Consider the following 274,315-nt stretch of genomic DNA (forward strand, 5'->3'; position numbering starts at 1 on the left):
AACATAAGGTAATATTACCTAATAGTACAGTGTAGCAATACAGTAGACCCTTGTTATCCGCTGGGATTTGGTTCCAGGGACCCTCGTGAATAACAAAATCCGTGTATGTTCAAGTCTCATTAAATACAATGGCATAGCAAAATGGTGTCCCTTAGATAAAATGGGAAAATCAAGGTTTGATACTTGAAATTTATACTTTTTTAAAAAATATTTTCAAGCCGTGGATGCTTGAATCTGTGTATAAAAAATCCATGGATAAGGAGGGCCAACTGTATTTATATTCTGGTGAATCCACAAGATGCGTATCTGGCAGTGTTGATGTTTCCCCAAGTATAGTGAGATGTCATTTTTTCTCAGTAGCCTTTTGGGATCCCAAATTCATCAACACTTCTAACCAGAGCTCACTAACAGAAGAAGCAGAAGGGATACTAAAAGCAGCTATGGAGAAAGCAAAAAATGGGCTGAGTTTTGTTTTGACAGTTTGCTATTTTGTTTTTGATGACTAGTTATTGCTTTGCCCTTGGGTCAAGTGCTCTCCTTTTCCTTGTGTGCCCTTCTTAGGCTCTTGTCAGACAATTCCTGCACATATCCTGAGATATCAAGTACCGTACTGTAGTTGTGAGCTGAACAATAACAGTTAAAATAAACTACGATGCAGATTCTGCTGTCCCTCCAAAAAGAAAAATTCACCTAAAAGTGGGTTGCAAGTACACCTTTCATGATACATCTCTGTCTAAAATATGTTGTTTTTATTTTTGACAACACAAATAATTTAAAATCCCAGGAAAATCCCAACTACGTTTGGGGGAAAGAGAAGAAGAAGGCAGAAAGCCAGACAAGGGTGAATGTGAGGATAAGGCAAAGAGAATTGCTGCAGATTGCTGACTGCAAGGCAATTAAGTGGAGCTTTTTACCATTCATACATCCTCTTTACACATTTCATAAATTGTGTAAAGGAGACACTGTACATCAACATGGGAGAACTGGGCTATATTCTAGGGATGGGAAGAATGTTAAAAATAGTCAAAGAAATAGTAAACGACGGTGTTTCTTGAATATTGAGAAACTCTGACTAGAAGAATCCTAGAGTTATGAGAATCTTCACAGTCCAGGACTTATTATATACAAAAATAACCCTATCTACAAATTTTGTGCAGAAGTGTCCTAAAGAAGTTTTGATGACTTCTTAATAGTCATTAAAAGCTTCACAGTTTTCAAATACTTTATCACAGTGAGAATTTATAAAGTTATTCTTTAATTGTGAAGTCAAAGGCTTTCATAGCCAGCATCCATAGCATTTTGTGGATTTTTCGGGCTATGTGGCCATGTTCTGGAAGAGTTTATTCCTGACGTTTCGCCAGCATATCCTCCCACCCTGAGGCCCTGCCATCAACAACAGAACAATACACAGATTAACATGGGAATCACTCCTCCCTACCCAGGGTCATGCTGGTGAAACGTCAGGAATAAACTCTTCTAGAACATGGCCACATAGCCCAAAAACCCACAAAAAACTATTACTCTTTAATTCCTTTGAGAAGAAAATTAGCAAAATATTATAACCCTATTAACCAGGCATGCAGACACAACATATTTCTCATTCTCAATTTCCTGGCAACATCCCAGCCGTTCGGCTTAATTTTATTACTTTATGTAATAATCTCACTCCTGTATAACTGACAAACAATTTAGACTGAAGAACAGCTGCATTCTCAGATTTGCAAGCCAATCCTTAATGTTTGATTTGCTGTACTTTCCTACAAGAACACCATAACATCCCACTTCACAAGTGCTGGAATAGCAATTGTTTCATGCTGTCCAGAGACCATAGTTTACTAGCGCAGGAATAAGCTTATATGTCCCATTGGTATCAATGTGGCTGAAGCCTTTAAAAGTGATTTGTGGGTGTCAGCCAGGCTGACTCAAAGGATTATTTTCAGAGCCTCAGGCATGTGGGAAATATGGGTTCATAGCCATGGCAATAAGTGTGTCATCATAACCGGTTTATATGACTTTAAGTCTGAGTATTCTTTTCCAAGGGAAAAATAAAAAAAGGCCTGATTAAAATAGATCGTTGCAGATAGCTTTTTCTCAAGACTCTGTTAACACCATATTGGGATTCCCCTATAAAACATCTGTCAACGTGGAAAGGATGAAATAAGAGCCAGCCTTCTATGAACCAGAAAATTCCCTTCCATAATTCTAGTACAAGCAGCAGCTGAAGGAACAACCAGGCAGAGGAACAAGTAAACAAGGGAGACTGAGCAAAGCATGTCACTGGAAGGGCTTTTTAAAATTTAAACTGGATAAACATCTCTTCTGCACAAATGAAGGTGTAGTCCTTCCATCCTCAATGATTAAAACAGATCTGCAGCTCAAACCTGAATTCCAAGTTAAATAAATGGGCTTGTGCCAATATGGGTTGATTTGTAAATTGCTAAATTATTCAGAGTTTTGCAATGTCTGCCTTACATGCAGTGGAATCAAGTTGCAAGCATTTGTAAAAGGGTTTTGTGTTTAGGTAACATCTGCCTTTACAACACTATCCTCCAGGCCAAACTGAAAATAACAAGGGACACTTTTCAACCATATTGTTTCTGGTACCGTCTATTCTGGTCCCATTGGCAGTCCTTCTCATCTGGAGCATTCAGATGTTGGGTGTCCAGCTTTCAAGATGTGGTGGTTTCTGTCCTCAGTTCAGATGGTATGGCAAGGTATTCATTTCCTAATCTGCACTGTAGAAATAATCCAGTTTGACAGCATTTTAACTGCCATGGCTCCATGTTATGGAATTTTGGGAATTGTAGTTGGTTGCTGCAAAAGAGCTTGGCAAGATTTGTTCAGAGGGCTTTACTATTTTAATTCTCTGAAAGTGTGTGACTTGTCCAAAGTTACCCAGTTTTATATGACCAAGATGGGATTCAAAACCTGGTCTCCAGAGTCATAGTCCAGAGGAATTAAATGCAAAACTGTAATAACCCCCCCCCCCACCCTTCCAAAGAGTAACCTGGCAGGACTCACGTTTGTCCATTATGGATTTTAGCAGAGGTCAGAGCACTACAAAATGGCTTCTTAAACTCTATCAGTAAGGTCAGTACATAACGTCTTCCTACACTGAGGAATGAACTAGAATAGTTACACTGTGGCAGAGCATTCATAGGAACAGAGAAGCAGAGACAAACGGGTGAGAATGGTGTATCTTTCAAAACAAATGTAGGCTGCATCCACACTACAGAAATACTCCGGTTTGACACCACTTTAACTGCCAGGGCTCTGGCAATGGTAGTTTTGTGAGCTATTTAGCCTTCTCTGTCAGAGAGCTCTGGTGCCGCAACAAACTACAATTCCCAGAATTCTATAGCATTGAACCACAGCAGTTAAAGTGGTGTCAAACCAGATTGTTTCTGCAGTGTGGATGCAGCTGTAGCCTTCCATCCATGTCATCATGTGAATAAACCTAATTTCTACATATTTTGAACTTTTAATTTGCACTCCTAACCAAAGCCCTCAGCCACAATTATTTGATTCATGCTTGTGTGCAGAATGGGAATTTTAATGTGTGTGTGTGTGTTGTTGTTTTTTAAATCAAGAGCAGTGCTTTTTCCACTAGTCTTAACCCCTCCTTTACAGAACTCCATTAACTCTCATGGTTCCCCAATGCATTGCAGGGATTACCATTTTATGCTAGGACACATGCCCAGTTTATTTTTATTCTTTCATTTTTTATCACTCACTTTCCAAAGTGCAGTATTTTCAACAGTGCTTAGAGCAGCATAGAAGAAATAACAACAATCCATTAAAAACCACATCAGCCTTAAGTATATTGAACAAGCAACAAAAAAATAATTAAAAAGCAAGACAAAGGCCATCAAATTTGATTTTGTACTATTTTGACCAGACATTCTTACCAAAGAATCTAAAAATATCACAGACATGAGGTACCAAAAAAGAGCTTTTAAAGCCCTTGGACAGAGCTTGAAAAGTTACTTTTTGGAACTAAAGCTCTCAGACCCTTTGGGAAGCCTCAGTGTTGTCTTGCACAAACTACCTATAGATGATCCCTGTCTATATGATGTAGATATGAACTATATGAACTACGTACTTACAGTGGTAAGCAAACTTTTAGCTTGAAGGATGGCCACTTGCCATTACTGATCAACTACAACAGTGATTCCCAAACCCTGGCCTTCCGGGTGTTTTGTACTACAGCTCCCAGAAACCTCAATCATCTTGGCCAATATTCTTGGATTCTGTGAACTGACGTCCAAAAACCTGCAAGGCCAGAGTTTAAAAAACACTGATCTACAAGATTACTGTACATTAAGCTTTTGGGGAGCTTCAAATCTCCCCCAGGACAAAATTCTGAAAACCAGTGCTTTAGTGCAGAACATAAAGTTGTGATCTTGCATATGCATACTGGCATGCAAGGAAGACAGAGGCTGCATTGTGAGAGCTTAAAGCAAAATCATCATCATCGTCATCGTCGTCATCATCATCATCATCATCATCATCATCATCATCTTGCTGCAACTTTTTAAAACTGAAAAACTGTCCTTAGGGTTCAAGGATTGTATTTTTTACTTCAAAGTCAAGATCATACAAATACTTTTTACCCCTACATGCACACACACAAATATTTTCAACTAAGAATTCATTTTAAGATCCTTTCCTTCATGTATCCACAAATACCACTGTCTTTTTAAACAAATTTTAAAACAAATCTTGGCAGAACACAGAGTATAGCTGAAGGGTAAATAATCCCAACCATGCTCATACATGGCAAGCCCATCCAGACCACTAAGACAAGATGTATTATAAGTTTGGAAGAGGATTTCCCCATCTTTTTGTGACAAGGTTAATAGATCTGATCCCATCAATTTGTTGAATACGTCTACTGACTATTTCAAACATTTACAAATAATAAAACATTACAAATATTACAATGGGTTGTATGTGTCTTGAAGTTGCCTATCAACCTATGGCAACTCCATTAATTTCATAAGGTTTTCTTACACAAGGAATACTCACAGATGGTTTTGCCAGTTCCTTCCTCTGAAATATAGCCCATGGCACCTGGTATTCAGTGGGTGGTCTCTAAGCTGACCCTGCTTAGCTTCCAAGTCAGAAGAGATTTGGTGTCTTTAGGCTATTTAGACCAACAATATTACAATACAGTTAAAATAAAAACATTGCCTTGTCACATTATGTTACAATTATGTTGCATCAAAATGAAAGTGCGCCATCCAGTAAATGAAACATATTCCTTCTTTCCACCTTTTCCCTTAAAATGGCTGCCTTGGATGTCCCTCTGGAATGTACAATTGTTGTTGTGTGCCTTCAAGCCATTTCCGACTTATGGTAACCCCAAAGCAAACCTATCACAGCCTTTTGCCTTCCTCTGAGGCTGAGTGTGACTTGCCCAGGGTCACCCAGTGGGGTTTCCATGGCCAAGCAGGGATTCAAACCCTTGTCTCCCAGAGTCCTAGTCCAATGCTCAAACCACACTACGCTGGCTTTCACACAAAGGTTAGAACCACGCAAAAATAATGCGAGATTGTCACAGATCAATGTCTCATGTGATTCAGAAAAGGACCCAAATAATACTCACTGCTGTTTGAATACAAATGGCGTTCCAGTACATAGTGTGCCAGACAAGACTGATAAGAAATTGTTGTTCATTTCCAACTTATGGTGACTCTAAGGCAAACCTAACATGGGATTTTCTTGGCGAGATTTGTTCAGAGGTTTGCCATTGCCTTCCTCTGAGGTTGTGTGACTTGCCCAAGGTCACCCAGTGGATTTCATGGCCACATGGAGAGTCAAACTCTGGTCTCCAGAGCCATCAGTAGTCAAACCACTACACCACACTGGCTCTATATGAAATTATTGTAGGCCAATACCTTTTGTAGGTTTCATTGCTAATTTGCACCAAGTGACATGAATATGCACACACTAAGAAGCATCTTCCAGATTACCTGATGTGTTCCAAATGCAGTACTCCGAAGGGAAGCAGGATTTAGTAAACTTGAATCTAATCTAATCACTGGTAAAATATTTTTACTTATTTACTTATTATTTACTGCTCAGTGGCTGCTCCCAAGCTTTGGAACTCCCTCCCTAAAGAGGACAGGATGGCTCCATCCCTACTATCTTTTCGGCAGCAGATAAAGACACTCTTGTGCTGTCAGGCCTTTTCAGGCTGTAAGGGCTGGGTTTGAAATGACATGCAAGTTTAAGGTTTGTATTTTAACATGTTACATTTTAAATTGTTTTAGCTTTTAAAACTGTTTTTCAAATTTTATATTTATGTATTATAATGTTGTACTGTTTTTAAATTGTATAGTTTTTAAGTTGTTGTTTGCTGCCTTGAGTCCCTATACTGGGACAAAGGCGGATTATAAGAAAATAAAATTATTATTATTATTATTATTATTATTATTATTATTATTATTTCTATAGTTATTGGTTAAAACTAGACCATAACTTTGGTGGGTTGATTCACCTAGTGCTAGTAGATAATTTCAAATCCTCTTGGGAAATAGAGATTCCAAAGAAATTGCATCAATGTGGCTTTACTAGTACTGTAATACCATTTTAGCATTAGGATTAGGACAAGCCAAATCACTATTAAGATAAAGGATTGTAGATATAGAAGACCAGACAGAAACAGCTGCTTTTTCTAATCATATATTTGTAAACAATCAAATCCTGGTTTCTAAATCAGCAACATATCTATATGACATTACAGTCCCCACATTTAGGAGAGCTTTATTTAGCCTGGTTCAATGCTCTCTCTCCCAACAGCGGTTTTGGAAAGGAAATATGGGGACATTCCTTATGAAATACAATATTGCCCCTGTGGTACAGGGTGCATTCGAAACTATAGCACATGTCCTTATTGTACTATCAGTTTTGCAGGGATATTCGTTACCAGTTACCCCTGTCTTATCTAAATTTCCGGGACACTTTTATTTGCTGAATAATCAAAACAAAATGTTACTAAAAGTGGCAAAGTTTTGTTACGTAATGTGTAAATTGTGTCCTCAAACGATAGCCAATATGCTTTGATGTTAGAGATCAATTTTATAAAGGTACTGTTTGTTTTACTGATTGTATTTATTGGTCGAAGGCCAGAATAAAGTGTCTGTCTCTCTGCACACACATCCTTATTCCAAACAGCTCTGGCAGTTCCTTCTGCTTGTCAAAATATGATGCCAATGACGCCCAAATAAATAAATAAAGCCATTTGTTTTAAAAGGCATTGGAGCCCGAGGTTTTCTGAACAAAGGCCAGCCTTAACTGGAAATGCTTCATCCCAAATGGGTTTGTCAGCCTGCAATGGAAGAGTTTGGGGGATGAAAACAGAATGCCTGTAGTTTTTTGTGGGTTTTGAGGGCTATGTGACCATATTCTAGAAGAGTTTATTCCTGACGTTTCGCCAGCATCTGAGGCTGGCATCTTCAGCATTCTCTGAATGCCGGCGAAACGTCAGGAATAAACTCATCTAGAGCATGGCCACACAGCCCCCAAAACCCACAAAAAACTACGAATGCCGGTCATGAAAGCCTTCAACATCACAAAACAGAATGTGTTTCGTACATGCTTAGAAGAGTAGTGGTTTGAGTGTTGGACTACGACTCTGGAGACCAGGGTTCAAATCCCAGCTTGGCCACTGGGTGGCCTTGGGCAAGTCACACTCTCTCAGCCTCAGAGGATGGCCATGGCATATGACCCCCTCTAAAGAAACTTGCCAAGAAAACCCAGTGATAGGGTTGCAATCAGTCGGAAATTATTTGAAAGTGCAAAACTACAACAGCAACTACACATGGTAGAAGCACTTCCCAATGTGTTATTATTGTACTTTTCCACGCCTGAGCCCTTAGCTCCACTTCTGGAAAAACAAGTGCCAGGGCTCAGCCGCTCTCTCCCGAAATAATAATACTGTAATAATAACCCCTGGAGAGTGTTTCCCCCCCTTAACCTTTTCCTCTTAGGATGCTTTTATCTTTCTTTCCTTGTTTCTCTCTGCTCTTTTGTCCTCCCTTCCAAGCACATAAATTTTTCGTTTCTCTCACTTAAGCTTTTTTCAACATGTCCCCAGGGGGTTTCCCTCTACTTTATAGGAATCATGCAGTTCCACACCACTTTAACTGCCATAGCTCCATCCTACAGAATCCTGGGATTTGTAGTTTTACACGGTCTCTCAAGCTCCACTGCAGAGATAATCCAGTTTGTGACCACTTTAACTGCCCTGGCTCAATGCTAGGGAATTCTAGGAACTGTAGTTTTGTGAGCCACTTAGCCTTCTCTGTCAGAGATAGCTCTGGTGCCACAATAAACTACAGTCCCCAGGATTTCCTAGCACTCAGCCAGGACAGTTAAAGCGGTCTGAACCTGGTTTATTTCTGCTGTGTGTTTTGGACACTTCTTTGCCAGAGTGATGGTGCCTCACGAAACTACAAATTCAACTAGTGGTGGGTGAGCAGAGCAAGAGACACAAACCATGATGATCCAGTGTTTGCTTATTTTTGTTTCTGTCTTGCCTTTCTCCCAGAACTAGGACTGAAGATGGCTCACAAGATTTTCCCCCCAAAGTACAAATAAGCGTACAAGTGTAAATGTGAAAGTGTGTGTGTCGTTGCTGTTTTTTTGCATTTGGTTTTATGTACAGTGTCAATGAGTTAGCATGGTGCAGTGGTCTGAGTGCTGGACTAGGACTCTGGAGACCAGGGTTCAAATCCTGGCTCTGCCACAGAAACCCAGGTGGTGGCCTTGGGTGAGTCACACTCTCATAGCCTCAGAGGAAGGCAATGGCAAATCTACTCTGAAGATACCCTGTGACAGGTTTCACCTTCAGTGGGTGTTTTTAGTGGGATGTGTGGGCAAGTCACACTCTCTCAGCCTCAGAGGATGGATGTGGCAAATCATCCCCCTTCTGAACACATCTTGCCAAGCAAATCCTGTGATAAGTTCACCTTTGTCTTAGTGTGACCTTTGGACAAGTCATGCTCTCTCAGCCTCAGAGGATGGCAATGGCAAACCCCCACTGAAGAAACCTGCCAAGAAAACCCCATGAGAGATTTGCCTTAGGGTCGCCATAAGTCAAAAATGACTTGAAGGCACACAACAACAACAACAACAACAGTGTAACGTTAGAGATGCTGTGTGGATGGTTTAAGAATATTTTGTGTTTCCTCACAATAATTTTTTTAAAATAATAAAGTACAAACATTACAAAGTCACAATGCTAAAAACACAAGGTGCATCCACACTGTGGAAATAATGCCGTTTGGCACTGAGTGCTGTGGTTTCGTCCTATGGGATCCTGGGATTTGTAGTTTCATAAGGTCTCTAGCCTTCTCTGGCAAAGCATCCTTCCCTGTTGCCCTGTCACTGGGCTTTCTCACTAGGAAGGATGCCTGGTGACCAGACATCCTCCTTTTCCAGGACATGTCCTCCATTTCAGCCTTGTCCTGGAGGAATTTCAAAATGAGCTCCATTTTGAGTGTGACTAAGAAGCATGAATGCATATTTATATGAGTGCTTTTAGCTCCTACACTTGTTGGCAGTGCCTTGTCCTCTTTTGCAGTTAGGACATCTGGTCACCCTGGTCCTATGAGATCTTGGGATTTTTAGTTTCACAAGCTCTCTGCCCTGTCTCTGAATAAGAGTGCTGAGGCCTCACAAAACTACAAATCCCGGGGGAGTGGGGAGAATTCTCTCCAAAGGAAACAGGGCCATTAAAAGTGCCAGTGCTGGATGCCTTGCAAAACTACAAATCCCAAAATTCCACAGCACCGAGTCATGCCAATTAAAGTGTTGTCAAACTGGGTTATTTCTGCAATGTGGATGCAGCCCCTGAGGAAGCCAGGGCTGTTAAGAGCAGTGCCAAACCCCATTACTCCCACAGTAGTCCCAAACACATTGCAGAAACAATCTGATTTGAGACTGATTTAATTGCCCTGGCTGAGTGTTAGAGAATTCTGGGAACTGTAGTTTGTTGTGTCACCAGAACACTGACAGAGAAGGCTAAATGTCTAAAAAAAAAACTACAATTCCCAGAATTCCCTAGCCAGGACAGTTAAAGCAGTCTCAGACTGGATTATTTCTGCAGTGTGTTTTGGACCCGAGAGAGGAGAAGAAACCTAACTGGGGTCCAAAACACACAGCAAAAATAATCCGGTTTGAGACCGCTTTAACTGCCCTAGCTCAGTGCTGGGGAATCCTGGGAACTGTAGTTCTGTGAGACATTTAGCCTTCTGTCAGAGAGACTTCTGGTGCCACAATAAACTACAACTCCCAGGATTCCCTAGCACTGAGCCAAAGCAGTTAAAGTGGCCTCAAACTGGATTGTTTCTGCAGTAGTGAGGTAGCCCTTTCTGGGAACACACACACACACACACTTATGCATACACAAAGAGAGAAACACACTGAGGAGGCCCAAGGAAGGCCCTTGCTTCTTCCTTCTTTTTTGAGTTGAGGGAATGTATGAAGTTTAACCCAAATAATAGTAATAATAATAATAATAATAATAATAATAATAATAGAGGAGGAAGCTGAGGTCCAAAACACACGGCGGAAATAATCCAGTTTGAGACCGCTTTAAGTGTCCTGTTCAGCCTTAGGGAACTCGGGGAGTTGTAGTTTTGTGAGGCACTAGGGCTCTCTCTGGCAGAGAAGGCTTCCATGTCTCACAAAATGACAACTCCCTGAGTTCCCTGGGACTGAGCCAGGGCAGTTAAAGCGCTATGAAACTGGATTATGTCTGCAAGTGTGTTTTGGACCTAAGTTAGCTTTCTCCTCCTCTATCATCATCATCATTATTATTATTAGGGCCTAAACTTCATACATTCCTGCGCCTCAGAAAAGGAAAAGCAACCCAGCAAGGGCCTTGCTTGGGCCTCCTCAGTGTATATGTTTATATGTGCGTGTATATATTTATGCGTGTTTATGTATATGTATATATGTGTGTGTGGTGTGTGTGTCTGTGTGTATACACACACACACACACCTCTCCTGTGCCTATCTTTCTACCTTCCCCCCTCAGCGTCCCGTCACAATCCCCTCCCGGCCGACCCAACAATCCTTCCCCCAACGGAGAGTCGGAGATTGGGGCCGGCCGCCAGGAGGAGGAAAGCAGAGCCGGCTATGAGCGTGGATGCCGCCGCCTGAGGAGGAGGAGGAGGACACAAAGGAGGAGGAGGAGGAGCCGCCATTATCTCCCTCAGCAGCAGCAGCAGGAGGAGGAGGAGGCCTCGCGACAACACCGCCGCCGCCGCCTTCCTCCCTGCCCTCCGCCGCCGCTCCCCCTCCCGGGTGCCTCCCCCCGGTGCTCGGCTTCCCTCGCGACCCAATCGCCCGGCTGGAGGAGCGGCCTGGGGCGGGGCTGGAGGAGCTGCCTGGAGCCGGCGGCGAGGGGACGCAGCCTCCTTCTTCCCCGCCATGGAACAAAGGCAACGCTGAGGAGGAGGAGGAGGAGGCCGAGGCCCCACAGGCCCCAGACGCCGCCGCCGCCGCCGCCGCCTCCTCGCCTCAGGCCCCCGAGGAGCAGGAGGAGGAGGCGGGGGAGCCAAGATGTCGCCCGGGGCCTAGGATCCGCAGCGCCGCCTCCTCCTCCTCCTCCTCCTCTCCTTCTTCTCCTCGGGGCCTGACTCCTCCTGGGCCGGCCATGCCAAGCGGAAGCGCCTCTCCCTCGCCGCCCCAGCGAACACAGGCCCTGGCTGCGGAGGAGGAGGAAGAGGAGGAGGCCGAGCTGGTGGTGCTCTTGCCGCCTCCGCCGCCGCCGCCGCCCCCCCCTTCCATCGCGGCCTCCGCCGGGCCTGGTCCTCCATTACCATCACCACCGCCACCACCGCCCCCTTTCGTCGCCCTCCTCGTCGGACGCTTTCTTGCTGAGGGAGCGCTTGGCCGGGCTGGGCCTCCACGAGGAGGAGAGCCAGGAGGAGGAGGAGGAGGAAGGAGGAGGAGGGCAGGAAGGGAGGCAGGCCGAGGAGGAGGAGGAGGAGAACAACAACAACGGAGATGTCGGAAGGGAGCTATTGGACGGCGGCGACGACGACGACGGGGCCTCCTCGCTTCTCCTGCTGCCTCCTTCGCCGGCTTTGCTTCTGCCGCCGCCTCCCCCGCCGCTTCCCCAGGCCTTCGAGGTCCCTCCGGAGGCGATGGTGGGCCTAAGCAGCGGAGGAGGAGGGCTCTTCCCGGAGGAGGCGGTGCCCCCCGGGGTGATGGCGGCGATGCTCTCCCAGGCCTACGGGGCTCCAGCAGCAGGAGGAGCAGGGGCTGGCGGCGGGGCGGCCTCCTCCTCCTCCTCGGCTCCTTCTCCGGCGCTGAGCGGGGACCAGGCGGCGCTGCTCCTCCAGCAACAGCAGCAGCAGCGGAGGAAGAGCGTCAACACCACCGAGTGCGTGCCGGTGCCCAGCTCGGAGCATGTGGCCGAGATCGTGGGCAGGCAGGGTGAGTAGAGGCTCCAGCGGGCCCTGGGCGGGTCACGCTCTCTCAGCCTCAGGCCAAGAAGAGACCTCCCTCCCTCAAGACAGGCTCACTCTCTCTCGGCCTCAGGGTCTTGCCAAGGACCCAGCCATCCACTCCAGACAGGTTCACCTTTGGGCAAGTCACACTCTCAGACTCAGGATAGCCACACACACAAGAACATGGATCGCCTATGAATACATCTTGCCAGGAAAAAAACACCCAGGACAGGTTTGCCTTTGGGCAAGTGACACTCTCTCAGCCTCAGAGAACCCCCTCCTCTAAGCACAGCTTGCCAAGACACACAGACGGTGATAGGTTCACCTGAGCTGGGTGTCTTTAGTGTGGCCTTTGGGCCAATCATGCTCTTGCAGCTTCTGAGGGTGGCTGGGTCAAAACCAAAACTCAAATACATCTTGCCAAGTGTGTTACATCCTCTGAATACACAGTTTCTGTTGTTGTTAAGTGCCTTCAAGTCATTTCCAACTTTGGAAGAGGGTTGCCATTGCCTTCCCCTGAGGCTGAGAGAGTGTGACTTGTTTATGGTTACCCAGTGGATTTCATGGCTGAGCAGGGAATCCAACCTTGTCTTCAGAGTCACAATCCAGCACTCAAACAACTGTGCCACATATTTGCCCAGGCAATCATAATTCAGAAAGAACTTGAAAGCACACAACAACAACAAACCAAGTGAGTTGGATTTCACCGTCTGGCTGCCAAAACCCCTGAGAGAAGATGTGTTGTTGTTGTTTGCCTTTGAGTCATTTCTGAGTTGTGGCAACCCGAAGGCGAGCCTGTCATGTGATTTCCTTGGGAAGTTTCTTCATAGGCGATTTGCCATGGTCATCGTCTGAGGCTGAGAGAGTGTGACTTGCTCAAGGCGAGGTTCTTGACAAGATGTATTCACAGCTAAGTTTCCATGAACAAGATTCAAAACCTGGTCTCCCAAAGTCATAGTCCAACACTCGGACCAAGCCAGAATTTCTGGATTAATTAATTAATGCAGTTTGACAGTAAGGGGATTTGTACTTTGTGGTGACAGCAGAGCTCTGTGACAGAGACAGCTAAATACCTCACAAAACTGCAGATCCCAGGATTCCATAGCATGGAGCCATGGAGTTAAAGCAGTGTCAAAGTGTGGCTCAGATTAGACCAAGGATTGCTCTTTAGTGGGCACTTGGGGATCCAGCAAACACAATGAGATTTGATTTCAAAGCAGTTTGGTTCTCTGGACTTTGATGATTGTTTGAAAAATGGGTTCTGGATTTTCTGGAAGGGATGCAGAGGCAGCCACAGAAAAGGAGCACAGCTGTTCTGTCTCTGCAAACAGAGTAAAGGAAGGCTTTGCAGTATTAGGAGAGACTGGAAGTGTAGCGACACTCGAGAAATAATGCAGGTTTTTAGAAATAATATTTATTGAATTTAACATAACATAAAACACATTACACCAAACAAAAACTTAAACTCCATACATACATCTACCCTGACCTTTTACTCCCCCCCCCCATGTACTGTACTCAAATAACTAAAAGCCACATAACAGATGCAGCCTTCCTGGTCTCTTTTCTCCTTCTCTATAATCCTTCAGTTTTTCTCCTCACTTCAGAAAGTCTTCAGTGTTTTTCATTAGCACCAGAATTGTACCTCATTTTGCCAAAAGTTTGCCTGCTCTTTGCTCCTATTTCTCTAAATTTTACTCCATGCCTATAACAAGAAGGCCTGAGCCCCGTTAAATAATTAAAGAATGCAGTCTGACACTACTTCAAGTGCTGTAGTTTAATCCTATGGAATCCTGGGATTTGCAGATTTACAAGGTCCTTCTCTGCCAAAACTACAAATCCCAGGATTCTGTAGGATGGTGCTATGACTGTTCACATGGTGTCAAACTGCATTATTTCTACATTGCAGATTCACCCTTTGAATTTGTTTAGGAAGTTGCATCAGGATTAGGATTAATTCCATTTTAATTGTCACTTTTGTAAGTTTTTCATTGCATTGTACTGTTAGACATGGAAGCCGCTTTCGGGGCCCAATCTTGAGGGGAAAGTGGGATACAAATAAATACAATAAATAATAAATAAAATAATAGGAGGAATTTAGGCCTAAATTGGCATTGCTAGGGTTTCTTAGCAAAAGGTGATTGGGTTATGGAAAGGGTATGGTTATGGGTAAAAAGAAACAGTGGGCCAACTAAGGTCCAGAAATAGTCCAGTTTGAGACTGCTTTAAAGGAACTGTGGTTTAGTGAAACATTTAGCTTTCTCTGTCAGAGAGAGCTCTGGGGCTACAATAAACTACAGTTCCCAGGATTTCCTAGCACTGAGCCAAGGCAGTTAAAGTGGCCTCAAACTGGATTATTTCTGGAGTATGTTTTGGACCTAAGTGTTAACTCTGATCAATCCCAGCTTCACAAAGGGAGCTGCTCTGCCTACCAACTGGGAAGGATTTGTCAGGCATGTGGAAGAGAGGGAGTGATCAGATGCAGAAGTGTAGATGGCTGCCATGAGGGAAGGGATGGGAAAGGAACTCCAGGCAAAGCAGGGGCTGGGTAGAGTGTGTGGATGATGGGGATGATGCCCTGAAAAATGGGAGGAGCGTTGGCAGCGTGCCCTAAAAATGTAGGGAAACCACTTCAGTATATATGACAAGTCAGCAGCCATTTATTACTTCATTCAAAAGACCGCTGGGCAAGCCTGGACATATTCCACAGAAGAGATTTTGGTGGTAGACAACAAGAGCTGAGTAGTATAAAGCAGTAATACTCTATAAGACCTGGGTCCAAAACACACTGCAGAAATCATCCAGTATGAGACCGGCTTAGTGCTAGGGAATCCTGGGAACTGTAGTTTATTGTGGCACCAGAATTCTCTGATAGAGGAGGCTAAATGTCTCAGAAAACTACAGTTCCCAGAATTCCCTAGCACTAAGACAGGGCAGTTAAAGTGGTCTCAAACTGGATTATTTCTGCAGTGTGTTTTGGACCCTGTATAGTGTTTCCTATTAAAGTACCAAGCTGTTGCTCCAGAAATGGTGTTATTACTCAAAGAAAAAGATGTAGTATTGGAAACTTTCCAATAAGATCAGTTGCAAAATACAGTCTGCCCTCAAACTTTGTGGATTTGATTCTTCACGGATTTGGTTTATATGTTCTCTCGATGAATCTCTAGGTCCTCCAGTGTGAATCTATGGCCAACATACACCAGAAGTTGCGCCAGAGGACCTACACATTTCTAGAGATGATACTTCTCTAGGCATTTGTAAGTCCTCCAGTGTAATTCTCTGGTCAGCTGCCAGCAGATGTTGACCACAGACTTGGGCTGGAGGATCGAAAGATCCCTAGAGAAGTGGTCTCTCATGTTTAAAAAAACCAGGATTTTTTACGTGAGGTTTTTACACTGCAATCCTAACCCCAGCGAGTGTGGAGGGCCCAGTGTAAAATGTGTTTGCCACTTGTAGAGCCATGTGAGAGATCTCATTCTTGCAGAGGCTGGAGGGGGGCTCGTGAAATTAATTTAAGTTGGGTGTTAGGAAAAAAAAACTTGTCAAGCAAGAGCAGGTTAGCTCTGAAACAGTTTGCCTTAGGGTATGGAGAAGTCGCCATCACTTGAGTCGGAATAGGTAAGGGAAAATTGGGTTGACCTTGTTGGTGGATTCAGTCCCTGAGTAAAATGCACAGGATAGAGAAACCATTCCCAGTGTTGTGCTTCCAGATGTAATAGGCCACAACTCCTGCCCTTCCCAGGCATTAGAGCCAGTAACATCTGGAGAGCATCAAGTTAGGGAGGCTGAAAGATTTTGAAATACACTCAGCCCTTCTTATACACGGATTTTTTATACACGGATTCAAGCATCCACGGTTGTTCAAAAAAAGTATGAATTTCAAATATCAAACCTTGATTTTCCATTTTTTATAAGGGACACCATTTTGCTATGACATTATATTTAATGGGACTTGAGCATTCATGGATTTTGTTATACACAGGGGATCTTGGAACCAAACCCCAGCGTATAACAAGGGTCCACTGTATTATTCTGCTGGAAAACTAATATGGTGTTAGTGTTTCTCAAGAGTCTTGAGTTCACATCCCATTTTGCCATAGGGAAATGAAATCTTAGCCTTTGTTGTGCTGAGAGAAACAAAAAGATGAGTGGGTAATGCCACATGAGGTGGCGCCATAATGGATGTGGTTTAGAATTCATGACTCAATGACAGGTGTTGTTGGACTACAGATCTCAGCCGTTGTCATCAATGGCCGTGTCTGCTGCAAGTTGCAGTTCAACACCATGATTCCCACGTCTCTTTCTAGTAAGGATGGATTCTTCCTTCAGCAAAGGGATTGATGTTGAACTGTTTTCAATCCTGTAGTTTTGAGAGCTCTTTCAGAGGAGGTAACTGATGCATGAGAGCCGGCGTGGTGTAGTGATTTGTGTGTTGGACACTAGGACTCTAGAGACCAGGGTTCGAATCCCTGCTCTGCCATGGAAACTCCCTGGGTGATGATAGGCAGTACTCTCTCAGCTTCAGAAGAAGGCAAAGGCGCATGCGCGCACACACATCCCAAACAAATCATGTCATGAAATCTCCGTGATGGGGTCGCCATGGGTCAGAAATTATTTGAAAGCACATAACAGCAACAGTTTGTGTCACAAACTTGCCACCTCTACCACAATTAGGCAGAGTTGTACTTGAGAAGATACTGTTTTGTTTCAGTTAGGCAAGCTCCTGAGACAAAAATCTGTGTGAAAGAACAGCCTGTAAATGGTGAGTGACAATATTAGTTTAGGATGGCAGAACTCTTGTAACAAATGGCAGAAATCACTCACCTTTGTCTGTCACTAGAGTTGTCTGTCACTATTTCTGAGGCTGACATAACCCTTGGCCACTTTAGCCTCAAAAGGGTTGCTGAGAAATAACTAACAGGGCCACTTTCATCTATTCTTTTGTTAAAATTACCTTATCCCTGACACAGAAACACTCAGTTTAAACTGTTCCTAAGTTCCATATAAGCATAGTTAGCACTGTTTTATGAAGAGGCAGTCTTTCCTTTCTTCTGTTCTCAGCCAGTACAGTCAACTGTATGCTGCTTTCTTGGCACCCCTACTCCTTTTTTGAGGGTATTTTCCTCCTCTTTTTGGTCTGGGAATACAGTTGGTGGGAAGGCTCCAGGCGAGTGTGACCAATGAAGCATAAAAAGCTGAAGCAGGTCAGTTGAGTTTCCAAATACAGTCGGCCCTTCTTATACACAGATTTCTTATACACAGATTCAAGCATCCACAGTTTGAAAATGTTAAAAAAAAAAGTATAAATTTCAAATATCAAACCATGATTTTCCATTTTGCTAAGGGACACCATTTTGCTATGTCATTATATTTAATGGGACTTGAGCATCCACGGATTTTGTTATCCACGGGGGATCTTGGAACCAAACCCCAGCGTATAACAAGGGTCCACTATACAGTAATAGGTTTTCCATTCAACTTTCTGTATTTTAGGCTCTTTTAAGTGAAATTATGCTACTGTGGCTTTTAGTCTGACACATACTCACTTACCTTAAATCAGACCAAAAATAAAAGAAAGCATTTTCACCGTGAAAGAGTTTAAGAAGGAAATAAATGGGTTTTTTAAAAAAAATGCTTGCCTAGAGGAGATCTCGTTCTTATCCAGTCTGTACTTCCTGCTGTTGCAACCTGTTTTTATACTTTTCATGATGACATGGTGTGTAAAATTTAAGTTTTATCACTTCCTTATGGATAGTATGAACACTGAACAGAAGCTCTATCATTAAGTTAATCAAAGTTCTACAGTGAGTATTTTTTTTCTTATGCTTCAAAATAGAGCTGTCAACAAATTGATATTTTTAGCCAACTAATTATTTACCTTTAAAGAATTCATTGAATTATTCAGATAATTAATTTTGCATATTTTAAGACCTAATGACTTTTTGAGACATTGAAGAACATGTTATATAGCTTACTCTTTAATCAATGGTAGACACCACTCATTATTAGAAGGAAAAAAACATTTTCCTGCTTTGATCTGCAAAGGAAAAGCGGGATACAAATAAACAGTTTATTATTATTTATTTTTAATGTTGTGTATGTCATTCCATATTATAGTGTCATTCCAAAATAAAAAGTACCCTAAAATAATTAAGTATATGCCTTTAAGTTACAGCTCCAGTTATTAAAACTAATTCTTGTTGGATAGAAATCAGATTGCACCAATTAAGTAAAGCTTTATACGATCTATCAATTAAAATGATATTGTTGTTTTTTAAAGCACATAGCTAACCTTATAAAATATTCTTCCTCAGTTTGACTATTTGTAGCAGGGATAGGCAGCCTGGTATGCTATATATATTTTAGACTGTAGCTCCCATGGAACCCAGAATATTTGCAATCTTAACAGGGACTAAGGATAACAGTCAAAAGCATCCAGAAAGCACTGGCTGATCTACTCTGTCTAAAAATGGGTCAAATAAAGTGCTTAGCACAGCACCGCCTTTACCAACCTTGGATCCCTTGACTGAGTTTGTCTGCAACCCTCCCATCCCTGAGAATTGAACATCCTGGCTAGGACTGATGGGAGTTTCAATTAAGTACTGTATCTAGGGAACCAAAGTTGGGAAATGTTATCTAGAATAACTCAGTGAGGAAGGCAGGACAACACTTACCTCCTTTCCATCCATCCCATCCAGTTTAGCAGAGGGTGAACACACTTGCCTGTCTACTAGTACAATCTAGAGTACCATCAGATGTCCGTATGTAGACATCTGCAATTCCATCCAAGCTATATAACATTCAGCATGTAGGCCAAAATCATACAGTTGAGATCCTTGACAAAATCTGCTGATCAGTTTTGACTTACTTATTTCAGATTTTATGTACATAGGGGTCTATCTGAATATTACAGCTCCAGAAGAATGGCTACAATTATAGGCTAAGAAGTTATTTAAAAAAAAATACACAAAATGGAACTCAGTTGAATGTATGTTAAATAAATAACAGTCTCCTCTTTTCTAGTCTAGGTCATGTAGAGATTTCACAGGTTCCTGTTTTAATCATAAACAGACTCCTCCCCATGTATATTTTGGGGATCATGATTCATATTATGTTCAGTCAAGGCAGAAATTCTAAACTATACTATTGAAGGGGAAATAACAGTTTGTGTTTGCAAAGATATGACCCAAGAAGGGTGTCAAGAAGCTGGAATGTCTCTAAAGCAGGGCAATTAAGATGAGCTAAATTTTGGAAACTATGCCTTATGAGGAGTGATTTAGGGTGCTGAGTATGTTTAAGTTGCGGAAGAGAAAGCTGACCTGCTATCTTTCTTGAAATATCTGAAGGGATATTGTAGCACCTTAGAGACTAACTGTAAAAGTTGTAGTGTAACCTTTCATTGACAAACTGCTTTCACACAGTTACACTCAATTAATCCCTTTGCACACTGATATTCCAGACCAGTGTTTTTCAAACTTTGGTCCTCCAGGTGTTTTGGACTTCAGCTCCCAGAAAACCAGAACAGGTTGGCCAACAATAAGTCCAAAATATCTGGAGGACCAAAGTTTGGGAACCAGTGTTCCATATTAACATGGCTATGCCTCTGAAATCTGAAGGGATGTCATGGAACAGACTTCATAGAATCATGGAGTTGAAAGAGACCATCCAGTCCAACCTGCTGCCATGCAGGAATACATAATAAAAAGACTCCTGACAGATGACCTGTATGAAAACCTCCAAAGAAGGAGACTCCCTCAGTCCTTAGTGTCAGGAAGTTTCTTCTAATGTTGAAGTGGAATCTCTTTTCCTGGAGCTTGCAGCCATTGTTCCATGCTCTAGTCTTTGGAGCAGCAGAAAACAAGTTTGCTCCACTTGCTCTCTCATGCGCCAAAGATTAAAACATGAGCCAGAGACTAGAAAAGAGATTCGACTTAAAAATTAGAGAAAGGTTTTTTTTTTTTTTTTTTTTTTTTTACTGTGAGAGCTATTTGATAGTGGAATGGACTACCTTGAATGGTGGTAGACTTGCCTTCTTTGGAGGTCTTTAAATAGAGGTTGTATGGCTATCTTCCAGGAGTTGTTTAGTTGTGTATTCCTACATGCAGAGGGTTGAATTAGATGGCCCTTGTGGACCACTCCAGCTCTTTAAGATTCTGTGAAAATGCAAGAAAAAGAACTGGCTTCAGTTACTCTTAAGACAATCAGTAATATTAGGGAAATTAGGGAACTGTTTGACCATTTAGATTGCAATGGTATTTACACTTCCTTTGGAAGCAGGTCATAGTTGACATGTAAAGGAGTGAACTATTACTCCTGTGTATAAAGTAAATGTTTCCATAAAGTTGCTATTGATGAAATCATAGTTGGATTTTTTTCCTTCTCTGAAGTACTTTTCTAGGGATGTGGTGCCTTTAGAAAAGATTCAGAGAGTTTTATTTACCTAAAAATAAAAAAATGGGAGTCCTCTTTTCTCTCCCTCCTCAACTTCCTGATTGAAGCTATTTTATTTTATGTGCTTTGTGTTCCTGCAGTTTAAGTTGGAATGCCAATAGTTGCCATAGCAAGAATCATGTCATAAATAGACCCGTGACTCTCAAAAGAAATGCCTGTAGAATGAAGTTATTTTATTTTACAAGGCTTACAAATTAGATTTCAAGGAATTGGAAAAGAGGAGGGGGGTCCTTTAAAAAATTACTAGTGCATCTCTCCAGTTTCAACAGTCCTTGAAATCACACTGTGCCATTTGAATCTAAAAGAGAAAAGATGGCTAGGTAGTTCTTTTTTTTAAGCCTACATCCTGTTGGCCCAACAGTAGTAGATATCACCATGGTGTGATCTTACTCATTTAATATTTCTGAAAGCGTCTAAAATGTGTGGGGCACTGTATCCTCTATAAGGCTTTGCTTGCAAGTTTACAATCTTATGAAAATGGGGGAGTGGTGATTTTGTCAGCATGAAACAAGGAGTCTTTGGAAATGACAACAAGGAACAAATGGAATAAGAGAGGAAGGGAAAGGGAAAGAAGATTTGCAAAGGAGACAGAGAGGCAAGGGATTTCCAGCATAGGAATCTGAGGAGAATTTGTAGTTTTAAGACAGGGCTAAATGGATTTTTGCATCCACTTTTACCAGCAAATGTTATTTTCTGTCAATAAACAACCAATGTGCCTGGATGGTAGGAGAGGGGCAGTTTTATGCAGTTTAAAAGACTACAGATAAGGAATTCTCAAGGGATTTGGGTTTAGGGAAGCAGTAATACCATTTTATGGTGAGTGCTTTGTATCGGTATTATAAAACAATGCTGAGGATTGGAGCTCAAAGGGGGTATTTTGAAAGAATTCTTGTCTATATTGTATGATACAGTTGAATGTACCAAGCCAGAGTTCACAGTTGACATAGGATTACAATAGCAGGCAAAGCTCAATTTGTTTATGTTTTGAAGGCAGGCATACATTGCACTTTGCACTTGAGCAAAGTCCCCAATTCAGTCCACAGCATCTCTACTTTAAAATTATCTTTGATAGGTTTCACTGGAAAAGACCCTGCCTGTGAGGCTCTGGAGAGTTGCTGCAAGCCAAAGTAGGTCATACAAAACTAGATAGGGGTGTCTGATTCTGTATAATAGCCCTTCATTTGTTAGCCAGCTCCACCCACCTCTGTTAGATGTGACTTACTTTGCGGTCAAGAGGGTGAATATTTTGTGAACCCTGTATATTTATGGGACAGCTAATGCTGTGTACATTTTTGTCCTTACTTAATAATGTGCCCATAAAGGCTTTCAGTTTGAGCAATATATTATGGAATTTTCTTCGGTCCTGCAGTTAGCTGTATTATCATGAAACTAATACAAACTGAAGTTTTGGTTATAATAATAATGGTACTGAAAGTTTATTTTGGACACAGCACCAAAATTACCAAAGATAACATCCATCAGATTAAAACTAATACTGAAAAATTACATTGTCTTGTCTGCAAGCAGTAAAACTAACTGTAGGCATCTGAGTCTGGCCTGCCTCAGCTCCAGTGAGAATTGATCATTTCCAGCCCATGAAGTTAAACAATGTAAGCTCAGTTCTGTCTCACACACTCTTTCTTGTTTGGAGACTATAGCTTCTGTAATGCTACAAAAAGTTCAGTAAATTAATGGTATCTTTCCTTGTTTTCTGACTCAATGAGAATTCCAATATTTTGAAGGCTAGTGTTAGTGTTAAAGGCAGAATTACATTTTCATGTTTTATGTCTTTTTTCTTTCCCTCCTTCCAGTGAGGCATGGCATACTTACAACCAGAGTACATCACTTCTGCTTCTTCCATCTTGGCATATGAGTAATAACATTATCAGTTGACATAAAATATTCTTTTTGTGGTAAAAATTTATCTCAAATGGATACGGTTTTTAGATTATTTTGAATGTTTTGTGTTTTTATTGTAATTTCTTTGTATGCTTTTTACCTGTGAACTGCTTTGGGCCACATCTGGGAGAAAGGCGGCATACAAATTAAATAAATAAATAAAAGTTAAGGAAAATGTTGGAAACCCCAACAGTACTGAAAAAGTCTGAATTGACTCCTCACTGAGCTACTCTTTATTGATAGGTTTGTTTGCTCATAAGAAGTCATTGGTATGTAAGGGATTTGGCAATTTAAGAGATGTACTTTGGGAAAATTTCTGGGCTTTTAAAAAATAGCTTATTTTAATAGTTTATTTTAAATGGAAGTAAATTGCATTTTAATCCATCTTCTATAAAGTACAGTGGGCCCTTTGTATATGTGGAGGATCCATTCTGGACCGCCCCCCCCCCCCCCCCCCCCGCGTATGGGGGAAACACCTTGGGACCTCAAGTCCCATTGATTTCAATGGTGCCGCGTTCCTGGCACGCCACCATACACACACGCCATTTTATCCCTCTGCGCATGCCATCCGCATGAGCTCAAGTCCGTGTATGGCAAGCCCGCATATGGGGCGGGCAGACTGTATATGGGGTGGCAATAGGGTGGAAGATCGATAAATCCAATTTGTGGAGGATAATTTTCTGTCGATGTATAGTTGCCATGCTAGCTATATTGCTTTGTGTTTGGAATGCAGGGGAAGGTTACTCTTTTCATGGTCTGTTTTTGGGCTTCCTGGAAGCATCTTGTTGACCTAGCTCCTCTTCATGTTCTTTTTATGCCTACAGTGAAATTTGTGCTACAGGAAGGGGAGGAAAAAACAAAGCAGCATTAAGAGTTGGAAAGGAGTTTAATTTCAGTGGCAGTGATTTGATTTTGTTATTGCTGTAGCAATTGTTACAGCAATTCTTGCTATAGTCAAAGTCTGGCAAAAATTGCCAGACTTAATATAAAACAGGTTCCAGATGGATATTAAGATTGTTTATTGTTGGCGATAAATAGTTACTTAAGAGTGGTGACTTAACAGAAATGTGACAACTGAGACAAGCAACACGACTGTACATGACAGATGTTCCTCCAGACTGAAGAGTATGCACTGAAATATGATGCTGGCCTATTATTTGTCTTGCATGTAGATTCCGAAATCAGAACTAGTTAGGCCCATTAGATCATTTTGTTTTCACATCATGCAGGGGATGCAGGAGCCTGTCAATACATTCCATTTTAGCGGCTTCTGGGAATAGCTTTATCTTCAGCACCATCCCTGGCAGGGCTGCAGAAAGTCATTCAAACATTACCCCTCTTTCTGTTGTGCAAAATAAATTATCAAAAATAAAACACAGCAGTGTGATGGCCCCTAACATTTTCTAAGTGTGCCTCTGATCTAGTGCCTACCATGTGTGATCAGGCAAGCTAAGGGACCTTGTGTGGTGTACTAGACAGACTGTAGTTTATCCAACATGGTGTAGTGGTTTCAACATTGGACTGTCACTCTGGATATCAGGGTTTGATTCTCCTCTTGGCCATGGAAACCCACTGGGTGACTTTGAGCAAGTCACACACTCTCAGCCTCAGGAAACCCTGTGATAGGGTTGCCATAAGTTAGAAAGGACTTGAATGCATACAACAGCAACCAGTTCAAATCACTGGTAAACTATGACAGTTCCAGGGTAACCTGAAACCTTGGGCCTAATCTGACCTCCAGGATTATTTGAGGATAAATTAAGGTTGGCCAGGCATTCTGTCTTGAACCTTCCTTGAGGAGGAAGGGAGGGGTATCATTTGTTAATAAGGTTTTCAGCCAACATTTGTATAAATTACTCTGTGGGAGGGAGGAGTTGGTGCAAAACATTTTTTAGCTGTAATGGAGGAGAGGAAGAAAAAAGCTGGAGGCAGTAAATTCTGGGACGTAGGGGCAGACTTGTAGCTGTGGTGTGGGCTAGGAAATTGTGCTGATGAAGGAAGTTGTGTCAGTGATTCCTGCTCGCACCCTCTCTGGTTTCATAGCCCTTTGGCAGTCGCTGGCTGCATGTGATCACAGTTTTGCTTGACAGCTGTGAGGGCTCGAAGCACTTTTCTGTGCCTGTTTTTGTTAGCCTTTTTTCTAATGAAGGCCGAGTTCCCAGAGTCCTTCTAAGAGGCCAGGGCAAAGTGATCTGATCACGGCTGGGCAGGTGTTGTTTCTAACTGCTCCATCTGTTTTGTAACCTTTATGACTGACGGCAATCATCTTGCTTTTTATGGAAAATGGTTGTGACTCAAATGTGTTGACACTAATTTGTGTCTTTAAAAAAGAAGTATATGATGAGTTACTTCTCAGCTGAAGAACAATCTTGTTGAAGGCATAATAGGACACTGTTAATGTATTTAAGTAGATACAATATATAAAAATGTGGCATGTGCTTCCATTTATTATTATTATTATTATTATTACAGTAATAAAAATTGGTTGTCTGCTTTCAGGGTATTTTTGACTCATGAACCTATAACAATTTTTTTTCTTGGCAAGATTTCTTCAAAGAAGGTTTGCCATTGCCTTCCTCTGAGGCTGAGAGAATGTGACTTGCCAGAGTCATGCAGCAGGTTTCCATGGCTGAGTGGGGATTTGAACCCTGATTTCCAGAATCCAAAACCAATGCTGAAACTACTACATTGGCTCTCTAGTAGTAGAAATAAAAGTACAGTAGGCCCATTAGTATCTGCTGATGTTTGGTTCCAGGATTCCCCCATGGATACCAAAATCTGTGGCTGCTTAGGTCCCATTAAATACAATGGCATAGTAAAATGGTGTCCCTTATATAAACTGGCAAAATGATGGTTTGCTTTAAGAGGCTATACATTGAATGTAAGCAAGTTGTATTATCCAGCTGCTGCTGTTGTTGCCTTTGCTGGGGATACCTCTCCAATGGGACTTCTGACTTGCTTAAAGTTCCCTCTTGGCAGACCCTGACCCAGGTGGTGCCATCCTACACCTAGCTGTGCCATCTAGAGGAGATTGAGGCCTAAAATCAGGCTAAGGGTTCTCCAGCATCCTTTACAAAGTAGGAAGAGGTTCTCCAGAAAGTGCCATCGGTAGTTGCAGATCCTAGTTTTCCTTGTTAGTGATGTCAGTTTTTGTTGTAACTTACTCTTTCTTTTGTTTATACTGTAGTTATATTTTCATCGGTAGCCCCCTTTTAAATTCTCTTTTTTCAGTTTTATGGCTCCTGTTTCTTTTATTTCTTCTGATCTAATACATAGCTGCTGCCTTCCTTATTTACCTTTTTTTGTCCCTTACGAAATTACTCTGAAAGTTGTTACTGTTTGTGATGTATTTCTCACCAAATCTTTGCACCATCTTGCTATCACTGAAATCTGGCTTCTCACTCATGCTGCTGCTGCCTTTTCGTTTAGGGGACTCTCCTTGTCTTACACAAGACAACATGGTTTTGGGGGGGTTTGTTTTTTGGAGGGGGAATTGTTATTCAACTCATGGCAGTTTCTGCTTTCTTCCTTTCCACCAACACACTTTTTTTCTTCTTTTGCCATCAATGCAATGCAGCTGTTTTTCCCACTACACCTACAGATTGCATTCGTTTGTTGACCATCCATTTTCAAGTTTTATTTCTGATTTTGATTCTGTATTGACTTTCTTCCTTTCAGATGACATTCCTACTCTTACATGTGATTTTAATATTCATGAGGACAACTTTCTAGAATTCTGTTATGCTAACCTTTTCTTTGGGGTGAAGCAGATGGGCCAAATGGAATGATCTCTGGCCACAATCGCTCCAGGTGCATGGTGACCAAACACTGTGGTCCCAAAGTCAGCCGCTATCACAATCTTAAATGGGCCACTGGCAGGAGCAGCTTTTTGCTACTCCTTTTTGGGCCAGCTTCAGGCTGCCTTAGCCAGTCCCAGAGCAGTTTATGGCCATTTCAGGGGGCATTCGTCGTTTGAATGCCATGCCCCCCAAAGCACCCAGAAGGCCCTTTATCTGCTTCAGGCCTTTCTTTTCTTCTATTAGCCTTAAGCTTTGTTCTGATTTACCTATACACTCTCTTGGTCATTATCTTGTTCTTACTAAGAGTTCGTCTGTCTTTCCCTTTTTTTAGTCAATGAATTTTCCTTGTCTTGACTGAGCATCATCTTGTTTCTTTGCTGCTTGTTCATAATCCATCAACCTGGTGTTCTGTTGTTCATTCTTCATTTTGAGAACTTCTCGCAAGCATCAATCACTTTTCACTTCTGTGGGTTCTTTGGATTCAGCCGTTGTTTTGTTTTACTTAATCTGACTTTTACCTTCAACTCTTGAAAGTTTTGTCCCCTTCTATGGTCCCTGCTACCAAACCCTGGCTTATTCCTTTGATTCAGTGTCTTCTTTCCTGCACTCGCACAGCTTAATATCTGTAGAGGAAGCCTGGGAAGCCTGGTGGAGGCAAGAACTTTGTTCTCCCAAGCATCCTCAGTGAGGGTTGAGCATAAGACTGCCCGTAACAAGTGTTAAAAAATTCCTTAAGCAAAAAAAGATCATTATCACAGAACAAAAGAGTCAGTGGAAACTGAGTATCTTATGCTGCTTGTTTGGTACATTTAGAACTGAGCACTGTCGATCGTAGGTAGTTAGGCACTAAAGAGGAATGTAGAATTATCCACATGGAAAAGTGGGTGATTCTAGTGAGATACAGAGTGACATCAACTAGATATTAACTAGGGCCTGTTACAGACTGCCAAAATAAAGCTGCTTCGGGTCTCTTTGGAGGTATGCTGTTTAAATGACGCATGGGTCCTACGAGTCCGGAGGTTGTGCCAAAGCCACTCTCCATTCCTAAGCACTGGAGTGCAGCCTTTGGGGCAGCTTCCGGATTCTTAGGATGCATGCATCATTTAAATAGCACACCTCCAAAGAGACCCGAAGCAGCTTTATTTTGGCAGTCTGTAACAGGCCAAGATACAGGTAAACTAGATATAGATGAAGGAGGCCTGGTGGCACAGTGGTTAAATGCCGGTACTGCAGCCAAAACATGACTTCAATTCTGCAGGGCTCCAGGTTGATTCAGTCTTGCATCCTTTCGTATATCAGTAGAATTAGTACCCAGCACATTGGAGGCAATTGGCTACCACATTATAAACTGCTTAGAGAGTGCTTAGCACTATAAAGTGGTATTGAAATGTAAGTGCTATTGATGTAGTGTGTGTGATTATGTGTTCATTCTTAATTTCTAGTTTCAAACTATAGGATATGTACATTCATCCTTGACCTTGATTATATACATCTGATGTTCAACTCTGGTGGAAAGGACATTTTAAATGTTGTTGCTGTTGTTATTATCTATTGCTCAGCATGATGATTGACAGGTGTGTTCCCTTCAGTTCTTGCCTTACTTAAGAGGAATTTTAAAATTTCACAAAAGTTCTGTTTCAAAAGAAGTTTGTATTACATACAGATTGATGTAATCTGTTCTTTTTTTAAAAAAATCCACTTTAACAGTATTCCAGTTTGTATTGATGCTGGTGGCAGGCAAAGAAGAATGTGAGTCATTTCCAGTTTCTTAATGATGGTCTTACTCTTGGGTTTTTCCCCCCTCAAGTTTGTGAATCTATATTGAATTAAGCATTGCTTTTCTTGTAAACTATAACAGCCAGATAAATTTTAGCAATGTTATGTATTATTGTCATTTAAAAATATGGGCTTGAATTTTCTACCACAGTTATCTAACTTTTTGTGTACAGTCAGCCCTCTATATCCACGGATTCTTTATCCATGGATGTAACCGTCTACAGCTTGAAAATACTTGTTAAAAATAAATTTCAAAAAGCAAACTTTGATATGGCCATTTGATATAAGGGACACCATTTTTTACTATGCAGTTGTATTTAATGGGACTTGAGTATCTGCAGATTTTGGTATTCACGGAGGGATTCCTGGAACCAAACCCCAGCAGGCACTAAGGGCCCATAGTAGTTAGCTATGTAGCAGAGGCAATTTAAAACCTTGTTAGTGAATTGCAAATATATGTAATGGGACACCAGAAAAAGTATCTCAATGTGCATTGGGTTCTACCCAATGTTCATTGACACTCCTAAGCCAGTGTCCTGCGCAATGGGACCGATGTGCAATACTGTAGTCACTTTACTGGTTTCCCTGCACAGTACAGGTTGGGAGTTCCTTATCCAGAATTACCAAATACAGCATTCCCAAATTGTCCACATGGGTGGCTGAGATAGTGACACTTTTACTTTCTGATGGTTCAGTGTAAACTAATTTTGTATAATTCACAAAATTATTTAAAATGTATAAAATTACCCTCAGGCTATGTGTATAAGGCAGTGTATAAGGTACTGGGGGCAGTGGAAAGATCCAGGGGGACAGTGAGGAGGGAAGGGGTAGCAGGGAGGTTGGTAAGGGAAAAGGGGGTGGCAGGGGAGCCTTCAGTCAAAATATTGGTGTGCAGCAAAGACAAGGGGAATCAGCAGCTTTAAGACCATGGTGGGGATCAGGAATGCATGAAACATCTTTCAGGGTCCTTTAAAATCACAGTGCAATCTCGCTGATTTGTATTTGTATTATTACTATTTCTGTATATCTGTATTATTTTAATTGTTGGAAGCTGCTTTGATTGTTTCTTACAAATAAGCGGGATATAATTTTTTTTAAAAATTGTGTGTTGGTGTCTCCTGCTCTTCATCTACCTGTGTGAGCTCACTTCCTTAGCCACATCTCTCGCTGATAGTGGTAGTTGGGAAACTCATGAGGCAAGGGCACAGGGCATTACCTCTGTGGCTCAGCAGTGCCATTTTGGGACTGACTGACTGACTGGAGCAAATAGTTAGAGCACACAGCAGCAGGGGAAGAGCAGCAGCAAAAAGGAATTTTCAAATTTCACTCTGCTTAAGTGTTGTGAGCTTTGCCAGGATTTGCCATCAATGCAATGCAGTGCAATGAAGCTGTTTTCCCTCAGATTGTTGGGGGCAATTAGCTTACAGTTGTAAACTGCTTAGACACTGCTAGTTCAGTATGAAGCGGTATATAAATGAAGCTGTTTGTTTGTTTGTTTTTGGCTGGCAGGTTGGAGCTGCACTGCTGCTCCTGCTTTCTTTCATCAGACAAGATGAAAGGTAACAGATTAAACCATGTTGTGGGAGGGGGGCACTTAAAGCTCTGTGGAGAAGACATGTTGCTTGGTTGCTTCTCCCAGGATGACCAGGCGCAAAGAGAGCAGTGACTGTGCAGCTGGTCAAACTGCAACAGAGAAGCTTCTTGCCTGCACTGGCCTTTGTCACAGTGCTGGCATGTGTGAGCGGCTTCTCAGTTTCTGCTCAGCCAGCTAAACAGACAAGGTGACAGGGTGCAAAGGGAGCAGAACCAACATTGGTTGTTTTGAATTTGCAGTAAAACAGTAGACCTAATATCAAGAAATATGCATTTTGGCGAGGGGGGGGGTGTTGATGCTAAGGTTGTCACCCAAGAGGAAAGGGAGCACTAGCTCAAAAAAGTTTGGAGACCACTGGTATAAGGTGTATATGAAACATATCCATATCTACATGATATACTGTATATACTCATGTATATGTCTAGAAATTTTAGTCAAAATAAATTGACCTCAAAAACCCCTGAATCAGCTTATCCACAGGTCAGTTTAAGTACGGTACTATAACTCTTATATAAAAAAAGAAACCATCCCCTGGTGAAAGACAAGAGTGTGATCTGCCCTGAAAGCAATACTCTGTCATCCATCCAGTCTTTAATGTGAGCACAAACGGTTATGCCTGCTGGAATTTTGTAAGTTCTTTGGCACTGTTTTCCTTTGCTTCTTCTTTTAGATCCTTTGTTACATGCCCCTAAGTTTTATGCTTGACATATCAACAGGTCAAAACCTGCCTTCAACTTATGCAAGAGGTTGACTTATAGTCGAGTATATACGGTATGCAAATATTCCAAAATCCCAGAAAAACTCCCAAAACACTTCTGGTCCCAAGCATTTCTGATAAGGGAGCTCAACTTCTACTGTAACAGCAACTCTTTACTGGATATAGGCATTATGGAATTGCCTCTCAGACATCCCTCAGACATAAGTCCACTTACAAAGACACAAGATCCCATTTACAGCCCCCTCCTTCTAGTTAAGTTAAGTCATGGCAGACAGTTATGTTTGCCCTTGTATAAGTGCTTCACCCCATTTTATATAATTACAGTTGCTGAGTGCTGCACATCTTTGTGTATATTTGCTGCAAGAATAGTTGAGCCAGTCTAACCCAGTTTCGGACAGCAACACAAAATAGAGAACGTTCTATTTTTTTGGAAGCGGGGTATTACTTCAGTGTTGGGTTAGCTTTCCTTGCATCAGCAGTTGAAATTGGCAGTGATTCTCCTGATCTCTGAGACCATGCTTCTCTAAACATTGCTGCCTTTCTTTACTGAAGGGGCCAGGGATTAAACCTGAAACCCACTGCTTACCAGACTAGTACTCTGCCTGCCATTGATCCTTCCCTAGGAATTCTGAATATGTTGCCAAAAGAAAGATCTCACCTTTTGCTCCCAGTATAGAAAATCACCACCAGCCAGCCAAACCAGAGACAGATTTCTCCATCTTCTTTCTCAGCAGGGAAATGACTTTTGTGGACCTATTTTCAATTCTTCTGCAAAGGAAAGCCTAATCTGAATAACTGAAGTCATCACTTGGTCTGTTTGTTGATTATAGTGTGTACATTGGTAATAACAACTCCATTTCTTATGCCTGACAGAACAATGGCATTTATTTAGTATAACTGCTATGACTTATCTTCCTAATAAGCTATCCTTCAATATGTTTTTCTGAGCCTTCCCTTGCCCCATGGCTTGTTGGGAATGACATCTTTTGTCTTGAAAATGCAATATACTCTTGTGATCTGTATTTGCATGGTTTCTTTGTACTGCTTCCCAGTGGGGCCATCTATAAATACATGCATTTTAGATTTGGAAATTATAATACAGTAGTGGATACTTGACAGGCATGCTATGCAGACACAAGCACAGAGGAAAATTGCCCAGCTTTTCTTGAGTATTCCTCTCTTTATGAAAATGGCATCACGAAGTTGGGGAGGGGGGTGTCTGAATCATGGAGGCACTTAGGAGTGTGTTGTGTTAGGTACAACCATTCATTAGCAAGAGGGCAGAAAACACTACTGGAAGAAACATATTGGGCTTTTAAGAGTTAAGTCAGCCAACAAGAAATTACTGTCTCCCCCCCCCCCATTAATGTATGAATTCATGAACACTTTGGTATTAGTGACATATTTTCTTGAACCAGGAGAGTCTAGACTGCAGTGATAGTGCTAGGTGTGGAGTTGTGACATGATCTTCTAAAATTTGTGCAGAGCAATGTGTTGCTGGGGGAACTACAAACAGTAAATATTTATTTGTTTAATTTATTGATATCATGTCTTTCTCCCAATGATGAGGCTGAAGGTGGATAGCAGCATTTTTTAAAAGAATACAGATTAAAACTATACAAAGTCATTAATAAAAGTATTGATTTTTAAGATTATATAAATATAAATACAGGTTGAGTCCCCCTTATCTGAAATGCTTGCAATCAGAAGTGTTTTGAATTTTGGATTTTTTAATTTTATTTTGGAATACCTGTTTTATGTGCAGCCTTGGAGATGGGACCCATACAGTATTTTAAATAATTTTATGCATAAAATAAAAGTTTGTGTACACTGAGCCATTAGAAAGCAAAGGTGTCACTGTCTCAGCCAACCATGAAAAATGTTTTGGTTTTTGGAGTATTTTAAGTTTCAGAATTCTGTATAAAGGAAACTCTACCTGTATCAAGCATCTCAAAGACTAACTATTGCGTATTGAATTTACTTAAATAAAAATGTTCTAATTTGAATGATACTATTTCCTTATAAAATGTTAAAATATACACAGATGATTGAATGAAAATATGCATACTAAACAAACAAAATATTTTTATTCATATACTACTTCAAGCGGTGAAGGGACTTCTGCATGTAGATGCAAGGGGGGAGGGGGTCCCAAGGGTAAAAGCTTTGAGTGTCGCTGCTTTAATACACTGCGCCCTTGACCTAAGCAGGGGATCCGATCCGACCCCCCCCCCAGCCATATACCGTGCATGCTCAAGTCCCATTCAAGTGAATGGGGTTCGTGTATGTGCCAGCGTGTGCACTCCACAGGCACACGCCCATTCATCTGAATGGGACGTGCCGCCCCTTGCACCCCACGCGGGTGCACTATACAGTGTTTTTTCTTTTTAAAAAAATTTATTACTACATTTAGATACATAAAAAGAACACACACACACACACACAAAAGAAACATACCCACCACCATAATAACTACATATATGATTCCCCCCAACTGAAAACCTGTAATTCAAATTATGTAAACTTCCTAAATACTGACTTAGGTTACACTCTACTCAAAAGCACACAATATCATCTTTATATCATCATAATATTAGTAGATAAAACCAAAACTGATGTATTTCCACGTTGTAATTGCAAAAAATCAGTAACAGTTTTACAGTCTTTCTTACAGTTAGCCAAAGATTTTTCCTTGATTATCATAGACAGTTTGTCCATTTTGTGTGTCTTCAACCACTAATCTTCTTGAGTTGGAGTAACAGCTTGTTTCCATTTCTGGGTATAAACTATTCTTACTGCTGTAACCATATACTGAAGAATTCCTCCATATTTAAATCTGCCCTTCCATCATTCCCAATAAATAAAACAAAGGTCTTTTCTGAAACTTCATTTTAAAAATGTCCTTCCAGCCTTAAGTGACTCAGACTCCAAAACTTTGAGCTTTATTACAAGTCCACGACTTGACAATAAAATGTGAACCAACTTTTGATCATGCTTCCAACATTTGTTAGTAGTGTTTTTAAAAATCTTAGAAAGCCTCTCTGACATTACATGCCATCTATACATCATTTTACAAAACCTTTCTTTGAAATCATAACTTGTAATAAACTTCAAGGATTTTGTCCTTGAAATTTACTATTCCCACTGTTCTCAAATCCTTGCCCACTGTTACAGCTAGTTTTGAGGACCACATTTGATATCACATTAGTATCTGGTCAAGAATGGTTTCTTCCTCCTTGGAGACCACCACTTGTATAGTCTGCATTTCCTTAGTTTGGTGCTGCTTTTCCATATAAAGTGGAATAACCCAATAGGAGGGAACAGGTGGCCTTAGCTACTAGAAAGAGCTGTGCATGTTAACAAGCTGTGTGATGACTCTGGACAGCTGCAAACCAATCCTGCAGATTAAAACAATGGCTGAGAAGTGCTTAGTTGGGATATTTGGACTGTTGGACTTTGGCCACTTCTGTTGTGACCTCAGTCTGCATGAGGTCATTTGCCTATAAAAGTGTTTACATTGAGATTTCATTTTAGTGAATGGGAAATGAGTTATTATTGGGTTACAGCAGGGACGTAGCCAGGATTTTAGGAAGGGGGGGTCCAGACCAAGTGCCACCATTATAATGGGGCTTGGGCGCGGCAGTGCAGCAGCACACACCATTTTTCTAATGGAAGGGGGGGCTGGGCCCCAAGGACCCCCCCCCCCCCCTTGGCTACGTCCCTGGTTACAGATACATCTCCACATTTGGCCACCTTACAAATATTAGAGGTTAATTATTCCATAATACTCTCATTATGCCTTCCTCTAGAAATTTTCTTCACAGTAACTTTATCAACTACTGTTCAGAAAGATTTGGGTTGTTGAATTGCTAGTACTTGAACCTACCAGGTTTATGTGTTTGCCTTTAAGTGGTTTTGAGATATATTCTGCAGTCTCTCAGAATGCAATTATGTAGATGGCGCTAAAAGACTTTTCTTTTTGTTTTTCTCACACCCCTTTTTTAAAATGGTCAGTGGTAAGAGAATTAAGTATGACTATAACAGAAGGACTGTAAATAAATGTGCACAGAGAATTAGTCTGTGCTGATATGTTTTCTGCATTTGAGTGAAGATCCAATATCATTTCATCCTGCAATAGAGAAGAAGAAGATGCTTAATATGGAGGGACCACCACCTTTATTGTCTTCTCGTCCGGAATCTATCATTATAAATTTTAAGTAGACCTTGTCTTTGTATTAACATTTTTTAATCTTGCTATATCATTGTTTCCTGGTCTGACATATTATGTCCTAGTAAACAGAGAACCAGTGGAGCATTTCTTATGAAACAATGGCTCATGTGCTGTGAACATGTCCTAAGGGCTTTTGAAGGCACATAGGTCAAACTGATTTAGCCTTCATGTGGACAGCAAAGTGATTCCATTCTCTTTTAAAGCAGTCTCTACCAGTTTTTGATTGCACCTCCAATTTAATACAGTGCGGCCGCTCATATGCAGATGCGCCTTACACGGCTTTCAGCATACGCTGAAAGCCATGCTGGGAAAAGGGGCGGAGTGCCCCATAAGGGTTAATGATGTGTGCGCCACTGCACTGCCAGATGCACAAGCTCCATACATTTAAATGGGGCTCAAGCATAGGCAGAATTCCCTTTACGCAGAGGGGTCCGGAACGGAACTCCCATGTAAAGGAAGGGCGGACTGTATATGAATAGCATTTTAAAAGGCTATGCTGAGATAGCAGTGGTACTGGTAGGGTCTCTCATGTCAGACAGCTTTTGCTGAAAACAGGATATGTTGGAAATCATAGGTGATTGGGATGAAAAATAAGAAACAGCAGAATTAAAAATTGTAGAAAAATTTGGTCCAGGACCAAGAAATGAAGCTGGAAACTGACTTAATTTTGTGAAGACAACATTTTTGTTTTGGTTTTTTCAATCAAATGGGACTCAAGCATACGTGGTTTTTTGGCTTACGTGGGGGGTCTGGAATGGATCCCCCGCGTAAGCCAAGGGACCACTGTACAAAGATTCCTTTGAGCTGGACTTCAGGCACCTCTACCCATGATGGCGATGCTGCCTTTGAAATCAATACCCATGGTATTGAGAGGGTTGATACCAATGATATCTCCTAACTAAATCCCTCCAGCTCGAAATAGTCAGAGGCAGTGGAAGTGGAGCAAGATCTATATCAAGACTGAAGTGACCATCAGTATGGTGAAGAAGGCAGGGGAGATGATTTCCTTTAGCAACAAGGATCCTTGGATAGCTGAACAGAAGTAGATGTGACAGAAACTCTCACAGTCAGAGAGGTCTCCAGGACCTTGCCCTCAGAAATGTTCTCTTCCCAAGGTTGCTAAGTAACCAAAACAACCTTTGTATCATATAGTGAGTATTGTTGGCTCACCGAGACTTGAAGAAGAGCATCTCTTTGGGATCATCTGCACACAGAGGAAAAAAATCCAGCCCCACCTCACATTTTCCTGGTCTGCAGTGACCCCACAACACCACCGTTAACTGCACAGACACTGCGAGGTGACATCAGCCTAGCTGGCTTCCTCTCCATCCAGTCCCCATTCCCCCTTAGCCAGCCCAGTGAGTAAGGGAGGGAATTTTAAATGCACACGCATGCATGCACGCACACACACAAAGAAACAAAAAATAAAAAATTATTTTATTTAAGAAAATGTTCAGCCATGAGATCAGCGAGGAGGGGTCAGATCGGAGTGCCTCCTTCCCTCTTTTCTCCCAGCCCAAGTGTCAAGTGTGCTTTTACATTTCCCCCACTCTGATCGTATGGCAACTGAGGCCTGTTGATAGAAGAGTCCTTTCAAATGCAACTCTCTAGTCCCTCTCATTTGAGTCATAAAGGCAGTACAGTGGACACAGGAGGCATCCACATGTATTTTGCCAAGGCAGAGAAGACAGTTCAGGTATTTATCCCACTCAAGGATCTTAGCATCACAGGAGATGCACTTCTTGAAGGATGCCAATGAGAGAAACAGCTCTGAGGGTGAGCGTAGCTTTGGACACTCCTGATTCACCAAACACCTACACAGGCTGGTTGGAACCATCAACTGTTAGTGCAAGCAGAAGCCATAAATTACCAGCAGCTAGATACATCCTAGCCTATGGAAGTCTATTAAAAGAATCATAAGAGTTGGAAAAGTGTTCCTCAATGCAATAAGAATCAAGTGAGGCAACAGGAATCAAGGCCAGCACAGTCCAAGGGTCGACAAAGCCAGGAGGTCTGAAGTATGAAGTGCAGGAGTCTGGAAACAGGTTTCAGGGACAGGAATGCTGGCCAGGAAACAGACAAGTTGTACTTGCCTTGGGCAAACTCAGCTTTTAAATGGCCTGATATCAGCTGGTCCTAATCAGAGCTACCTTGTTGCTGCTTGTCCCGCAGCCTGGCTGAGCATCTTTACTCTATTCATTTCTCCTTCTTTCTTGATTGAGGACTTAGGACCCCAGCTGTGTGCCTCATCAGCAGATGAGTCTTGCCTTTGGCCTGCTAGCTGAGGCTGCAGTTCAACAGGATGAACTGGCTGAGGCTCTTCAGCAGGGAGAGCTGGCTGAGGTTGCTCTGCAACAGGGAGAGCTACAGGTTGTTCTCTGTCTGAAAGACTTGCCTCCTCATGAGACTCTTCCTCTGGGTCTCAGTCCTCCAGCTCCTGGTCCATGACACCACAACCACTGCCAAACTACTGGATGTATAGAATTTCCGGGATTGAAAAGGCCAAGAAGGCCTGATGAGATGGAGAGTCAAACAAGATTCACTTGCTATTTGATGTTCTTCTGTTGCCTGTCTTATTGAATCATTTCCTGTATTGCTATGTATTATATATGTATTATCCTACTATTTCTTAGATTGTACGCCATAGGCGGGTTTACTCTTTTATATTTATTGTTTTATGTACAGCGCTGTGCAAATCTACAGCGCTATATAAATAATAATAATAATAATAATAGTAATAGTAATAAGATTCCTATCCTATGCTACTGCTACAGTGGACAAAAAGGAACTGGCAGTTTCAACGGGAAGGCCCCTATATAGGGCTGCTGGAGATGGGGCAGGGCTACCACCAAAACACTTATTCAACACCCTAGTAGATTTTGAAAGATGCAGTGAACAGGCACAGGGTTGACCATTTGTATGAGTCACAGGGACTGTGAAGAATAAATGGGAAGAATAAATCTGAGGGTGAGTAAATTTAACATGCCCAAGTGGGTTTTCCTGGCCAAGTGAGGTTTTAAACTTACTTCCTCATGACTGTGTAACTCCAGGGAGATCCTGAAATCTCCCCGAAAGCCACGATGATCAAATTGAGATTTTCTTAAGTCCCATAACACCCAGATTCAGAGGTGATAACAGCAGCAGAAGAGTATTTCAGTGACCAAACATTATAAGGTTTTTGGGAAGGGTTAAAGAAACTTGAGAAACGATGTGCCAAATACGTTGAATTTCAAGGTGAATATGTGGAATAGTATGTAAGTTTCATGGCACTAGGTCATTCCCTTCTTGGTTGGGCTGAGAACTTTTCAGGACCCCCTCCTAAAAGCAGAGTACATTGCCTCCCACCCCGGTTCCTTTTTATCCCAGTTGATAAATCTGCTCCAGTTCCAGAAACTAACCTATTCTCCAGCCTTTAAAACTCTCTTACATTTTCATTTTTTGTTTAAAGTTTTTCCCCATTCTTTCTTAAATGATACATCCTGCTTGGTGCCTTGTGTTAGTGCTCTAGGAAGCTTCCCAGAACCACAAACACCAATACAAGGTACTTTTGTGGCTTACAGTTGCATCCACCCAGGAGGCTGTAGACCTAGAAAGTGCTATAATTTGTAAGCTTCTGTGTGGAAGCAATTACAAGTATCTTGCTTGTACTTGTATTAGTGTTTATGATTCTAGGAGGGTTCCTGGAGCATGAGCTAGCATGAGCTTCTTAGCCTTTGTATGTTTTAAGAAAGAAGATGTTTTGAAATAGAAAAAGTATGAGTGCTTTAAAAGCCAGGGAAGCATTAGTTTATGGTGCTGGAGCAGGGTTTTGTTTCCTTCAATTCTTAATTGGATATTTAAAATACAAATCCAAAAGTGAAGGAAAAAAGAGAAAGGGGAAAGCAGAAATTCTAAAGATATGATTTGTATGACACATGCATGCATTAAGGTAAGTTGACAATAGTCACTGTCCTATTCTGGAGCATAATGCTCCATGACAATACTTTCAGGGAGCTTTTTTGCACTCTTTCCCCTTAAGATAGCTTCTCAGTGCTTCCATGCACTCCCACAGCCATTTAGTTGCCAGTTCATGGTACTGTCATTGAATAGTATGGGGCACAAGGATCCACATTTTTGCATCCATGGGGGCAGGGGGGTGAAACCAAACCCTCACTGATATAGAAGGCTCACTAGTCAATTTGCTTTATTTGGATTTTATGTTGACATGCTGGCCAAGATCCTGCATCAGAGACGTAGCCATGTTGTTACTATCCCTTTGTCTTCTGATCTGAGCCTTAAAATCTAGCCAGCTGAGGATGTAATCATAGAATCATAGAGCTGGAAGAGACCGCAAGGGCCATCCAGTCCAACCCCCCTGCCATGCAGGAAATCCAGATCAAACCATCCCCGACAGATGACCATCCAGTCTCCGTTTGAAGACCTCCAAGGAGGGAGACTCCACTACACTCCGGGATAATCAGTAATTACAGCGCGCCTGTGTCATACGCGGGCACGCCTTACGTGGCTTGAGCATACGCGCTCAAGCCGCCGGGCGGAAGGGGCGGCGCATCCCATTCAATTGAATGGGCGCACGTGCCCATTGCGCGCCGCCGCGCTGCCGTGCACGAGCCCCATTGTTTATAATGGGGCTTGAGCATAGGCGGAATTCGCCTTACGCGGCATGATCCGGAACGGATCCCCGCGTAAGGCAAGGGCCCACTGTACCATCCGTAAATGCCAGGATTTTGTTGCAATTCCTTCCTGCACCAATTCCTGGTGGCGGGAAGAGGTTCACATGTCATCCTTTAGCACAGGTTTTATTTTCTGCAGCAGCAGAAAACAAGCTTGCTTCATCCTCAGTATGACACCCCTTCAAATATTTAAACAGGCCTCTCATGTCACCCCTTAACCATCTCTTCTCCAGGCTGATAATACCCAACTCCCTCAGTCTCCTCATAAGGCATGGTTTTCAGATCCTTCGCCATTTTGGTCTCCCTCCTTTGGACATGCTCCAGCTTTTCAACATCCTTTTTGAATTGTGATGCCCAGAACTGGACACAGTATTCAAGGTGGGGCCTGACCAAAGCAGAATGGCACTATTACTTCCCTAGATCTAGATGCTATACTTCTATTAATGCATTTTTGACTTCATCAGCAGAAGCATAATATCCAAATCAAGTGGGGAGTAATACTACTATGCTCTGCTGGACGACATCTCAGGGGGGCTTTAGCTGAGAATTCCTATACTTGCAGGGGCTTACAGTAGAAGGCCCTCGTGATTCTAATCTGGGCTTATGAATTATGTCCATATTTTAATATAGGTTTAAAAACTAGAAGGCGGGCTCTTTAACAGTGAATTGTCATGGTGTGCTGTTTAGCTTAGTTATTTCAAGACTCTCAAGTTCTGTCCATTCTTTCATTAAGCCCTCTGCATGTGATGATCTCTCACATGTCCAGGGACCTGGAAACAATGTGTGGGAGTTCCAAGTTTCCCACATTATAGCCTTATGCTTCCATATCCAGTGTTGCACCAAAAGTGGAAAATATCATAGATCATACATATGCATGTGATTCATCATCGTTTAATGGCTTATCAGGCTGTTAGATGTTTTATTATGATACAGCATATTGAAGAGAAGTAATTAATAGGAAGGTCAAGAAAGCCCCACCGATTAGAGTTAAAAACAAACATGAAAATACTCCCGTAATACTATAAGAAAGTGAATAGTCTTTGTTTTGACCAGGCTGCCTGTACAGTAGTTTATTGCAACTGTGCTCTGCTGCTGGTTCCTTACAAACTAAACTCACTTAGCATTGATTGATGACGCATTGGGGAGTTTCAGGTGTCACACACTGCAGCTTTATTTGATGGTGATTCTGTCTCTCCAAATAATAGAGGAGACCTTGACCTTGGGGTTTGTAGAGTCAGCTTTCCTTTCAGAATCACTATTTTTATTTTTAAACAACTATGTAATGGGCCTTTTGTATTGGCTTTTGACCCAGCACATAAAGGATGGGCCTTGCATTTTGTGAGAGGCTTTGAAACATCTACAGTCCTTTCTGGTGAGAAACTAAAGGGCCGGTGGGGTCTGCAAAATACAATATTTTCAGCCAGGCAGAGCTTTTAAAAACTAGTCTTTCCAAGCTCTGAAATTTGGCATAAGGCAAGTCTGTAGTTCTTTCTTCTTCTTAGGTCAATAAAAAAGGAGTGGGAATCTTAGCTATTAAAATGTCTCATTTTTAATATTTGCTCCTATTTGGCAGGATTTTTTTTTCACCAGTAATAACACAGCAAGTTGCTTCTGCTGTGGAGTCTTAGATTTCTTATTGAGAAAATTACCCACGCCTTTTTATAGAAACAACTTTAAATTTTAATGAGGGTTGGAAGATATTAAAGTTGTACATACAAATTAACAGAATTACATCCTTTCTTGTAGCCTACTAAGCTCTTTTGACACTGCTGACATGTTAAAGCCTCTCTTGAAACTGAGGTCAAGGTATAAAGGAAGTTTTTCTTGGTCCAGAAAGAGACTAAATACTTGATATGGCCAAGCCCAGATCATTGGATCTGCTGCTTCTGCAGTTTAGACCTCTCAGTGTGATGGGAAAATGCTGGTTTTCCAAGGATTTCAGTGGCTCATGGAATCATGTATTGTTAGCCAACCAGGTCTCCCATGTATTTACGAGCAATTCAGTTGGCAGTGTTCTTACATTCCTGATAAAGAAAATGCTTGGTTGCTATCATAGCAAAGTCTTGTGAAAGTAAAGAGTGATAAAACTATACTGAGTAGGGAAATTCCAACAGTGACTTTGAGATGCTTTCTGGCCATAAATTTAATATAAGGTAGAAAGCTTTTAACAGGGCTTGAAAGAATGTTTTGGTTGGGTTGTTTTTGTTTTGGTTTTTTTGTTTGTTTTTAACTTCAAAACTTTCAGTTAGAAGGGAAAATGGAAAAGAAGCTCAAAATAAAACCTCCTATAATCATAGAATTGTAGAGTTGGAAGAGAATACAAGGGCCATCCAGTTCAACCCTCTGCCATGCAGGAACTCTCAATCAAAGCATTCCGGACCAATAGCCGTCCAGCCTCTGTTTAAAGACCTCTAAGGAAGGAGACTCCACTACACTCCAAGGGAGTTTGTTCCACTATCGAACAGCTCTTACTGTCAGGACGTTCCTCCTAATGTTGAGGTGGAATCTCTTTTCCTGGAGCTTGCATCCATTGCTCCGGGTCCTGTTCTCTGGAGCAGCAGAAAACAAGCTTGCTCCTTCCTCAATATGGCATCCCTTCAAATATTTAAACAGGGCTATCCTATCACCTCTTAACCTTCTCTTCTCCAGGCTAAACATTCCCAGATCCCTAAGTTGTTCCTCATAGGGCATGGTTTCCAGACCCTTCACCATTTTAGTTGCCCTCCTTTGGACACGCTCCAGTTTCTCAACATCCTTTTTGAATTGTGGTGCCCAGAACTGGACACAGTATTCCAGGTGGGGCCTGACCAAAGCAGAATACAGTACCACTATTACTTCTCTTGATGTAGACACTATACTTTTATTGCTACAACCTAAAATTGCATTGGCCTTTTTAGCTACTGCATCACACTGTTGACTCATGTCCAACTTGTGGTCTACTTGGACTCTCAGATCCTTTTCACACATAGTTTCATTCAGCCAGGTGTCCTCCATCCTGTATTTGTGCATTTCATTTTTCCGCCCTAAGTGCAGTATCTTACATTTCTCCATGTTGAAGTTCATTTTGTTAGCTTTGGCCCAGATTTCTAGTCTATTCAGGTCGTTTTGAATTTTGATCCTGTCCTCTGGAGTATTAGCTGTTCCTCCTAATTTGGTGTCATCTGCAAATTTGATAAGTATTCCCCCAATTTTGTCCTCCAAGTCATTGATAAAGATGTTGAATAACACTGGGCCCAGGACAGAGCCCTGTGGGACCCCACTGGTCACTTCTCTCCAGGATGAAAAGGAGCCATTGTTGAGCACCCTTTGGGTTCGGCTGGTCAACCAATTACGAATCCATGTAACAGTTGCCTTGTCTAGCCCACGTTTTACATGCTTGTTTGCAAGAATGCCATGGGAATCCTTGCCAAAGGCCTTACTGAAATCAAGATATACTATATACACAGCATTCCCTTCATCTACCAAGCTGGTAATTTTATCAAAGAAAGAGATTAGATTTGTCTGGCATGACTTGTTTCTCTGAAACCCATGTTGACTTTTTGTGATTATGGCATTGCCTTCTAGATGTTCACAGACTCTCTGTTTAATGATCTGCTCCAGAATCTTTCCTGGTATTGATGTCAAAATAACTGGACGTTAATTGTTGGGATTTTTGAAGATGGGGACAACATTTGCCCTCCTCCAGTCTTACTGGGACGTCTCCTGTTCTCCAGAAATTCTCAAAGATTATTGCCAATGGCTTCAATATTACATTTTCCAGTTCTTTTAATACTCTTGGATGTAGTTCATCTGGTCCTGGAGACTTATATTTGTTTAGATTAACCAGATATTCCTGTACTATCTCTTTACTTATTCTGTACTGAAATTCCTTTATTCTGTCCTCTGCTCCATTATCCTCAGGTTGAACACTCTTTTCTTTTTCTGAGAACACAGAGGCAAAGAAAGTGTTGAATTCTGCCTTTTCTCTGTCTTCTGTTAGCATTTTGCCATCTTCTCCATGCAGTGCCCCTTCCGTTTCCTTTTTCTTCTTTTTGCTATGGACATATCCACAAAAGCCCTTTTTATTGTTCTTAACCTTTCCAGCAAGCCTGAGTTCATTCTGTGCTTTAGCTTTTCTGACTTTACTCCAACACACGCCTGCCATTTGTTTGAATTCCTCTTTGGTGGTTTCCCCATTTTTCCATTTCTTATACATGTTGCGTTTAAAACAGTGGTTCTCAACCTGTGGTTGGGACCCCTTTGGGGGTCGAATGACCCTTTCATGGGGGTCGCCTAAGACCATAATAAAACACCTATTTAATTACAGTTATGAAGTAGCAACGAAAATATTTTCATGGGTTTGGTCACCACAACATGAGGAACTGTATTAAAGGGTTGCGGCATTAGGAAGGTTGGGAACCACTAGTTTAAAAGTTAGTAATAAAATAGTAAATAAATAATAAAACTTTAATTTATATCCTGCTTTTTGTTACCACAATCAAAGAGGCGTACAACCTTTTAAAAATACAATATATACAATCCCCCCCCCTTAAAAAAGGATTAAACAATTCTATCCATTAAAATTAGAAACGATAAAATCTAAAAACTATAATACAATAATAAAATAACGGTGGGCAGAATCTTCGCTTATATATGTCGGTGGGGGGAGCGTTACATGGCCGGGTTCTATTCCGGGAAGGCCTGCCGGAAGACATCCGTCTTGACAGCTTTCTTGAAGCTCTCTAGGTTGGTAATTTGACGGATCTCGTCCGGCAGGCCATTCCATAAAGTGGGAGCGAAAGTTAGCTCAGTTGAAAGTTCCTTAGTCATCCATCCTGGTTTCTTGAGACACCTCCCATAAGTTTACTGAAATAAAATCTCCTAACATCTAGAATGCGTGTCTGACTATTTCTGGCTTTTCCTTTCCACTGTATAACAAACTCCAGGAGAACATGGTCACTTCCACGTAATGATCCCACCACTTGCACCCCATTAACCAAATCATCCTTGTTGGTTAGGATCAGATCTAAAATAGCTGACCCCCTTGTTGCCTCTTCCCCCTTTCGGAAAATGAAATTGTATATAATAGTTATTATAATAGTACAGTGGTACCCCGGGATACGAATTGATCGCGTTACGAAATTTCCGGGGTACGAAAAAGTTAGCTTGGAAAAAACTGTTCCGGGTAACGAAAGATTTTTCGGGTTACGAAATTTTTTTCGGTGTGTTTTGGCGCTTTTTGGCACAAAATTTAAAAGCCGCGGCTTTCCAGCGCTAGCGGAAAGCCTTTTTTCGGGTTGCGAAATCTTTCGGGTTACGAACGGCGCCGCGGAACGAATTAAATTCGTAACCCGGGGTACCACTGTAACCCTTTTCTCTACAATCTCTACTTGAAACTAACTGTTCAAGCTTTTGTCATACCTTATACAGTACTCAGTTCAGCTAGTAATTTCTCTGTGAATATGGTGTATTTATTTAACCTTTATTTATAAAGCGCTGTAAATTTACACAGCGCTGTACATACAATCTTTTTAATTGGATGGTTCCCTGCCCTCGGGCTTACAATCTAGAAAGACACGACACAGAAGGAGAAGGGAGTGGTGGTGGAGAAGGGGATGAGAGCCAGCAGTTCTTCTCTACCTCCAAGGCCTGGAGCAGGGGAGATGGACTGGAGCAGGGGTCGGCAACCTCCGGCCCACGGGCCGAATGCAGCCCGCAGAGGCCTTTCGGCCTGCCCCTGCCACCGCCGATTGCAGCTTTTCCCGGTTCCCGGGCACCGCCATTTTGTTTTTCAAAATGGCGGCGAAGTCTCGCGCGACCTTCCCTGCCATTTTGAAAAACAAAATGGCGGCGATCTAGACAAGAAAGGTCGTGCAAGACGGCGGCCTCTGGTAGGCCCGTTGCCTTCGCTGGGGCCCTCCAAGAGGCCTGTTGCCGTGGCAGCAAAGAGGAGGAGGTCTTCAGTGCTGGCGGCCCCTGCCAGCTTTTTTGCCGGCCTCTGACGGGGCCTGGGGCCCCGTCAGGGGCCGGCAAAGAGAAGGAGACCTGGGCCCCGGTGGTGGAAGCTCAGCCCCTGGCATGAGGCTCCGCCCCCGGAGGGTGGAAGCTCCACCCCCTGGCTTCAGCCCCCCAGTTTTCTGAGGGACAGCAACCTGGCCCCCGGCTCAAAAAGGTTGCCTACCCCTGGACTGGAGGGAGGGCTTGGCTTCTTAATGGATGGTTAATCATCTTCCAGGGAGGCCTGTTGGAGCTAGCCTGCCTCTCTAGTAGGATAATACATATAAAATACATAGCAATACAGGAATTGATTCAATAAAACAGGCAACAAAAGAACATCAAATAGCAAGTGACAATTATGCAATGCCTGGGAACGCTTCTCTGAACAGGATGGTTTTCAGCTCCGTTTTGAAGCTGGTTAAAGAAGTGATGGCTCTTGCTTGCGGGGGAAGAAGGTTCCAGGAGTGAGGGGCAGCAAGTGAAAAGGGGTGAATCCGAGATGGGGAAGAAGAAATCCTGGGCTGGGACAGCAGACCTTGACTACCAGAATGGAGGGCCCTGCCCCATCTCGAATGCACCTCTTTTCACTTCCGAAGGTCTGATAAGTAAGGAGGGCCAGCCCATGTAGGGCTTTAAACGTTGACAGCAAGAGCTTATACTGAATGCAGAAAGGGAGGGGGAGCCAGTGAAGGGATGCCAACACAGGAGAGATGTGGTCAGAGCAGTGGGCAGAAGTGATAATGCGTGCAGCTGAATGCTGAACAGAGATTAAAGGACGGAGGTGAGAAAGAGGAAGCCCAGCCAGGAGGACTTTACAGTAATCAAGTCGTGAGATCACTAGGGCATGGACCAGGATCTTGGCAGTAGAGGCAGAGAGATATGGTCAGATTTTGGCAATATTGTATAAAAAGAATCTACAAGCCTTGGCTGTGGTCTGGATCTGAGGGATACACGACAGAGAAGAGTCAAAGATAAAACCAAGACTGCGGGCTTGCTGGACTGGTTGAATGTTCCACAGGACAGAAAAGGGGAGTGTAAGACAGAGGAGGGGCTTAGGAGGAAAGACAAGAGCTCCGTCTTGGACATGTTGAGCTTCAAACGCCGATGGCGCATCCACTGCAAGACAGCTGTGAGGCAAACGAGACTGCTGTTCAAGCCTTGGAGAAAGGTCAGGGGTATAAAGATACAACTGGGTGTTATTGGCATACAGATGGTAGGAAAAACCAAAAGAGCTGATGAGTTTTCCTAAGGACAGTGTGTAGAGAGAAAACAGAAGGGGACCCAGAACAGAGCCCTGGGGAACTCCAACAGATAAGGGAACGGAGGACGAAGTCTGACCACCTGTGACCACTGCAAAAGATCTGCCAGACAAATAAGATCTAAAGCAGTCGAGAACAGAGTCTGAGAACCCAAGGTCAGAAAGTATATCAACTATTTTCTATTGGATGCCCCCCTCAGTTGAAGTAGGTATCAAGTAGCCTGTTAGTTACTGCTTTTCAACAAGCATTATATCTTCATCCTAGAGAAATCTTGGTGTTGATAATTTTGACAACACTTTTGAAGGTATTCTTATGACTTCAGTTGCTTCCAGTACATTGAATTTTGATAAATCTCCACCACTTATCAAAGCCATCTGGTCTGGATTAAGCACATCTACAGCAGAACTCTATTATTAATCAGTTTGTTTTGCATAATTATAAGGGATTTAAATACCAATTACAGCATGCCTGCGTTATACCTGGGCGTGCTATACATGGCTTTGAGCACATGCGCAAGGGGTGGCACGTCCCATTCAGATGAATGGGGTGCACACCCATGGTGTGTGCGCACAAGCCCCATTCAAATGAATGGGGCTCAAGCACAGGAGGAATTTGCCTTACACCGGGGGGGGGGGGGGGCGTCCAGAACAGATCCCCTGCATAAGGCAAGGGTCCACTGTATAAAGAAATTTTAAAAGTTTTGCCTTACAGCAGTAGAAATTGATATTTTAAGTTCATTGATTTGAAAATCATTCCCATGCGGTGACATAAATCATCTCCACACAATTATTCCATTTGATTGTGAATCTTTAAAACTGTTAGCCTTCCATTCTTCACTCATTAAGTCCTAGTATTTCATAAGTGGGGAATTAATTTTTCAAACAGATTTGTTGTCTGTTAATTGTGTATTCTCTCAAAAGATTTATTTAACTGATGATCTTTTAAACTGAAAATGTTCTCAGGTGGGTTATAAACTGCCACTTGGGACATCCGCAGGACGTCCCATTTTAAAAAGGGGGCGTCTCTTCTAGACGCCCCTGGGTCTAATACGGACTCTGTCCGTACAATATGGTGCCGGCTGTTCCACACGGCTGGCGCCATCTTTATGTATTGGACGTTGTGCGTCCGAACGTGTTGCGGCGCTAATGACGTCGCGAGTGCACCAGTGGCGCCTCGCGACGTCATAGAGGCGCCGCAAGAAGGAGCTCCATTTTGGACCTCCTTTTTTGCTCTGCGCGGGAGCCGTGCGGTGTGGCTGCTACGGCTCCCGCATGGAGCAAGCGGCGGCAGCGGCAGACCACCTCAAAGCAGCGGTCTATAACCCACCCCCGCGTTGGATCTTGTTATTCAGTATTTGGTCATTGCCATATATTGCATAACTTTAATTTTCCTGAAACTGCACATTCTAGCAGAACATTAAAAGGTAGACCAGAGGTGGACCACCAGTTTGAAATAAACATATTGTACATGAAGTATCTGGATGCAGCCTAAACAAATGAAATTATTCTAGATGAAATGAAAATTCATAGACATGGTTACAGATCATCACTGTTCAGTTGGTATTGTTTGCATCCTGAATGTACTCTCTTAAATTTGAGGAGGAGGGGCTGCCAAAAAAACATTTACCCCAGGATAATCAATATCGGGCTTATCCCCCAAGTTTTTACAAGAAATTTGCATCGTTTTTTTGTGTGAACAATGATGCAAATAAACTCTAATAGACTGGAGTTAAATTCTCCATTCCTTTAACGGGTTTCAAATTCATTTGCATCATCAACAGCCTATATGGGTGAGAAAGATCTCCCTCCTTCCGCAGCAGAAAAGCTGCTGCTGGGAATAAAAGAGGGAAAGGAGAGAGAAAAAAGGATGTTGGCCCCTCAAGTGGCGGGAAAAGGACTCTATCTGGCTGAGGGTTGCTGATGGTTGTGGGTACAAGGGAAGAGTCCCAGCATGTGTAAGCAACCAAACTTGCAGAAACATGGAATGATGTGGTTCCTGGAAAAATAGCGCTCCGTGGTGTGAATAACAAACTTGGGATGCATGAGTGAGATTATTCACATTGTTCCGGTAAAATGATGTGTGAATGACCTCTAAATCCCCATCCCTTTTGAAATTTTGTAAGGCGATTAAGAACTTTTGTTTAGTATGCTGTTAGTTGCTAGTTCATTTTTCCTACTATAAATATGGGGTGTCGCTTATTGCATTACTTTTTAATCTTATTTTATTGTAAACAGATTAGACCTTTTTTAAAAAAGAAAAGTGATGTGTAAAATTAATTAGTAAATTAAAACATTCCCTCTTCCTATGTAGTGATGTCCCTGTGACATTATTTGCCATTGAATTGTTCTATCAAAGTGGAAATTTAAATGACTATTCCCCCCAAGGAACCTCCAGAGGCCACATGGACTGGCCAGAATTGGGGGGGGGGGGTCGGCTGTAATTGATCAGAGGTCTACTTATGGTTTTGGAAAACAGTGTTTTCTCATGTTTAATAGGCCAGTGATAAGAGCTGTGAGCCATCTAAAAGGAGAGTTTTCCAGTCTTGGAAGTTTCCAAAGCAATTCAGCCTCTTTTTAGCCACAGGATACAAAGAGTGGAGCTGCAGAAACAATCTTGAGTCTGTATATTGCCCCAAGCCTACATTTTGTCTTTTGCCAAGCTAATTATTTAAAGGAAGATTTAAATGAAAAAAATTTAGTATAGTGGAGTGACTAGGAATGCGAGTGACTAATGTTTGAATCCCCACCAGACTATGGAAACTCGCTGGGTGACCTTGGCTATTTCACACTCTCTCACCTTAAAGCAGTCAGTGACCAACATCTTTTGAACTAATCTTGCCAAGAGACTCCCATGATAAATTCACCCTAGGATCACTGTAAGTCAGAAATGATTGGAAAGCATACAGCAGCAAATGCTGGAATGAGTTAATATTCTGAGTTCCATGAAGTATTAGAAGATTCAGAGCTGTTTTAAGACTCAAAATTCAGAAAAGGTATGAAAGTAGTCACTAACCTATGAAGTGGCATGACACTTACCAATATTTAACGTTAATTTTCAAAACACAAGTCATTTTTCAAAACAACATGGGTTTAACATGTAAAGAATTCAGCAAACAGATTAGTTTGCAGATGTTTTCTGATTTTGCAAATGTTTTCAAGAGCAGTCGTTCATATTTGGTAAATGTTTGGTCTGAGTGTATCGAGGTGATTTGTTGAAAGGATTTCAGTTTCACTGATCTGAATATATTGGGAAGTGCAGTGGTAGCACAAAGTCTTTTGGAGGCTAGGTGGCATTTTCCCTACATCAATTTCTTTTCTTTACTAAACCTTTCCTTTTTGTGTCTGTTATGTTTTCACTGTACAGGTTGCAAAATAAAGGCATTACGAGCCAAAACGAATACATACATCAAGACCCCTGTTCGTGGAGAAGAGCCCATTTTTGTTGTCACGGGACGGAAGGAAGATGTAGCCATGGCCAAAAGGGAAATTCTTTCTGCTGCTGAACACTTCTCCATGATAAGAGCTTCACGCAACAAAAATGGCCCTGCTCTAGGTGGGCTGCCTTGTAACCCCAACCTGCCAGGCCAAACAACAGTCCAAGTCAGGGTGCCTTACCGTGTTGTCGGGCTGGTTGTTGGCCCAAAAGGCGCTACGATCAAAAGAATTCAGCAGCAGACTCATACCTACATAGTTACTCCCAGTAGAGACAAGGAGCCAGTCTTTGAGGTTACCGGCATGCCTGAAAATGTAGATCGTGCTCGTGAAGAGATAGAAATGCACATTGCCATGCGCACTGGAAACTACATTGAACTGAATGAAGAAAATGATTTCCATTACAATGGTACAGATGTGAGCTTTGAAGGAGGGAATTTAGGGTCTGCCTGGCTTACTTCGAACCCAGTACCTCCTCCGAGTCGTACCAGAATGATTTCTAATTACAGAAATGATAGTTCCAGTTCTTTAGGAAGTGGGTCTACTGATTCCTACTTTGGAAGCAATAGGCTGGCTGACTTCAGCCCAACTAGTCCATTCAGCACAGGCAATTTTTGGTTTGGAGAAACATTGCCTTCTGTAGGTGCAGAGGATCTCACAGTCGACTCTCCTGCCTACGACTCCTTACCAACACCTTCGCAAACCATCTGGACCCCTTTTGAACCAGTTAACCCACTCTCCACCTTCAGTAGTGAACCTGCTAGTAACGCGAAGACTGCACGGAGAGGGAGTCAGCCATCTACTCCTCGTCTGTCACCCACATTTCCTGAAACCTTAGAACATCCACTGGCAAGAAGAGTAAGAAGCGATCCACCCAGTACAGTTGGCCAAGTTGGCCTTCCGATCTACATCCCTGCATTTTCAAATGGTACCAACAGCTACTCTTCTTCCAATGGCGGTTCCACGTCTAGTTCTCCTCCGGAGTTGAGACGAAAGCACGACTGTGTGATATGCTTTGAGAATGAAGTAATCGCTGCCCTGGTTCCGTGTGGCCACAACTTATTCTGCATGGAATGTGCCAACAAGATTTGTGAAAAAGAAGCACCATCATGTCCAGTTTGCCAGACAGCTGTTACTCAGGCGATTCAAATTCACTCTTAAATATATAGAGATATTATATATGGACTTTTTAAACTCTTAATGGCTTGGATGTAATGGTACCCCCTAAGTAAACTTATAATGAACTCAGACTGTTATTGGGCTTTCTTGAGATTAGGCTAATTTGTTTGAAAGGCATGTACTCTTTTTCTGAAAGGCTTGTATAATTAACACTAAGCCTAGCCAATCTTTCTCCATTTTGGTTGCAACTGTGGCACCTATAGCAAAATTCTTCTGGAACGAAGCTGTGAAGTGGTAGAAATGACAGGAAGTTTGATCAGTTTTGGAACAGGATAGAGCATGAGCACTCATAGGCTTTCCAGATGATCTTGACTATGTATTGGTGGTGATGGTCATGGCAGTGAAAAGCCTAGTACAGCCCCAAATGCAGAAACAGTTAGTCAAGGGGGAAGGGTACAAAAGGATTATCAGTGTATCAAACACACTTCCAATGCTGCCTTCTTTACACTGCCAGTTTTTCAAAACAGGTTTGGGGGCACTTTTTTTCCCTCTTTACAACATAGGCTTAATTTATCAAATGTTGCAATTAATTTTATGATGCACAAATTGAGTTGCTGGTGCTTGGTGGGGTAGCACAATGGTAGTTTTTATTAGTGTGATCATTGTTCAGAGAGGATGAGGGAGGGCAAAACGGTATGAATTAACTCCCTTCTCATCCAATATGCAAAGAGGGCCTCTTGAAAAGAATCAGGAATGTTGTGGGTCTTCCGTTGCTGAAATGTAGGAAAAGTCTACTTTGCCTCATTCAGTACCGAGGGACACAGGAGCTCCAACACATCCACAAAGATTCCCTGCAAGTAGTGGTTTTGCTGATTGTTTTAGAGAAGGGACCCAGTTTTGTGTAATGCGCTCTTTAATGATTGGCTCTCTTTGTAGAAACGAAGGGGACCTTCTGCTTGTGCTGGAGCATCATGCATGCGGTAGACCATGCATGCTGTTCATGTTGTAGAGAGTTGTGGTGCTCCCAAACTGAATGCAGCATACCAAGGTTCTTGCCCCCCCCCCCATCCCCCCAAATTGCTTCTGTGACGCATACATCAGATGGGGGAAGATCGCTGTTGGGTTTTGCACTCCTTGTATCCGATAACTAGGATGCTAACATTCCATTGGCTAGCTTGATCAAGCTGTTCTTAAATTAACCATTTTAGAGAATATCCAAGTTTGAAAATGTGAATCATTTTTATGTTTCAACTATATTTGCACATTATTTGAAGCATGTATTTTATTTTTAGTAATGTAAGGGGGAAAAGAAAAGAGTTGCATCTGCTCTCTTACTTATATCATTCATGAAAGCAGCAGTGACTGTGACCCAGCAAAAAGTGGTTTATCTCATTTCAGAACCACACTTCCCTGTGTCAAGGGGAAAAAATTAGCTTCTCTCCTCGCTTTCTCTGTGTTTGTTTTCTTTACATTTCAACCTGTGGATGCTTCTCACTACTTCATCCTCAGAATGTTCCCAAATCTGTGCTGGCATTTGAAAAAAGAACACTCAGAAGTTCTGATGGATTTATTTTTTTATTTCTTGCTTTTTTCCTTTTCTTTTTTGAGCAATATTTTCCCAAGCTGCAACAAATTTTTTCTCAGTATAGCAAACTATGTGTATTGAACTAGTAAATATACAGAAATCTTTATTTTTTATTTCCACTTGAAAGAGTTACATTTCGTATAAAAAAAAGTTTACAGATAACGGTTTTTATTTTATGATTTTTTTCAGTATAAAAGTTGCCTTGATGGCATATATTATTATTATTATTATTATTATTATTATTATTATTATTATTATTATTATTATTAATTACATTATGAGATGCATAACTTTAACGCTAACAGCTTGTAGGATAGTTTAAATGTCAGTATTGAAACCTTAAATCTTTAGCTGCAGTCTTGTAGATAATGAACAATCTTGTTCACCAAGCATGTATTTTGTATTCTCTCGCATTGTACACTGCAACTAATAAGCCAAGGAGTCGACATACATTAGGTGCGTGTACTGTTTCTATAAACCACAGACTCAAGAATGACAAAGCTCTCAATATAGTTTAGTATTTGCTAATTTTACTACACTCTTTTTGTTATGTATATGTAGGGAGGTCATAGGGATTATAAATTCAATTTGAGTAAAGTTTAAAAAAACATATATTTTATGATAAAGGGCCTTTAACTTATGATGGCCAAAGCACTGATATTATATATTTGCTGTAAAGAGAATTATAAGAGTTTTATTTTTCTGATATTAAAAGTTACTTAATAAAGACTTGTTTCCATTAATTTGAATGCTTTCTTGGTGTTTTCATCGTTTATCCTTTTCTGGCAGCTTTTGCAGTCTTATAAAATACACAGACAGAAAGCCCACTTTTAAGAGACTTGTCATCTAATGTCAAAGGATGGTTTTCCATTTAGAGATCTGCTGCAAAAGAAATCATAACAGTAACTTCAATAATAACTAGTTTTATCATAATTGTTTTATTAAATGGCACCATCAGTTGACTTTTTCTTTTCTTTTGCAGTTGTGTAACTATGCCAGCATGCGGTTTTAGCATAGGACTAGGACTCTGGAGACCAGGGCTCAATTCCCTGCTCAGCCATGGAAACCTACTTGGGTGACCCTGGGTGAGTGACACCCTCTCAGCCCCAGATACATTCACCTTAGGGTCACTATAAGTTGGAGACAACTTGAAGGCACAACAACAACAAAGCACAAAAAAAAAGGTGGGGTTTGCATGAAGGTGAGATGCACTGAGGTGCTTAAGATGAGAAGTGGAAACCATCTTTGGAGGAAAGAGATGTTTATGGATTGGACCACCTTGTCCCTATTGGGGGGGGGGGGGAGCAGGCCTTGGAGAGGGAGTTGTGGAGTGTTAAAGAAGTAGAGAACTTGAGATCCATATAAATGAGAATGGGATGAACCAGCTTAACCTTGGTTTGTTGTGTAGGCTGTGCCTAGAGACCATACTTAGCATTTGACCTACCTATAACAGTTCTCTGAGTTGTCATCTGAGAACTCACATAACCTGCCCTCCTCTCCTCCTCATGCCATTCCTTTTTCCAGATCTCCTGATGGCAAATTTGGAGCTGGGTTTCTGTGGGAAAACACAATTTATATGTGTGCAGGCAAGGAGATGAAGTTGCTTCCAAAACACAGCTCTAAAAGCTACTGGAGATCTCTGCGATGGCACAGAATGAAATCAATGTTTGATTTCACAGATGACAACTTGAGGAAGCACAGTTACAGTTAGGCAATCTGTTCTTTTTAAGGGTCAGCAGACAGTGGAAAGGCTGATTTGAATCCACAGGGGCAGAGAGTGAGCAAACTACGGGAAAAGAGATTCCACCTAAATATTAGGAAGAACTTGCAGATGGTAAGAGCTGTTTAATATACTACCTCAAAGTGTGATGGAGTCTCCTTTGGAGGATTTTAAACAAGCTGGATGGCTATTTGATGAGAGTGCTTCAATTGTGTATTCTTGCAAGGCAGCTGGTTAGACCGGATGGCCCTCCTGGTCTCTTCCAATTCTGTGATTCTAGGAAATGTGCACAAGTAAATTTACAGCGCTATATAAATAAAGGTTAATTATAATAATAGTGAACACAGATAAAGAGGGTATGACATTGCCATTAAAGTTTGGGCTGGATATTGATGAAGTTGGGATTTAGAAAGAGAACTGTCTTCATCTGAGGAACAGAAGCCATTTGATAGTAAAGTGTGGCTGTATTCAGCCATCGAGGACCTCCAGGATTTTGAAATCCCTGTAGAGGTGCAAGGGAATTTTCACCACATTTTTTGTGCTCCAGGGCCCTTTTAAGCCCAGGAGAAACCTTTTTAAAAATTGCAGCTTCCAACTTGCTTCATTTCCTCTTTACAAAAAAGAAAGGCCTCTCCGGGGCATAAAATGTCCAGGGAGTTCCTAAGGACATTTGTGAGGACAAAAAAATAAAATTAGATGTTTGAGGTGGCAAGTGGTCCAAACTCTGCTGAAGGGGCAATGAGGCCTTCTGTCATCCATCCCATAGTTGCACATCCCAGATTTACAGGCCTATTTTTCAGGTGGTTAACTTTCCAAGTTTAAAACGGAGCAGAAAGAAGAGAGATACGTTTAATAGGGGGGTACCAGACTTATTTATCTGTATCTGCTGGGATATTAAAGGAATTGGCAGACCCCCAAGAGTTGTAGTGCTGGATCAGAATGAACAATTCAGTGGTGAGTCCTGCTATAGACAAGAGAAGAATGTTGTTCCCGCTCATAAACTAGAGAAATTAAAAGTGCTTCCTTATTTACATGCTGTTGCAAGTCCTATTGGGTCTAGAGTTCGTTGTGTATAGGAAGATGGAAAGGACAAAGCACCTTGGTAACTGCACAAGCAGACATATCCTTGCACGCACACTCTTCCTTAGTACCGTAATTCTCAGGATTGCTCAGAAGAAAAGGAAGATCAGAACCTTTCTCATTCTACCGGGTTTTGTAATAATTGTTTCCAGATGGTGTAGTGACTTGACTGCTGGATTAGGACACTGGGAGATGGATTTGAGTCCCTGTTCAACCACGGAAACCTAGGTGACAGTGAAAGCCACTGTTGGCCTTAAAGGAAGGCACCAGCAAACCTCTGAATAAATCTTACTAAGGAAACACTATGATAGGATCACTGTAAGTCCAAGTTGTCTTGAAGGCATTTAACAACAGCCAACTTTTAATGGACAAAATACTCTATAACATTCATCTTAAGGTAAGTTCACCTAAGTTGTTCCCATTTTGCAGAGATGGAAACTCGAGACTGCACAAGTGGATTGCCAAGGGCAATTCTTCAGTCAATTCACATTTGAATAAAGGTCCAACGTGAGTGTGCTTATCCATGTGGTTATGTTTGGTGCATCAGGATGGAGAAGCGCAAGTGGCTTGGGGGAAACAGACTTTCTTGGCTTCACAATACTCGCTCTGAACCTTAAAAATGCAATCACATTAAATTTTAAATTAAATAAAATCAATTTTAAATTTGCTTTTTTTTTTACTGTATTCTTTTAAACTGAGCCGCTTTGAATTCCAGCTGGGGGGGGGGGGGAGAAGCAGGATATAAATAAATATAACAACACCCAGAGAAGCTGAGGAAATGTGCTCAAAGGGTGAGCAATGTGCAGGGCAATGAGGGATGCTTAGAAATCAGGCAGACACATCTTTAGTTTTTTGTAAGTTTTTCGGGCTATGCGGCCATGTTCTAGAAGAGTTTCTTCTTGACGTTTTGCCAGCATCTGTGGCTGGCATCTTCAGAGAATGCTTGCTTGGAAAAGGAGTTGGGTATATATATACTGTGTGACCTGGGAAAGCAGGAGTGATTTGCATGTGTATTGTTCTGTTGCTAATGGCAGGCCTCAGGGTGGGAGGATATGCAAAACAGGATTAGTGTCTGCTTGATCCCATCTTTATTGGAGTCCTCCTGTCCACAAAAGACAGAGCTTAGATCCAGCACAGAGAAGCATATAAAAGAACAAGAGAGGTAGTGCAGAAGGCACTGAAGCCTACTCCAGCTGGTCCATCCTATCCACACAAGAATTATCTGCAACTATCCTGTAAAGAAGGAGCAGTGCAACTGCCTGCGGAGTTTTTACCCAACTGTGCTGACTCTTATTTGAGAGGTCCTAAGGATGCTTACCAGTAGGGCATGTTGCCCTTCCACTGTTTTTGGACTGCAACTCCCAGCAGCCCTAGCTTGCGAAGATGCTGTTAGTCTCAGCTTCAAGGAGAATGGAAAGCAGGGCCAGGGAAGGATGACATGTCCATCATCCTCCTGCCAGCAAGGTGTAGTGCAAAGAGACATTGCAAGAGGACACCATGGGGACCCTGCTTCTGTCGTTTGATTTGGGAGAGGAATGGATGTGTCACCCTTCAGTACCTCACTGCCACAGAGCTCCTTCAGTCAGTATGGGTGTCTGGCTTTTAAAGTAAGCTTTAGGGCATTAGATTGGGAGTGTAGCTACGACATTATAACTACATATCCCATGCAGGATCTCAGACTCCTTTTCTCTTCTGTTTCCATATATGAATTAGAAAGGCAAGGAAGTCTGGCTACAAACTCTGCAGGCAGGTCTTGTATCTAGACATGAGACTGATCGTATCTTAACAGTCTCCATGAAGCGCTTTTAAGTATGTCAGGGTTTCAGGGCTGTACAAAGAAAGCATTGTGGTGGAAGATTAATTTTAGTTTTCTTCGACACTTTCTTCCTGCATGTGTTTTCAATTAGCCTGCTCAAGTGGCTTTCAGAGATTTTTCAAAGGTCTGTTAATTGCTGTATTGCTAATGCTGGTATTTCAGGCCATTCTATAAAACACATATCTCTGTTTACATACTTTGTAATAGATCTTCCCCCCCCCCCCCAAAAAAAAAAACCTGGTGTGAAAAATAATTACCACTTTGCATTATGTTGCTTTTCTCACAGGTCTGGCAGGGAACAAGAAGGTTCTTGCAGGCTTTCATAATAAAACTGCAAACTGGAAGAACGTGTCTTTACTCATGTGTTTTAACTTTTTAAAGGTTTTTAACAGGTTGGGTTTTTTACTGGGTTGCGTAACTGATCCTTGATTCAACCTCTTTCTCCAAAGAGTGGCTAATTTTGCATGTTGTTTTTGAAACACTGCACAAGCTTTTTCTTTTGGACGGTTCCAAATTTCAATACGGATTGTCCAAATTTAGCAACCATTTGTTGCTTGTCTGGGCCTTCAGTTTGGCACCAATTGACAGTGACATTATCATAGGGCTTCCTTGGCAAGATTTAGTCAAACGTTTACTATTGCCTTCCTCTGAGGCTGAGAGTGTGTAACTTGCCCAAATTCAGCCAGTCAGTGTCCGTGATGAGTGGGGATTTGAACCCTGGTCCCCAGTAGTCCTTGTAGTCACGCTTTTAATGCCCCACATTGGTTCATATTTTTAATTTTTTATACTACATCTCTGTGGGATGGAAGTGGACATCATGTGGCCCTTCAGCTATTGGTTGGCAACATCTAATATTCCTCACCATTGACTGGCACGGGAGCTGGAATTTGCAGTCCAACAATATCTGAAAGGCCACATAATTCCCACCCCTGCTGGTAGGGAAAAGCTATGAACTGTAGCCTGGGATTGCAATTCGCAGCTGCCCTTGCCAGCATAGTCAGTGGTAAGGGATGCTGGGTATTGGAGCCCATCATGTGGAGCTTCATATGATCAGCAGCTTCAAGGCTCCAGCACCTTTCCCTACTTGTGACTGTGTCCTTAAACCAGATTTGTACCTACTGCTAAGGCATGAACCCTTCAAACAAAAGAAACAGAAGGGAGTCTTCTGTAGCGTAGAAAATAGGGCCATCCTAATCGCCAAAAAACAACTGTTGTGAATTCTGGCCGCTCTCTCCAAGGTCACAAAATCCACATAGGCCTAGATGGGCCTCTATGAAAATGGGTATTTCAGAGACCCATGTCAAGATTGACGGGATCCCATAAAGGGCATTTAAACCCATGTCCTCCAAGCATGTGTGGTTTATAGAGTTGGAGCATGTCCAAAGGAGGATGTCTAAAATGTTGAAGGGTCTGGAAACCATGCCCTATGAGGAGAGACTTAGGGAGCTGGGTATGTTTAGCCTGGAGAAGAGATGACCACATCTCTCCTGTGTTGGCATCCCTTCAGTGGCTCCCTCTCCCCTTCCGCATTCAGTATAAGCTCCTGCTGTCGACATTTAAAGCCCTCCATGGACTGGCCCCTCCTTACTTATCAGACCTTCTTTCTCCTCACCTTCCCACCAGGGCCCTCCGTTCTGGTAGTCAAGGGCTCCTGTCTCAGCCCAGGATTTCCTCTGCCACATCCTGGATTCGCCCCTTTTCACTTGCTGCCCCTCACTCCTGGAACCTTCTTCCCCCACAAGCAAGAGCCATCACTTCTTTAACTAGCTTCAAAACGGAGTTGAAAACCATCCTGTTCAGAGAAGCCTTCCCAGGCATTGCATAATTGTCGCTTACCATCTGAAGTTCTTTTAGTGCCTGTTTATCAAACCATTTCCTGTATTGCTATGTATTGTATATGTATTATCCTACCTGAGAGTATGTATTTCCCTGGATGAAGATTAACCTTCCATTTTGAAGCCAAGCCCTCCCTCCAGTCCATCTGCCTTGGTCCAGGCCTTGGAGGTAGAGAGGAACTGCTGGACCTCTTACCCTTTCCCTCCACCACTCCCTTCTCCTTCTGTGTCATGTCTTTTTAGATTGTAAGCCTGAGGGCAGGGAACCGTCTAACTAAAAAGATTGCATGTACAGCGCTGTGTAAATTTACAGCGCTTCATAAATAAAGGTTAATAATAATAATAATAATAATAATAATAATAGTACGATAGCCTTTTTTAAAGTATTTCCAGTGAACAGGACCCAGAACAATGGAAGCAAGCATCAGGAAAAGAGATTCCACCTCAAAATTAGGAAGAGCTTCCTGATGGCAAGAGCTGTTTGATAGTAAAACATGCTCACTTGGAGGGTGGTGGAGACTCCTCTTTGGAGGTTTCTAAAAAAAGCTGGATGGCCATCTGTTGGAACTACTTTGGCCCGGTACAGACTGCTGGTTTTGGCAGCCTGGGGCCAAAATTAGGGCTTGGGAGTATGGAGTATCCGCATACTCCTGAGCCCTAGCGCGCAGCGCCAGCAGCAGCATATCAGCCTCCCATCCACACGGGGCCTGCCATGATGATGCAAGCACAGTGCAACATCCGCACATTTTGGTGCTGTGTTTGTGTCATTGACCAATAGCACACTGATGGCGTCCGCCATGGCGTCCCTCAGCAGCAAAAACGAGTACCTCCAGACTGCCCTTCAGGGCATTCTCTTGAGCCCCATTGATTGTGTATTCCTGCATGGCAGCATGCCGTTGGAATGAATGGCCCTTTGGGGTCTCTGCCAACTCCATGATTCTAGTCCTGAGGCAAAAATGGCACTACTACAGGCTGTTGCCCTGATCCTTCTCCCCACCCCAATGTAGTGGTTTGTGTGTTGGATTGACCTCAGAGATCAAGGCTTGAATCCCTGCTCAGCCATGGAAATCTACTAGGTGACCTTGAACAAATCACATTCTCTCAGCTTCAGAGGAAGGCAAAGGCAAAGCCCTCTCTCAACCAATCTTATCAAGAAAACCCTGTGATAGGTTTGCCTTAGGGTATTTTGGAAACAACTTGAGGGCACACAATAACAACCAGGAGTAAGTTTACATTGCCTGCCTAGAAAAAACCATGTTGCCCCATACATGTGGTCACATGAATTGCTACAGCCGCTGTCATCACAAAATGCCTAGTAGTTCAGGTAGCAAAACACATGGCAGTCCAACGTCTTTGAAGGAAGGGAGCAGGAAGCCAAAGAAATGGTTTAAAGAGGCAACGGTGGGGAAAGAAAGAGGGGACAACTTGGGAAGTTGGTCAAGAGTCAAAGTGACTAATGGAAACTGAAGAATATTCCGCTAAATAAGAACTCTCTTCCCTCCAATAAAATTTTCCATCAGTCCCTAAATTTCTAGCATTGCAGACATGAGACGTGGGAAATCGTTCACACAAGCAACACTTAGAATCATAGAATGATAGAGTTGGAAGGGACCACAAGGGCCATCCAGTCCAACCCCCTGCCATGCAGGAGATCTCAATCAAAGCATCCCCAACAGACATCCATCCAGCCTCTGTTTAAAGACCTCTAAGGAAAGAGACGCCAAACACTCCAAGGGACACACTCCAGTTTCTCAAAATCCTTTTTAAATTGTGGTGCCCAGAACTGGACACAATATTCAAGGTGGATCCTGACCAGAGCAGAATAGAGTGGCACTATTGCTTCCCTTGATCTAGATGCTATACTTTTATTGATGCAGCCTATTGGGTTTGGCCGGTCAACCAATTACAGATCCATGTAACAGTTACCTTTTCTAGCCCACATTTCACTCGCTTGTTTACAAGAATCTCATGGGGAACTTCTACTTGCAGTTTTCACATTCCCTGAGGTATGGTGCCTACCCCATTGTTTGGGATGCTTAAACTGTATTTCTAAACGCTTGACTGAAGGGTTAAATAATTACAATGCTAGAAATTTGAGGATTGAATGAAAAATTCTTTGGGAGAGGAAGAATTCTTATTTGGGGGATATGCCAAATCTCTTACCTACATCTCTTGGTCAAAATAGTGGGATGACAAGTGAGGACTGAGACAGCAATGGACGGTGGGGACCTGGGCCAAGATCCTAGATCATTTCAGAGTCGGGTAAATATGCACCAGTGGAGTTACACTACACAACACTATACTTAATACTCACATGGTGCAATGTATGTGCCTCAATTGTCAGTGCACATGGCTGACACCTGCAACACACAATAGCAATGAATAGAGGCAATGCACAGTCTGCTTTTTGTACTTTAATGTGTCGCTGCATACGCAACAGTCCTACATACACACCTCTGCTTACTTTGCTGTCAAGTGGATATGATGGCTGGACATCATCCCAAAACAATCACGTCACAATAAAAAATAATAGCATGATTTATGGCTTCATATGTCACTGGCATTATATATACTGTAGGGACGAGGGGAGGGAGAAGTCAAGAAAAGTTAAAGGCAGGTAAGGAAGGCTGGATGCTTGGCAGGTCTGCATCTCTCAAGATCAATTGTACAGTAGGCCCTCTGTATCCATGGATTGAAAATATTCCATGCACACACACACAAATTCCAAAAAACAAACTTTGATTTTCCCATGTATATAAGGGACACCATTTTACTGTGCCATTGTATATAATAATGAGGCTTGAGCATCTATGGATGTTGGCATTCATGGGTTGTCCCAGAACCATACCTCAGAAGATACCAAGGGCCCACCGTCCCAGTTGTGGCTTTACTTTTAATGCAGCCTTGTCACGTGGTAGGAAATACAGTTTAAAAAAAACTAGTGTGAGGGAGCCAAACAACAATGGATGCAAGCTGCAGGAAGAGATTCCACCTCAACATTAGGAGGAACTTCCTGATAGTAAGGGCTGTTTGACATTGGAACAAACACCCTCGGAGTGTGGTGGAGTCTCCTTCTTTGGAGGTCTTTAAGCAGAGGCTGGATGGCCATCTGTCAGGGATGCTTTGACTGAGATTTTCTGCATGGCAGAATGGGGTTGGACTGGATGGCCCTTGTGGTCTCTTCCAACTCTATGATTCTATGATCTCCCAGACTTTCTACTAAGAAAACATTCATATGTCACTGAGGCCTGTCACCAACAACTTCAAATGATACATTTCCAAAGGGATGGTTTAGTATTTTGTTTCGCAGAATGCAGAGCTTAGGTTTGCAAAGACCCCATACTTTGGCTTGGCTGCTATCAAGTAAGAAGAGTCAGAGGTGTAAAAATCTCAGTGAAAGGAAATGAAACTAAATTTGCTGTTTTGATTCCAAGCAGATTAGTTTAATATTTGCAGCTCCACCCACTAGAGTCTTAGTTGTCCTCCATTGTGTATCACCTCACTTGTTTCAACTCTGTTCTGTTTGCCCGATTGAAGCAGCAGGCCTGTTAGCCTGCAAATGCAGAAGCGACTGAGGTAATGAGGTGGATGGGAAAATGGAAAATGCCCTCCATGCTCACAATACATTAAGGTTTTGTCTGTGGGGTCAAGCAGGACTATTGCCGAATAAAGGCTTCTATCTTCATTAGCAAAGGATGGCCCAGCATACATCCAGGGAGATATTTCTGCTCACAGATGGAGTTGCAAGGACACCTAGTGGCTCCTAGCATGGCATCACAGCTATTGCAGATGGGAAATTACCATAAAGGTTTAAAACTTTTGATGCGTCTGAGTCATATTTTGGTTACAATATAAAGAATACCTGATTTTGTTGGCTATATTTCAGAGGAAGGAACTGGCAAAAGCACCTCTGAGTATTTCTTGACTAAGAAAATGCTATGAAATTCATGGGGTCACCGTCAGTCAACAGGCGACTTGAAGGCACACACACACACACACACCAGTGATGGAAATTGTATGGGTGGGTTGCATCTCCCAACATCCCTCACCATTAGCTATGCTGGCTATGGCTGCTGGGAGCTGCACTTCAACAACATCTGGAAACCAAACAGTTAATCAATTTTTAATTGGTATCCTGCCTTTCTGCCAACATGGGATCCAAGGCAGTGTATTCCCCCATACTATATCTGTGCATTTGGTTTTTGTGACCTAAATGTACAAGTTTGCATTTGTCTTGGTTGAATTTCATTTTAATTTCAGCCCAGTTTTCTAGTTTATTAAGGGCCTTTTGAATTCTGTTCCTATCTTCCAATGTGTTTGCTACCCCTCCCAGTTTGGTATCATCTGCAAATATGATAAGGATTCTCTGCATCCTGTCATCTAAATCACAGATGAAAATACTGAAGTGTTGTCCCCAGAACAAAACCCAGTGGCTCTCCACTTGAGACCTCCTTCCAGTTTGAAGCAGTCACTGATGACAACTCTTTCCAACCATCTGATGGTGTTTCCATCTATTCCATATTTCATCAGTAATACTCCATAATTCATCAAAAATCCTGGGGGACCCTATAAAATGCTTTGCTGAAATCCAGTTAAATTACATCCACAGCATTCCCGCCATCTATTAAACTAGTGATTCAATAAAAAAAATAATTGTAAAGTTAGTTTGGCAGGATTTGTTCTTGACAAACCCATTCTTGCTCCTAATAAATACTGCATTGCCATTAAGATACTTGCAGACAGATTCCTGTATAATCCATGACCAACTCCTCTCTATTGGTTAGGATGAAGTCCAGGATTGCTGATCTGTATTCCTTGCTCCACCTTTTGGAAGAGGAAATTATCTGCAAGAAGCACCAGGAATTTGTTGGGGAGTTTATACATAGCAGAGATAGTTTCCTGGCAGATATCAGGATAATGGAAGTCCCCCATAACTACCAGCTCTTGCTTCTTGGAGATATATATATATATATATATATATATATATATATATATATATATATAGAAAAGCATCATCCACCATCTCATCTTGGTGGCCTGCAGTAAACTCCTAGCACAATGTTCTTTTTAAATTCCTTGTTTGATCACTCACGTAGATTTCTACAGAAGTGAATTAGTCTTTGACATATAATGCTACTCCCCCATCTATTCTTTTTGAATAGATTGTATCCTTCTATTGTTATATCCCATCAATGGGAGTCATCCCACCAAGTCTCTGTTACACCTATAAAGTCATATTCACTTTCCTCCACTTGCTTCTCAAATTCTGTGCATTTGTGTATAGGCATTTACTGCGATGCTGTTCGTATCTTTTATTCTGTTGTAAGTTTTACTGTGACTTCTATTCTCGCTCACAGCTTCCCTAGTAAAATTCACATCTTTGCTTTGAGACAGATCTTTAAACTTATTATCTCCGACCCTCCAAGGGTGTAGTTTATAGCCCTCTTGATCAGATTCTCCAAAGACATTCATCCCAGTCTCCATGAGGTGTAGCCCTTCTGTAGCATGCAATCATTCCTATAGGAAGTGAAAATGATAGTCCCACAAGCTAAATGTCTCTCACTGATAACATCTGTAGTCAGTCATTCACCTGCAATATCTTCCTGTCCCTGTGTAGTCCTCGTATCTTTCACTGGTAGAATTGGAAAGAATACCTCCTATACCTTTAAACTCTTCACCTTGCTGCCCAGTGTTTTGTAGTCCAAGGAGATCTGCTCTAGGATGTTCTTTGCAGTGTCACTGGTACCACCCAAATCAGAAGGGATACTGCTTTGTGTTCTTGAGTTTCCACAACTTGTCGTACGCACATCAGGAAGACAGACACTTCATGATTCATCTCATCTGACGTAAACAGTTCCCTCTATATGCCTTAGCAAGGAATCCCCTACCAGAATCTTTCTTTCCTTCTTAATGGAGCTAGTAGTTAGGTTGGTTCCTTCCCTGGCATGGTGTCTCTTGCTGATGGTCTCCTGTTTGCGCCTCTTCACCACCATTATCCTCAAGATGATGTTGGAAATAATTCCTTAGTTGGAGCAATTCCAAATCTCTTGCATATGGTCTGCTCATGTCAGTGACTGTGCTTCCTCAGTAATTTAAAGCCTTCTTCATTTTCACTGGCAGTTTCTTCTTTGGTTCATGGAGGATCAACTCCCCTTCTGTTCTATCCAGGTAGCCCTTGTGTTCTCTGATGTGTTGAAGAGTAGCTGCAGTGTGTTCCCTTCCAAGAGATCCACCATTGCATTTGCTGCAAGTGTAGTCAGTGAGATTTTTCTGACAAGAAGGCAAACATCATTGTCATGCTTTGTTCCTATAAATCGGGTCCAGACTCTGACACAGTGAAGCAGAAGGACTGGGGGATGTGTCTGGTTCAGAACGTGATATAGACAGGGAAACCGAAGAACAGGGATATGTGCCAGTGCTAGAGACAGATAGTGGCACTCCCCAGCAGCCACAATACAGACATGGGACTCAATAATATCTACAGTAATGGAACACAGACAAGACAGAGAAGGTTTAAGACATTGGGAACATTTATATAGGTGATGCTCATTAATCAGGCAAGAGCAACTCTTTTGGGAGATTGTGGCTAACAACTGACCATTCAGGAGGAAGCAACACTTTCGACTCTTGATTCCTGGCTCATGTTTCCCAAGAACTTTGGCTAGTGTGTCATAAAGTGACCACACTACTGGACACTCTCTTGGTTTTCTTGCTGTACCCTACTGACTTGGACTGCCTGACCTCCGACAGGTAAGCCTCCATAAACAACTAGGTCTGCTACTGTCTTGTCTCTATTTTACCTAGTACTTTGTCCCTGGAGGACCTCCAAAACTGGATAATCGCACTGACATTGCAGCAGATGAGAGTCCCTCCTCCATTCCTAGTTATTCTCCCCCCCCCCTGCCTTTTCAAACTGAAGTAATTCTTACTGATATGACTGTGCCTGCCACAAGGCACACTGTTGGCCCTTAGAGAGATTTACTAGCTGGAATAGTATTAATGACTTATGCAGGGATAAGATGCACTATGTATGTAGAGAAGGTTTTGTGGACAATTTGCAATGGCTGTACCAGATGACAGCAGCACAGGGCAATTTGCACATGTGGGACCATTTTCAATGCAGTGGCATAGCACATTTGAGTAGCGCATTTTCTCTATGTATAGCCTTTGTGCGTTGCAACTGCACTGTCATTTGTCTGACACAGAGATTGATAATTTATCTATATACGTAGTGTTACGTAATTAGTATAGAGCTTCCATAACAAAACTCACTGGTAAATATTTATGTACACTGAATTGATGTAGGATTTCTGCCATTATGTGGCAGAAGCTTTCATTCTTATGTGGCACAATAAATGCATTAAGTCTTTTATGCTTTAGTTCTATGCCAACTGGCCCTCTGAAATTAAAAATATTTACTTCTAACAGCATATGAGATAATGCTGTAAAGATGTGACATGCAGATGAGTTACCTCTTTAGAATTTAGAATTTGCACATTCATGAAAATCTTCAGCTATCCTTTCCTCTACTAAGTGAAGCTTTAACAAATTGTAAACATTATTTTTTTAGTATTTTATTTTATTTGTACAACAAACAAACATAAATAAATGAAAAACATCACAGACAATACACAACATTCAACATAAACATGATAAACAAATAACAGATAACAGAACATTAATATGCATATCCTCTCATATCATACAAAAGCTTCATGCACTTCCAACACAATCTGCGGTAGTCAGCTGAATGATGTTATAACGTATTCCACTAAATCTAGGTTCAAAAGAAACTATAGCCTTTATATCTTACAAACACAGGGTCCTCCTATAGAGGAAAAGGCAAAGCCAAAAAGGAAAAAAAAAAAAAAAGGGGGGGGGGGTAATCAATCCTAGTTTAATCATATATATCAATTTCTCTAAGGCCACTATCATTTTCTAAGAACCTTCTGTTCTTCATAGCTTTATGCCGCAATACGATTCTAAGCATTCCCATCTTACGGCTATCTTCTTCACATCCTTGTTTTTCATACTCTCAGTTAGTACATCCAAAAAAAAAAAATTGTAAACATTAGTACAAATGTCTGGGAATCTGAAAATCGGGGGCCCACACAGCCTGGATGAACACACAACTCCTAGAACTTCCTGGATTTCATCCCACTGAAAAAATCTTGCCAAAAGATTTGGCCAGCTCCCTCTCCATAGAAATTTTGCAAAACCAGAGTTCAAGTGAAATCCATCTTGGAGGAAGGCATTAGTCTGGGGTACAGCAAGTCCTGCTGGTGAAAAACTGGCCCTTGAACATGATTTCATTCATCATTGCTGTAAATAAAAACAAAGAATCAAAGTTGGAAGAGACCCCAAGGGCCACCCAGTCTGATCCCATTCTGCCATGCAGGAACCCCCAATCAAAGCATCCTTGACAGATGGCCATCCAGCCTCTGTTTAAAAACCTCCAAATGAGGAGACTCCACCAAACTCTGAGGCAGTGTGTTCTACTATCAAACGGCCCTTACTGTCAGGAAGTGCTTCCTAATGTTTAGGTGGGATCTCTTTTCCTGTAGCTTGTATCCATTGTCCCGGGTCCTATTCTCTGGAGCAGCAGAAAACAAGCTTGCTCCATCCTCAATATGACAACCCTTCAAATGTCACCTCTTAAACATCTCTTCTTCAGGCTAAACATACCCAGCCCTCTAAGTCTCTCCCTATGATTCTGTAATTAATAGGGCATGGTTTCCAGACCCTTCACCATTTTAGTCACCCTCCTTTGGTCACTCTCCAACTTGACAACATCCTTTTGGAATTGAGATGCCCAGAACTAGACATAGTATTCCAGGTGAGGCCTGACCAAAGCAGTATTACTTCCCTTGATCTACTAGGCACTATACTTCTACTGATGTAACCTAGAACTACACTGGCCTTTTTAGCTGCCACATCACACTGTTATTTTAATTCATGTTCAACATGTGGTGCATTAGGACTCCTAGATCCCTTTCACACATAGTCTCATCAAGCTATGTGTCCCCTATCCTTTATCTATGCATTTCATTTTTCTGGCCTAAGTGCAGTTTTTCTGTGTTGAAATTCATTTTGTTACCTAAAAGCTTTCTATTTATTGTCCAAATAGTTCTTAAACATACCAGGCTTACCTTGTACGAAAAGCATGTTATCAAAATCTATAGCAGGTGTTTCTTTTAATTACCAAACAGATAGGTTTAAGAACATTCCCCCACCTCCCCGCAATGTATCTTTCTTACCTATTTATCTTTATCTCAGTGCATCATTTTATTTTGAAGATAGGGCAATTCTGCTTAATAAACAGGAAGGTTAGACCACCTGTTCTTTTATTCTACTTTGAAATAGCACCACCACCTCTGGAGAAAAAATAAAAACCAAAACTGAAAGGCGGTTCACCCATACATACACACGTTACACACAACACACACACAAGTTAGAACAAGAGCAAAAGACCTATTTCTAAACATTTCAGAGCTTGGAAGGTCCATGGCTCTGAGTGCATCACAAATCTGTACTTACAAGTATACTGACAGTCCTGTGAGCCAGATTAAACTTGATAATTCCAGCATTTGATTTTTAAAAGACTTTTATTGTCCAAAAGGTAGAACAAAGAGCAGACAGCAAAGCAAGGGGGAAAAAGAGGTATCCTAAGCAGGATTGTTAACATGCCCAGACTAACAGCTACATAAATTATGCAAAACAGGCAAGTATGCAGATTTGCTTCATTCCTATAACTTGTACAGCGGTGAGGCATTCAACCTTTCTTGACACAATGCTGCATTTTTAATGATGGTATTCATGCAGTTCCCAAGGAGTAGGGAAACACTTGCTTGAGGCATCCTTCTCCAATCTCACACCTTCCAGATTTGCTAGACTGCATCTGCCATCATTTTCATTGCCACTGGCTAAGGGTGAAGAGAGATGGTAGTCCAATAGAGAAAGAGGGTGGTAGAATGGAGAAGTTTGGTTTAAGAGAAAAAGAAGCTGGGACTACTTGGATATATCCTTGGATCACTGAACAGTCATGGAGTGCAAGGCCACAGCAGTAGAGAACACAAACTGGTAAGGAAACAAAAAGCAGCACATATACTCCACAAAGACCTCTCATGGCTTATTGAAAGAAAACTAGTGACTGGCATGTTGCACCCCTGAGGTTAGTCTAACCTAGGAAATCTTGATGCAAAAACATGGAGACTTCTTGAAGAATCCATTGTTCTCTACAAAGAGGCCTTCAACCTCACTGGAATGGAGGCATATTGGATTGCAAAAGAGGGGTCCCTGTTGCAATGCAAATGGACCTTAAATTTCCTGGACTTTGAAAATCTCCTTATTGCCACATGGCCAGGAGGACAAGGAGCCTGCTTGCACAAGATATCCTCCCCATCCTAACAACTTTACTAAGGACTGAAACAATACGCAGGCATCTGACTAACATCTCCAAGTGTTGTGTTTTTCCCCCTCCTGTTTGGTTTGTAACATCTTGCCTGATGAAGAAGCCCATGGAGCTTTGAAAGCTTGCAACAGGTATATTGTGCATTTTGGTTGACCTATAAAGGGATCACTGATGGATTTTTGTTTGCATTTGTTAAATGGCCAACACAGCTACCCCTGAATGTCTTCTAGGAAAACCTGTTCAACTGCTTTAACATTCAATGAGTCTTTTACTATTATCAGTGTTCTGAAAACACTCCAGAGCAACTTGGGATCCTATAGCATTCCCTTCTTGCACTGGAGCATGGTCATCAGGACTACAATGAAATCATAAATCTGCATTTGTCCAGCACCACCACTTCAGTACAAAACTGCAATAAGGGCAAAGAATCTCTCCTGGAGACATACATTGCCATACTTTGCGCTAAAAATGACCAGAGGCGGGAAGGATCTGCATTAAGGAAAAGGAATGCCAGGTACAGTACATGAAATTCCACTAGGGCTATAACCTAATTAAACAAACCTTTCATCAATTACCTAGATTGGTTTTTAACTATGGCCTGTTACAGACAGCCAAAATAAAGCTGCTTTGAGTCACAGTGGAGGTATGGTGTTTCAATGATGCATGCGTCGTAAGAGTCCAGAAGTCGCACCAAAGCCACGCTCCAGCCCTAAGGACTGGAGCGTGGCTTTGGTGTGGCGTCTGGACTCATAGGACACATGCATCATTGAAACACCATACCTCCACTGTGACTCAAAGCAGCTTTATTTTGGCTGTCTGTAACAGGCCTAAATGTTCTATTTAATGCATGTATTTGCACAGGAAAAGGTGAAGATCTGAAGAGACTTGGTCACAGCAGAGGCCTTCTTGAAAAGGAATTCCTTCCTGTGTAAAAAGTGAGGAATGCCTTTACTAATGGAAATGGAAGCCACCACTTACAATTTAATTAATGTAGGTGGTGGTTTCCATTTACACTTACAAAAACAAAAATGATATTTAAAAAACATGTTGTCTGCTTAATCAGGCACTTGTTTAGTTGATAAAAAGCTTTTGAATAATTTGAGTTCCCCAAGTCAACTGGATAAGGAAAAAAAGAAGACGTAAATACAGGCAGAAGGCTAGGGTACCAGGTGCTGTGTGAAGCTTATTGTCCAGCCTCCCTGTCCTGTACACATATAGGTTGCAGGCATTGACTTTAGCTGCCATGTTTATATTTTGGCACCACAAAAAATGAAGACTGAAAACATCACTAATACACAGAATCTATGAGAAAAACCCCTTGTTTACTGCACTGTTTTCAGGAGCAAAGTGAAGTTTGAAAACTGATTTTACTACAGCTCCCAGAACCCACCAGCCAATAGTCACTGGGTGATTATGGGATTTATAGCCCTCAAAAGTAGCTTTTCCAAGCCCTGAAGGTAACTTGACTGAGAAGACTAGATAGATTCAAAGTGTAGAAAAATACTCAATAAAACAAGCATTTAAGTATCTCACAGTTTTGAGAATTTTTCCAATATTTTATTAACTAGAGAAAGCATAATATTGCATCTGTCATACAGCCAATACATTTCCAACTTCTACTTGAAATTCTCTATACAAAGTCAATGCAAATAGATAAGATTGTTGATGGGATAAAGAGCTTAAAATAACCAAGAGGTATAAAAACAAGTTTGCCATCTTGCCCTGAGTAGAAATTTCAAAAGATAAAAAACTGGGTTCTCAGTGATGCAACCATAAACATGAATATGAAGTTTAAAGATGGCACTCCAAGTTCAATAAAACACACATTCATGCTCTCTCAACTGCACACATTTTAACAGGCTCTTTACTGTAGTTAAAAATCAGATGGGAATAGTGATGAAAATATGTTCCTCTCATTAGACACTGGTTATATAATTTGGCTGGTAATTCTTCTTGTTGAATATTTAATGTTCCACTTGAATTTAGTACCAGCTTTGAAGCCCATCCACTTTTAGTGTATTTTAAAAGAACATGTGTACATAAATATTTTACATACAAGAGTCTCCCTATGAGAGATGCTCCAGTGCCATAGTAAAGCAAAGCATTAAAATCCTCCCTTTAGAATAATCAACATGATTTTGCTCATTTGGGGTGGATTCAAGGACAGCCTGAAGAACTGCATAAGTAGAGCCCCATTTCTAGGCTCCCTGAAATGCATAGGATTATTTAAGGTGGCAGTAATCATGCCACAGTGAGAATTTGGAGGGGGCTCCATTGAGCCAAGTGAAATTCCCAAAGAACAGGTAGGCCTAGTAGCAATCACACCAAGACCACAATAAAAAGCTGGCTGGTTGATGCCAGCCTCCCACAACCTCAAAAGCAAAGTCTGAAGGTGGGAGGTCTTTGTTCAAACTTACTGTAAGTTCAGATTCTTTCTGCTGAGAGCAAGGTGGCAAAGACATTTTCTCTTTAAAACCTGGTTAAGAGATTAAGCAGAATGGAAGTAAAATATATCTTCCAGTAATAAACAAAATGGTATTTTACAATCCACCATCCTCACTCTAGAAGAGCTAAGAGCAGCAAGGGGTCTCAGTCTAGCGGCTGGGGGTCTGCAATAGGCATGGTATGGAGTACTTCATCTAGGAGCTGGAGAGCACGATGCAGGTGAATCTCAATCCAACATGGTGTCTCTTTAATGCTCTGCCTTGGGTAATCAGGTCCCCAGCCTTTGACAAAACTCATCCTCAGGATGCACAAGCGGCGAAGGTCATCTACACCAATTCCAGCAGCTGCTGACAAGCCTAAAAACAAGAGAGAACAGCATTAAGTACTGTTTTTAGCTGTACATTTCAGAAACTCATTTCCTGGCATCAAACCAGCATTGAACAGCTTGTGTGGTCTACCTTCAGTGCTTGCCATTAACACTTCTAGATTACTGCAAATATTTTTAAATGTCTTTGCCAAATCAGCCGTGTGCATCCTTATCATTCCCTGTTTTCCTGGCTGTGGGAGAGCTGTGTAACAAATGTGTAATGGTCTCGTGGTAAGCCTTGAGGTCAGGGCATTGTGCTCCAGATGTTCTTGGGACAGCAACTAGCCCTACCTAGTACAGCCAACAACACAGGATGCTGAGAGCTGTAGTTAGCAACATTTGGAGGCCTGCACAAGTCCTCTTCCTGCTATAATTTGCATAGCCTGATTTATACACAAGTCTCACATTCAGGGAATATTTCAACAAAAATTCCTAGCGCACCATTCTTCAGATCTCTCCTCAGAGTTTGACAAGAGGTCCTAATGATGCTTACTAACCCCTGCTTCTGCCCCGTAGAGCTATTTTAAAGCTGCTTTTTTTTTTTTTTTTTGGTCAGAAAATTTAATTCACATAAACACGGCAGGAAGTAACAGCTGCTTCAGTGGAATTGCAACCTCTGATTTCCTGCTTAGTAGTATTCAAAGAATTTCTGAAGTATTGCTGCACCCTCTCAATTCCAATGGGGAAAGAATTTTGTAAATGCTTTCACACCCAGAACTCCTGCCAATTTTACAAGAGCCTGTCATATTGAAAGGGGGCAAAACAAACTCCCATAAAAATGAGATGTAATGGCTTAGTCCAAATAGCACAAAAAATCATGGCCGACTAGGACTCAGCTTGGTCCTTGAATTCACAAATTAGGCAAGAAATAGATGGTCAAAACAAGATGGTTTCCAGCCGGCTTTCAGGCAGGGTATTTAGACAACACATGCCTTGAAAATGGCTGGAAAGTACACCCAAGCTGCACTACAGGGAGAAAAGCCAGACTAAAAAAGAGCTTGATTTTTCCACTTCTTCCCAGAAAGTGTACACCTTCACAAGTACATATAAATGAACCAATACCGGGGCTGCTCTAAAGAGTCACTCTTTCCAAACCCTAACACTAATTTAAATGAAAGCGCATTTAAAAGGAACAGAGCTGCCATAACCAAGCGGTGAGGGTGGCCATGCTCATAAGTGTAACCATGGCGGGTTACAGACGGGCCGTTTGCAGCGCGTCCGCGACGTGCTAGGGCTGCCTCGGGGCGGAGCATGCACACGCCCCGCAACCCGAGCACGTCACGCATGTGCCGCAATTGCGCAGCACTGTCCATACGGCGCGTGCACCCGCCACGTCACAGCTGCACAGCTTCTAGAGGGAGCTGCGCAGCTGTGACGTAGCAGCCCCGCCTTTGGCGCTTTGCGTCGTCGCAAAAAGGAGCCACTTTTTTGGGCTCCTTTTTCGCTGAGCAGCTGCACCGCGCTATTTGTATGTTGCGGCGCAGCTGTGCAGCAAAGTGAGGCGCTGAGGAGGTGCCTCTTTTGGGTGGTCTGTAACCCACCCATGTTATGAGCACAACATACACAAAACAGATAGCCACAAAGGGGGCATGAGGTGAAAGGGTGTGTGTGAATGGGGGCATGATTGTACCTTGTCAGCATCTACATGGGCACACCTCTGCTCCGATGCTTGTCTCAGTGAAGCGCTGCACACACGAATGTGTGCAGATTCACAGGGACAGCCATCCAATGATATCATAGAATCATAGAGTTGGAAGTGACCACAAGGGCCATCCAGTCCAACCCCCTGCCATGCAAGAAATCTCAATCAAAGCAACCCCGACAGATGGCCATCCAGCCTCTGTTTAAAGACCTCTAAGGAAGGAGACTCCACCACACTCCAAGGGAGTGTGTTCCACTGTCTAACAGCCCTTACTGTCAGGGAGTTCCTCCTAATGTTGAGGTGGAATCTCTTTTCCTGGAGCTTGCATCCATTGTTCCGGGTTCTGTTCTCTGGAGCAGCAGAAAACAAGCTTGCTCCCTCCTCAATATGACATTCCTTCCAATATTTAAACAGGGCTATCCTATCACCTCTTAAGCTTCCCTTCGCCAGGCTAAACATCCCCAATTCCCTAAGTTGTTCCTCATAGGACATGGTTTCCAGGCCCTTCACCATTTGGACACGCTCATTTCTCAACATCCTTTTTGAATTGTGGTGCCCAGAATGGGACACAATATTGCAGGTGGGGCCTGACCAAAGCAGAATAGAGTGGCACTATTACTTCCCTTGACCTAGACACTATACTTTTATTGATGCAATCCAAAATTGCATTGGCCTTTTTAGCGGCCGCATCGCACTGTTGACTCATATTGAACTTGTGGTCTACTTGGACTCCTAGATCCCTGGCAGTCATTGGCAGTTCACTCCTGAAAAGGTGTGCAGGGATAGTGAGGGGAACAGTTTTAAAAAGGTACCCAGCACCACAGCCTGAAACCGCACTGCGTGGTCAAGACATGTGCATTCTAGTCGTGTTGGGAGTAGGCAGTGCGGTTAGTGGGGTTTCATGCGGCTTTGGAAAAGGCAGCTTCAAGCCACTCTTTCTGCCCATCTGTTTCACCCCTTATTTAGTCATCAGCTGACAACTGGGTTTGTACACCATGGTTTCTGCAGTGTCTGAAGAGACAACAGTTGTGAACTCTTGCTTTGATTCCAACATTACACCCAGAGATAATAATGCTGAGCAAAGAAAAAACAACAGCAGATAAGCAACTATTAAATCATGGTGTGCTTAGGGATGTAAGATTTCTAGAAATTCTGAAACTAAGGGGAAAATATCTCCTCCTTTGTCTCACCAAAAAGCAGGAGAGGGAGTATGTAATATCTGCAGGTTTCTTGGCACCCTTTACAATTCCAAAATTAGTTAATTTAGCAACATAAATATAATATGTACAACTTATATAACTTGATGTGCTCATTACATTATTGTGTCTGCTAAATTTAAATGAAAAGTATATGGTAGGTTATACAGACAATGGGTACAAATTTACTAACGGAATGATTTTTTTTATTCATTCATTCACTGAAGAGATTTATATATTGCTCAACTGGCAGTTGACAAATCATCTTGGAGTGGCTTCTAGGTCTCTTTCATCAACAAAATCAGATTTTTACAAACAAATCAGCTGACATTTTATCATAATGTTAATTAATGTTATTTATGGAGCTACAAGGGGCAGAACCCCAAAGAAACTATCTCTTTATGCATTTTATGAGATTCTGGCAAAAAAGTTAAAATGTTGAGAACAGAAGAAACACTCCACACTGTAACACCAAGGAAGTCACTATGCATTGAACTAGCTGACATGCCTTATTCCTGCTGGCTTGAGCTGGTAGGGGAGAAGAGACAACAGGATAAATTTGCTTCTTCTTCTTTTAATTTGCAAGCAAGAGAGGGAAATTATTTATACTAGCTCTGTAGCTGATATAAAATTCCCCATGAGCACCCCCATTGATTTGGTATGCTGTGTGAAATGAGCCCTGCATCTTCTCTCGTTTTCATCATTGTGTTTGTTTTGCCCCTTTTCAACATGGCATGTTTTTATAAAGTTGATTTCGTGTCAAGGTCCTTTTCTCCACAGGCACTTGAAATAGGGAGTCTAAAGTTAGGTCTCTTTCCCAAGGTCAGAGATCCAAAGTCTTTGTCCCCTTCCCAGAGGGGGAGATCTAACCTACTCTACTATTGCCCCTGGAATATTCTCACAGGGATCACAAGTTCTTTCACTGGTCTTCTCTGAATGACTTACTTCTACAAAACAGCTACAGAAAAGAAAAGATCAAGTTTCGGTTAACAGTTATTCTGCTACATCCATTTATTTTCTGACCTACCACAAAAAGTGCTTTTGCTACTTTTGATTTTGATTTTTTATCATTTGCATTGATTCCTAGAAAATGAAGATTTATCTGATTATCCTCTCTATGGATATCATGTTCTTTATCATGCTGAAGGAGAACATTCTATAATCTTTTTATTTGCATAAAATTTCATTTTATTTTCAGTCTTATTTTGTAAGGTAGGAAAATTCTTGGGGGTGGGGATGAAAGAAATCTCACACTGTCTTGGCTTTTCATGTCTCTCAGTATCTAAGTTCAAATCATCTCTTAAGTTAGCACAGGTCTTGGTTTGGCATGTTGTTTGAGCTGAGCAGACATGGCACACTGCATTGTTTATTATCATGTCACTGCCAAAAGGGAATTTATTTTTTAAAAAGGAGTTGGAACCAGGCAGTACACAGGTGCTCTGTGCCACTTACTGATAGCTGGCGCAATTCCCCCTACAGATCCAGGCCCGGGGATGTTTCCTGCAACTGCAGCAGCTTGAGCAGCAGCTGCAGCCTGTGCTGTGGCAGCCTGCTGTTGCATCTGACGGTGACACTGACGCAAATCAAACACCTTAAAACAAAACAATAATTATTGTAGATTTTAATATGCAAATCAAAATCCATTAAGATTAGAACAAATGAAACCATATCTGTATGATGTAAGATGTTGTTGACTGTACAAACCATAAAATATAAGAAGGTTGCGCATATTCTGAGTGAGAACTCAATCAAGCAGTGCCCATTTAAAAGCCATACAGTGATTGTAAGTGCAATGAGCAGGAAATGTTTGCTGTCTCTACTCTATATGAAGCCAAGAAATACTATTTGTTTACCTAGACTTGTGAGCAGCTGTGAAGGTGTGTGTAATGCAAGTGGTTGTCCTACTTATTTTTTTATTGAGTGAGTGAGTGAATTTATACCCTGCCTTCTCCTGGAATAGGATCTTCTATGCAAACTAGGCTAAATTAACAGGACTTTATTCTGAGTAAACATGCATATGATTATATAGGACCTGTGTGTATATGCAAATAAAATATACTGTCACTATAATGTCTCATTTAAACAATTACTGTATTTTCTGGCATATAAGACTACTTTTTAACCCAGGAAAATGTTCTCAAAAGTCAGGGGTTGTCTTATACGCCGGGTGTTGTCTTATAGGACGGGTGCTGAAACCTGAGCTGAACTGGAGAATCTGCGGTCACCGCATATGGTGGGGGGCCCCCTCAAAAACGGCCACAGCCACATCCCTACCATATGTGGCGACTGTATGAAAGCAGCAAGGGTGGTGCTGTACAAGTACAGTAGAAGAAAATCCACTCATCAGGATTTGTGGAAAGAAGTGACTTAACGCGATCCCGATGACGAGGTGAGGGGGTGCCTTACCGGGAAGGTGTGAATGAAGGGCGGACCAAGTTGCAGGTGTCCGAGACACCCGGGGTATGGAAAAAAGAGCCATGTTTGTGCTATCGCTCTGATAGTCTTGGAGACAGGGAGGGCTGGGCAGGTAGGGAGAACTGAACAATCCAAGCAGGCTTTGTATACAACAAGTTTTCCTGCTAAGTACCTGCATGTCATAAGCATTTGAATTAAAATTACCACATTGAAATCAAATCTGATGTTTTTTTGATTTTTATTTGGTGCGCGTCGGAATAGGAGTAGTCTTATACGGCAAGTATATCCCAAACTCTGTATTTTAACTGGAAAAGTTGGGGGTCGTCTTATACGCCCGTTTTATACGCTAGAAAATACGGTACCATGTGTTTTCATACCATTCACTGTATGTACCTGCTGCTGTAGTACTGCCATACTGAAAATTCCAATTCTGCATTTGAACAAGTTCTAATACTAAGGAGATTATCACACTGCACTCTTAAAACGTTGCTAATTCACTTTAACTGCTCTGGCTGCCTCCTGTTGCATTCTGGGAGTTGTAGTTTAGGAAGGGGCATTTAGAATTCTCAGCCAGAGAGCTCTTAGGCTTCACTGAACTACAAACCCCAAATGCAATAGTCAGTCAGAGTAGTTAAAGTGGATTAGCAATGTTTTAAGAGTGTAGTGCGATAATCTAATATATTGTATAAGGCAGGGAAGAGTATGATATGAACTTTGTTGTATCCCTTCCGTCATCTTTAAGAAAGTGTTGTTGCTGTTGTTGTGTGCCTTCAAGTTGTTTCCAACGTATGGTGACCCTAAAACAAACCTATCATGGGGTTTTCTTGGCAAGATTTGTTCAGAAGAAGTTTGCCATTGCCTTCCCCTGAGGCTGAAAGTGTATGCCTTGGCCAAGTTCACCCAATAGGTTTCATCGCTGAGATAAAACCTGGTCTCCAGTTGAAGTCCAACACTTAAAGCACTACACTATGCAAGGATTACAAATACTATATAAATGGGGAGTGTCATCCTACTAGGCAGTTATGACACAGTAAGCTAGATGCATGACCTTGTAAACTTTCACTCCAATGAATGCCTAACAAATTGTAAAAAGTATTCAGTTTGAACTTTCAGGTTAAGACTAGTTAAGATTTTTCAAGTGGCAAAGAATGCTTCGTTTTGCAAAGAGCAAATATTCCAATATGATATCTTCCATCTACCTACGCTAGTAAATGCTCCAATTCTTTATGTAAATCTGTGCTAGAAAAAGAAAAACTCTTTCCACTACTAGTTACTACACTGAAGATAATCTAATTTTTTCAACTAATGTATAAAGATACCAAGAAAAACTTCTAGAATGAAAGCAGATAGACTCACGTACATATTTTTGGTAAACATTCATTTAATACTTTGCCTAAGCTTATAAAATTGCTACAATTACTATACATATGGGAGGGGGTTACATGCATGCATAGCTAGTTTATTAATAGTTCACACAAACCTTTATGTATGCACTTGGATAAATTTTGTGAACTGCATCGCCTGGTGCACGTCCTGCCTCTCGATCTAAGTAGTAACTCTGAACAAAGACTGCATGATCGCTGAGGCACCGAACCCATACATCACCTTCCCCTTTACATTCTAGCTGAACACCTTTACCTATATGCAACCTAGGGGAAAGAAAGACAAGAGTACTACAATGGACTCAACAAAATGGGGGGAACCAAGTGATAGGTGAATTAGGTAATTAAATGCTCTTAGAAACACAGTTCTTAGGGGAAAACAGGATTTTTATTTTTATGGTACTTCCAAGCTGCACTTCATTAGTTTCAGCTGCAACTCAAAATGCAAATCTTTCTTTTTCCTAGATCTGGTCATAAAACTGTATTCAGACAGAGCTGTGCAAAAAGCTACAGTCAAGGGTTTTTAAGGCAAACCCAGGGCAGCTTCAGATCCTCAGGAACTGTGTAGGCTCATCACTTACCTGTTCCAATACAGAGAAACCCTCCATTCTATCCCGCAAGACACAGCAGGGGGATTATGTAATATATGTAAAGCCTTTTACAACAGTATAAAACATCAAATTTGAATTTAACTCAACAGGAAAACAAATCAACAGTTTCACTTAGAGGAGTGTGTTTCATGTCAGCTTCTTTGTCTACCTCACTGATAATGCTCTGAAGTGATATGATCAACATCTGCAAGTTGTGATACCTATTTAGATGTTTAAAAGTCAACAAATTCTTTTACAAATTCTTTAGGATATTTCTAATAAGGTTGGATGTCTGCAGATCTATCCAAAGACAATAAAAACTGGTGTCACAACACACAAAATGATCTGCCTCTGAACTGTTTTGACATAAAAACATAGAAGCCAACAAAAAGATGATGTACTGCTGCATAGAATCATAGAATCATAAAGTTGGAGACACCAAAAGGGCCATCCAGTCCAACCCCTGCCATGCAGGAAATCACAATCAAAGCATCCCCGACAGATGGCCATTCAGACTCTGTTTAAAGACCTCCAAGGAAGACTCCACTACACTCCGAGGGAGTGTGTTCCACTGTCAAACAGCCCTTACTGTCAGGAAGTTCCTCCTAATGTTGAGCTGGAATCTCTTTTCCTGTAGCTTGCATCCATTGTTCTGGGTCCTGTTCTCTGGAGCAGCAGAAAACAAGCTTGCTCCCTCCTCAATATGACATCCCTTCAAATATTTAAACAGGGCTATCCTATCACTTCTTAAACTTCTCTTCTCTAGGCTAAACATCCCTAGCTCCGTAGGTTATTCCTCTTAGGGCATGGTTTCCCAGACCTTCACCATTTTAGTCGTCCTTCTTTGGACACACTCCACTTTCTCAACATCCTTTCTGAATTCTGGTGCCTAGAACTGGACCCCCTTTGGGGGTAAGAGCTGGGTTTCCTTCTCCCCAGGAACATCTCACAGAAATAAAGGCAAGACGAGACGAGACCTGAATGGAAAGCTGGACAGGTTCCCTTGGAAGTGGACAATGACCTCTGCAGGAAGCCAAGCCACCCTTTCAGTCAACCAGCAATCTGCACCTTCTCACCTGAAGCTTCTTAGCTGTAGCTCCAGGACCTTGGGGGCACAAGGTGGGGCTTGACCAAAGCAGAATACAGTGGCACTATTACTTCCCTTGATCTAGACACTATACTTTTATTGATGCAACCTATAATGCATTGGACTTTTTAGCTGCCGCATCGCACTGCTGACTCACGTTCAACCTGTGGTCTACTTGGACTCCCAGATCCCTTTCACATGTAGTCTCGTTCAGCCAGGTGTCCCCTATCCTATATCTGTGCATTTGATTTTTCCGCCCTAAGTACAGTACCTTACACTTCTCTGTGATGTATTTCATTTTGTTAGATTTGGCCCAGCTTTCTAGTCTATTCAGGTCATTTTGAATTTTGTTCCTGTCCTTTGCAGTATTTGCTACTCCTCCAAATTTGGTGTCATCTGCAAATTTGATAAGTATGCCCCCAATTCTGTCATCTAAGTCACTGATAAAGATGTTGAATAGCACTGGGCCCAGGACAGAACCCTGTGGGACCCCATTGGTCACTTCTCTCCAGGATGAAAAGGAGCCATTGCTGAGCAGCCTTTGGGTTCGGCCGGTCAACCAATTACCAAATTCATGTAACAGTTAACTTGTGTAGCCCGCATTTTACAAGCTTGTTTGCAAGAACGTCATGGGGATCCTTGTCAAAGGCCTTACTGAAATCAAGATATACTATATCCACAGCATTCCCTTCATCTACCAAGCTGGTAATTTTATCAAACAAAGAGATTAGATAAAATTGCACAGGGTGGAACAGCACCCATGCAGACCAAAACAGTGCCCATGGGGAGCCATCCAGGTATCACCCAGTGTGTTCCACACACACCCATGATGTTCATACTTTGGGTAAGGAAAAACTTTAACAGGGAAACTGAGAAAAATATTTATTTTCCCCCCTGAGTAGGCAAAATGTACACAAACGTTATACCGAGTGTTCCCCTTGTCAAACTATGATGTCATGTTAAAGAAGATGAAAACTGCAAAAAATGTTGTATGCCATTTAACCATGAAGTCAGAAGAGAGGCAAGCAGCAGCTCTCATCACTTATGAAATTGTCCATGTCACCATAGTGTACCCATTAGAAAAATGAGGGAGTAACACTTCAGCTGCCTGTCTGCAGTTTCAAACAAGTGAACATACGAGCCCTGTCAACAGACAGTTTATATGAATTCCACCAAGCATGTACTAATTTCTAGTGAGAGACTGACCATATCCTCTGGCAATGTTAACAGCTTGACTCTGCAAAGTCCTTTCCTGGCAGGGAACAACAGGTGCAAGTAACAGGATGAAGACAGGGAAAGTGGGAAAGGTAAAAAAGACCACCTGCCCTCTTGATCCCTGTCCATTGTGGCTGGCCATCCAGGGAGGTGAGGCAACTTTGAAGTTACTACAATCCATAATAAATGCCTCCCTCAGGGAAGGTTGTTTTCCATCGAGTCTGAAATTAGCAGTGGTGAAACCCATTCTAAAAAAACCTTCCCTTGATCCCCTGGACAAAAACAGTTACCAGCCAGTATCTCTTCTTCCCTTTTTGGGTAAGGTGATTGAGAGGGCGGTTGCAAACCAGCTCCAAGCAGTCTTGGATGGCACCGATTATCTCGATCCATTTAAAACTGGCTTCAAGTCAGGATACGGAGTGGAGACTGCCCTGGTCGCCTTGGTTGATGATCTCCGTCTGTGCATTGACAGGGGAAATGTGGTCCTGTTGGTGCTCTTGGACATCTCAGCAGCCTTCGATACCATAAACCATGGTATCCTTCTGGAACGCCTGAGAGAGTTGGGAATCGCTGGCTCTGCTTTGAAGTGGCTACGTTCCTACCTCTCGGGCAGATTCCAGATGGTGATGCTGGGGGACAGCTGCTCCTCTATGAGAGAGCTGACATCTGATGTCCCTCAGGGTGCCATTCTGTCCCCCATGCTGTTTAACATTTACGTGAAACCGCTGGGTGAGATCATCCAGAGAAATGGGGTGGGGTGTTATCAGTACGCTGATGACACCCAAATTTATTTCTCTATGTCTCAGACTGTTTCTGTGACCAAGGAGGGCATCTCCCCCCTGAATGACTGCCTGAAGTCGGTAATGGATTGGATGAGGGAAAATAGACTTAAGCTGAATCCAAGTAAAACGGAGGTACTCGCGATAGGTAACCCCAATCCGGGTATGGAGATAAGTTTGCCAGTTCTAGATGGGGTCACACTTCCCCTGAAAGACTGTGTCCGCAGCTTGGGTGTGCTCCTGGATTTGTCACTTCAGCTGTTTTCTCAGATTGATGTGACAGCCAGGAGTGCCTGTTATCAGCTTCGGCTGATACGCCAGTTGCGCCACTACCTGGAGCAGCAGGACCTAGAAACGGTCATACATGCTCTAATAACCTCTCATCTTGACTTCTGCAATGCGCTCTACATGGGGCAACCTTTATGCCACATCCAGAAGCTTCAATTGATACAAAACATGGCAGCCAGACTGGTCGCCGGAAAATCCAAGTTTGACCATGGCCTGTTACAGACTGCCAAAATAAAGCTGCTTCGGGTCTCTTTGGAGGTATGCTATTTAAATGATGCATGCATCCTAACAATCTGGAAGGTGCACCAAAAGCTGCACTCCAGTGCTTAGGAATGGAGTGTGGCTTTGGTGTGACCTCCGGACTCTTAGGACCCATGCATCATTTAAATAGCATACCTCCAAAGAGAACCGAAGCAGCTTTATTTTGGCAGTCTGTAACAGGCCCATATTACACCTATTTTACAAACCTTTCACAATCTAGAAAAACCAGATTGGCAGTGACCTCCCGGAGGTCCTTCTCTGTCACCCCTCCAAAAACCTGGAATCACTTGCCGGAAGAGATTCGCCAATTATCTTCACTCAAGGCTTTTAAAAAGGCGACAAAAACCTTTCTCTTCCGGCAGGCCTTCCCCGAGTGATAATGTCCAGAGCCTCCTTTTATTATTTTCCTTTTATTATTTTTCTTATTTGCAGTTTGTTTTTGTTTTTAATTTTTGATGTATTGTTATGTGCTTTTTAACCATGTTTTACTGTTTAATTTTATAGTTGGGAGGGAGGGTTGGGCCGGGGTCTTGTGGGGCTTGTTGTTTTTATTATTGTGTATTGTATGAACTTCGTTGTTACCTGCCTTGATCCTCAAAGCGGAAGAGGCGGGATATAAATAAATATTTATTATTATTATTATTATTATTATTATTATTAATTATTATTATTATTCTCCAGTAACAACAGAAAACTTCACAGATGCTCTGGAAGTGCTTCTATTCTACTTGCACAATAAGGTTCATTTCACACAAATAGGCACGTCTGGATTTCCATGGGCTTGAAGACAGGCACCTGAAGTGATTCCCTGGGAAAGCACTACGCATGATGCAATAAATTTAACCCATGCATCAAATATGCAATAGTTTATTCACAGATGCCAGGTACACCCTGAATTTAAAAGTTTTATTTCTAAACATAACATTTTGAAATGAATGTGTTTCCACTATTTCTGACTTTTAGGAAAAATTTTGAAAACTCAGCTGGGTGTGACAACAAATAGCCTCATCACTAAAATAAGCAGTCCTGGATACAACAAATTCCAGCAATAAAACAGAATTTCAGCTAAACTGGGAAGAGTTACTTGGAATTATTTTAATCCTAATTTGTGTTTTTTCCCCTTGGAATATATCAGCCTTGTATTCTGGAGAGGCAACCCTCCTTGAAAGACCACACTGGGCTCATGATCTCATAGCTTTTCCAGAAAAAGGGGTGCCCTGCTGAATGAAAAGTGGCCAGCTTGCAAGATTCCTCACTCAATGTTTCCTAATAAACATGAAGAGGATCAGTACCGCACTTCACCATGTATGTTTACTAAGACCCCATACAGACAGGCCAAAATAAAGCTGCTTTGGGTCACTTTGGAGGTATGCTGTTTAAATGACGCATGCGTCCTAAGAGTCTGGAAGCCACGCCAAATGGAGTGTGGCTTTGGCGTGGCTTCCAGACTCTTAGGATGCATGCATCATTTAAAACCTCCAAAGTGACCCAAAGCAGCTTTATTTTGGCCTGTCTGTATGGGGTCTAAGATTAGCAGCTCACAGCCCTAAGTGCTATCTGAATGGAAAGTTTTTCTGTCTCCCTCACTTCTTCCGAGAGACCTCTAACTCACACTCATCTTCCACCAAATTTTAAAAAAAATGGTGCATTTTGGGTTTTCATGTTTTTCAAATCAATTCACTAAGGTACTGATGACAAGAAACACCACACACATCTCACAAATAATACATAAGCAATGATCATCATGAACATACATTAAAGTAAAAATAATGTAAATAGTAACATTAACTTTTCAAATAGCATGTCCAAACAATATCTATGTCACAATGTAGAGACCCTGCAATTCTTCCTCTGCTTTCACTCCAAAACCTCAAATACACTCAGATAATTATAAAAATAGGTTAGGTTTATTCAATGATACTCCTGGTTGGAAGTGAAAGAAAACAGAACCATGTTTGTACACATACCTACAGGGGCCATGGAGGTAGAGATATATAATTTGGCTGGCTGGTGTTTTCTCTCTATATTTTCTGCTCATGCTTCACCTACAGACGGGCACTCTCAAGTCTTGACTCACTTCTTTCCAGGTACCTTTCTTTTTCTCAATTCTGTCACCAGGCTGCAGATCCCATCTTTCCTCTCTTAACATACGTACTTCTCTAATAAAGCCTTTTCTTTACTTCACACAGTCTTCTAGTGATTGACTCCAAACATCAGTTTCCATAAAGTTTAATAGATGAGACACTTCTGCATTCATACAGCCCTTTCATTAAGAGCATTATTTCACAGGGCAACCTACCCAGCTTTACACAACTCATCTGGGCCCACTGCACTTTTACAATCATTCGTTCATTCATTCATTCATTCATTTGGAGAACTAGTGGGTAATGGCTGGTTCCAACTGCATTTACTCACCAATTAAGATCTACAATTGCTTAAGAAATGGACTTTATAATGCTGGACCAAATGTTTGGCATATTCTCCCAGAAGGAAAAAAAAAACCTTAGGAGGCAATAGTATCACTAAAGTTTGGATGTAAGTAATGACATTTCTGTTCACTAAAACGGAAGAAGGTACAGTAAAAAGCAACCAAGTCAACATCCCCAAACCAGGAGAAAAACATACCAGGGCCCAAAACATACCTTGCTCTTTCAATGGCTTCTGTTCTATGAACATTGGACAGCTGACCAAGGCAAAAGCGGTCCCCTCCTGAAGGATCTACATATCCATCCACAGTAACAATTGGACAGCTTGAAGGGACTTTGAATGTTTCACCAACTTGAACATCCATCTCAAAATAGGCAATTGAGCACCAATACTCTGGGGCTAAAAATTAAGATGGGGGGTGGTGGAGAACAACAAGGTAGAACACAGAACAAGCAGCAGAGAAAGAACGCAAGGAATTACTTTCGACACCATTTCCCTGTCCACAAATATCTCTCATCCTCTTTATTTCACTAGGGAAATACATTGAAAGCTTCTACAAGTTAACTGCTCTGCAATTTGGATAGGGGAGGATTACCCATCATACTAAGCTACACACCATCATTTCTCCAGATGATTATAATTAGATTTTTCAGACCCAAGACAAATTTCCAACTTCCTGAGAGAAATCAGGCTTTATAAAAATCTACCACTGGCACCAGTTAAGTACTTTTAAAAAGTCTGCTGCTGTACACAAATTTGTACAGGCAAGGATGGAGAGGTCCCAATTATTTTATCTCATCAGCAGCTTGGAGTTTCTGTAACACCACTTAAACATTTTTTTTCAAGTTCTTTAAAAAACACACCATTGAGTTGTTAAGAGAGGGCCCACATATCAAATAAGTGATGTAAGAATTTTTAAAAGGGGGCATAAATAGGGCACAAGTTGAAACAATTACCATATATAAAAACAAGAGCCATTTACCTAAAAACAGTACTTACCAGGATGATTTGATATAGGCGGCTGGAATGCAAGCTCATTATGAACTGGCCCTTTAAAAAAAAATTAAAAGTCATGTTATTTATCCACTGTCCTCACAACTTCTTACATTCTGTAAAAAAACAATCCGATTTGAATTATTACTATATGTAAATTGTTACTGTACCTAAGCAACACAGCAAAAATTAATACTTTGCATATGTGTGATATCTACAATAGACAAAATCAGACTCAGTATAAAGACTGCCCAAATACTTAAGGCACTGCTTATTTGTCAAAAAGCTGTTTTTATGCAGGACCCACAACTTTCTTACCAGAAAAAAAATGGCATCCCTACCTCACCTCAAACAAACATGAAGTATTCTTCTTTTGTAAAAAATACATTTATACCCTATATTTTCTCTAGAGTTCAGAGTGTCCCACATGGAGCTATACCATTTCCTGCCACAGAGTAAGTTACAGTGAGAGAAAGAGCAAGCAACTGACCTACAACTAACAATCATCCTCTTCCTACACAAAGCATGTATCAATGGGGTAGTATATGAGTGCTTACAGTAATGTCCAGGATGGGGCATAGGTGGATGATGCTGAAGATGTCCATTCTGATGGTGAGGGATGCTAGGTGTATAAGCTGCTGTTCGACTACCAGTCCAAGTTGTTGTACTATCTTTAAAAAAGAAAGAAAGAAAATCTGATCAGCTCAATTTTTTAGGATATTCCTCATCTGCTTAAAACAGAAAAAAACAAGCCCCCTAAATACAAACAACACCATTTACTTACTGTAGTGAGGATAAAGCACCAAAAGTATCTTGCAGGTATACATTTTTAACCACTTTGGTTAACACTGCTGCTTTTTCTGCTGTGAGGAGAACACTGACCTTGGCAGCAGGAGTGTGAGCCTCCCTCAGGCTGATAACTCAAGCCAGCTGTGTTCTCATCTAAAAGGAAGGCCTTCATTTGACTATTCATACCCTTCAGATAACAAGCAAAGCAACTGGAACATTTTGCAGAGCAGGTGAATGTTTTCCCCCCTTCTTCCCATCAACTTGGCCTCTGTACTGTATTGCTGCTTCCTCACTTCCACTGTTGTCATTTGGAAGCAGGCATTGTTGGTGGGAGACTTCCCTGGATTGAATAGTAACTCAAGACATGTGTACTCTATCTCCAAGGAAGGCCTTCATCTGCTGGGCCAACACAAAAGGAAGCCTGGGTATTCTACAAATAGAATCGCTGTGCCTCTTAGCTTGTGGTATTCCCTACAGTTTTACTCAACAAACCACAGGACAGGCTTTATTGTGCCTTCCTGGTGGAGGACATTTGCCAGAGGACACATCCTGAGAAAGAATGTGGAGCTGCTGAGACCACTGTAGTTGTTTTCGTTGCTTTGGGTAACATATCTAATTAAAAAGATTGTTATGTACAATCTTATGTTTGTACAATGTTATGTACAATGTTATGTATAAATAAAGCTTAATAAAATAATAATAATAATAATAATAATAATAATAATAATAATAATAATAATAATATCTAGTGATCCATACAGGGCGCATATGAAACAACAAATTATTCTATCTATAATATTAATGCCTTGCATCTGCCAACTTCACTACCACTGACCAGGTTGAAAGGCTTTTACACTGTAGAGCTACTTTGCTCCCTTAAGAGCAGTGGGAGTTGTTTTTAACAATATTGTTACTATATTTAGCAATAACCACATTTATATATTGATATTTATAGGGTTGCCAGTGTCAAAACTACTGGTTGTGTGGAGAAGATATTTTGCACCTGTAATTTGTTGCTTAGTTGCATGACAAGCAACACCTGCTGAAATCTTCTCCTCTACACAACCATTAAAGATACAGGAGCCCCCCTCCTTCTAGATGTTATGAGGATTTTTAATGCTGATTTTCTACAATTATCGTTTGGCAAGACAGCAATATAAAAAATTACAGCAAAGAAAATAAATGAATGTGTTCTTCTTGCCAGCTAACTGATGTGTGTTGGGAGTAGAATGTGGTATGGGGTAAGAGTGGGTGTTCTGAGTAGCCCAGCAACAACAACTTCCCCCTCTCCTTCCATCTGCAAAATAAACAAACAAAACTAGAGCAGTGAAACTGCCTTGCCACCATTTGCCCACCAGACATTCAAAAAGGGCAGAAGTAGTGGGCAATGGTTCAGGTGAGCCAGCTTGGCTGATTTGACCAGCATGAACAAGAAGATGTCTCAAGGAAAGGGGAGGTGGACAAAGGGCAGGTTTATCTGCTCTGGGGGTTTTCTTTTGGGGGAAGGGGATTGCAGAGAAGAGCTGACATTGCAGAAACCTTGCTCTTCGAACTAGAAAGCTCAAACTGAGAAGGAAGAAGGGAAATTCTCATTCATGACAGTGAAATCAGCCAAGCTCATTCACCCAAGCCCCTTCTCCTGCCCTCTTTTTCACCATGTTTACTCCTTCCTCTGCAAAACAAAGCACCCAAAGAGAAAATGGTGCGTTACAGACCGCCAAAAAGCGGCGGCCTGTACCTGCCCCTTTCCCCGAGGTATCAGGGGCTCAGTGGCCAGAACGGCAGCCGCTGAGGCCCCGATCCGCCGCTTCCCCACAGCCTGGAAAGGGGTGTCCTTGGGGCTTCAAGCCCCAAGGACACCCTGCGGCAGCAGGGAGGAGTTGGCCCCTTTCTCCCTTGCGTCGCTGGGTGCAGCCGTGTGAAAGCTGCGCCCAGCAGCACAAACCAGGAAGGAGCTCCGAAACGGAGCTCCTTCTTACTCCGCGCAAAGGGCGCACTAAGCGCCCTGGTGCGGAGCGATGTCACATCTGCGCCGCCCCGTATAGAGGCGGTGCGGTCATGACGTCGTCATGGGGGCGCTGCCATTTTGTACAGACTCAGTCCGTACTAGAGTTAGGGGGGTGCAGAAGCACCGCACCTTCCTAACCCTAGTACGGACTGACTCCGTACTAAAAGGCCGGTTTGTAACGGGCCAATGGCACCAAAGAGCCACTCCCACAATGGGGATAGTGGAGAGAGTCGGGGGGTTTTAAGGTTCTCCTGGGGCAAACTATGGTGAGATCTTAATCTTAAATTTAGGGAGAGCCTAAAAGAAATGTCAACCCCCTCTTCCTCTTCCCACTGTGGCAGAGAAGCGCTAATGAACCATTACCACCACCATTTTTTCAAGCAGGCACTATAAAAAGTCAGAAGTAGTGCCACAGCAGACAGAGATACCACACTGACCTGTGGTAAGTCAACCCAGGTTTTTTGGGTCAATTTTTTGCCAAAAAAAATTCAACCTATACACAAGTATATGTGATATATATACATAGCCTCCTCCCTATATCATTTAAAATTGAACATATCTGGTTTTTAAAAACAGAACTGGACTTCTAGCTACCTTCAGTTATGCGTTTATTTCTTATTGACATTTGTGCCTTTTGTGTAGTCCCTGGTGACAGAATCCACCTCAGTTGTCCACTCCTTCCCTCTGGACTCCTTTGCACCCATTATACCTACTGAACTGAAAACGTTACTACTGTATACACCAAAGTGACAATCACGTTACTCTACAGCAGGGGTAGGCAACCTGCGGCCCGCAGGCTGGATGCGGCCCGGCAAGGCCTTGGGACCGGCCCCAGCCCGGTCCTGCCGCCGATTGCCGCCAGGGCCTTTGGCGTCTCGCTCGAGGGGCATGGTGGGGCAATTGTATATAGAAGCCTCAGAAACATGCATTTATCTTAACATTTTTTTAAAAAACCAGCAAATTTTTTTGTGTGTCCTCCATTTTTTATTTAAAAAGTGCCACCCATTTGAAAATTTTGTCCTACATTTGTCCTGGTTTATTTATTTACTTTTAAAAATATTTAATTATTTATTTTTTGGCTTCGGCCCCCCCAGTTGTCTGAGGGACAGCAACCCGGCCGCCGGCTCACAAGGGTTGCCTACCCCTGCTCTACAGAGTTTACTGAATTGCAACTCCTTGTATGCCTCACCACTGGCTTGAACTGATGAGAAAGTTGTAATCAAACATCCTCTGGAGGGCTATGAGTCCCACCACCAGCGCAGACTATATTCTTGGTTCAATTATGGCAGGTAAAGGCAGGCCCCACCCTTTGATGTCTCGCTCTCCAACAAATCGCTTTTTTGACACTTTCCAATTAAGGACAAGTTCCATTAATTCAATGAGAGGTCCCGTTTTGTGAGCTCTTGCTGCCTATTGAAAGAGCACTCTCCTTGTGTATCCCTCTTCTGAGGCACAAGAACAGTCTCCTGATATATAAAAAGGCCTGGTGAGCATAGTAGCCAAAAAGGGGCATTGTGTGTATGCATGTATGTGAGTTTACTAGCAGCAGAGAGTGTGAGAGAGGCATTACTGGTCCCATTCTGGCTGGCATCAGTCCCAACCTTGCCCAGCCACTCTGTCTCTCAGGGCTGCTGCATGGCACCTCTGAGCTTTGGGCCACTGTCTCTTAGCAGCTTCCCCCAAGTGAAACACCCATGCCCCTTCTGGGCTGGGGCCTCACGAAGTAGCCCCAAACTAGACTTCCCCCACCTTTTACACTTCTAGCATACAGAAGACTAGGAATGGGAAAGACAGTGATGAAAGAACTAGACAAGATCCTAAACAGTAAAGATATACGACTGAAGTTAAAAACATCCACATGTATGGATGTGACTACTGGACAGTGAAAAAAGCAGATAAAAAGAAAATCAACTCATTCGAGATACGGTCCTGGAGGAGAGTGCTGAGAATACTGTGGACAGTCAAAAAGGCAAACAAATAGGTCTTTGAACAGATCAAGCCTGAATTCTCCCTGCAAGCCAAGATGATCAAATGGAGGCTGTCAAACTTTCATCACATCATGAGAAGGCATGAATAACTGGAAAAAACAATAAGGCTAGAAAAGGTAGAAGGCAGCAGAAAGAGAGAAAGACCACAAGCCTGATGAATAGACTCAATCGGGGAGGTCATGGGCCTGAATCTATAAGACCACAGCAAAGAAGTGTAGGATTTGGAGGGAGGGGCGCTTGGAGATTCTTATACAGAGGGTCGCCATGAGTCAAGGTTGACTTGAGAGCAGCTAACAACAAGAAGCATACAGTAATTTGAAAGGCATGAGAAGGAAAGATGTGTAGCAGGAGGAAGGCCTGTCGGACAGATGGAAGGCAAGAAAAAGGACAGGAGGGAGCCACAGGCTCCTTTTGCATTTTGTGATTTTAGAAGTTTTTAATCCTTAGCATTAATCATTGTAAATTTGTTGTATGCATAGTCTGCTACACTTTCAAAATGGTTCAAAAAATTATTTTACTTTAACTTTCTGTGGTTTATTTTTGTTATACTGTCTACAAAATTAAAACCATGGAATTGTAGAGCTGGAAGGATTCCCAAGGGTCTTGAGTATAATCCCTGGCACAGCATTTGTCCACTGTTAAAGTGGACTACTGAATTGATCTTACCACCTGGAATCTCTTCATCATTTTATGTCATTGCCTTTCTTGAAATCAGAATCCTTTACTTTGAGTCTTACCCCCCAGAACAGTAGAAAACAAGCTCATTCTTTCGTCTACATTTGCCCTTCACATCACAAATTATGATGACGTTTAACTAAATGCCAGAGGACTGGGACCTTCAACCAGGGTAAAGCTATTTTTTCTTCTAATTTGGACTCAATTGGCACGTTTTACCTCTACACCTACCAAAATGTTCCTGATGCAAAAATATGGAGACTTCTGGAGGAATCCACTGCCTACAAAGAGGCCTCTGGCCTCACAGGAATGGAGACAAAAGATGAGTCCTTGTTGATATGGACTTTTAATTTCCTGGATTTTGCCCATCTGACACATGACCAGAGGAGGAGGGGCCAGCCTGCTATAGATACTGTCCCCATACCATCTTAACTAAGGACAGAAACAACAAAATGCAGGCATCTTACTAATATTTTTCTCCTGTTTGGTATATAACATCTTGCCTGGTGAAGAAGCCAATGGAGCTTCAACAGCTTGCAACAAGTATATTGTGCATTTTGGTTTGCCAATAAAGGTATCACTGTTTGGTGGAATTTTGTTTGAATTTACTAAATGGCCCACACAGCTACCCCTGCATGATAAATGCTGTACAGTTTGTGTTTTTCTTTTTAATGGTCATGCTTTTAAGGGCTTTGGATTCCATTGTTAGATTAATTATATTTTTTAACTTGTATGATGTGATTTTTTTAGCTGTATCTTTTTAAAGCTTTGTATGCTGCTTTAAGTCCCAGACTAGAAAAGGCAGGAGGGTGATGACAATTATGATGATAATAATGCACTGAAGACTGAAATTAATATGCACTTACTGTGGTGGTAAGTAGCTGGCTGAGCTGTAAAGCCATTCTGCTGCGTTCCTGGCTGAGGTCCTGAAGCAATCTGTAAGAGTCCATCAGTGTGGCTACCTGGCAACATACTGGTGGGTTGACCTGGCAGAAAGCAAAACATTTAATCTCTGCCTTTAAAAATAAATGACCACTTTGTTAGAAAAATAAATCATCACTACTCTTCTGCTTGTGAGAGGGAGTTTTCAAAAGCTATTGCTATGATTTGGTACAGTACAGTCATGTTGGTGCATTCCTTCAAGTCGTTTCCAACTTGTGACAATACTAAGGTGACACTATCACAGGGTTTTCTTGACAATAGACCTTCAAAGGGGGTTTGCCTTTGCCCTCCTCTGTGATATGCCAAGGACGCCCAATAGGTTTTCCAAGATGAGTGGGAATCAAACCATGGTTTCTAGTATCATAGTCCAACTCTCAAACTGCTACACCACACTGTCAGTCATAAGACCTATAAAACAAAACATCTGTAGTCACAAATTTCCTTACTAATAGACCTGCTTAATGCAAAAATAACTAAGCAGTGAAACTGCACTGTATAACCACAAACTGTTGTGTGGGAAACACAAATCATGCAGGAAGTTCTTCACTACTCCACACAACCCTGTACTAACTATTTTTGCCATTTCCTTTCTGCTATTAAATTTCTAAATTTAGATGTCTTTCACAATCACATCGCTTGCACAACTCCAGGAATAAAATGGCAGCAACATTAATCAGCTACCTACTACTCATTTTAAGGATGCATGCATCTTTAAGGATGCTGAGAAGGGAAGTTTCCATAACTTCTGGTCAGTTTCCTCACTGATCACTGGCCCTAAACGGGCTGGGCAGAGGTGATATGGAAAAATAGAGACATGAATGGGATACCCCTCACCATCTGTTCCCACGGCTCCCATGTGCTGTAAAGCTGTTTGCAGAAATCTCATGTGCTCCCAACATGAAAAGGGAGCAGCTTTGGAGGAGAGGGAAGGTCATCGGTAAAGCCAAGACCTTTCTCCAATCCTGGGAGCCCTTGCCATATTAAGTCTTTCTCCATGCTTCCAAGACAGCAACAGAAACGAAGACAAGGAAAAGGAATGGAGTGGCTGTAGTGAAGAAGTTGCAGAGCAACAGCAAACACATCTTACTGGAGTGATAGGCAGGACAAGACTGGCCTTCTAGGGTTAGCTCCATCCACATGGGGTCACCAGAAGGTCTCTCTTTTTTTTACTTCCTGCCTATTGGAGTGAGTGGGAGGAGTATAACCCAAACTAAAGGCTGTGGGGGTCTTATCTACTGAGAAACTTGAATAATATTAATGGAATCCACCTGAATATCAAGCTAATGGCTGAGCTGACCAAAACTGTGTACTGCCCCACCTCACTGCCATTACGTTTTGGCTCCAGCTCCACAGTACTTTACATATTTACTAACTACAACCACGGTCAAAGAGCCAAGGGCGACTGGGAGTGTGTCTACAACCCCTGCTTTCCAGGAAGAATGTCATGGCAGAGACCAAACTGATTCCATACATTAGCCAGAAAGGAGTTTGCTTTAGCCTTTGCAACTGCCTGCCCAGAAAGACCACTTGTAAAATCAATAATGGCTAAGCTTCTGTCCCCCTCCAACACAACTCATCTTCTTTTCTGATGTATCTTTTAGACTACAACCCTAAAAACAGGCTCAAACTTATCATTAATCTTTATAAATCCCTTTGAAAGTCTTATTCAGCTGAACATTAATAGTTACAATGTGTCATTTAGAGTAACTATGGCGGGATACAGACCGCCCAAAAAGGGCAGTTTCCTGCCACCCTGGTTTGCTCCACGAGGGAGCCGCAGTGGACAAACCACATGGCTCCATCGCGGAACAAAAAGAACCTGCAAAAAGAGGGTTCTTCTTGTGGCACCTTTGTGATGCCACAAGGTGCCAATGGCACACTTGCGGCGTCACAAAGGTGCCGGGATGTTCGGACGCTATGCGTCTGTCGCGTCAAAATGGCGGCTCCGTGTGTACAGGGCGCTGCCATTTTGACACCCCCATCACATGCAAGGGGTGAGGCCGGTATGGACGCTACGTTCTTGGCCAACCCCTAGCACTTGACAGGAGTGGCGCAAAGGCCCATTTAAATCAGGCCTTTGGTGCGGTACATACCACCATAAAGCAGCGTACCAGCACCGATTCTAGGCTTAGGGACCGCGCGGCTACTACACGGTCCCTAACCCTAGAACGTACAGGCGGCATAACAATGGTGGCACCCTGTGTACACAGGCACTGCCATTGTGACGTAAGCACCGCATGGCATCCGCACGTTGCTGCGCAGCGCTTATGTAACGAGTGCACCAGTGGCCCACTCGTTACACTGCCCCTGCGGCTTAAAAAGTAGGACCATAGCTAGCGTGGGGCATTGCCTTGGGGCCTCCAGCCAAAGGGGGGCCCCGCACCACCCGCCCTCGCAAATGCCTCTCAGTCTTCTTGGCCGGGAAGCTCGCTCTTCTTCTTCTTCCTCTTCTTCTTCTCTCGTGCTCCTCCCCATCCACTGGTGTCTCCTGTTTCTCCTGCCACCCTTCCTCAGGTTTACTTGGTGGTGTGGTTCATGTTGTTGTGGGTTGGGAAGAATGTGTGCTTGCCTTTCTGCCTTCCAGACGAAGGAGGAAGTCAGATGAGACACACACACACACACACAAACCTACACACGCAAACACACACCAACAATCTCCTCCCCCCACTTCCTGTTGGGCTGTTGTTGTTTTTTTAAATGCTACGATTCTCCTTTCCATCCATCTCTCCCCTCCTTCCCTCCATTTCCCCACTTTTTCTTTCCTTCTTGACTCCCGGAAAGCAGCGCCCCACACAGCAAGGGCTGCTGCTCACTTCAAACCTGGGGAAATAACCCGGTTATTGGCCCCGCTTTAACTCTTTTTCTGGCTCAAGGTTATGGAATTCTGGGAGTTGGAGTTTCTTGTACTCAAACTCCCATACTCCAACTCCCAGAATTCCATAGCCTTGAGCTATAAAAAGAGTTAAAGCAGGGCCAAGTCGGGTTATTTCTCCAGTGTGGATGCATCCAAAGGTGATCAAAAGGATGCCTCTCCTGATCCTTTCCCCCACCTCTCTCTAATTATTATCTATCTATCTATCTATCTATCTATCTATCTGTCTGTCTGTCTGTCTGTTTTAGAGCCTTGAAGGATTTCCTTTCCCCCTAATAGTTACTTCGAGACCTCCTCTGAAGATACAGTATTGTGTGTGTGTGTGTGTGTATAATACACACACACACACACGCACACTCATCCCTCCAGATTTGCTGCTTTGATATTTATCGATTTGATTATTCACGGATTTGTTGAATGTGTTCTATTTATTTATTTTAAAAAAAATGTCTGAAAAGGATCAACAGATAAAGTGTTCTCTCTAGGAATCTCTAAGTCCTCCAGTGCAACTCTATGGTGAATTTTAACTAAAGGTTGCACTGAAAGACCTAGAGATTCCTAGAGAGGACACTCCTCTAGGCAATTGTAGCTCCTCCAGTGCAATTCTATGGTCAGTGTCTGTCGGACATTGACCACAGAGTTGCATTGGAGGACCTAGAGATTCCTAGAGAGGTGTCCTCTCAGGTCAAAACATGGTGGTGTTATTTGTGGTTTTTCCACATTCACCGGGGTCTTATGCCCCTAACCCTAGCGAATATGGAGGGGCAAGTGTATGCTCTTTTTAACGCACTGTTGGGGTGGATCTCCACATTCAGGTTGATTTCGGAGAGTTTCCTGTGTGGTAGCTTTTAAAAGGCCTCGGTATCTCTCACAACATTGGGCAAAGTTCTTGAAAAGTGGACCAGGCTAAACATCCCAAGCTGCCTAAGTCGTTCCTCATAGGGCATGGTTTTCAGACCCTTCACCATTTTAGTCGCCCTCCTTTGAACACGCTCCAGTTTCTCAATGTCCTTTTTAAATTGTGGTGCCCAGAACTGGACACAATATTCCAGGTGGGGCCTGACCAGAGCAGAATAGAGTGGCACTATTACTTCCCTTGATCTAGACACTATACTTTTATTGATGCAGCCTAAAATTGCAGTGGCCTTTTTAGCTGCCACATCGCACTGTTCACTCATGTTCAACTTATGGTCTACTTGGACTCCCAGATCCCTTTCACGTGTAGTGTCGTTCAGCCAGGTGTTGCCCATCTTATATCTGTGCATTTGATTTTTCCACCCTAAGTGCAGTACCTTACATTTCTCCATGCTGAAATTCATTTTGTTAGCTGTGGCCCAGCTTTCTAGTCTATTCAGGTAATTTTGAATTTTGGTCCTGTCCTCTGGGGTATTAGCTACTCCCTCTAATGTGGTGTCATCTGTAAATTTGATAAGTATGCTCCCAATTCTTTCATCCAAGTCATTGATAAAGATGTTGAATAATACTGGCCCCAGGACAGAGCCCTGTGGGACCCCACTGGTCACTTCTCTCCAGGATGAAAAGGAGCCATTGTTGAGCACCCTTTGGGTTCGGCCGGTCAACCAGTTACAAATACATGTAACAGTTACATTGTCTAGCCCACATTTTACAAGCTTGTTTGCAAGAACGTCATGGGAAATTTTGTCAAAGGCCTTACTGAAATCAAGATATACTATATCCACAGCATTCCCTTCATCTACCAAGCTGGTAATTTTATCAAGAAAAGAGATCAGGTTTGTCTGGCATGACTTGTTTCATCACTAACTGCCAATGTATAGTAAAACACACACATGACCATACAGTATGTTCAAACATGAAAAAATATAGGGGTCCCGAATGTACTTTCTGCCCCAGGACCCCTAAAGGCCTAGCTACGGGCCTGTTAAATAGAACCCACTTTTCTTGGGTTCTTTTTCCTCCGCAGGGAAGCTGTGCGGTTTGGCAGCTGCTGCTTTCCTCCAGAGGAAAAAAGGCAGCAGGCAGGCCGCCCTTTTTGGGCAGTCTGTCCCCAGGCCTCAGTAACAACTGTTCATTTTGTTAAGTTTTTAAAGAACCTGAAATGACTACTGAAATATTTCAAAGACTCAGTGCTATCTTACTTGTGGAAGCAACAGGAATGTTGGGAAAGTTGGTAGTGCTGGTAGTACTAGACTCAGAAGGAGCCAGCATGGCTGGGGTGTTATAAGTTTCAGTAGATGCCCTGTTACTTGGTGGATGCTGGATAGTCTGAACTGAATGACCTTCAGCAGTTGAGAGTGATGGCTGTCCCTCAAATTCGTGAACATATTCATCCTTCACCAGCATGCTTGAGGGTGCTATAAGAAAATAAAAGATCTAAATTAGAAAGATTATTATTAATTGATGAAATACATTAATACAGTAACTGTTCTATTCAGGGCCCTATAAAAAAGCAGGAACAATAATTGTTTGCTTGTTCCACATAGCCAAAAAGACAACCATTTTACCGTATATACTCGTCTGTAAGTCTAATAATTTATGCCCAAAAATTGACTTCAAAATCCCAGGTTGACCTATGTACATGTCACTGTGGAAGTGTGATAGCAGCTCTTTCAGATTTCCCCATGCCATGCGGAGAGGAGTTTAGCAAGAAAGAGCCAAGCAGAAAGAGTCCTGGGTGACTGATTGATACTGCTGTTTGTTTAAGAGTCCCCCTTCCACCCAGGCAGAAAGGATGAAGAAAAGGCTCAGTGCCAGTCTCTCTTGCCATACACACTGAAGGAGCCTCCAAGTTTTACCCTTGATCTGACTAACATCGCCAATTGTTTTTCCCTCTCTTGTTTGGTTTGTAACATCTTGCCTGATGAAGAAGCCCATGGCGCTTCGAAAGCTTGCAACAAGTATATTGTGCATTTCGGCTGGCCAATATCACTGGTGGATTTTTGTTTGCATTTGTTAAATGGCCAACACAGCTACCCCTGAATGTTTTCTCTTTGCTAAAAGCTGAAAAAGACTTTCCTAGCAATGTTTTCTAAGTGATTTAAATTAGAGGCACCCTCCTTAGGGGAAACTATTTTTTCGAAGAAAAAACATTTCATAGAACTTCATGCATAGCTTACCAGAACTTTGCAGTGTCAATCCTGAAAGATCTTTAAAGAGAAAGAACACAAATAATTAGACTAGTTTAAAAACCAGTAATAATAGGTTTGGTATTTCTAACTGTGTGGTTTTTTTCCCTTTCGTTTTTCTTTTAATAGCTGTCTGTGAACTCACACATTTGAGTCTTGTGCCTGCATAGAAGAACATTTTAGCCATCAGGCTAAGAGTTTTGGTGGGAACATCCCCCTCACCTGCAGTGTGTATGCTCAGTAGTGTGCCTCACCACATGCTTCTCAGTTCTGTATCTGTCATGCAAGAAACACAGGTCAGGGAACAAAACGCCCCTGAAAACTGTTTCCTTCAAGGAGCAGAATGGTACTTATATTGTTTAAAACCCTGGTCAAAGAGTGGCCTCCCAAGGACTGTGTTTGTGGCCTCCCCAGGGGTTAAAATTTTCTTCAAAATTACCTCTAGGGATGTGAAAGGCATTTCCACCACTTTTGGAGGCTCCCCCCAGGCTGCCGAGCAGTCAAAACAATTTTTTTGCAAATTCTTTCAAAAAAAATTTTAGAGGGGCATCAGAATGCCCTCTAAGGGTCCAAAAAAGCCCCAAAACATGGTGAGACTGTACCCATGTGTCCTAAAGGCTTTTGGAAAAGACTCTGAAAGAAAATGAATTGTTTTTGTTTGTTTGTTTTGTTTTTTGGGAGTAGGTATTGTGGGAAGTGCAGCCGCCTAACTTTTCACAGTTGCCCACTTCTGGTTTAAAGGAACATTGCAACTGTGCTAAAGACAATGAAGACTTTTTTTAAAGAAGACTACATTGGACCCTGATGTTCAATTGGTCAAAAATCATCACCACCAAGATTGCTGTTGAAGACAAAATGGGTGGATTTGAGCAGCACTATCTATCTTGCATGCTATGGCCCACACTTCTGTAAATAATCCACTACGTCATCAGATTTGATAATGAAAAGACCTCCTCCACTGAAAGAAGTTCCCCTTTTCTTAATCAAATGTTTGGATGGTAAAACAAAATCGCTGCCATATGCAGACATGGTGACATACAACCAATTTATGCATTAGCCACAAATGTGAAAAGGTTATCAGGCATATGTCTAGAGATGTTAATTTACTGACATGCTAAGAAAAGGGCCTCAGTTTTTACAAAATTCATCTTCTGAAATATGATGTACCCTTCCCAAACATTATTTTAAAGCTGCCATGCTGTTCTTTGTATCTCCAACCATTAAACAGAACCTATGCTCCATTTCATCTTGTCTTCTGCCTTTTGATCAACTGGAACAGAATGAAATTTTTGCCTGTCCTGGACTGAAACACTAACAGTCCATAGACTGTTGTCAGTCTACAAGCCAATGGCTCTCAGTCCATAGGAAGTTCTACAAAATTCTACAAACATGATAACAATATAGAATTAATAAGCTTTGAGCCCCTAGCACAATGGAAAATAAATCTCCTTTGTACACGAGATAGCTTAAGAACCACTAATTTAGAGGTGTACTCTGTGACAGTCTTGATGACAGAACTATCACCAGGACTGCTTTTAAGCAGGTGTCTGCTGCAAGTGGATGGGATCTTCAGAAGAAATGAAGTGGGATGACTAATCCCTTCATCTTCTGTAGGAATGACATTGAAACAGTAAAGATAATGAGAAAGTGGAGGGGTTAGTGAGTAATCCTCTCAGATTTTTTCTTCTTTTTTTAAAATTTGGAATCCTCTTCTTACTTTCTGGGAAAAAGAAAAAAATTTCAAATGCATTTTGGATTAGTTATTATTTAGTATAATCTATGTTTATTAATCCCTATAATAGAAGGAGTTACCACTCAAGCAAAAGAATGAAAAGATATGAAAATCTTCAAATCAAAACACTTTCTTAGTCATATATCTGGTTCTGATATTCTCTGTTGGTATAGGAAGACCCTAATAACTATTTTAGGAAGTAAATATTTAATGCAAAAGTAGTAAGTTAGTTTCTTTGATGAGCTTATGAAAATGGATCAAATTACCAAATTTTCTTTATAAAGATAGGAAGATAGCAGTAGACTCCAGGAAGTCATTATTTGTGTTGGTGATAGACATGTCTTAATTGATGTTTGTTTGTCACTTGTATGTGTCTAATGTCAATTGTCCTGCAGGGGGAGGGACCTAGGGGGGTATGGTAATATCATTTATGTATGTTAAGATTGTGTGGGATAATTGTATATTGTGTATTCTCAGATTTTTTCTTCTGAGAAGGATGCTACATACAAAGATTGCACATCATCAGAGCAATGATGCAGAGATGTTTGATTCAGAGTAAGAATTCAAGCCTGGAATACTGGAAGAGTAGGTGAAAGTAAAAGATAATAGTATTTATAATGACATTACCCACAGGGTTCTCCTAAACTGGGTCACATTCAACAGGTTCATTTATCATCCCTCCCCCCTCCTCTTCTAACGTGTCTCCTGACTGCAGGCATCAACAGGGGGCATTTTTCCTTAGGCTTTTTTCTTGACTTCTTCCATTGCCCTCTAGGGCCCCAGGAAGGCTCAAAAACACGAAGAATACTCCCCTTCTTCCCTAGCGGGCATTTGAGGGCAATGGGGGGGGGGGGGGAGACCTTCCAGGAAGAAGGGAAACTAATGTTGTGTGTGTGTTCCAACCTTGCTCTTGCCATCCGAAACATTCTTTTCGTTTCCTTCCTGCACAAGGAACAGAAAAAAGTGAAGAGCAGCTGCTGAACAAGCCACTCCCTTGCATGCTCAACTGGCAGACTCTACAACCTAAGACAGCTCTGAAAGGATGCTTCCTTGCCCAATCCTATGCCACAAATATGAAAGACCTCCCATGTCAATGAATGGAGAATCTGTGTTATTAAACATAACTTCCTGCCCCGTCTTTGGCCTAAATCCAGCTGCTAGTTCTAAATAAAGCAAACCCACTAAATCAACCAGCAAATGGTAAGTCAACACTTACATAAAATTCCATCCATTGAATGGAGCTATTCTAGTTGGGACAAGCAATTGGCCACAAATTCTGTAATCTCTACCAGGTGTTGTTGTTTCTCTCCAGGTGTTGTTGGACCATAACTCTCAGCAGCCTCAACTAGAACAGCCAAAGGTTAGGGATGCTGGCAGTTCAACATCTGGAGGGGCACACGACTACCACCCCAATCTATACAGTATCAGAAACATACTTACCAATACCAGGTGATACAACACGCTCATAATGATATGGGTTTACGCACACACTGTCACATTTCAAGTCAAAAGCATATTGGCAGTATTTGACATGTTTGAGTTCATTTTTGTGAAGATCAGGCCACCTCCATAGCCGTGCATAAATTACATGAGGAAAACCCTTACGACCAGCCACCTAAAAGATTGAAAATCATGAAAAATTCAAATGAAATTGGGGATGGGAGGAAGGAATGGGGAGCACAGGAGAAAGAGATCACATCCTAAAAAAAATTAAAGACAATTACTAGGATGTGAACAAAGATTACATTTTATATCCTATGAGATGGCAGGAACCCAACCCCATCCACAAGTTCTACGTTCATCTCCACTGCCTCACTGTTGAATTATATAAACAAAAATCTATCAGTGATACCTTTAATGACCAACCAAAATGCACAATATACTTGTTGCAAGTTTGAAAGTACAACAAATATATTGTGCACTTCAGTTGGCCAATAAAGGTATCACTGATGGATTTTTGCTTGTATTTGTTACATGGCCAACACAGCTACCCCTGCATGTTTTCTGATCAATTATATGTGACACTATTCTCTCCCCTTCAGTATGGACCTATCCTTTCTGCTGATGAAGAATATCAAGATATCAGATGTGCTTTTACTAACCTGAAGCCTTCCGTCCAATGTTCTCTGAATTGTAACGCATTTGCTAGGATGAGCCCCATTTGTAGTTATAGCTGTAATCAAAGAATCCAATTCATCTTTTTTCTCCTTTAGTTTTTTTACCAAGCTTTCAATGGCTCGCTTTGCAAATGTTTCACTCTCCCCTCCTTGTCGATGACACATCAAACTGTGAACAATGCTCAAACAAGCATCATTACTTGTTGGTGTGTTCGTAATAGACATACTGTCCATTTGGTAGAGTTTGTCCCTCCAGACTAAGTATGTCTACCAGCCAATGGGCTAGAGACTGTGTCCAAGGCACACCTAGAAGAAAGCAAAAGAGCAAAGCTGTTAGAGGATTGACCATAAAAATTATGGAAACATCCATGTATTCTCCTTTAGCTATGTAGGAATCTTCCCATAAGGGTTATTTGTCAGATGTGTTTCACTTTCCTCTCTTGGATTATTTAAAAAAAATAGTTGTATTCTATCGTTTTATCCTAGAAACCTGATGCATTCTATAGCTTAACAACAATATGAAAGCAGATCCCTTACTTTACTCTCTGGACTTGACTCACTTAGAAAATCACAGTAATTTTAATAGGTCAGATTTCAAGCGCAGATAGCTACATGTTTTCCACGTCCTGCACATGTTCTCTCACAGCTGGGTCTGCAGACCCTGAGTCCTGTCCAGAATACCTTTGAATGGTCCTGCTGAAAAAGCAAATATCTAAAAAGGAGAACTGACCCTTCTGGAAACTTCTAAAAGCTGTGATTCTCCATTAAAACAAGTGGTGCAATCTCTCTCTCTCTCTCTCTCTCTCTCACACACACACACACACACACACACAAACACATTTTAATCCTCCCCTAGGTTTACAAAGGCAGAGGTCATATTTCTGTGCTTTTTTTATTTTGGGGTGCTGGTGAAGCCCAAGTAGGTCCCAGGGGAAAGCTGACCCCTGAAGCTTAGCCACCCCTGATTTAAAGAGACAAATCACACAGGTGAATTAATCTCTGAAGTCTAACTAGCATCTCTGCTAACTGTCCAACAAAGTTTGCATTAAATACAAAATTTTATTAAAATAATAGCTGAACACGGTTTTAATGCAAACTTGGCAAAAGCAATCATAAAAATGACTCAGTTTTATGCAACTGACACCAACATTCAAAATATAGTTATCTTTGCCACAGCAACAAAGGGTCCTCAAAATCCACAACCACTGTATGATAGCATGACTGTTTGTTGTAAAAGTTTTCCTTTCCAATTATGGTTCCTGCAAGGCTAGAAAGCCCACTCAATAAACAGATCAACAGGATGACCCATGCACCCAGAAACAATCTCCTACAGGAGAAACTCCAAACAGGTAACAAGACACTCCTTGGCTGGCATCCTGTTGGTTAGTCTCCCAACTAAAGGAGGCCCATTCAGTCAACTGTCAAATGGTAAGTCAACATATAGAAACATCTAATTAGTCAATGTGTCTATTCTAGTCAGGGCTAAAAATAAATTTAGGCATTTGCCATCACCTGAGGTTCCCAGCTCCAACTACTTATCAGTGATCTGAGGTCATTTTGGGCAATTCCACTTCTCTCAGGCTCTGGATGGTATGTTCATACCTGCAAACAGGTAGGCATTCAAGTTAAAAAAATTACTGACCCGCAATATGCCTTATAACAGCAATACAGATACAGGAATCAGATGCTGTGGGAGACGCTGATGTGAACGCTTTCAACCTGTCTACTCTGGAAACACTCCTGTTCTTGTATCATCTCCAACTTTTGGCAACCCTAAGGCAAACCACTCAGTGTCTTGTCAGGATTTAGTCAAAGAGGATTTGCCTTTGCCTTCCTCTGAGAGTGTATGACTTACTCAAAGTCATCCATTGGGTTTCCATAGCTGAGTTGGGATTCAAGCCCTGGTCTCCAGAGTCACAGTCCAGTCCAGCACTTAAACCACCATACTACACTAATAACAATGCTATCTCCTATGTAAACTAAGGAACAAAGGCTTTTTATCTCTCAACTCTGTGTTAAATCAGCTCATCTATGTGGATTTACTTATCATCATCTTTTGCTGGTTTTAAAGTAATTGTTCCAGCAATTTTTGTACTTCCATCCCCTCTAGTCCTCTATATCTTTCCCTTGTTGACCACTTTAAAGAGATCACTTTAAAGGTTAACTCTACTTGGATAAAGGTATTTTATCACATCACAGGTGTTAATCTATTCATGCACAGTGACTGTCATTATCTCCTCTCAATATCAGTTAAAATGGTACCATTAAGATCATCATTTATTGCTACTTTCTAGATTTCCCCTCACATCCCACCTTCCAACACCAGCTGTTGTGCATCTGCCAACTCTAGTTAAATTATGTAACTAATGAAGTAGACAGGAGTTCAGGAAAGTTTATTCCAAATAAAAATATTTATTTTAAACTGGGCACCCAAAGACCACTCAGCCAGTGCACACTTCTCCTTGCTTTAAGAAAAAGTAAACTTTCAATTTTTAATTTAAGACACCTACAAATAGATCTCAAGCGTACAGAAAATCAAATTTTCCATATGCATGCTATCATTTTTATTCACAGACAAAACAGAAATAACCAGGAAAGATTCTTGAGCAGACCATTAAACAGAGAGTGTGTGAACATCTGGAAGGCAATTCCATAATCACAAAGAGTCAACTGGGTTTCAGAAAAACAAGTCATGCCAGACAAATCTAATCCCCCCCCCTTTTTTTTTTTTTTTTTTTTTTGGATAAAATTACCAGCTTGGTAGATGAAGGGAATGCTGTGGATATAGAAAATCTAGATTTCAGTAAGGCCTCTGACAAGGTTCCCCATGACATTCTTGTGAACATGCTTGTAAAATGTGGGCAAGACAAGGTAACTGTTACGTGATCGAACCCAAAGGGTGCTCAACAATGCTTCTTTTTTATCCTGTAGAGAAGTAACCAGTGGGGTCCCACAAGGTTCTGTTCTGGGCCCAGTGCTATTCAACATCTTTATCAATTACTTGGATGGAAGAATTGGGAGCATACTTATCAAATTTGCAGATGACACCAAACTAGGAGTAGCAGCTAATACCCCAGAGGACAGGATCAAAAGTCAAAATGACCTGAATAGATTAGAAGGCTGGGCCAAAGCTAACAAAATGAAATTCAACACGGAGAAATGTAAGGTACTGCACTTAGGGCAGAAAAATGAAATGCACAGATATAGGATGGGTGACACCTGGATGAATGAAACTATGTGTGAAAGGGATCTAAGAGTCCAAGTAGACCATAAGTTGAACATGAGTCAACAGTGCGATGCATTAGCTAACAAGGCCAATGCGATTCTAGGCTGCATCAATAGAAGTATAGTGTCTAGATCAAGAGAAGTAATAGTGCCACTGTATTCTGCTCTGGTCAGGCCCCACCTGGAATATTGTGTCCAGTTCTGGGCACCACAATTTAAAAAGGATGTTGAGAAACTGGAGCGTGTCCAGAGGAGGGTGACTGAAATGGTGAAGAGTCTGGAAACCATGCCCTATGAAGAATGACTTAGGGAGCCGAGGATGTTTAGCCTGGAGAAGAGAAGGTTAAGAGGTGATATGATTGGCGTGTTTAAATATTTGAAGGGATGTCACATTGAGGAGGGAGGTAGCTTGTTTTCTGCTGCTCCAGAGACTAGGACCTGGAGCAATGGATGCAAGCTCCAGGATAAGAGATTCCACCTCAACATTAGGAGGAACTATCTGACAGTAAGGGCTGTTCGACACTGGATCACTCTTCCTCAGAGTGTAGTGGCATCTCCTTCCTTAGAGGTCTTTAAACAGAGGCTGGATGGACAACTGTCGGGGATGCTTTAATTGAGATTTCCTGCATGGCAGAATGGGGTTGGACTGGATGGCCCTTGCAGTCTCTTCCAACTCTATGGTTCTATGGTTCTATGATTCTATAAGAATTTTCATGCTTTATCATTTTTATGGAACTGTAAAAGTAGGTTAGGTTTTGTGATAAGATTTAGCTTTTAAATTAATCATGCACGTTTTTTAAATCTACCTCAAAAGAAATCTGATTTAAATTTTAAAAATGTGATTGGGGAAAATCACTGTATCAACCTTAAATTAGGCAGCAGGAAGAAACTGTAAACCCAGAGTTAGCTTTTAAAAAGACAGCATGTATCCCACATAATCTAGAGATTTCAACCCTGAAATGTTATTAATTTTAGCCCAAATATAGTTATGAAACTATATAATGTCATCAGTAGACTAATATCAGGGGAAATCCATTATACAGTGGATCCTTGGTATCTACTGGAGTTTGCTTCCAGTATGCCCATGGGTAACAAAATCTGCTCAAGTCCCATTGAATACAATGGCAGAGTAAATTGGTGTCCCTTATATAAATGGAAAAATAAAGGTTTGCTTTTTGGAATTTATACATTTTAAACATCTTTTCAAAATGTGCATGCTTAAATCCATGGATAAAAAAACCTGTGGATACAAAGAGCTGGCTATACTCACCAGTTGTAATATTAACACTAACAGGGGCATTTCAGATATGGTATTTTAAAAATCAAAGTTTTAAAATGTTACTTGTTTGTGTGAAACAAAACTCTTTTCTTTAAATGTCTTCCCTCTGTTCAATACCAGCTATTCTAGAATCCTGATAAATAAACTGATTTAGTCAATCACAGGATAATTTATTGCTTTGTGCATCTCTGCAATTATGGACAAATATCCCACTGGCATTCAACATTCAGAATAGTTGGGAAGTTATGAAATCCGTTCCATGAAACATTAGCACCACACAAGTATCTTTGCTGAATCACAATGCCATCATCCACACATCCTTTCTGCATGTGTAGTTTAGGTCTGTCCCCACAAAATGCCAATTTAAACTGATCAACAGGATTACAAGCAACAAACCCAAAGCAGATGGTTGCTCTTCCAATTAATAGCACTATGCTGTCTTTTTCCATTACCCAGGATATTTCTGTCCCAACGGGGTATTTGAACAATGAAGAGACAACATTTGAGAGCACACTTTGCAAACATGATGATAGCCATGCTTCAAATTTCATCACCATCTCTCTTGTGACATACAATCTTATCTAATATATTTATTCCCGTATATTTAAACCTACGCACATACAGTCGGCCCTCCTTATACGCGGATTTGCCATCCGCGGATTTGAGCATCCGCGGATGGCAAATCGGGAAATTGTCCCCAATGGCAGCGTGCGTGCACGCGCGCCGCCATTGGGACAAAAGTTCCTTCTCCCTCCCCTCCCTTGCTTCCCTCCTCCCTTCCCTCCCTGCCTCCCTCCCTTCCCTTCCCTTTACTTACCTTTCTCTCTCGTCGCAGCGGCTCACCCTCCACCACCGCCGCTGCCACCTGGATTCCCTCGCAGCGGTGGCGGCGGAGGCCAAGCCGCTGCGACGAGAGAGGAAGGGAGGCAGGGGGGGGGGGGAGGAGGGAAGCGAGAGAGGGGAGGGAGAAGGAACTATTGTCCCAATGGCGGCGTGTGTGCACGCACACCGCCATTGGGACAAATGGGGCTTGAGCATACGCGGATTTTGTTATATGCGGGGGGGTCCGGAATGGATCCCCCACGTATAACAAGGACCCACTGTATAAATGTGAAACTTCACAATGAATTATTAGTGTTTCAGTTAGATGGAAATGCCCTCCTTCCTTTCAATCTTCAATTCCATCCATTTCTCCCTTCTTTGTAATCCTTTTGGTATGACAAATTAGTCCTAGTTTACTGTCAAAAGGTGACTGCTGGGTTGTGGGGATGACAAGTTTAGAGGGTGAACATTGTAAACCCAGGTGTGTATGAAAGCCATGCAAGCCACCTTGGTGTTCTGGAAGAAGCAAGAGAGAGCAACATTTAAATTATAGCTTCCTTCTCTGTTGCATAACACCTTTTTAGCAGGGATACTGTGTGATTTAAGTGTAAAATTCATACACAATCAGCATTCATAACAGTTATAGAATCATAGAATCATAGAGTTGGAAGAGACCGCAAGGGCCATCCAGTCCAACCCCCTGCCATGCAGGAAATCCAAATCAAAGCATCCCCAACAGATGGCCATTCAGACTCTGTTTAGTACCTTACATTACTCCATGTTGAATTTCATTTTGTTAGTTTTGGCCCAGCTTTCTAGTCTATTCAGATCATTTTGAATGTTGATCCTGTCCTCTGGAGTATTAGCTATTCCTCCTAATTTGGTGTCATCTGCAAATTTGATAAGTATGCTCTCAATTCTGTCATCCAGGTCATTGATAAAGATGTTGAATAACACTGGGCCCAGGACAGAGCCCTGTGAGACCCCACTGGTCACTTCTGTCCAGGATGAAAAAGAGCCATTGTTGAGCACCCTTTGGGTTCAGCCGGTCAACCAACTACAGATCCATTTAACAGTTACTTTGTCTAGCCCACATTTTACAAGCTTGTTTGCAAGAATGTCATGGGGAACCTTGTTAAAGGCCTTACTGAAATCAAGATATACTATATCCACAGCATTCCCTTCATCTACCAAGCTGGTAATTTTATCAAGGAAAGAGATTAGGTTTGTCTGGCATGACTTGTTTCTCTGAAACCCATGTTGACTTTTTGTGATTATGGCATTGCCTTCTAGATGTTCACAGTCTCTCTGTTTAATTATCTGCTCCAGAATCTTTCCTGGTATTGATGTCAGACTAACTGGACGATAATTGTTGGGATCCTCTTTTTTCCCCTTTTTGAAGATGGGGACAATGTTTGCCCTCCTCCAGTCTGCTGGGATTTCTCCTGTTTTCCAGGTGTTTTCAAATATGATTGTCAATGGCTCCGATATTACATTTGCCAGTTCTTTTAGTACCCTTGGATGTACTTCATCTGGTCCTGGAGACTTAAATTCATTTAGATTAATAAGGTGTTCCTCTACTATCTCTTTACTTATTCTGTGCTGAAATTCCCCTATTCTGTCCTCTGCTCCATTATCCTCAGGTTGAGCACCCTTTGCCTTTTCTGAGAAGACTAAGGCAAAGAAGGGGTTGAATAATTCTGCCTTTTCTCTGTCCCCTGTTAACATTTTGCCATCTTCTCCATGCAGTGGCCCTACCGTTTCCTTCTTCTTCCTTTTGCTGCGGACATATCCAAAAAAGCCCTTTTTATTCTTTTTAACCTCTCTAGCAAGCCTGAGTTCATTCTGCACTTTAGCTTTTCTGACTTTACCCCTACACATGCCTGCTATTTCTTTGAATTCCTTTTTTTGTGATTTCCCCCTTTTTCCATTTCTTATACATGTTCCGTTTCAAACTTAGCTCGGTTGAAAGTTCCTTAGTCATCCATCCTGGTTTCTTGAGACACCTCAGATTTTTCTTTCTCACTGGAACTGTTTGAAATTGTGCCTTCAGTATCTCTCTTTTGAGAAACTCCCATCCGTCCTGAACTCCCTTCCCTTTTAGTATTTCTAACCACAGGATCACCCTCGATACTTCTCTAAGTTTACTGAAATCCGCTCTCCTAAAGTTTAGAATGCGTGTTTGACTATGCCTGGCTTCTCCTTTCCACTGTATAACACAGGAGAACATGGTCACTTCCACCTAATGATCCCACCACTTGCACCCTATTAACCAAGTCATCCTTGTTGGTTAGGATCAGATCCAAAATAGCTGACCCCCTTGTTGCCTCTTCCACCTTTTGGACTATGAAATTGTCTTCCAGGTAAGTGAGGAATTTGCTAGACCTTGAGGATTTTGCTGTTTGACTTCCAGCAAATATCAGGGTAGTTGAAATCGCCCATCACTACTACATCTCTCTTTTCTGACTGTGTGGTCATCTGTTCTAGAAAGATATCATCCAATTCCTCAGTCTGACTTGGGGGTCTGTAGTAGACTCCCACCATAACATCCTTGTTGTTTCCCTCCCCTTTGATTCTTATCCAGATGCTCTCCACCTGGCTTCCATGATTGATGTCCAGGATCTCTTCACTGGTGTAAATATCTCTGACATATAGTGCTATTCCTCCTCCTTTCCTGTTTGGCCTATTTCTCTTAATAAGGTTATACCCCTCTATTTCCACATTCCAATCATGAGACTCATCCCACCAGGTTTCAGTGATGCCTATTATATCATATTTGCTTTGTTGTAATAGGAGTTCGAGTTCATCTTGCTTATTTTCCATGCTCTGTGCATTAGTGTAGAGACATCGCAGACCATGGGTCCCTTTTACTTGCTGCCTGTGCAAGTTTTTTTGCCTCCCACTGTTGGGTCTTTGCACTATTTGTCTTGTTTCCTCTATGTCAGTTTGACTATTTTCTCCAGCCCTTTCGCCTTCCTTAATATTGTCTCCCTTCCTCACGGAACTCAGTTTAAAGCCCTCCTGATCAAATTCTTGAGACTGTTGGCAAAAAAATTTCTTCCAACTGGCGTGAGATGCAACCCCTCCATTGCAAGAAGTCCCTCCTCATGGAACCGCAGCCCATGATCCAAGAATCCAAATCGTTCTCGGCGGCACCATCTGCGAAGCCAGTTGTTCACATCCGCTATTTTCCTCTCCCTTCCTAGACCATGCCCTTCAACTGGCAGAAGAGACGAGATGACAACCTGTACATCCATTCCTTTCAGCTTCCTACCAAACACCTCGTAATCCCTTTTGATGTTCTGCAGGCTGTGTCTTGCAGTATCATTGGTTCACACATGGACCAAAAGGAAGGGGTATTGGTCAGTAGGCTTGACCAGTCTTGTCAGCCTCTCTGTCACATCACGGATCTTTGCCCCTAGAAGATCTCTTCAGGGAGAGAATTCCACAGATAGAGCCCCAACAGAGAAGGGGCTATTGTGTAACCTAACTTACATTATAGGTGGACCCTGAGAAGATCCTCTGAAATAGGTTCAATAGGTCTGGGTGGAAACTGTTTCTCCAGGTGCGCTAATTCCATCTGTGTAGGGTTTTTTTTAATACTTTATTTTCATAAAAAGAAATTACATTTTACAGTATTTGCATTTAAGCTTATCATAATGTAATCAATTTATTTAAATAAGGATTTAAAACCTAATTTAAAACCTGTTGTAAACATCTCTTTTAACTTCTCTGTATAATATACCTTAAATATTTATGCTAATGAACTCACAGAGGTTATCCCTCCCTCTTATCGTAGGATCTGTGTAGGGTTTTCAAAGCAAGTAAAAGCACTTTGAATTGTGCTTACAAGCATACCGGGTGTTAGTAAAAATATTTAAGTAACATTTTAATCAAATGGGTACAAGAACAAATTGGATCTGGTCTTTCCCTAGAAGCCAAAAGGTACTGTACAGCGCGCCCACATCATACGCAGGCGCGCCTTACGCGGCTTGAGCATACGCACTCAAGCCGCAGGGCGCATGCAGGGCGGAAGAGGCGGCGCATCCCATTCAATTGAATGGGCGTGTGCGCCCGTTGCGCCCCGCCGCGCCCGAGCCCCATCGTTTATAATGGGGCTTGAGCATAGGTGGAATTTGCCTTACGCGGCGGGATCCGGAACGGATCCCTGCGTAAGGCGAGGGCCCACTGTACTATGTTAAATCAATGCTGCTGTACTTTGGCCATATCATGAGGAAACATGACTCACTAGAAAAGAAGATTAATTCTTGGAAAGGCAGCAGAAAGAGGGAAAAGCCACACCCCAGATAGATAGATTCAATCAGAGGACATGGCCCTTAAATTTGCAGGAATTGAGCAGGTCTGTTGAGGACAGGGGGTTTCAGAGATGCCTCATTTTGCTAGTGATGCTAAAAGAAGCCTCATTCAGCTCCTTTTCTGCTCTAATAATAATAATAATAATAATATGTTTTATTTATAAACCGCTATTCCAAATAGATCATAGCGGTGTACAAGAAAATTATATAACAGTACAAGAAAAATCTACAATTAAGATACACTGTATCTTCAGGCTTGCCCCTGATGACGCTGGGCCGGCCTGCTCTCTCCCTCAACGGCCAAAAGATGACAGTTATGGAGGGAGGGCACTCTGTCTTCAGGCCAGCCCCTGATGACGCTGGGCCGGCCTGCTCTCTCCCTCAACGGCCGGAAGATGACAGTTATGGAGGGAGGGCACTCTAAAGTTCGGGGTGGGGGGGTTCCAAAAAGACTACACCTAGTCTATTAATTCCCCACTCTCCTGCCATTCTTTCTGTATCTCCAAACAGTACTTCTGCTCAGGAGGGGGGGAAAGTGTGCAAGAAAAGGATTACCTGAGACATGTGAACGTGCATAATGAATGCTTTAAACATAAGTGTTTAAATGCAATAAACAGTTCTAACAAAATGGAAGGTTTCTTTATGAAGAATAGTTAACTAAAATGTTTCCCCATCCTCCACAATCACCCTGTGGGAAAGACTCCAAGAAAGAAAGGCAGGCAAAGACCATTTAAAACGCTGGTCAATCTGGACTGTTGTCTCCTCACACAACAACCTAATCGCCAATTGACTTGTGGAAAAGGCTCCACAGTCACACTTTAGCTCAGGGGTTCCCAACCTGTACTCCTCCAGGTGTTTTGGACTTCAGGTCCCAGAAGCTCCAGCCAGCTTGGCCAACAGTCAAGAACTCTGGATGGTGAGGTCCAAAACATCTGCAGGAGCACAGATTGGAACCACCGCTGAATTCTCTCCCGCTACCTCCACAGGTTCTAATACCATCAACTGTCTTGTAGGAAGGATTCTTATAAATTTTCATGTTTTAATATGGGTTTTGATTTTTTCCTAATATATCTTTCTGTTAATTTTAAGCTGCTTGGGAAGAACTGCATCCAAAAAGATGCAATAAATAACTGCAATAATAAGCAAACAACTTTCTCACGCAAACAGATGACATCAAACACAAAATGTTCAACATTGTAACAAAGGTATTAAGAGAATAATTAGAATATTAGATAGAACTCTAAATATCCAACGAGAAAATAGTATTAAATTATCTAATTGATTTAAGCTCTAACCTCAACTCATTTCCTTGCCAATAATCTAATACCAAGCTAGGTATTTAGCTGCTGAAAATATGGCACATACATTCAGTAACCATCATTACTGAGACCATTTATAATAAATTTTAGGGCTAAAGTGAATCATTCAGGATATGTGTATGGTGATAATGTATTTAAGAAAAAGTCATATTACTGAACTAAGGTAAGCCATTTCAAGAGTTCAATCAACTAAAGGCTGCCGAAGTAATCATCTAGATTTTTTTTTAAAAAAGAAAGAACATTAATTAATTCATTCAAAAGTGTGTGTGGGGGGGGGGGGGGATCAAACAAGAGTTGAACACGCAAGAAAACCTGTCTTTACCATTGTAAAAAATAATGTAAATCATGGAACGAAATTTGGTTTTAAATTAATTATTCATAACCACCCCTAAATATTTTCCATGTTGATCTGGCAAAAATATATTAATTATGGGTGTTAAAAATATGAAATTTATTTTAACGATAAAACTTCCAAGAATTCCAAGTATTTAAGCTTGCATACTTTAATAGCTACCAGCCTTTATCTGTGCATGTGCATGGCACACTCATATGGTTAGCTCTGATACTATCCAAACAGTTTGGCACATGAAGTGACTTGTTCCAAAAGATTTCTATAACTATAATCATGTCTATGTTTTTCACTGTTAATATAACTTATGGTAAATAACAAGCAAATCTACTTTTTGGACTTATGAACTGCTTTTTACAAATGTCTCAAACAAAATGATAGAAAAATGAAACAATAGCATAACAAAACCACCACAATATGAAATGCAATAAATGCCATACAAATTATGCAACACAGACAAAAGGGTGAACAAAAATAAATAACAAGAAAACAGATAGACACAGCCAGATAAATAATCATTTCACAGGATGCTTGTGGTACTTGTTGCCCTGAGGTTTCCAGAACAAGGATTACTTTGTCAGTTAGAAACACTGGTCCTTCACTTTCAGACACATCCATATTAACATGCAAACTAAAGCCTACTTACTCCAAAAGTAAGTTCAAAGGAGCTTTGAATGGGAAGGACAAGGGTGTCTGATACGGGAACCTGGGGATGGGAGGAGCAGTGCTCAAGGGGCTGGCCTGGGGGTGTCACCCGCTTGTTCTCTTTCCTGCATTACTGGCGCCATTTCCCCCCGTTCGCACAGCCTTTCCCTCGGTGGAGTGGGAAGCAGGGTAAGGCAATCACATGTGTAGACAAATTGATTTTTTTAAAAATTAAGCTTTTGATCGCCTAGGCGCTCTTGTCGGGTGTCCAAACACAGCAAATTGCTACACTGACCTCCAAACGCAGTAATACATTACGCCTCCCTGCAACCTCCCTCCTGCTCACATGCATAGATCGACATGTGAGGAGAGCCACTGAACACCATTTTTAACTATTATTTTTTCCTTTCCTTTTCTTTTTTTTTTTTTTTTTACATTCCTGTTTGCTCGCCTCCCAAACAGCCCAGGGAGCAATGGGGGAGGCAAAGGGACTTGGGGGGATGGAGGCGCCTTCTCCCTTTCCCAGAGGGGAAAAGCGCCTAAGCAATTGATTGGCTGTGATGTCAAGCACCTAGGCACTTGATTGACAGCTGCGTTAAAAAAAAAAAAGAGGTTCCAGAAGGGCAATGGGAATGGGGAGCAAAAAAAGTCTGCTTCAAATTACAACCAAGAAAATTTCAATGGGAACAAGAACATGGGCCAAAAAAACCCAGAGTCCGTTTGCACCCTTTCGTAATGGGAATGAGGGAACAGATTCAAATACGACTCGGAAAAAAGATCCGAGTCAGAATAGCAGTGAAATAAGTCACTTTTTATACCCAGTGGGAATGGGGCCTATGACTGCTCCCCCAGCTGCAATTAGATCTAAAAATCCCCCATTAATATACACACAAGTTACAATAAATACTGTTGGGCAGGAAGGAAGGCCCACAGCTTTCCAGTTCCCAAACCAGATGATCTAAATTTATAGCTACTAGCCTGAAAACATGAAAATATCAAACACAAGTGCTTTAGGAATATAGGACTTGTTTTAAGATACTAAAACCTTTATTACTTCTGCTGTAAACAATATCTTAATGATATCCATGAGTGAGAATTTACTTGCAGATTTGTAAAAGGATTTAAATTCAGAGGATTTTAAATCCATTAAATCCAGAGGATTTTACACAAAGATGTGAACTGTAAGTAAGATTGATTTAAATCTGCTTCAATTAATTCATTCAACAAGCAGCAAATTCAAGTGTCTCTCTCAGTGTCCATTTTCCAGTCTTTGCATTTAAATTTTGTTTCTTGTAAGAGTAGGGATTTTTTTTAAAAAAAAGTTTAAAGTAAAAGGGGAATTGTTAAAGTGTGATGAAACAATACACCCATCAACTCAGTTTTTCAGTCCATCTCCTCCTTATATGCACTCATGTGCTACTTTCCCCTGGGAACCATATGTATTTGCTCATTTCCTTCATTAAAAACCGGGGTCTGTCAATTAAAACATTTTAAGTTGTATTCTAATTTACAGCCTCTGAAATCTCCCAAAACAGCCTCCACAAAGTCATTGCAATAAGAACTACACCACAATTACCTTAAACAGTCAATATATTAATCAAGAAAAAACATTTAACAATCCATAACCATTTAACAAAGTAAGATGGTAACCTCCGTAAAGAAGAGATCTGGAGAGCATGTTCCAGAGAAATACAGAAACCCCTTGTATCCCACTCTTCAAAGAGCTTTCTTGGAACCTATGATTCTTGAGATTTTTTATTTATTTATTTACTTATACCCCGCTCTTCAGCCAAGGCTATCAGAGCGGCTTACAAATTGTTAATTAGACAGTTCCTGCCCTTAGGCTTACAATCTAAAGAGACAAGACACAAAAGGAGAAGGGAATGGCAGTGGGGAAGGGGAAAAGTCCAGCTGATCTGCTCTCCCTCTGATGCCTGGACCATGGCAGATGGACTGGATGGAGGGCCCTTCTTCTTACTCTGATTAGGACCGATTAGGGAAGGCATTGGCCTACCTTCTCTTCCCTTCAGAGGCCAGGATGGAGTCACATGCCTTCTGGGAAGGGCTCAGTTTCTTTAGGGGAGGCCTGTTGGCATTGGCCTACCGCCTCTTCCCCTCAGAGGCCAGGATGGAGTCAGATGCCTTGTGGGCAGGCTCAGTTCCTTTAGGGAGACCTGTTAATAAGTTATAATTCCCTTCACACCCGGCCACCGGCCATGATGCCTGAGACTGATGAGAGTCCAATTATATCTGGAGGACAACAGAATTTTTACACCTGCCTTTCAAACTTCACGGAGATAAAAAAATAATGGGTGATAATGAAGTAATTTCAGAATACAAAACATGTTAGCCTCTAATCATTGTTCATTATTGTTAACTGCCTTCAACTTGACTTTGACCCATGGTGACCCTATGAATGAGAGACCTCCAAGTCATCCTATCCTCAGCCACTCTGCTCAGCTCTTGCAGATTCATGGCCATGGCTTCTCTAATTGAATCTGTCCATCTGATCTGTGGCTTTCCTCTTTTCCTATTACCCTCAACTTTTTGTTGTCGCTGCTATGTGCCTTCAAATCATTTCAAATTTATGGCACCCCTAAGGCAAACCTATCACAAGATTTTCTGTAGCTGAGAGTGTGTGACTTGCCCACGGCCACCCAGTGGGTTTCCATGGCCAAGTTGGGAACTGAACCCCTATCACCAAGGTCATAGTCTGACGCTCAAACCGCTACCTAGCCCTCAGCTTTACCAAGCATTATTGTCTTTTCTAGCGAGTCCTTTCTTCTCAAGATATGGCCCAAATATGAGAACTTCAGCTTAGTCATCTTGGCTTCTAGGCACAGGTAAGGCTTGATTTGCTCTAGGATCCACTTACTGGCTTTTTTTAGCCGTCCGCAGTATTCACAGAACTCTTCTCCAGCAACACATCTCAAATGAGTTTGCATTCTTCCTAGCTACTTTTTTCACTGCCCAGCATTTACAACCATACACAGAAATGGGGAATACTATCGTGTGGATATATATTTTATACTTCAAGATCTTGTCAAGTCCCTTTAAAGCTGCCCTTCCAAATCTTCTGATTTCTTGACTGCAGTCAAGATTGATCATTGAGCCCAAGGACAGAAATTTTTTTAACTATTTCAGTGTCTTCATTGTCTACTTTAAAATTATGTAGAGCTTCCGTGGTCATTACTTTTGTATTTTCATGTTCAGCTGTCTTTCTGCTTTCTGCTTCGACTTTCTTCAATAATTCCAAATCTTCGATATTTTCTATTAGCAGTGTGGCGTGACCAACATATCTTAAACTGTTGATGCTCCTTCCTCCAATTTTCATGCTTTCCCCAAGTCTAACCCTGCTTTGCATATGATGTTTTCAGCATATAAATTGCAGATAGGGCCAAAACATATATGTTAAATGTCTGATAGCACAACAGTCACAGAACTGATGGATCAAATTTTGTACAGAATATAAAACTAAACTGACATTAAAATGGTAACCAGGAACAATATGCCTGCTCTCTTTGCCATGACGTATACACATTTGGATTTCTCAGTGGAGTAATTAACTGTGAAGGTGCAACCCAGCCAAGAACCAGAGAGAAAGGGATAAAATAAAATGGCAGTTTATTTTGAACTTTGCACCAAAGTATTCTTTAGACAAACCTCTTAAAAACTAACCTCAGATTATTTTGTACTGAGAACAAACATGGTTGCACACAAAACAAAAGGGTAATGAAAAGGCTAAAGATAAGAGCATAAATAGTGCGAGATATGAAAATGCAGTCTAAATGATAGCAGACACTTCTATCAGAAGCACAAAAAAAAATCACTAAGAATAACTGTAAAAGAAACATCTCTAACTTAAACTAGCAATGGGGCACTCTTGGGTGTGCATGTGTGTGTGGGTTTTCTGAGAGTGGGAGAATTCCATGTAAGGACAGAAGTGGGACAGTTAAGCTACCAAATGGTAGGAGAGGAGTGTTTATAGCACACTGCTGTTTACAAAAGGAGAAATAAGAGTTTCCAAGAAATTTAGATGGTAATCACAGATCTGTCCCTAAAACTGAACACAAATGACATCAAATGAATTATAACAAAACATCAAAGTGTTTTATGAAGCAGAATGGTAACATTTCCACTAACAGAATATGTGGGATGAACGAAAGCCATCAATGACTGCAAGACCAGGGGTGGGGATTATCAGAATGGGCAGAATGTTATTGCAGTTATTATGAGCACTGTATTTTGGGGGATGTCAATAAAAAGAAAGAGAACTTTCTATAGCTGTAACAGACAGTCATCTAACTTCCCAGAAAAAAAACAACAGTAAAGTTGTCAGGTAGTTTTAAAAAAATGTACAGGATTAACTTTTCAAAGTGTACATAGTTGTACCAGCAGAATGTAATCCACAGCTGAAAAGTAATGGAAATCTCTGTAAGGTTCATACAAACACTGACATTTAGGACATGGAGACCTTGCATTTAAAAAAGAACTCAGCAACTATAATAAATAATAATAATAATAAACTCTTTATTTATATGCTACTTTTCCTCGAGATCAAAGCGGTTCACATCAGGTAAAACTATGACAAACGTCATAATACAGTATAAAAACAGTTAAAACATTCAATTACAATCATGAATATTCAATAAAATTATCTAAAATAAGAAATTAAATGGTCAAAACTATAGGCTATCAAGTATCTTAATCTAATTGGGGAATATTCCTCTAAAAAGAGTCGGGAGGGTATGCTTGCTGGAAGAGATAGGTTTTTAAAGCCTTTTTAAAGGCTTCTAATGTACCACTAGAATGGATCTCTTCCAGGAGAGCGTTCCAAAGAGTAGGCGCTGTCGCTGTGTAAGCTCTTTGGTGGGTTGTTGCCAGTCTCATCTTAGGATGTTCAAGTAGGAGTTCCTCCGTTGTTCTAAGGGTGCGGGGTGGATTATATAGGGGGAGGCGTTCCCTCAGGTATCTCAGGCCCAAGCCACGTAGGGCTTTAAAAGTAATAACCAACACTTTGTATTGGGACCAGAAGCGAATTGGCAGCCAGTGAAAAGATTTTAAAACGGGTGTTATGTGATCCGACCTAGATATACCCGTGACCAATGTGGCTGCAGCATTTTGAACCAACTGAAGCTTCCAAAACTGGTACAAAGGTAGCCCCATGTAAAGCGCATTACAGAAATACAAGCGAGAGGTTACCAGTGCGTATACTACAGTTTCTAGGTCCTTTCGATCCAGACAGGGACGCAGTTGGCGTATCAGCCGAAGCTGGTACTAAGCACTCTTGGCCATCGCATCTACTTGAGATGATAACTGTAGAGATGGATCCAGGAGTACTCCCAAACTGCGAACTTTGTCCTTTAGGGGAAGTGTAACCCTGTCCAGGAAAGGATGGCAAATTTCCCTATCTGGATTCAGAGGACCTATCACGAGTACCTCCGTTTTCTCTAGATTCAGCTTGAGTTTGTTTTTCCTCATCCAGCCCATTACTGACCCCAGGCAGGCATCCAGAGGAGAGGTGCCAACCTTAGTCACTGTATCAGTCAGAGGCATGCAGAGATAGATAGCATACTGATAACACCGAGCTCCATGGTTCCGGATGATCTCTCCCAGCGGCTTCATGTAAATGTTAAATAGCATGGGGGACAGAATGGCGCCCTGAGGGATGCCCAATCTAAGCTCTCTTTTACAAGAGCAACTGTCCCCCAGCCTCACCATCTGGAATCTCCCCGAGAGATAGGACTGGAACCACTGGAGCACAGTGCCCCCGATACCCAAATCTCTCAGGGTCAGATAAGTTTAAAAGCACAGTGCTAATATGATTGTTACTGTGTGCCTTTAAGTAATCTCCAATTTATAGTGACCCCACAGGGTTTTCATAGTAAGATTTCTTTAGAGGGTGTTTGTTTGCCTTTGCCTTCCTCTGAGGCTGAGAGAATGTGATTTGTCCAAAGCCACCCAGTGGGGTTCCGTGGCCAAGTGGGGATTTGAACCCTGGTCTCTAGTTGTAGTCCAAACCTCAAACTATCACACCACACTGGCTATCTTACACTCCTAATATGGTGGCATCATTATATACTCCCAGTCTACAACCCTTCAACACTTCCACAATCAGAAAAAAGAATTTTTTTTCTACTAGTTGTTGGGGGGAAAGCTTATCAACAATAAACATTAAAGAAGGCTTGCAGAAATTATCCAACCAACTCCATCTTCCATTCAAATGACTAGAAACCAAGTTAGCTAGTCACTTTCTACAGAAGTCATGTACTCTAATCTCCTTCAACAACGGAATGCCTGAAGTTGACCCTCACTTAAATTAAAATCTGGCAGTTAGACAGCTCTGTTCATCATAAGTAAAATGTTCATAATATGTATGACCTACTTCTATATAACCTATTTTGTGATTTCACCTTTATGCTACATTGTAGCATATATAGCTATTGGTGAATTACATTTATAAGAGAGCACTTTAATCTGCAGAGTGCTAGGACTCCTTTATGTAGATTTCAACAAGCAAGTGATGCAGGTTATTAGTCAGCAAGCACTGAGGAGTTGCTTTTTTTGGTGAACAATCTGAGCTTTCAGGACTCTTGAATACAACGTAAGTATTGCTGTCTCTTCCATGAACCTAGACTAAAAGGCAATAGCAAACAATACATCTCAAGACTAAATCTGGATTTAGACTACAAATTCAAGAATGACATTCACTTCTATAATAGTTTTTCAGCACATAACAGCTTCAGGCTTTGTGCTTCAGTAAGAATGTAAAGAGCTGTAAGGAGTCATTAGGACAGAGGCTAACAGCTTCTAAAATCATTTGCCAATTCTTAAGATGCCAAAGAAATTGTTTTCCACTTACTACCTTAACTTCGGACAGTAGAATTCATTTCTAGTCTTTTCCCTCCTGCACATATAAAACACTTTGCCAAGCTTCTGGCCTATAGCCTCTCCCTCCCCTCCCCACATCTCCCTTCTGTAGATGCTTAAGCCTCTCCTATATTTTAACTCTCAATAAAAAATTTGTATCTGAATTCTGTATAAATTCAGGAGGAGCTTTTCAAACCAAAGGCTGCACCAGCGCTGCAGAAATCATCCAGTTTGACGCCACTTTAACTGCCACAGCTCAATGCTATGAAATTCTGGGAATTGAAGTTCTGTGAGATATTTAGCCTTCTGTGTCAGAGTGCTCTGGCGCCCCAACAAGCTACAAATCCCAGAATTCCACAGCACTGAACCATTGCAGTTAAAGAGGTGTCAAAAACTGGGTGATTTCTCTAATGTGGATGCAGCCTCAGTTTTAATATACTGTAGTACAAATTTCTATACAGGTAACTCTTTTAAGTATTTTCATTTGTAGTTGTGCTACAAATGTTTGTGCTGTGTTTTAAACAGCCATTAGCTGTGCAATCAATTATGTGCATTATCATAGAATCATAGAGTTGGAAGAGACAACAAGGACCATCCAGTCCAGCCCCCTGCCATGCAGGAAATCCAAATCAAAGCATCCTCAGCAGATGGTCATCTAGCCTCTGCTTAAAGACCTCCAAGTAAGGAGGCTCCACTACACTCCGAGGGAGTTCGTTCCACTGTCGAACAGCCCTTACTGTCAGAAAGTTCTTCCTAATGTTGAGGTGGAATCTCTTTTCCTGGAGCTTGCATCCATTGTTCTGGGTCCTGTTCTCTGGAGCAGCAGAAAACAAGCTTGCTCCCTCTTCAATATGACATCCTTTCAAATATTTAAACAGAGCTATCATATCACCTCTTAACCCTATTTTCTCCAGGCTAAACATCCCCAGCTCCCTGAGTCGTTCCTCATAGGGCAAGGTTTCCAGACCTTTCACCATTTTAGTCGCCCTCCTTTGGACACGCTCCAGTTTCTCAATGTCCTTTTTGAATTGTGGTGCCCAGAACTGGACACAATATTCCAGGTGGGGCCTGACCAGAGCAGAATACAGTGGCACTATTACTTCTCTTGATCTAGACACTATACTTTTATTGATGCAGCCTAAAATTGCATTGGCCTTTTTAGCTGCCGCATCGCACTGTTCACTCATGTTCAACTTGTAGTCTGTCTACTTGGACTCCCAGATCCCTTTCACATGTAGTTTCATTCAGCCAGGTGTCCCCCATCCTATATCTGTGCATTTCATTTTTCTGCCCTAAGTGCAGTACCTTACATTTCTCCGTGTTGAATTTCATTTTGTTAGCTTTGGCCCAGCTTTCTAGTCTATTCAGATCATTTTGAATGTTGAACCTGTCCTCTGGAGTATTAGCTATTCCTCCTAATTTGGTGTCATCCGCAAATTTGATAAGTATGCTCCCAATTCTGTCATCCAGGTCATTGATAAAGATGTTGAATAGCACTGGGCCCAGGACAGAGCCCTGTGGGACCCCACTGGTCACTTCTCTCCAGGATGAAAAGGTGCCATTGTTGAGCACCCTTTGGGTTCGGCCGGTCAACCAATTACAGATCCATGTAACAGTTCCTTTGTCTAGCCCACATTTTACAAGCTTGTTTGTAAGAATGTCATGGGGAACTTTGTCAAAGGCCTTACTGAAATCAAGATATACTATATCCACAGCATTCCCTTCATCTAACAAGCTGGTAATTTTATCAAAGAAAGAGATTAGGTTTGTCTGGCATGACTTGTTTCTCTGAAACCCATGTTGACTTTTTGTGATTATGGCATTGCTTTCTAGATGTTCACAGTCTCTCTGTTTAATTATCTGCTCCAGAATCTTTCCTGGTATTGATGTCAGACTAACTGGACGATAATTGTTGGGATCCTCTTTTTTCCCCTTTTTGAAGATGGGGACAATGTTTGCCCTCCTCCAGTCTGCTGGGATTTCTCCTGTTTTCCAGGTGTTTTCAAATATGATTGTCAATGGCTCCGATATTACATTTGCCAGTTCTTTTAGTACCCTTGGATGTACTTCATCTGGTCCTGGAGACTTAAATTCATTTAGATTAATAAGGTGTTCCTCTACTATCTCTTTACTTATTCTGTGCTGAAATTCCCCTATTCTGTCCTCTGCTCCATTATCCTCAGGTTGAGCACCCTTTGCCTTTTCTGAGAAGACTAAGGCAAAGAAGGGGTTGAATAATTCTGCCTTTTCTCTGTCCCCTGTTAACATTTTGCCATCTTCTCCACGCAGTGGCCCTACCGTTTCCTTCTTCTTCCTTTTGCTGCGGACATATCCAAAAAAGCCCTTTTTATTCTTTTTAACCTCTCTAGCAAGCCTGAGTTCATTCTGCACTTTAGCTTTTCTGACTTTACCCCTACACATGCCTGCTATTTCTTTGAATTCCTTTTTTGTGATTTCCCCCTTTTTCCATTTCTTATACATGTTCCGTTTCAAACTTAGCTCGGTTGAAAGTTCCTTAGTCATCCATCCTGGTTTCTTGAGACACCTCAGATTTTTCTTTCTCACTGGAACTGTTTGAAATTGTGCCTTCAGTATCTCTCTTTTGAGAAACTCCCATCCGTCCTGAACTCCCTTCTCTTTCATTGTTTCTGACCACGGGATCACCCTCGATACTTCTCTAAGTTTACTGAAATCCGCTCTCCTAAAGTCTAGAATGCGTGTTTGACTATGCCTGGCTTCTCCTTTCCACTGTATGACAAACTCCAGGTGAACATTCATGCCTTAAATACCATTATTTAAGTTCAATGCACCTAACTAGGCTTATTATAATAATACCTCCAAACATAGTCCTTTCATGTAACTTGAAGAGCTTAATTATCATCATTATTTACTAACACACACTTCTGCAGGCTAACAGGTCTCCCCCCCCCCCCCCCCCATGAGCTTTCATGGTCTAGATCTCACTTCATCGGGTGGTCAGAACCCAAATGTCAGTTTTCAAGGTATCATAAAGTTGGCAGCAAAAGCAAAGACAATCCTGAGTGTTAAGTCCACTGAAAGAAAATTAACAAAGAGTCATATGGATCCTAAGGTTTTGCACACCTACTCCATGAACATTTGTGCTACATGAGATACAGGACGCGCACGTGCACACACACACACCAATATGTATGCACCCTTAACAGCATCTTCTTGTGGGGGGTATCTTTAAAAAAGGTCATGCTCCAAAATCAGATTCACTTCAATTAAGCATTGCAATCATAGAGAAGTGTCATGATATTACAAAAGAAACTTTAAGTGAGGGTTTGGACCTGTGCTTCCACCATGCTTCCTATGCATTGCTTTATACCTTACATAAAATTGTAATTGAAGATCAAACTTGACACTGATTAAATCATTATCACAACATTCATTCTTTAATATAAATGTCTTTACTTAGCCTTCAGATACTCACCATAGCTACTACATACTGAGTCTCCTTTATCCAAAATGCTTGGGACCAGAGATGCTTTGGATTTTGGATTTTTATAATTATTTTTAGATTTCAGAATTCCTGTATTTGCATATATGAACATAATAAGATATGCAAATACAGATATTCCAAAATCATACACATACACACAGAGGGGGGAGGGGGGTACATAAGATGAGATCCAGTGTGTTACAGTGGTTTGAGTATTGGGCTATGACTCTGGAGATCAGAGTTCGATACCTCACTCGAACATAAAAATCCACTGGATGACCTTGGGCAAGTCGCACTCTCTCAGCCTCAGAGTTTGCAGTGGCAAACCTCTTCTGAAGAAATTTTAAAAGAAACCCTCATGGTTTGCCATATGTCAAAAACAGCTTGGAAGCAAAAAACAATAACCATAATGAGTATCTTTGAGATAAGAGTCTCAACACAAAATTTGTTTATGTCAGCTATATACAGTCATCCCTCCATATTTGCGGCTTTGATATTTGCGGCTTTGATTATTCACGGATTTCATTAATATGTTCTCTCTAGTAATCTCTAGGTCCTCCAGTGCAACTCTGTGGTCAACTTTAACTAAAAGTTGCACTGAAAGACCATTTGTAGCTACTCCAGTGCCATTCTATGGTCAGTGTATGTTGGACATTGACCACAGAGTTCCACTGGAGGACTTAGAGATTCCTAGAGAGGTGTCCTCTCAGGTAAAAACAGTGTTTTTGTTATTTGCGGTTTTTCCATATTCACGGGGGTCTTGTTCCCCTAACCCTAGTGAATATGGAGGGACAACTGTACCTTATAGACATAGCCTGAAACTAATTTTACACACAGACTGTATGTTTTTAATAATATCTGTGTACACTGAACCCTCAGAAAGCCAACGGTGTCCCTGTCTCAGCCACCCTTGAAAAAAGTTCTGGGTTTTGGAAGATTTGGGGAATTCTGGATAAGGAAGACTCAAAATGAAGTGTTAAAGGTATGTATATTTTGGGGAGGAGACCTGAAAGACATAGCTGGGTCAGTCTGGAAAATCAGTATGCAAAGGGATCTTGTAGCCCCATTGCGACTAACTCAAAGAAAGAAGCTAGTAGCTGAGCTTTCGTAGGCTTCAACCTACTTTTCAGATGCAAGGTAAGCTCAGTTTTATAAAAGCTTATGCTATCAGCTTCTTTCTTCCAGTTAGTTGCAATGGGGCTGCAAGATTCCTTTGCATACATTCTTTAGGGACTTGCTATAGAAAACCCTCTGATAGGGTTGCCCTCCATCAGAAACAGCCTGAAGACACACAACAAGAACAACAACAACATTGTATAAAAAGAGAGCATGTGTTACCTGCTACAGGTTTCCAAACTTTGATCCTCCAGGTGTTTTGGACTTCAACTGCCAGAAACCCCAGCCAATGTGGCCAAAAACCTTGTAGGAACCAAAGTTTGGGAACCACTATGCTAAATCTTTCAAAGGACAGCCAGGGAAAACACCCCTCTGAAGAAACCTGCCAAGAAACCCCCATGATAGGTTCTCCTTAAGGTTGCCATAAGTCACAAGTTATTTGGAGGCACTCAGCAACGGCAACATCTCCCTTTATGAGCACATTCTAGCTGTAAGGTCATTCAGAGACCCACCACCTTCTCAGGCTCCTTTGGGAGGAACAACATCAACATCTGCAGTCTGTCTTGGACCTTTAACTGCCTCGGCTCAAGGCTATTCAATTCTGGGACCTGTTGTTTTGTGAAACATTCAGCCCTTCTCTGACAGAGAGTGCTCTGGTGCCACAACAAACTGCAATTCCCAGGATTCCCGGCACTGAGCCAGGGGCAGCTAAAGCGGAGTAAAGCTGGATGATTTCCGCAGTGTGTTTTGGACCATTTTTGCACTGTCTGCTTAGAGAAGGCTGTCCACCAAAATTCAGTGACCAGTTACTGGCTTAAGAGGGCATCAGTCAGAGAGGTCCAAAGCACACTGAGGAAATACACTTGCCCCTTGAGATTGGCAAGGGTCAGGGGCACAAGACCCCCGTGGAAATGGAGAAGCTGCAAATGACAAAAACACCACGGTTTTGCCTGAGAGGAGGACACCTCTCTAGGAATCTCTAGGTCCTCCGGCGCAACTCTCTGTGGCCAACGTCCCACAGACACTGGGCTTAAGACTGCGCTGGAGGGGCTACAAAGGCCTAGTATTCTCTCTAGGAACCTCTAGGCCCTTCAGTGCAACCTTTGGTTAAAGTTGACCATAGAGTTGCACTGGAGGAGGACCTAGATATTCCTAGAGAGAAGATACTCATCAAATCCGTGAATGAGCAAATCCACAAACATCAAACCTGCAAATAGGGAGGGATGAGTGTAGTAGTCCATCTTGAGAGCGCTTTAACTGCCCTGGCTCAATGCTGGGGAATCCTGGGAAGTGTAGTGTTTGTGAGACCTTGAGCCTTCTCTGCCAGAGAGCTCTGGGGCCACAGGACTCCATGGCACTGAGCCAAGTCAGGGGAAGCGCTCTCAAACCGGGTTATTGCTGCCTATGGCTGCCTTCCTAAAGCAAAGCAAAGCCCGGCAAAGGAGTGGGTTTCTGAGGTTAAAAAGAAGGAAGGAAGACCCAGAAGGAAGCACCGCGAAAGCCTCTGCCCGGCTGACTGAAGGGGGCGGCAGCAGCGGCACAAAGGCCTCTGTCGGCTGCAGTACGTTACTAGGAGTTAATTCCTAACTACTAGTTAATTTGTAACTAGTAAATTAATTGCTAGTAGTCAATTAATTACTAGTTGTTAATTTGCAACTAGTACTTAATTCATTGCTAGTAATTGATTCATCGTTAGAGGAGTTAATTCGGTACTAGTAGTTAATTCATTACTAGGAGTCAATTCGTTACCAGTTAACTCGCTACTAGGAGTCAATTCCTTACTAGTAGTTACTTCGTTACTAGTAGTTAATCGCTACCAAAAGTTAAGTTGCTCCTAGTAGTTACCTTTGTTATTGGTCAATCCGTTACTCGTAGCTAATTCGTTACTAGTAGTTAACTACTTGCAGCTAGCTCCACGCGGCGGGGAGGAGAACCGGAGAAGGTCCGGGACGGGGCGGAAGGAAGAAGCGGAGGGAGCGGGATCGGTTACCTGGGCTTCAGCCGGGGCCCCGAAGGGAAGCGGGAGGCCTGCGAGGAGGGGCCCCCGAGGCCCCCGGACCCGCCTCGGCCGGCGCTTCTCCCGCTTCCCTCGGCGAGGAGAGAGAGAGAGAGAGAGAGAGAGAGAGAAAGGACACCAGGGCGCCTCACTGCGCCTGCGCACGAATCTATTGTGTTTAAACAGAACGGAGGCTGAGGGGCGGCTGGTGGCGCGAGGAAGGCTCCAAGCGACGGTGGCCGCGGCCGTCCCCTGCGTCGTGTTGTTATTGCTGCTGCTGCCGCAGAAGCGTCCACCGCGCATGCGCCACATCCGGGCTACTCTCACCCTCTCTTTCTTCTTCTTTTTCCTCCTCCTCCTCCACTAAAAACCCAGCCCATCTACCCTCGAGTAGCGCGGAACTGCGCATGCGCACGCCGCCGTGGTGCTTTCCTCCCCTCCTCCTCTTGGATAGGGTTCCCCTTTAACAAAACAAAAAAAAAGAGGCGGGAGGGCGCAGCATGGGATTTTTTAAAAAATATTTCAGGTTGCCCTCTCCTTCCCTTTTTTCCAGGTGATATGGGAAGGGTGGGTTTTTTGAGGTTTCCATAGAAACGCTTCCTTTACCTCAGGAAAGACGTTCAAACACCAATTGATACTTTGGAAAAAAACCTTTGATGCTTTTAATGTGGTTTTCTACCATTTTAAGCAAAATTTAAATAAATAAATAAATAAATAAATAATCAAATTGTCTATTTTTATTGTGATTATTATTATTATTATTTCAAATTATTGTACTTTTTATTTTTATTTATTTATTGTGATTATTATTGTTATTTTTTCAAACTATTGTACTTTTTATTTTGTTTTAAATTATTTATCAAACTCTATTTTTTTAATTTATTGCGATTATTATTGTTATTTTTTTCAAATTATTGTACCTTTTAAATATATATATAGTATTTTATACAATGTGAGCTGCCTTGGGACCCTTTCTGAAAGAAAGGTGGCCTACATAAATTGATAGAGTAATAAATTAAATATGTTATTTAAATTTATACATTTTTAAATGCAGGCGTATACGTTAATTTAATCATGTAAATATTAAAGGAATGAATAATTTCTGTGATTCTATGATTCTCTTCAGGCTCCTCTTTCTTTTATTTTACACACAATATTCTTTATTTCCTATTTCAATATATAAAATTATATATACACAGGGACGTAGCCAGGATTTTAGGAAGGGGGGGGTCCAGACTAAGTGCCACCATTATAATGGGGCTTGGGTGCAGCGGCGCAGCAGCACGTACCATTCATTTTTCTAATAGAAGGGGGGGTCCGGACCCCAAGAACCCCCCCCTTGGCTACATCCCTGATATACAAAGGATCCTGTCTGTAAAAGCCTTTGACTTCACAGCGTGTCACACTCTTTTAGCCTCTGTTGTTAATAGTTTTACACTGTGGGCAAAATCTGCAGAAATCACACTTGAGGACCTAGAAATCCCTACAGAGAACGCTTCAATAGGAAGGCATTTGTAGCTCCTCCAGAGCAATTCTATGGTCAGCTTCTGACAATGTTGATCATAATGTTGACTTGAGGACCTAGAGAAGTGTTCTCTCAGGTTAAATAATAGTGGGCTTTTATTATTATTATTATTATTTGCAGTTTTTCCACTTTCACAGGGGTCTTGTGCCCAATGGTGAAGGGTCTGGAAACCATGCCCTATGAGGAACGACTTAGGGAGCTGGGTATGTTTAGCCTGGAGAAGAGAAGGTAAAAAGGTGATATGATAGCCCTGTTTAAATATTTGAAGGGATGTCACATTGAAGAGGGAGCAAGCTTGTTTTCTGCTGCTCCAGAGACAAGGACTCAGAGCAATGGATGCAATCTCCAGGATAAGAGATTCCAGCTCATCATTAGGAGGAACTTCCTGACAGTCAGGGCTGTTCGACAGTGGAACAAACTCCCTTGGAATGTAGTGGAGAGTCTCTTTCCTTAGAGGTCTTTAAACAGAGGCTGGATGGCCATCTGTCGGGGATGCTTTGATTGAGATTTCCTGCATGGCAGAATGGGGTTGGACTGGATGGCCCTTGCAGTCTCTTCCAACTCTAGGATTCTATTCTATAACCCCAGCGAATGTGGAGGGCCCACGGTACATTTGTCTATACTCAAAATCTAGTCCAGCATTGTAGACCCACCAAAACTGTACAAGCATTCGATCTGCAACAGCATACAAATGGACCAGGAGCCAGCCTGAAGAGAGAAGGTGTTGAACTACTCACAAGTGATTAACTACAGGAAATTGTCCTTGGCTTGGTACATTGAGCAGGAGGAAGCCCTGAGCCAGCTGAGTCAGTTTGTGCTATTTAAAAGGCAGAAAGTGTATGCAGCTGGAATCCTCCGTCTAAACCACACCCTGTTTATTTGGACATGGGAAGGATTCAGCCTTCATACCTACTGGGCTTGCGAGTTTAAATTTAGATCAAGGATATCTGAGCTAAAAAGGGATCCGGGAGGGAGGCAGGAGTCAATTGTAAACTCTAGATGCACTTGGATTCAGCAGCAAGAGGGGAAGTGAGAGGTCTCCCATTTCATGACATCTTATGCGGAGAGAAAAGGCCACATTTCGCAAGTCTTTGCGCCTCATCAGTTCCGCAAAGCTGTTTTCGCTGGTTGTAGCACATGGACTGCATCACTGCCACAAGCGTGAAATGCCTCCAACTTGGCTTCAAGGGAGCGCCATCTGGCCCAGTTCTTGCCACACAAACACCAATACTACTAAGCAAACTTCAAAGCCATTCTGTGCCATTATTCATTTGCTTGGCCCTTGGACTATATTCTTGATCTTCAGAACTGATTTATCCCCAAACAGGGTGCAGTAAATGAAATTGGATCATCCAGATTTTTGGGGAGAGGGATACTTGGTCCAGCTTTCTGAAAACAATCTCGTCTTGTCTTAGAGAGGGGGATTGTTTGGCCCACAAGGAGTCTCAATTCAAGACCCTGCACTCCTACAAATATTTTAGGACTGCAACTCCCAGCAGTTCTAGTCATCATAGCTATTGGTGAGGAATGCTGGAAACTGTCGTCCAACAACATCTGGAGATTGTATGACTTACAGAAGGATATCATAATGTGATATTATGAAGTAAATAGCAGAGCAAGAATGGGAAGAGCCAACCTTCAGCAAGCTAAGGAGGGAAAGGATAAAAACCAGAAGTTTGTCTGCAAAGAGTTTGATAGGATTATTAAAAAAGCGAGAGACAGCCAGGTGGGAATTGAAATAGGAATAGACCTATTAGGAAGTGGGGAATGGAAGAGCTCTTAGTAGGGTTTTTGGAAGATAAAGTGTGGAAAGAATTCAGGGAGAAGTGTCACTTTGAAACTGAGATGTAACAGTGTGCTCTCCGCAAAGGAATCTTGTAGCACCTTTGAGACCGACAGAGAAAGAAATTATGTTTAAAAAGTATAGATCTATAAGTCTGGCCACCAAATTGAAAGCATAAGAAAAACTGAAGCTGGTGAAAGAAGAAAATATTCTTGAATGCATTTTGGAATAAGCTTTCAAGTGGTCGCTGGAAGGTTCAAAGTTTTGTTGTTTTCCTTATGCAAGACTTACCTGACCTAGTTCACAAGTTCATATTGTTAGCTTTGCATGAAAGGTTTGCTGGAACATGTTAAGCTCTTTTTTGTGTGTGGTGGTGGTCTAGGAATCTATCCCTATTCTTTCCATGTTATTTCTGCCACCAGCACCAATTTTTTGTGTTACAGAAATAAGGACCAGCTACTTTGTTAACTGAGGTATACTTATACTTGGTATTTTTCTCCCACTGGACATAAACAGTCTTATTTCAGTATTTTTGTTTTTTTAGGGAAAGGAGTTGATTCTCTTGATGCCAGTCCAATCAATATTCAATATGCAAAGGGATCAGATAGCACCTTTGAGTTGGTAGCATACACTTTCATTGACTTAAGTCTACTGCATCAGATGCATGGAATGAAGTTGTAACCATGAATTGTGTGAATAGCAATAGAAATGCAAAGCTTGTGGACATGGTGCTGAGGTGACATGTTCAGTTTTAACAATGTTCCTTAGGGGATAAAAGCAGGAGGAAAGGTGTTACCTAAAGCCAAGGTGAATAGATAGCCATATGAATAGTGGAGGGAGCTATGGGTATGTAGTGTGATGCTGTCAGGGAAACAGAAAGGAGATGTGATAAACTGGGCAACACAGCCCTCATGAGGCTAGGATGCTAACTAGTGTTATGAGTAGAATCATAGAATTGGAAGAGACTACTGTTCAGCCCACTGTTGAAGGACTGGAGTTTGTAGTTACAGTATATTCCAATTTTGCTGTTTCTCTTTCTAGTCGTCGTTTGTACTTCGTTGTAGTTGTTCTTCAGGAACAACTGTCCTAAGGTCAGAGATAGAATGCCCCAGGAGAATGAAGTGTTCTGCAAATGTTTTTTGTCTGTTCCCATTCCTAATGTCTGGTTTATGTCCATTTATCTTCTGGAACAAAGACTGACTTGTTTGCCCAATGCAGAGTGCCGAAGGGCATTGTTGACAGGGGGTGGCACACATCACATTAGAGGATGAGCAAGTGAAAGTACCTCTAATATTATGCATAATGTGATTAGGTCCCATGATGACATTTCCCAAGTAGATATGTGGGCAGAGTTGGCATCTGGGCTACCCAGATGCCAACTCTGCCCACACATCTACTTGGGAAATGTCACCACAGAACCGATCGCGTCACCCACAAAATTAGAAGTACTTTCACTTGCTCATCCTCTAACACAGTGGTTCTTAACTTGTGGTCTGTGGACCTGAAGGAGGCATGACATCTTTAGAGGATCCACAAAGGTTTCAATGCTGTTCAGCCTACCTCCTTCCTGCAGCAAACGACCACCGTGACAGGAGCCTAAATCTAAACACTCTCTCCTCTCCCCCAAACTGTTTGATGTGTATTTTAAATCATTTAAATTATTTTAATATGATGGTTTTTGACTTCTGTACCACATATTGTTTTAGTCATATGTTGTTTTGACTTTTTCTGCAAGCTGTCTTGAGTCCGTTATGGGAGAAAGGCAAAATATAATGTGGAAAGCCATGGAGCTGGTAGTCTGCCAGAACCAAGCATGGGTTGTAAGTATACACCTACCAGCTGAGTCTTTCAGTTCATTCTCCCCAGCCAGGGAAATCTGATATGCAATGACCCATAGATGGTTGGGGGGGGGTTATGTCTAGGGTATGGCCACTCCTCAGGGTGACCAGAGGTCATCCTTTTCTGAGACATGTCCTACGTTTCAGCCTTATAACTAGGGGTCCAGGCAGAATTGCAAAATGTCCTTTATTTTTAGCCATACAACCTGTCTTTGTGTCACCTGGTGCCTCTAGCCCAACAAATTTAATACTGTCCTGGCCACTGCAAGAGTCTGTGGAGAAGATTGTGGCTGACCATGTGGTGGTTTTGTTTATTGTTTCTGATAGAGATGTGGAAAGGAAAGGAGGATCTGCATTGTTGAAGCAGATCAGTGGCATCAAGGGGAAGTGGGGGCGAAGATTTGAGATTTAGGTTGAGGAAGAAGCAGAAAGGATGAGAGCAAATGGAAAACTACAAATGAAAATAATAATTTAAATGTAGATTCAGTGGCAGGGGGTTGGACTGGGTGACTCTTGTGGTCTCTTCCAATTCTGATTCTATAAGTCGTTTTAATGAGTACGCTCACCAGAAAAATATTGCATATATAATAAAATACAGTATTTGTAATGTAGCTATAAACAAACCACGAAATAAATGTAATTTATATTAGTTTTTTAGCTTTTATTTGGTAATGTTCTAAGGTTTTTTTTAATGTGCTACACTTTGTAGTGACTTATCCTCCTTCGCAGTTATGACATCTGGTCACCCTGCCACTCCTCCCAACATAAGTCAACCCCTTGGAGGGCTAGTCATAAATCATCCAGCCTCTTTCCCCAATTTATGTCCTCCCCACCCTCGCATATCAAGACCAGATTCTCATTGCTAAGCAGTTATCTATTTTCTCCAAGAGTAGACATCATACAATCTAAGTGGTGCATCTCAGGGTGCTTCATAATGTAGGATTCATCCTACTCTCAGTAGTCTTTGTGACACAGCAAAAGATCCTGGGTCTTCACTGTGACATTAAAACTATGACCAGTGAGAAGCTATTGCTTGGATTGCTGGCACAATGGAGCCCACCTGGTTGCCAATTGAAAAAATAAGGCAATCACAACCAATATTTTATTTGTATTTCTTCTGTGGTTTCTTAACAATGCAGAAGCAGAATATTAATCAGTTGAAAAGAGCTTCATGAAAAAGAACATGCAGACATTAGTAACAATAAGTCACCTTCAAACTGCTTGGCATAATCATGAACCCTTTATTTGTTCTCATTTTTTATCATAAAGATATTGCTGTCCCACATGGAATTAGAAAATGTTTCTTCTTCAAATTTATGATAAGGCTGATTTTTTTTTAAATGCAGGCAATACATTCTCAATATTAAGAAGCCAAAAACTACAGCTAAATATATATAACCAAATCCTATGTATGGTTACTCAAAGGTACAACTTGCCGTTTCCAGTGGGGCTTGCTTCCATGTAATTTGTTAAAGGAGCTCAAGCTTTATTCATTAATTTTTCAGTTCCAAGTTGAGGAATTAAATACACTGAAATAAGATTTGGAGTTAAACATTATGCTGGATGTATCTGTTCTTCTAAAGCCCACGGAAGCATTACTGAGGAATCTAGAGATGTGATGTATAGTGCAGAAATGCATAGTAAGGAGAGATCCATAACTCAGTTCTTTGGGTCTTCAACCAAAGCCTTTCAACTGAGCCTTAAAAATGTTACCTTTAGAATCTTGTTGGTTATTTACACTAGTGTAAACAGTAACATCCAAAATCCACTAAACAGTGATACCTTTATTGGACCAACCAAAATGCACAATATACATATTGCAAGTTTTCAAAGCTCCACTGGCATCTTCATTGGCAAAAGTGTTAAAAAATCATACAGCAGAGAGAGAGGAAAATGATGTTAGTCATAGGCATGGATTTGGTCAAGATGTTGTGGTTGTTGTCCTCAGTTCAGATGGTATGGAAGAGTAATCATGCATGCGGGCCACTCCTCCTAGTGGCCATGTGGGTCCTGGGAAATTCATAAGTCCAGGAAATAAAATTTAAATTCCAATAAGGGTATCACTGTTTTGTGGATGTTGGATCTTATTTTACTTTGTTGTATGGCCAACACATTACCCCTGGTTATGTTTTCTGGTGTTATGTGCACCAGTTGCATTTTTAAGCAGTTGTACTAGAGCAGTATACTAATGTTGCACTGAGTAACAACTGCACAACATGCAAGCACAAGGCACTATTGCTCAGTGTATGACTGACTGCAATAGGGTGCAACCCACTACAACTCTGCTGTAAATGTACACACTATATACCTGCTAAAAAGGATCTTGGCATATGAGTGTAGGCTCAGTCAGATGGTAGGTTCAGCAAATTTCTCCTATTTTGTAGTCCGGTTGTGCTATCTTGCTTTTTTCACTGGGATATCTATGGTCATAAAATCCTCTGCCAGCACTACCTCTTGTCCGTCCAACACCAACTCAGCTTGCCTCTTCAGTTCTGAGACATCCATATCTCCTTCACCAATCTGACTGGTCGGCTTATACCTCTGGCTGAAATGAGACAGAACCAGACTTTTTACTTTACATAGCTTTGCAAACTCTGCCGCCATTTTCGGAGTGCTGTGGCCATGTTCCTTGGCCTTGTCCACTTGGGTATCATCCAGTGTGGCTTCATGAACCAAGATATCAGCTTCATAACAAAGAGACACAGCTCCTTCTCCAACCATGCCACAACAGTCTCCTAAAATGCAAACTTTTCTTCCAGGGAGAGGTTCGGCTACGACATCTGAAGGAGAAATGGTGGCCCCATTTTCTAGGACAACTGTGACACCTTCTTTCAGTTTACCATATATAGGACCTGGACGAACTCCTACAAATTAAAGCACAGGAATAATAATAAATAATATAAATAAATAAATAGTTCATTTATTAACCGCTTTTCCAACGATCAAAGCAGTGTACAGAAATTATTAAAAACAGACAATAAAAACAGTAGAAACCACATCTTAAAAGTACATAATTAAAATAGATTAAATGCGACCAAAATTTAAAAACATCCAATGACATTATTAAAATCAAGAATCATAGATACTATACATCGATAGGGGAATATATTCTTAAACGGAATTAGGAGGGAAGGCTTGAAGGAAGAGATGAGTTTTGAAAGCCTTCTTAAAGGCTTCCACTGATCCACTAAGGCGGATCCCTTCAGGTAAGGCATTCCATAGAGAGGGCGCCACGGCCGAAAAGGCCCTTTGTTGAGTGGACGCCAATCTCACCTTAGGTTGGTTAAGAGACAGTTTTCCAGAAATTCTGAGTGTGCGGGGAGGATTATGCAGGGAGAGGTGTTCCCTCAAGTAACCCGGGCCCAAGCCATTTAGAGCTTTAAAGGTAATAACCAACACTTTGTACTGGGACCAGAAACGAATTGGCAGCCAGTGTAGAGATTTTAAAATAGGTGTTATATGATCAAATCTCATTGTACCTGTAATTAGCCTGGCTGCTGCATTTTGGATCAGTTGAAGTTTCCGAACCTGATACAAAGGTAGCCCCATGTAGAGCGCATTGCAGAAATCCAAACAAGAGGTTACCAGTGCATGTACTACTTTTTCTAGGTCCCCTCGGTCCAGACAGGGACGCAGCTGGCGTATCAGCCAAAGCTGATACCAGGCACTCCTGGCCATCGCATCTATTTGAGATGATAAACATAGGGATGGATCCAGGAGTACTCCCAAACTACATACTTTGTCCTTCAGTGGAAGTTTAATCCCATCAAGGACACTGTATCAGTCGGAGACATGGAGAGATAGATCTGGGTGTCATCAGCGTACTGATAACACCGAGCTCCATGGCTCTGGATGATCTCTCCCAGCGGCTTCATGTAAATATTAAATAGCATGGAGGACAGAATGGCGCCTTGAGGGACGACCGATGTAAGCTCTCTTTTCCGACAGCAGCTGTCCCCCAGCCTCACCATCTGGAACCTTCCCGAGAGATAGGACCGGAACCACTGGAGCACAGTGCCCCCGATACCTAATTCTCCCAGGCGTTCCAGAAGGATACCATGGTCGATGGTATCGAAGGCCGCTGAGATGTCCAAGAGCACCAACAGAGTTATATCTCCTCTGTCGGTGGCCAGATGGAGGTCATCGACTAAGGCGACCATGGCAGTCTCAACTCTGTAGCCCGCCCTGAAACCAGTTTGAAATGGGTCAAGATAATCGGTTTCATCCAAGACCGCCTGGAGCTGAAAAGCGACTGCCCTCTCAATCACCTTGCCCAAAAATGGTAACAAGGAGACAGGTCTATAATTGCTCATGGATAGGGGGTCAAGGGAAGGTTTCTTCAGCAAAGGCCTTACAATTGCCTGTTTCAAAGATGTTGGTACAGTACCTTCCCGAAGAGATGTATTTATTATTTGGTGAAGAGCAGATGTTATAACATCTCCTCCCTGTACGGTCAACCAAGAAGGGCAAGGGTCAAGGGGGGCAAGTCATCTTTTTCATGCATCCAAGGAGCTTGTCTACGTCCTCGGTACTCACAAACTCGAATTGATCCAGAATAACCTTGTTACCAGAGGCGCTGGATACTTCTACTAAAGGTTCTGCTTGAAAACTGGCGTCAAGATTAGCCCTTATCTGAGAGACTTTATCAGCAAAGAAGTTGTTAAAAGCATCACAGCAGGCAATAGTTGGTTCAAGCAAAGGGTTCTGGGTGGCTTAGGGTTCAAATCCCTGTTTAGCCATGGAAATCCTTGGTTAACCTTGACCAAGTCACACTCTCTCAGTTTTAGAAGAAGGCAATGGCAAAACACCTTTGAATAAATCTTGCCAAGAAAACCCCATGATAGGTTTGCCATAATTCAGAGTTGACTTGCAGACACATAACAACCATTACAAGAGAAACTGTACACAACTCATGTTTCTTCCTGCACTGCTCATTGCTCTTTTTAAAAAAACCTTACAGTTGGTAAGAGATTGGATTTGTCGCTTTTAAAGAGCTCATTGCTCTCTCTTTAAAAAACAAAACCCCTTAGGATTGATCAAATCTTGGGAAAATCTGTTTCATTGCATCTAAAATGCCTTGAGCAGTTCTATTAAGTTGTAAAGGAGCTTGTTGCAATCCCTTCAAGTACCATCTTTCACACTCACTCAGTAATTCTTGAACCCTTACTCTTGCTATCAACTCACTTTGTTACTTTTAATATACTGTACTGGTCCCAGAGTCTAGATCTTATGAATGTACAGTAGTTATTTGAAAATATGCATACAGTATCTGCACTATACATCTTTCTCTCATGGCTCTCAGTCTTGATTCATTACCACTACATTCAATCATACTTCCTAATATGTGGGTGTTGTGTGCTTTCAAGTCATTTAGGATTTATGGTGAACCTAAGGTGAGCCTATCACAGGGTTTTCTTGGCAAGTTTCATAAGAGACTTGCCATCCTCTGAGACTGAGAGAGTGTGACTTGCCCAAGGTCATCCAGTGGGTTTTCATGGCCGAGCAGGATTTGAACCCTCGTCTCCAGAGTCATAGTCCAATGCTCCAACTACTACACCCCTTTACTTTATGGGAGTGATTGATATATCATTTCTGCATGAACATAATGTGTGCATATTGCATGTATATATGTGTGTGTGTTTGTGCATGCGCACACATTATGTTTATGCAGATATATATCTACCATAAAGTTCTGCACTGATGTTTTCTGACTTGAGCCAATAAACAATATTACCAGTGTGTTTTAGAGGGGAGGAAGAGTGCATTAGTCTGTAACAGTAAAGAACTGGAAGCACAAAGTCATCTTAAAAGACTCATTGGTTTAATGTGACATGCCCTTCCACAGCTCATCATCTATTTCACTGCACGAAACATAAGATTTCAAGAATACACACCAGAGTAAGTAAATTAATCCCCATAGTACCACAACATGCTCTCTTTTTGTTTTCTGCTCAGAAAACTATTAGTCATATTAGCCACTCCACAGCTGAGGAATGGCATCACTGCTCATGAGCTCAGCATGAGCCCTGTGGGAATTTCACTTCATGTAGTGGCTAAGAGCCTGAGCTGTGAAGCGGGAATCCCACTGTCCAGATAGCAACATAATATTGACCTGCCATGCAGGTTCTTTGTAAAGCAGAAGCGGGAATCACGTGTCTAATTTTGGATTCAAGAATGGAGGCACAGTGAACTGAAGGTAGCAATTTATGTGACACATTGCCAGTCCAGATGTTAGCATCACACCTGTGTAATCAGGCACTGAAACAAAGATATATCTTAACACTTATAGCAGTTTGGGAAAATCTACCTAACATTCACAGGGGACTGGTCTAGATTAATTTTGAAAGTGTTGATTCCACATTTCATAGCACCAATCTCTGAATGACAGAGATGCAGCTGTAAAATGTTTTGAACAATCTATGGTGTGCTACAATACATACTGTATATACTCATGTATAAGTCTAGAAATTTTAGTCCAGAAATTGACCCCAAAAAACTGAGTCAACTTATCCACAGGTCAATGTAAGTACTTTACGTTAAATCTTATAAAGGAACCATCCTTTAGAGCAGGGGTCAGTCAACCCTTTCTCGGGGGTCACCAGGTTGGGACTCACCCCTCCTCTTCCACGTGGCCAGGCCTGCTCTGGCCTGCCGCCGCTGCCTCTCCTCCTCCTCGCGACAACCACCGCCATCGCACAAGGTTGCTGATGCTAATCCATTAGTTATATCAAAATCCATAAATTGACCTCAAAACCTGCCCCCACCTTATAAATAAAGTTGACTATATGTGGCAACACCTTTTAGCCTTTAAAGTTAAAGTGGTTCCTCTGATTCCATAAATTCTACATATTCAATGTAAAGGATATCTATGATAAAAACAGGAATCAGTATGGCATAGTGTTTTGGGTGATGGATTGGGAATGTGGAAATCCAGGTTCAAGTCATCACTGACTTTTGAATTTTTTTCTGGATGCTCTTGGGCTAGTCATTCACTTTCTCAGCCTGACCCATCTCACAGGGTTGTTGTGAGAATGAAGTTGGGAGGAGAAGAGCCATATAGTGTATTTTGTCTTCAGTTCACCGGAAGAAAAGCAGAATATATCTAAGAAATAAAAATAAGCATCCTACATACTGTTAGTAAACTCCTTCTCCATGTGCTGATCCTATCAGCAGCATAGTTGCACACTTTTGTGGGAAGTCTCATTTTGCCTTCAACAAACTTCCAATCCAAAGCCAAAGAACATGTTTTATGAGTCAAACATGCCGGGTTGTTCTTACTGGTGGTGCAGTGGTTAAATGCCTGTACTGCAGTCACTCACTCACAAACCACAAGGTTGTGAGTTCAGTTCCAGCCAGGGGCTCAGGGTCGACTCAGCCTGGTATCCTTCCAAGGTTGCTAAAATGAGTATCCAGCTTGTTGGGGGCAAATAGTTTACACATTGTAAACCACTTAGGGAGTGCTTAATTGCACTGATAAGAGGTATAGAAATGTACTTGCTATTGCTTGCTATTCTTACCTAGTTCCTTCAGCTTCTGCACGTTGAGTCTTCCAGCCCGTGGCTTCTCTTCCACTAGAAACCCAAAGGAAGGTATGCGATGAAATAACCTGAATGCCTTCATCACAAACTGTTCATTGTCCACCAAGGGGTACGAGCCTTCAGAAGGATCTAGATAAATAGTTCTCCCTTGAATCTCTTTAGACAAGGCCTCATCTCTATCCACAAAAGACAGCTCCTTCCGTTCTTCTACAGGGCATTGATCTTGTGTGGGCACCAGTTCATGTACAGCATAAGAGATGGCAAGTTGTGAGTGAGACAGCTCCATTGTTCTCCACAGGAAGCTCCTCAGACCAAGTGGCCCATAAATATCTACTGGAAGCTTGTTTGTGGCAGGACCACTCTGGAGGCTGATAGTACATAGAAGTCCAGGAAGACCAAAGAAATGGTCTCCATGAAGATGAGTTATAAAGATTTTGGTAATTCTTCCTATGAATGTAAAAAACAGTGAGTCAAGTGAGGCCAAACTGAGAGACTTCAAACACATAATAGAGAGAGTACATGAGGAAAATGTATGCTTGCATCAGAGAAAAGATTATACTGACCAAGAAATAATACAGACTGAACCTCTCTTATATGAAATGCTTGGGACCAGAAGTGTTTGGGATTTTAGAATATCTGTGTTTGCATATATGTACATAATGAGATATCTTGGAGATGGGACCGGAATCTAAATACAAAACTCATTTATGTTTCATATACACTTGATGTTTCATACACACTTTAACCACATAGTCTGAAGGTAATTTTACACACAGTATTTAAAACAATTTTGTGCATGAAGCAAAGTTTGTATACACTGAACTATTGGAAAGCAAAAGTGTCACTATCTCAACTATTCATGAAAAAAGTTTTGTTTTTTGGAATATTTCAGATTTTGGAATAGATTTTGGATACAGGAGATATAACCTGTATAGGTTTACATTATTTTAGGCTTGTTTTTAGGCCTCGGTAATTCTTCCTTGGGCTTCAGTAACAGTGGTAAAAATTTAGTCACGTCTAAAACTTCCTGCCATAGAAGCTAAATTGGTTTCTCAGATAACAGGCAAAAACATTTTCATTCAGACAGATCTATGATTTCTGTGGACATCTGTGCTAGATTTCTGTGGAAGACCTTAAAGCAGAGTGGACAAAGTGTTTGTGGGGTCATGGGGGGCATATTTGTCATGTTTCCCATGGAAAACAGAACAGAAAAATGTGAATATCCAGAACTGACCTGCTTTCAGATTACTTTTCATGAACTGAGTCTGGGTCCCCTCGCCACAATCAAACAGCCAGCATTCTCCTTCAAAACGAACTACCGTAGCTGAGGCACCTCTGGTTGGAGATGGATATGCGGCACCCGTCCCCAAGAAAGTTACATCCATTGACATTTTACTCAGAGGCAGTGTAGCACCTAAAGGAACATGTGCAAATTTGATTTATTTTTGGTTTGCTTGCCACAGTGTCAACCTGTTTCCAAAAATAAAAAAAAAAAAAGCTACCAGACCTCAAAAGGTACTGAGAATGCTACAATCCTCCATGCACTTACTAGAAAGTAAGACCCATTGAACTCAATGGGATTTATTCCCAACTAACTATGCAAATTATTTCCCTGGATATTAGTTACTGGTTAACTTCTCAGCTGCCAGTTTGGGTCCTGTTTTGGAAGAAAGGCAGGATATAAATTAGATAAATCAATATTGTATTACATGAGGGCTCCTTCACACAACACAGTTTGATACCGCTTCCATTGCCAAATGTATCTCCTATGAAATCCTGGGATTTGTAGTTTGGTGCACTAGAGGTCTCCAGCAGTGAATTCTAAATCCCTCACTAAACAATGAAGCCCATGATTCCATAGGACAGAACCATGGCAGTACAAGTCATATTAAAGTGCTTTAACTCTGGTTGTCAATAACACTGGAAAGCCAGAAATCTGAGTTGGATTTTAACAATCCCAAACTACAGGTTGAGTCTCTCTGATCTGGAATTCCAAAATCCAAAATATTCCAAAAACCAAAACACTTTTCATGGATGGCTGAGACATTTGAGTTTATCACATAAAGGAGATTGGGAGTTTATCTCATGAATATCCTGGAAAAATCATGTAGTTACATAAAACGATTTCACACAACGTCACACAAAACCTACCATTAAAGTGGTCACATAGGCCCGTTACAGACGGGCCTTCAAGTGCGCGCTCCGTGCATGCTAGGATTAGAAAGGGGCATCCTTTCCGGACACCCCCAATCCTAGCACGCATGGAGCGTTCACAAAATGGCGGCGGCCGTTCCACACGGCCGCCGCCATTACGACGTCACAACTGTGCCGCCTCTATACGGGGCGCATAGTGCGCTCTTTTGCCATTTGCGTCACTGGGTGCAGCCTTTAGATGGCTGCGCCCAGCGACGCAAGGGAGAAAGGGGCCAAGCGGCCCCTTTCTCCTCCTCCCCGCTGCCGCAGGGTGTCCTTGGGGCTTGAAGCCCCAAGAACACCCCTTTCCAGGCCTCGGGGCCATTGAAATCAATTGGCCAGCCATATTATTTTCACAAATGAAATGGAATAGAAAATCCAACAAATACTTTTTCTCCTCCGCACCAGTAACTGTGCAATAATAATGAAATCGTAGGGGGCAGTGTGGTGTAGTGGTTTGAGCGTTGGATTAGGACTCTGGAAACCAGGGTTCAAATCTCCGCTCAGTCAGGGAAAACCACTGGATGATCCTGGGCAAGTTGCATGCTCTCAGCCTCAGAGGATGGCAATGGCAAGCCCCCTGGGAGGAAACTAGTCAAGAAAAACCCATGATAGGGTTACAATAAATCAGAAGTGCAGCACTGGTCCTCCTTCTGTATGAGCAAGTCACACACTCTCAGCCTCACTTCTTATTTATTATTGCATGATTTATCTTGTTGTTGTTGTGCCTTCAACTAGATTTTTTGCTTATGGGGACCCTAAGGTGAATCTGTCATGGGGTTTTGTGAGGCTGAGATTCCTACCGCCAGAAAGGATAAATTTGAAGTGGCAACTTCAACTGCAATGTAATTTCCATAGCCTGGAAGTAATTTTAAAGACTATTTTTAATAATTTTGAACATGAAAGAAAGTTTGTGTTCACTGACCCATCAGAAAGCAAAGGTGTCTATGGAGTTTATCACACTGGAGCTAATTTCAGCATTAAAGAGAGATTAAAGCACTTTTAAAGCATCCTGCAAATAAAGCAAAAATGGCAAGTAATTGCATGAATGATTAGCACACGCAGTTACGCAAATAAAATAATATTGGAAATGCATTGTTGCTGAAATCCCGAAAGTAAAAAGATGCACGTTAATGTTTCTTTGGTGCGTTACAGACCGCCAAAAAGTGGCGGCCTGTACCCGCCCCTTTCCCCACCGGATCGGGGCCTCAGCGGCCAGAGTGGCATCCGCTGAGGCCCCAATCCGCCACTTTTCAGGTCACCATCAGTTGAAAACAATGTGAAGGCACATGAAACAACAACTCCATTGCAAAATGCAATTGTAAACGGTAACAAAATGTCATTTGCAAACATTTAAAGATGATTTTTGTGAATCAGAAAAATCACTGCATGAATGTACCTGTAGTTTAAAAAATTCATTAACTGAAACAGAGAATGGATGATTACCAGTGATAAAATACTGGAAGAAGAATCGGCAAGCTCTGATAATACAGTGCTTTGCAATACGAACATTATTTTATTCTCTTTTTTCCCCTTTCCTTTATTACAGCTTTTTCCCTTGAAATTTTGTGGTTTTTAATAGGCAGATCCACTGAGGACAGTTTAATGATTCAAAGAACAGTGGTGATAACATGACTTAGAAGCAACAATGGAAGGCAGAAAGCATCATAAGTTAAGAGTCAGCATCAGGATTTTTTTTATCAAGAGTGAAGACTATTGTTATTTTGCAAGGTTACAACCATGTACTAGAATACAATTAATATGTACAGGGTAGAGTCGATTATTGTTAGTTGATTATAAGTTATTACGCCTTGTACTGTATTTTGTATTATTTATATATTTTTTCTTTTCTTTTTTTTTACCTTGGTACTATGTTATGTTTGAATTTATTTAATATTGCTTTGTTTGGAGTTGTGTTGGGGGCTGGGGAAGGGATTAATTATGAGTTTTATTTGAATTGTAATGTATTTTTTTCTTTTGATTTTTGTTGATTTGTATTGAATTATATTGTACTTTTTATTGCTGCAACCCGCCCGGATTCTACATTATTGGGCGGGATATAAATAAATCAGTATTATTATTATTATTATTATTATTACATTTGTTTTATATGTTATAAATAAAATATTTTAAAAAGAAGAAAAGAAAAATCACTGAATACAAATACTGATGGCTCTTACAAATTGTACAGGCTCATCACTGACTCCTACCATCCAAAGCTAGTCCCAGCGCTCTTGTCAAACATGGGTGGGGATGATGGGACTTGCAGTCCAATTTATTTCAAGGTCGCTGGAGCTTCAGATTTAGGCATAGACCCATTGCACCTTCGCTTGGGAATCCCATTTGATTACGCACCTGATTCTCCCTTGCTGCCAGCCTTCCTTCTAGTTTCACATCTGGGTTTCCAAAATAACCACACACACACACACACACACACATATATATATCATCAAGACCCCTAAACCCTCTTGGAAGGTTTAGGATGCATTAGCCACAGAAAACCCTCTGCTTTTAAAGTACATACATACATATACTGTATGTAGAATATATTCTTTAAAAGCAGTGTGTGTGTATGTATTCCTTAAAAGTAGTTCTTTAAAAACACCCGAAAGCCTCTGCTTTTAGAATATTTAAATTTATTTAAATATTTAATTTAAAGAAATAGTTAATTTAAAGAAATTAAAGAATATATATATTCTTTACAGACTTTAAAAGCAGAAGGGTTTCTGGGTCTGATGCATCCTGGCTTCCAAGAGGATTTAGGGGTCTTGATGATATATATTTTTCCTCCCCCAATTAATCTGAAAGTAATGCTCCAAGAAGGGCCAGGACAAGATGAGAAGTACCTTTGCTTTGCAAAATCCTGTTTCTTTTCTGGCATGGGCCAGAAGAGGACCTTTCAGGAAAAGGTAAGCGCAGGACTAGGGAGCAGGTCTCCTGGTTCCTGGGCTGGACTTTGCAGAGGAGGAAGAGGAGGAGCAGCAGCAGCTCAAAACAAGGCATTTCCCCCCCCCCCCCTTTTAAAGCGAGAGGCAGGAAATCAAAAGTTGCAGCTGTGGTCTTCTTCTGTATGCAGCAATAGATACAGTTGCAAATCCACACTGCAGAAATAATCCGGTTTGACGCCGCTTTAACAGTCAGGGTGGCATCCTGTGCAATCCTGGGATCTGTATTTCGTTGGAGGCCTCCCCAAAAAACTCTCTAACAGAGAAGGCTAAATAGCTCGCCAAGCCCCACATGCCATAGCACTGAGCCCTGACTTTTAAGCGGTTTCAAACTGCATTAATCCTGCAGTGTGGATGCAGCTGCAACAGGATTGCTTTGAGTGAGAGTTCCTGCATGGCAGGGGTTTAGACTGGATGGCCCTTGTGGTCTCTTCCAACTCTATGATTCGATGAGTTAAAAACACACTGCAGACATAATCCAGTTTTAGCTGCCCTGGCTCAGTGCTGGGGAATCCTGGGATTTGTAGTTTGTTGCAGCACCAGAGCTCTCTCTAATTAGCCTTCTATGTCTCACAAACACTACAAGTCCCAGAATTCCCCAGCAGTGAACCAGGGCAGTTAAAGCAGTCTTAAACTGGATTATTTCTGCAGTGTGTTTGGGATCTGAGAGTATCACAGATTAACATGTGGAGGGAAAGCATGCTTTATATACTTTACCTGATGAATTTGTGCCTGTGCAACAGTGAAAACACCCTGGTTGTAGCATGTCAAGAGAAAGAAGGGTAGGATCGTGGGGTCACCATGCCCAGTGTTTTTGTTTCCTTGCAAGGTTTTTAATAGCTCCACGACAGGCAGAACATCAACTGGTGCAGCATTTTTCACACGATGTCGTGCAAAACTCGCCATTCAAGTGGCCACAAAGAAGCATTAACACGCATCTTTTTACTTTTGGGATGTCAGCAACAATGCATTTTCAATATCACATTATTTGCACAATTGTGTTTTATAATCATTTGCGCAATTACTCGCCATTTCCGCTTTATTTGCAGGATGCTTTAAATGCACTTTAATCTCTCTTCAATGCCAAAAGTAGCTCCAGTGTGATAAACTCCTATTAGACTAAGGTGCGTTACAGACTGCCTGAAAGCGGCGGTCTGCCGGCGCCGCTGGTTGCTGCATCCAGGAACCACAGCGGCCAAACCGCGCAGTTCCTGGACACAGCAAAAAAGAAGCTCAAAAATGGCGCTTCTTTTTGCGCCCCAGAAGTGGCGCCGCGAGGTGCTAGTTAAGCACTCGCGTCACTTCCGCTGCGCGACGTTCGGATGCTACACGTCTGCAACGTCAAGATGGCAGCGCCCATGTGGAACGGGCGCCACCATTTTGTACGTACCCAGTACGTACTAGGGTTAGGGGCGTGGTTTATGCACGCTCTTTCCTAATCCTAGTATGTACTGGGTACGTACTTTACGCCCGTTTATAACTGGCCTAAGTACTTCCTCAGATGCAAAAAGAGGGACTTTGGACCTATACAGACAGGCCAAAATAAATCTGCTTTGGGTCCCTTTGGAGGTATGCTGTTTAAATGATTCATGCGTCATAAGAGGCCAGAAGCTGTGCTCCAGTCCTTAGAACTGGAACATGGCGTTGGCCCAGCTTTCGGCCTCTTAGGACACATGCATCAGTTAAACAGCATACCTCCAAAGGGACCTGAAGCAGCTTCATTTTGGCCTGTCTGTTCGGGGCCTTTGTTTACTTATTCCTTTCTGCCTTAAGGTAGAGGTGGCTTTTACCAAAGTGAACCTGTTCCAGAGATCCAAGGTGCTACTTCAGTGATATTTAAAAAATACCACCCTGAGCACCTGCTTTATCTCATTTTGGAAGCTAAACAAGGCTGGGGAGCCGATGTGGCTTGAGCATTGGACTATGATTTTGAGGATCAGGCTCCAAATCCCCACTTGGCCATGGAAACCCACTGGAGACCTTGGTTGAGTCACACTCTCTCAGCTTCAGAGGAAAGCAAAGGGAAACCCCCTCTGAAGAAATCTTTACAAGAAAACCCTTGGTTCACCTGAGAGCTGCCATATCTCAGAAACGACTTGATGGCACACAAAAACAAACAGGATTGGTAGAATGAAGTCTCTCCTTCATGGGGCTGCCGTAAGTCCAAGTCAAAAGCAGTTAACAACAAATGTACCACCAGGAGCTCAATCTGGCAGACATGATCTTGTTCCCCGTTTTTGCTCCTCTCAACAATCCTGTGAAATAGGTGAGACTAAGAACAGCCAGGGTGGCATAGTGGTTTGCGCATGATTCCCAGCTTGGCCATGAAAACCCACTGGGTGTCTTTGGACATGTCACATACTCTCAACCCGAAGGGAAGGCAATGGCAAACCTCCTCTGAACAAATTTTGCCAAGAAAAGCCCATGATTCACCTTAGGGTCACCGTAAATCAGAAACGACTTAAGAAGAAAATGCAAGTGAGTTTTTTGTGGGGTTGTCGGGCTATGTGGCCACATTCTAGAAGAGTTTATTCCTGATGTTTCACCAGCATCTGTGGCTGGCATCTTCAGAGAATGCTGGCATGGAAGAGAGGAGTATATATATACTGTGTGACTCTGTGTAGGGAGGAGTGATTTCCATGGGAATCTGTGTATTGTTCTGTTGTTAAATGGCAAGGGTCACACAGTATGTATATGTATATATGTGTGTGTGTGTGTGTGTGTGTGTGTATACACACACACATGCACACAGACACACCCCTCTCTCTTTCATGCCAGCATTCTCTGAAGATGCCAGCCACAGCTGCTGGTGAGATGTCAGGAATAAACTCTTCTAGAACATGGCCACATAGCCTGAAAAAAAACACAAAAAACTATGGATGCTGACCATGAAAGCCTTTGATTTCACAAAATGCAAGTGGGCCAAGGTTTCATGGTTTAGTTAAACCTTTGCAGTACTAGTTCAATACCTTAACCACTAGGCCAGGTGGCTTCTCTTAACTGGTTCCAAAAGAAAGTAAAGAGTGAAAAGGAAGCAAATCAATGAATGAAGTGGTGTGTGTGTGTGTGGAAGGTTTTTCCAACTGGGCAAAATAATAAAATGAAACATACAACACAGGCAAAAGGAAAGTCTTTTTACTAGGAAAATAGAAGACCGTAACACATCTCTCAATATAGTTACAATATTACCAAAGGAGAAACCCAAATATTTTAAAACACGGGGTTTTTTAAGTTTTGCAATAAACCATATTCTGAAGGGTAGAAAATAACTTACATCAGAGTCTGTATTTTGTTTGTTGCCTCCTTGCTTTTGCATTCCCCTGGCCTACCAGAAATAGCTGGATTTTTTCACTGCCCATCAAGAACCAGTAGCAGGAAAAGAGAACAGATGCTTCTTCCATTTTATTCTCCTGCACTTATTGTAAGTAAAGCATCCCCCACCAAACCCCAGAATTGAGGAAATCATTTTTAACTACATCTCCCAGAATCATCTGAGCTGGGAAATTCTTAGAATTGTATTCCAAAAAAAATAATTTTACCAAGCCATGCTTTTCTCTGCACACAATCCCATTTTCATGGAACATGGCAGCCACAGAAAAATGGCCATTTAGATTTCCCAACAGCATCAGTTGAGTGAACAGTTCCTTGTTTGACAATGGATATGCAAGGAAGACTGACCATGAAAAGGATTTCATATTCCCAATACACACATACACACCGTCTTTTGTAATGTGATATACAAATTCAATTCCCAACCTGGTTTTAAAAGTGCCCAGTATGTCTGTCACATCAAACCAGGATGCTCAAAGCGGTATCTCCATGGGCTAAGCCTCAAAATGATTATTAAATATAGTTGTTAAAAACTACTTTACATAATAAGTTAATGTTATTAACAAGAAAACAAATGCAAGATGAGGAGTGGAAGAGTAGGAAAGTGCAACAAATGAACACATGTTGTAAGGCAAAAAAGAGGGGAAATCCCATTATAAAATGGATGGAACACTGGATGACGAGTTTTGTCCCTTAGAGAAAAACACACTGAAAGAGACATATTATATACCAAATTTCTTTTAACAAAACAAGACAAAACAAAATTTTTAACACCCAACTATCTGCTAAGAGTATGGCAGAGGAACATACATATACACAGTTCTTTATTCAACAAGTATATTTTCTATCACAGTATAATCCCTTAATTTTACTAAAATTATATTTTTGGTATTTGCTTGTCAAATATCGTGTTATGATTCATGTGAATGGAAAGTAGCCCTGGCCCACGTTTCTGTATCAAGAAGACTCTAATACACCCTTCCCCAATCCTGTCATCCAGATGCCCTGGACTACCACATCCATCATCCCCAGCCAGCACAATAGGTGGGTGCCAGGTTGGTAATGGCCAATTGAAAGCATCTAATTCTAAACACTTTCCTCCCTAGCCACTTCTCAGATGTTTCCAATCAGATTCTGAAAATGTTCAAATTAAATCTGTTTAAAATGTGTCCTTGTATATTTATATAGTTTAACTACTTACTGGCACAAATACATTTTTACCCCTTTTGGCAAGCAGGCCAGCACCAAATGCAACGAATCTGAAGTGCCAAATATAGACCTTGCTATCTTATTGTCACTTCAACACAAACTGCAAAGGGAAGAATCAAGAAAAATCTGTCCACAGTGCATGTCGGTATCTAAAATTTTGCTTTAACCACAAGTCTTCAGTACCCAACTGTTATGTGAAGACTTCCTCGGTCAAACAGGGAACAACCCTCACTTCCCTTTCTGCCCATATTCTCTCATACTTAACTTTTTGCAACTAACTGGACTCCCAATTAATTCTCTGCACAAAATGTTTCTGTGCAGCTATGTAAACTATTAGACATACGGGTACAGGTCAAAATCTTTCAAAGCAGCTGTACGCATAACTGACCTATGAAATGTATTCTATTTGAGTTATAGGGGTGCACTGCTTGACCCAACGCATGCCAAATATCATCTGTACTACTGCATGGCATCAAGGTTGTTATTACCACTGGAAAAGCCCACACCATGTCATCTTGTATTTTAAGGGGCATCATGCACCTGGCAATACTTGCTATTAAACAAGAAACTGCTTTCTTTCAAGGGACTTGTTGAAACTCCTTTGTCCAAAGAGACATTTGTTGGAGGTAGCAAATGGATTTGTGTAATAAGGTGCTCTCAATTTTGGAATATCTTACCCAGAGTCTGGGAGGAAATTCTTTTTAGTCGACAACTTCCAGGATCCCTCATGTTGGCTGTGAGATTCTTAGAAATGTGGTTCAAAAAAAGGAACTTCCCAGTGTCTGATCTTATTTCACATTATTTTCATGTAATTTTGTGATAGTTTTCTATTTGGTATTTGCTGAAGATTTTAGGGCTAAGATAACACATTCTGTTATCCTCAATTTCAAGTTGCACTGTGCTTCTGAAATTTCAAACTAGTGGCTATACAGAATTTCTTTCAGCCAATATTATATTCACACTTTTAGATGGGAATGGACACAACAAATTGTCTTGAGAGGGTTTTTTTTTGTGATGCACATTTAAGATTTACTATTCCAAAAAGATCAACTGATGTATCTGTGTCTTCCAAAAGACCCAGTTGAAACTATTTTAACTGAGGAGTTTGTAGCATGAAGAATTGAAAACTAATTTTTGAAGGCATGTACCAAACCAAAGCTTTGACATTTTGATAGAAAGTGTTTCTGGTGAGCTGCAATGAACTGCTCACATCAAAGACACAGAAGTGAGTATGTGGGAAGACATCCCCCAATACTGAAGTAGAGAGATAAGGGGATTTACTGGAGGCTGTGGATCGGAAATTAAGGAGTGCAAGTTATGGAGAGCAAAAATTACTCGAAAAGTGAAGGGTAAAAAAACATACTGCATAGGTATGTTAGTGGCAGTGGACAGACTAAAGGACCACTGGAAAACCAACACCACACATGACTTCGTAAAATTATCAACACACTTAAGTCACATAAATTCTGGATATTTAAAACATGCTTTCCAGCAATCTTAGGGGTTTTCCCCCTACAGAAGAAGCACACTTTGTAGAACTCACAAGGAGAAAGTTGCATGGACAACTCAGCATGTTGCCTGGCTTAGAAAGCAGAAAGCCCCTATGCAGAGTAAATCTGGCATTGCCTGATCAATGCCACACAATTCAACACATTTGAGAGCTGCGAACACCCTCAAGGCCACAAAAGGGAAACCATAGTATATAAAGGGACAGAGAAATAGGGCGTTTATGCATTCAGCAACATTAAAGAATTTTCCCCAGGACTTTCCAAGTTACTGCTTATGAAAAATAAATCTCCCCAAGTAGAAAAGAACAGCAAGCCCAAAGCCAACTACAAAGTCAGCAACATTGCACTGTATAGTCCCTCTATGGGTACTGGGATTATGTTCTTGGTATTTTATTTTTAAAAGATGATAGGTGGAAGTAGGTGTGGTCCTCCAAGGCCTAGTAGAAGGCACAATGTGCAGCCCCCAGACCTGGAGCAGTTGTTCTCCAGTCTATAATAACAGGATGTCAAGGGAACATTTTTTCTTCTGTGTGGCTCTGCTACCTTTGCCATACAGGTTGTAAAGGGAAATTTAAACCATCATGGAAGATTTTCTATTATTTCTGGATAATCATTTCTTTTACAAGAGTACAGGCCATCAGTGGAAAATTTCACACCTTGAAGCGATGGTTATAGGGACAGGTTAAAAATGTTTTTTGGGGGGAAGGAGTAGGTTAAAAAGGTAATGTTGCAAGAAGTCTGAACACAATCTTGATTTGGATTGTTTTCACAATGGCTCTGGAAAAGGGTTCCCTGCAGAATTTCAGGTGCCACCTGAGAAGTGTGCTGTTTGGGCAAGTCAGCTTCTTTTTGGTGAGTAGGATGTAGATGCTGGCCAGTCATACAAGTCTGGTAGAAAGGAGTCATACTCATAACTCCAGACCCTTGATCTTATATACTGGTTCTTGTCTGCAGGCTCAGGATAATGAAAAGCCATGTGGTTGGCATATAAAAATTCCATAACCTGGAGAGGAAAAAAAAACCCAATTATTACCTCTATACCAGCTTCCCCCAGATGTGTTGGATTACAACTCCCATCACCCTCAGCTAACATCCCACATCTGAATGTTGCTCTAACATGATCCCTGGATCCATCCAGTCTAACACTGGGTTTCCTGGAGTGGCCAACCAAATGGCTCTGAAAATTAACAAGAAGATTTTGTCCCTGGCATCTGGTATGCAGACATTGTACTATCTTTGTATGTGGATACTTCTATATAAAGATCACTGCCACTTTAAAATCCTTGTCCAAACAACTCAAGAGGACTGTTCTTACTGCATGTAAGTATTTCCATTTAATGGAGTATTGGGATGCTCTACCTTGCCTCAAGCTCCTGAGAAGTATTAGGACAAACTCAATGGTCTTTCAGGACATAATCTTTCCAATGTTTCTGCCACCCACTCAAATGTACACTTACTTTAACAGCAATGTTAATGGAAACTTCTCTGATGTTAGACAGTGCAGGATAAAGCAGTCCCTCAGCAAGTTCTTCCTCACTCAGCTGTTCTGTCAAAGCCTTTTAATACAAGATAGGGAGAGGAAATGTTACCCAAGAGAAAAATTTAAACTGGTCAACTGTTGCAGGACCTGACTCTAGCTTCAAATGATCCAAGACAGCATTTTTAATAAAATTAAAAATACAAAATTAACTGCATCTATGTAAAACAGATTAAAAGTTAGCTAAGGTTAGCCTAAATTAATTCTTCACTAACTAGTATTAATTTCATTGAAACTGTCCTATACTCTTAGGTCCAGAACACACTGCAGAAATAATCCAGTATGAGATCGCTTCAAGTGCCCTGGCTCAGTGCTAGGGAATTCAGGTCACTGTAGCTTTGTGAGACATTTAGCTTTCTCTGTCAGAGCTTTGGTGCCACAATAAACTACAGTTCCCAGGATTCCCTAGTTAAAGCAATGTCAAACTGGACTATTTCTGCAGTGTGTTTTGGGCCGTACATATTATTAAAAATTCCCTTACTCATTTATGTTAATGTATAAATGAACCTTCAATGCATTCAAATTGACTTTCACTAATGTAATTAATTATTGTATTTGCTAATAGTACTGAACAACTAAATTTACTGTGTTAATGAGTGCAGTCTATTTAATTTCCCCATGCTCCTGAGAAGCAAAACAGCAAATAAAATTAGAAGCAGTTATAACAAATAAAAAGTCAACATAGGTTTACCAGAGTCTAGAAATATCAGCAATCCAGAAGATTGAATGCCTGGTGGAATAAAAAGTGCTCAAGAGGAACTGAAAAAAACATCACAGAGGGGATCTGATACATTTCCTTAACCAAGGAATGGGACCATCTGGGTGTGACCACAGAGAAGGCTCTTTCTTGCCCGCCTTTTAGCCAAACACACCTCTGCTGCTAGGATGTACAACAAAGCTTCCCTGAAAATCTTAATGCAGAGGCAGGGAGAGGCAAGAAGCCTGGTTAAGTAAGCCAGGGACAGGTACCTTATGGCATACTAGATGTAGAATGGACAACTTTGCAGTCCTTTAGATGTTATTGGATTGTGGATTCAATTGGCCCTAGCCAACACAACCAATGGTTGTCCCTATTGGACACAATGGGGGTTGCAGTCCACCACCACCACCACCACCATCATCATTTATTTATTTATTTATAGCCTACCCAATCACAAAGAATCTGGGCAGGTTACAGCAATAAAAATACAGAGAAAACAATAAAATATGATTAAAGAGAGTGACGTAAGTCACAGAATTCACAGCTAGACCTGATGGAACTGGGCCTGTCTTTTTCACTCTCTCCCAGGTCTGATGATGACAGCTGGTATGGAGGGAGGGTTCTTCTTCTTGAGGCAAGAATTTTATTTAATTTTAATTTAATTCTTCTCATTAAATTTAAGAGAAGAATTGGTGGACAGAGCGACGCAAGTCACAGTGAAACAGGAGAGGAACTAGGAAGGGAAGGCCTGCCAGAAGAGATCCGTCTTAAGAGCCTTCTTAAAGGCTGTAAGAGTAGAAATGTCGCAGATCTCCTTCGGCAGGTCATTCCATAGCTTCGGAGCAGCGGTGGAGAAGGCCCTCTGGGTAAATGAGGTTAGTTTAGATTTTTTTGGCTGAAGTAGATTCTTCCCCGAGGACCTTAAGAGTGCGGGATGGACAGTACGAAAGAAGGTGTTCCCTTAAGTATTCTGGACCCAAGCCATGTAGGGCTTTAACTGGAAAATAATTGGCAGCCAGTGAAGGGATTTCAAAACTGGTGTTATGCGATCATTACGAGAAGTATCTGTAATTAACCTGGCTGCTATATTTTGTACAAGTTGAAGTTTCTGAACTTGGCACGAGGGTAGTCCCATGTAGAGTCCATTACAGAAGTCCAATCGAGAGGCGACCAGCACATGTACTGCTGTTTCAGGTCTCCCAGTTCCAGGAAGGGGCGTAGCTGGCATATCAGCCGAAGCTGATAACAAGTGCTCCTGACTGTCGCATCCACCTGATCTGTCAGGTGAAGAGATGAGTGGTCCCCAAACTGTGCTCTTTAAGGGATTTTGGACTTCAGCTCCCAGAATCCCAGAGCATTGGCCAACATAGCTGAGGCTTCTGGGAGCTGAGGTCCAAAATCTCTTAAAGAGCACAGTTTGGGGACCACTGATCTAGAGAGCCAGAACTTGCCTGTCCCTGTCTGAAGCTGTTTAAAGAACCCTTCAGAAGTTTTTGGACAATAGTTTCCACAAGTCTCAGCAAGCATGGTCAGAGAATATTTTCAAAATATCTGGAGGGCAAGCCCCAATCCTAATCCTAGCTGAGCTCATGACCAAGCACCTCTGTTTTTTATTTCTTTCATCTAGTTCAAGCACATGTGCAGATGTCCACTCATCCTCTTAAGCAAAATAAAAATGCAGGCACATTGGGAACCCACACTTAGTATTTCCAATCTCAGTCTTTCCACTTTGGGGAATGGTGAAATAGCAAACACATGTTGTATTTCACCCACCAGACATCTCACACAGCCCATTAAGATCACTCACCTTTGCAGCCTCCAAGAAGACTTTATCACTAATGTGTCGAACACCACTGAGAATAACAGCAAGGGCAACACCTAAAATACAGTTTGCAAATTACTTGGCAGAATCATTTTGAGTTACTGCTGTGTATGACTGCTATGTATGAAATTGGGGAAATACACTGGTGTTGCTGTACTTTTGCTCTGTTGTCCTTACTCATAATCTAAGGTAAATGTTCATCCCTACATCCTGCAGGGCTACAGAAACATAAGAGTCCTTTTCATGTGCACTTCTATCAGTTCAGTTTTTTTTTTTTAAAAAAAGCCAGAAATTCAGAAAGCATGCTTCTTTATTTTGAAACCTGTGCTCATTTATTTATATTAAAGATCAGCAACTGCAGCAAGTCCAGGGGCCAATATCCTCACCTCCAGAACTCTCCAGGAGCCACATGGACTGCCAAAAATGCCCCAGTCCAAAAAAGTATAATAAATTGTCATTTTTTTAAAAAAAATGGAAGGGGGCTGTGATCTATTTAAAATATTAATTGCTGCTCCTATAGGATTCAATCAGAGGTAATTCCTGGCCAAAAAAGAGACAACCTGAAAATCTTGAGGAGTTGAGGGCAACAAGAACAGCTTTGGGGTTCTTGCCCATTCTTGAATTATAACTTCATTTTGGAGAAGAGTATTACAAACGTTTCTCATCTCATCCACCTCCACAAATCACCTGCTCAGCAGTTTATAAGCAAGCTCAATTTTACAGACCTGGCACTGAGTCAGGAAAACTGAAGTTTTCTCACCTCTGTGTGCAACAACAATTTGTACATATTATTTATGCATAAATATTCACTGTTTTTTAGAAGCTACATTCTCACTATTTTCTAATGTAAAGGAGGCCACACTCCTCAGAGAGAGGCCTAATGTTTCCATTTCTCTATGGCAGACAAGCAGGCAGCACAAAAGTACTCCTGCAATCCTGGAACAGAAAATCATGTGTCTCATAACATACATTCTACTGCCTGTATTCACATTCCAGTGAGCAGCATTCTTGGTTCCAGTTGGCACAACTTACAAATGATCAAGCATTGTGTGTGCATGTACTGTGCCATTTATTAATATGACAAGGAGGCAGATTTACTGGGATACTGATGGGCCTAGATAAATAGACAAATAAATGTCTGTCTGTCTGTCTATTTAAAAATATTCCTATCATGCTCTATATCTCACAATCTCAGGGTGAACAGATGAATAGATAGATGGAAGGAAGGAAGGACAAGCTAAAGGAATACACAATTAGGTATGCTGAGAGAGTCAGAAAACAAATAAAATGAAGTATTCCTTCACATAATGTTCAGTTAAACTATGGACCTCATTTTTATAAGCTGTCGTGGCAGCTACCAACCCAGATACCTTTACAAGGGGATAGGAAACAATCATGCTGGATAAGGCTACTGATAACTACTAGCCATGATGGCTGTAGTGACCTCTGGTCTCAGTGACAGTATGGCTCTAATTCAAAGTTGCTACATATCTGTTTAGATTTTTAGGATGTCTTTAAATCTAAATTTAAATCTAGCTTCTCCATCTTAAAGCAATGCTTTGGTACAGGGAGCAAGATTCCCATGCTTTACCTGGAAAGATGTAGGCATTGTTTCCCTGTCCTGGTCTGAAGGATCGCCCATCGCTCAGCTTCACTGGCTCAAATGGACTGCCACTTGCAAACAGGCAACGCCCCTGTCAAGTAGAAAAAGAGGAAGAGACACTTTTGGAAGCCAGTTCTGCACATATATACACTATTTATGGTACTGCATAAACAGCTGAAGACTCTTCTGTTTCAATATTGTTCAGGTGGGATGAGACTTTTATAATGTGCTGGACTGTGTTGTAGTTTTTTTTAATGGTCCACCTTTTTAACTAGTTTTTGGAAAAAAAATAATTCAATCACTTTTAAACTCATGTCTTCTGTGAATTTTAAAATTTGTTTTCTAAATTTGTTGTAAGCTGACTTGAGTCCCAAATTGGAGAAAAGGTGGAGCAGAATAATAATGGCAGCCTGCATGGAGGAATTACATACCAGTGTTCTGCTGCAAGTTTGTATATATGATTATTTGCACACTGGACATCTGACACTCCGTTTTCTACACCAAGAGGGTGGGCTGTCTGTCTCTCTATTTAATGTATATGCCACCTTTCTCCCAGAGTGGGACCCAAGATGGCTCACAGAAGAAAATCACTTAACACCTAACTATTTGAAAAAACAATTAAAATCATCATGATTAAAAATGGGATTAATTTATTTAGGAAGCATATGATTTAAAAAAAATAAAGGAAGCACACACTCCAATATGAAGTTTCCCTAGGAGTGATTAAATATTAAAAGCCTGTTTTTCAAAAAGGTCTTTGCTTGCTAGAGAAAGGAAATTAGGTAGGGGTCCAGCCTAGCTTCCCACGGAAAGCCATTCCAGAGGGTGGGAGCAGCCACTGAGAAGGCTCTCTCTCATGTTCTCACCAAGCAAGCCTCTGATGGTGGTGGGACTGAGAGAAAGCCTTCCCAGTAGATAAGGATAGGTTTACAAAATGCGTAAGAGAAGACACTTCCTACTAGGCATATCTACTGAATATTCCCCCATGGCAGAGGTGGGAAATCTTTGGCAATGGAGACAAATCTAGCCTTTTGGGTTTCCTGATAAGGCCGTGAGCCTTTTTCATGACATCATCTCTTGATGGTCTCCCTACTTCTCTATGAGATATTTCCCATCCTAAAAAATTGAATGGTTTCTTCTCATGCTTAGTACTGGCTAAAACACATTGGCACTTTGGGGTGGATGAGATCCTGTTCCATCATCCCCTCCACAGTTGGTTAAAGCTGAAACAGAACCACCCCAAATGTTATCACTGTACAGCAACAAATCCTCTTTGATCTTGGAAGCTGAACAAGATCACACCTGGTCAGTAACTGGATAGGGGAACTCAAAGAAATACCAGGTGCTGTAGGAAGGAAGGCTATGGCAAAGCACCTCAAAGTATTTCTTGCCTAAGAAAACCTTATGAAATTCATGAGATCACCATAAGCTGATAGGCAACTTGAAGGCAGACACACACACGCGTTGGTTGACATATTTAACATGCAATAGATTTTGTATGTTGTGGGTGCATTACAAAAAAAGCATTGCAAAAAAAGCAATCTCTTGATCTGCAAAGTGAGAAGGTACAGCCTGAGGATGATTCATGCAATCTAATCAAACTTGATCTAATCATTAAGTTCAGCTCTAAACTGCCCAACAGAAAAAGAACCATAATGTTGTATAATATCTTAAAAAGAAATCCAAAAGAATCAGTAGATCTTGGTAAAAGGAAAAATAAGCCATTATTTGTTGCTTGTCTTATCTTAGAGTGCTTCCTTGTTTTATTACTCTTATTAGAATGTACTCATCCAAATTGATCCTACCCTGGCTAATGCATTGCCCGGCATTATCAAATGAGCAACAATGAAAGAGTTCCATCATTCAGGTAATCTTATAGATAAAAGAACATCATGTATAGTGGTTCAAGTAAGCAAACCAAGCTGTACATCCCAAAGGAGAGAACATTACAGTGTTTTAGATTTTATCGCCTGTTGTTTTAATGGATAAAATTGTTTAATTCTTTTTTAAGGTGTGTGTGTGTATATATTGTATTTTTTGAAGGTTGTACACCGCTTTGATTGTGGTAACAAAAAGTGGGATATAAATTAAAGTTTTATTTATTATTTATTTATAAAAATCTGTACTTGCCTCAGTTAATGTATATGCCTCCTCAGCAGTACACTCTGCTTTTGTTGTAGGATTGCTCAGTGCAAATATGATTGGTCTCTGATTGATAGAGCCCATTGCTTTGATCACATCAGGAGAAAAGAGGCGCCCGGCACCTGCAACCCCTGGAATTGAATAATATAAAGAAAACAACAGCTTAAATTTTTTTAAAGAGTCATACACATCCAATAGAACCATTCAGAACACAACAAATATCTTTATGCTCACACTGGCATCTAGCCTGGACACAGAACAGCCCCTGTGAAAACATGCAGGCATGTGTCAGCCTTTCTTCTAACCAAAGTTATTTGCCAAGTTCCTACTTGTCTCACTGCTAACAGAATGCAGAAGCACCAAACACATTGCATCAGAGTGCAAATTTGTATGCAAGAAGCTCTTGTCTCAGTAGATTCACTGATGCACCTGCTAAAACAGTTGTCTTCATATGATGGTTGGGGGCTTTCCCTAAGTATGTATAGTCTACTGTTGCAAGCAAGGTGCTTGAGCTGATAAACCCATAAACTAACCCAGAAGAACACTATTTATGGCTGACACATACAATTCTTCCCTTTGTTTTAAAAAAAGCCATCTCTGATCAAAACACTGTGAGAAGACCTTATATACTACCTCAAACAGGTTGACAGTAGTTAATGCATTGAGTTCTGGGTCATGAAAGCCTGATTCACACATTCATACATCTCTTTTTCCAAATCTAACAGCTCAAAGTGCATGAACTGTCTTTATGAGAACATATCCTTTTTCTGGAACCAGGAGACCTGGAAACTGTAGTACATGCACTGGTAACCTCACAACTCGATTTTTGTAATGCGCTCTACATGGGGCTACCCTTGTGCCTAGTTTGGAAACTTCCAACTGGTACAGAACATGGCAGCCAGACTGGTTTCTGGAACACCTAGGAGTGACCACATAACACTTATATTAAAATCACTCCACTGGCTGCCTACTGGTTTCCGGGCACGGTACAAGGTGTTGGTTATCACTTTTACAGCCCTACATGGCTTGGGTCCAACTTATTTAAGGAATCGCCTACTTCCATATAATCTGCCCCTGTACACTCAGATCCTCTGGGAGGAACATATTGCAACCCAGATCCTCTGGGAGGAACATGTAGCAACTAGTCTGGTCTTTAAAGGTTCCTCCCAGTGGACTTTCTCTGCAACTGCTCCCAGTCACCTGTCGGACGAGATCCATCAAATTAGCAACCTAGACGCCTTTTAAAAAGCTGTCAAGACAGATCTCTTCCAGCAGGCCTTTCCAAAATAAGTCCTCGGCCACATAATGATCACTCGTCACACCATGGATATTTGTGCTATGCTACTACTCTGCCCATGATCATTCGATTTTTATTTGATTTTAAAGTGAATTCTGTAATTTTAATCTTAATTGTTTAATTTTTTTGAGGGGTGGATTGTATAATTTTTTGAATGATTTTATATGTTGTTTGCCACTTTGATTGTTTTTCCAAAAAGTGGGATATAAATAAAAGTTTTATTATTTTATTATTATTATTATATCAATCCACATTCAAGCAATATAAAAAAGTTTACTTGCAGTTTTCAGTTTGTGCTGTGGTCCACTTGCACATGTAAGTCACCACCTAATTCATGCATATGTGAAATAGTTCCAAGTGGTGTTAAATACACTTAGTGTTGTACATGCATATGTAGATCTATGTTTTGTTACAGAGGGAAGAATGTTAACAATAGTTTTACTTTAATGGGACTGGTGTGGTACAGGATGGTCCATGTGGCGACACACTCAACTCCTGAAAGATTTCCACAATGGCTGTCCTGTTGACACTGCAGGTATACATAAGCAAGTTGTAACTCCCAAAGAGCTAATGATAAGTCACTGTGTGGCTGGTGACAAGAATCTACCACATGTATTTGAAATTAAAAGCACGATCTAATCCTGCATCATTTGCATCAGATTAACAACCTGGTGTATGAAGAGTCCTAAAGACTCACCAACAATGGCAGATGGTTGAAGTACATTCACTGCCTCCAAGAAGCTCTTTGGCACCTGGTCTGGGGCTGGGTGGGTATAGGGCTCTTGATTGGCATCTACAGTTTGTTCTCGACCCTAGAAGTATTAAAATAAAATATAAAATCTTGACAGAAACAAAACGGTGGTGTGGAGCAGATGAGACTATGATCTTCCAAACCATAGCTGATTCTCACCTGAACCAATAAGCCGAATTTGTCAAACATCCATATTTTCTTATAAGCTTCTTCTTTTGAAAGGCCACTTTCCACCATAGTCATGACTATGAGATTGGCAATTCCAAGGGCAGCCTGGCAGACCAAGGAAACATGGAAAACATGTCATTTTGCAAAGCTGTTAAGCAATCACTGTTTAATCAGTTGGTCAAATGGCTTTCAAAACTGAAATCCAAGTACGTAAATAGTGGTGGATAAATTTTCTGAAAGATGCAATTACCTCCCACAAAAGAGGAGTCTGGGTTACACTCTGTAACTCTTTGTGAGCTCAGAGAAGACTGGTCAGCACCTCTGACAAATCCAACATGCATATTACAATACCTCTTAGAATCCCCTACAGCATACACAGGTTTGGGATAATTTATGATGAAGACAAGTACATGGAAACCACCAGATTAACCAAAATAAATTAAAGGAATCTGCACACTCCTAAAGTTTACAATGTGTAAGATAGCTGCCCCCCAAAAGCTGGATACACATTTTAGTAACCTCTGTAAGGATGCAAAGCGGAGTGGACCCTGGAGCCCTGCCAGGAATCAAACTCAAAACCTTGTGGTTTTGAATGGCTGCAGTACTGGCATTTAACCACTGCACCACTAGGGCTCCTTGTTGCACTAGCAGAAACCTCTAGGAAGATTTCAGCTGGAGTATGACTACAACTCACAATGCAATCCTATGCATATTTTCTTAAAAGTAAACCTTTCCATATTCAGTGGAACTTAGCTCCTGGCAAGTATGTACAGAACTGGTGCTTCTCACCTTCCTCCTTTTAAAACTATAACATGAGCTAGCTGCCAAAATTCAAAGGACTGTGGCAACTCTAAAGCAAAATGTGGTGCAACAACTGGGTGAACACACGGTGGGCTGGAACAAGTTGGAGGTGGTATTTTGCAGACAACTGAACACCTTATTCCTTACTGCAGTTCCTGCACTTCTTCATATTTATTTATTTGTGGCATTTGTTTATCACCTCACTAGGGCCCTTCAAGATGGTGTAAAACAAGCAAAAATATTAAAAACACTAAGTACATAAATAAGAACATTTTAAAAACAGACTTAAAATCTCTCTTTTAAAAATAGCTTTCAAACCACAGTCAATTTAAAAGAAAAAAAGACAAAGCATCCATTCCAAATTTTAAGAACTGAACACTATGTAAAACAGCAGTTTTAGATGCCCATGGTAAACACAGAAGGCACTGAGCCAGACTGACCTCCTTTGGGAGGAAGTTGGTCAGTGGGAATACTACCGCAGACAAAAAGCTGTCATATCTACCCACTAGTCTAACCTCGCAGGGTGGCAGAGCATGCAGCTGAACTTCTGCTGAAGGTCTTAGATTTTAGGCAGGCTCATATAGATAGTCTTGCATATATCCTGGCCCCACAAATCATTCCCATAGTATACTGGGAGATCCATAAAAAATAGGGAGCTGAACTCCTGTCTTGAATGCACAACTCACCTCTCCTGCACCAAGGAACAAGATCTGCTGCTCTGCAATGGGTTTGCCAGTAACTTTTTGCGCTGCCAACAATCCAGCTAAGACCACTGCTGCTGTTCCTGGGAGGAGAAGCAAATCTCTCTGAGAACAGCCAGAAAGGCACACACAGAAATATCCAGCCAGCCAAAGAGAATCAAAAAGGGTTTATTGGGTATGTGCAAGGTGACTAAAGGGAGCCGTTTACCCTGGATATCATCGTTGAAAGTGCAATATTTTTCTCTGTATTTCCTTAAGAAGCGGAAGGCGTTATGGTTGCCAAAGTCTTCAAACTGAATGAGGGTGTTTTGACCATACCTAGAAATGTGGCAAAATAATAATTTTTTAAAAATCTGTTTAACCAGAACAAAGGACCTATTTTTTTCCTTTTTTTAATTTTAATGTTTATTGATTAAAAAGACATACAGCATAAAACATGTAACATAAACAAATACATACAAACCCATTCAAACCCAAATCTATAAACTTTGTATGTACATTTACATTATGTAAAAAAAAAATACATGTCAAATTCAATAACAAAAGCAATTAAAAAACACAACCAAATATCTAAAACATCTTACATTAATACGTACCATTCCTTCCTCCAACCTTTCACCTTCTCCAATATCAAACCATTACCTTCCCTTACCAACTTTTAGCATATACTCTCCTCTTATTATTATTATTAACTTTTATTTATAAAAATCTTGAACCTTCTTATCGTTAAACTTTCTTTACTCTTTCTTTCTATTTTCTACCTCCCATACCACCATCCTTCCTTCATATCAACAACCTTACTCTCCCTCATACCTTCTTTGCACATCTTCATACCCTCAATCATTTAGTTTTACTTCCTTCACTAATCCTACTCCTTCTATTTTCTCTTCACTACCATTTCAGTCTTATATTCTGTATTTAAATCTTCAGTTTTTTCAATTCTCCTCATTCTTACCATTCATACAGACTTCCTACCCATCAATATTTGTCCTCTATAATGTGATTTTGTATGCTTTCCTGTTTCATAGTAAACATTCTTTTACTGGTTTAGATGTTAAATGTTGAAAAATCTCCCCATCTTTCCCCCCCCAAGAACTCTATTATTTTCCCCCACTCTTTACAGAATTGCTCTTTTGATTTATCTCTTAATAATTGCATTAATTTGTCCATCTCCAATATATCATAAAATTTATGAAGCCACTTTTCTTTAATTGGAACCTCCATATTCTTCCACTTCTGAGCAAACAATATCCTTGCTATTGAAATCAAATGAAATAAAATTTTCATCCATTATTCCCAACAAGTAAAATTCTGGTTTTGGAATAGCTTCAATTCTAATATTTCATTTAACATGTTATTAATCATATCCCAATATTTTCTTGCCTGTTTACACCCCCACCAACAATGGGAAAAAGTTCTTATTTCTTTTTTGCATTTCCAACACTTATTGTTTTTCAATTTATAAATTTTTGCACTCTTTTCCAGCAATAACTACCATTGGAAAAATATCTTATATAAATTTTCCCATAGGCACCGAGAGACTGTATATTTAATTCCATTTACTCCTATTCTTCCCCATTGCTCCATTTGTATTGAATGGCCTATATTTTTGGCTCTGTAACTTTTTCTTTTTTCATCTTATATTTTAATAATGTTCCATATAACTTCCCAATTATTTTCTCTTTCTTATCAATTAATTTTTTTCAATTCTGTTCTTTCTCCTTCTTTATTGAACCCATATAATTTTTGTCCATTATAAATCTTTCATACAATTGTCTACGACAGGGGTAGGCAATCTTTTTGAGCTGGGGGCCGGGTTGCTGTCCCTCAGACAACTGGGAGGCTGAAGCCAAAAAATAAATAATTAAATATTTTTTTTAAAAAAAATTGAATATATAAATAAACCAGGACAAATGTAGGACAAAATTTTCAAATGGAAGACACTTTTTTTAAAAAAATGGAGGACACGCAAAAAAAATTGCTGATTTTTTAAAAAAATGTTAATATAAATGCATGTTTCTGAGGCTTCTATAGACAATTGCCCCCCAAAGGCCCTGGCGGCAATCGGTGGCAGGACTGGGCTGGGGCCGGTCCCAAGGCCTCGCCGGGCCGCATCCGGCCCGTGGGCCGCAGGTTGCCCACCCCTGGTCTATGAACAAACCAATTTATAGAGTATCCTTCTTCCTGTAATTCCTCTTTAGATTTCACAATTAATTTGGGTCCTTGTTTTTAGGATGTTTTTATATTTAATCCAACTTTCTTCTCTGTTCATTTCCTTTCTGTAAAAAAATGTGTAGGGGGAGATCCAGGTAGGCATTTTTGGTGTGATTCTCCTTTTATATTTGTTCTAAATTTTAATTAGGACTTTTCTAATACAACAATTTGAGAAATTTTCATTTTGTCTATCTTTAGCATATGCCAAATATGCATGCCACCCATATCACACTCCACATCCTTCCATTTCTAATAACCTGTTATCTTTCAGTATTATCCATTCCTGTATCCTAAAAAAGCAACATGCTTCAAAATATAGTCCCCCCCTCCAAAATGAATTTAGCTATATCTCTCTGCCAATCTTTAAAGATATTCTCTGATGTTATAGGCAACATATGAAATAGGAAAAGAATTTTGGGTAAAATGAACATTTTTATTGTTGATATTTTTCCTATAAGAGACAAATTTAACCTATTCCAATTTATCAAATCTTTTAAAATCTTATTCCATAATTTTGTATAATTGTTTTGAAATAGTTCACTTGTCTTCCTGGTAATTTGGATCCCTAAGTTTTAACTTTCTCCCCTATTTCCATACCTCCAAATTGTTCTATCAATTCTTATTCTTCTTTTGGCACATTTTTAGTTAAAATAATTTATTTGTTCTTATTAATTTTGCAACCTGTAGCCGATTCAGATCTCTCTAATGCCCTTATTAATATTTCTGTTTTCCAATGGGTCTTCTGTCATTACTACTACAAAATAATAATTGGGAGGGGAAAAACTTTCACTGCAACAAGGGACCTATTTTCAATATATACTAATACTCTGCATAGGCAGCAGCAGAATGTGGGGCAGGGGATTGATCTCTCTCTAAAACTAGGCTGCCTTCCTGAAATCACCTGGTAAAATTATTCCCCCAAGACTCCTGTGCAGTTGTGCTTCCCCAGGAATTATTCTCCAAGATAATTCCCTGGGAATTATCAATCAGGAACTATTAAATGATCAAACCATAAGTAATAGAAGGATAGTGATTGTTATTTAGTATAACAAAGGTTGCCTGCAATCTATTCTACATACATTTACTTTGGAGTAAGGTACAGTACACTGAAAACATGGAGGGTACTTTGAATTACACATGGTGCTTCAACATGTCTTTTTGTTCAAGGACATTTCCATGATGTGTGGGTATGTGCCTTCAAGTTAACTGTTGACTTATGGCAACCCCATAAATTTCATAGGATTTTCTCAGGCAAAGGATGGCCTTAGTATGACCAGGAGCAGCCTTTCATTCTCTCAGGACACTTTCTCCAACATTTTCCTTCTAAAACAAGGGTGGACAAGCTCCAGAGGTCCAAGATCAACAATAAGACCCCATGTTGGATTACGAATACTGGGTTCAAAACCTTTTTTCCCTATCTCTGTAGAGGACCAATGGAATCAACATTTTATTAAGTAAGACCATTGATTTATCTATGACACAGCCCCCCTGCTCTTTAATACAAGAGACTGCCACACTAGCCTTCCTTGCAAGGTTCTCAAAGAAATTGTGTAAGAAGCAGCATTACCATGTGGAATTTATGTAAACCCCCCCCCCTTTTTAGTATTATTAAGATTGCCCAAGTGTTTGATCCATTAAAACTTTCCAGTCATAGAATCATAAAGTTGGAAGAGACCACAAGGGCCATCCACACCAACCCCCCGCCATCCAGGAATGCGTAAAGAATCATTTATTGACTGGTACAACTGCACATTTGGGAGGGGTACAACTGAACTAATTCAGGGTTTATACCTGCCTATGATGGCTTCCATGAACTCATCAATTAGGTCATCATAAAGCTGTGAGCGGTCTCGTTTCTGGTACAGTCCCATGTAAAATGGGTCTTGCAGAAGTGTCTAGAAGTAAAAGGATGAAAGGAAGCTGTTAGATCAAGCCATAAACAACCAACTTATTTTGTTCTATTTGCTGGAAAAGTGGACTGCTGAAAAAGACATGAGTCATGCTACCTGGATTTAAACCACTTATTGATCTGTTTGAAAATAACCAAAGATGACTTCTGGGGAATTGTTGGAAAGAATTTGCATTGAAAGGAGAACATTTTCAGTTGTAACACCTACTTGGTGATATGTCCTCCCCAAGGTCATTTTTAAAAAGCTGTTCTATAACTGTACTTTTATCCTGCTGTAGGTTTTAATTTGGTTTTACATCCTGAAATGTTTTTACCCTGGTTCCAGATTTATCTTGATTTCACATTCTGTTTTTATTATCATTGTGATACAGTGTTGCCTTATTGTTGTATTTTGTAATTTTTAACAGACTGTACACATCTTGAGAACTCTGGTTAGTGGGTGGCTTAAAAGTTTACTCAATCAGTCCATCAGAGAAAATATTAACAATCAGATTCTATTCTGTTAGTATAAACACATAAGTTGAAAAAGGGTCAAAAGTCAATCTTAGTAGTTAAAGCAGGTTTGCTTGGCTGAAGTGCTATAGGTACCACAGCCAAAGAGAGCACAAGAAAGGCCTTCCCTGGCCATTTTTGACACTGGCTACACAATACCAAGTCAAACTTGGTGGTTTCCCATCCCTGCAGGTTTGCCTGGCTGGGACACTACGGGTACCATAGCCAAGCAGAGCACAAGAAATTTATTCCGTCCATTTTTGGCACCGAACCACTGCTAAGCAAGAATAAATAGAATTTGATGATTACAATGATGTTAGTTTCTATCCCACCTATTTCCCTAGCTCTGGGACAATTAGAACAGATATAGGCAAATTTGGTTAGGTTATCTCTCATGGAAGTGGTGGGTGCTATGTGACCAATACGTTACAGGTGGCGCTTTGTAGGGACAGGGGGAGTTGGCAACATACCTGATTGTCAGTGCCAACATCAATGCACACTGGCAGGCACTTATCGGGGTGTATTCCTGCACATGCAGTATACAAACAGAGTTTACCAACAGAAATTCCCATTCCATAAACACCCAGATCTCCAAGACCCAAGATCCGTTCTCCATCTGTGACAACGACAGCCTTGAAGGAACAAGTGGAAATGTAACTGCATTAGAAACACACACAAAAAGTTAAAGCAATCGTGTTATAAACTTTTACATGATCTTTTTCTTCAAATAAGAAGTAATGTATCTGTGGTATTTAGGACAAAGCAATTATTTTCATAATTAAACTTAGGCTTGGCTTCCTATGCTGCTTGGTGGTGAGATCATTACCCCAAAACATTTCCATGTGTAGTAACAACAAGCCTTGCTTCAGGCAGTACCTCCCTAACTACAGTACAATGGCTTCAGCACAGAGAGCTGTTTGCACAACGGGGACAAATTCAGGCACTAAATTCCTAATATCACTGAGGAACAGTTGTTTTTGAAAATGAATGTCCAACACACTGCAACCTCAACATATGAAAAAAGCATAAGCAGAGATCAGTGGAATAAGCCCATATCTTTCATGGAGAAGGTTTATGGTTCAATCCTTGTCAGCTCCAATTAATGGGACTCCAAGATGAAAGGGTTACAAAAGATCTCTGCTTGAGGTCCTAAAGACCTGCTGCTGTCAAAAACAATCCCTAATATTGGACAAGACAGCTTGAGAACACGGAAATTTTTTTAGACTACAACCCCCTGGATCTTCAAGTTGCTAGAGGATTCTGGGAGCTGTAGTCCAAAATTCAACTCTTCCAACCTATGGACAGACTCAGTTATCAGCTTTTGTTCCCAGTCCCTATATATCCTGTAGATGTGACAACTAAATAACTTTATTCCTCTTCCCTTGAGAATCCTGGGATCTGCAATTCAAAATTTAGGTACCTGATGGATAAATTCTGGAGAACTTGAAAGTCACTGCCCTTCTGTGGCACTTTAAGCTGGTTGTTAAAAAAATTCTGTGCATATGCACACAAATGCATACAGGCACACCTCTTTGCATTTACCTACTCTCCTATGCATGTCCACATCCCTGATAGACAGGTTAAAAAAATGGTTGTTCTGTGGCTGGAAATAATTCATGGAAGGTTGCTATTTTACACTGATACCTCTTCTGCATGGGGGGGGGGATGTGTTGCCGTTTAATCCGAATTTGCTATGAATAGCCTTCCTATCACTTTTTACAGTACAGACAAGCCTCAGTGTCACTGCAAATCTGGAAAAGCCAGGGCAGATCAGATTTTACTGTATATGGAGACAAGCCCTAGGTCACCAAAAAGCCTTCAAGCAGTGTGATTGATCTCTCTGCCCAATTTCAGGAGGAGCTTATCTGCTTTAGGCTGGGAAAGGGGTTTTTTCTCCAAAATGGGAAGCTGCCAGCAATTACTATGAAGGGAACAGGTTGCAAAGCTACCACCAAGTATTTGTCTATTATCTCCCATCTGAAAATATTAAGCTGGCATTAGGGTAAAAACAGAAGAGATATCAAAGCATTACCTTCACGTTATTTTCTGGCCAGTTGTCCACAACAGATCTAATATGGCCCCTATCTGTTATGGCTATGAACAATCCTCTGTAAGGAAATAAAAATGGAAAAACTCTCACCAGCCATACATGTAAAACGTAGCTTTTCTTTGCAGAAAACGGTTTGCTAAAATGCATCTTCTCTTTTAATAAACCACATGAAGTACAGTTCTTTTTAAAAGACAAAATTAACCTTATGATTTATAAAACACTGCATTATTACAAGCTTATAGAGTCAGGAAAATGAAAAATTAATCCAATGCCTCTTTCATCTGAAATAAAGGTAGAAATAATTCTACACATCAGCAATCAATCCTGGCAAGTATACTTAAGGTCTACATCCAAGGTGCAGCTCAGTTATGAGGAGAAAATGAGCGAAAAATGGTTGTCCTAACATATTTTTTCTTAGTGAACATGAATGCAAAATGATGCATCATTTTAAAGAAGAGGCTATTTAGTTATTGCATCATCATCAACAACAACAAACAATTTTTAACCTATAGTGAACAATGCAGAGGTCATAATTAATTAAATCTATGGGAAGGAAAAGTTGTTAGTTTGGATGGGTTGAAAACCTCATGCTTGGGCCCATAAACATAGGCATAGCTACATATAAAAGCAAAGGAGTAGGAATTGATTTCATTTGATGGGAAAGCTCCAAATGGTAGCAGCTGAAGAAAGGGTACAAAGAACTTTATTTAAAATACTTCGATCTCAGTTTAGCAACTCCAAAGGTGGCACAGAGCATGCAATGGAGTGCAAAACAGAAACTGAAGGAGAGTAGATGAAGAAGAAAGTTTAAGGTGTAGAGTACAGTGGAGAGGTTTAGAGAAGACCAGAGGCAAGAAACTGGCAGTGAAAGCCACATTTCAGATGTGAATTTGGACAAAAATAGCCAATTCTTTGGTGGCAAACTTTTGGTTTTTATACATACTACCATCACTTTCCACATTGGTTTATCAAGTTATTAAAAAAAGGTAACAAGAAGAAAGAAAAAGATAATTGATTTTCACTTTTAAGGGTGAGGCAACTGTCATTCTAATAAGCTCCAGAGAGAATCATTCAAATAATAATAATAATAACAACAACAACAACAGCAATAATAATATAAAGCTGTCCTTACTTTGGCCTCCTAAATATATGGCCATACTGGGAACATGCTAGGCCCACCGTTGGGGTATAAACAATCGGCATTAACTGTTCAATATCATCTTGCAATACCCTGTAGAATAACTTCTCATTTCTTTCCTGCATTCCCATGACATAGATGTATCTGTAAATGAAGCAGTGTGGAAAAGATTACATTTCTGGATACACCCTGGCACTAAGAAAATGATATGAAAGTGGAAACAAAATAATGAAAAATGCCTCCCATCTTCCATTTTGGTTGATCATTCTCTTGTGCTGTTGGTATCTTCTCTGGATCAAATAACAGGTTACACTCGGCTCAGTACTTAGGCTCCAACATTGCAATTTTCTAATGAAAAGCAGCCTCAGAGGCTGTAATATTCAGAAAGGACAGCCAGAAGCTGGTAGATGTAGGTAGCAGGAAGGAGTAGAAAGAGAAAGGAAAGTGGTATGCCACTCTCTTCCACTCATTTTTGGCTCAAAATATAGATACACAAGCCCCTCAAGCTGCTTTACTGATAATAGGCACACATGAGGAAAAAAATAAGAACACTGTATGCAGGTATGTGCCTTCAAGTAACCTGTTAACTTATTGGTGACCTGTGGATTTTCTTAGGCCTGGAATACTCAAAGGTTTTTTAGCATTCTCTCAGTCATACACACACACCAGTTTTTTTAAAGTTTTTTTTCTTGCTGGGTAGATTTTGACCAGGAAAATTACCGAATAGGAAAAAAGATGAAACGGTTTCTTTCTCCTACTTTTCACCACCACCCAAATTTCTCCATTGGCCCTTACAACTTTTGAGGACTCTTTCAAAAGCTGATAATGTTAGAAGGGGAAACACTACATGTGTGGAATACTGTATATGGTTTTGTTCTCTGTATTTGGCCTTTAGTTAAAGCACCTCAACTGATTTGTGAGATCACAAGAAAAGCTAAGGTTTTGTTTTGTTCCTGTGCTCCTTCTGGCTATCTCCATCCTATTTGCTAGGTTGAAATCTGGAGAAGAGATGGAAAGGGAATTTTTATTTAAAGCCTTCTACAGGTTGTAAGTCAGATGTGGGAATCCTGTGGTCTAGGAATCACATGCATCCTCCTAAAGGATGCTTTTATACAGCTCCAAATATCTTGTGGAGCCTGTCTCCAAATCCCTTCTCCCCTGCTCCACCCCACAAAAAACTAAAATGGTCATTTCTGCTTCTGAAAGCTTCCAGAGTGAGACTCATTTAAAGTAAGGCATAAAGCCATTCTCCTTGTCCATATTGTTTTGCCCTTCAGAACTGGGCTTCTCATCATTTCTGGCATAGTCTATGGTAAAGGTCTCCAGATCACTTTCCAGCTTCAATCGATCTTGGATGAAATGGATTTTCTAGACCCATTTCAAACCGGCTTCCGGGCAGGCTATGGAGTTGAGACTGCCATGGTCGCCTTAGTCGATGATCTCCGTCTGGGCATGGACAGGGGAAGCGTGTCCCTGTTAGTGCTTTTGGATATCTCAGCGGCTTTCGATACCATTGACCATGGTATCCTTCTGGAATGCCTGAAGGAGTTGGGTATCGGGGGCACTGCGCTCCAGTGGTTCCGCTCCTACCTCTCGGGTAGATTCCAGATGGTGCAGCTGGGGGACGTCTGCTCCGATAAGAGGGAACTGACATCTGGTGTCCCTCAAGGAGCCATTCTGTCTCCCATGCTATTTAACATTTACATGAAACCGTTGGGAGAGATCATGCGGAGATACGGGGCACGGTGTTATCAGTACGCTGATGACACCCAAATTTGTTTCTATGTGTCTCCGACTGATGTAGTGACTAGGGATGGCGTCTCTCCTCTAAATGCCTGCTTGGAGTCGGTAATAGGCTGGATGAGGGAAAACAAACTCAGTTTGAATCCAGAAAAAACGGAAGTACTGGGGATAGGTTCCCCAGGTCCGGGCGGTGAGATTTGCCATCCTGTCCTGAACGGGGTCACGCTCCCCTTGAAGGACTCGGTCCGCAGCTTGGGAGTGCTCCTGGACTCGTCGCTCCAGCTGTCATCTCAGGTGGATGCGGCAGTCAGGAGCGCTTGTTATCAGCTTCGGCTGATACGCCAGCTGCGCCCCTACCTGGACCGGAGGGACCTTGAAACTGTAGTACATGCTCTGGTAACCTCTCGATTGGATTTCTGCAACACGCTCTACATGGGGCAACTCTTGTACCAAACCCGGAAGCTACAATTAGTGCAAAATATGGCAGCGAGACTGGTCGCTGGGTGTTCCAGGTCAGAACATATAACACCAATCCTGAAAGATCTTCATTGGCTGCCTATGCGCTTCCGGGCTCAATACAAGGTGTTGGTTATGACCTATAAAGCCCTAAATGGCTTGGGCCCAGGGTACTTGGAGGACCGCCTCTCCCCATATAATCCACCCCGCTTACTCAGGTCAGCAGGGAAGAATCTGCTAGATGTCCCAACTGCACATTATGCAAGGACCTCGCAACGGGCCTTTTCCATCTCGGCCCCAAGATTATGGAATAATCTTCCAGATGAGCTCCGCTCCACCACATCTTTAGAAACTTTTAAGAAGAACCTTAAGACCTTCTTCTTTTCTCAAGCCTTCCCCCCATGAGATGTTACTTCATGTTTCACCCCCTCGGTTTGATGACCTTGTGATGTTTATGGATTTCCCCACTCAGCTGAACCTGTTGCTTTTATTGTTATTGTGATTGTTTTTAGATACTGTTTTAATTGTTTTTATCTTGATGTTTTTTTACTTAAACTTGTCCGCCGCTTTGATCAAAAATTGGAAAAGCGGGATATAAATAAACTGTTTATTATTATTATTATTATTATTATTAAACTTAAATGCTGTTCTTGCCATTTCCACAAGAACTGTTAGAAGTGGCTAATTCCAGTCCAGATTAAAAGGTGTTCTTAGAACATCTTTGTATCAAGACACAATTATCTTCATGTCAGTGTGCATCCTTTGGTCTACTCAGAGGCACAGCTTGATATACTATATATTGGCATCCAGATTTCTCACTGTTTTGCTTTTTCATGTACCTGACGTTTCATGCCCAGGGGGTATTCGGCAGTTGTGGTTTCTCTGCAAAAACATTTTCTCCTTCCTTAAATATTCAACTGAATAAGCTGCATTTGTTAACAAATCACAACAAATGGTTTGTCAAGCTATTATTATTGATTTCGGTTATGGAGCAAAGCCTTTTAAGATAGAATGTGCATTCCAGTTGATACAAGTTTTGCATTCTGCACAACAGCAAACAAATTGGAGATGTTTTAAAATTTTGCACTGAACTATTCGTTATGAGACAAGCGTAGTGTGGTCATTTAAAAAAACAGTGTTGTATCAGGCTGTACAATTCTTCTTAGATGGGAAGAAACAAATATGATTCTATATAGTCAAAGTATGTATGGTGATATGGTTCTTGATAATTGTTATTCTCTTATGCAGAGAATTTGCTTCACGTACAGGTTATCTATATATATATAGAGAGAGAGACAAAGTGAATAGAGTGGGCCCTCCACATTCACTGGGGTTAAGTTATGCAAGACCCCCATGAAAGTGGAAAAACTGCAAATAAAAAGAAACATTTTTTTAACTTGAAAGAACATTTGTCTAGGAATCTCTAGGCCCTCTAGCGCAATTCCATGGTTAACAACTGCTAGAAGCTGACCACAGAATTGTGATGCAGTACCTACTAATGCCTAGATAAGTGTTCTCTCTAGGAATCTCTAGGTCCTCCAGTGCAACATCTCACAAAAGTTGACCACAGAGTTGTGCTGGAGGACCTAGAGATTCCTAGAGAGAACATATTGATCAAAACCGCAAATAATCAGATCCGCAAAAGTCAAAGCCACAAATGTGGAGGGCTGACTGTATATCTGTTATCTAGATACAGAGTGAGTATTTATTAATATTCAAGACAGTAATTATCCTAGTATTTGAGGAAAAAAGGATCAAGTGACAATGAGTTACAGACAGGCCAAACAGAAAATAGAGCAAGGTATACTTAGGAGATGCTTCAAGGGCACCCACATTTTGCCACACATACATTCACCATTGCTGAACATTCTCTTACTAAGATCAGTTTCAAAATATGCTGGCCAGGGATTCTGGCAGGTGGCAGCCATACTCCAAAAAATACATTTATCATATTCTGGTGAAATAAACTGACTGTTCCTACATAAAATCAATTGCAAACTGACATTCCCCCCCACCCCCAGTAGATTTAGGACCTTCTGTGTTGATCTTGTGAAAACCCCAACATTTGCTCAAATCACAAACAGAATAGTATTTTATCCAAATCTCAAGAATGAATTTTAAAAATAAAATAAATGGTGTGCATGTCATCCAATGCACTCTTACTTTTCCAAAGGGTCTGTCATTTTTGCCACATTGTTATGGAAACGTAAGGCTTGGATGTCTTGCGTCTCTATTTTTGGAGGTAGAAGTCCTTGGAGTCCAAGTATTTGTCGTTCTTTTAATGAAAAAGCCATGCCCTAGAGACAAGAAAGGAAGACCAAAGACTATGTTAAACCATGGAGTGTTAGTACTGAGTTTCAGGAAAGCAATGGGTACAAGTGGGGACCCCACCTCCTCATCTCTGAAGATGTTAATTTTACTTGATTTGTGACCTGGGTACAATATATACCACTTCCCAACATGTTCTGGGAATTGCAGTTTCAAAAATGTTGCCAAGGTTATTACTCTTTCTTCCTGCTTCTTTCACTGTTTGTTAGCTCAGATCAGCAGCCAAACAGGTAGCAATGCCAAAAAAGAAAAGAAGAATCAAAAAATTTGCAGGGATTAGCAACAGCAAACACCACTGGATCACTATCCTCAGCAAGTGCGCCAATGATACACACACACACACACACACACACACACACACCCCAACACCTGCAATGAATTGGTGAATAAAGTGATTTTTTTTGTCGTTCGGCTAACCAAATGTACTCTTCATATTTTAAAGAGAAATGGCTTTGTCAAAAATCACAATGGCTACAGAAATGGGATGGACAGATTTTGGAATGAATGTATATGAAACACAGAATGGAAAAAGGTAACTTGTTTGGACTACAACTCCAAGAATCCTTCCCAGACAGCACTATTCAGTGGCCACATTAGTTGGGGGATTCCAGAAACTGTACTCCTACAACCTCATTTTCTCAAGCTCTAACTGAAAACTTAGGTAGTGTTTGCCATTCACTGTTTTCATAATTGTTGTGTGCGTTTAAGTCGTTTCAGGTTTATGGTGACCCTAAGGCAACCCTATCATGGGTTATCTTGGTGAGTTTCTTCAGAGGGGGTTTGCCACTGCCATCCTCTGAAGCTGAGAGTGTGTGAGTCACCCAAGGTCAGCCAGTAGGTTTCCATGGCTGAACTGGGCTTTGAACCCTGGTCTCCAGAGTCCCAGTCCAACCCTCAGACCACTACTCCACACCATAATTACCTGGAAAATAAATTACAAATATTTATTCTGCTGCATTGTTAGTTGGGATGGGAAATAACAATTATATTTATTAAGTGATTATGAATATTTTTAATTAACAAAGCAATTAAATACTGTACTGTAATCCTAGAAGAACACAACAACTGTTCTGCTGAATCAGACCAAAGGTTTAGCCTGTCTAGTAATCTGTTCATCACTGTGGCCAAACAGATGAATATGGAATCTCACAAGCAGTACACAAAGACAACTGCATCCTCCAAGCCCCCCTCATAAGTCTTTTTGAATGTAAATGTTCTAAGGAAAATGAAAACATGACCCTGTTCTATTTATCAACCATCAACTAATTAATCCAGCCAACCATGCCCAATGCTTCTCATAAAAGCTTGGCTGTTTTTTAAAAAAAAAAATAAGATTGGATCTCAGTGAGCCAAACATCTTTTTAATACCCTTCATTTCCTGAGCTGCAATCTGCTATGAAGGAGGGGGTCCATCACACAGAACAAAGCTTTAGCTTTTGTGAACCATTCTGTCTTCTAAAAGAAAGGGGATCTATGCCACTAATCTCAAACCTTATCTGTAATGCTTTCTTTAGAGTCAAAGATGTTCTGAGGGCTCCTCTTCTTTGAAGGCATAACTCCCAAGATGGACACTTTAGGGCTTAGCAGGATGTCTAGCTTTAAAATGTGATAAACATGTGAATATTATTATTGAAAAGGCTAGACATTTGCAAAGAGACACTGTTGGCTTTTATATCACCTTTCTTGCCGCAGTCTTATATCAATCAAGCTGCTCCGCCACATCTATCTGACCGGACTTTCACTTAGCATTCTTAATCCTCTTACCATTCAGTTTCAATAAAACAAATGCCAAGTTGAACAATAAACCCGGCAGTGACCTCGGTGCCAGTGTCTTATCATTCCTTATTGCTCCAGTCAGCAGAATCTTCTGGGGTGGGGAGAAATCAGTCTGTCAAAGTTCTATCTGGAGGTGGAAAAGATTCCACCTCACCATTAGGAGGAACTTCCTCACAGTAAGGGCTGTTCGACAGTGGAACACACTTCCTCAGAGGATGGTGGAGTCTCCCTCCTTGGAAGTTTTTAAACAGAGGCTGGATGGCCATCTGTCGGGTATGCTTTGATTGAGAGTTCCTGAATGACAGGGGGTTGGACTGGATGGCCTTTGGAGTCTATGATTCTATAATTCTATCTTGCTCTACCCTCCACAGGATATAAATTCTCTGTTCAGATACTAGTTTTACTGGAAATTTGGAGAGAGGACAGTAGATCACATGCCTTTTCCAAAAACAAATAGAACTGGAAAACGTTCAGGAAAGTTGTAAATGACTGAAATAATTTTATCTGATTTGGCACTTTTGGTTATATGAATTTTTTTAAATTCAGTGTTACAGTCACATTTTATATGGGAATTATTTTTATTGGAATATTTGTAATAATGTGAAGAGAGTAGCATATACATCCCTTATGTTTTTTTAAAAAAATGACTGTACCTGAGAGACCACTAATTTTTTGGGAGATGTACCTTAACCTTAGCAATAGCAAGTATGTTTCTATACTGCCTATCAATGCACTTAAGCACTCCCTAAGCGATTTACTAAGTGTAAGATAATTGCTCCCAACAATCTGGGTACTCATTTTAGCGACCTCAGAAGGATGCAAGCCTGAGTCGAGCTTGAGCTCTTTTGCTGGTATTGAACTCACAACCTTATGGTTTGTGAGTGAGTGGCTGCAGTACAGGCATTTAACCAATGCGCCACCAAGGCTCTTAAACCTTCAGCTTAACTCCCTCCCTCCCTCCTCCACTTATCAGATCTATTTCAACTTAAAAAAATAACTTACAGAATAACTTATATGATGGCTTAATAGAAGGTCGCAATATTTAAGCCATCTAACATGACTGACTGTAATACAACAGTGAAGTATAACAGCTATTTAACAGTGGAATATGCTGCCTCTGAGTGTAATAGAGTCTCTTTCTTTGGAGGTTTTTAAACTGAGGCTGGATGGCCATCTGTAAGGGGTGCTTTGATGGTGAGTTCCTGCATGAGGTCTCTTCCAGCTCTATGATTCTATGATTTTATGAGTATGAACAGCCCAGACAACTACAGATTAACATATATAGAGACATAGTGTGGAAAATTTCTATATGAAAAATATCAGATGATTTTCCATCCCACATCTCTCTTGCCTTCCTCACTCATCTCTGGCTTGGCAACTGAGGAGTAAGTTGGCATGCCTCAAGAGGGCCAGTCTTGGCCTGAGGTCTCCAGTAGGGTTTATATCCACAAAAGCTCATACAAAAATAAAAACTTGTTAGTCTTAAAGGTGCTGCCACAGTTCTTTTTCCCCTTCTCTTTATGCTGCAAGAGACTAACACAGCTACCTCTCTGTAAACATAACTCTGGTAGTTTTCTTGGAAACAAGACCTGTAACGGGCATCTGTGTCCAAATGCCAGGCTCTCCCATTATCTCATTCTTGTCACAGTCCATCCATTATCTTTACCTATCCTAGGCCCAAATTGCAGTTGACTACAAATTAGACAACAGACCAAAACTATGTGGCAATGTTATTGGGGAAAGTGGGAAATCTCTTTTAAGAGTTAATACTTCGTTCATTCTTCCTGTTGCAAGAAATGTATGTACTCTGAAGTTTCTCCAAGGCTTCAGTTGTAACTGGCAGCTTTTCATTCCTTTGCTATTCATTCCCTTTCTCTGTGGTTTCTTCTTTCTCAGCCAGCTGCCTCAGATGCATTCTTCCCATTTTTGTCTGGATTCCCCTGTTCCCCAACTTTCTTGTGCCCTGAGAACCTTCTCTCAGTCCTCAGCCTGCTAAAATGGAAGGTTTTATCCCAAGCAAACTGACAGCAATCCTTCAAGGAAGCTGGATTTTAAACCACTATGTTACCTGTTTAACTAAATCTTCCATGGAACCACAACAGCTCAAGCAACCAGTGGCTTCACCAACACAAGTAAAATATACTAACCACTATTATACTCACTATTAAGGTGGTATAGTATACCACCCAAGAGCCAATGGGGTGTAGTGGTTTGTGTGTTGCAATATGACTCGAGACCAAGGTTTGAATCCCAGCTTGGCCATGAAAACTGGGTGACCTCAGGGAAATCACACTGTCTCAGCCTCAGAGGAAGGCAATGGCAAACTCCCTCTAAAGAAACTTGCCAAGAAACCCCTGTGATAGGGTCGCCATAAGTTGGAAATGACTTGAAGGTACACAACAAGAACAACAATATACTACCCATTATTATACTCACTATTAAGGGAATGGGATTTGTTCCATTTCTTCAAGTTCCCACATTTTCAGTAAGGCTAATAAACGTATCCAAAGTTAACTGAGTCACGTTACAGACCGCCTGAAAGCGGCGGTCTGCTGCCGCCGCCATTAGCAGCACCAAGGAACCCCAGCGGCCAAACTGCGAGGCTCCCCGGCGCCGCAAAAAAGAAGCAGCATGCTAATGATGCCGCAAGGTGCCAACGGCGCACTCGCGGCGTCATTAATGCTGTGCGATGTGCGGATGCTAAGCATCCGCTGCGTCAAGATGGTGGCGCCTGTGTAGAATGGGCGCCACCATTTTGTACGTCCCCAGGACGTACTAGGGTTAGGGGCGTGCGGAACGGGCCTGAGATCCCTCTGGCTTTGCTCTCCTATCTCACTTGACCTTTTCTGGCATTCATTAAAAAAAAAAACCTTCTGTGGAGGTTTCAGGCTGCGTTAAGGTTCATAACACTGTTACAAATTCAAAATTTGGCATGCTATAAGTTTGTGCAACTAACCTTATTTGTTCTGGGATTCAGCAACAAGACCTTGCCTTTTTCTTTTGTGTGCACACTACGGCATGCCAAGGTGCACGGTGCAGCAGCTATTTTTAACCGGGAGAACATTTTGTGTAGTTGCCTAGAAAGAGAAAAGGAAAAGGTTTTATTACATACTATTCAAAGGACAATTTTGTTTCATGTTGACAATATAATGGGATCCAATTATATTCATACTGACCTGCAAGGTTTTAATAATACTGGCTAAATAATAATAATAATAATAATAATAATAATAATAATGTTTATATACCGCTTTTCCAAATTAGATCAAAGCGGTGTACAACAGGAAGTACAATACAAAGTCAAAATAAAACATAACAGGCCTCTCTCCCCCTCAAGATGGTGGTCGGAAGGAGGGCTTTTTCTTCTTTCAGGCAGGCAGTTGGAGCTAGCCTGCCTCTCTCCCCCCAAGATGGTGGCTGAAGTTATAATAATAATAATCCACAGCCTTAAAAGCACACCTATACCTACAAAATTCCTCAGAGGAATATAAATGACCCAACAGAAGATGAAAGAGTTGGCATTAGTGCTGTTCTTTACACTGAATGGTGATCTGGTTGAATATATGGGATCTCTGATATTTAATTAGCTCATAAAACTTCACAGTAACTGATGGAAAGAAAGCTAACAGGTACAAAAGACACAACAGGATTCCACAAATGTCATCACTGGATCAGTAGTGAAGACCACAGATTTCATTCTAGCATTTGTTTTGATTTTCCTTAATAGAATATTGACACCATCTGAGTGAAGTAATGCATGCTTTCCTCACAATGGTGCCAGACTGCCTCAGGACCAGCACTATGGGTTCAACGAACAACATATGGATTACCCCAAAGGTTTACCCAGCCCACAGCTTAGAAATGTGTGTTGTTGTTGTTGTTGTTGTGTGGTGGGAGTTGCACTAAAACTCTCAGATCCTCCAGCCAGTAAGGCCACCTATCAGCAAAGCTCCCCAGCAAAACCTTGCTCTCCCCCACATGATGCGCTGGTGAGAGCATAACAAAGGAATAGTACTAACAGTTTGTTATTTCCTTGCAAATAACCCACTACTGTACTGTATTAGGAACCAGCATGGTGTAGTGGTTTGAGTGTTAGACTATGAATCTAGAGGCCAGGGTTCAAATACCAGCTCAGCTATGGAAACCCACTGGGTGCCCTTGAGCAAGTCATACTCTCTCAGCATCAGAAGATGACAAAAGCAAACCCCTTTTGAAGAAACCTACCAAGAAAGCTCCATGACAGGTTCGCTTTAAAGTTGTCACAAGTCAGAAACAACTTGCAGGCACACAACCACAACAACAATCTTGCTGTCAGAACATCCACTTTATCGCAATGGTTAAGCATAATGAAGCAAAAAGAAACTTGATGAAATAATCACATGTTCTCCAGTGTTTAGCCCCTGCTCCCATTCCCTTTATGTTAGACTACTCATCTCTTTAATACAAGACCTGTATAATCTCTCCTCTATAAAGCAACATATACAGAGATTGCTGCTGTACATGTAGAAAAACGTGTTTTATATGGAGTGAGAGACCCATACTTAAATTATAAAGAGTGTGATTTATTTTTAAAAATAGGTGTATATCAAATAATCATAGAATTGTAATCTTGGAAGCAACTCCAAGAGTCATCAAGACCAACCTCCTTCCAAGTTCACAAAATCCACAGCTAAAGTATCCCCAGTATTTATTTATTTTATTTATAGTATTTATACCCGGCTCTTCAGCCAAAAGGCTCTCAGAGTGGCTTACATTATTTTAAATTAGACATTTCCCTGCCCTCATGTGAGGGCTCAAAAGCTGCAAAAACAACGAGGAGGGAGGGGATATGTGTTACCAGAATCACATTTTGCCCACCTCTGTATTACATATTCAGGCTAGTCAAATGGTATCTCAGGATGATAATCTCATCATCCTGCCAATGCAATTTTAACTCGCCTTCAGTGACAGCAATTAGCATTATCTCATAGTACATTACATGGTTCCAGGAAAAACCCAGAAGAGAAATGCACATATATGCAAGCCAAAATAATGTAAACCTGAACTAAGGAAAGCAGCTGGTGTTAAGTCAGCTTTTGAATAGTTCAATATTCTACATCTCAAGTTACTAATTAACTCTATGAACAATCAGCGTTCTAGATGTGGTATTATGTTAATAATGAACTTACAAGATGGAACATATCATATCCTAGCCCATGTTACGTAAGGTAAAGGCACTGCCATGTATTATATATTGTGTATTTATTAGATCAGTTGCCAGTGATTTAAAGATCTCTCAAGCTACTTTGGAATGTTTTGACAAGAATGTGGGAATCCACTCTGGCTGCCGTTTTGTTTTTTGTTTCTTAATTTTTAGTCCTTGTTGTGTTCAGCTCACTTGACTGCCCACATGAATATCATCATTATGCTTTCTCAATAACAAATTTGACTTGCACTTGCAAATGTCTGCCCTGCAATCAGTTTTAAATCAAACCAAAAAACAGAAAATAGTTTTAGTCTCAATCACTAGTTCAGAGTGGCTTGCCGCCAAGTTTATTCATTCACTGCATGGCAACACAAGCAACGGAAACTGTGTTGGTATTAGAAACACAAGTGGCTTTGCGTAGGGAGATTCTGGGGAAAACAAGGTGGCAGTAGACAAAATCTAGCAAGCCTGCTAAAATTAATTAGTCCAGAGGGGAAATTAACAAGCAATAAACAGTACAGGACTGATAGCCAAAAATGGTATTAAATCCGTTTTATAAAAGAGATGCCATCTGTAGATAAACAACAGAACACATTCTAGGTTTAATTTTTTTAATGATTTATTGCCAGATGAAGGGATTGTTATTTTTATTCAGTTTTCACAGGGCAGTCCATCACTGTCTTAAAAGTTATACTGAAAGATGGGTTGGCACGCATATTTATTATATAAAGATCTAGTTTCCTACAAGGACTTTAAAAACCACTACATAAGGAGAACCTTGTTTCCAACTTGGGCAAAAATAAGAGATAAGTTTTACAATAAACTACCTTTATGGACGTCAATACAAGAAGCTTTTTTCAGCCATAGAAAGAAGGGAACAAAATGGCTAACATACAAAGATTTGGTAAATATTGGTTCAAAAGGGATATTAACAATGAGAGAAAGAGAGCTGTTGGAGCGCTCTGGTCCCACAACAAACTACAGTTCCCAGAATCCTGTAGCACTGAGCCTTAGCATTTAAAATGGGTTAACAACAGGAAAATATAAAATATGACAATTAAAAACACTTTATCCCTACCCCCCTTAAGACAGTATTAAACAGTCTAACATATTAAAACACAATATCAATTCATAAAAACAACAGTTAAAAACTAAAACTAAAAACCCTGATATCCCTCTGTTGATCCTCACCATCACTAAGATGGGGCCACGGGAGGAATGAGGGAATCAGGGAACCTGGGCCGGGATGGTTAATCTGGAAAGGCCTGCCGGAAGAGATCTGTCTTGACCGCTTTTTTAAAGCTGTCTAATGATGTTATCTGACGGATCTCATTCAGCAGGTCGTTCCAGAGTTTGGGGGCGACAGCAGAAAACGCCCTCTGGGAGGTCGCCGCAAGCCTAGATTTTAAAGGCTGCAGTAAGTTCCTCCCAGAGGACTGGAGAGCGCGGGGAGGATTGTACGGGAGGAGGCGGTCCCTGAGATAGCTTGGACCCAAGCCATTTAGGGCTTTAAAGGTGATAACCAACACCTTGTACTGGGCCCGGAAGCTGATAGGCAGCCAGTGGAGGGACCTCAAAACCGGAGTAATGTGGCCCCTCCTAGATGTTCCTGAGACAAGCCTGGCTGCCATGTTTTGAACCAGCTGTAATTTCCGAGTCAAGCACAGGGGTAGCCCCATGTAGAGTGCATTACAGAAGTCAAGGCGTGAGGTTACCAACGCGTGCACAACCGTCTCGAGATCCCTTACTTCCAGAAAAGGGCGCAGCTGGCGTATCAGCCGAAGCTGATAACAGGCACTCCTGACCGTCGCATTTACCTGATTTGTCATCAGGAGCGACGAGTCAAGGAGCACCCCCAGACTGCGAACACAGTCGCTGGAGGAGAGTGTGACCCCATCCAGGACTGGAGGTTGCAACCCAATTCTTGGTTTCGGGGCCGCTACCATGAGCACCTCCGTCTTGTCTGGATTCAGTTTCAATCTGTTTTTCCTCATCCAGCCCATTACCGCCTGAAGACATTCATTGAGAGAAGAGATGCCATCGGAATTCAAGGCCGACGAACGAGATACGGAGAAATAGATTTGGGTGTCATCAGCGTACTGATAACACCCAGCACCATAACTCCGTATTATCTCACCCAGCGGTTTCATATAGATGTTAAATAACATCGGGGACAAAATAGTCCCCTGAGGAACCCCACAAGTGAGGTACCTCTTACTGGAGCTACAGTCCCCGAGTAGCACCCTCTGAGACCTGCCTGAGAGGAAGGACCGGAACCACTGCAAGGCAGTGCCCCTGATACCTAACCCCCTCAGGCGGTCCAAGAGGATGCCGTGATCTATAGTATCAAAAGCCGCTGAGAGGTCTAAGAGCACCAACAGGGTCACACTCCCCCTGTCAATGCTCAGACGCAGATCGTCGGTCAAGGCAACCATGGCAGTCTCAACCCCAAAGCCTGTCCTAAAGCCAGTTTGAAATGGGTCTAGATAATCGGTTTCATCCAAGATAGCTTGGAGCTGAAGGGCAACCGCCCTCTCGATCACCTTGCTCAAAAATGGCAGCAATGACACTGGCCTATAATTCCTCATATCCAGGGGGTCTAGGGAAGGTTTTTTCAGGAGTGGCCTAACCGCCGCTTCCTTTAAACAAGATGGAACATGTCCTTCCCTGAAGGAAGCACCGATGATATCCGTGAGGAATCTCATCAATGCATCCCCCCCGGACGGCCAGCCATGATGGGCAAGGGTCGAGAGGGCAAGTTGTCTTCCTCACCTTACCAAGCAGGTTGTCCACGTCATTAGTACTCACAGATTGGAGCTGATCCAATATGACTACATCAGCGGAGTCACTGGACGCCTCGCCTGTCGACTCTGTTTCAACGGTGGCATCTAAGTCGGCTCTTATCTGAGAGATTTTGTCTGCAAAGAAGTTGTTAAATGCATCACAGCAGGTCGTCGTCGGGTTAAGTAAGGGATTTGGCGCAGGGGGCACCTGCGTCATTTCCCTCACCACCTTAAACAGCTCTGCTGGACGGGACTCTGCAGACGCAATACGTGCAGAGGAGAAGGCTCTCTTCACTGCACGTATTGCCTCCCGATAGGAACGAAGAAAGTTCCTATGGAGAGTTCTGTCGGATAAGAGTCGAGTCTTCCGCCACCTGCGCTCTAGCCGTCGTCCAAACCGCTTCATCTTCCTCAGCTCTGGCGTGAACCAGGGCCTCCGATTTGGGGCAGGATGGCAAGGGCACTTGGGAGCGATCGTGTGGATAGCCCTGGTAAGATCGGTGTTCCAGGTATTGACCAGAGCATCGACAGGATCACCGGCATTCCCAACCATTAAACCCTCTAAGGCTGTCTGGAATCCAATGGGCTCCATCAGCCTTCGAGGGCGGACCATTCTAATGGGTCCGCCATCCCCGGTGGGGCAGATATTGGCTCTAAGTTTCGTCTTGACCAGGAAATGATCCGTCCATGACAATGCAGAGGTACTTACCACCTCCGCCCATAGATATTCCTGTTCCGTACTGAAGACCGCATAGAGTGTATGACCTGCACAATGTGTGGGCCCTTTGACCAATTGGGATAGGCCCATGTTTGTCATGGTCTCCATGAACTCCCGAGCCGCACCTGTTAAACTGGTCTCGAGCGGGATGTTGAAGTCCCCCAAAACTAAGTCTGGGGGTCTCCAACAACAGCTCAGAGACCAGCTGTGTCAGCTCGGTCAGGGAGTCTGCTAGACAACGGGGTGGCCGGTAGACTAGCAAAATCCCCAAACTATCCCTTGTCTTCAGGCTAAGGTACATACACTCGAAATGGACTGTGTTCCGGACAGGTATCCTGGCCAAGGTCAGATGGTTCTTATAGACTAGAGCCACTCCGCCCCCCCCCTGCCCACTTCCCCTCACCTGCTCACTGACGGAGTACCCAGCTGGGAGGGCCTGCGCCCATATGGCAGTGCTATCCTCTCCCAGCCAGGTCTCTGTGAAGCAAGCCAGGTCGGCATCTTCATCCAGGAGGAGGTCCTGGATGATATGGGTCTTGTTTTTTACCGACCTGGCATTGCAAAGGAGCAGAGTGAGGTTCTGTGGAATGGTTGGTATACAGCCTGAAGGATGATTTCCCAGATACAGGATGAAAATCTGTTTCACAGAGAGTCCACAGCTGCTTTGGAATAACATTGGGAAAAGGGAACATTTCCCCACCAGCTAGGGAACCTTTCCTTAACTTCATACCCTCCAGTATTATTCCCATCATCACCAGTCAGAGTCAGAGGAAAGCTTAGTACAAATAATGCTGATCCTTAGCTTCCAATCTGATAGCAATTAAAATATTCCACTTCGCATTACTGCTGAGATGCTGACATCAATCAGAGAAGATTAAACATCTTTACAGATATTTAGCCACACTATAAACCCAACAGAAAGTATTCCTCCCAACAAATTAATTTACCTGCCCCCAGCTGACGAACTACTTATGGAATAGGATTGCCCTTCTATCCTGTGTGTGATCCTATACAAATCTAATCAGAAGCCTCATTCACTGCAACATTCCGCAACATTCCCCTGGACCCAAATGCACCCAATGCCGTTTGCCAGTGCTGGGGAGGGGAGGCATGGAAAAACCTGCTCAACCCAGTGTATTTGACATCCGGTCCTTAAGCATGTCTTTTTTAAAGAGCTGCAACGATCTGGATTTTCAGTAGTGTGAGTACACTACTGAATTGATCCAGATCATGCTGCATTGTTCCTGGAAATAGAGGTGCCTCCACTTTAAATTGATATGATGGCAAATGTGAATGGCAAGAGGGTTAAAATGGCATGGAGAGATTCAGCAATGGAAAATGTAGTGGGAACATCAATCCTAGTATTGCATCACCATGGAAATCTGGATCTCCACAGGACAAAAAAATAAGTGTGAATGTCCCCTATATGTACATCACTTGAAATTCAAGTATTTTCTCTCACAAAACTGCTATTTCATTCATGTACCAATATATGCAGATTTAATCAACTGATTATCAATGAAAAACAAGCACGATTAACTGAGCAGGATTTCTTAATTGAGCAATTACACTAGTAGTAATTGTTGCAGGGATTGGAAAGCACATAAAACAGGGCTTCATCATAGCAATAAGCATGTGGGGTAAATTCTTTAATACCAGCTATGAGGTTTTAGGTGCTACGGTCCAAAAAGGATGCTTTCCTAAGCTCTAGTTTTAGGAAACTGTTCTGGGCAAGAGGTGAAACAAGGATAAAATGTATGGGTTGCTTTTAAGTGAGCAAAAGACCTTTGGACAGTTAGAGGAAGGTATGGGGTGGACCGGAAGGACTGGAAGTCATGGGCAAAGATCAATAAGGAAGGTATGAGGGCAGAAAGATGGGGAAAAGATTAGATGATCTAACAGAAAGCAGAGAGGCTGTGAGACTACGTTGGACCTAGAAGCAGTTTATCTACTTGTTCAAAAAGCCAGCAACAATTGCTTATAGATCAGTTCAGATGATATCTCTGGACATGTCCAATTCATGGTGCAAAGGAGAATAAAGATACCCTTGTCATTGACCTCCACTGGCCATATGGAGATGTCATCAGGGTCTATCAGAGCAGGTGTTCCTTCAACCACCTCAGCCTGCCCCCAAAAGAGTGTAAAAATGCAGGCTGCAATGTGGATCGATATCAGTGAAGGTCTTTTGTAAGGTCAGTAAGTCTTAAGTGCCTGTCCAAAATGAGCCATCCCACCACAGTGTACACAGTTAAAACTGCTGTTGTTGTTACTGTGTGCCTTCAAGTTGTTTCCAACTTATGGCAACCCTACGACAAACCTATCATGGGGTCTTCAGAGGCTGAGAGTGTGTGGTTTGCCCAGGGTCACCATGGTTTCCATGACCAAGCAGGGATTTCCCTCTAGGGTTTCCATATCACCTTTCCACCATCACAGGCTTTCGTGTTCCCTCTGAGTTTAGCAGCAATTCTCACAATAGCTTGGGAACTGGGGGCTTTCCCAAGCAGGGATTCAAACCCTGGTTTCCATTGTCATAGTCCAATACTCAAACCATTACACCATGCTGCCTCCCAGAGGACTATATTGCTGTTGGGAAAATTCCCTCTTCCCAAGCTATTGTGAGGATTTCTGCTAAGCTCAGAGGCAAGAAGAAACTTGTGATGGTGGGGAGATATCCTCAGTCCTTAGAGTTCAAAAAGTCCTGAATGTGACTCTGTAAGCCCTACTCAACTATAAGGTGGGGCCTGTTGTTGTTGCTGTTGTGTACCCTCAAGTTGTTTCCAACTTATGGCACCCTTAAGGTGCCATAACCTATCATGGGGTTTTCTTGGCAGAATTTGTTTGCCATTGCCATCTTCTGAGGCTGAAAGAGTGTGACCTGCTCGAGATCATCCAATGGGTTTCCAGGGTCAAGCAGGGATTTGAACCCTGATCTCCCAGAGTCAGAGTCCAATGCTCAAACCACCACACCATGCTGGTTCTACATGCATAAAATTTAACCCACATGGGCCTCACTCAAGCATGCATTCCCGGGAAAGCATGCATTTAAGCCAACATATGCTGGATCTTGGAAATGCAGACTGGCTTCAAAATGTCATTTCCAAGTATATGTGCAGGACTCCATACACTGGGGGCAGAGAGAACTGGTATGAATTCACCCTACCCCACATGATGGGTCAGAGCAACCTAAACATAGTGCCCAACCTGGCCCTAGGTTCTGACTCTGGAAATAACCAGTTTGTGTACTATTCTCTCCAGCCAGCAAGGCTGTAGGATACTGGGAATAATAGTCCAAATGAGTAAGTTTCCCAAGCTCTGGAGACTGTTGAGAGCTAATTCTATTGCTTCCCCTCTGTGTTTTTGTTACAAAAGATAAAGGACTGTCATTTAAAAGCCACCTTGAACCTTAGGAATTGGTTAGGAGATAAGAAAAACAAATACTGATGTGTGAAATGGCTCTGAGATATCACTTGTATGTATGAGTGTATGTGTGAGCCTTCAAGTCACCTGTTGACTTAAGCTGACCTCATGAATACCATAGGGTTTTCTTAGGCAAGGAATATGCTTTTCCTTCCTCTGAAGTAGAGCCTATAGCATCTGGTATTCATTGCTAGTCTCCCATCCAAGTACTAATCAGGATTGAGCCTGCTTAGCTTCCAGGATCAGGCAGGATTTGGTGCCTTTACGGTATTTAGGCAGGAACAGGGTGACCAGATATCATAACTGCAAAGGAAGACAAGGCACCACAAATTGTGGGACATTCAAGAAAAACCTAGGGCATGACCAAAGAAAAGCTAAAAACACTCATATAAATATAAATTTAGGGCTTGGGAAGCTCTTTACTGTTGAAGGTTACACTTTCTCAGGAGTAATGAACATAAGGAAAATAAAAATAATTACCATAGAGGACCTACATAAATTCAACCTAGACAATAAGGAAACTGAAATAGTTAAAGATTTCTTGCACCTTGGATCAAACCTTGATCAGAGCGGAGACTGCAATCAAGAGATAAGAAGAAGACTAGGAATGGGAATTGCAACAATAAAAAGAACTAGAGAAGATCATAAAGACCAATGATATACAATTGAGCACTAAAGTTAGAATCATCCAAGCCATGGTATTTCCCATGACTACCTATGGACATAAACGTTGGAGATAAAAAGAAAATCAATTCATTTGAGATGTGGTGCTGGAGAAGAGTCCTGAAGATACCGTGGACAGCCAAAAAGACAAACAAATGGATTCTTGAACAGATCAAGCCTGAAATCTCCCTGAAAGCCAAGATGATCAAACTGAGGTTGTCGTACTTTGGTCATATCATGAGAAGGTGCAACTCATTGGAAAAGACAATAATGCTGGGAAAGGTAGAGGTAGTAGGAAGAGAGGAAGGCCACATGCCAGATGGTCAGACTCATTTAGGGATACTCTACAAGATCTAAGAGCAATGCAGGATAGGGGGTCTTGGAGATGTCCTATTCACAGGTCACCATAAATGAAGGTTGATTCAAAGGCAGCTAGTAACAACAGTCTATTGGGGCTCATATGGCAATGGTCGCATACCAGTAGAGGGTGTTGGAGGTATCTTCAGCGGCCATGGCCACCCTTTTTCTCTCCCCACTTTGTTTACACTATGGTCTACTAGGTCAATGACTCATTTCTTTTATCATATGTCTTAAGAAATTACAGCTTGGGGGATGTAGAAATGAGGTCCAAGGACATTATGGCTACAGGTGGCCATACCCTGGAGCAGTTCAGGGCCACTATGCTCTTCATATATTTTTGAGACTGCAACATCCACCATTCCTTTCCTTAGCTATATTGGCAAGAACCAGTGTAATGTAGGGGTTTGAACACTGGACTATGATTCTGGAGGCTAGAGTTCAAATCCCCACTCAGTCACAGAAACCTACTGAGTACACTGGTACCCCGGGATACGAATGCGCCGCCTTACGAAATTTCCGGGTTACGAAAAAAATCCATTGAAAAAAACTGTTCCGGGTTACGAAGGTTATTTCGGGTTACGAAAAATTTTTTGGTGCTTTTCGGCGCTATTTCACACGAAATCGCGGCTTTTCCCCATTAGCGCCTATGGCTTTTTCGCCTTACGAAGTATTCCGGGTTACGAAAGCGGCGGCGGAACGAATTAATTTCGTAACCCGGGGTACCCCTGTATCCTTGAGCAAGTTACTCTCTGTCATTCTCAGAGGAAGGCAAATGTAAATCCCCACTGAACCAATTTTGCCAAGAAAACCCCATAAGTTTGCCTAAAGATCACCAAAAGTGGGAAACAACATGAAGGCAAGCAACAGTGGAAGCTGCCCACCCAAACCACCTGGGCAAAAGCCACCCAATCTTGGTGTGGATAATCATATGGAAGTCTTTTGCAATGCAAAGCAGCCCCAGAGAACAGTGGAAAATTGTTAAGACCCTGAGGGAAGACATTCTGTGATACAGTGATTCTGCCACATGCAGGAAGCCCCATCCATCACCCCATCATTGGTTGACTTGACTACTCAAAAGTACCTGATGCAGAATCCACAGATAAATGTAGTGGAGACAATGCAGAGCCGCAGATGTGAACTGGAACCGAGCACAACAATGATCACTCAACAATTTATACAGCATGTCTTCCTCTGCTCCAACAGGCCCACATGACTCACAAATTACCAGTTTCTAAAAAAAAAATGCTGAGTAGGATCCCAAATAAGGGAATGCCTTGAACTTAGAAACTGTGACTGCAGAAAACTTCCACATTGAGACAAATGCAATAAACAGGTCATTTTTTTTTTTGTCATACAAAGCACTTGGGCAGGACAAGACCCATAAACCATGTCTTTTGTGCCAGCTGCCTTAGCTCTGGTTCTCAGAGGTAGACATGTTGTGCTAGGAAGCTGCACTGCATCCCTCTGTAGATGAAGGAAAGATGGTAAACAGGGCTACAGTCAGTCCTCTGTATCCATGGTTTCTTTATCCAGATTCAAGAATCCATGGCTTGGAAATATTCAAAAAATTCTAAAAAGCAACGCTTAATTTTGCCATTTTATGTATGGGCCACCATTTGACCATCCATTGTATTTAATGGGACTTGAACATCCAACCTCAACGGACACTAAGGACCCACTGGACTTTTTGAGAATACAAGCCCCCAACCACCATGGCCAATAATATTCTCTCTCTCTCTCAAACACACATACACAGTATACAGACCAGCTCTATTTGGTTCTTTCTCTCCTTCAGCTTATCAACTAGAATCACCCTTTCCAACATGGAGACATGAGACATTAGACATTGCAGGGCCACTCTTATCACTTCTGCTTAGAGACCTGGGCTGTATTTACATGCCGCATAACTACCACAGCTATATGGAATTCTGGGATTTGTAGTTTGCTGAGAGACTTGAGGATTCTCTGCCAGACAACTCTAGTGCTGCATAGTTCAGGGGAGAATACTAGAGCGAGCCATTGTGCTGTAGTGGTTTATGCATTGGACTATGACTTGGAGACCAGGGTTCAAAACTCCACTTGGCCATGGGAACCCACTGGGTGACCTTGGGGAAGTCACACTCTCTCAGCCCAACACCCTCTAAACAAATCTCACCCATAAAAATCCCATGATAGATTTGCTTTGGGATCTCCGTACGTTGGAATCAAAGCACACAACAACAACATACGAAGGAATTCCAACTTCTTTACCAAACTACAAATTCTGGGATTCTGTAGAAGGAAGCCATGACAGCTAAAGTGGTAGGAAATGCATCTAAGTGTGCAATGTGGATACACCCTAGCTGTCTGTTTCCTGCTCCCCAACACATTTCCACTGTAAATCATTATAAGAACCAAGTAACTTTAAAAACAACTGCCTGTGTTTGTTTTTCTACCCCACCACACCACTTCCTCTTCTCTTCTTTTTCACTTTTGCATCATGCCATTCAGATGGCAAATTTAAAAGCAGAAATAGGTTTATTTTATGAAGGTCTTATCATTGCAATGTAAGTGGTATAGGGAACCCAGTTGCTGAAGAACCTGGTTAAAATCTCTACATAAATAATTTATTTACCTAAGACATTCCAAAACAGAGGTTCACTCCTCAATTTACAATGAAATAACTAAGAATTATACTTACGCTTCATTCTGACAATTTTGCTTCAGGACACTAACAAATCAGATGCCAAATAAGTGACTTATGTTTTGGAATGTGGCTCATTTCACCAGATCACTTGGCACTATGTAATTATTAATATTTTTGATATACTTTTTAAAATAAATATTGAATGTGTCTTAGATGTTTTTAATATGCATTATATAAGGTTTTTTGGTGTTAAAATGTGTGTTTTAAGATGATTTTAATGGCTTGATGACTGCAAATAAAGATGATGATAGACCAATAATTAAAACTATCCAACAAACATGGAGAAATCCTGTTTGCAGTGATTCTCAAACTCTGGTTCTCTAGGTGTTTTGGACTTCAGCTCCCAGAAGCATCCGACATCTTGACCTATTTTCGTGGATTCTGGGAAGTGAAGTCCAAAACATCTGGAAGGCCAGAGTTTGAGAATCACTGAGCTAAAGTAACTCAGGAAGAACAATAATCCGTGATGGGTTTAGCTTCCATTTGTTTGTTGTTATGTACATTCCAAATCATTTCCGAGTCATGGCGACCCAGCGGTGAACCTGTCATGGGGTTTTCTTGGCAACCTTTGTTCGGAGGAGATTTGCCATAGCTTTCCCTTTAGGCTGAGAGCGTGCGAATTGCTCAAGGTCATCCACGAGGTTTCATGACGGAATGGGGATTTGAATCCTGGCCTCCAAAGTCATAGTCCAACACTCAAACTACTTGCCATGCTGGCTTCCACATATGGAAGTATGGCTTCCAAACCTTAAGCTAATCCATTCTCAGAGCCAGCTAGGCCTTTTGATAGCAGCGTGGCCTAGCAGCTTGAGCTCTGGACTATGGGCTTGGGAAACCAGAATTCAAATCCAGCTCAGCCATATAAACCCATTGAGTGACCTTGGGTAAGTCACTCTCAGAAGCTGGCAGTGGCATACTGCCTGTGATGAAGCTTGCCAAGAAAACCCTGTGAAAGGCACAAGTTGGAAATGACACCTAACAGGCACACAACACACACACAGATTCACATGCCTGTCCTGCTCATATACAGAGTGGGTTACTTTTTGTTATTGTTATTAACAACAAACAGAATAACACAGCAGGTGCAAAAAAGAAGTGTCTCTTCACTCTATGGCTTCAAACTCTTTCCCCCTCTTTTCCACTATTAGAGATACAGTCTTTCCTACTGTCTAGATTCAAGCCATAGCAGGCTTCAGTGGTCCTGTCCTCTTGCCAATGTAGACCTTTCTGAGTAAACTATGGAGGAGAATCCCACAGCCCTCCTTGTGGAGCCCTGATTAAACGCCAGTACTGTAGCCACAATGTTGTAAGTTCGATCCTAGCGCAGGGCTCCACAGTTGACTTAGCCTTCTATCCTTTTGTAGGTCAGTAAAATGAGTACCCAGCTTGTTGGGGACAATTGGCTTATACATTGTAAACTGCTTGGGGAGTGCTAGTTCACTGATAAAGGGTATTGAAACGTACTTGCTCTTGGTATGCAACTGTCTAGCTTAAGTCATCTGATTGCAACTAACAGCCGCTGTAGCAAACATAGCCAATTGTGAGGAATGCTGTGAGTTGCACTTCAACAACATCTGGAGGGCCACATAACTCTCACTCAACACACCCTGTAGACCTCATCCCACCTCATTTCCTTTGTGAAGAGGACAAGGACATCAATATACACAGATAGGTACCCCAAGGCATCTAGCCAGGCCTTCACTGCAACACTAATCTGTGTCCAAACCAGATCACTTGAGATGACGCCAAGATTGAATGCTCCTCCATAGTAATCATCCTTTCTATGTAGAAAACAAATCTGTCAGGGGGGGAGGCAAACTACAGTATTGCCTTTGAGAACTGCTTGCAGATAGAAAACTAACATCTCGGAGAACAGTCAGGCCTTTCTCCTAGCAATGCAAGCCTTCTCTCTGCCTGGTAGACACTACAATGGTTCCTCTACATTTGCTGGGGTTAGGGATGAAGGACCCCCGTAAATGTGGAAAAACCATAAATAAATAAAAAACCTATTCTTTTTACCCAAGAGAATACCTCTCTAGGAATCTCCAGGTCCTCCAGTGCAAAATTATGGTCAACATCTGCCAGAGGTTAATCACAGAATCATGCTAGAGGACCTACAAATACCCAGAGAAGTGCTTTCTCTATGAAGCTCTAAGTTTTCCAGCACAACTCTATGGTTAACATCTGGCAGAGCTGCGCTGGAAGACCTAGAGATTTCTAGAGATAACATATTAATCAAAACTGAAAATAATCAAAACCACAAAAATCAAAGCCACAAATGTGGAGTGCTAATTGTATTTTTTTCCATTGTAAGAATATGAGTGAATCTCCAAACTGCAATCTCAAGAGAATCTCCAATTACAGTCTGAATTTACAGCTCACCACAAGGCAGATCTTAATCCACAGGCATCAGGAGTATCAATAAAGAAGAACTTGATCTTCCCTTGAAACCAAAAACTTGAACCATAATCCCGAGTGCTCTCTCTTCTTATTAAAATAACTGGACCTTCATTGCTTAAGGCAGAACAGGCACACACTGGATTAGCTCACCACTTTGGGAGAGATAAAGCAGGCTATAATTTATTAAACTGGCAATTTCCAGGTACCAATCAGCTGACATGTTATGCCTCTGTTTTAAACAGACACACACAAAGCATTTCTCTCCCTCTGTCTATTAGATTTCATCTCAGTTAATTCTTCAGGTTTGTTTTCCTGGAGCAAAAGAGAGGCAAAGGCATTTCCATAAGGCTCTAACAGAGGCCTTAATGCAAAAATAGGCATCTTGATCAAAAGGGGTGTGTGTGTGTGTGTGTGTGTCAAAAATAGGTCATAACCCAAAGAGTAACAGGTAACTACAGATTTTAGGGCAGTTTTACATAACTGGTTTGTCAAACTTGTTAAAGGGTTAGTGCTCATTTTTAATAAGAGGCCACTTTGGCTACAGCTGCAATTTAGAGATACTGTGATAGTAAAAGGAAGCTTCATTTAACCTTGGTCACCTATTTGTGTGTGGAATAAAAAGCACCCACTGAGACACAAAAAGAAACCTCAAACTGCAATCCAAAATGGTCCTTAATTCTGGCTTCTCATCAACCACCTGTCTGATTGCCTATGGGGACCTAAAATAAACCTCCAAGCAACCAGGGCCTGCATAAAATAAAATGGCTTTTTTTGGGGTATTTTTTCCATTACAAGTAGCAGTCTGAGATCATAATCTAAAATGGTTTGTTGCTGGTTTACAAATCTTGACTTGTTTGGGCACCATGAACCATCCATCATTCCAGGTCCAGATGTTATGTCAGGTGGTTTATTTGCCTGTGTACAAGCACAACAAAAATCAAGCAAACATCAAGAGGTCAGTCATACACCTGGTGGCTTCTAAAGTCAGGGTTCCTACCTTACTGTTCGATTCTCTGCTTGGTCATGATGCCTGCTGGGTGACCTTGGGCATGTCACACTCTCTCAGCCTCAGGGGAAGACCATGGCAAACGTCCTCTGAACAAATTTTGCCAAGAAAACCCATGACAGGTTTGCCTTAGGGTCGCCGTAAGTCAGAAACAACTTGAGGCATACAACAACATTAACAGGTATCTTTACTAAAGCATTCTTCTCAGAATTTTAAGAGGGAGACATAAGGAAATGCAATTTTCTCTCATGAATATATATACACACACAACTTTCAGTAGATTGTCTCAAAACCACAGCAGCAGTCTGCACAACATCTGGATTCAGCTTTGCACCTGAATGGCCAGGGATTCAGTTTAAGCTGTGTGCCTTAATTCCTGACAAAGTCAGACCTGACCATGATGACACTTGCCATAGTTACATCTAGATTAGGATATAACAATAGGCTTTGAAAATATGTTGGAAAATGCAATTGTTCCAAAATGTAGCAGCAAGAATGCTATTAGGTAGGTGCTCCCAGGATTGTAAATACCTATCCTGCAAGGGCTATATAGCTTACTAACTTGTTTCTGGGCAACGAAAATATCACCAGAGTGTGCAAGCTTTTGAATTCTTCAGCGCTCTTCATCAGATGTCTACTTGTAGTTTTATGGTAATCTGTGTCCTGGAGGCTAAGATGAAACACTTGGACCTATTTTCAACAAGTAACAAAAACCTTCTTGTTAAAACAATCACTTGTTTGATGAGACAAGTTCGTTTCATTTAACATTTTGGTTTTATCTGCTGTATCTGCCTTTTTCTAGCATACTCTTGCCACTTTAAAACTTTATTCTACTTTATTTTTGTTCTGAACTGTTGTTAGCTGCCCAGAGTGGTGTGTAGAAGGGCACAAGAAAGTCAGGATCTATGTTTTTACATAAATAAGCTCATGACCAACCCCCAAAGCCACATGTCATGACCTGTTAGCTGCCTGGTGACTCTCCTGCTTTTAAAATCCCAACTAGGCTTCCTAAACAAGTCCTTTACAAAGCTACAGAACACCAGAGTACGTGAGCAATGAGCATTAATGTTTGGTTGGTCACAAATTTGTGTAAGCTTGTGGTAAGACTGACTGATCTGAACCCTGTATGACAAGATAGAATTGTTCACATATGGGTGCCCACATATTGACCAACCTACTGGATCTAAAGGCCAGAGGCAGAAGCAAAAGCATACAATGCTAGGAAAATAACCTGGCAGATAGCTTCAGTAAACTGAGCCAAAAAACATACCGGTACTATAAAAGCACAAACCAAAATATCAGATATGTGGTTAAATTATTTCTCCATTATATGGAGGGTCCCAACTGCAGCACACTGTTTTTAGGGACATTCAATACCTTGCATCTCTAGTGTTGGGGTTTAAGTAGCAAACCACATGGAAAGCCCACCAACAAAAAATATTGGAGAGACACTGTTGATCTCAGTAGGCAATCTGGATGAGACAGACAAATGTCCTGAATTGGAAGAGGGCAACTTATTATTCTCTCTCTTTAAAAAAAAAACACATTCAGAACACAAAACCCATCTTAGCTGTACTGCTATTTTACTGGAGCAAAAGTGTACTATAGCCAACTTTCTGATGTTATCTGCAACAATTCAAGATGAGATGTAGCATCACATCTCATTGAATCAGAAGCAAATAATCAAAATCAAAAGTCACAAAAGAACCGTAATTTACGGTTGTTATTTTGCAGTATTACATGATTATTATTTGAGTCTTCCTTTTGTGGGTCAAAGAAGGAAGTTCAAAAGCAGGCTTAATGCTGAACATAACGAAAACAAAAATAATGACCACCAAGGAACTACATAAATTCAATCTAGACAAAGAGGAAATCAAAATAGTTACAGTAGTTCCTGTACCTTGGATCAAACATTGAACAGAATGGAGACTACAGTCCAGAAATAAGAAGACTAGGAATGGGAAGGTCAGCTGTGAAAGAACAAGACAAGATCCTAAAGAGTAAAGATATATAGCTAAACACTAAGGTTAGAATCGCCCAAGCCATTGTATTCCCCATCACCATGTATGGATACAAGAGCTGGATAGTGAAGAAAGCAGATAAGAAGAAAATCAATTCATTTGAAATGTGGTGCTGGAGACGAGTGCTCAGGATACCATGGATAGCCAACAAGACAAACAAATGGATCCTTGAACAGATCAAGGCAGAAACCTCCCTGGAAGGCAAGATGATCAAATTGAAGTGGCATCTATGGCCCCATACAGACAGGCCAAAATAAAGCTGCTTCGGGTCACTTTGGAGGTATGCTGTTTAAATGATGTGTGCGGCCTAAGAGTCCGGAAGCCTTGCCAAAGCCACGCTCCAGTCCTAAGGTCACCTTGTGTTGACTTGAGAGGAGTTAACAACAAACAATAAACATGTGGGTCACTACACTGAACTTCCCCCATTTCTTTGTTTCTGCCCTTTCCTTCTTCACTTGTTAGAAGCAACCAGATTGCTATTTCTCAGCTCTACAAATGTTAAATTTGAGCTTGGGGAAAGTCACTTCTTTTGACTTTAGAGGCTACAATCCTCCATGGAGCAGGGTCACTAGCTAGGGGAATCTGGAGTCCAAAACAGAGTGTTTTCCTAGCTCTGCATTATAAGCTACAGCAAAGGGAAATTCAAAGATACAACCAACCGTGTTAGTCTGTAGAATCAGTATGCAAAAGCATCTGAGGAAGTAGACTGAAGCCTACAAAAGCTCATGCTGCCAACTTCTTTCTTTAAGTTAGTTTCAAAGGTGCTACAAGATCTCGCTACAAGCAAAGGGAAACGTTTTATTTAAAAAGAATAGTCATGTCAAAATATTGGTTGCTGAGTTTGAAACTTTCACTTCCTGGCATTTACTGCTGAGACAAAAGTTCATTTCAGGCCAAGAGCTGACACACAGAACAACTAGCAGCTATGAGGACTGGATATGCACAAAGAAGTAAAGCTAGTTTTAAAGTTTAGAAGAACGAGGCTCTTCAGTTTAATCTTGAACATTGAGCTGGTCTTCAATTTTGAAACTTGTTCACACAAACCTACCTTCTGATTTAAGATCTTAGTAGAGTAAAAAGGGTGTGGGCATTTCCCCCTCCTTTCGAATGTTTAAATCTTACACAAATTTCTTTCCACTTGCCGCCTTCAAATAAAAATGTTAAGGACAGACAGGACCGCTTCTCATACTTCCAAAATGCACCAGATTTCCACACTGCTTTCACTGCCTTGGCTCATTGCTAGGGAATTCTGGAAATTGTGGTTTTGTGAGACATTTAGCCTGCTCTGTCTGAGAACTCTGGCACTACAATAAACTACAATTCCCAGGATTCCCTACCAGTTATCCAGGGCAATTAAAGAGGTCTCAAACTGGATTATTTCTGCAATGTGGATTGGATTTAGGAAGCTGCCTGCAAGAATGCAATCTGTCCCATGATTTATATTTCCATTTGTAATAGCAGAAAATTTGAAAATAAATCCACACAGAAGCATGCAAGCAAAAATAAATGAATAAACACATTTTTAAAAAGTCACACACTACTGCCTCCAAGAGAAATCGGTTTTGGTGCCATCTAACTTGAGAAACAATTGTATGTTAGGCCTTGGACATTTAAAACAAAATGAAACCATATGGGTTGAGAATCAATCCTAAGCATGGATGCTTTGCTTTTTGCTTCAGAGACACAAAATCCAACCAGAATCAGTATGAAGGCCTACATAAAAGAAAACAACAGTGTGCAAGAAGTACAATAACACCCACAGTCCACAAAACAGGGATACCTTTATACGGCCAAACAAAACGCACAAAATAAATCAGGTACCGTAACATGCAAAACCCACAAAACAGGGATACCTTTGTGTGGCCAAAAAATAAAAATAAACGTATTTTATGCATTTTGGTTGACCGCGTAAAGGCATCACTGTGGATTTTGGATGTGGTTGTATTTTGCTCTGTGGCCAACACAGCTAATCCTGAAAATTTATAGAAAGATATATATCTTTATATACCACATATCTTCATTGTAGATACACTATATCTTCATATATATCTTTATAAACCACATATCTTCATCTTAGACACCCTATATCTTCATATATATATATATATATATATATCTCACATACCTTCATCTTAGACACCCTGTATCTTCATATATATCTTTATATACCACATATCTTCACAATAGACACCCTGTATCTTCATATATGTATCATTACGTACCACATGTCTTCAAATATGCCATATAGATCTTCATATATTCAAAAATGGCATTCTTAAAACAGGTGGCAATTCCAGTGCCTTCTGCTATGACAATTATCAATACTATAATCTTGGGGTCATACCTTAAATTATGAATTTACACTGAACAGACTGCCTGAAATACAACAAAATGAAATCTTCCCCCCACCATATAAATTAATATCAATATAAAGTAAGGTCTTCAATACAAATGAAGGTCCCAAAGAGAAGCCTGTTGAAGAGGAAGCCAACCAGGAAGGAAATAATAATAAAAAATTAACCCAATCAGGCTGATAAAAGGGAAACCAAAAAGCGCTGGCTGTAATTCTGATAAAACAAGGCCATGGTTACCAAACTAGGAGGCGAGGTTGCCGCCTAGAGCTCTTTGTTCCAGGGCTGGGTTTCTGTGATGCTATTCCACAGCGTCCCTTCAGAAGCTCCTTCCTCCATCAGAGCCTAGGCTCGAATGAGGCTCGCCAGGAGGAGGCAGGGAGGGGCACCCAGGAGGCGGGCGCTTTGGCGAGTGACGTCTGCCCTCGCCAATGAAGAGCGCACACCGACAGTCAACCGATCGAGAGCTTCAGCCAATGGGGCTTTCGCAGCTCGGTTTCACCCCAAAGAACTGGAAGCTGAGGACAGAGGGAGGAGGGGCTGTATTTGAATATGCTAATAGGCCGGCCTGAGGCAGCCAATCAGCTTGCTCTCGTAAGGATGGGGCTCCTTTGGAAGGACCACCGAGGGATGCAGATGAAAAGGAGGGCTCTGATTGGATGATTCCAAGAGATGCTGCTAAAATGGGAGGATGAATACTATAGGACTGACTGTGTGAATAGGAAAGTTTGCAAAGGAGGAGAAAGGGCAAGGGCCCCATTTGTTTTCAAGCAGGCTTTTGGCAAATGACTAAGGAGTGAGATTATATATATATATACATACATACATACATACATATATACACATATACATAACACATATGTATATGTGTATATATGTATACACACACGCATATAAACACACTATAGGGAATATATAGAATGAAGATGGAACAGGCCATATGAATTAATGAATGTAAGGTAATGGATCTAGAAATGACTTGATTTGTTTTATTTATTTATGTAATAAAACATTTTAAATTTTATATATATATATATATATATATATATATATGGAATCTTGTTAACTACCTTTTTAAAGGATCTAGAAATGATTGTTTTGTTTGATTTATTTATGCAATAAAACATTTTAAATAATAAAAATAATGATGATGATGATATATAAAATATATGGAATATATAGAATCAGAAGATGGAACAAGCCATATGAATTAATGAAGAATGATAAAATAGAACTATAAATAACAAGAATACTCGTTAACTACTGAAAAAGAAAACTACTGAATGTATGTGTGTATATATATATATATATATATATTATTAACCTTTATTTATATAGCGCTGTAAATTTACACAGCGCTGTACATACAGTCTTTTAGTTGGATGGTTCCCTGCCCTCAGGCTTACAATCTAAGAAGATACGACACAAAAGGAGAAGGGAGTGGTGGTGGGGAATGGGATCAGGTCCAGCAGTTCTTCTCCACCTCCGAGGCCTGGACCAAGGCAGATGGACTGGAGGAAGTGCTTGGCTTCTTAATGGATGCTTAAAAGGAGGCTTCCTGGGTCAGAGAGGGGCTCGCCTCTGGGAATGCTTCTCTAAACAATATAGTCTAACTCAGTTTTGAAACTGGGTAGAGAAGTGATGAGGTGTGCATGTGGGGGAAGAAGGTTCCAGGGGCAGCAAGCGAGAAAGGACAAATTCGGGAGGGGGCAGTGGTAGTCCTACACTGTGACAGGAGACCTTGACTACCAGAGCAGAGGGTGCGAGTATACACACACACACACACACACACACACACTAAGATAATGGATCTAGAAATGATTGTTAATTTGCATGATTTATTTGTGCAATAAATTTTTTAAAATTATTATTATTATTATAATTATTATTTCTTTCCCAACGCTCCTTAAGGCTCAACGTGGGGTACAAAATGTTAAAATACAAGACACAATTAAACACACACACACACACACACACATAAAAGCATCAATTAAAAATACAATACTATAAAACTATTAAAATACACTCATATAATACATTCTTTAAAATGTGCCAATTAAAAATTGAGATATAATGCATCACTTTGTTTTAATAATAATAAATAATAAAATTTTTATTTATATGCCGCCCTTCCTACGATCAGGGCGGCTTAAATCAAATTAAAACACAGTGTACAACAGATTAAAATCCACAACAATAAAATCAAAACAAACAGGCAAAAAGCCCCATAGCCCAACCTCTTGGCCACGGAAGAGGAGGGAGGCTCACAGGATTTTTATTCGGGGAATGCCTGTTGGAATAGGAAGGTTTTAAGATCCTTCCTAAATTGGGCCAGGGTAGTAGACGAGCGGAGCTCTGTGGGCAGCGCATTCCAAAGGGCCGGGGCAGCTATGGAGAATGTCCTCCGTGAAGTGGAGGTTAACCTAGCCCCAGGCACCTTCAGTAGCTGCTGCCCAGACGTTCTGAGGGTGCGAGGCAGAATGTACGGGGAGAGGCGGTCCATTAGGTATCCTGGGCCCAAGCCATTTAGGGCTTTATAGGTAATTACCAACACCTTATATTGAGCTCGGAAGCGGATGGGCAGCCAATGGAGATCTTTTAAAACCGGTGTTATATGGCTGGCCCTGGGAGCACCAGTGACCAGCCGGGCTGCCATATTCTGCACCATTTGAAGCTTCCGAGTTTGGTATAAGGGTTGCCCCATGTAGAGTACATTGCAGAAATCCAGTCTCGAAGTTACCAGAGCATGTACAACAGTTTCTAGGTCCCTCTGGGCCAGGTATGGGCGCAGCTGGCGAATCAGCCGAAGCTGATAACAGGTGCTCTTGACCGTCGCATTCACCTGAGCAGTCAGGTGAAGCGACGAGTCAAGAAGCACCCCCAGACTGCGCACGGAGTCCTTCACAGGGAGCGTGACCCCGTTCAGGACAGGTGGAACCACCGCCATTCCTGGACCAGGAGAACCTATCACTAGTACCTCCGTTTTCTCTGGATTCAATTTGAGTTGGTTTTCCCTCATCCAGCCCATTACTGACTCTAGACAGGCCACAAGAGGAGAGACGCCATCCCCAGTCACTGCATCAGTCGGAGACATAGAGAAGATGATTTGGGTGTCATCAGCGTACTGATAACCCCGCGCCCCATGTCTCCGGATGATCTCTCCCAGCGGTTTCATGTAAATGTTAAATAGCATGGGAGACAGAATGGCTCCTTGAGGGACCCCAGTTTTTAGGGGCCTCTCATCAGAGCACACGTCTCCCAGCTGCACCATCTGGGACCTCCCGGAGAGGTAGGAGTGGAACCACTGGAGCGCAGTGCCCCCGATCCCCACCTCTGCCAGGCGTCCCAGAAGGATACCATGGTCTATGGTATCGAAAGCCACTGAGATGTCCAAGAGCACCAACAGGGACACGCTTCCCCTGTCGACGCTCAGACGGAGATCATCGACCAGGGTGACCATGGCCGTCTCAACCCCGTAACCCGCCCGGAAGCCAGTTTGAAATGGGTCCAGATAATCCGTTTCATCCAAGACCGCCTGAAGTTGGATCGCAACCGCTCTCTCGATCACCTTTCCCAAGAATGGTAGCAGCGAAACAGGCCGATAATTATTATGAACCAGGGGGTCGAGGGAGGGCTTTTTTAGGATCGGTTTTACAATGGCCAATTTAAGATCCGATGGAAATAGCCCATCCCTCAGAGATGTGTTAATTATCCGGCGCAACAACAAGGTTACAGCCGGTCCCCCCTGGGCCGCTAACCACGAGGGACAGGGATCAAGAGAGCAGGTCGTTTTCCGAACACTTCCGAGGATCTTGTCCACATCCTCGGTACTCACCAACTCAAACTGATCCAGTTTAACATAGTCCACGGAGGCTCTGGATACTTCTACCCTTGGTTCTGCTAGAATGTCGGCGTTCAGACCTTCGCTTATACGAGAGGTTTTATCCGCAAAAAAGTCGTTAAACAGGTCACAGCAGGCCTTAGAAGGTTCAAGGATCTGGTTCAGGGCGGGAGGGAGCTGAGTTAGCTCCCTGACCACCCTGAACAACTCTGCCGGACGCGACTCAGCGGACGCAATACGAGCACCATAGAACGAGTTCTTTGTTGCTCGTATTGCCTCTCCGTAGTCCTCTAACAGTTGGTCTAGGAGAGTCTTGTCGTCTAAGCGAAGGTGTTTCCGCCAACGGTACTCTAGCCGTCGCAGAACCCGCTTCCTTGCCCGGAGATCTTCCGTATACCAGGGCTTACGTTTGGAAGCAGGCCTGAGAGGGCGCTTGGGAGCGATCCTGTGTATAGCCCTAGAAAGACCGATATTCCAAATACTGGTAAGGGCATCAACAGAGTCGCCGTCACTTCCAACCGCGAGCCCCTCTAAGGCTTCTTGGAACCTCTCAGGTTCCATCAGCCTTCGAGGGTGGACCATCCTAACAGGTCCACCACCCCCGGGGGGGGATCTGGGTAGAGGCCTTGACTTTCACCTCTACCAGGAAATGATCCGTCCATGACAGGGGGGAAACATTAGCTATTTCCACCCACGGATTCTCCGCCACCGAACAGAAGACCAAATCGAGAGTATTACCCACAAAATGCGTAGGACCCGAAATCAGCTGGGACAGGCCCATGGCCGCCATGGTATCCATGAATTCCCGAGCCGCACCGGGTGGAACATAGCTGGCCGTGAGGGAGATGTTGAAGTCACCCAGGACAAGAAGCCTGGGCGTCTCCAGCATCAGTTCAGCGACCAGCTGTGTCAGCTCGTTAAGGGAGTCCGCTAATGCACGGGGTGGCCGATACACTAACAGAATCCCTAGACTGTCCCTAGCCTTTAGGGTCAAGTAAATACACTCGATATAGGAGGTCTGTCGGATGTGGTTCCTGGTGAGGGACACGGTGTTCCTATGTATCAAGGCCACACACCCCCCCGCCCACCTATCCTGCGCTGGTCCTTCACCGAGAACCCAGCAGGCAGGGCCTGAGCCCACACAGCATCCCCTTCAGGCCCCAGCCAGGTCTCGGTAATGCAAGCCAGGTCACACTTAGAATCCTCCAGCAGATCCTGGAGGATGTGGGTCTTGTTGTTAACAGACCTGGCATTGCACAGGAGCAGCGACAGGGTTTGTGGCACGGTTGGAGCGACCCTCAGGTCCTTCAGGTTGGGAGGGGGACAGGAAGGCGAGATAGGTATGATGCATCTATCACGCCTTCCCCTGGAACGGAAGTCCCTTCTCCCACCACCATACCTCCCCCTGCCCCACACAACCTCAATTGGAGCTCCGCCCGCAAAGATGTTATCCCCGGCCCAGGCATCCCCCGCATCCCTATCCTCCCCCCACCCTTCTATGGCTATTGAAGGAGCAGAGGAGCTCTTCAGATCGTATAAATCTTTCACCTTTTACACTTTTGTATTATTTTTAACTGTACTGCTTTGTCAAAATATTGTAACCCGCTCTGAGTCCCAGTTTTGGGGAAAAGGGGGGGGGGGTTATGAGCTCCGCTCAGCCCCCTCCCTGGAGTCTTTCAGGAAAAATCTAAAGACTCACCTTTTCCGTCTTGCTTTCCCCCATGTTCCTTAGTTCCACTCTGCTCCTTTTATGCTGCTGTAGTGTAATGGATGTCCTTGGTGCTATTAGTTTTAACTGTTTTAAAGATGTTTGAATGATGGATATTTTATCGTTTGTATTTTACTGTTTAATACGGGGGGATTTCTTCTTATTGGAGTTTGCTGTTTTTGTATTATTAACTGATTGTAAACCGCTGTGATCATGGGGATAGCGGTATATAAATAAAGATTCATTCATTCATAAATAAATATAAGAATAAGTCATTATTTAAAATTGACTGCATATTCCTGTATCCTCTGGAAGGACCACCAGAGGATACAGGATGACAAGGAAGGATAGCAATAGCAATAGCAATAGCAATAGCATTTCTATATGGCTTATTAGTGCACTTAAGCACTCCCCAAACAGTTTACAAAGTGTATGTTAATTGCCCCCAACAATCTGAGTATTCATTTTAGCTACCTATGGAAGGATGCAAGCCTGAATTGAGCTTGAGCCTTTGGCTGGGATTGAATTCACAACTTTATGGTTTAACCCCAGGGCTTCAAGGATCTGATTGGCTGATTTCAATCGATGCTGCAAAAATGGGAGAGGAGGATGAATAGGATTATTTATTTACTTTGATCCTGCCTTTCTCCCAAAGGGACTCAAGGCAGGGCACAGCAAATGTAAAACAATACCATTTAAAACTATACAAAAACATTTAAAATGTATAAATATAAAATTTATCAAAAATATATAAACAATTTTAAAAGTTAAACCTATTTTGCATTAAAATATAAAATGTATGGGGGAAAAACCCTCTAAACAAACCTTAAAATCTCTATTACACAGCATGTAAACCCTTGTCAGTCTGAGGTAGGGGCATTAATGGCCAAGGGTCTTCCAGATATATATTCCCTTGATATGCTTTGAACAGGTTTTTACACTATATATATATATATATAGTCATAGAATCATAGAAGAGTTGGAAGAGACCACAAGGGCCATCCTGTCCAACCCCCTGCCATGCAGGAACTCACCATCAAAGCACCGCCGAGAGATGTCCCTCCAACTTCTGTTTAAAGACCTCCAAAGGAGGAGAGTCCATCAGCCTCCAAGGGATTGTGTTCCACCGTCAAACAGCTGTTACTGTCAGGACGTTCTTCCTAACATTGAGGTGGGATCTCTTTTTCTGTAGCTTGAATCCATTGTTCCACATCCTAGTCTCTAGAGCAGCAGAAAACAAGCTTGCTTGATCCTCAATATGTTGTTGTTGCTGAAGTTGTTTCCTGCTTATGGTGACTATAAGGTAAACCTATCATGGGGGTTTCATGGACTGAGAGGTTGTGACTCGCCCAAGGTCACCCAGTGGGTTTCCATGGCGGAGCAGGGGATCCGTATTTGTTGTAGTGGTTAGAGCATTGCACAGCACTATGACTATGGAGACCAGGGTCTGAACCCCATTTGGCCACAGAAACCCAGTGGGTGACCTTGAACAAGTCACACTCTCTCAGTCTCAACAAATGGCAATAGCAAACCCCCGCTAAAGAAACTTGCCAAGAAAATCCCGGGACGTGTTCACCTTAAGGTTGCCATAAGTCAGAACCAACTTGAAGGCACACAACAACAACAACAACAACAACATGTCACCCCTTAACCATTTCTTCTCCAGGCTAAATATACCCAGCTCCCTAAGTCTCTCCTCATAGGACATGGTTTTCAGATCCTTCACTATTTTAGTCGCTCTCCTTTGGACACACTCCAGCTTGTCCACATCTTTCTTGAATTGTGGTGCCCAGAACTGCAAACCTTATTCTAGGTGAGGTCTGACCAAGGCAGAATAGTGGCACTATGACTTCTCTTGATCTAGACATTGTATTCCCCTTGATGCAGCCTAGAATTGCAATGGTTTTCTTAGCTGCTGTCTCACATTGCTGACTCATGTTCAGCGTATGGTCCACTAAACCTCCTTGATTCTTTTCTCATTACTGCCATCAAGTCACTCATCCTTTATCTGTGCATTTCAATTTTACTGCCTAGGTGTAGTATCCTGCATTTCTCCCAGTTGGAATGCATTTTGTTAGTTTTGGCCCAGCTTTCTAATCTGTTAAAGTCATTTTGAAGTCTGATCCTGTCCTCTGGGGTATTAGCTACCCCTCCTAATAATCTGTTGTTATGGGTTTTCTAAAAAAGCATTCTAACTTACTGCATGTTTTTTTTTTGGGGGGGGGGGGGGGTTAGCAGTATATATTTAAATTCTGTCCTGAGCTGCCTTGAATGTCACTATTGGGACACTGCTGGGATATTTAAATAAATAAATAAATAAATGTGAAATTGTGGTGGGCCGATCAAATACCTCCATGTTTTGCTGGCTATTTCAAAACTATTTATTCCTTTATTGATCTGATATATATCCTGCCTTTCTTCCCCAAATGGGATTTATGGCAGCTAAAAAAAAATAGTTGTACACTCAATCAAAATATAAAATGAGTGAAAGCATACAGCTTTTAAAACACAATTTTAAAACACACCAGTAAAATGAAAAATGGATACTCCATTCCAGAACAAGTATGACCAGTTGGTAAACAGACTGGATTAATAAAAAGGGATTTGCGTCCCAGCAGAAGGACAACAGGGAGGGAACCAACCTAGCTTGCCCTAATAAGAAGTTCATGCAGATTGTGTGGAACAGTTCTTTTTTCAATGTGTATGTGCGATGGGGTTAGGCAACATGTTTAATCCTATGTATATTGGCTTCCAATTAATTTAGCTGCACAGTTGCTGACCCAAGGAAACAAGGAATGACATATGCAAGAATTGCTGACATCCTTCAGGATACTTTCTTTTTGAACCAAAAGTCTTATTAAACTGAAAGTCTCCTTCTTGTGCATTTCTGTTTTTGTCTTGTGAACTTCAGTTTTAGTCCTACACCCTCTTCCTCTTAACATATGCATATGGGCTGATATGGATCCCTTTCATATCCTCACCATAATTCAGATAAGAAATTGGCTCTCAGATGACAAATAATGTAAATAAATGTTTAAAGGGACATGAAGGGGAAATTCCTCACTCCATCCCTCTTTTATTTATTATATTAATTTGTTGTTGTTGTTGTTGTTGTTGTTGTTGTGTGCCTTCAAGTTATTCCAGACTTATGGTGACCATAGAGGACTCTATCATGGGGTTTTCTTGGCAAGATTTGTTTAGAGAGGCTTTCCCATTGCCATCCTTTGAAGCTGAGAGAATGTGACTTGCCCAAGGTCACCCACTGGGTTTCCATGGCTGAAAGGGAATTCTTAACCTGGTCTCCTGGAGTCCTAGTCCAATACTTTAATAGCAAAATCAAGGTTTCCTTTTTGAAATATATATCTTTTTAAATAAAGGGGCACTGCTTCTCTCCGAAGCCAAAGAGCCAGCGTTGTCTGAAGACTGCTCTGGTTGTCGCTTGGCCAGCATGACTGCACCGAATGCTGTTAATGTGGAGCTATTATAGGGTTTTCTTGGAAAGTTTCTTTGGGGGTATGTGTGTGTGCCATTGCCATCCTCTGAGGCTGAGAGTGGGTGGACTTGTCCAAGGTTACCCAGTGGGTTTTTATGCCCAAGTGGGGACTTGAACCCTGATCTCCAGATTTGTACTCACTCAACAACATCCAAACCACTCTACACCACATGACGATTTCTCCTTACTTGTAGTTAAAACAGATATTACAAAACTCCAAATGTCAGCTGGATTTTTTTCATCCAAAGGAGATCAACACAATATAGCACTACTCCAGGAACTTCTCCATTTTAGGGACAATAAAGGAAAAACATACAAGTATTTAATGTTATGTTGATTTTAACTGCAAGGCATTTTAAATTATTTTGATGGTCACAGTATACTTTTTTTTTTTAAAGAGTAATAACAACACAAAGGTGTGAGCTTTAACACTTCAAGATTAAACAGCCTGGAGCTTGTTTCGTACACAAGTCTGTGAAAGTTGATGGGCAGTGTTAACAAAACTGCATCTTTCTGTATTTCATTACACTTGGATCCCACTCAACAGCTATGGAACTGTGCTTAAATGCCTATGGCTTTTTGTATTCCATCCGTGCATCTGAGAAAGTGGACTGAAATCCACAAAGGTTGACACAAAATAAATCCAGATTACTTCAGCCAATAGCCAGTGGGCTGACCCAAACCAAAATATGGTTTTAAACAATCATTTGCACCAGATGACCAAGAGAGGGCACTCGTCGCCCTCACTTGCCACCATTTCAAACCTTTGTGCTTTTAATTTTTCAAAAACTTTTACCATAAACAAGCCCGTGTGATACAACAACTTGAAGATATTGTTTTGAACAGTGACCGATCTTAGTGAACGCTATGATTTCACTTGGTACTGTGATGCAAGTTCAGCTAGACTCTGATTCTTTTGATATTATCTGTTAAATCAAGCAATCCAGATTGTTCATGGCAGACTTAAGAAATAAACCAAGGGCTTTCCTATTGAAAAAGGTTTCTTTTTTGTTGTAAGCATGAGCCCCACCTCCAAGTGCACTAAATAATTTTCCTGATTCTTTTGTGAGGTGGGGAAACCACTACATAACTCTTAGGGCTGGGCTCTCTGTGTGTATGTGTGTGAGTTGTGCACCTTCAAATAACTTCCAACTTATGGTGATGCTAAAGTGAATCTAGCATGGGGTTTAATTGGCAAGATTTGTTCAGAGGTTTGCCATTGCATTCCCCTGAGGCTGAAAATGTGTGACTTGCCAAAGGTCACTCAGTGGGTTTCATGGCCAAGCAGGAATCGAATCCTGGTCTCAAGGACCATAGTCCAACACTCAAACCACTATGCCACACTGCAAAAATGATCTGGTTGCAATTCAGACTTTCCTTCAGTCCTGAAATGTCTACCATTGCATTAACTTAAAACTCCAGTTGAGCACCTAGAAATTCAGTTTCGAAATCCAAAGGTATCCAAAGAAAAGGATATGGTACAATTCTGTGAAATCCCAACACTAAAAGACTTGGCCTCACAAAGGATGGCGATATTGCACTGGATTGCAAAGGAAGTATATTTTTGTGTTGCAAATGGATGGTAAATTCCCTGGACTTGGAAAATCTCCCAGTTGCCACATGGCTATGAAGAGGAGGTGCCAGCCTGCAAGAGATAACCATCCATACCATCTGAACTAAGAACAAAAACAACAAAATGCACGCTCTTCCATTTTTTTCTCTTCTCTGATTTTTAACACCTTGCCTGATGAAGAAGCCAGTGGAGCTTCGAAAGCTTGCAACATGTATATTGTACATTTTGGTTGGTCCAATAAAGGTACTGTATCACTGTTTGGAGAATTTTTGATGTTATTGAATTCACTAACTCAGTAAAATATTAAACACATACAATTTTCCCCCATGAATGGTTAGTTTGTACTGTATGTTGCAAGACTCACCATTGCTGTACCTACTTTGGTACTTGGGCCGACATGAAACAGGTGTTCAATATTTAATGAGAGAAATCAAGTTTAGTCATCTTGACTTTTGAAAGTAACATTCTGGAAGGAATGTCAAGGGGACACGAAGGCTTTCATGGCCGGCGTCCATAGTTTTTTGTGGATTTTTCACGTTTTGTGACGTTTCTCTGAAGATGCCAGCCACAAATGATGGCGAAACGTCACAAATAAACTCTTCTAGAACATGGCCACATAGCCCGAAAAACCCACAAAAATCTATATCAAGTGGACAGTTTTCTGCAATAATAATAATAATAATAATAATAATAATAATAATAATGTTTATTTATATTTCCCACCTCTCCTTGCAGATCAAGGCTCAACTGCAGAGAAATGATGAGACATTAGACTTTATTAATAGCTGAGATCATTATAGTAGGATGGCTTGGAATTTAATTCCTAGTCACTGTCATTTTATTTACACAACTATTTTGCATGTAGTTTATCTGCTTTTTTGAAAGCCTCACAATATACTTTCTAATTAAAAAGCATAATTGAAGGTTATTGCCTCAATTATTCTTTTCCCTTCTTGCTTTTTTCTTCCTCCCAGAGATACTAACATTTGAAAGGCTTTCTTTATCAGCTGTCTGTCTGTCTGTCTTTCTGTCTGTGAAAGAGATGAGAGAGTTCCTGTGTATATTTTAAAATACTTTTTTAAGTATTGAGCAAAGTCATTCACAAGACCAATATATTGTCCAGTTTTATTTATTTACTGCATTACGGGGTTGTTTTTCACCCCATCTTATCTGGCAAGGCCTAAACACAGCACTTTTTAGCACTTTAGGATCTTCTGGGAACATATTTTATATGAACCAAAATAGCCCCGAAATATTATTTATATGTTCATGTAGCATTCACTGTGTGATATAGGTCCGTATCTTGGCACAATATTTTAAGTAATAGTAAATGGGCAGAGTGGTTGATGGATGTACAATGATGGGGAGTGTGCATATTTGCATAACAAAACAGGGCAATTGCCTGATAAAAGAACCATCCAAACCCATTATGTCCATCAAGGAAGCACCTGTGATATTCTCTTGACCATCTAACTGGGGGATTCCAGTAAGATTCCAAGTACCATCCAGCAGAACTAAGTTTGAAATCACTGGTTCATACCAAAGATAACTGATCCGCAAACAGAAAGTGTTTATTAGGGAGGAACAGGAGGAGGAGGAAGAAGGAGGAGGAGGAGGAGGAGAAGACATGGCTCTTTTCAATTATCTTTATTGTTGTTTAGATACATAAGAAAATCCTGCCTCATAACCAGCTGAAAACAAGCACATGTTAGGTTAGAACTTTCTGTTCTCCTTTTAAAAAGTGTTTTGCTAATACTGGAATTTTTGAAATAGTGTGATCTGATATTCACACAAGAAAAGAGACAGAAAGTCCCATGAAAAAGTTTAAGTATTACAAAATAGACATTGGTATGTTTTCCTACTGGTCTGCCATCTCAGTTTTCTTGCCAAAATGGAAGTTTCAAAGAAAAATCAAAAAATGCTATCATATTCACATTCATAGTCACAGTTATAAAATATCCAAACTGTATGTTTTAAGAGGAGTTTTTTTAAATGGGTTTTTTTTTTTTTTTTTTTTTTTTTGTAATTGCAATGTTTATTTTTTGTGGAGTATTTCTCCAGGAGCGGAGGTATTAACTTCACACCTCATATGATCAGGTGCACTACCTTTATACATGCTAACCCAGCAAATGATGGCAAAAGTAAAATCATGAACTGGTATATATTTTGTTTTGAAAGCATATACTAAAGCCCAAGCAGATTTGTCATGCACTCATTGCAAAGTTAACAGCAAAATAATCCTAGATATTAAAATATCAAATTTCCAGATACAAACTAGCAAATCTTTAAAATGCAAGACCATTCCCCAGATTTTGAATGTTAGGAAGAAATTTCACAATGGAGCAACAAATGTTAGATATTGGTAACTAGATATGGGCGATGACAATATTCTAAATGCTTGTTCTTGTTGTGTGCCTTTATGTCATTTCTGACCTAGGATGACTCTAAGGTGACTCTTATCATGGGGATTTCTTGCCAAATTTTGTTGAAAGAGGGTTTGCCATTGCCTTCCTCCAACACCGAGAAAAAGTGAGTTGCTCAATGACATCCCGTGGGTTTCTGTGACTGAGTGGGCATTTGAACCCTGGTTTCCCAGTGTCCTACTCCAACCCTCCAACCACTGCACCATACTATCTCTTTCTAAATGCTCATGTCAACTTTCTAACAAAACATTTATACCATACCTTTCTGCCTTGGACATACAATTGGCCCTTCGTTTTCGGGGGGATCCGTTCCGGACTCCCCCTCCTCATGAAAACAGAGGTTCGCACATATTCATGTCTCATGGGCTTGAATAGGGCACACGCCATTGAAAATAGCACAGGATGCCCCTCTGTGAATATTTGAGGTTGCAGATCTCAGATCCGCGAGTTAGGAGGAGCGACTGTATATATATATATGTAACCCAAAGGTGCATCTACACTGTAGAAATACAGTCGGCCCTTCTTATACACGGATTTTTTTATACATGGATTCAAGCATACACGGTTTGAAAATGTTCCAAAAAAGTATAAATTTTTTGGAACATTTTTTATAAGGGACACCCTTTTGCTATGTCATTATAGTTAATGGGACTTAAGCATACACGGATTTTGTTATACACGGGGGATCTTGGAACCAAACCCCAGCGTATAACAAGGGTCCACTGTAATGCAATTTGACACCACTTTAAGTGTTGTAGCTCCATCGAATGGATCCGTAGTTTTACAAGGTCTTGAGCCTTCTCTGCCAAAGAGTGCTGGTGCCTCACAAAACTTCAAATACCAGGATTCTGTAGGATGGAGCTATGACAGTAAAAGTGGTGCCAAACTGCATTATTTCTACAGTGTAGATGCACCCCAAATTTGCCTCGGTTTACATACTGTTTCATACTCTGACACACCAACACACACACACACACACACACACACACACTAGAGAATTTGAAAAGCTGGTTCCAAACCTCAAAGACCCATTGCCTCACAAGGGTTACACTGTTTACATTTATCATATTTGAGCCATTGTTAAAGGCCTTTAGATCCCATGAATTTCAACATGGACAGTTTAAATACTATTAGATTCCTAGTCTGTCTACTCGAGTAACTGCATTTAAGTCCTCCAGATGTTGTTGGAGAGTAAATTCTCACTAGTATATCCAGTGGTGAGACATGCTGGGAGTTGCAATCCAACAACAGCTGTAGAGCTGCATTATTCCTATCCTTGATTTAATGGGGGCCATTAACACTTTTCTAACTTACCACAGCAAGTTTCTACTATGACAAATGGAGGAGAGATGTGGTGAAGCCATTCCGGTTTCTTCTTCCAGCCTTTAAAGAAGCTGCCCAAGATGCACAACTCTATCCCTACAATAGGCCCAGCATGTTGGATAGTTCCTTTAAAATCCAAAAGAAAACCCAAAGCAGATTCTTTGAACTCCTGACACGGAAGCCATTGGTTGAATTGTGGTCTGCTTGGCAATCCCCTTAATTTTGCAGGAGGCTGGTGGTCTGCATGGTCTATCAGATGTTGGACAGACTTCCAGACCTCAGAGCGAACATGCTGTCAGGGCTCTTTTCCAACATACAAAACCAACCAAAGGGAGAGTGCAAAGCAGATCAAGGATTCTATCCCCATCTCACCTCCTACTTCCCCCATACAAAGAGGATGAAGTATAGAAACATGATTTGTCTGACGTACCAGAATTTCTACCTCTCACTTCATTTCTGGCCAGAGATTATGCTGCATGGCAGAGCTTAGGAGCTGTGGTCCAAAAAAGAAACTTTCACAAATGCTGTTTTTGTTTATGTGCACAGAAAAAGCACTAGTAATGACAACATGCAGCAAGGCCACACAATTCAGATGGGAAGGTAGCAGCCCTTTGCAGGAATAACATGTAGATCTTGGTAGGTAGAAGAATAAAAGGAGACAAAGCCTGGGCTTTTAAAAAATAAATGTCTTTGAACAAACATATAGCACATGGGACTCTGTCTCCTTTCATTCTTCTACTGTAAATATGTGCTTTCCAGTTTTTTGTTTCGATCTTGGTAGGTACCCAACAGTATCAACCTGGGATGAGAATTCTGACAAATTAGATCATTCGGGTGAGCAGAAAAGGAGGAAATTGTAAGAAACACAGCAGGTGCATCAATAATGCAATCGCTTTCCCCCTTTTGGACCATCTTCATTTTCATCAAAGAAGTGAAACCAGAATTAAATGGCTGAGTTTCCATTAAACTTGTAGTGTGTGCACAGAGAAGTCACAAAGGGTGTGTGGGCTGTACAGCGATCAGAAGGGAAACCCTGTTTTTATGAATTTTGTGGGTAGAAGGGTCTGGAAACCATGTCATATGAGGAACGCCTTAGGGAGCTGGGGATGTTTAGCCTGAAGAAAAGAAGGTTAAGAGGTGATATGACAGCCCTGTTTAAATAATTGAAGGGATGTCATATTGAGGAGGGAGCAAGCTTGTTTTCTGCTGCTCCAGAGACTAGGACCCGGAGCGATGGATGCAAGCTGCAGGAAAAGAGATTCCACCTCAACATTAGGAGGAACTTCCTGACAGTAAGGGCTGTTCGACAGTGGAACACACTCCCTCGGAGTGTAGTGCAGTCTCCCTCCTTGGAGATCTTCAAACGGAGGCTGGATGGCCACCTGTCGGGAATGCTTTGATTTGGATTTCCTGCATGGCAGGGGGTTGGACTGGATGGCCCTTGTGGTCTCTTCCAACTCTATGATTCTATGATTCTGTACTGAGCTTGGAAAAATAAGCTTTTTGGGACCGTATCTTCCAGAATCCCTAGGATTCCTTTTCCAAGCTGGATGCTTTCTCCAGACGTAAAGGATGTCATGCCTTTTCTGAGCTAAACTGAGAGAAGTCTTTTTCTCTACAGGGTTTGAAACAAAAAAAAAGTGGCACACGTTTTGCTGAGATCTATCATTTGTTGAGGCAATTGCTTCTGATTCTTTCACTTTTGCCTCTTGTAGATAATAGCCCCTTCATCTGAAAGTGGCCATGGTGGTGGGGGAATTCTGGGAATTGTAGTACAAAAAAGTTACTTTCCAAGTTCTGTTCAAATTTTTTCTATGATCTGATGAAGTAGGTTCAAATAAGACTTGCTAGTCTTTAAGCTGTCACAAGACTTTTCTTGTTCTTCATCCAAGATTGTATTATATTCCCTCCCAACATGGAATTTAGCTGTGAAGACCAGAGGTTTGAGTTCCTCCTAATACCAATAGTTACAAATACAACCCATGCCTCAAAGCTAAATCTTCAGCCAAATTTTAAAGCTTCCCAATGCTAGAAACATTACATAAGAGTTTCCCCCCTTTACTTACATTCAATGTTTCTTTTTCACAGTGCATTACTGTATATCTTCTATTAGGATCCAACAGTTGTCTAAATGCAGTATGAATTTTAAAAGAGTTCTATGGCTCCCAAAGGCTTACACATTTTATTTTGAACACACTTAATTGAAAGATATCACCTCAGTTATAGAAGTGGCAAGAGTAATATATGAGCCTTTTGAAAGTTAAGTAATAAATAGGATACCTTCTCAACTGTAAGTGGGGAAAATGGCATAATCCCAGAAACAAAATGCATGTAATATTTACATATTTTCAGCCTTTCCTTTAAAAAAAAGAATTGAACAGGCAGATTAAATAGAATGATATAACATTTCTTCAAGATATAAATTAATTAGTAAGGTGCTCAGATATGTTAATGAAAACAGAGCCTCTAGCACAGCTATTAGTGTGTATATTTATTTATTTACAAATTTCTTTGAAATTGATTTCTTCCTTTACCTTACAAGGACACTTCAGTGCAAAACAACTGTGGTGGGAAGGACAAAGCTGAAGTTCAGCCTTGTCTAATCCTGGGAAACACACAATAGTGTCATTTGCTTATTTAAATACAAGATCTCAAGCCACCGGCCTTAAAGAAAAAAGTATTATAATCCCTTCTCCGGACTTATTTGCCATGATCTACACACAAGAGATCTTGTGTTAATTACTAACACTGAAAAACTGGTTCAATGATAAGATTTGAAATAAAATTTCATTATCAGTTAAAAATTTGGCAGCACTTTAGAGTTCAAATTTCACTTTCAGAATTTTGCATCCTTTTGAGATTGGACTTAGTGTCCTGGAAGCTTCACTAGCAATCTATCTTCACTACTAGCCTGCTAAACTGAGCTCTGCATTTCAGGAGCAGCAGATAAACCAAGAGTAGGGAAACTGTTTCATCCCATGGGAAAAGTTCTACTTCAGAAAGTTTCTTGAATCTACATTCTAATGGTGGGCAAGGCCAGAGGTTAAAAGGTGGGACCTAAAATATCAGCATTGGTATTTTCAACCAGGTTGAACCTCTCACTACTAACAACTAAGCCTCTTTGTTGTTGTTAGTTGCCATAAAGTCAGCTTTGACATACAGTAACCCCATGAATATGAATATGAGACCTTCAATTTACTCTGTTATCAACAGACTTGCTCAGGTCTGGCAAACTCAGGGCTGTGGCTTCCTTGACTATCTATCCACCTGTAAACTAAGCTTTAGGAGATGTGTTTCAACCTTTTATAATAGGTGGGTTGATAGAAGAACTCCACACAAAAACAAGGAAACCACCCAACAGTGATGTCATGAGAAGGAATTGGGGTGTGGCCACCCAACTGATGGACCCTAGCAGGCCAGCCTGGGACTTCCGGCATACTGGATTCAGCTCTATAGGGCCTAAGCTTCTCCACTTCAAGAGTCTAGGCTACAAAGGAATACAAGGAGCTATTCTATACTGAGTCAAACCATAGGTCCTTCTAAACCAATGTTGTCAACTCTGAACAGCAGCAATAGTTCAGCAAAGTTTGAGCCCTATTTGGAGATTCCTGGTACTCCTTAGTGGTCTCTAATTCAAGTACTAACCAGGGCCCAACTCTCTATAGCTTTCAAGATCAGACACATTCAAGTATACCCTGGATGGTGTGATGAAAACGTATGTTCAATACCACATGACCCTTAGGGCCAATTCCTGCCCACCATTCTCCATATCTTTGGGCTTTCACAGCTTTCTCCTTAATGCATATAAATAACTTGCATCCTCTGTCTAGAAGACATTTTTTGCCTTAAACCCAGGCTAGTTTTGACAGGACTGGTCTGTGGCCCTTCTGGCAATTGCTCATTGGAAGCCCAGTCCTTGACCATCTTAGACTTGTACATGCTTCTGAACATAACCTGGAAAAGTTACTTTTCTCAACTGCACCCCCATAAGATACTTCCAACTTCCATTGCCAGTTGTAGTCTGAAAACGTAACTTTTCCAGGTTCTACTTCTGACCCATTTTGACTGATAGACAGTTGTTATTGGGTCAGGAAACTGATAACCTAGAGCTTGACTTTTGCAAAAGCCTGATACTATTTTACACCACAAGTGCGTAACCTTTAGCCCCTGGACTGATCTCAAGCAAGCCCTATTGCATTAGAGCAGGTTTCTGGAAATGCAGTGTGTTCCCAGTACTGCCAAGATGGGAACGTAAAGGCAGATAAATAAAATAAGAGAGAGGATGCAGAAACAGAAAAAAGAGAAAAAGATGGGAGGATGCATACATTTTTGGCTCTTATCCTGTCCAGCACTAGTATGATGTTCCATTACAAACTGCCCTGAGGAAATGTGGCCCTCAATAATAATTAAAAAAAAATGCTCCCTCCTCAATGTGCCCCAATCCAATATAAGAAAATGTATCAGCCATCGGGTTTTGTGCATGCAAATGCCTCATGCTGAATAATATAAGCCATTCACACTGTACTCACATATAGTCACACTGTATTCACATATAATCAGTTCATGGGCAAGAGCGATGGTAACATGATCAGGAACTGACAGAATCCCAAGCTCAGCCTCAATAGACATGTGCAGGATGTCCCCTCTGTTTAAATAAGGGCCCTTGTTTTTCCTCTTAAATCCAATAGAATGAATAACTGGCAATATCAATATCTATAAACAAAATGGAAGATTGTGATCTTAAAATTCTTACAGCTCGGAATCTTGTGATCAGTTTTTTGCTTATAATACATATCTCAGTGTTGTTCTTCACAATTTGTGCCTCAGTCCAAGTTTAGATTTCTGTGGAAATGAAACTTTAAAAGTACAGTAGTGATTTTAAATTCAGGTGCCACAATGCTTTCTCTCTCCATTATTTCTTTTGCACAGACCATAACTGTTGGGCATGGGGTTGCTTTAAATAATGATTTTTTCCCCATTTATATCCTGACTTTCTTCCATCCTGGGCTTTAGAGCAACAAGTATGGAGATCCTAGGTGGTCTATTATTCAGGTACAGTGGTACCCCAGGTTACGAATTTAATTCGTTCCGCCGCCGCTTTCGTAACCCGAAATGCTTCGTAAGCCGAAAAAGCCATAGGCGCTAATGGGGAAAAGCCGCGATTTCGTGCGAAATAGCGCCGAAAAGCACCAAAATTTTTTTCGTAACCCGAAAAAACCTTCATAACCCGGAACAGTTTTTTTAAATGGATTTTTTTCGTAACCCGGAAATTTCGTAAGGCGGCGCATTCGTATCCCGGGGTACCACTGTACTTAATCTAGTTTCAATAAGGCTGCTGTATCATGCACTTTCCTATTCACTGGTTTCAATACTTTAAATCCAGTATAATTGATGGGGTGAACCCCCTCCGCCAGCATATTTACACTGAATTGCACCATTGTGCAAATAGCGACATCTGTTGCAAAACCATGAAAACATGCAAAAACACCTGCATGAAAACATACAGCAAGGGCGAGCAACTGTCAGAGCTGAGGGGTGGGTGGTGGTGGTCACATAACCCCTATGAATTCTTGGAGAGCTACAACCCCATTGCACACACCTCCCATTAAAAAAAATTAAAATTTGGTTCCCCCCCCCCCCCATCACCCCCAACCCTCCGGGGGGGGGAGGAGGTTTTTTTTGCCAACCCCCCCCCCCCCGTCATTTTAGGCTCAAAAGAGGCCTTGTTCTATAACAGAAAAGGAACCAGAAGTCACTTTCTGTTTTTTAAAAAGACCTCTCGCAGGTATAAAATGGCCCAGAGGAGCAAAACATAGTGAAAATGCCCTCCTCACATTCTACATGGTGGCTGGGGACATTTTTGGAGGGCAAATTCACTTTGCCCATCCCCTCCCTCATTGTGTAATTGCAAAATTATAATGGCACAATAGGATCCAGGTCAATGCATTTTTTACCCACAAAGTTTTGGGTAAAGGACAGATGGTTCCCTTTTGATTATTTCTTCATTTGACCCAGTATAGTCCATGTCAACTGGCAGTGACTCTTCATTATCTCAGGAGAAGGTTCTATTTTCTGTCATCTAATAAATGAACTCTTCTAACTTGATGTAAAAGGTAAGTTGAGAGGAACTGAAGCTAGAACCTTCTCCATGCAAAACATGCATCTCTGAGTCCAGCCCTACCATTAGGCAAAGTGAGGCAACCATCTCAAGCAGCAAATTGATAATTATCCCATTTCTTAGTGTTGCACTATCGGGAATAGAGAAGAGGGATTTAGGAGATTTTCTACCTTAGATGCCAGAATAAAATGGCTAGCTTTGAATGTTATGTATCTTGACCTGGGTAGGTGGGATGTCATTTTGGATTCCATCTGAAACAGCAAGATACATTGGGCTAACCTTATGGAGTCTCCCTAAACAAGCATAAAGAATTCAAGGCTGAAGGCTGAAGGTCCCCATTTCAACTTTCACTTCAAACATAAACTCACTGTGAGTCAAATTTAGAATTAGAACTTGAAAGGGTACTTTTTTCAAGCTCTGGCCACAGTCTCTCAGCTGCAGTTTGTAATGCATGCAGTAGTACTGCCCTGCCTTACAAATGTCATGAAGACTGAAAATACATGGGAAAGCACCATATCAAATTGTGATGTTACTAAGAAACAGGGGCGCCTGGTTCTGTGAAGGAGGGCTCAGACCTTCCTGCCTCTCAAAGCAAAAGTGATTTGACACTCCTCTGTAAAATTAAAAGTTTAACATCTTTTGCAGGACATCTCTACACTGGAGGCTGATGTCCAAAACATGTCCCCTAGAGCAAAAAGGCAAGACTGTTAAGGCAGCATAAGAATCCCTACATTTCAGTCATACCTTGGGAAACCTTTTAGGTTTCCTGCCAAGGCCTCAAAAGGGGATTTTGGCTTGTGGTTGCCCTTAACATGAAGGATTTCAGTAACATTAGATAATAAGCCAGCATGTTCCATGTGTGATCAAACCTTGACTGCTATTCATCATTGGGTAAGTAGCACATGAAAATGGAAGAATTTTTAAGATTACTAGAACCTTGGTTAATTATTTTTGGTCTTTTTTTTTACCATCTCTCTTTATGATACACCTCTGTCTGTACAATCTCATTTGGGTGTTCTGCTAGACATGCACCATTGATGTCCTTAAGCTTGTTGTCCGGAAGATCCTCAGGCTTCGTGCAAAGTTTCAGTGCCCTGGAAATGAAGACATCCAAGTCAAACTGAGGGTCACTTTTGCTATCAACTTCCTTGGATTCTCTTTGGAGATGGTGAGGTGAAGATGGCAAACTTCGTTCTTGAATCTCTGGAACGGTATTGGGACAATCAAGTCCCGTCTGCGTACTTGTCACCCACTGGGCTATCTCTAAGAAAAGGTTGGAAGGTTCCTCTTCCAAAGCTATCTCTGCTGTGGGTGCAATAGATGCCCTTTTCCAGTGGGACAAGTCCAAGATAAGTTTGGGTTCTGAATAATGGTGGAGCTTGCTGTCCCTGCATAGCAGCTTGTCTAAATAGGAAGGTGACCCCACTTTGTAATCACATGATCGTCCATAATCCCCTTCAAATACTCGGTCCATGGAAGAATGTGACTGCTCCAGGAATCTTTCTGAACTGCTCTGGGAATATTTTCGAGGATCCACTTGAGCTTCCTCGGCAATGGATTCCGATCCTGCTCGGGGATCACGTTGCACCTCGTCCAAATCATGGCATTTCTCATGTTTCCATTCCACATCCGAAGACAAACTCACTTGATACCTATTTGTTCAAAATGATGACAGTGTTGGACATACAGGTAAACATTTCATATGCATTAACCCACCTCCTTAACATATGGGTTCCTCTTCTTGTAATTTTCCCCTCAAAACAATGTACAGATACAGGTTGAGTCTCCTTTATTCAAAACATTTGGGACCAGAAATGATTTGGATTTTGGAGTATTTTTTTGGGGATTTTGGGATATCTGTATTTGTATATACGTCCATAATGAGATATCCTGGAGATGGGACCAAAGGCTAAACCCAAAATTCATTTATGTTTCATATATTATATACATAGCCTGAAAGTAGTTTTATATAATATTTTTAATAATATTGTGCATAAAACAAAAGGCTAAAACAGACCGGTCCAAAGGGGCAGCATGATGCAGCCCCTTTGAGAACTGGATCAGGGCTGTGGCACTCACACACCATGGCCCTGATCTGGCTTTTTTCTGGTGCAAAAAGAAGCGATGAAATGCTAGTCCTTTTTGTGCCAGAAAAAGGGTGCCCTTTCTGCTGCCGTTACGGCTTTTCGATGCTCCTGCGGTGTGCAGTGTTTAAATGCCATGCTGCCAGTGTGCTGAAAACCTGCCACTGAGTAAACAGCCAGGTGGCTTAACAATGGCTTCCTGCCAGCTTGGGGGCATGTGTTGTGTGTACACCACATCCCCAAGCCACCAGGAAGCTGGCATATTTTGCTAGTCTGTCCCAACCCAAAATTAGTTATACACTGAACCATCAGATAGCAGATGTGTCACTATCTCACACTCATGAAAAAAGTTTGGGTTTTTAGAATATTTTGGATTTCAGAATTCCAAATAAGGGAGACTCAACCTGTATTTTGTTTTATTTATTTATTTAAAATGTTTGTTTATCACCTTTCAACCTCTTAGAAAATGCACTACAGGTTGCACTACAGCATTACAGGTTGTGTACTGGTAAAGAACGGCCTTCTTTTGTTCTTCTCTCTTAAGGTCCATGCAAATCAATGGCATATAACAATAAATATTTACTCCTTCTGTTTTTAATTTTTGTCCTTCTAAGGATCACAGGGAGCTTATCCTCCTTCCACCATTATATCCTCATTTGAATGCAGTAAGATGCAAAAGAAGAAGAAGAAGAAGAAGAAGAAGAAGAAGAAGAAGAAGAAGAAGAAGCAGCAGCTGCCTGAGCTAATATCACGCTGGGATTTTTATAGATAAGCAAAATTTGATCCTAGAACAAGGTTTCCCCACTTCAAATCTAAAGAAACTGAATTCTTTGACAGCATGTGTTAAATTAATTCTTTAAGTAAATCTGCATATATTAGCATGGTTGGAATGACCGCTGGTCTCTAAGTATAAAATCCACTCATGTTTGTATCATTACAGATAATGAAGATAGGACATATTTTCAAATTTTACCTTATTTTGCCTATAGCAGTCTATAAAATGTACTATTTGATGAAACTTATTTTGCTTTTATTCAGACACATAGCCATGTTAGTCTTGAATATCAGTAAGCAAAGGGATCTTGTGACATCTTTGAGACTAACTGTTTAGAAGAAGTTCTAAATCTGAGATCTGAGGAATTAGACCAAGCCTATAAAAGCTTATGTTAAATGATTCTGGTTTTTTTAGTCATGGGGAAGGAAAAGCCCACTTTCCAACCATTGGAAATATTATACAACAACTCTTTTGGCTTCTGAGGCACTGCCATAGACTTTCTTGTGAATCTTAGCATCTGTAAGGACTAGAAATTTTTTTAAAGTCCTGTGATTCTCAGAGAAGTGAAATTCTGCTCTTGATTTCACCATCCGCATGCCTCAGTCTAATAAATAAATGTACCTCTCCCAGTTGGACATCTGGCTTTGGTTGGCTTCCATCAGCAAAATATCATCAATCTCATCTTCAATGCGGAAAGGATGCTGAGAAACAGGCTCATCTTCAGGACAGTAATAAGGGCTCATATAAGGATGCTGCAGCCCCATCTCCGCAGTCAGTCTGTCCATGGGATTGAATGTCAGTATCTTCTCCAGAAAATCAATAGCTGCAAGTGGCAGATAAATAATCAGGCCAGCTGTAGGTAGGCAAGAACAGATCTGGTTCCTAAATGGAGAGTTTCATGAGACCATTATAGCACTGTCTGAAATCAGATGACATACCCTTTAAAGCTCTATTTCTATTTAATTATGGGGTGTAATTGCCCTTGAGTCAAAAGTAGAACTCTAATTATACTTAATGAGAATGACGTGTAGGCTTTGGAAGGATACTGAGTCCTGCAGACGTTAGTCCTCTTAAAAATAGGGCAGGGTCCACAGTAGAGATAGCTAAACAGAAACAGGGAATGTAATCCAAAGCAATCGACAGCACTAAACACACTTATCTAGGAACAAATTCCTTATAATTCAGTGGTATTAATCTCTGGGTATGAATGCATAGGACTGCATTACTAAACACATTATCACACTTGGAGTAAGCCCCATGGAACACAGTGGGGCTTATTTCTGCATACCTCCTCATTTCTGCATACCTCCTCAGAAATAAGCACAAATGTGTTCTATGGTGCTTACTGCAAAGTAAGTGTGAGACAGTCTGAGTGATAGGTGTCTTAGGGTTGGTATTGTAGAGTCACAATAATAGGGGATCCATTACATATGGTGACTGGCCATAGGTCACCTGTTAGAATCATAGAATCATAGAGTTGGAAGAGACCACAAGGGCCACCCAGTCCAACCCCCTGCCATGCAGGAAATCTAAATCAAAGCATTCCTGACAAATGGCCATCCAGCCTCTGTTTAAAAACCTCGAAGGAAGGATCATGGATGAATGGGATGGGTCTCCCTCGGATTATTTTGACACAGTAACCACTATAGAAAACTGGCTCTTACTTTGCATGAGCTTTTCAATTCTCTCCCAACCAGGTGTGACCAGGTCCACATCAGTTTAAGTTTAGCACTGCTGCAACATCAAACTCACGTAGTCCGAGAATAAGAAACATGTTACCCTCAAAAAAGGTTTGATAACAACTTCCCTCAGCTTCAACCAGTGATTAGTGAGTGTAGGACCTATGCTCCAGAACATCAAGCTGCCTACTCCTGACCTAGATTAGTAGTCCACAAGCGTTGGTCTTACAGATATTTCAGATTTCCCAGAATCTTTGCCATTGGTCATGCTGACTGGAGCTTTGGGAGTAATGAAATCCAAAACACATGGAGGGCCAACGGTCCATTATATTGGTGAGCACAGGAAACAGTTTTTTTCTGTGGTGGCACCATCCTTGTTGTGAAAGGCCCTGTGACAGGACTGGACTATCCACTGGGACCAGAATGTACTGCTTCTTTAATATACACAACTGGAGATATTTACCATATATAGTCAACTATAAGTTGACCTCATGTATAAGTTGGGGGTAGATTCTGTGGCCAAAATTATGGTGTTTTATAGGACCTGTGCATAAGTCAAGGGTAAAACTTGGGGCATGTAACAAAGGATGAAGGGGCATGTAAATGATGAATCAAAGGAAAATAATGCTAAAGAACTTGCAGAATTCCAGCAGGCATAACTGTTTGTGTTCACCCTAAAGGCTAGATGGATGAGAGAATAAAAAAAATCATAGAATCATAGAGTTGGAAAAGACCACAGGGGCCATCCAGTCCAACCCCATTCTGCCATGCAGGAAATCTCAATCAAAGCATACCTGACAGATGGCCATCCAGCCTCTGTTTGAAGACTTCCAAGAAAGGAGACTCCACTACACTCCAAGGGAGTGCATTCCACTGTCGAACAGCCCTTACTGTCAGGAAGTTCCTCCTAATGTTGAGGTGGAATCTCTTTTCCTGTAGCTTGCATCCATTGCTCCGGGTCCTAGTCTCTGGAGCAGCAGAAAGCTTCTCCCTACTCAATATGGCATCCCTTTAAGTATTTAAACAAGACTATCATATCACCTCTTAACCTTCTCTTCTCCAGGCTAAACATCCCCAGCTTTCAAAATCTTTCCTCATAGGGCATGGTTTCCAGACCCTTCACCATTTGGACACACTCCAGTTTCTCCACATCTATGACTCTATGTCCAGAACTGGACACAGAATAGAGGGGAGTCAGTGCTCCCAGGACAATTATACTCTTACCAGAGGATGGTTTCTTTTAAAATAAGAGTTAAAGTACAGTACTGACATTGACCCATGGATAAGTCAACTCAGTTTTTTGAGGGCAATTTTTGACTAAAATATCTAGATATACATGAGTATATACAGTAATCTAATTTCAACTGAGTTTGGTGCTTATGCATTGGGAGATAAATATTTTTCAGCAAAGGAGCCTATCCTTGAATCCTTCCAGATACATAACCCACTGTACCTTGGCTGTTCATCTCTGGAAGAAGCTTCCGCAAGGGCTTCTTCACCTCCCAGGTGCTGTTGACAAACGTCGGCATGACTTTGAGCAGTTCTTCCTTGTCCTCTTCATGGAAAACGGGAATGGTCTCCAAAATGAGCTGCATCTGTTCCAACTCATGGCTTCCTAAACAAGCACAGATGATGCTGTTCACAGGAACAACTGTTGGGAACTAAGGAACCTCAAACCTTGCCATACATGTATTTTCATTATTGGCCAGGTGAGGCATGTGTGAAAGAGCTACGTCTAAATATTCAAATCCCCACTGAGTCATAGAAACCCACTGGATGACACTAGGCAAGTCACATTCTCAGAAGAAGGTGAAGGAAAAAACCCTCTGAACAAATCCTGTCAAGGAACCCCTGAGATAGTGTTATCCTCCTGGCTCTGATGTCCAGAGAAGACGCCAAGCTACTGCGTAACTTAGTCTATCCCAACTTTTATGGGGTCCAAAAAGTTGGTCTTCAATTAAAATGAGTTTTATTTAAAAGGGAAATAAACACACCAGTCAAGGAAACAACCATGCACACACACAAGGATGATAGAAATCAAAGGTGGGAAGTAGATGTAAGGCTTCACTAACAGTGATGATTACCTATTTGGATCTTGATTCCTATCGAACTAGTTCCGAGAAAAGATAGAGGACTCAATCGCTCTTGTGGTAAGTGGGAATGGCAAGCAATAGAGGTGCTAGTCAAGCAAACTGACAGAGTTTGTGCCTGCTACTGGACTGAACTGGGGACTTGCTGAAAAGTACCAATACTGTGCGCCTGCATTATACGTGGGCACGCCTTACATGGCTTTCAGCATACACTGAAAGCTGCTCCAGAAGAAGGATGAGTGTGCCCTGGATGGGATAATGGTGTGCATGCGCTACTGCACTGCTGCATGCACCAGCCCCATTCATTTAAATGGGGCTTGAGCATACAGTCTGGAACTGATCCCCTGCGTAAGGGAAGGGTAGACTGTATTTATACCAAAATTATGCTTTGGGAGCAGATTCTAAGGAGTTGAAAACACAAAATGGTTTTGAAGTTACTTTGAAATGGTTTTGAAGTTCTTTGAAATGGATTTGGATTCACTTTGAAATGGTTTTCCAAGGTGGCAACATTGAGGTGTGAAGGGATGGCAACAGACGCACATTTCCGAGGCAGAGAGGATTAGCGTACAGGATCGGCAGTGCTTTGTTTATCTTATATCAGCTCACTGTCCTAAAGTCTTGGGTCTCCTCACCTCCTCCAGAACATCCAAAATCAATCAATCAAACCAGGGCCCCCATGCAAAACTGACAAATATTCATAATACAGAGCAGGTGTTTCTTCATCAGAGTGGACTGTACTGTATGCTTACACTGTTTAAAATGCCATCTTTTACCACTAGGTGGAAGACAACAACTGTTTGTGCCCATGATAAACCACCAACAAAGCTATTCACAATGCTTGAATCCTCTATACAAGTAAACTTTCCTCCCAGTTTGGTGAATATTGTGTTTAATAGGATGTTTTCCATTATAAATAGCAGGTTACCTGGGGCAAGATCCAACATTGTCAGTGTACATGGTCAGTTCTCCAGACAGTACTCTACTACAGTTCCCCATGCATAAACCCCAGGATCTACAGTTTTGCTGTAGGCTGTTGAAGCAAAACCATGAGACCTGGAGCCAGAGTACTTTCGTCACTGCAGAGGGTGGAAGGGAATGCTAATCTCCAGAACACGCTCCCCCCCCCCAAGGCATATAAGGTGAACTTACGCTTTGCATTTGTCGTTAAAAGGATGCTGGCCTTAGTGGGGTAAAATTTCAATAGAGTATAACATTCTAATATCATAGAATTGTAGAATTTTTAAATTTGGAAGGGCTGCAAGGCCATCTTGTCCAACCCCTTGTCATGTAGAAATATACAGCTAAAGCCATTAGGTCAGAATGACTGTCCAGCATCTGTTTAAAGATCTCCAAAGAAGGAGACTCCTTCACCCTCTGAGACAGTCTTTTCCTCTGTCAAATGTTCTTATAGACAAGAATTTCTTCCTAATGTTTAGGAGGAATCTCTTATTTTTGAATTTGAATCAAAGGTCATGGTCTCCTGTTCTAGACTCTAGAGAAGCAGAAAACCAGCATAATCCATCTTTTGCATGACATCCCTTCAGATATTTAAAGATGGTTATCATATCACAACTCAGTCTTTGCTTCTCCGGACTGAAGATACTTGACTCCCTAATAAGCTGTTCCTCATAAGGCTTGATTTCCAGACATTTGATCATCTTGGTCCCCCTTCTCTAGACACAGTTCAGCTTGTCCATATCCTTCTTGAACTCTGGTGCCCAGAACTGGACATAGTATTCCAGGTGAGGTCAGACCAAAGTAGAATAGAATGGTACTATTTACTTACTTGCTAATTAGCTTACTTGCTGTTCACCACTATGATCTTTGGAATAGCGGTATATAAATAAAACAAATTATTATTATTATTATTATTATTATTATTATTATTATTATTATTACTATGACTTTATTCTCCTGCTGATACAGCCTAGAATTGCATTGGCTTTTTGGCTGCTGCGTCACACTGTTGACTCATGTTTAGCCTGTAGATGCTTTTCATATGTACAGTGGGTCCTTGGTATCTGCTGGGGTTTGGTTCCATGGATGCACAAAATCCATGGATGCGCAAATCCCATTAAATATAATGGCATAGTAAATATGGGGAATGTGCTGTGTGTACCAATGGGCCATTGAGCTTGGAGGTGATGCCAGTGGACCCAGGCTCATCATTTTCAAAGTATCCAATCTATAAAGTTGCAGCTGGTCAAACTAGAAACAGAACTAGATAAAAGAATGATATTTTTCTCTGGATTTTAATAAGGCAGCCCAGTGAGGTTAACTGAATGCAAGCATGTAACAGTTATTTTTGAAAAACAAATAGCTAATATGGGGCATGGAAGACCATGATTAGCAACAGACTTTTGGCACACACACCAGAATTTCCAGATCTCAGAGCCTTGGGTTCATCAGGCCAATGATGAAAAATCTCAGGATGAGAGCCCTGCCTTGAAGAATGCATATTTCCTCATTTGATAGATTTGATACTTTCCTTTTCAATGGCATACTCTGTGGAAATGTGGTTGACACTTAATGTATTGTGCTTAATGACTTCACCAGCAATTGATTCTTGTAACATTACAGGAGATTAACCTTAGTCTCAAGTTTTGGCCATGAAACCTCAGGGCCTGAGATAATCTTCAACTGCAAACCCTACCACACACACAGTCACACTCACATATACACACACAAAACTGGAGCCTCTCAAACCTGAAGCCCCATGAAAATCCCTTCTTCACCGACCCAAGATCTGTATGTACTTTCTAACTGTCTTCATTTCACAGTGACAGTTCCGATTAATAATCTGCCATCCCACTTCTCCTGCTGCTTTTAAAATGTCTCAGTTTCCCTACCCCCCTATTTTCCCCATTGTCCTCCGCTTACTTCAATTGATGCAGACTGAACTGAAAGTGCAAAAAGTATTGTTCACTCACCTAATGCAGCAGAGAGACAGGACTGGGGGGGGGGGGGGGCAACAAAGTCTTGACCTGCCCAGTAGACTCAGGCAAAAGCAAAATGCTGCAGCCTCTTCTAGCCTCTCCATTCTTCCTCATAAATAACTTTTGCTATCTTGACCATATTCTGATGCTGCATGGCTACCCATTTTATGGTTTTCATTTGTGATACCCATCCAACAGGAGGGTATTCCCTATAAGGAATTCTGACCTTAGTTTAAAGTGGCTCATAGAAAGAAAAAGGTTTTTATTAAAGGAGATGACAAAACAAAGGCAGCAGGAGTTGTGAGCAGGCTTGCCTCCCCTTCCCCAAGCTTTAGGAATTAGCTCCCAACGCAAACCATCACACGTCAATGCTCAAGGACAAAAGTAAGGCAAGGAGATTTCATTAGGCTATGTTACTTAGGGTATTTCTTTTCCCCCCAAGGACCATTAGCTAATAATGTCCAAGTTACACCGTCAGTATAACTACCCCAATACTCTTTTGTTTGTTTTTTGTTTGAATCTCATTAATGCTATCTAAATAATTAACAAACTCATATCTGGATTCATTATTATTTAAGCAGCTGAGATGTCCTATTTCTAATAGCTACCCAAGGAACCGGATAGAGGCTTTATTTCTTGGAAATGCTTCCATATTCCCAAATGTTGGCCTATGAGGATTCAAAAACAAAAATGAGTTGCATAGCTCCATTTTTGAATCACTGACATCTGAAAAAGAGGGTTCTGTTGAGCTAGAATAAATAATAATAATAATAATAATAATAATAATAATAATGTTTATTTATATACCGCTTTTCCAAATTAGATCAAAGCGGTGTACAACAGGAAGTACAATACAAAGTCAAAATAAAACATAACAGGCCTCTCTCCCCCTCAAGATGGTGGTCGGAAGGAGGGCTTTTTCTTCTTCCAGGCAGGCAGTTGGAGCTAGCCTGCCTCTCTCCCCTCAAGAATAGGTACAGAAGGGGGAAATCGAAATGTCCAGGGGGCTTTTCTCCAAGAAAAACTACAACATTTGAGGCTTTTATTTAATTTTTTTTTAAAAAAAAAAGGTAATCCAACACATCTGGAAGGAAGCAGGTTGGGGAGGACTAATCTACATCGTTCCAGGATCTGGCCAATTCATTGTTTTGGTACACAAGCCAGTGAGTGACTTTCCTTTGTTCACAGGAGGGATCCACTAGTTATGTTTAAACAATCATCTGATTCAGTGGTTAAAAGCATTTTCCATCACTTACACCCCCTGCTCCCTGTAGTTTCTTTGGATAGAGAAGCATGTCCTCAGCATGGTGTGAAAACACTCCACTATTTGTTTTAAGACTACATCTCTTGATGTGAGTCCTGGTTGCTGCTGGGGGTTGTTGGGAGGGGTGTTGAAGAATGTGCACGCATGCTGCCTCCCACTATCCAAGCCTTAAAAAACCATCCCACCCAAAATGGATTCCAAGGTAATTTATATTTTATCTGTATTCCTGATCTATGAGATGACCCTCTACAACGATCAAATGCAGAGCTTGGGAACATTATCCTTTTTTGAAACTATGGGTGCATCTCCCCTGTAGAAATAATGATGTCCTAGTCCACTTTAAATCCTGTAGCTCCATCCTATGGAATCCTGGGATTTGTAGTCTTTAGCCTTCTCTGCTAAAGAGGGTTGGTACCTCACAAAACTACAAATCCCAAAATACTGTAGGATCGAGCCATGACAGCTAACGTGGTATCAAACCGCATTGCTTCTAGAATGTAGATGCACCCATATAATTCCCATAATCTGACAGCCGGCCTGACCTGGTTTTGCTGGCTAGGGAACTGTAGTCCAAAAATTGCAATGTGTCCAAGCTCTGATCAAACTGTAAACCAGCTGAGATTATTCCTAAAGGAGTATCTGGACTGTACCACTGAAGACAGTTGGAGAAAGGAGTTCACGTGATTGAATATTCATACATACAAAAGGAAATCCCTACACAAAGGAACTATATAAGATGCCTGAAGAAAGGCATTCTAGCCAAGCCATCTTGGCTGGCAAACTGCAGTCAGTCCTCCATATCCACAGATTCTTTATCCATGGATTAAACCATCTATGGGTTAAAAATATTCCAAAAAGATATAAATTCCAAAAGGCAAACCCTGATTTTGCTATTTTATACAAGGGACACCAGTTCACTACCGGTATGTCATTATATTGAATGAGATTTGAGCATTCACAGATTTTGGTATCCACAAAGTCAGGGTCAGCCCTAGTTATACTTGGATTTTATCACCTTTTCCAGTGAGTCATGTCATCTCAAGACACAACAGGTTCAGTTCAGTCACTTTGGTTTCTACTGAGAGTTCAGGTTTGATTTATTCTCAGCCCATTTATTTGTCTTTGTGGTAGTCCATCGTTTCCACAACACTCTCCTCACACATTGCATTTCAAATGAATTGATTTCTTTCCTACCAGCTATGTTCACCATCCAGCTTTCATATTTGTACATAGAAATTGGAAAGACTATGGCAGAGATGATTCGGACATTGATATTTAATGCTGTATCTTTACACTTGAGGATCTCATCTCGTTTCTCCATAGCTGCCCTTTAACACCACTTTAATGGTCATGCTTATCCCACAGAATCCTGAGATTTGCAGTTTGGTGATGCATTCAGCCTGGCCTGTCAGATAGCTCTGGTGCCTCACCAAACTACAAATCCCAGGATTATGTAGAATAAGTCATGGCAGTTAAACTAATGCCAAAGTGCTTTAATTTCTGGAGTGGCAACACCTAAAGTCATAGCCTTCTTCTGATGTCTGAACAATAGTCGCCATTTTTATTAATGACTGAGGCAAGGTATAGAAAATCTATAACAATTCTGTTGTCTTCATTGCCCATTTTAAAGTTATGTAACTTTTTTCCCCTTAATATTTGGCTGTAACCCTTCTTTTCACTTTCTTCCTTAATTTTCATCAATAGTCATTCCAAATCTTTTTTAAAATTATTTTTATTTTTTGCTAGTAATAGGACGTCATCTGTGTATCTTAAATTGCTGTTTTTTCTTCCTCCAGTTTTCACACCTTCCTTCGCTGAGCCTAATCCCGCTTTAAGGTAGGCCTACTGAGAGTTATTACCATGGTTGAAAATAGAACCTGCATGTACAAAGACAGCATGACTCCTTCTACCACCAATATTCACCTTTGCGTGTTATTGCTTATATAGCTAAAACAGCAGCTTTATATGCAAGAAGGTGGTACAGGCTGAGAATCCAAAATGTTTGAAACTGGAAGTGTTTTGCATTTCAGTTTTTTTTTAATTGAAATATTTTAGACACTTAATGAGATATCTTGGAGATGGGAACCAAGTCTAAATGCATAATTTTGTGCGTGAAACAAAGTCTGTGTACACTGAACCATCAGAAAGCAAAAGTGCTACTATCTCAACCACCCTTGTGGGCAATTTTTGGATTTTGGAGCATTTCAGCTTTTTGATTTTCAGATAAGGGATACTTAGGGTGCATCTAGACTGTAGAAATAATGCAATACGACACCACTTTAACTGAAACGGCTGCATCCAACAGACTCCTGGAATTTGTAATTTTGTGAGGCACCAACACCCTTTGGTAGAGAAAGTTGAAGACCTCATACAACTACAAATCCCAGGAATCCACAGGATCAAGCTAAAGTCCTTAAAGTGGTGTCAAACTGCATTATTTCTACAGTCTAGATGCACCCACAACCTGTATTAGCAGGCTGAGAGGGTCCTCATTTCCGACTTAAGGTGACCCTATCAGGGGGGTTTCTTGGCAAGACTTGTTTAGAGGTGGTTTGCCATTGCTTTCCCCTGAGGCTGAGAGCATGTGACTTGCCCAATGTCACCCAGTGGGTTACTTGGCCGAGTGGGGAATCAAACCCTGGTTGCCAGAGTCGTAGTCCACTACTCAAACCACTTTGTCACCCTGGATCTCACCTCAAGGGGTGTGTAAATATTTAAAAAATTGAAGGAAAAGCTCTAACTGCAAGGTGTGGGGGAGGACTCCAAAAATAATGCGAGGACCAAGTATGCTCAGGGTTCACAGACTTGCAAGTCACTGTTGTAGAAAGAAAATTAAAAAGAGTTGATGCCATTTCTGCAACAGAATAGAGTATGTTGAAGAAGGGGAAGACTGGCTCTCTGGCAGAATGAACCAGGAGTACTGCATATTGCCAAAATTTTGTTACAGGTTAGAAAGTGAGAAACTATTGTTGTCCTATCTTTGGTGGAACCTATTGGCAGATTCAGATCTCCAAACATTTTTTCTTGGGGACAAAGCAATCCCCCAAGCTGAAGAAGTTGGCCATCACTGCTCGGTACCACAGCCTATGCAACCAGGTCTTTTGGGTGACATTATTATGGACAACCAAGACTTAGAAATCTATTATTAATGGAGCTTATTATATATTTAGAGAAAGCTGTGCGCAGTTGCTTACTAGAGTGTCAAAATCCTGCAGCCTTGCAAAATAAATAATGGGCTGTGATGGTACAATAATAATAGCAAAGAAGAAAGATGGCCGGGTCAAACTGAGAAGGAGGGATGTTTATTTGTTCAGTGGCATCAGGGGGTGCATTTGATGCCTGAATAAATATTAATGGCCTCCTTTTCCAGCTGTTGCATAGAGACTGTGCCAGCAACCTTCTAGCAGGTGAGGAAGCCTCTTATTCTTGTTAAGAATATTTTCTTCTTAATAAGCGCCAGGGACATAGGTTAGCAGGAGACTTGAAAGCATGTTGTCATAATGAAAAGAAAGAATATTTTCTCCCAGTTTTTAGATGCGGTTTCTCATGAAAGTATGAAATCTACAGTATTTCAAATTGCTTTCTTCCCCAGTAGCACTCAAAAGGCTGCTTTGCTTAAGATGCTGCTTTTGGGTTGCATAAGCCAACAAAAAAGGATCATCAGCAATCACCACAACCAGGGCCAGAATATCTATTAGCTAGGCATTGCCTGAGATCTCTTCTTTAAGTTTCTGCTATTTTAGGAGGAGCATTTGAAATGAAACAGAGGGTACAGTTTAAATGGAGGGCATAACTGCTTTCCTATCCCACTTGTGGGCTATATCTGCTCTGCAGAAATAATGCAGGTTGACACCACTTTAACTGCTATGGCTCCATGTTATAGAATCCTGGGATCTGTAGTTTTGTGAGATATTTAGCCTTCTCTGTCAGAGAGCTCTGGTGCTACAACAAACTAAAAATCCCAGGATTCCACAGGATGGAGCCATGATAGTTAAAGCAATGTCAAACTGCATTATTTTTGCAGTGCAGATGCAGCCATGGGCTTCCTATGGGCAGCTGTCTGGCCACTGTGTGAACAGAATGTTCTGTTGATAAGAGTTGAAGAAAGGGTTATTGATTCCATCAAGAAAGCTCAGGGCTAAGTTTGCAAGTCCTAAGCAGGGGCTCTTGAAGGTCTCATTCATAGGATCACTGTAAGTTGAAGTCAACTTGTTGGCAAGTAACAAGACCAACAGCTGATCCAATGTGGCCCTTCTAATTAGGAGATGGGCACAGAGTACAGTCAGTGTCCAAAACAGAAAGGGCATATGTCAAAGGACAGCGGTGCACAGGGTTAGGGCTGGGCAGTGGAATATCAGAGATAGATTACTCAGACTGAGGACCCAAGCAACAGTTGGTGGATTAAAAGAACAAGGGAAAGCCCTAACTGAGCCTTTGTTTTACCTGATGCTTATAGTTGCAGTAATAGATAATAGCAATTTGAAGTAGAGATACTGCAGTGCAACAAGAGAAGATCAGCAGCCTATCTCTTGCTTGACAAGGTGCCATGGTGGGGGGGGGAAAGGGCTATGGCATTACCTGGAACCCATTGTGAGGATTTCTAGTCTGCAGGGTCCATCACTTTACACTCAACCTAAATGGATGCCTATCCTTTAGGATTCTGTACAACATTTCTCAAAATGCTGTCCAACATGCTTGAGTGTCAAGATCCTTACTTCCAAACCTGTTCAAAACATGCATCAAAGCCTGAAGCTATTGCTATCACTCACCAGCTTTGTGGGGGTTCAGTTGTGAAATCACATAAATACATATGTATGTGGCATAGTGATTTGAGTAATAGACTATAACTCTGGAGACTAGGATACAATTCCCAGCTCGGTCATAAAATCTACTGGATGATGTTGTGCAAGGCATACTTTCGCAGCTTCAGGGAAAGGCAATGGCAAGCCTCCTCTGTACAAATCTTGCCATGAAAACCCCAAGATAGATTTGTCTTAGGGTTGCCCTAAGTCAGAAATGACTCAAAGGCACATGACGACAACAACAACAACAACAAATTAAAGCAGTGGCCACAAGGAGACAAAAGGGGCAGCATTCATATAGTTTGTCACCACTATGCTGATGACCAGATCTCCTGATTCTGATGTATAAGCACTAAAATCTCTGACATAGCTGTGGATAGTGAGAAAGTATGGATCCAGGGGAGCAATAAGGATAGCTAAGTGGGGAAGTCAAGTAATCAGATATAGGACTAGGCATTAATGAAGACAGTTCTCTCTTTTTGCATTTGAATCTGACACAGTTTAGGCCAGGGGTAGGCAACCTTTTTGAGCCGGGGGCCGGGTTGCTGTCCCTTAGACAACGGGGGGCCGAAGCTGGGGGTGGAGCTTCCACCCTCGGGGGGGGGGGGGGGGGGGGGTGTGCGGGGGGGGGAGCTTCAATCCTCCGGGGTGGAGCTGCATGCTGGGGGCGGAGCTAGGGTTGCCATTCATCAGGACCTCCATACCGGGACAAATGTAGGACAAAATTTTCAAATGTAGGACACTTTTTTTGTGTCCTGCATTTGAATAGGAGCCTCCGAGGCTTTCCCTCTGGGCCTGGGCCCCGCCCTCGGTGGGGGCGGAGCCCAAGCGGGGAGGGACTCCTCCCCTTCAGAGAGGCCTCTCGGCCTGGGCCCGCCCTCGGCGGGGGCGGAGTCCAGGTGGGGAGGGACTCCTCCCTTCAGAGAGGCTTCCCTCTCGGCCTGGGCCCGCCCCGGCGGGGGCGGAGCCCAACGGGGAGGGACTCCCCCCTTCAGGAGGCTTCCCTCTGGGCCTGGGCCCCGCCTTGGCGAGGGCGGGCCAGGCGGGGAGGGACTCTTCCCCTTCAGGGAGGCTTTCCCTTGGCCTGGGCCCCACCCTCGGTGGGGGCGGAGCCCAGGCAGGGAGGGACTCCTCCCTTTCAGGGAGGCTTTCCCTGCAGCCTTGGCCCAAGCTGGGAGGGAAAGCTTCCCTTAGCTTGCCATATCTCGCCTGGGGGTGGGGCAATCCCGGGGGCGGGGCCAAACCGGGGGCGGAACCGTGTGGACCCGCCCCAACCAGGAAAGTCCCTCCCCGAGGCGGGATATGGCAAGCCTAGGCGGAGCTTCCACCCTCTGGGGCCAGGCCCCCTCTCTTTGCTGGCCCCTGAGGGGGCCCCAGGCCCTGTCAGAGGCCGGGAAAGAGCCAGCGGGCCGGCCAGCGCTGGAGACCTCCCTCCTTTGCCAGCCCCTGACGGGCCCCAGGCCCCGTCAAAAGCCGGCAAAAAAGTCCTAGAGACCCGCTGCCGCCGCCAGAGCCCTTTGGAGGGCCCCAGTGACTGGCAACAGGCCCCTAGGGGCCTCTCGGTGACTTTTCCCATGGTCGAGCAGACTTCACCTCTAGGGCACTGCTATTTTGTTTCTCAAAATGGTGGCGAAGTCTCGCGCAACCACAGGAAAGGTGCACGAGAGTTCACTGCATTTTGAGAAACAAAATGGCGGTGCCCAGAGCGGCAAAAAGCTGCAATCGACGCGGCAGGAAGGTGGGGGCCGGCTGGAAAGCTCGCGGGCCTCGGCGCGTTGCCTCCCTGGTTTAGGCCGTGCTGTGAACATCTGGCTTCATCCTGGCTGTCTGAGGGAGAGGGGGTGGGCCAATCCATCAGGCCTCCCCAAAAACTGAGCCCTTCCAGAAGGCATCGGGCTCCATCCTCCACTCCCTTCCCCTTTGTGTCATGTCTTTTTAGATTGTAGCCTGAGGGCAGGGAACCGTCTAATAAAAGATTGTATGTACAGTGCTGTGTAAATTACAGCGCTATATAAATAAAGCTCAATAATAATAATAACAGACCTATTACTGGCAGTTCACAATAAAGGGCTGGTTTTGTGGACAAGTAGTTTTGCTGCTGAGAAGCAAAACATTTCTCTGTTGCCTTTTATTTATTTTTTTATTTCCAAATCATGGGGATCACTACTCTCTGTTTCTTCTACTATTTTTTAAACTATACATGGGATGACAAGATTTCTAGCACTAGCAGCATGCCACAAACAAACAATGTGATCTACAGAGGTTCACATGCTATAGGTTTCCAAACTTGTGTCTTCAAGTTTGTTTCTGACTTATAGTGAGCCAAAGTTGACCCTATCATGTGGTTTGCTTAGCAAGATTTGATCAGAGGGCCATGCTGTTGCTTTCCTCCAAGACTCAAAAAAAAAAGATAACTTTGAAGTTTATCGCATGGGGCTTAAACGCTCCCAGCGCGTTCTAACGGGGGCGAGCGGGGGCGCCAAGGAACACGATGGGCTCCGGATGGGGCCCAAAACGCGACTTTATCGCACGGGGGCCGCCGCCGCTGCCGCGCGCATTCCCATCGCATCCAATTCGGTTCCAGAGGGTGCCATTTCTGGGAATGCTTTGAAAAAGTTCCCAGAATGGCGCCCTCTGGAACCGAATTGGGACGCGATGGAACGCGTGGCGGCAGCGTCGTCGTCCCCCCGTGCGATAAAGTCGCATTTTGGGCCCCATCCGGTGCCCATCGCGTTCCGTGCACGCCCCCGCTCGCCCCCGTTAGAACACGCTGGGGAGCGTTTAAGCCCGATATGGTGGATAAACTCAATGGAGTGTGGCTTATCCAAGGTCACCTAGTGGATTCCATGGTTGAGTAGGGATTTGAACTCTGATCTTTCAGAGTCCTAATCCAACCCTTAAACCAATACAGCACACTGGCAGTTCCCAAATACTGTATTGTTTAAATAGGTATGAGAATATACAGGAAGTTTCCAAAGACACACATCAGGAAGAGAAGAGAAAGGGTTTTAAAAAGATAGGAATTAGTGACTTACCAGCAAAGAGCATCTTTCCTGTAAGCATCTCTGCTAAAATGCAACCAGCTGCCCACATGTCAATTGCTTTGGTGTAGTTGTTGGGTGAGAGGAGCAAACGAGGCGATCGATACCATTTTGTTACCAAGCCTTCTGACAGGTAACCCTAAAGGAATAAAAGAGATATCTCTGATACAGAGGAAGGAGTTTTACCATGAATTACCAAGATATTTCCACAAATAACTGCACAACAGAATTCATCTTTTGTCTTCAGTGGTATACATTCAATAGTACCCGCATGCATTTCCACATCAGCTTTTGGCTTTCTTGCCTTTCTACAATGGCTAGATCACAACACTGAAGAGACAACCCATTATCTACTCCACATTATTTCTTCAACCCTGTCACCTAGTTTCCCTGTGTCTCATACTGGTCCTCAGTACACAAATATATATATACCTTTCGGCCTGGGCAAGATTTTAAGATTCTAGATAAACTGATGGAGAAGTTGCAATGTTTATGAACTTTCTGTATTATACTAGTTTTGGAACAAAACAAAAAAACTGGAAAGCATGCATTCACAGTAGAAGATTGAAATGAGACAGTGTCCCACATGTTATGTGATAGTCCAAAAACTTTTCTTTCTTCAAAACCCTACCAAAAACTATTATTTCTTAAAAAAGCTCCCCCACCCCAAATTTTATTTAAGAAATAAAAGGTTTAGGACCATTACATAGCATATGGTGCTTTATCTCATTTCAACCCTCTATTATATTAGTTCAGTTCAACTGTTCAAGTTACATCAGAATAACCAGTCCCACAGGAAAGGAGGTGCTGAAGCTGAGAATGTTCAAGCATAGCTACTTCCATAGCAAAAGCAAAAGTCAATGTATGTATGTAGTATGTATGTATACATGCATATATGTAACTGTGATTGCTACTACTGTTGTTGTTATTACGTTACTGTTATTAGGATAATAGTACTCAATGTTAGAGAGGATTCTCTCATCTTCTTCCATAAAACCATAGAGCATTTACTATGATAATATCTCTTGTGTTTTTTCCACCTCTAACTTTGTAGAATTATGCTGACTACCCAAATGTGCTGAACAAATGCCTTTTCTTTAGTCATTTTTAAGCAGCAGTGCTATCTTTCTTTTCAAGAAGAAGAATTCATCCAATTCATCAACAGAATGGAGATCTCTCCTTTCTTGCACCAATGATTTTCAAAAGGCAGTGGTCTCACTAGGGGATTCAGACCACACCAGGTGACACATGAAGGAGCGTGTGTGATACTACTGCTCCTCAAACATTTGCATTTTGGCAGAAATGAACTTCGGCAATTGCCTATCAGTTTATTCTTCTCTGTTCTTCTTTTGTGTCTTTAAGTTGCTTCCAATTTATGGTGACCCTGAGGCAAACCTATCATGCGGTTTTCTTGGGCTGAGAGGGTGCGATTTGCCCTCACTCATTCAGCAGATTTCCATAGGTAAGTAGGTTAGCTCTGATTTCCAGCGTCCTAGTCCTATACTCAAACCACTACACCATGCTGGCTGTTCTTCATTGTCACATGCAGACAATGTAAGTGAACCCATTCCTTGGCATCTGATGGAGAGTGGGAAGGAATTGGATGAGGCATCTTCAAACTTCAAAGCCAGCTAATGATAACAAGCAGCCAATCCATCTAACAAAAGGACTAGCTTTGCTTGGCTAAACTTTTTTTTTTCTTTTGCAATCATAGCACCGCAAGGTTGGAAGAGATCCTACCTATTTTGCCTTTGTACTTGTGCTGTGTAAATCACACTCTTCTGTGTTTTTTAGTCAGACTGACAGCGTCTCTGTTATCACAGCAAACTGCCTTCATCACACAATGCCTCTTTTCTGTCAACAGTGTGCAAAATAACCTGTAGAAGAGCCAGGTCATTTTCACATGGGATTATGAGAGCACTTTTCACCTCTCCTGACACTCTTGCACCCTGGTTAACAACCAGGGTTGTGTGGTAAATTTCATAGCTTGTGTAGCATTGTCTGTAGTTTCAGCAAGCACAGTCCTTATACGTCCAAGCATGTTACCAAAGTCGTAAGGGCTAGAAATTTGCTTTCATTTTTAAGGTCAGATTCTCCAGAACAGAATTTCTGTGTCCATTTCTGATTTGTATGCAGTTTCTGATGTGTAAGCAGAGGGACTGAAGAGTGCATATTTCCCCAGTAAATTATGGCACTGTGTCAGATATTCCATTAGATCTAACTGACAGCTCAGAAGAAAAAATGGATTTACCATTGGATTATTTGCTGGGCACACAGTTACTGGCAGCTGAGAATAGAAATACTCTTTCAGAATCATTTTATAGGTCTCTAAGAGAGCACCAGGCACCTGTAAAGCCTGCTCTATAGTGACAGCATCATACCCCAGTGAAACCAGTCACACCTTGTAACACTGCCATTTAAGACAAATCACCTTCTTCTTGTTTTCCTCCTATCCTGGGCTTTCCCCCCTTCCAACAGGAATGGAGCAGTTTGGAAAGATGTGTACACAACTCCTCTGTCCTGAGCTTTTTCCATACAGGTATTTACATTTTTTCATATTCACAATGGTCTTGTGCCCCTAACCCCCATGAATGCCAAGGGCATACTGTATAATGTACATGACACCACGTGATAAGCACCAGCCAAAAACACCTTTATTCTGTTAATATTCAATTTTTCTACCAACTAGCCTTCAAAGTGGCTTGCAAGCAAATGCCATTTCCTTTTTCCTTTTTAAAAAATCAGTAAACATTAAAATTATATATAGACTCTAAGCAAATGTCTCTCAGTGGAGATTCTTAAAGTGATTGTCCCTATATACAGTATTACAAAGATACTCTGAAGCTCTTAAAGTGATTGTCCTGTCTCTGGAACAGTTTTTATCTCTTCCCATTGCTATTTGACAGCTGTGTTAATCCAGTTAACGGGTCCATTTCAGCTACACAAGACCTTTTTGGAGCCAGTCTGTCATATGCAATCATCCATTAGACTTCCATTACTAGTAGCAGCCTCTACAACCATCTTCACTGTAACCAACACATTTCCAATCAAATCTTTGTGATTGTTGTTGTTATGTGCCTTCAAGTCGTTTCTGACCTATCATAGCAATAGCAGCTTCATTTATATACCACTTCATACCACACTAAGCAGTCTCTAAATGGTTTACAACTGTAAGCTAATGGCCTCCAATAAGCTGGGTGCTCATTTTATTCACCTCGGAAGGATTCAAGGCTGAGTCAGCCATGAGCTCTTGGCAAAATTTGTTCAGAGGAGGTTTGCCATTGCCTTCTCCTGAGGGTGAGAGCATACAACTTGCCCAAGGCCACCCACTGAGCTTCATGACTGAGGTTGGAATTGAACCCTAGTCTCCAGAGTCCTAGTTACCGTAAATGCTCAAACCACTATACCATCCTGGCTCTCTTATACCCACATAATATACCCATATAACTTTGAGAAAAACATATTTTTAGAAAATGGCACACAAATGGGTCATTCTCTGCATTTGTTCCAAAGAAGGGAAGATGTTCCTTGTGACAATTCCCAGCCCTACACAGAGGGGTCTAGAGGTCAAGATGACTAAACTGAGCCTGCCATACTTTGGCCACATTATAAGAAGACATGATTCATTAGAAAAGATGATAATGTTAGGAAGGAAGGAGGAAAAAAGAAAGACCTATGGATAGAGTCAATCAAGGAAGCCACGGCCTTGAGTCTGCAAGACCTGAGCAAGGCTGTTGATGATAGGGTGACCTGCAGATCTTTCATTCATAGGGTCGCCATGTCAAAGTTGATTTGAAGGTATTTAACAACAACAATTTTTATTTAGTAACTCCATAAAATCTCAAAGAGTACAGCTTGCAGCCTGAATCTCAATTTAGTATTCTTTTTAATATTCTCTTGCCAACATATTTTTCCAAAAGGACAAAATTAAAACCTATGAATAAGTCAGTGTATTTTATCTCACAAGTTACTATGGAAATATAATAATTTTGTTTTATTTATATACCGCTATTCCAAAGATCATAGCGGTGAACAGCAAGTAAGCTAATTAGCAAGTAAGCTAATTTGCCCCCAACAGTCTGGGTACTCATTTTAGCGACCTCAGAAGGATGCAAGCCTGAGTCGAGTTTGGGCCCTTTTGCTGGTCTTGAACTCGCAACCTTGTGGTTTTGAGTGAATGACTGCAGTACAGGCATTTAACCACTGCGCCAGAAATTAAGCAACAATTTAAGAATGACTAAAATCAGAATGCATAAATGACCATCCAAAAAACAAGCAATACACCAATACAACATCAAAGTATAAATCAGAATAATAAAATAGATCCTTATGACATCTTGTCAGAGGTTCTTGTCAGAGCCTAAGGGATAAAGAAGCAAACACCTGGCAAATACACTTGGGAAGGCTTCTCCATTTTGGAGGCTGTCACTACCAGTTGGGAACAGCAAGAACAAGGGCTTGGTTGGTGAACTGAACAAAATAGGTAGCTTAAGCTGCAGCATGTGTGCATGTGTATGTGTCATCAAGTCGCCTGTCAACTTACAGTGACCAGCTGAATTTCATAGGGTTTTCCTAGGCAAGGAAAACTTAGAGATCGTTTTGCCAATTCCTCCTTTGAAATACAGCACCTAGAATTTGTTTTGCAGTCTCTTATCCAAGCACTAACTAGAGCTGACCCTTCTCAGCTTCCAAAATCAGACATGATCTGGTGCCTCTGGGCAATTTAGGACTAAGCTGCAGAGGCCTATGTAAATATTTAGACTATAAATGTCATGGGGGAGCCAGTCTCATGTAATGGTTTGAGGGTTGCACTATGACTCTGGAAATGAAAATTCAAGTCCCTGCTTTCCCATGGAAATCCACTGAATGACTTTGGGTAAATCACATTCTTTCAGCACTGGAGAAAGGCAATGACAAACTCTCTGAACAAATCTTGTCAAGGAAACTCCATAACAGGTTCACCTCAGGGTTGCTATAATTCAGAAATGACCTGAAGGTACACAACAACAAAATATTTCTTGGGACAGGGACCTGGCCTCTTTAACATGGTAAAGCACAACAAACTCTTTATGGATAATGAAGCTACTGGGTGCAAGTGATGGAAGACATGTACCATAAGCACAGATTCAGAAAATATGAAAAAGCAATACCTTTTGTGTCAGCATTTACAGCATAGATATGATGCAGAAAGTTATTTAAATAATAATAATAATAATAATAATAATAATAATAATAATAATAATAATAATTATTATTATTATTAACCTTTATTTATAAATGCAGGGATGCATTTGGAAATGTAAGCTTCCAACGTCTAAAAATAAATAAAATAATAAAAATGGCCACGGAAGCGGCTTACAGGACCTGGGCTGCATCTGGGATGGACCTGGGCAGCGATTCAGTGGCGATTTCTGTGTGATAGGATTCTGCAGCCTCCAGAATTAGCACTGGATTCAGGAAAGGTAAGCTGCTGCCTTAACCCCATGCGAGAGGGTCCCTAGTGAGCTTCCAGGCTGACTGAGGATGTGAACGCTGATCTAGCCAACTATATTTTACAATGATTTTCAATAGCCAAAAGAGCAAATTATCTTCAAATACAGACAATAGAAATATCCAGGAGTGATGGCAGTATAAAATTACACTGCCATGTTCTAAAATCCTTTTTCACAGATAACAAATCTACAGGCCTCTGGATTCCTGCTGCGCATGAATACTTGCCTCATTTTGCATGCAAAAGGAGCAAGCACACAAGTCTCGTGGGAAGTGTTGCTTGATGAACAAACAGGCACCAATCTCTCACTGCTCATACAAGCGGCATTGCAGAGAGAAATACTCCCCAAGCTAATGCAATGTGACAGCTGCTGTGTGACCCAGCCAGTATCCTTGCAGGAGGGGAAAATGTGTTGAACTTCTATTTCCCTCTCTGTGTACATTTCCAGAATCAATGCCCAGCCTCTCAACTCTCTTGTCATACCTCCATAGTGGATTTCAGGTGAAGCAGTAGAAGTATTCATCTGCAACATACTTACACATCCTGGTTTTGTGTAATCTACACTCACATCACCCTGCAGATTCCAGGTACAGTGGGCCCTGGTATCCTCTGGGGTTTGGTTCCATGACCCCACCATGGGATACCAAAATCCATGGATGCTCAGATCCCATTACACACAGTGGCATAGTAAAATGGCAAAACCAAGGTTTGCTTTTGTGGTTTTTTTTTTTTTTGTTTTTAAATATATATTTTCAAGCCATGGATGGCTGAAAGAGCGTCATCCTCGCAAAACATGATAAACTGACACTGTGTTCATATTGCTTTAGTTGTGTTTCTTGTACCTTCATATGCGGAACACCCAAAATCTGCATTGGGTCAATAGCTTATCATGTCAGTCCAAATAGATATCATCATGTACTGATATAGCTATCACATACACAAAATGTGCACAACAGTTAGTGGTTAGGGGACAGACTATACACCCCAAACCCTCCAACTATACAGATTTGGCAGGTACAGTCACCATTAATTGTCTGGCATCCCACTTTTTCAGATGCTTTTAAAATGTCCCAGTTTCTCTCTCCTCCTCTCACTTTCTCTGTTTGTTCTCAGATTACTACATTTGCTGCAAATTGAGTTCAAAGTACAAAAGTAATTTGCATTCAAAACAGCAGGGAGAAGTGAGGAGGGGTGGAATCATGCCTTTCCCCATAGACTCAGGCAAAAGCAAACTTCTGCTACCTCTCCTTTTTATACATTCTTGCTTATTAATAACCATTGCTATGTTGAGCACATTATGTTGTTGCTTGGCCTCAAATGTCACCATTTTTATACGTGAAATGTTGGCAGGTATACTCTGCCGAAGACCTGAGAGGGCTGCATCATTCTTACCGTATCCCATGAAAAAAGATTTTTAAAACAAAATTGGGGGGAGGGGGATACCTTCAAATACCCCCCACACACTTCACTACATTTCTGTGCTCTCTGGACCATTTTAGTCCCCGCAAATGCCTTTTTTCAGCATAAAATGATCTGGAACCCAATTTTCAGATCATTTCTTGTTAGAAAAAACCTCCTTTCCTGTGTTTGAAATGGCCCAGCCAGGGCCAACAGCATTCCAAAATAGCATCACAAACCACCTGAGGGGCTCAAGGGGCAGCAATATGGTTGAAATGGCCTCCACATCCCCTACAGAACATTTGGAGGCATTCTGGAGCAACAAGTGTTTTTGAAAAGATTATTTCAAAACAAAAAAAAAAAAAGCTTTCCCCCCAAAAAAAAAAATGGGGCCCCGGGGGGGGGGGGGGGGGCCCCAAAGGGGGGGGGGGGGGTGGAGTCCTTCCACGCCTCCTAGAGTACATTTGAGGGCATCCTGGACCAAAGAAAACGAGTTTTTAAAATTTGTTTGAAAATCTATTTTGACCCCCTGGGGGCCACAAAATGGCCCTGGGAATTACATGTTGCCCCTGGGATGAACTTTCCCCATCCTTGCTCTATGCTTACAGACTAAGAAGAGGGTTTTTTTTTTAAATAGCATAAATGAACTTACCTGGAAGCATTCTAAGGGGGCGTTCCCACTTGGCAGATAAAACGGATTATATTGGCGCGATTCTGATTTGGATTACGTTCCGGGAATAATTCAAATTTTTTCCATTGTTTCCATTACTAAAAGGGGCAAATTACCTCGATTCATTTAGACCCTGTTTTCATTCCCATTTATTTTAAATTGCTTTATTTTAAAGTGGATTAACTTGCTCCCCGTTCCCATTTGTGTCCACAAGCTGTCAATCAAGCACGTAGGCTTCAGACGTCACAAGTCTACGGTTTTTTATTTTTAGGGCAGCCAATGAAAATTGGCTGCATCCAAGGCTCTTCTGTTGTGTCTCCCCAGACTAGAAGGAGGCTTGGCAAAGAAGGCAGCGGGCTTCATTATTGGGGAGAGAATCTTTGGGGAAGAGAGAAGATAAGGCTCTATCACCCCCCCTCAGATCCCTGGACGTCCAGGCTCTCCATTCCCCAAAATCTCTTTGCCTCCCCCATTGCTCCCTGGGCTGTCTGGGGGCGATCAAGCAGGGGTGTCCTGCAAAGCCCATCTGCTGCTCAGGCAGAGGTGAAAAAATAAAAAAGAATAATTAAAAATTGTGTTCAATGGCTCTTCTCACACATCGGTCTATGAATGAGGAGCAGAGGGCAGGTTGCAATCCACTGGGGGAAAGGCTATGCAAATGAAAGAAAGAAAATGGTGCTGGCAATGCAGAAAGAGACCAAAGAGGGTGACACCCCCAGGCCAGCCCCTTGAGTGCTGCTCCTTCCATCGTCAGGTTCCCGAATCAGACACCCTTTCGTTCCCATTCGGATACTGCAAATCGTACCCCGCTTTCAAAAATAACCTGCGTTATAACCTACTATTTTTTTAAACTGGTTTATAGGCATCTAATTCGAATTATACAATATAATTCGATTTTGAATCGAATCACAGTGGAAACAATTCCGGGGCATTGAGGAACTAATTTGGGCATCAGTGGGAACAACACCTCTTAATTCGCTTCATGATCTGCTTTATAGGCAAGTGGGAACACAACCTAAAAATCAATGGCTCTGGGCTGAATTGTGGCTGGGAACCTACAGAACCTACAGATTCCCCAAATGTGTTCCTTTGGTTCCCCACTAGGAAAACTGGACACCACTCCTATACCTTTAATGGTTGCATAGGGCCGGAGCAGATGGATGGGAAAGAGCGGGCCAAGTCCACTCCAGCCAGAAGTGGGTCTGAACGTCCGACTGCATGGCCTGCTCCCAAGGCAGGCCATGCACACAAGGGCTGACAGGAATTGGATTATCCAAGCTCCTTTCTGCTCTGGTCCAAAGGACCGGAGCACAGTTTCGGCATAGCTTCCAGCTGCTTTGGAGGTATGCGTTATCTAATTGGCATGCCTCCAAAGAGCTGGAATCTGCTTCATTCCACTAGTCTGTTTCACCTCATAGATTATTGAATTTGAGCAGCTCTTTTTTGTTACAGTACCTGTTTGCATAACAAGAAACCCTGGCTGTAATTCTCTCAAAGCTACATTAAAGATACAAGAGCCCTCTCCAGTTTTTAGCCTGGCAACCCTCTTCCCCATCTACTCTCTAACTTTGAGGCCAAGTATGTGAATTATAAACATAGCAGAGCTACAAGAGTACAAGATCTGGGATGAGTACAAGATCAGAAAAATGGAGGCAATGGAGAAAGAAACTGCCGGCGTCAGAAAAAGAAATTGCTTTTGTTTTTTGGCCATTTTCCTTGACCCCCCAAATACCTCCTTTGTTCCTCACATGACTGTTGTAGTGGTTGCAGTTTTGGATTAAGACCAGTGTGATTAAGCATGGAGGCAGGGAACCGTCTAATTAAATGATTTTATGTACAGTGCTGTGTAAATTTACAGCGCTATATAAATAAAGTTTAATAATAATAATAATAATTTAGGTCCAAAACTCACTGCAGAAATAATCCAGTTTGAGACCACTTTAACTGCTCTGGCTCAGTGCTAGGAAATCCAGGGTATTGTGGTATATTGTGGCACTAGATCTCTCTGACAGCGAAGGCTAAACGTCTCTCAAAAGTAGAGTTCCCAGAATTCCCTAGGATTGAGCCTGGCAGTTAAAGCAGTCTCAAACTCAATTATTTCTGCAGTGTGTTTTGGACCTTAGAGTCATACTTTAAAAGGTGCTCAGCCACAAAACTTCCTGAATGGACTTGGGTCAGTCATCTCTTTCTACCTAACCTAACTTTTAAATAGCACTTAATGTCGTATCTTGTGGGAGTGAGTTCCACATGTGACTCAAGGCTGTCAGAAGGAAGTATGTCTTGCCACAAGTACTTTCTTGCTAGCTCTGAACTTTAAAAAAGCCTTCCCTGGACCCCCTGGACAAAAACAACTACCGGCCAGTTTCACTTCTACCTTTTTTAAGCAAGGTGATTGAGAAGGCAGTCGCCATTCAACTCCAAGCTGTCGTGGATGAAACGGATTTTCTACATCCATTTCAAACTGGTTTCAGGGCAGGATACGGAACTGAGACCGCCATGGTCACCTTAGTCAATGATCTCCATCTGGGCACTGACAGAGGAAGTGTGACCCTGCTGGTGCTCTTGGACCTCTCAGTGGCCTTCGATACCATAGACCATGGTATCCTTCTGGAACGCCTGAGAAAGTCAGGAATCGGGGGCACTGATTTGTAATGGTTCCAGTCCTGCCTCTCGGGTAGGTTCCAGATGGTGTCGCTTGGGGACAGCTGTTCAGCCAAGAGGGAGCTCAAATCAGGTGTCCCTCAAGGCGCGATTCTGTCCCCAATGCTATTAACATTTACACAAAGCTGCTGGGTGAGATCATCCAGAGACATGGAGCGGGATATTATCAATACGCTGATGACACCCAAATATGTTTCACTATGTCTCAGACTGAAGCAGTGACTAAGGATGGCATCTCTCCTCTGAATGCCTGCCTTGGGGCAGAAATAGACTGGATGAGGGAAAACCGACTCAAGCTGAATCCAGGTTAGACGGAGGTACTAGTTATAGGGACCCCTAATCCAGGAATGGAGATATGTCCACCTATTCTGGATGGAGTCACACTTTCCCTCAAAGATTGTGCTCGTAGCTTGGGGGTGCTTCTTGACTCATCCCTCCAGATGACAGCCCAGATAAATGCGACAGTCAAGAGTGCCTGTTATCAGCTTCGGCTGATACGCCAGCTGTGGCCCTTCCTGGAACTGGGTGACCTAGAAACAGTAATACATGCACTTGTAACCTCTCAACTTGACTTCTGTAACATGCTCTACACGGGGCTACCCTCATGCCAAGTTCGGAAACTTATTGGTACAGAACATGGCAGCCTGACTGGTTGTGGGCATCTCACGAGCCACCCACATCACACCGATTTTAAAATCTCTTTACTGGCTGCCTATTAATAATACTTAATAATATTTATTTATTTATACCCTGCTCTTCAGCCAAGGCTATCAGAGCGGCTTACAGTTTGTTAATTAGACATTTCCCTGCCCTCAGGCTTGCAATCTATTAGTTTCCAGGCAAGGTATAAAGTGTTTGTTATTACCTTTAAAGCCCTAAATGGCTTGAGTCCAGACTACTTGCAGGAATGCCTCCTTCTACACAATCCACCACGCACACTTAAGTCTTCTGGGAAGAACCTATTACAACCAAAAAAGACCAGACTATCTATGGTGACCCAGAGGACCTTCTCATCGGCCACTACTAGGCTCTGGAGCGACCTGCTGGATGAGATCCATCATATTGCCACTTTAGAAGCCTTCAAAAAGGCCATTAAGATGGATGTCTTCCAGCAGGCCTTTCCAGACTAGCTCGGTTAAGTTTCCCTCCCCTTGCTAATTGTCTCCACTTTTCTCCCCTGGGATAATATACTTCATTCCCCCCAAAATAGGAACTGTATTGAAATTTATCTTTACTACTACTGTTTGAAAACTGTTTGAAAACACTACTGTTTGAAAACATTGAAATTCTGGACCATGCCAACCACTACCATGTCAGGATACACAGGGAAGCCATTGAAATCCACAAACACCAGGACAATTTCAACAGGAAAGAGGAAACCCTTAAAGTAAACAAGGTTTGGCAACCAGTCCTGAAAAATAGCAAGATAAAGACTCAACAAATGCAAATGAGAAATCTCCCAGCAGACAATGAGCACTATCAAGCAGACATTAATCCTCCTTTGCAGACCCTCCCACCCTGAGGCCTGCCATTAGCAACAAAACAATCCACATGCAAATCACTCCTGCCCTTCCAGGTCACACAATATATATACCCAAGTCCTTTCCAGGCAAGCGTTCTTTGAAGATGCCAGCCACAGATGCTGGTGAAATGTCAGGAAGAAACTCTTCTAGAACATGGCCACATAGCCAGAACCACCCCCCCCCCCCAAAAAAAATCCACTGGTTTTGTTAACTGGGCTTCCAAACACATGGACAACTGTATTGTCCTATGAAGCAGACAAAACGTCAGTATTCCCGTTAAGGAATTTTAAGCATTGGAATTTCAGCATATTTGGCATGGGGAAATTAAAACATGGCTTTGCACTGTTTTGGCCTATTTATTTACATTACCGAATGAGCAACACACACTATCTCTCTCTCTCTCTCTCTTTTTGGGAAGCAACAGAGACTTTTTATTCTCTATGCACATAACTTATATAATGATTTTACTAGATCTCTAAGTCATCAATCATCCGTTTGCTAAGGAATACAGTCTCTTTTCTTTTGGAACTTTGCTGCTTTTATTTGCATCTAGTCAACTTTAACTTATGGCAACCCAATGAAAGAGAGACTTCCAGAATCTCCAGTCATCAGCCGCCCTACTCACATCTTGCAAACACAGTGTCATGGCTTCCTTGATGGAATCAAAGAACTATATATCTCTGAACAAGCATCCATAAAAAAAAAAACCTTACACAACACTATAATATAGTCACCAGTCCACTTAGCAGCGCAACTGCTTCAACTATCACTGTTTCTAACAGCTGCCTAGTGTACTGTTCCTAAGATAAGTACCATATGTGATAATGCTTAGCCTATTGGATAAATATCTGTTAATAGAAATGTATAACAGATGCCTCTGTTTTGTGATGTCTCTGAAAATGTGTGTGACCTTTTTTTTAAAATGGATGTCTGGTCAGAGATTATGCTTGATGATTGACTATGTTACCTATGATATTATAGAGTTTCCTTCATTTCCTGCATCCCTCAACCTTTTACGAGGACAAGTTAAGTCAAGGAAAGATTGTTAGTGTACATGGAGGGAGCACAAACTGGCAATTCCTGGCTCTGTAGAGAGAGCTCTTCTTTGTACCAGTCTGGAAGAATCTGGCATAGTCTGGAAGAGTCAACCCAAATCTTTATTTTGGTCTATGACCAATAATATAGAAAAGAATAAAAATGATAAAAGAATGGTACTTTGAGCATGAAACTGGTCAGGTTATACTCCAAATGAGGGAGGCTACATGCAATGGCTTGATGGACAGTACATGCAGTGACACAAAATTTAGCAACGCTAAAAGTAACTGATTTACTTACCTCAGAAAGAAAGAAGAAAGCATAAAAAGAATCTGTATGGTCTGGAAAATTAACTAAGATGGGATCAATCAAGATTTTCCTGAGACCATTGTTTAAAAATGCCATTAAAGAAAGATATGGGCCACTGGTTTGCCTTCCTTGAATCACAAGGGCATGTGCGATCATAGAGGGGGGTTTGTGAGATCTTTTTTCCAGCACAGCTGAAGGGAGAGAGAAGCATTTCTTTTTGACTTTTTGCATGTAAAGAAAATGCCCTGCCAACAAGCCAAGGCTTTATCTCTTCTTTGAATATATTTTAAGGACAGTATTTAGTCTTAAAAGCATCAATACAATTCAATCCCCAGAAAGGCTAAGGTTCTCCACATTAGTCAACATGGTATTAATTGTTATTATTATTGGATTTCAACAAATGCCCTCACTTTATTCAGCATTTTCCAACAGACAGTAGACTACAGAGTGGGGGATTTGAGCCAGAACGGAGTAGAGAAGGCCGGGAATGGTGCCCACTAGCAATGACGTGTCTTTCCACAAATTACACATGAGAAAAATATGGGACACCCTCCTGCTAGCTCAGTACATCTGGCTGTAGGAGGGAAGAAACAGGAGCTACAAACCAGGAACTCCCCTGCCATATGGCAAGAATTGTACTCAGAGCTGCAATGAAATGGCAGCACATGGCCCACCATCCCCCCTCCATGCTTTAGTCTAACAACCCTTTTTAGATTCCTAGAATTCAGAGATAAGACAAGTGCATGGTTAAACATTTCTGCCCACTTCCACCCATTACTCACTGACATCTCCCATGTATGTAGTGGGCGATAGTAGTTGTTCCTTGGTTCTGGCTAGTGATTCTTCAGTGGGCGTTGTAACATTCTTCTCGGCTAAAGTCACGAAGATTTGCTTATGGGCACATTGTCTTCTCAGGTGTTGCATGGGTGGCTCCTCTCAAACATCATGCCTCATATGCACTTTAGAGACTGTGTGGACCATAAATGATGTGTAACATGTGGCACTTCACTATTCTGGAGGCTGCTTGGAAACAGCACCTCTGACAACTGGATCCCTTTGTATTTTAGTTGTACAGAGAAATCAACAGTGGTAACTGGTGGATCCCATGTCAAAGGAGCAATGAACTCTCAAGGAGCAATTCTATTTTGGAGAAAGGGTTCTGTGGTTTGCCTTAGGGTTGCCATAAGTTTGAAACAATTTGAAGATACACAACAACAGAACCTTTAATTACTCCTTTAAAGGTCTGGGCCAAAACTCAAAGCAGATTTGTTACACCTCAGATGTGGAAAATCACTAGTCGCCACTGGAAACCATCAGTTGGCTGAAATTGCCACAAAAATGTCTTAGCAACAGGGCCTTTGCACATGAAGTTGGTCAGCATCAGCAAGCAGGAAGGAGGCTTTTTTTTTACATAGTGTTGCTGCTGTTCTATTTTCTTCTTGATGTAATTTCATTATTTTTGTCACCCAAAATAATTAACTTTATCAGGCGAAGTCTTGTTCTGGCTTTCTTGTCTGGTGCAAAAGATCCTTTCACAAATATCATGATTTAGGGATCAGATGGATCACGGTGAGTGTGTCTGGGGCATGCAATAGGCATGTTTACCCTAGGTCTGTCTAAGCCTTCCATTCTCATTTTATTTTCATAATAGGGAATAAAGTTGCCAGGTGTCCCTTATCTGAAAGCCAGAGTGCTTGTCCATTATGGGGATGGCAGCTGTCCCTTATTATAAGGATTGTACCTTATTTGGGGGCTGGAAAGCTCTTACTTTTATACAGAGTAAACATGATGCCCCCCAAATCCCATAGTTTTGGATGTGACCCCCTCACGAAGACAAAAATGCAGGCACCATGTGGACAATACATACCCCTACACATGGGCACTATCTTGCTGCCATAAGGAGCTGTTCTGTGCTCCCAGTGGCAATGCTGGCTGGGGATACTAGGGTTATAGTGAGGGAAAGTATACTTACAAAGCTCTCAGTCCTTTTCATAATAAATATACAGTTATAGTGGAAATCTGATGTAAAGGTGGTGGCTGTGAGAAAACAGCACTCTGGAAAGCTGATGGTATTCCACAAAATTTCACCCTGCAAGTGGATGGAAGCAATTCCAAGCCAACATCTCTCTCCCAGCATTAACAGAAAATTCAGAAATTATCATCAGGGACAGGTAGATATTTTTAAATACTATTTTGCATTCCCTGATGGGAAGATTATTTAAAACCAGTTATTTTTTTATAACTGAAACCAAGTTGGAATTATTTTGCTGTTAGGAATAATATTTATTATTCAGACTGGTTTATTCAGAAGACCACACATTGTGTGTAGCTATTTTCTCAACTAGGGCTGTATCTGCACTGTAAAAATAATGCAGTTTGACGCCACTTTAACTGCCATGGCTCAATGGGACGCAATGCTAGTATTTGTAGTTTGTTGTGGTACCAGAACTCTGTGACAGAGAAGTCAAACTAATCTCGCAAACACTTTTGGAGATTAGAGTTCCTTCAGCTGACATATCAAGTCGTTGAACTGGCTGAGGGATTTGGGGACTCCAAAAATGTAACTTTCCCAACCTCTGATCTTGGTGTATCACATGGATAAAGGTGGAATCGTGTGTACAACAGAATCCATGCAATCTCTGCAGCAATTAGGGGGTGTTCTCACTTGTGATTTAAAACAAATTTAAATACAGTGGTTCATTTTAAAGTGATTCAAAATACAGCGAGTGTTATCCCGCTTTTCAATTTGCTTTATTTGTATCGTTCCCATTTACTTAACGTTTTATTTTGATTCGCTGTAATTGACCCTGTTTCGTCCCCATTCAAGGATGAATCGGTGTATATTTAAATTGGTTTTGTACTTTTTCGTTCACATTCACTTGTTTCGGCTGTCAATCAATGCGACGTCATCATGACGTCACATTAATTCGGAGTAACACACACCGATGTAGCCTGTACCTGCGTTCCCACTACCTGGCCGTTTTTAATTCGTTATAAATTTCGCGGTTGTTTTTTTTAAAAGAGCCAATCAGGAGGCGCTTATTCGTCCTCTTCTGTGTCTCCCCATATTAGCTGCCATAACTCAGTGCTAGGGAATCCTGGAAATGGTAGTTTATTATGGCACCAGCACTCTCTGGCAGAGGAGGTTAAGTGTCTCACAAACACAACAAACACAACCATCCCATAGTTCCTCTGGAAAGAGCCTCGTAGCCCCAAATTCGCTTTGGCTGCCCCATGGGGAGAGAATCTTTGGGGAAGGTTGCTCCCAGGACTGTCAGGAGAGCCTTGACGTGGGGATATGTCCTGCAAAACTCATCCCATAGTTCCTCCAAAGCCCATCTGCTGCTCAGGCAGAGGTGAAAAAGAAAAAAAGAATAGTTAAAAATGGTGTTCAATGGCTCTCCTCACACATCGGTCTATGAAAGAGGAGCAGAGGGGAGGTTGCAATCCACCGGAGGAAAGGCTATTATGCGAATGGAAGAAAATGGTGCTGGCGATGCAGAAAGAGACCAAAGAGGGTGACACCCTCAGGCCAGCCCATCGCGCTCCGCTCCTCCCATCCAGTTGACCCAATTCAAAGGCCGAAACGTTCCTATTTAAATACTCCGAATCCTATCCCGAATCAAGGAAAATTGTAGGTTTGATCCATCTATTTTTTTAACCCGGATTATATGCCATTAACACGGATTAAATAAAAATCCGCTTTACAATGAACGATTGTGGGTTACTCTGGAACTGTTCTAGAGTTAATTTGGTTTCTAATAGGAACGCTATACCTTGGATTCGATTTGTAACACGGAGTATAAGCCAGTGAGAACACCCCCTTAGTTTCCAAACATCTGAGGACGCTCAGCAGCCTGCATTTCAAAAGAGCAGTGCTAATTAGACTTTATGGTAAGAACAGATGACTTCTCAGAGAATTTTTTTGGTGGGTGGGGAGGAACACTCCAAAGAAGATCTTGCTCCCACTGAAATTAATTAGTACGGTAGTGTATAATGTCGCTATAGCAAATGCTTCCTGTTTTTATTTGGTGGCAGAAATCCCTCAGCACTCCATTTGCAAAAGGTAAGGAGAACATTGATTAGAAAACAAGCCAGACTTTGGCCATAAGGACCTGTGAATCAAGCAGCAAAACCATCAGAGGGGCTCCACTTTATTGCAGTGGCAGTATCTGCAATGATGTTGATAATATTAAATATTTACTAGTATTTATGTCTTCTGAAATTTACATTGTATCTTAATGTCAGGCACAATATCTGTATCTTTTTAAAAATTTGCACTGAATCAGCAAGTTGTGTGTTTCAAGCACTGCTTTGTTATAACTGCATTCTTCACATTAATAAACTGTACTGGATTGTAATTGTCATGACTGTGACTGTGGAACACAGGGTGGCTCACAATTTGAAACAAGTACAATATAGCTAAAATATTCAAAACAATCAACGATAAAACAGATTTAAAGTATTCTGCCTTTAATTCTGAACACTCCTCAAAGGCAGCCCCATGAAGACACATCCAAACTGGGTGTTACAGTAATCCAAACTGGGTCTGCTTCAGGTCACTTTGGAGGAGGTATGCTATTTAAATGACACACACATCTTAATAGTCCAGAAGCCACACCAAAGCTGCGCTCCAGGCCTTAGGACTGGAGCGCAGCTTTAGCCCAGCTTCTGGCCTCTTAGGATGCATGAATAATTAAACAGCATACCTCCAAAGAGACCTGAAGCAGCTTTATTTTGGCCTGTCTGTTCAGGCCCTAAGACATGTACCACCTTAGCCAGGTCAGGCATCTCCAGGAATGGATACAGTTGACACACAGGCTTCAAATGTGCAAAAGCACTTCTGCCCTGCCCACAGCAGAAACCTGGGCATCCAGGCTCAAGAATACACTCAAACTGTGAGTCTGTGTCTTGAAGTAGAGTGTATCCCCATCCAGCATAGGCTGACTCCCTATTCCCTAATCTACCTTTTGACGGAAGTTCTGTCTTGTCTGGATTAAGTTTCAATTTGTTTATCCACATCCAATCCATTAAGACATAACCAGTCGTCAAGCTAAAGAATGTGATGGAAGCCCTGCTGTTCCACTGGAACTTTAATATGGTGCTACTTTGGTACAACTGTAATGATACATGGTGGGGATTGCTATTCAATTTGTCATGCCACTATTTTTACTGCCAGGAACTGGGCAAGGTGCTTATGGGACTTTCTAGATATGCCAGAATTACATAGCTTGTTTTGATATGATACATATCAATTTGGTGGTTCAATTATCTGTCCTGCCTCAGGCAGCAAAATGTCTTGGGCTAACCTTGATCTGTAAGAGTGGAAGCAGGATGTCGGGCTACAACAACATGGCCAGGCACCACCTTCTGACATCAAAGAGTTTGATGAGAGGCTTCAGGACGGACACAGCAGCAGCAGCGGCAGGTATGGGATGTGTAGGGCCATCTGGATGCGGGTGGAAAAGTTAATGGGTGTTGTTCCCTTAGAAACTGTTTCCCCCACAGAACCTGTTATCCTTTACTTCAGATACACTGGTTATGACATAAAGGGGATCCTACTACCACCTTGAGCATGACGTTAACAGGCCTTTCTAAGATTAAACCCATCTTAATTTAGGACCAGCATACTCAAGAACAAGCCTTCCATTATAATAGTCTAAGGTAGGGTCAAAAACAATGGCCATGGAAGAGCTAAAAAAATTCAATCTAGATGACAAGAAAATTGAAATGGTTAAAAACCTTTGACACCTTGGATCAATTATTGATCAGAATAGAGAATGCAGTCAAGAAATCAGAAAAAGATTAGGAATGGGAAGGGCAGCTATGATAGAACAGGACAAGATCCTTAAGTGCAAAGATATACAATTGAACAATAAAATTAAGATCATCCAAGGCATGGTATTTCCCATCACCATGTATGATGCAAGACCTGGACAGTGAAGAAAACTGATAGAAAGAAAATAAACTTCTGATATGTGGTGCTAGAGAAGAGTGCTGAGGATACCGTGGACAGCCAAAAAGACTAACCAATGGGTCTTAGAACAGCTCAAGTCAGAACTCTCCTTGGAAACATGGGCCCTCTTCAGACGGGCCTTTGCAGCACCCCTGTCACATGCTAAGGGTTGGCCAAGGGCGCACCATCCTTACTGGCCTCACCCCTAGCACGTGACAGGGGCGTCAAAATGGCGGCACCCTGTACACACAGGCACCACCATTTTGATGTGACGGACGCTTAGCGTCTGCACGTCCCGGCATGTTTGTGATGCCACAAGTGCGCCATTGGCACACTGCAGCATCACAAACGCGCCGCAAGATCCTGCTTTTTAAGAGTTCTTTTTGCTGCGCAAGGGAGCCGCACCATTTGTCTGCTGTGGCTCCCTCGCGCAGCAAAACAAGGCATGGATAGACCGCCCTTTTTGGGCTGTCTGTATCCCGCCTAAGATGACTAAATTGAAGCTGTGGTACTTCGGCCACATCATGTGAAGATACAGCTTACCAGAGAAGACAATGATGCTAGAAAGGGAGAAGGCAGTAGGAAGAGATGAAGACCTCATACCAGAAGAAAAAATTCAGTCAAGGAGGCTATGGCCCTGAGCATTGCAGGCCCTGAACAGAGTGGCCGAGGACCAGAGGTCTTGGAGATGTCTCATTCACAGGGTTACCATGAGTTGAGATTGACTTGAGGACATTTAACAACAATAGAGTTGCCAGAGTGAAAACTGCTTTTTTAAAAAAAATACCTTTAATGTTTGGGTAGAAGAGGAAATTTCAAATGTTGCTTGTGACCTACTTATGTGGCAAGTGACACCTGCTGAAGTTCTCTCTTCTACACGTCTTAAAAGTTACAGGAACCTTTTCTAGTCCTCAATCTGGCAACATTCAGAGATCTTCTGAAGGGTTGCTCCTAGTAGTTCAGCCAGTGTCTGAGATACATTTACCAGAAGTAATGCCTTTCATCTTCTCTCCTGTGGAATGTCTTTCTAAATGAGATCAGGCGTGTAGTTCTCTTTTTCTGATCTTTGCCAAAATCTATCAGAATTGTGAAATGCTTGGACATTTTGGAAGATAGGAATTACACTATTAATGTAGAGTCCAAGATCTAGGATTCCTACCTATTTACCTGCCAAGATGCTGCCAGGCTGAATTAAATATGCTTAGAGCTGAAACACAGCTGTTCAGTTGCTGCACTTTTGGCCAAATACAGAATTAGCTTCAGTTACTTAAAATAAATTAAAAAATAAAATTTAAAAAACATGGGTATTTCTATGCATAGTAATTTCCCCTGTGGCCTTATTCTCAGTGAGATCTTGGGTATGGTCTTTAACCTATCAAGAAACCAGAAAAGGACAACAAATATGATTAGTTGACCTTCTGTCTTTCTGCATGTTGGAGATCTGATTTGGCTTTCCCTCCTTCCCAATCTTCATCTAGTAACAACAGAGATAGACTATTTGAATATCTGCCGCATCCTGATCGGAGGAAGGGCGGCATATAAATAAAATTTTTATTTATTATTATTATAAAAGAAATTACACTGAACTGTTCAGGTGGAACTAACTCCCCCAACATTCAACTCCTGGGCAGTATAATGCACTGCCAAAAAGTATCCTTTATGATAGTATAGCATATACTGAAGTCTCTGTTCAGGAAACTGAAAGCCTTTAAATGCCGCTTGGCCCTCAACCACAAGATGCTGTGCAACTGAATCAAAACAAAGACGCACTAGAGAACTGATCCTGTGACTGGAAGGAGATAAAAGTTTTAAGAGAGCTGAAAGTAGTCCAAAGAGACCTCACTTCCAATACAGTGTACATGCATTCCTGTAGACACTGTGTTGCCTTTGGTCAAACAAGACAAAAAAAAATCATTCATCAGTGTCAAAAGGACATGAGATTATGGTGCTCTCATGGTAGAATCCCTCTCTGAACTCACGATTTCTGCAAAGTCTTAAATTCAAATGCTATGTTATGAAGTGGTGGGTAAGGCACAAGACATCTTCAGGATGCAGTTTGTTGAGCAGCTAAACAGCAGTCATGAAATACTGTTTCAAATCCCTACTTGGCCATGGAAATGGGGCAAGTCACACTCACAGGAAGGCAAGGGAAAATCCTTTCTGAACAAACTGTTGCCGAGAAATCCCCATTACAGGAAACTCCCTTAAGATCACCATAAGTCAGAAATGACTTTGAAGACAACAAAAATACTGTTGGTTGAACAGCTGCAGATCTGACCCACTGTAGTACTGTCCAAAATATATTTTATCATTTTGCCTAACCCATGATAAGGTTCTCTTAGAGTCGCCAAAAGTCGGAAACAACTTGAAGGTACACAACACATACATACAAAAACAGGATTCTAATAGAAAACTCTCTCAAAAGGTGCAACAGTTTGCTTCTGTATGACCGTACTGGGAAGGACAAGATTCCACCTCCTCCTCTGCTTTCCCCCAGCTGAGTTAATTGAGAGCAAACTGCTTTGCACTTTGAACGCAGCTTGCAACTATTGAAAGAAGCTGGGCAAAGGCGGAAGTGGGAGAAGACACTGAGATATTTTTAAAGCAGTTGGAAAAAAAATGGGACAGCAGGGGAGTAGCCACGGCTGTCCCTGCCAAATTGGGACAGTTGGAAGGCATGTAGGTTTCCTTGGATCACACGGTGACCCTAGCTTAGTTCCTAGCAATACTGCAAATATATATATATTTAAATGCTGCTTCAAGCTCCCTGCACAGAAGATTAGAGATAATGGGAAACTGCCATTATCACGACTTCACATAGTTAAGTAGCCATTAGCAGGCAGCCTCAAACCTCTGGTTAGTTTTCTGATGCATCACATGCCTGAGCACAGTCACCCAAAAGCGCACACATTAAGAATTCAGGATTTTGCATTGTTTTCTTATTAGCCAACACAAACAAAACACATGCACCTCCAAGAATTCAGGACGGAAGTAGGAAGCATCTCTCTTATTTTTGACCAGCAAAGCCAAAATCCCAAATAAACTACTAGCTGGGGGGAAAACATACCAGAGCACAATTGTTGAACATACTGCACATTCCTCATTCTGTCCATCTATTGCTTTTATCCAGAGAGACCATGTGTATATGCCAAACTCATGCTTAGGACACAACTCTGTTTGACGGGGTGAGGTGCTCAAAGTTTTCCATAATAAGCCATTCTTTTTACTTTAACAGTGGAAGTTTCCATGCTACAGGTATAACAGTCCCAATTCTAGACTTCCCATCTGTTCTTTCTGCTTAATTAAGCCCAATGATACCTGTTATACTGGAAAGGGACATAAAACCAACAAAGTTTAAGCAAATCACCTTTTTGAAGTACAGGTTCCTGAATCTCCTACCACCATAGACACTGGTAGGTTTTCAGGAGTGTAGTCCAAAAAAGGAGTTTGTCTAAGCTCTGAAAACTGAGGGTAAACATCTTTGCTCCAGAGCAAGACAGTTTGCCAATTTCGTACTCCTTGGGTTGAAGTCTTCGGCTAACTAAAGTCTGGAAAATTGTATAGTTGGATTCCCTTCAACACAGCTGGCTTGTTTGTAATTGTCTAGACTTCACAGTCCATGTGAATCATGCCTTTTCGCCACCAGAATGGAAGCCAGTTGTTTTTACCTGGAATGTACAGCCTTGACAATATTGTTCTTTCATTCAATTTGGAGACACAGATTAAAAAATTGTAAAAAGTGTTTCAGAATCAGCTTTAAAAATCAACAAAGCTTAGCTCTCCTTAACCTTTCCTATGCCGTACTTTCAAACAGCACTAGGAATCATGTAGCCTTCCTGGTGCTGTTTGACTGCAACTCCCAGCAGCCCTAGCTTGTGTAGGCAATGGCAAAGAATGGTGGGAGCTGCAGTCTACCAGCTGATTGCTGAATAAACAAAAGGCAGGATGCTAAGCTAATTGGCTAGTAGCCAGCAAGATGATTTTTCGCATTACATACTGTGGAACAATGACATTATTGTGTTGTGTCACATGGGGAGATGCTTTACTTAATAGCTAAACAGGTTTCAACAACAATACTAAGAAATTAGCACTTGTGACCTTTGAGGGCTGGTAGCTACTAGCTCTCACTGCATCCCACTTGCCAAGGCATGGGCTGATGGCAACTGGTCAGTTTGCATGCAACTCATGATGGAGATAGAAGTCAGCTGGCTGGCTCGCAGGCAAGAAACGAATATAAAGCAAGGTACTGTAATTTGGTTTTAGAGGACTGATGCACCTTTAAATACTCACCGTGTCTTCAATTCCTATCCCAGCTCAATCTAGAGTATTTGTCAATTATGAAATTTTACATAAAAGTGCTTCAAATATTTGTAGTGGTTATTTTTTTCCTCCTAAGGAAATCAGTTCATTGAAACGCTGCTCTGGGCTTCCTTCCACTCAAAGCAATGGGAAGAGTAAAACATTATTTTACTATGCTTACTAGATTGCAAAATGTATGCCTACTTTCTGGATATGTGTCTAATGAAACTCCTTGGGTATTATGTCTGAGTAAACATCTACAGGATTGCATGGCTAATGTGCCTTTAGCACAGGAATGAGAAACATATGGACCCCAGCTCTTCTCGGTCCCAATCAGTGTGGCCAAAGGACAATAAGTGGAGAACCAAAGCTTCCACATCCCTGCCTTCATATAATACAGTTCCTTTCTGTGTATATCACTGCTTTGGGGGGGGGGGGGGGGGGAAGGCCTCATAAGGCCTTAGAATGATCGAGAGTGGAAAACTGATGTGGGATCTCAGGTCTGTGGACAGTAACATGAACAAGGTAGCAAAAAACCCATTGGGACTTACCTTGTGTGAATAATGCTGATCCACAACCCTTGCTAATCCAAAATCACCAATCTTCAGCACCAAGTCCTCTGTGTTAATGAAGATGTTGGCAGGCTTTAAATCCCTGTGCAAAACATTGGCTGAATGGATGAACTTCAAGCCTCTGAGCAATTGGTACATGAAAAGTTTGGCATGTTCCTCAGAGAGTGGTCCTTGCTCCAACAGACGGGCCAGGTCTGTCTCCATATATTCCTGGATAACATACACCATGTTAAATTTAAACAAATCCCCTTGAAGGTCTGCTCCTTTGGGTCCTAACACCTCATAGACCTTCACGATGTTGTCATGGTCCATTCGACGGATTATCTTGATCTCCCGGAAGGCATGCTTCAAGCTTTGTGCATCATTGATGGCGATCTTTTTCACAGCCACCTTGCGGCAACTTTTGCTGTCAACTGCTGACAGTACGAGCCCATTCACACCAAAGCCCAGGGGTCTGAAGTTGATAAAACGGCAACCCAAATCATAACCATACATGTTTGCGATGTAATCACACTTTTCCGCCATGGTGGTGTCTTCTTTGTTCCTGTAATAAAATCCCACCAGAGAGCCAGAACTTCCAGATCACCAATCTGGTTTGAAATCAAATGGCTCATCATGCTTATGAATTAAAATCTCCAAGTTTCCTTGCTTGAAGCCCATAGTGACAGAAGAGAAGGAGTTTGAATATTCAGAAGTGTGAAGTGAGAAACTAGGCATGAAGTCAATTCAGAAAAACTTTCTTCAACAGGCTTGGAAATTTAAAACAATGACTCATTAGTTCAGAAAGAGGGCAGACAGATTGTTTTGTAAAGGTACAACTGCACTTAAGCAAATTAATCTAGGGAAGGCTCTACCTGAAACATGCCAATAAACTAAAAGACTCATAAGAATTTCAAAATTATCCTTCTCATTTCTTCTGTTCTGGGGAATATGCCTCAGTGAAACCTAAATCACTTTTAAAATAATCTTGGTTACCTAGATATGGATCTTCTGTGACAAAGGTTGGATATCAGTATTTATACCAGAAATATTTTGTTCTCCAGAAATGTTACGTTGTTAGCATTGTGAGTTAATGCTTCTCCATGCAAAACAAGTAATGAGGATTTGGTTAACTTTATATCGCATCTTTAAATACAAAACCAGTTTTCCATTTCATCATCTGGAGACACATTAAAAGGAAAAAAAGTACTATCCTCATCAGCTGATCTTGGTGCCACGCATCTGAATACTCAATTTCGTTCCATTTTTCCACATTCTTTATTTGCTGATATATGTGTTATTTGGTCTTCACAGTGCCATATCTCCTCCTTGCTTATTCTAGAGGGTTTTCCTGCAAGGAAGACAAAACACAAAAAGCTTAACATAATCCATGATAATGTAATCCTCTTTAAAAAAAAATCTGTCTTTCTGAATAGAATAGACAATATAAATGATATTTTTTTCAGTACCTCAAGTGTTATCCTTGCTAAATGATAATAAACACACACACACACACACCCTTAAACCTCTCTACTCCCCTCCTTTTCTACACTCATACAATATCTATTTTTCTATCTGAACATTTCCCAGCACAAGAGGCAAACTCTTGGAAGAATGTGACACACAAAAACACAACAATCAGATACCTTGCTGTGAGTTTAGAGCTATACAATCAATTTCAAGCTCTCCCTTTCATCAATGATTGTGAGAAATAACAACAGAGATTAGTTCTCTGAGAGCCAATGTTGTCTCCATCCTCAAAAAGGGGAGAAATAAGGATCTGAGCAATTACCAACCAGTTAGATTAATGTCAATGCCAGGAAAAGTTTGAGAACAGTCAGTTTGTGAGCACTTAGAAAAGAAAGCTGTGATTATTAGGACCCAGTATGGGTTCCTCGAGAGCAAGTCATGGCAATCTAATCTTAGCTTCTCTTTCAAACTCTTTCTTTCTCTTTGATAGAGTTGCAAGCTTGGTAGATGAGGGAAATGCTGTGAATGTAGTACTGTATAACTTGATTTCAGCAAAGCTTTTGACAAAGTTCTCCATGATATTGTTGCAGACAAGTTCGTATAAGTTGGGGTAGATAATAATTTCTGAGAATTTGTAATTGCTTAAAACCAATAAATCTCAAACCATCCAAAAGAGTGTCTACTAATGGTTGATCTTTACCTAAGTGGAGTCACTAGGATTAGTGTCACTCCAGTGCGGTAACTCATGCTGCCAGCTCCAGGCTGCCTGGCATATACTCCAGCTGTCCCCCTCCTCCAACCAAGCCAGTTTTGTTTTAGTGGTGGGTCCAGATCTGGTGGGCCTGCTGACCAAATGGAAAAAGGAGGTAACTCTTTTTCCTGCTTGGCCAGCAGCCCTGCCAGGCCCAGAAAACAGCCCCTTTCAACCACCAGCTGCTGCTGCTACCTGACAGCCCTTTCCAGGGCAGCCAGGGCTGCTGGTAAAGTGGGAAACCGAGAAGGGGCTTCTGGGTGGCAGAAGCACCCCACCTCCACCAGCAGCCACAGCCAATAGACACCAGAGGCATCTTGACTAGCAGAGGGGAGTGGTTTGGGGATATCTTGGGATGGATAAGAGTGACCTGCCCACCAGGTGTTTGCCCCACTCTGCGGTGCCACCCAGTGTGCTCCGCACCTCATGCACCCCCCTACTGAAGCCTCTGCTTCATCCTGGGGACAAGTGTATAGTGGGGTGCCACAGGGTTCTGTCCTGGGCCTAGTCTTGTTCAACATCTTTATAAACTACCTGAATGACAAAATAGAGGGCATGCCATCAAATATGCAGATGTCACACTAAATTAGAAGAGGTAGATAATACACCACAGGGAAAGACCAAAGTTCAAAATGACCATAACAAACTGCAGAGCTGGGACAAAAGGAACAAAATGAATTTCACCAGGGCTAAATGTAAGGTACAACACCTAAGCAAGAAAAAAATAAGTGCACAAATACAGGATGGGTGACACATGGATTGAAAGCAGAAAGTGTGAAATGGTTTGAAGGGTCTTACTAGAAGTTAAACTAAACATATGTCAACAATGTGATGTGGTCACCAAAAAGCCAGTGCAATGCTAGGCTGCATCAAAAAGAGCATAGTATCCACATCAAGGGAAGTAGAAGAGCCACTTCATTTTGCTTTGCTCAGACCTCACCTGGAATATTGTGTGCACCAAATTTCAAGGATAGTAACAAGCTGGAACAAGCCCAGAGAAAGGTGACCAAAATGATATAAGTCCTGGAAACCAAGCCCTATGAAGAACATCTTAGGGAGTTAGGAATGGGTAGACTGGAGAAGAGAAGGCTGAGAAGTGATATGATAGCCATCTTCAAATATATGAAGGGAAATCATGTAAAAGATGATGCAAGTTTTTTTCTGCTATTGCAGAGAATTGGATTTAAGCTAAAGAAAAGAAAAAGGTGCGGTGGCTCAAGTGGTTAAGATTCTGACTCTGTTGATTGCAAGATCAGCAGGTTGACAGTTTGAGGCCCGGGTGCCGCATCACTAGTCCCAGATTCTGCCAATCTAGCAGTTCGAAAGCATGCAAATGCAAGTAGATAAATAGGTACCACTCTGGTGGGAAGGTGAACAGCATTCTATGCAATCATACTGGCCACATGATCACAGAGTAGTTTCTGACAACACTGGTTCTTCAGCTTAGTAACGGAGATGAGCACTTGTCCCCTATGGTTGGACACGACTTGACAACTTTGTCAATGAGGAATACCTTTACCTTAAAGAAGAAGAATGAAAAGAGGAAGAAAGGAAATTGGGAAGAATAGAATTCCACTCTCCAAGATTAAACTGCCTGGGAGGGTGGTGAATTCTCCTCCTTTGGAAACATTTAAACATAGGTTTGATGGCCAGGTCTCAGGAAGTCTTCATCTGGGTTTTCCTGTGCAGTAGAGGATTGGATTAGGTGGCACTTCCAGTCCTTTGAACTCTCGTAATTCCAGGATGCTGTTTGAACATTCACCATATAACTGAAGTTGATTTTTATGTTTAAAATTGTAATGATCAAGAATTTGTATATTCAGTCAGGAGTACAGTGTCAACAACATCTCTTCTCATTCCCAGGAGAACTGAAGCAAACTTCAGATACACTGAAACATAGCAGGAAATTTCACTCCTTCATTAAGATTTCAGCACCACTCAGATTTAATGCTTGCAAAAGTCCCAGAACTATCAAGGGAACATAATCCTTGCCAGACAAAAGACTAAAAAAACAAAACAAAACCCTTTCTGCATGATGCCTGACCCGATCCAGTTTCCATAACAGCTTCCTCACAACAAACATGAGGTGATGAAGCCAAAAGGCAGGTGATGTGCAGCTGAACTGAAGTGGAACAACTTGAGCCATGGCTAAACTGGACCAGAAAGCAAATTAAATGACATACCGATTCAACCTCTGAAGTGTTTTCCTACAGCTCTGCAGCCAATATGCTTTGTTGCATATGTGCTACTCAAGAGAAGATGATTAAAAACCTGCCTCTGATAAAGATCTTGCATTTCTAGAATGCTGACTGATCCCAGGCTATATATAGCAACGGATTCCTGTGCCAAATGAACAGAGGCCAACAGTAGGATGAGGAAAAAATGCAACAGTTGTTGAGTGGTGAAAAGCATGCCTGAAAAGTAGATATGCTGGACATGATTTCCAGTTCCAGTTCTCAGAAGCACATCAAACTGCATGCCATATACCAGCAGGCTGGAGACCCAAGCAGTGTCCCAGTTCTTAGTAAGTACTGAGAGAGCACTTCAGGTATGCCAAAGAACCAAATGCAAAAAATAATGGAGGCTGAAGCTCTGTCATAATGTCAGAGAAATGAGAATTTTTGCAGATGCAGCTCCTAAGGTTTGACAGTGCTTTAACTGCCATGGCTCAGTGCTATGGAATTGCAGGATTTGTAGTTTAGTGAGATATTTAGCCTTCTCTGTTAGAGAGCTCTGGTGCCACAATAAACTACAGATCCCAGGGCTCCATAGGATTCTGCAGTGTGGCAGCAGCCTTGTTGTTGTTGTTGTGCGCCTTCAAGTTGTATCTGACTTATGGCAACCCTAAGGTGAACCTACCATGGGGTTTTCTTGCCAAGATTTCTTCAGAGGAGGTTTGCCAATGCCTTCCCCTGAGGCTGTGAGCATGTGACTTGCCCAAGGTCACTCAGTGGATTTCATGGCCGAGCTGGGAATTGAACCCTGGAGTCCAGAGTCATAGTCCAACACTCAGACCACTAGGCCACGCTGGTTCTGGCTGCAGTATTAGACAGGGGTTAGAAAGGCTGCAACATGCTGAAATGCTCTCTTCCAAACAGCCATTTCAAAGTACAGGAGATGCAGTCTTCATAGCTATTTCAATTATTCATATTGTTTTCCTTAGAGACTCCTTATTTCTTTATTTACTGCAGAAGTGCACCCAATAATTTATCTCCCTTCCAGCATTTTCACATGTACAACCCACACTGTAGTTCCAGTTTAAGATTTATCATTATTATCACCATCACCATCATTACAGGTTGAACCTCCCTTATCAAAAATACAAGTGTTTTGGATTTCAATGTTTTTTCAGATTTTGGAATATTTGCATACACACAATGAGATATTTTGGAGATGGGATGCATGTCTAAACATGACATTAATTTATGTTTCACACACTCCATATACACCTAGCTTAAAGGTAATTTTACACAATCTTTTTTAAAAAATTGTATATGAAACAAAGTTTGTGTAAACTGAATCATCATAAAACAAAGGTCACTATCTCACCCAGTGATGAAAAACGTTTTGGATTTTGGAGCATTTTGGATTGCGTTTTTTCGGATAAAGGATACTAAATATGATTTATGATTTATATCCCCCTTTCCCCCAGTCTGGGACTCAAAAAGGCTCACAAAGGTTAAAACAAATACAGCCAAAAATCCATATTGTACAAAAATTAAGAATGTACTTAAGCTATCAACAAAATTAAAATGAGTTAAAACCATAACCATTAAAAAGAATACAATTTCCCCCCCACAAACCATCTATCTTTTGTTTGCTGATACAAGAAAGTCTTCAAATGAGTACAGAAGGATAGCAGAGAGAGGGCAATCCTAATCTCTCTAGGAAAGGAGTCCAAGAGCCTGGGAGCAGCCACCAAGAAGGCCCTCTCCTGTGTGGCCACCTGAGAAGGTGATGGGACAGACAGAAGGGCCTTCCCCCCAAAATCACAAATCACAGCCAGGTTCATATGGGGCAACATTGTGCTATACATGGTTTCATCGCAAGCAGGTCCAGTTATGGAAGGTGCAGCTGCATTTACAATCCTCTGTTCTTGCTTGTGACATCACAAACCACTAACTTCTCTAATCCAAGGGTGCAAAATTGTGTAGTCTTCCAGATATTGTTGAGTTGCAACTCCTAGCATCAACTCACCATTGCTACACTGGCTAGGGCTGTTGGAAATTGCAGTTCAGCAATGTCTGGAAAGCTGCACAGTTCCCACCCTTAGTTTATTTGAAGAAATCTCTATCAGCATTGCCAAATGTTCTCAGCATTATGAGCTGTCCGATCTAGTCTCTCTTCCTATACCTTTTCTAAAAGGGTGCCTGACCTCATACATTGCTGGCATAAATGGGCAAGAGTTTCCACTGAATTCAAGATCTGGCAGCTATTCATCCTAAAACACTCAACTTTACTCTTGGCTGCAAGCCTGTAGGCTCTGACAAGAAACCCAACCCATTACGTCATGCCGATAAGCCATTTATAAAAAGACAGGCTAGATCTGACGCCTGCTTGCCAAGGAGACAAAGGGGGAAACCAAGACAGGACTGCTAATGAGGTCATGGCTGATGGATTCACAAGAAGTGATTCTGGGAAGAGATTATTTTTGCCAAGACCCGAGAACTTCCATCACGTTGCAATGAAAGAAAACCAGAGACAGATATTCTCATGAATTTAACTGGAGAAAAGTTTCAGCAAACTTTTCCAAACATCACAGGATAAAAATAGAGGTCTATGTTTTAAAAAAGAAAAGAAAAACATAAAATATTCTACATTAACCTCAAATGACCCATATAAAATTTAACTTTTCAATTAATGTCTATAGAATGCATTTATCTTCACTCATGCCTCCACATTTGCTGGGATTAGGGGCACAGGACCCCCATGAATATGGGGAAACCACAAATAACAAAACCACTATATTTTTACCTGAGAGAACACCTCTCTAAGAATCTCTAGGTCTTCCGGTGCAACTCTGTGGTCACCGTCTGCCAGACATTGACCACAAAATTGTGCTAGAGAAGCTACAAATGCCTAGTGGAGTGTTCTCTCTAGGAATCTCTAGGTCTTTCAGTGTGAATTTTGGTTGAAGTTGACCATAGAGTTGTGCTGGAAGACTTAGATATTCCTAAAGAGAAGATATTAATAAAATCCATGAATAATAATAATAATAATTTATTTTTATCCCGCTTTTCCAATTATCAAAGCAGCGCACAGATTAGAGAAAAGTACATCGAAGTAAAAAATGATAAAAACAGCATTTAAAAACAGTAACAATACAATAACAGGCCAGCTGAGTGGGGAATCCATAAACATTGCAAGGTCCTTAACAGAAGGGGTGAACCATAGAGTAACATCTCATGGGGGGAAGGCTTGAGAAAAGAAGAAGGTCTTAAGATTCTTCTTAAGATATAAGAATATCTTAAGAATAATGAAATCTGCAAAAGTCAGAGCTGCAAGTGTGGACGAGTGTATTATTCTGTATTGATTACATAGCATTCCTTTACTCCTAAAAGCTCAAAGTACTATAAATGACTCTCCTTCTCCATACTTTATTTTCACAACAACAGTGCTACAAGGTAGGTTGGGTTGAGAGAAACGGATGGGGTGAAGGTTACCCAGTGAGAGTCAGTGCAGAGCTTTGAATTAACTTACTAATCAACTCAGTAAGTTATTAACCCGCTCTTTCTAACCACTTCTCATAACTCACTAGATTCTCCAGTTAATGCTGAAGTTGAAAATATGTGTTAGTGATATAGATTGTTAGAATTTGCTAAAGCAAGTGACCCTAGCTATAGCAGGTGACATTCAGGAAAACAAGAAGACCTGCTGCTCTGAAAAAGAAATAACAGAACTGGAAGAAACTTCTTTGGAAAGACAGCAACTTCTCCTAGCCTGTGTGTTCTTCCTTATTAATAACTTTTGCCACCTTGTGAAGTCAAAGGCTTTCATGGCCAGCATCCATAGTTTTTTGTGGGTTTTTCGGGCTATGTGGCCATGTTCTAGAAGAGGTTCTTCCTGACGTTTTGCTAGCATCTGTGGCTGGCATCTTCAGAGCATGTGGCCATGTGGCATCTTCTGAAGATGCCAGCCACAGATGCTGGCAAAACGTCAGGAAGAAACTCTTTTAGAACATGGCCACATAGCCCGAAAAACCCACAAAAAACTATTTTGCCACCTTGACCACACTCTGAAGTTGCTTAGCCTTATGTGCCCCAGTTTCAATGTGTGATATTGGAGTATAAGCAATGATGCCTGGATAGAAAACTGCTTGGGAAACAAATATATATCAGTGCTCCTTGTCAAAGAAGATGGGTGTATACATGTAGGAAATAATTAAAGCATCCTCTAGGGCAAAATGTTTCTTGAAATAAATCTGTTGGATGGCCCCCTTTTTATCTGTTTCATCACTAAGATTGTGGTGCAATCTCTGGTTTGTGTACATCACACCCACCCACACAGAGAGTGTGCAGTGCAAATTTAATTGGTAAAGAGCTGCACTCAGCAACAACAGCAGTAGCACTGCTAGAAAATTGGTTTTTATCAGACTTACAAATATTTCTACAACAGCCACACTCTCATGAAATCTTTTAAAAGCATCACATACTGCAGTGGCTTCAATTCCCCTAAATGCAATGGTAGGAATCATAACCTTTGTCCATTAACTTTGAGTACTGGTTGTTCCAATTAAATAAAATATCCCTTAATACAGATCCACTCTCTCATGTGCTCTGCCCCCCTCCACTTTAATCACAAAACTGTGGCTTATGAAGCAATGTATTTTACTTTAAGAAAAGTAGTTGGAAAATACAGTTGGAACCAAAACTAAAAATCCATCATTTTGGACAATAGAAGAATTTTAAAAACCGTGTTATGTACGGTAATCTGAAATCATCTCAGAATGTGGCAAAGTCTATTGTGAATGTCTGCAGCCTCTGCCCACTTTCCATCTTAAAACTGTAACCAGACTCTCTTGGTCTGAACATCACCCACTTTTTCATTTGCTTTTCATCTTCTCTGCTACAAAGTTCTAGAGGCTGCAAAAGCTTTCACAGTATTCTGTGACCTTTGAGTTAACATATTAATGGAACTATTGTGCCAATTTTGTTTATTATACATTTACCAAAGGTCATGTTTGCAGCTTGATTATCAACTTTATCAACCGTATATTATCAGCTGTATATTTTTTATAATAATTTTATTAAATTATATACAAAATTAAAAGAGGGATACAACGATGCTTAATCTTAAATAAACTTATTCCTTCTATTCCGCCCTCTATACCCTCCCCCCCTTCTATTACTCCTATTGTTGTTGTTACTTTCTTATAGCTATGCTTTCTACATTCCTCTAAAATATCTTCTGGT

The 274,315-nt window shown here is 41.7% G+C and overlaps 5 protein-coding genes and 1 long non-coding RNA gene across 13 annotated transcripts in view; 1 reads left to right on the top strand and 5 right to left on the bottom strand.

Annotated features, from left to right (window-relative positions):
* The window catches only part of LOC121922367, a 19,709-nt gene extending 13,403 nt beyond the window's left edge, over positions 1–6,306 (bottom strand). For both annotated transcript variants that reach the window (XR_006102143.1, XR_006102142.1), the window contains exon 1: positions 5,029–6,306. This is a non-coding gene — a long non-coding RNA (uncharacterized LOC121922367). The remainder of the gene's footprint in view (positions 1–5,028) is intronic.
* A 5,718-nt stretch (positions 6,307–12,024) lies between these two features.
* Positions 12,025–53,719, top strand: MEX3C (mex-3 RNA binding family member C). Its single transcript, XM_042451718.1, has 2 exons — positions 12,025–12,453; positions 50,205–53,719. Exons 1-2 carry the CDS (start codon positions 12,162–12,164, stop codon positions 51,431–51,433), a joined length of 1,521 nt encoding a protein of 506 aa, XP_042307652.1. The 5' UTR covers positions 12,025–12,161; the 3' UTR covers positions 51,434–53,719.
* Positions 53,720–71,357: 17,638 nt separating this feature from the next.
* On the bottom strand, positions 71,358–128,874 carry SMAD4 (SMAD family member 4). 4 transcript variants are annotated; one of them, XM_042448896.1, is made up of 13 exons: positions 128,547–128,874; positions 104,665–104,754; positions 103,138–103,458; positions 102,476–102,650; positions 99,295–99,324; positions 98,317–98,532; positions 93,252–93,371; positions 87,483–87,596; positions 86,932–86,982; positions 86,148–86,331; positions 79,384–79,552; positions 76,941–77,079; positions 71,358–72,639 (listed from the first exon to the last, which is right to left on the bottom strand). In XM_042448896.1, exons 3-13 carry the CDS (start codon positions 103,384–103,386, stop codon positions 72,428–72,430), a joined length of 1,659 nt encoding a protein of 552 aa, XP_042304830.1. In that variant the 5' UTR covers positions 103,387–103,458; positions 104,665–104,754; positions 128,547–128,874; the 3' UTR covers positions 71,358–72,427. The 4 variants fall into 4 exon arrangements, with proteins under 4 accessions (XP_042304830.1, XP_042304829.1, XP_042304832.1 ...); XM_042448895.1 differs by having other exon boundaries at positions 128,402–128,874; XM_042448898.1 differs by lacking the exon at positions 104,665–104,754.
* A 5,911-nt stretch (positions 128,875–134,785) lies between these two features.
* Positions 134,786–146,397, bottom strand: ELAC1 (elaC ribonuclease Z 1). The gene is made up of 4 exons (XM_042455844.1): positions 146,276–146,397; positions 142,471–142,650; positions 141,216–141,683; positions 134,786–136,562 (listed from the first exon to the last, which is right to left on the bottom strand). The coding sequence occupies exons 2-4, from the start codon at positions 142,625–142,627 to the stop codon at positions 136,093–136,095; spliced, it is 1,095 nt and encodes a 364-aa protein (XP_042311778.1). The 5' UTR covers positions 142,628–142,650; positions 146,276–146,397; the 3' UTR covers positions 134,786–136,092.
* A 3,096-nt stretch (positions 146,398–149,493) lies between these two features.
* ME2 (malic enzyme 2) lies at positions 149,494–201,994 on the bottom strand. Of its 2 annotated transcripts, none has more exons than XM_042454387.1 (16): positions 201,880–201,994; positions 181,006–181,126; positions 176,109–176,242; positions 171,741–171,890; positions 170,591–170,666; positions 169,029–169,190; positions 167,949–168,052; positions 164,152–164,261; positions 163,929–164,026; positions 162,433–162,546; positions 162,220–162,334; positions 160,214–160,356; positions 158,072–158,174; positions 156,466–156,536; positions 153,879–153,977; positions 149,494–153,424 (listed from the first exon to the last, which is right to left on the bottom strand). In XM_042454387.1, exons 2-16 carry the CDS (start codon positions 181,111–181,113, stop codon positions 153,260–153,262), a joined length of 1,752 nt encoding a protein of 583 aa, XP_042310321.1. In that variant the 5' UTR covers positions 181,114–181,126; positions 201,880–201,994; the 3' UTR covers positions 149,494–153,259. The 2 variants fall into 2 exon arrangements, with proteins under 2 accessions (XP_042310321.1, XP_042310323.1); XM_042454389.1 differs by lacking the exon at positions 201,880–201,994 and adding an exon at positions 181,880–181,975.
* A 19,703-nt stretch (positions 201,995–221,697) lies between these two features.
* The window catches only part of MAPK4 (mitogen-activated protein kinase 4), a 121,846-nt gene continuing 69,228 nt past the window's right edge, over positions 221,698–274,315 (bottom strand). For 2 of the 3 annotated variants that reach the window (XM_042455501.1, XM_042455499.1), the window contains 5 exons: positions 264,683–266,033; positions 240,784–240,928; positions 228,110–228,271; positions 225,599–225,800; positions 221,698–223,770 (listed from right to left, as the gene is read on the bottom strand). In XM_042455501.1, coding sequence (XP_042311435.1) covers positions 223,083–223,770; positions 225,599–225,800; positions 228,110–228,271; positions 240,784–240,928; positions 264,683–265,228 — 1,743 coding nt within the window. In that variant the 5' untranslated portion in view covers positions 265,229–266,033 and the 3' untranslated portion in view covers positions 221,698–223,082. Of the gene's footprint in view, positions 223,771–225,598; positions 225,801–228,109; positions 228,272–240,783; positions 240,929–246,054; positions 246,102–264,682; positions 266,034–274,315 lie in introns of those variants that run through there. The other variant, XM_042455502.1, reaches the window with a different exon arrangement.

The sequence above is a fragment of the Sceloporus undulatus genome, chromosome 2 (genome assembly GCF_019175285.1).
Source record: "Sceloporus undulatus isolate JIND9_A2432 ecotype Alabama chromosome 2, SceUnd_v1.1, whole genome shotgun sequence".
Classification (NCBI taxonomy): domain Eukaryota; kingdom Metazoa; phylum Chordata; class Lepidosauria; order Squamata; family Phrynosomatidae; genus Sceloporus; species Sceloporus undulatus.

Excerpts from the sequence above, each read along its gene's own strand:
- ME2 (XM_042454387.1), bottom strand. The coding sequence starts at position 181,113 with ATGTTCTCCCGGTTAAAAATAGCTGCTGCACCGTGCACCTTGGCATGC. Across the intron at positions 164,262-167,948 it reads ATGGAAGCCATCATAGGCAG|GTATGGTCAAAACACCCTCA; the intron begins GTATAAACCCTG and ends CCACATTTCTAG. Across the intron at positions 162,547-163,928 it reads TGTTCCTTGGTGCAGGAGAG|GCTGCCCTTGGAATTGCCAA; the intron begins GTGAGTTGTGCA and ends TTGGTCTGCCAG.
- SMAD4 (XM_042448898.1), bottom strand. The coding sequence starts at position 103,386 with ATGGACAGTATGTCTATTACGAACACACCAACAAGTAATGATGCTTGT. Across the intron at positions 98,533-99,294 it reads ATTGACACTGCAAAGTTCTG|CACCCTCAAGCATGCTGGTG; the intron begins GTAAGCTATGCA and ends ATTTTCTTATAG. Across the intron at positions 93,372-98,316 it reads CATTCCTGTTGCTTCCACAA|GTCAACCCACCAGTATGTTG; the intron begins GTAAGATAGCAC and ends GCTTTCTGCCAG.
- MEX3C (XM_042451718.1), top strand. The coding sequence starts at position 12,162 with ATGGTGGGCCTAAGCAGCGGAGGAGGAGGGCTCTTCCCGGAGGAGGCG. Across the intron at positions 12,454-50,204 it reads CGAGATCGTGGGCAGGCAGG|GTTGCAAAATAAAGGCATTA; the intron begins GTGAGTAGAGGC and ends TTCACTGTACAG.
- ELAC1 (XM_042455844.1), bottom strand. The coding sequence starts at position 142,627 with ATGTCAATGGATGTAACTTTCTTGGGGACGGGTGCCGCATATCCATCT. Across the intron at positions 141,684-142,470 it reads GAAAAGTAATCTGAAAGCAG|GAAGAATTACCAAAATCTTT; the intron begins GTCAGTTCTGGA and ends TTACATTCATAG. Across the intron at positions 136,563-141,215 it reads GCAGAAGCTGAAGGAACTAG|GAGTTCGTCCAGGTCCTATA; the intron begins GTAAGAATAGCA and ends TTTAATTTGTAG.